Consider the following 282,063-nt stretch of genomic DNA (forward strand, 5'->3'; position numbering starts at 1 on the left):
AGAGGCAAGAGGAAAAGGCACGGACTCGGTGATTGGCTGGGCAGTGATCTTCCCTCCTTGTTTCAGCTTGCCTTCTGACGGTCTGTCCGCGCTCTTCCTGCTGCTTTCTGCCGTTTTTCTAGTTTTAAACATCTGAGATGAACTACTAGTTACCGACAGGTTCTAAGATACAAAAGGAGCATTGCTACAGCTTGTTCCAGTCACAATATGGCCGACGTGACTTTGAACTCATTCACCCACCCGTATAGTGCATGTGTGCGTCATGTTCCTGAATGCATGCATGCCGTGCACGTGTGTGTCAATATTCCCCAGGCATATATGTCCTCTACGGTAATGTCATGTCACTGCTTGTATACATATGTCTTTCACATGTGAGATAAGAAGCTTCGAATCTACAGTGCCACTCGATTATGGACTGTGATCTGTCAACACCCTGTAAGCACAGGATTGCCTACCTTGATTATCACGATCTACCCATCCCAGATCCGAGTCCCATGGCTCACACGTACCAGATCCAGTCAGCGCCCCAATGGAGCTGACTGTGTTCACCCCAGTAATCATTCCTCTCAAACACGCAAGAGAGGTGGGGTAGCCACTGGGGGGTTAAGGCAGTCGCTTGTCACTCCGAAAACCCGGGTTCTATTTTCCAGATGGGTTCAATGTGTAGGGCACATTCTGACGCTCCACGCCATGATACCATATACTTCTAAAACGGCATAAAGCCATACTCACTCGCCCACCCATTTCAAATACGTGTAATGTTTAAAGGTTAAACTAACTTTATAACTAACGACTATCGCTTGTAGGACTCAGTCTAATCATAGGCGAATATGTTTGTAAATACCCTGAGGTATATTAAACTGACTCGATCAAATCAACAATACCATTATTCTCTGTATTTTTAGTATGTATTATTGTTATATATTATTGTGACTTATCACGAATTTCTATAGGAAGGAAAAATCAATATTTGCGTATGAAGAATATCGGATGTTATGTGCCATAACATAGCCCCTTTACTGCTGTGCTCAGTGTATATTACTAATCTTGTAATTCAACATTTCTAATCGTGTAATGTTTATTTGGGGAACAAGCGTGATGTGCGTAATCTAGGTTCCTATTTCAGAGTCATTAGTGATAACCTTCCATCGCACTGGAAAGCTTATTGCACCGACACGACAATCCTTCCAGTAAAACCTGGTTTCATGTGCGCTTGTGTTTTCTTTGAATAAATCAACATTCAGCTGTATGCAGCTATGTAATGGTGGCCTGCCTGTACACAACCACGTGTGAACTTGACTACCCAGTGATAGATATTGTGAGCATCGATCTGATAATTGTTAGTTGTAAAGGCTGCTAGAGGGTGCTCCGTCTGATGATTGTGAGTTGTAAAGGCTGCTAGAGGGTGCTCCGTCTGATGATTGTGAGGTGTAAAGGCTGCTAGGGGTGCTCCGTCTGATGATTGTGAGTTGTAAAGGCTGCTAGGGGTGCTCCATCTGATGATTTTGAGGTGTAAAGGTTGCTAGGGGTGCTCCATCTGATGATTGTGAGGTGTAAAGGCTGTTAGGGGTGCTCCATCTGATGATTTTGAGGTGTAAAGGCTGTTAGGGGTGCTCCATCTGATGATTGTGAGGTGTAAAGGCTGTTAGGGGTGCTCCATCTGATGATTGTGAGGTGTAAAGGCTGCTAGGGGTGCTCCATCTGATGATTTTGAGTTGTAAAGGCTGTTAGGGGTGCTCCATCTGATGATTTTGAGTTGTAAAGGCTGTTAGGGGTGCTCCATCTGATGATTGTGATTTGTAAAGGCTGCTAGGTGTCTGCTCCATCTGATGATTGTGAGTTGTAAAGGCTGCTAGGTGTCTGCTCCATCTGATGATTGTGAGGTGTAGAAGCTGCTAGGTATCTGCTTCGTCTGATGATTGTGAGTTGTAAAGGCTGCTAGGGGTGCTCCATCTGATGATTGTGATTTGTAAAGGCTGCTAGGGGTGCTCCATCTGATGATTGTGAGTTGTAAAGGCTGCTAGGGGTGCTCCATCTGATGATTGTTAGTTGTAAAGGCTGTTAGGGGTGCTCCATCTGATGATTGTGAGTTGTAAAGGCTGCTAGGGGTGCTCCATCTGATGATTGTGAGTTGTAAAGGCTGCTAGAGGGTGCTCCATCTGATGATTGTGAGGTGTAAAGGCTGTTAGGGGTGTGAGTTGTAATGGCTGCTAGGTATCTGCTCGATCTGATGATTGTGAGTTGTAAAGGCTGCTAGGTGTCTGCTCCATCTGATGACTGTGAGGTGTAGAAGCTGCTAGGTATCTGCTCCGTCTGATGATTGTGAGTTGCAAAGGCTGTTAGGGGTGCTCCATCTAATTATTTTGAGATGTAAAGGTTGTTAGGGGTCCTCCATCTGATGATTGTGAGTTGTAAAGCCTGCTAGGGATGCTCCATCTGATGATTTTGAGTTGTAAAGGCTGCTAGGGGCGCTCCATCTGATGATTGTGAGTTGTAAAGGCTGCTAGAGGGTGCTCCATCTGATGATTGTGAGGTGTAAAGGCTGTTAGGGGTGCTCCATCTGATGATTTTGAGTTGTAAAGCCTGCTAGGAGTGTTCCATCTGATGATTGTGAGTTGTAATGGCTGCTAGGTATCTGCTCGATCTGATGATTGTGAGTTGTAAAGGCTGCTAGGTGTCTGCTCCATCTGATGATTGTGAGGTGTAGAAGCTGCTAGGTATCTGCTCCGTCTGATGATTGTGAGTTGCAAAGGCTGTTAGGGGTGCTCCATCTAATTATTTTGAGGTGTAAAGGTTGTTAGGGGTCCTCCATCTGATGATTGTGAGTTGTAAAGCCTGCTAGGGATGCTTGATCTGTTGATTGTGATTTGTAAAGGCTGCTAGGGGTGCTCCATCTGATGATTGTGAGGTGTAAAGGCTGCTAGGGGTGCTCCATCTGATGATTGTGAGTTGTAAAGGCTGCTAGGGGGTGCTCCATCTGATGATTTTGAGTTGTAAAGGCTGCTAGGGGTGCTCCATCTGATGATTGTGTGTTGTAATGGCTGCTAGGTATCTGCTCGATCTGGTGATTGTGAGGTGTAAAGACTGCTAGGTATCTGCTCGATCTGATGATTAATACAGATCAGCTGATTTAATTATGAACACATACATAAGACGTTGTGGCTTTGAGCTCACAAATACTGGTTTCTTGGTTTAATTACAGAATGGGTTAGTAAAAACATATTTCCCGTTACTCGTACCTCGTGGATTATTCTCTAAGTCTACAGCTCCTACTCATTGTTTGCACGAAGCCAACATCTGATGTCAATAAGGCACGTTCCCTTGTTCTTTCAACTGTTCTACTTGCTGAATGTGTTGTATTCTTATTTTATTCATATTCATTAACAGCAACGATTTAAAACAAATTCATTAAAAACAAAGATGTTAAACAAAGTCATTAACAACGATTTGAAACAAACAGAATGTGGCTAGGATAGTCTTGTTCGAATCATGTCAGTTTGTCTATATTTACATACACTGACGGACGTATGGTTAGCGGGAATATGAGTGAGTGAGTGAGTGAGTTCAGTTTCACGCCGCTTTCAGCAATATACCAGCAATATACCCAACCGCCCTGGAATATTGTCATACAGGTAAAACAACAGTTAGTTACTTCACCAGTGGACCGTTTTACATGGATCAGCTAAACAATAAATAACTAAAATATTTTTTTAATCATGTATCTTGAAAACTGGATAAACAGACAAACCAGGGATAAATTCATTTATTGTATAACATTGAAGTACAAACACAACCATTGTTGATAAGTTAGTGATTACCACAGGGAGCAATACACATGATTACATTATCACTGTTAAATAAAATGAACATGATTCAGAAGTAAATTCTCTTAACACTGATGAAATGTGACAGAACATAACTAGCTGTTTTTGTAACTGCCTCACTCATTCAAAGCCCCTATCGGAAACAATGTCGGTAACACTTGAAACACTTCAGTCTCATGTGCAAGGGCGATAACTCTTTCTGGCTTAATAAGAAAACTTCCTAATGACCGCTGAACACGCTTTCATGGAATTCACTAGACAAGTTTGAGGTATCTTTCATCCAACGCCGTTATCGGTAATACTAAAATACTAATTTTCTTCGTAATGACAAGCTATTTTTGTGTGTTCTGAACACTCAACGACAGACTTCTGTATATTCATGCATTTATTTCAAGACAAATACCGTGCCCGTTGTTCACCTCCAACAAACAATGTTAGTGTCAAGATACACTGTCGCTTGTAATGAATACACTAACTGCAAGTCAGAGTTCAAGTTTTGATTTTGTACCCATTCTATGAAGAATGTGCTTCTAAAGAATCACAGAAATTATCAGAATATTATAAAAATATGATGGTAAGGAAATATTGGGTGAATACATACCGACATACGACAGTCAACAATGTTTACAATAATATAATATGTTAAATAGACCATTGCTTATCTAATATACATCACAGCCATATGGATGAGTGGGTAGCGGTCGACTGACACACTGCCCTGTACAAGAACCTTGTGCGATAACCTCGTACAAAAACATATATAAAGAATTAACAGTATGATCTGATAAAGATCCATCACTCACAACTTTGGATCTTGAGGCGGGGTGGGTTGGGTGAAAATTGTAATAATAAAATTGTTAAATCCGCCTCTGTTAATAAAATTGTAAAATCCGCCTCTGTTAATAACAGCGGGTCAGTCGAAACTAAGAGCGTTTGCTATGAATAACATTGGAAGTAAATGTATTATTAAAGATTCAACAGAGTTATTCAAAACAAACGCCTTCCTTAATTAAACGGTCGGTGCAGAAATAGTGCTTACCTCCCGAAATAGACAAGACAAAAATATTTAGGGATATGTGTAAAGTTTTAAATTATGAATAATGACCTATTTATTCATTAACACAGTGGTGAAATATCAATCATAAAAATACCAATATCCCTAGCTTATTTTGTCCAGTATTGAGTGGTGTGTATTGATGGATTTACGGTATTTGGTAGTAATACGTCATAACTGCAACCAATCTGGAGAGACATGAAGACTCGGGCTAAAAAGGAAGACTACACCAGTGAATCATGACAAAAGTGACATTAAAGCATTAACGGAAAGGGAGCACTTGGCAGTTTGATATTTAACGCAAATGCTACAGAATATTACGGTATTAACAGTTTGTGACATTAATTTCGAGAGGCCTGAACGTTTGGACTAAGAAGGGAGGGTTCGCGTGGAGTGGAAAAAAACATCTGCATGCTGAGAATACCTCGTTGCAATTTTCCACATGCCTTTCCACGGAGACTGGTCACGCTACGATTTAATCTGCCAGTATGTATAATTAATACTGACAGTCCACAAATACTGTTCCTTCCTACTCGTTAATTGCTGACTACTAGGACATACACACTAGTTTCTATATTTAAACGACTTTTTGCGCATTGATCCAACTGCTCCTGAATGGACACTCGCACTTTGCACGTCCTCACCTTTCAGCATTCGTAACTCCTCGTCTCTTTCCGTGACCTACAAGAAGACTCGAGACGCCACCCGGCTTGCCGGAATGACACGAGCAGTTACGAATGCAGCTTACAGTAGTCATGTCGGAAGTGCCGCCATTGCAGCGCAGTGGAAACGCTACCCGGTTTATGAAAATGACCTAAATTATTTGTGCGTTTGCCCTGACTGGAATCTGAGTGCAACCGTTGCCTCTGAGCAGCGATATTTTCAGTCGTTGATGGCTGTTGGTAAAGGTTTCGTCCGTCTGAGAACACAATAGGACTGCCAAATGCAATTTTAAAACCACCCATTCGAAATAGGTTTGTCTAAAATAGAACGGCTCTATTTATTCAATAGCTTGACATTAGGTACGTTGCCCTCATGGGTACAATGTGTGAAGGCCTTTTCTTGTGTCCCCCACATCGATATTGCTGGAACATTGCTAAAACCGGCTTATAACTAAACACAGACACTATTTAATCATCGCACCAATTAATTGCGTCTCTATAGGCAAATAACCATTTTGGATAGGTATCCGGTAGACGAGATGGTAATGTGATTCTTAATCAGTTTCTTAACTAATAGTGCTGACATTTAGCAAGTCCCACGTATTCATTTTAGTTCGTCTCTTTAGTTTAGTTTACGACTATGTAGCGCTACGACAGTCGTAACTCCCATACTTTAACACTGACGTACGACTATCGTAGTGCTACGACAGTCGTAACTCCCATACTTTAACCCTGACTTACGACTATCGTAGCGCTACGACAGTCGTAACTCCCATACTTTAACACTGACTCACGACTATCGTAGTGCTACGACAGTCGTAACTCCCATACTTTTAACACTGACGTACGACTATCGTAGTGCTACGACAGTCGTAACTCCCATACTTTAACACTGACTTACGACTATCGTAGCGCTACGACAGTCGTAACTCCCATACTTTAACACTGACTTACGACTATCGTAGTGCTACGACAGTCGTAACTCCCATACTTTAACACTGACTCACGACTATCGTAGCGCTACGACAGTCGTAACTCCCATACTTTAACACTGACTCACGACTATCGTAGCGCTACGACAGTCGTAACTCCCATACTTTTAACACTGACGTACGACTATCGTAGTGCTACGACAGTCGTAACTCCCATACTTTAACACTGACTTACGACTATCGTAGCGCTACGACAGTCGTAACTCCCATACTTTAACACTGACTTACGACTATCGTAGCGCTACGGCAGTCGTAACTCCCATACTTTAACACTGACTCACGACTATCGTAGTGCTACGACAGTCGTAACTCCCATACTTTTAACACTGACGTACGAATATCGTAGTGCTACGACAGTCGTAACTCCCATACTTTAACACTGACTCACGACTATCGTAGTGCTACGACGGTCTAACTCCCATACTTTTAACACTGACTTACGACTATCGTAGTGCTACGATCGCCTTGAGGCACGGGGCCCAGGTCGTTATGTCAGTCTGAAGGTGAGAGTAAGTGAGTGAGTTCAGCTTAACGCTGCTTCCAGTCGTATTAGTCTAGAATAGCCTTAAGTGGTGCCGGTCTGACACCTTTACCACTCTGAAACGTCTGCAAGCACAGGAATGGTACGGTCAAATTTAAACGAATTACGAGGAGGAACCAGGATTCTGAATTTTGAGCACACTGCGCATTAACTGATATTTCAGCAATATGTATTCCCTTAATTGTATCATTACCAGCATTACGTATTAAACCACCCTTGACACGAATGAGTCCGAATACTGAATCCGCTCTTAACGTTTCGAAAGGAAGAGCAGACATTCGTGACGCACAATATACCCTGTGGCTCACAGCACGGTCTGAAGTTCCGGTTCAGAAGTCCTATCGACGTGTAAATACTGAACAGAAAACACAAGATGTGGTTCAAAGGAGCAAAGATTTTCTGAAGAACGTTTCGTGAAATCAAAATGACTTCTCTGGGATGATTAACCCACAAATGATATTAATGCGTGTGTTTCTGAGTCAAAGCTTCACTATGCTCATTTGGCTAGCTACGAATTTCTTTAGCCCATACTTAACACAGTGGTTACGATCAAAGTTACGAATTCTTAAGGCTACGAACGTTTCGAGAATAAGGGCACAATGGATATAAATATCAGATGGAAATGTTAAACGTAAGTAAGACAACATAGCTTCAATATCTTAGGAATTGCAGGTTCATATGTGCGTACATTTTTAAGTTAACAAACATACATTCTGAAATATAGCAGTTTGCTACATGCCCATTTAATCTTACGATAGCAATACAGCCGTGCACTACGACGAACTTAGGTGACTTCTTTCGTGATCAGAGCGAGGCATTTGATTGATGACGTCAGGCGGAGGAATGCGATCTGCTGTGAATGTGTGATACGTCCCTTGCGCGCAGTGATACTTAGCCTCAAAGTGTCAGTAGTGACGTTTAGAGATACATTAAATCTGTCTATGTCATGAATAGGGTATAACTGTAGTACATCATACTTGCGCATTTGAACCTAATGGACAGAACTGTAATATGTCAAGGTAGGAGAAAGCAACGGTTTTTTCGGAGACATTGTTCCACTCCCACTACGACATCTTGTTTTAATACATATATAACGTCTAAATGACCAAGTGCAGTAAATATATTTATATATGAAGTACATGTAGGTCACGTATTACATTTGGTCTGGCAGCCGTTGAATGTCGCTCGATGACTTCCTTCAGTAAAAAGTGGCCTTTCACTTCTTTGATCAAACAGTTAGTATGTACGTTGTGGGTTACAATGACAAATGTTCAACGTTAATATCATAACACCAAGCAGGAGCACCTGGTGTGGGCAGATGTCTCCCCAGGAGACCACTTCGTCTCCAGAAATAGGTTGCACCAATGTTACAGGAATGTGATATGTCTTGGGTCATGTAACGTTTATCATCGCATGCATCAGCTGAAACAAAGGTCACCGCTTTAACGATTTTTGCATTCGACGCAGTCTAAGTACAGTCTAAGTAAACTTAGCCTCAGTGTATTTCGTTACACTCCACCACTGAGTCTAACAAAACATAGTAGAAGGTCGCGTCAGGTCACCTTTGAGCGACCAATGACCGCCCAATCAAACGTGAGACGGTTAAATAGATCTAACCAATCAGACAAAGACTACTATTTAGGGATCGGAGGGATTTTCAAAATATTCAGGTCACTGACACAGATCTCTCCACAAACAAAACTCCACATATGACACATTTATTTGGCCTGCAGTATATACGCTTTGGGGTTTCTGTTGCCATGGTTACCATTTCCGCAAGAACCTTGAATATTGCCCAAAACACTATTTTCAGCGACTGTTTACTCACCGTTGTCATGGTTGTACGTACGCCCTGTGCATCACCCGGAAGCAAGCAAGCGCTAAATAACATTCGGAATCGTTCGGGTACGAACCTTTTCGAGATAAAAAGTTCAAAAGGTATGTGCGAATGTCCACTTTCGCGATTTGGTAAGCTGTATTCTGATTGGTCACCTGTCGCGACCTCCCATAAGGTTTTGTAGTGGAGTGTAACGAAAGGTACTGAAGATAAGTTTACTTAGACTGCCCCAAAGTACTTCCTTCTGTCAATAACAACTGGTTCGACTGCTGGGTCTATAAATGTGACTATTGTCCTGGAGGATTTCATAGGAAAGGTAATCTTTCCATGTCCTTCTGTGGGTGTTGACCCGTTTGTGCGAACTGAGAAAAGATGGAGGAAGTCTGCAAACCTTGCCATTTTGAATATAGGCTTCAGAAAGATCAGAGGCATCCGAGTTCTTCAGAACATCACAAACTACATGGTCTGCGTGGTGTGGAAAGGTCGACTACTCCTGAGGGATTCAAAGTAGATGGCGCTTCATCCAATCCATAATTTCCCAGTAAATTTCCCAAGAGGTTTGTTCTCCCAACTCTCAAATCAATGTGTTTGAAGTACACTCCTGGCTTAACCTTTGATCTATAATTAAAGACTAACGTCATTTGTTGCCAAACCACCTCATACTTCAAAGCAGAATCCTCCAACCAGGAGGTGTGTCTGCTCATCAATCGAACGGCGATATCTATTAACTGACAATACATGATGTAAGAAAGACTTTTGCGATGCCTCCAGACTTCTTAATACACGAATCCGAAGTTCTTCCATCGGTATTTGACACCCTCCCGTTTCTGGAGCTCCAGTCTCTTGGCGTGAAGGACCTCGGAGATCCACTCTTTGTGGACAGCGAAGGTCATAGGACGTCGTGGGATGGTGTTGTAGAAGAACGTTTCCATGTTCTCCATGTGGGTGACGGGAGGTTCTGGTGCTAGCTCGGGCTCAACACACTTAACGGTGTAGGGCAGCCGCTTGGGAATCTTCCTGAAGGGAGAAGGGTTTCATTGATATTCTGGTCGCTGTGTGTTCAAGGGGTCCATATGCATTAAACAATTTTAGAGCTACGATTATCATTCTTCCCATACTTATACATTGACTAAGGTAAGATCTCTTTGTGCAAGCGGACCATCACTTGATTGTCTGGGTTTTGATATTCCTTGTTCTTAAGTGTCACAGTTAAAATCACCTTACATTATTACAAAGTCCCAATGCCCGAAATCACATCATTGTAAAGCTTACCATGTGAAGCGTGGTCAAAATGTACACACTTTCAAAGGGTACTCTGGTACCATGGTAAACAAGGTAAATTTCGTAAATGGTGGTGGGGTAGCGTAGTGGTTAAAGCGTTTGCTCGTTCCACCAAACGCCCTGGTTCGATTCCCCACGTGGGTAAAATGTGTGAAGTCCAATTTCCGCCGTGTACCCCGACGTGATATTGCTGGAATATTGCTAAAAGCGTAATGAGTGACCGAGTGAATGAATTGAGTTTTACGCCGCACTCAGCAATATTCTAGCTATATGGCAGCGGTTTGTAAATAACCTAACAATCCAGTGATCAACAGCATAAGCATCGATCTGCGCAATTGGGAACTGATGACATGTGTCAACCAAGTCAGCGAGCCTGACCACCCGATCCCGTTAGTTGCCTCTTACGACAAGCATAGTGACCTTTTATGGCAAGTATGGGTTACTGAAGGCCTATTCTACCCCGAATGTTTACGGCTCAGTTGCGTAATGGCCTATAGTTGTGTCACATACGATCATGTACTACCAAACTCACTAGCATTACATACTTTAGTCCAAAATTCAGTTCACAGTGTGGTTTGTCACCGACATTGGTACCCAACGAATTTCACTGCTTCAAGCATATTTTACTTATAGGGTCTGAACCCGAAGTTTGTCGTAAAGAACCAAAGCTTCCACCACTAGGCAAATGGACAGAATTATTACTTACTTATATCCATACGGGTTACCATGGACTTCAGCCATCCATCCGTACTTCTCCCTGGCAACCTCCCAATCCTCAGCTTCCACAGGCTCATCTCCAGAGTCAGGGTCCTGAACGGCGTTGCGGGGACGGAGATCGGGGGTTTTGGGTTTGGATGGGGACGTTAGTTGGGCCTCTTGAGCAGGTGTGGTGCTTCGGGGGGGCATGGGTGATCTGACAGGTCCGGCTGACTTGACCGGTCGGCTTGGGACAGGGGTCTTCTCCCTGTGCAGAGACGCACTCTTAATTCTTGTTCTTTTCATATCTGGAGTTTGAACTGGTTCAGCGTGAGACTTTGGACGAGGCCAGCTGATGTGAGAACGATCACTTTGGTCAATAGGGACGTTTGTGGTTTGGAGTACTTCCTGTTTTGTGGGTTTAGGCACAGGCCAGGACACTTGAGTCGAGGCTGTGGAAGGTCGACTTCCTTCCAGTGGATTCTGGGTAGGTGGCGCCACCGTGTAATCTGTTTCTGACAGGTTTGTAGACCAACATTGGCTTGGAGTGGGCACATTCAGTCGGGGTATTAATTTGAATTTCGGAATAGGGGCGCTTTTAGCTCTTGGACCCGTGCTCGATTTATTTGCTTGTGGCCTTGATGCGGACGCCGGCCTTATTCCGGTAGGTGGCGCTGGGGAATACCCTCTGACCATGAGGTTTGGGGATGGCGGGACCAGCGGCTTGCTCTCGTACATGGTGTCTCGGAACTTGTACAGACATTCTTGCTCTGGAATATAAGTAACAAGCACATATCACAAAGACACCGGCGTTGTCCTGAACATTTTCATAGCGGCCTGACTACCCAAACTACCAAAACATCCGACATGATGAATCCTGAAACATTTTTTCAAAAATATTTTTTAGTCACTTTACTTCACTACAGTAAAGTTACGTCCTGAAACATTTGCCAGGTGTGTTATCAAAGGTACTTTTGACGCTTTTGTCATCCCCAGTTAATCACATATGTGCCGAAAGATGGCCATTTTGGAATTATTATAATGCGTCACTCAAAGTTGCCCTGGATGTTTAATGGAATTGGAAGCCCAAAAGAGAAAGTATTCCTTACACTATTATCACTGAACAAGTTATGAAAGTTATTCTAGTCAGCTCAGCATTCCACTTTTTCTCAATGGTTCTTTTTGAAACTGACGATACTGACCATGAAGGAAACGAAACTTCTCTGTAAACTGTCCCATAGAAAGATCGTTACTTACGGTACTTGTTATACGGTCCCCGTGCGTAGACGTCATTGGCGGATGGGTACCAGCCATACACCCTCTCCTTCATACTGGCGACTGATGCTGGAAACAAGGGGATCGTATAAGAATGCATGGAGGGATAGATTTCATCTAATTGACAATGCGGCGTACGGCAATAATGTCCAACGGTGACCTTAAAATAGTCGTAAACAGCGAGTTAATTTTATCTAGAGTGCAATCTTCTGTCGGGCGAGTGTTGGCTGAGTGACAGTTCGGTCAGTGAGTTGGCTATGACTCTTCAGATCGATGGCTCGGAACCCTTTCAGAAGATGAAGCCTATTAATGCTGCAGCGGCGTCTCGCGTTCTCCAATCAACGTAAAACCATTAAGTGATCGACGTGGTGTATAGGCGACGATGGGATAAATCAGCATTAGCTGTACGGGTTCGATTCCGGTTCGAAAAAAGTACTTTTAACATTCAGAACTCAACAGAATTTTAATGTGCACAGTTGATGATTTTATATGATACAGTAATCAGTTTGTTTGTTTTGTTTGTTTGCTTGTTGTGTAACTGCACTAATCGATTTTCCAGGCGGCTGCAAATACAGTTGAAGCTGACAAAACCGGCATCTGTCCAATCCGGCAAGGTGCTGACATTGGCATAAAATCTCAGTTCAGTCCGTGGCTTGTACATTTATCATCAGCTCTACAATCCGTCACGTTGTCTACACCGAATTAATTCTTCAGTCCCAGTGAGTGCCGGTTTAGGCAGAATCCACTGTAATCGAGTCTGGACCTGACAATCAAGTGACTGACATCCAGATGGAACAGTTGTACAGGAGAGTACCGGAATGTTCTGCTGTGACAGGAAGTCTGTCACAACAACAACAACATCATGTAGCTGTCCATGAATGAACGGTCGCACACAGGGCCTAATAACCTCATCCCTGTGTCACAAACCGGTCAGATTGTCATTGACAGTGACAAGTCGTGCCCGACTATTAAGTATGATGCTTCCCAATACCATAACGTTTTCTTCATCAAACTGTTGACTTTGAACAACGCACGATTCATCATACTGTTGACCTCTGTACACCCTTTCACTGCTATCTGAGCTGTCCAAATGAAATCTCGATTGGTCAGTGAACAGAACGCTAAACCAATCTTGTCTCATGTACCGTAGATGCTGCCTGCACAAAGCGAGACGCGCCTGAGGATGTGGCAAAATTGGACACACTGCGCCGGGGCCGGATGTCGTGCTCCCCTGGTCGGGTCCGTTCAGTCCTGAAACTGATTGGACTTGAGCCATGAATGGTTTGAGCAGTCAAACAGTCTGGAATCGATTCCTTAGATGCGTTACCGTCTTGCTGACGTGACGGCACACATGGACGGCTGGCGGAGGCAAATCTCTCATGTCCACAAGATGTTGAAAACCTTTCCATGGACGTGACATCGTGTTCCGATGGATACAAAATTTCATTTTGGGCCTTTCAGTCTCTAGCATAAGCACTGCGTATGATGATCCTGACGTTCTGTAAGCCGTGACATGACGCAAGAGCAGTTTAGGTTAACATTAACGTGTTTCCACAACATTCAGAGACTATAGAAAAAAAAATCACATGTTAAAAAGCTTGCAAAAAGTTTATAAGTTTATTGTGCACAAAGTAAATGGCATTTCATGCAAAATGTTTTGTTGCATGTGTATTTACGGTTATAACGTTCTAAATAACTTACATTTAATGCAATATCATGTTATGCAGTTACTTTTTTACGTCAGTATATTTGTTTGAGAAACGTTTTAACCTGGTGAAAATGATTAGTGGTGGATACTACAGTACTGATTCAGACCTATAAGTTGGAGAGGTGTAAATTCAATGTATCACAGAATTATGTACTATTCAAATATTCAAATACCGCGTTCTACGTTCCCTTTAATACCACTTGATTCCTATGCGAACATAAATTTCAAAATTTACATGCGTCTGCATGGACCATGATTGAAACACAACATAATTCAAAATAAACACATCACAATGAAATGGTAATATCATTTCATAGCATTGCACGATGTCGGCCGTATAGTAATAATATTTGATGGCATTGAACGACGTTGGGATATACTGAAGCTCATAAATTACGCACAAAGTATTGTATGATTTACGAGGACCTGTAGCGGGTTTAATGGAAAGTGGGATTGCTTGTATGTGATGTTAACGGTGGCGTGACGACCCGGAGATCCTCAATAAGCGGCCACTTAAGAGCCGAGACGACAGTTGCGAGGCTGTTAGGGAGAAGCAATATGCCACTCAACTTTTCTTATGGGTACTGTGATATCGTATTTTGTCAGGTCCAGTATCAGCTAAATTGTGAAAAAATAGTTTTAGGGCATAATTTGATAATACGGACATTTATATGAAAGTTATATACATGTTTTTAGTTTTGTTTTTTAATGTATACAACTAGACAAACAACTAGTCTCTGAAATGAAGTAGAAAAAAACTCATAGCAAACAATGAACTATCATGAAAAGGAACCCTGAAACGTTTCAGGAGCTGTGGAAATCTAGACTTACAGCAATTTCTAGACTTGCGTGGATATATTTGCTTTAGGATCTGCATGAAGGGCTAGTATACAACTAATCAAGTAATAAAGTTTACTTCATACTTCTTGTTCTTGTTGAAAAGGTGGAAAGAGTGTTGCTAAATACGGATGACATATCCACAGCAATTCTGAATCGTGTGTCTGAAGCTGAAATAAAGATTTGTGTAATTTGTACGGCCATAAACTATACAACGTAGTGCCTACGAATCAATTGTCCCACTAATAATACCCCGCTTTAACGCCATTACTAATCAGTGAACTTCCTTGTGGGCTCACGGTCGCTGGATATCAATGACATCATACGCATGCCTTGGTTGTATAAACCGAAGCTGAAACCGGTATGGTGCATGTTCGACTCGCTAGGCAATATTTGAGGACCTCTTAAATCCCAAGATTATCGTTACAAGCTTGTATTTACGCTCCTTCTCCCATGTTGTGTCTTGTGTAAACAAGTCACTCGTCACTCGATTCCTAAAGAGTCCGTTGTCAGAATGACCCGATACAAGAAGCAAATCAGTGCTAAAAAGTTCAAATGACTAGATGTCTTCAATGAGGTCCGCGCACGCCAGCCTCGTTTTTAAAAGCGAACTTAACTATTGAAAAAGCCAATCATAGACGAGAAAAGAATGGGTTGATTATCGTTTTCTCCGAGGTCCGCGCGATTGGATTTTCCTCTTAAATTATATTTCAACTTCATAATATTGATGAAGAAATGTAATCGCATCTCCCACTTTCCAATCTTTTACAAGATTACATATCAATACATTGCCACTAAAAGCACACGAAAAGCTAATTTACCACGTTAATGGCCGAAGCGGTTTAAAGAGAACAATAAATATGCCATTTTTCTGATTGACGACTTCTATTTCTCAGACCAACATCGGAGGTGCCAGCACAAAAGTCCTCCGTATATTATCAACACTTGGATTTCAGACATGTGGTTTTTGTTCTGCCTTTTGTCTTTGCCTTTTGTTAGAATTGCCATTACGGGATTCATGGAAACATGACATTACGTGTCAAGAAGGGTGTTTGAACACTTAGCAACGGCTGATGTAACAACAAAACAATAACGAAAAATTGAATGGTAGAAGACCTTGAGAAACAACCCCACATGGATCAACATTGGTTGAAGAGTTTTGCCTCTCATCTAAATATTTACGGCCTACAATTCATTTTATAATGTTAAGCGAAACAGATTAACACACAGTTGTGATTCGAAAGAATTAAATGTTCTTCTGTTTTAAGTAGCGTATGCACTACCTAATCCCAGGTCGTGGTGCTATAAACATTATTTTTCATAAATTGATCTTAGCGCAATGACAATCATAAACCCAAGAGTATGTTCAACAGTGGGAGTTAGAGTAATCACGTTACTAAGATGTCACTTATGTCTTTCAGTCCCCTAGGTGTTACCATGCCATCAAACACTGTACCAAACCAACAATACAGCAAAGCCATTCATTTCCATCTCATTGGCCTGCAACGTTCCTCACGACGATTCAGTTGAGTTGTTCCTCTAATAAATAACATGACACACTCGTCCATACAAGTCTGCGTGCACAATACCTCTTGCAGAGCCTATTTTGAGAGACAGACCCCAGAACACATTAAAAACTCTCACCATTGTGAAGCTGATAGCGGGAAAGCTATGTACCCCATTGTGTCATGTTGTGAGGCCTTGTGTGAAATCTAATAAACATATAACGTTATGTGTCAGACATCATTGACACTTAACCTCTCTTGATTCCTTCAAAGTCTAAGAAAGACGGGTCGCGTGGGTATGTTGCGTGTTTGAAGTGCTTCAGTATATGCCAAAGCTTCAAGCTGATGTTGTCTGTTTTATAGTTCCTGGCCTATAATATGTTTTTTGTTCATCTTACTGTAATGCTGAATGAAAATCTTCTTCGTGTTCCCAATCCCCCACCTCACTGAGGTTCCTTTTCAGTATATTGGAACTACATAGTTCTATTAAAGTTAGATATTCTATGAGACTAGGCGTTAGTTTGATTTCGGTCTCCTCGGTCGCGTGATAGAAGATGACGCCATTATAGTGATTCCGACGCGACCATGGGGAGGTGGGGTGGCCCAGTGGTCAAAGCGTTCGCCAGTCACGCCGAAGACCTGTGTTTGATTCCCCACATGGTCGCAATGTGATTCCTAGTGTCTCCGGCGTGATGTTGCTAGATTAAACCTAAAGACGACATAAAAACACACCCATTCACTGAGCGGGGTGTCCAAGTCGTACTGTGGTGTGATATCTTAGTGGTAGTGGTACTATAAAACCGGCACTGTCGCAGTAGGTACATTATTCTTGAGTGAGGAAGTGAGTTTAATTTTATGTAGTTTTTAGCAATATTATGGCGGTGTACATTAGAAATAGACCCCACACATTGTATCGAACGCGGGTTTTCAACGTGACAAGCGAACGCTTTAACCACTAGGCTACGCCACAGCTCCACTTTATTCTTGAACACGGCGAATAATCCTACTTCGTGTCCCTACACGTTGGTGGCAAAAATACATTCGATATATATCGATTACCATCATTGTTTCCACTTGCGTAATTATAACAATGATCTGTTTCCAACTATTACATAAATACCCCTCAGAATAAATACAGATCGATACCCGATCACTTGATCGATACAGTATTTACGCACCGAAAGCCGCCAAAGGAAATTTAATCTCAGAATCAGCGTCAACGGAACAACTGAATGATTTATTTAAATTTCCGAATGATTTATATATATTTCAAACATGAAATGGTGGGCTATCTATCAAAGCTGTCATGTCTGCCTGTATAGTCGAGTGTAAGGAAATCTTCACTCAAATCTACATAATGTTGTTTGTCAATTGCCGGAGCTCGGTTTTACAACATTACAACAACAGCTGAGAATGATCAATAGATCTCAGTAATATGAGAATAATCGATACATTGACCATAACAGTCGAGGACTTTTGATTATATACGAATTTTTCTTGACTGGGCAGAGCTGAGATTGATAACTAAAACGATTCCTAGGTTTGAAGATATGATATTGCGTCCATAAATCAGTGAGGTAAAGTGTGAGTGTGGTATAACGGTGCATTCAACAGTGGTACAGTTATATCAGGTGTCCTATGTGGTTAAGTGTGAGTGTGGTATAACGGTGCATTCAACAGTGATACAGTTATATCAGGTGTCCTATGTGGTTAAGTGTGAGTGTGGTATAACGGTGCATTCAACAGTGGTACAGTTATATCAGGTGTCCTATGTGGTTAAGTGTGAGTGTGGTATAACGGTGCATTCAACAGTGGTACAGTTATATCAGGTGTCCTATGTGGTAAAGTGCGCGCGTGGGATAACGCTGTTTTCAATAGAGCTACCTTTTTATCAAGTGTCCTATGTGGTTAAGTGCGAGTGTGGTATAACGGTGCATTCAACAGTGGTACAGTTATATCAGGTGTCCTATGTGGTAAAGTGCGCGCGTGGAATAACGCTGTTTTCAATAGAGCTACCTTTTTATCAAGTGTCCAATGTGGTTAAGTGTGAGTGTGGCATAACGGTGCATTCAACAGTGGTACTGTTATATCAGGTGTCCATTGAGATGAAGTTTATTATTTTGTTATGTATTTCTTTTTTAAAAAATCAGTTAAATCAGATGAACATAATATATTTTGCCAGCTCCCAACACTGACTGGCTACAATCCAAATCTCTTGATCCTCATATCAAATATACACCTGGAAATTAATCAAGCAACACCCCAATTTTTTCTATTGGAGCAACTTTGAAGTGTTCTGACAATCAAAATATGCCGGGTTGATATAGTTTGACACTTTTTTATTCAACAGACGATCTCTGACAAACAACTTAAAGGGAAAAAGTATCAAGACTTTGCTTTATTGCAACGAAATCCAAATTGTTAAAACTGTCTTAAATTCATGAAAAAATGGACACAATTTACTATTCATCCACAGACGTTGTTGTCAGGTGTATTAACACAAATGTCACATGGAAAGAAAGAACAGTCATCTGAGAGTCTGCACACCGACTTTCATCAATATCTAGTGTGTCCTCCCTGCGCACGCACCACCGATTCCAGACGCCTCCTCATTCCTTGGATGAGTCTCCGGATCTGATTCTGGGGGATCCTGTTCCACTCCTCATGCAGGGCAGCCGTCAATTCGTTGAGATTATGGACTGGTGGGTCTCTCTGCCTCACACGACGGCCAATAAAGTCCCACAAATGTTCAATGGGGTTGAGGTCAGGGCTCATGGCAGGCCATGGAATTCTGTCAATTGCATTTTGCCGCAAAAAATCATTTACAGCATGCGCCCTGTGAGGTCTAGCATTGTCGTCCATAAATATGGGTCTCGTTGCCAGAGGATGGTTCTCAAAATGAGGTACCACAGCCCTGTCAAGAACCTCCTGTTGGTAACGAACACCGTTAAGGTTGCCACGGATGGTAATGATATCCAACTTGCAGTTCATGGAAATGCACCCCCATACCATAACGGAACCTCCCCCAAAGGCCACAGTCTCCTGGATGTTCCGTGGAGCCATTGCTGTGTTCCTCTGCCTCCAGACCCGAGTACGACCGTCCACCATGTGCAGCAAGAACCGGCTCTCATCTGAGAAATGGACCTTCCTCCAAGAGGCAATGTTCCAGTGCAAACGGTCATTACACCAGGCCAGTCGGGCTGCCTTATGGGCTGGAGACAGTCTGGGTCGCTTGATTGGCCTCCTTGCCCGGTATCCTGCAGCTTTCAGACGATTCCGAACAGTCCTGTTCGAGATGGGTCTCCCTGGAAGCCACTCCTGTCTCAACCGAGAGCTCGAGTCGAAGGACCTGCGCCGTACAAGTCTCAGTAAAGCTCTGTCCTCCCGGACTGTGGTCTTCCTGGGTCTTCCTGGTCTAGGCAGGTCTTTAACTTCATTAGTGGCCCGGTATTTTTTCAAAAGTTTTGAAATTATGGAATGATGTCGTCCGATTTGAGTCCCGATTTGTCTTAGAGACATACCAGCATTCCTCATGCCGATTATTTGCCAACGAGTGGCCTCTGATAATTTCCTACGTGCCATGACATTGAAATGAATGAAAAACCGAATGCAATCGACAACCTGCGCTTGTAAACACCCCAGGGAAAAAGTGCATTTTTCGAAAGTTGAGGTTAAAGCAATGCACGTGCGCTGTGCAAGCTTCACGCGCGTCATATCAACCCATGAAAAGCTCATGCTGTATGTCAATACATCAAAATTGAATAATCAATCATCAAAATTACTTCGTTAATCTTTGTTAAGTTTTTATGTGTCTTTGAATTTGGTGTTGCCTAATTAATTTCCATATGTATATATTACTCAAAAGGACTTGGACCACTATAAATAGGAAATGGTCAGATCGTATAACGGACATGTTCGAGTGAGCTACCTGATCTCCAATACAACAATGTACGCTAAAGGACTCTCATCCACTCCCCGATAAGCAATATTCAGCTGGTCGTATGAACGATAGTGATTTACACAGCTATAATGTCCCCCGGGCTGGTGACAAGACGGGCACCTGCCTACATAGACACTTGCCTTGTATACACGCCAGCTGGGATTAACTGATATGTATTTATGTGACTGCAGTGTGTTATATCTCCTATATCCAACACAGATGGTTTTAAGATACTGGATGATTGTTTATGTTCAGATGCCTCATGAGTTTTATTTGTTTGTTGTTGGTTTTCTTGTTTATCTGTTTCACGCAACTAGCATTTTATTACAGCTGTATGAAAACAGTCTGACGCAAACGAGTGATTGACATCATGAGCATCGGTCTATGCAGTTGGGACACCAAAGCATGTATCAACCACGTCAACGAGCCTGACCACCCGATTCCATTACTACGTTATACGTAACTGGTATAATGGGCACATTGGCTGTCTAGAGTGAGCCATGTTTACGTCTATGTCAGCAAGAATGGGCGAGTTGGTGCCGTCGCCAGATGTTTAACACGCCGGAGACACCCACGTTCACGTGTCGACATAGAAAGAAGCACAATCAGGACGTCTCGGGATTCGAACCTACGAGCATAGGTTTCTAGCGAGCCAAAGGGACGCAACTCTTAACAAGCAAGAAGACCAAGGTGAACAAAGTACGGGCTTTACTCACTGAGCAGAAAGGTCTCTTGTATGAAAGTTTAAACTACTTAGCTTCTCTACATCAAGTACAGGTCATACAAACATTACGAGTATGCCCATACTTGTAATTCGCTTTGTCCATTTCTTTCACGTTGCGAACAGACCCCAGGGCCCTCAGGGGGGTTTAGCAACCAACAGTAAGTGGGCATAAGTGTTACTGGTGGTAAATGCTAGTTAATCACCTTACCTACGGAACCACATGAAACCTTTGTTGTTTCCCGTCGCCATATCAGACTTGAAAAATATTGCAAATCCATGCTGAAATATAACCCGTTCCAAGGCTGCAGTTCTTAATGCAACACTCCGTGGTGACCGGCGGATCACAATTCAATTTCTCAAATGGACAACACAAAGGTGTTCTACTTATCTTTATAAACAATCGACAATTTGTAAAATCGTGAATTTAATTTCAAGAAAATGGAAACTGATATAGTAATAGAATTCCATGGATTATTGTCTGTTTTTAAGTAATTAGAAAAAATAACCAATTTTCTGTGGGTGGACTAGGGTCACGTGACTAAACGGAAGTCATGACTACATTTTAGATATAGCCAAGTCGGCGGTGTAGTCAACTGATCAGCAATATATTCACCATAGAAACAAGAATTACCACTCGTGATTAACATCATGATTATATTATTAACAGTTATGCTAATCCGACCTAAAGTATTTACAAAGGAGTCATATGTTTCAGTACGAACAGATTAGCCTGCTGACCCCTCTGGTTCAGTTTAATCAATAAGTCACTTATACGTTCTAAGCCTATATAACTTCTAGACTGGTGACACCAGCTAATCTTAGGAGTGTAGTTGGACAGTGGTCTTCATCAGCATGTCCAGTTATTTTACTAAAATACATCAACTAGTTCGAAAGCAACAGGTCCATGAAGCATACTAGGGTATACACACGAGTACAGCAGATTTGAGCTCGTCATTACCGGCATGTGTGTTTTCCACTGAAGTGTTCCTTCAGTTTTGGAAATAGGTGAAAGTAGCTTGAGGCTAGGTCAGGTGAATATGAAGGATGAGGAAGTTCTTCGAAGCCACATTCATATACCGATGAAGAACACTGTCGAACAACACTTCTAAGATTAGTTGGTGTCACCAGTTTAGAAGTTACGTAGGCTTAAAACTTCTTGGCCAGCCCTCCCGCATGCAAATGCATATCACGCACGCATATCGGTATTTAAGTCCTGGGGCCCGTTTCACAAAACTCTCGTAGCCTAAGATCTCGTAAGTTTTCTCGTAGCCATTGTGCCTCCTATACTGTAGCATAGGAGATGCGAATGCTACGAGAAAAGTTACGAGATCTTAGGCTTACGAGAGTTTTGTGAAACGGGGCCCTGTTTTGTAAAACTTCAGTTGAGTTATCCTACCATATTCCGCGGCGGCGACCATCCTTGGGGTTTTCGCCCATAGTTTGGCCACAAGTTGGTATAAACGAAGTCCACGATATACTGTCCAGCAAAAACTACATGCACGGACTCAGTAAAATACACAATATTTTAGGAAAGACTTGTATAATTTAAACAGATTTGATTCAGATACTATCTTAAATGTTTTCACTTCATTTGTAGGAAGAAGTTGTTTGAATGGGGTTGCTACCAGTTGGACATGCAGGACACGTTGCCACCTGGTGTGGTAAACAGAATTTGTGTCTGAGGATAACCAAGACTAGGTTTTCTTATGCACTAATGATCTGTATTTGAAAGACAAGGTAAATAATCGTCGGAAGGTTTCAAATGATGTATAGTACATTGGAAATATATAAAATAGCATCTGACCTCTGAAATGAAGATACGCTACTGTGACAGAGTGAGTGAATATTGGCATACGCCGCATTTTAGTAACAATCCAGCAATATCACGGGGGGCGGCAGACGTGGGCTTAACTCATTGTACCCATGTGGGGAGTTAAACAATACACAAACTGGAGTAAAACAATGCACGTACCCATTTCCCCTGCCCCCACACGTTCTTTCTCCCTACTTTCTCATGTAAACAACTCGGTGTCTCGTTGCCACCATAACACAAAGCGGACACAAATAAATCCACGTGATATTGACGATTGTATTAAGCCGTTTGTCAAGTCAATAGCAGCTCCAGGCTACTTTCTCTGCGGTTGTATTTTGGCGATAGCGACCAAGTTTAAGCCCGAACTAGATTGATCCCATTTGACACAAGGAAAGTAGATAAAGGCACCATATTATCTACTCGCCTCGTAGGCGTACACTGCCATTGTTATGTTCGTGTGTACCTGAAGGGATATTATCAAGGAAGCTATCACCGTGATGAAAGTCGAACCATTACTAACAGAACGACATTTAATACATAAAATTGATCGCTATCGCCCAAAGACAACAATAGCGAATCCCGAAAGGAAACGTGATAGTGTTGACTTTCAAGACAGTTTACAGAACATAATATTGACTTTTACATGGAAACGCTGCCGTCTGTAAATTTGTACCCATAAAAGACTCAGTAGCCTTTTTCATATTGGTATGCACTTATTTTAGTATAAAGTTATGGTGAAAGCACACTGGTTTCGCTATACGTGTCTGTCTTTTCCAGTGACACATCTTATATATTTTATTCATCACCATAAAGACCTAGATTATAGGGATATACAAGTGGGACTGAGGATTGGTTTACTCCAGTCTGAACAATACCACGACGAGCATCATATTTGGGCTTCACACATTCTATCCATATGGAGAATCGAACCTGGAGAGACCTACGGAAGACATAAGTTTTAGGCTATTCCATTGCCCCTTACTAGGAAGAATGTGGTTTCATATATATTATCACTTTTGTTTCGTTTGTATTCTTTTGATGTTCATGGCGTCATATATAAAATATGTTTGTTTCTTTGTTGTTTGCAATATTCTACGTATATGGGTGCGGTCTGTACATAATCCAGTCTTGACCAGACAATCCAGTGATCAACAGCATGAGAAGCCGTACGATGACGTGTCAATCAAATCAGTGGGCCATACGATCCCGTTGATCGCCCTCTAAGACAAACATGGTTCCTGAAAACCAATTCTAACCTGGGTATTCGGGGATATGGATGACTAGGTTTGCACGGATACATACAATTCATTATTTAAAATTGTCCGTTTTACAGGGTATTAATTCATTTACAGCTTTATATTGATTTTTAAAATAAACCTGAACAAGGCAACCAACGCGTTGACGCTTTATCATCCTTAATTTGGTCCTGTTGATCGATGGTGGGGAAAGATCAGATGCGACAAAAATCAATCAGTTGTCATTGATCTTGCCACCGATTAAAGCGCTCTCTCGCTTGATACCACACATTTACTTCCGGTATGGCATTGTTTAAATGGCGTTGCTTGGTTACCTAATAACATTGTAATGAACGCCGGGAAAGTCATGATATCTCTGCAATTACGCGTGAAAGCGATAAATTTATCATTAATAGTTAAAAGACGGGCATATCACATTTTGTGCAAAACTGTCTCTGGTTGACCGTGTCCGGGAATAAGAGAGAGTATGCTTGCCCGGCTTTTATTGAAAAACATGGCAAGAGCCAGACAATACCGAAAGCGGTTATTGAGTTGTGACATGGCCGTGGCTCTATTACCGTACAGTGGGTTTATATTGTCGCACTGAGTCAATAAATCGACATCAATGATCTCGGGGTAATCTTGAAGGAAGGGCAGGCAATAAGGTTAGTACCAGCTGGCTGGGCTCTGTGTTCAGCACTGTTCGTCCTTCTAAATCTGTGATCATTCCTGAACTATACTGACAATATACATGCACAGGTTACACACAGGGAATCGCTGAACCGTCGTCACAGGTTTGTAAGGCTGGGGTTTATTGTCGTCAATATTTCAAGAATGTCATTCGAATTGTTTGAAGCAGGTTGATAATATAATGCTGTGCGTTTCCCTTATGAAAGACTAACACCTGAATGGATTCTAACCCTGTTTTCATCCAACACGCATGGGCAGTCGTGAGTGAGAGGGTGAGTTTAGGTTTACACCGATTTTAGCAATATCACGGCGGGGGACACCAGAAATGTCAAGCGGGTAAGAACTGTCGGCTAGGCTAAAGGTTAAAGCATTTAATTGCCTCACCGATGACCGGGTTCAAGTCCCTCTCTATGGGAACAAGTGTGGCTAGCAATAATGCCGTGTCTCTGTCTATATGCCTGGTATATTTGACTGGGAAAGGTTCGCCCAATAGTTTCGTTTCGAATAAATAATGATGGTGGTTAAAGCGTTCTCTGAATCCCGGGATGGGTACAATGTATGAGGTACAGTTCGGGTATCACCTCCGTGATACTGCTGAAAACGGCTTTGCCTGGTTGAGCAGGCACTACACCTAGGCTGTCTCCTTGTCCGCAACCCACATTATTTTTACTTAATCCTAGCCCTATTTGTAACGCAAAGATTTAAATAAAGCAAATTTAGATTATCCTCCGGTTCTAATCTGAATCGCGGTTCTTTTCTGTATGCAATGACATCGTTGAAATGCAAATCTAATGCCAGAGCTGTGTTCAGAGATATACATTTTTCATTAAAAACAACCGACGAATGATTTTGGATGATAAATGAAGAATCTCACCCAAGTGTCTACTGATATCAAATACATGTATATCAACACAAAACGTTGATAAAGGCAAGCCTCGGATATTTGTTAGTTTATCAACTTGTGTTGATATATTTGATATCAGTAGACACTTGGGTGGGAGTCTCTATGTATCTCCTTACAGCACAAAAGAAGTAAACGGTCACCCGATTCCTTGATATAAACATGGTTAATTAACCTGGAATGACATGACAAATATAGAAATGTGAAAGAACCGGATGGGCTTTTTTTTAACTTCGAGCGACAGATATATTTGAACGTAGTTCAAAGTGTCCGAATATATCTATTCAATAATGCTGGAAAGATCAAAGCTGTGGGGTTTTTCAATCAAATTAAAGATACGGTGCTGCGTGTGAAGAGTGTCAGTCAATAAACATACGAATGTTGCTCTTAGTTGGTAGGTAAAGGTTAGCCTATCCAGAACTGATTTAGGAAAATCGATAACAAAATGTCCTAATTAGAATAGAACATACCTGAACAGGTAAATGTAGCTGGATACAGGGGTTGCCCTGGAACGCGGGGAAGAGTGTATGTAGTGAAAGTTTACCTGAGGGACAGACTCTCAGCACACATGTACTCACGACAGGGAAAGGGAGACTGTTACCAGGCATAGTGCTAAAAAGATCTGTATTATCGAAATGTGCATTAAACAAATACCGGTTTATAGAGGTTAGCGGAATACTGTAACCTGTAACTGTAAGATGGGTTGTGTTACGTAAGGTCACAATTAAAGGTGAGCCCAATATGTTTTCTAAACATTTAAACAAATGAAATTTAAACAAATACTGAATTTCGCATTAAAGACCTTCTTTGACATATGTGTGATCTCACAGTGACATGCCTCGTTCAACTTGTTCCCTACCGGCTGTGACTTCTCCTTACCCAAACTATGCACAGCAAGCTGCCCTAGTCTGTCCGACAAGTGGTTTCATGTGTACACACTTGGTCGATCAGTTTGTACAGCTGTATATTCAACAGACCTGGGCTTAGTCTCTGAATATGTATAATTTTGATAGTAACAAACAAACCCATTTTGATTGAAAAGGAGATCCAGGGAGACCAGAGATTCAGAACCTGAGGAAATCTAGACTTGCTTTGCTTCATTTAAGGTTTTAGCACTGGAAAGAAGGCTTGGCATTAGGTAAAATAATGTGTTTCAGGGACTGTGAGAAAGACTCTATATTCAACGTCACATTCATTTATTATAAATTCTCTGTTGTCAATACATTTATGTTTATATACATACAATGTGCTAAACCCACTTCTGGTTCACTCACTCACTCACTCACTCTAGTTCCTATGTGTTGGTACAGGGAGTTGTATTATGGCAAGAACGGTACAAACCTTTACTCAAACGTACAACACAATTAGACAAGACATAATCTGAAGCTTCTCCATTACTCAAGCATGAAAAGGTAGGAGGATACGCGAACATAACTGGCCGTAATTACCATCAAACATCGTGTCACGTGACAAATTAGTTACATTTCCATTATCTATGTATTGTGTTGAAATACTACAGTGAGTTTGCATTGTCTCTTTGAGAAATATAAATTATGTTATTATTTGTGCAATGTATTCAGTATTAAAAAGGATTTCTACATTTGGTAGGGTTCGCAAACTACTGCGCATAATACTACTGCAGTTCTCGCTTTTGTGGCGTAAAATAATACTCACTTTATAACTACATTAAGAAATTGTTGCGCTAGATGCCTTTACAGTTTTCACCAATGCGACCTAAAACAATACTCTTCACGATATGACATTCAGTTACTGCTGATGTTATGACTACTGAGACGTAAAACAACACTCCCTCACCTGGTAGTAAGCATGGCAACAGATAACAAGCACATGCCTCAGTAATACGCAAGCTAATATTTGCTCAGGCTTTACACGACCTCGTGTGACATTTGCCCACAAATCTGAATACTTTTTGTATGCTACGCATATTTTCAGAAAAAGTAGACTAGAAATTAATTCACCCCACGAATCTACATTTAATTGAACACACTCGTCCGAGGTCAGTTTAAGATCTAACCTTGTCGTCCATGTATAATATTGTGCCAGACTTTAAACCGCTTTCGGCCTTTGAAACTCGACCCCTTCTTGTGGGGTGTACATAATTTGAGCGGGTATTGGTCTATTGAAACTCAGCGGTGCGAATCATCTGTGGAGGCTTATGGTGCCGTTACACACAGCCCATAGCGAACCACTGCTTGGCAAGTACGTATCTTGCTGAAACGACATAATTTTCTCAGAAATCTATTAAATATTTTAAACCTACCTGTAATATTGAATCTGACTGATATATGGTCCGTCAGTCCCACATAGCTGACTGTGTTTCACCTGAGTGTCTGTCACCTTTTGCTACCTGGTTCCTTCTCTCACCTGTGTTTCTAAGGACGCCGCGCAGACCTGTTTGCGGCAGCTATCCCACAATTCAGCTCGGGGATTAAATACACCGGTTATTGTGACGGGGCGCGCTCCACATAGTAAACGTCGTGTGTGATGTTGTCGCTCGCGACGAGTGACGGGATTATAATAGAAATATCTTGGTTTCCATGGAAACCCTGCAGCCTAAGATCCATTAACCTGCTGACATATTTAAGAAAAGTAGCAATAGGTCGTTGCTAATATTTACGAGAAATGAAGTCCTTATTGGCATCCTGTTAAAGTGCAGAAATTATGCAATGGCATTTCTCTTGGCTGCTTGTTGCCACCCACTTGCTTCACTTCATTCTCACGCACGTCTCTTCCCAGATGTTAATCTTATTCTCCATATCAACTCTTCTTTCTTTTTTTATCATTGTCCAGTCTATATTGTTCATCATCTACATACTTCTCAAAGGAACGGAATGCCAAGATAAGATGGGCAGAGTTACGCCCCATAGGAGCTCAAGGATTCTGCGATCACCAGTTCGAATCCTGAGTTCGAACGTGTTAGCATCATGCCATGCCCGCGAATTTGATATGAAAAATCCTTGCAATCTGAAATCCGAAATATGTAGCTATTTTACATTACATTGCACTACACACATAATTTCATAAAATTATTACACAAGCTCAAACATTTAAGAGAGTTCAGATATTCTTCCCACAAACCAGTAATGTGTTTAACATTCAACACCTACGCTACCTCGGACTCTACTCCCTTACGGCAGAGGCGGGGCAGTCTAGTGGTTAAGAGAGTAGAGTTCAGATATTCTTCCCACAAACCAGTAATGTGTTTAACATTCAACACCTACGCTACCTGGGACTCTACTCCCTTACAGCAGAGGAGGGACAGTCTAGTGATTAAAGTGTCCGCTCGTCACGCCGAATGTTCAGTTATCAATGCATTTAAGTTCAGTTAATTCTGTCTTTGAGTGAGTATATATACTACTTGACCCCTTGACGGCGCTATTCCCGTTACCCCATAATACGGATGGTGGAGAGAAATAAGATCAAACAGCTGAGGTAAATACAATGAATGGCAGGGCTACTTCCTGGTCCCATCTCCCTGGCGGGGTAACTTAGTGGTTAAAGCGTTCAGTCGTCACACCAGGGTGTTCGGTTCCCAACATGGGCACGACCCGTGAAGGTACCGGAGTAGAAGAGGCCTTCATCAACCCATGCTTGCCATAAAAGGCGATTATGCTTGTCGTAAGAGGCGAGTAACGGGATCAGGTGGTCAGGCTCGCCGACTTGGTTGACACATGTCATCGGTTCCCAGTTACGCAGATCAATGCTCATGTTGTTGATCACTGTATTGTCTGGTCGAGACTCGATTATTTACAGTCCGCCACCATATAGCTGGAATATTGCTGAGTGCGGCGTAAAACTAAACTCACTCACTCCCCACATGGGTACAACGTGTGAGGCCCATTTCTGGTGTCCCCTGCCGTGGTGTTGCTGGAATATTGCTAAAAGAAGAGTTAAGCTACACCCACTCACGTTTGTTCTCAAGAGTTGCAACAAGACAGAATTGTTGTATCACAGGACCGGCAACAGTTTCATACGTACACTTACAAAACAGCTTAATTAAAAACCTAGACGTTTCACTTACTTAAGTAAAAAAGACGGAAGCAGTCGCATCGTGAGTGAGTGAGTTTAGTTTTACACCGCATTCAGCAATATTCGAGCTCTATGGCGATGGTCTGTACATAATCAGGTTGCATGGGTTGCTGAAGGCCTAGTCTACCTTCATGGGTTAGTGGCATCGTGATCTGATTGAAGTCCACATTGAGCTCAAATAGTTCCATCGTCATCCTGGCCTAGTTTCCTGTACTCCGTGACTGTCCAGCTGCAGTTTCAGATGTCTGATGCCTTAGCTGACGTTTTCACTGCGCTGTTTTCTCACTATTCATCTGGCCTTGCCTATCTTTATCTGGTGGATTCTGCGATGGACTGCAGAGTTGCGCCCCTTAGACGTGTTCCCGCAAAGACCGTTGGCTGGAGATTCGACCATTGGTTGTACCATTGGTTGTAGCCAAGATAACCTTGCTCCTCTATTTCACAAAAACAGTAAACACAAAACAAAATCTTTTCACTCACAAACACTCGCGCAGTCATCAGTACTCGTTCTGTTTTATGCATCCTGACTCACCTTTCTGCATTGTTTTCTGCCCATCCTTACGTTTTTGTTTTGCAGTTTTCTCTTTCCCTTCACCCCACCCGTGCTGTGAGTGTGTTAGTTGAGTTCTAAAGGAAACATGTACTCTAATAGGGTACAAATGCAAAATCACTTGCTGACATCGTTATAAATGAAACCCCGTCATTAAAAATGCTCATTTCGATCTTCAATTACCTTAAATCGACCTTTTTGTCAACAGTACAAAATTCTCAGCCGCAAACGAAATTTCAACCAATCAGAGCGGCGCGTCTCTGTGACGTAATAGTGGGTATAGAAATGGGGGTCTGTGCAGTATTCATCTACGTTTCAGGGGTTGAACTATTTCGTTTACAGGTTTGTACAAACCTGAAATCGCGAAAGCTGTTGAGAAAAATGAAAGCTATATGTTCTCACAATCTACTATGACTTAGTTTTGTCTCCTGCTTTGCCTAGTATTCGAGTTACAACCCTTGTTTTCATAGACAATTCTGTCAAAATCACTTGGTGTCGCTAGGTTGTAATGGTGGTATAAACCTACACGTTATTTGTCATCATTCACTTGATGCTCAGTTAATGAATTTATAACAGGTATAATTATTGGTAACGCCAGTTAGATTACCCGACAAAGGCCCCCATTTGGCATTTCTTTTGTCTGGACCGATTAAAGGATTAACCGATAACACGCTGATTGATTAATTAGTTTTATGGGGATTTAAATGAGAGATTTGTCAAAAGGTAGTGTTTATGTATGTACATTTACTAATGTATACTGAATACACTCTGTCGTGTCTGTGTCTATGTAAAACAACGCCCTTCTTTCAAAGGATTAACCGCCAATATATTGATTGATTGCTCATTATTGGCTAACTAAATAATGACGCACATTATGCAGTTAGTTGCCAGGTGTGCTATCTTGGGTAACCAATGAAAGTATACAGCAATGTGAAAAACCTGAAACGACACATCACGATTTCGTATATTAGACTGTTAAAAGATACATCACTTGGGAAATCTGTAGATGAATTATATATCACTTGTTTTTGTGGATATTGATGGATACATTCCTCAAAGAAGGTAATATCCTGACATTTCTCCTATAACTTTAATTTTAATATTTGCATTTTTGTTTTTAATATGTTGTCGTAGCTTTCAACAGAACCATTGTTTTCGTCGTTAAGTGTAATGATGCAGACGACATACACTAGGGTGTGGGTGCGAAATATGATTCATATAGGAAAACTATGAAATGGCGGCGACCGGTCTTGAGATGAATGCTATTTAAGTTTGTTTTCACCGACAAAAGGACAATTACTTTCAACTGGTAGTAAAATATGTATTTTATTGATGGACATTAGGATTTTACATGACATTACTTATAACATAACAATTTCACTCTTAGAAGTGAGGTGGAGGTCAATATAACATTGCTTGCAATATGAATGTCACTTCGACCCCAACCTTTGCTTCCTTGGAAGAAGTCCTTATGTTAAAAGTTGTGTCATGCAAAATCCTTTTGGCCATGATTCAAATGCGTATTTATCTACTAGTAAAAAGTAGTTTTGATTTTCTAACTTGATGAGAACAAATCATAATCTCAATAATTCTAACGGACTTTAGCCCGTGACTTCACGATTTTCAAAAATGGCGACGCCCTGTCTGAGGATGAATGCTATTTAAGTTTGTTTTCATCGACTTACAAAATCAAAATTATTTTCTATTGGTAGTAAAATATGTATTTTCTTGATTGACATTAGGATTTTACATGACATTGCTTATAACATAACAATTTCAGTCTTGGAATCAGTCAATATAAGGGGTCAATGTAAGATTACTTACGATAATATTGTCACTTCGACCACAACCTCGTTTCCGAGGAAGAAAGCGTTATATCCACTCAAAATCCTTTTGGTCAGCAATGTGTAGTAAGCAGTCTTGATTTTATAAACTCGATGAAACTCCATTTTCTATCCTGGAAGCGTGGTAGGGGGGCGAACCATCCGATTTAGTGTATACCACAGGCTTCCACGAAGCTCACTTCGCACACACTAACAGCCAATTTAAGCACAAACTAGGGAGTCTGGTGGAAATCTGTGCATAGTGACACCATCACCCGACCCCAAGGAACAATTGACGGCAACACAACAATTCGGCATGTCTTTGGTGACGTCGAGAAATCAGCAAAATGACGTGCGTCCTGCACATTTTCTATACATCTAATTGGAAAACGTTCCTTCTACCATAGTGACATCACTGTAGGGCTCGGGCGACAGAGTTACGTAACCTGTCTGCGGTTTCGTTTGCGGGCGAGAGAGAAGCAGACGGCTTTTCAGCAACTTTTAAGCGCTTGGTATTAATTAACCACAAGTTTTTTTAAAAAAGAAAATGGTATTTCGTTTATGACTAACCAAACGTCTTTCATATGCAGTGATAAAAAGAGTACCAAAAAATGAGTTTAGTGGTCCTTTAAGCCGTTTTACGCCGCACTCAGCAATGTATATGCTTGTTGTAAGAGGCGACTAATGGGATCGTGTGGTCAGACTCGCTGACGCGTTTGACACGTCATCGGTTCCCATTTGCACAGATCGATGCTCATGTTGTTGGTGACTGGATTGTATGGTCCAGACTCGATTATTGACAGACCGCCGCCATATGGCTCGAATATTGCTGAGTGCGGCGTAAAACTAAACTCATTCACTCACTAAGTTCTATGTAAATTAGGCATTACCATCCATGTGTTCTCCGAACTTTCCACGAGCCTCCGATAAACATCTTCTCTTCACGTCGAGCAGCAGGGTCACACCGAGCACCGCCATGAATGGTCCTGTTGTCATGGTAACCATCATTCCATTATAAATCTACGCTTCCCATCTGTTCAGCTAGGTTCCTTCAAATCAACGCTGCTGAAGCGAAAACTAGGCACACTCTCACAAATCGGGCCATTAGCTCGAAGGAAAAGTAATCGTTCCTTCTAAAGAGGGGGATTCACCTTAAATGTAATAAACCATCACGCTAGTCTGATCAAATGAAATAGTCCTCAATAACTTCAATTTTAATCGGTGTAATTGCGGACATCTATCAGCTTCAAAGGCGCCCCTTTAGACGCCGAATTTACCAGGAGGTTTGAGAACAATGAAAATGCGGTCGTAATGCGTCGTATTTAGTAAGTTGGCTCATCACAGACATCCTTCCTCAGAGGTTAAATAAATAAATAAATAAATAAATAAATAAATAAATAAATAAATAAATAAATAAATAAATAAATAAATAAATAAATAAATAAATAAATAAATAAACAGCCCCTTTGCTTCTCTCGTGTGTCCATTTTATTTTGAAAATGACTTGTTCTGGCTAAAAACAAATGTGAAATGTTAATGTCAATTGCTGGCTTCGACTATTACACTGTGTTGTTTTTAAGTCGATATATATCTGAGTGTCCAGATAAACAAACAAAATGATTGGTGTGAATGTGCTGTAGGTAGTATCAAGGAGACTTTAATTATACAGATTGTAGATTATCCCTGGTAATACACACCTGCAGTGTGGCAGGGAGATTTTATGACCGCTGTACGCCACATAACTTGTTAGTCCCCGAGTCTGACCGCCACCTAGTGTTTTCACACGTTCTTTCACCCCAAGTCTCTGCAGGGATTTTTTGTATTGTTTTAACGGTTCACAACGAAGATGGTCACCAATAGCTTCATGTTAAGGCTGTAAGCATTAATCAACAACAAAACCGTGTTGATGTAGCTTTATTTTATAATCTTCAGTTTTAAAGACTTTCTTATTCAATCCTCCAATAGGTGTTGCTTTGGGAGTAGAGCCAAAAACAAATCAAACGAAATTATAGAACAAGTAAGCAAATCTTGTGGGGAACCCCCTTGTATTCAGGTAATAAATGAAAGAAAGTTACCAATATAGATGTGTGCAGCTTTCTTAGCATAATTCATGGTTTACATGCATCTTTTACCATTAGCTAAGACATATTATTGAATCCCAGTATAAATATACACACATAATTGTTGCTCAGACAATACACATTCTGCTGGAGAAATGAAAACCATTTCGGTATGTTGAGCACATTTTGCACTACACAACTGTCTCGGCATAAGATGGAGGTTTGTAAATACAGTGGAAGCTGTCTAAACCGGCACTCATTGGGACTGAAGAATTAATCTTGTGTGGACAATGTGACGGATTGTAGAGTTGATAATAAATGTACAAGCCACGCACTGGACTGAGATTTTATGCCAGTGACAACAGCTTCCACTGTACTGTTCTAGAACACCCAGTCGAGAGACTGACATGCAGTCAGTCTACTGTGGCCCTGTGCCTTACTTGCAGGTACATAAAGCGCCTCTGGGGGAAGTCACACATTGGGGTCCTATATCCATAACCTAAATCCCAGTTGATAAGTTATATCAGAATTGTAATCATCTCCCCCACCCCACTGAAACAAACAAACAAACAAACAAACAAACAAACAAACAAATAAATAAATAAAGCTTGAAATTCTGCATGTTACGAAAAACAAAATAAATAAAATAATACAAAGTATTCATAATAATAATGTGCAGTCTATTGGGGGCAAGGTTTGTGAGTCAAGTTTTATAGCTTGAGAGCAGTTCCAGGAGGCGAGTTGATTTCCTTTGCGGCAGTTGATGTCGGAATGAGATCTTCAGCACTCCTCTTCAGATAGATGCAGGCCACAAAAGGATGCAGAGCTTACCAGTGGAACCAACCTGTCCATATTGGTTACTTCCACAGACTCAGACTTACACCTCATTCTGAGACATGACAACAAGACAAGTTCGATGTCAGAAATTTTCGTTTATTACGACCTTCAGTTGTGTGTGGAGAGCCACCTGCAAAATGCCATCACAATATGTAAAAGGTGAAATTCACACAAACTGAAGCAAGGGTTTGCACAGACATTTCAGGTACCAACAGTACTGAGTGTGCCTCAAGGGACGTCACTCTAATACTGAAACGACACGTGGGAGAACTTATTACACAGTTGTCTCCCCTGAGTGACCTGATCCTGAAATGACTGTGCATCAAATCATAATAATTTATCAAAGAATGAGATTCTTCGTAATAACACAGAGATTTTCTTTGCTTTATATACATACAGTGGCCTAGCTTTTCATGTACAAATAATTACAAATATTGGCATGTCTTAATTTTCCACACATATACAGTTAAAAATGGTCTGCGTCATGACAGATTTTGTAAAATGGCTAAGAAAGTCCACTCATAGCATATAAACAATATCACACATCGGACATAAGCATTAAATAGAAGAATATAGTACAAAGTCTGGCTACATTTGGCCAGCAGCCCAGATGTATACAGTCATAAATACACAATGAAAATGACTCAAGTATTTCTAGACATTACTCCTAGAATAGGTAGACATACAGCTGCTAAAATAAAATTTGTTATAAAAGCTTAACCTTAAATTCAACAAATCTACATGAAAGAAAATTGATGAGATTTTGTTTCACATTCAATACATGATCGTCTGTCTCTATTCATTAACACGACTAGCACATTTTGAAGATGAAAAGTGTAACTACATCACTGATAGAGGCAGTATTCTTGCATCTCGATCATCCTCTTATCGATTTGTTTAGTCTTCTTGCACTATCAGTTGCAAAAATACTTCATAGACAATTAAACCTTAGCTTTGGCAAGTTAAACCTTTGTTAGTACAAAATAGTGATTTTAGCAGTGTTTCATCGCAACAATAAATATTCATAAGATTTACAACATCTAAAACATTGAAATTAATCAGATATGGCAATGGCAAAGATAAACTAGTTCCCAGCCTACATATAACTTATGTGACAAAAAAATGTGAAACATATTGCACAATCACAAATGTACATCCTTCAACATCAGGAGAGCATTCCAGAATTGGAAACTGACTGACTGTAAGTTGGGTGAGTTCAGTAGCACCTGATATAAATTGAGACAAATTTCAATTAAACTTTCTTTTCCATGAATGAAAATACTCGATCCAATAAGAACAAAATGAGACAATTTTCAATTTAAGTGACAGAAAGTACTTGAATCCTTGTAAAAGAAACATTATATATTTGCTATATATATTTACTGAGCTTTGAAAGTTAAGGATCATTTCACTGAATCAAATTTACACTGCTGAATCATTTCACTGAATCAAATTGACGGTACATTTACAAAATAAATATTGATAAATGTGTACAGCCTTCAACTTCTCTTGTACTGCTCTTGATTTAACGCTGACATTAAACCATGGAACAGCACATCAATTTGATAAATATCTTCTCTGTTCAACACAGAGAAAGAAAACTGGAAAGCTACGTTTTAAGGCATAGTCCTATATAGGCAACACAGAGGGCATAGGATTAACACTTGACGTTACATTTCAGATATGGCCATCCCAAACACCTATTGAGCTGAGACTTTTTCTGAACACTTGTAGGTCTATTACTAGAAGTCTTGTATTCCAACACAAATATCTTGCATTGAGAGTAGTGAGATGGACACCTCCACTTTGTTATCACAACAGACAAACATCTGGAGGGAATTGGCTTTTCATGTGCAAAGAAGAGACTCTTTGTAACAAAGCTGGCAATTTTTAGTCAGGTGAACAAATTTTGACCCTCTAACTGACAGGATAAATACATTTGTAGGTGTATCTGCAAATCATAGTAATAGCCGCATGGTCTATTTCTCTGGCAGTGGTTCCCTCATGGAAACAAAGGGGGAAGTGAGTTTCCCATATTCCCTGCCATGATACTGCAGGACCACTGCTAAAAACCAAACACCTTCTTAAAGGCAGGTTTTGCTCGTATATTCATGTAAAATTACTGTAGTGACATAACCAGCCTCCAGTAAAATTTGTTCACAAATCCTCTGACGAGTTTTCAAGAAAAGCCAATTATAACAACAAAGTGGCAATGTATAAAAAAATATTCAAAAGTAGAGTCTCTAATCATTTCAGCAACAGAGGAGGTGCTTAAAATAGCCATAGCAATACTGCTAGTTGCTGATGTTTTTCCAAATATAAAAATTCCAAATATATTTTTTTACCACTCTCACTAGGTATGTGTGAAACTAGTGCTACCCTCATAATCATAACACTACAGTGTTAAGTGGTTGTCATTTTATGCCTAGTAGTGAAACCATGAGCTTCATCTGTGGTACCAGAGTGGATGCAGAGACACTTATTTCTATTAAAAGGGAAATATCACAATACATATAAAGACACTGCCAACACAGACAGCCTCACATCAGGGAAGTTTCTGGAGCATATGAAGCATATATTAAGTCATACATGCACTTATTTATGTCTACCCACTCTGTACAAAACTAACCATACAATGTTCATTAATACGGCTCGTTGCTTGGAGAAGGATTAGTCTGGTTGCTAGGTGATGCAATGATATCATAATGACTAGAAGCATGATATCACCTTCCAAAATGTTCCTTGATGCTTAGCAACAAGATCATAACACTCAGATTTGTCCTTAAAAATACGTTACAAAGGAAAGTGAGTTATTGACATAAAAATTGTCAATATTCAAATGAATAGTGTCTTTGACTGGTTATTTCAAATAAATATTTAAGGGATATGTTTGCATGGCAACCTGCAAGTCCAAGGGCAGCTGAAATCAAATATTGTACATCTTGATGAGCAAACAAAATGATTATATTGATTATTGTAAGGGAACATATGTTTTCTTCCCATAAAAGTGGTTACAAATAACAAAGCATTTCTCATGACAATCTAAAAGATACAATTTCAATTGACCCCCAGGTATTTTCAGCCATGAACGATACAGTTTGATCCGTAGTGTTGTTACATTTGACAACCTTATCAGGAATTCAAAATGGCCTCAATATTCTCACACATCAGGGATTGATCTTTACACAGTAAAATGCATTACACAATCATGTGTGCTATTTCCCCCCATGGAGAAGATTAAAGATTCATATATTTTCCAGACTTTGCCACCTCACTATGTTGCAGCTATTAACAGAAGAATATAATAATAATTATAATAACCTAATTGAGCAATGTACACGCCCAAGGTTGGAGAGGCCTTGGAAACAATTTGGTGAATACCACACACAGTGACTGAAATGTGATGATATGTCGGACCAGACACTTAGCCACAGAAGCACAGTACACACAAACACGTACCTGAAAAGTATAAGACAAAGGTAGTTTGTAAAATTGTAACATAACAAGGATGGGAAACAGTTCTCAAAAAAATCAAATGGATTTCAACAACAATATTATGCAGTTGCATATTGAAGAACACTATCACCATATTGTCAAATACACAAAAGAAGTTTCAGTGATTATTTGAGGACTCTGTGGAGCACTGAATACTTCTTAAAGTAACTAAAAGGCTGAAGGCCTCCAGTTCTTCATTCAACATGAAAGAGAATAGGACAAGACTGACTAGTAAAACATACTTTTGGTGCAATGGTTTGGTTGTCATGGCAACAATAAAACAGAAGACCTTCAACTTCACAATTATATGCTGATGTAGAGAAGCTATGAACTGGTCTAGACCAGTATTATCCAGTGCCATACGCCAGATAAAACAAGTTTTGGCTTGAATATGTGATGAACATCATTGTTGATCTTCATGAGAATAAGGTTGTCATTGCTTGTGTGTGGTCATCAGAATTTCAACCATGTGGATTTGTCTCGACTCTAAATTTTGACCATCAAGGGACCATTTGTGAAATCACTCGTCTGTCAAAAAGGGACGTCAAATCCAAATATCTCCAGCACAACTATCAACATATCCCTCGTTCTGGAAAGGAACAGCTCAACCGAAAAATATTTCTGAGACTATTCCCCAAACGATTCAGTGTCACATTAATTTGTAAACAGAGGCATATGGAAAGGAGTTGCCATATTAAAAATTAGGGTGCAAAGACCTCACATTCAAGCACTAAATATATAATATTCTATTAAAATAAACAAAACAACAAATGGGGTCATCTCAAAACCTCAAGGTTTGCCCAGGGAATTTTACGATCAGGAACTAAATCATGAAAAGCCACCCTTGATTTCCACACAAAAGTTAAGACATATTTGATGAAACAAGCATGCGCTGTTTTGAGATGATCCCTCCCACAGGTGTGTATAACAGTAACATGGAGTAAAAGTATGGGGTCGGCAGGACTGAGTTAAAATACTGTATTATGACTTTACGGGCATGACAGTTGTGTCCATGCTGGGCATCCCAACATCCTTTGGTACATCTTCATCTCTCCCCTCTTACTCATGTAAGCTAATGAACTTGATGAAGGCTTCAACCTGCTAATCACATATGACCTTTGAGGTCAGTCAAGGTGATGTCACCTTGACATCAGTTTGTTGATAAGGTTGGCCAGTGACCTTTGTCAGAAACCTCAAGTTGAACAGCTGATAGGTATGAAAACTGTCCTTTATTACAGTGCTCATCCCTTACCTACAGATCTACAGAGTATAAGCAAGAGTCATACAGGTGTATTGCTATGACAACTTTCCTTCAATACTACATAATTTCAAATTTGGTCAATCCCAAAATGGTGAGTCTTCATATTTCTTAATGAACAAATACTGGTACTTCACAAGGACTTGAGTCAATCATGAAACCAAAACTTAATTTATTAAGGTATCGACCATTCACCAATATTAAACCTGGCAATACAACATATTCTGCAGATACTACCTATTCTAACAGCTGAAGAGCTGCAGCAGTTCCAACCATAAAAGGCAGGAGGCATATTTATACCTGGCAAACATTTTCTACAATTTTAGAACACCATCTTGAATTGTTCTTGTTTTGAATATGGTTCAAATGTTCAAACTTTAAGGTGCAATTACAGCGAGATGTAATCAAACCCTGGTCAGCAGCAACCCAGCAATAGACTTGTCTTGTCCACAAGTAAAGAGGCAATCATTGTCAATGACTGGAGAACAGGTGCCAGGCATACAAGAAAACATGATGTGCAGACACTAAAGAAATATTCTGAATCTAACACCAGCCTACATCACAAACATATAATAATGAAATGTGACTGACTTTTTTAAGTGTCCTACAACAACATATTACCTGTTATGCAAACATTTCCACTGTTATGTACCTCAAGTGTACTTGATAAAGGTAACATTCACACTTGCAGAGCTCCAGATAAGGCTTGTATTTGCATATGTTACTCAATAAAAATCACATTTACTGAATTAACTACAAAACTTTAGTGCCAAAAATGCACAAGAATCACGAAAGACACAATAGGTCTATAATACCTTGCATAATTGACTTATTTAATTAAACTGGCATGAGTATGATTTGAATTGGCGCTCAAATTCTACAACAGCATAAACAAATGGTGGGCGATGCCTATATATACATACACTATTGCAGCCATTGTCACTGTCCAGGGTTTACTCTAATAGTCACCTGACTTCCATGTTGAGTGTATAGAAATGACTGCCAAATGTTTGGCAATATAAAAATTACTAAAAACCTTTAGTCTATTGAGATGCATTTATATTTATATATTTAGGTTAGGTACCCAGTAAAGATAAGAAACTGCATAAAAGTACTCAATTCTTTTACCTAGTGGGAGTATGAAAAATGCTAGTTACTCTTCAAAACATGCAATTACTCATACATACATGGGAGTAAATACCTAATTGCTTGAAAATTTATCTGGAGCTCCGCACTTGGTGGAATATCATTGAAGAATATCAATAGTGAAAAAACAGTTTTCCTCAAAACGTATTCACTGCATTGAGGACATGTCTAGAATTATTTGGTTCCTTGAATTATGGTGTTTAGTAACAGTGACTGGAACAACTTCCTGGCGAAACCTAAAGGATTGCTTCTATCCACTTATAAATATTGGATCTCTGATGTTCCTGTTTGTTAACATGTGATTTTCCCACTGCTAAAACAATCCTTAATCAGAAAAATTGTGTGTTCTGCAATTCATTATAAAATGTTCAGCCCACTCCTCCAGGTTTGTGTGGCTGTATAAAGCTTCTCTATAATGCATTTAGAGTCATAAATGGTGATACTGACACTAAGTTCAAAGTGGGTGTATAACAAGCCAGTTCTACTTTGAACTTACTGTGTGTACAATGACTTACCACTCATTCTGTTAATGAATGCATGTGTGCTAGTTAATAGGACTTTAATTTACCTAGACAATGCTATCATCCTGTGTACTTTTGTACAGACATTATCTGTGGTCTGCCAGCAGACTTGCTTGTCTTCCATGAGTATAATGTCTCTATTCTTTGGTTTTTGCAGAATAACATCCTAAAAATCATTGACCAAGGCAAAGTACCTGTGTGTAGATCTAAAGGTGGAGGGGTCAGCAAATGCTGGCTATGTTATCTACATAGGCATGACAGATATATTGGGTGGGTACAGAGGTCTATGCAAACAATATAAGTATGTATCCTAGGGTAATAAAAACTTGACTAAGCTTGTTTGTTGGTTAGTTGAAGCAAGACCCTTACTATAAAATTGGAGAGTGAGTTTATAAAGCTGCCACTCCTAGTGGGTAAGAGCTTTTCTGGAATCAGAATGAACCTCAAACAATCATTTGCTATTGGAATCCCTCACATGCACCTGCCTTAAGAATCCCAAATAAGCATGAGTCCTCCAAAACACATAAGACAAAAGAATCCTAAACAAGCATCTGCACAAGAGATTCCTGACAAGAAGCTCCCAAAGGAATTTACCAAAAAACATCTGCAGAAGAAACCCCCAACAAGCATCAGCCAAAGGAATCACAAAAACAAACATCTGCAGAAGAAATCCCTAAAAAGCAAATTGCTTGGAGTAAGGTTATTATCATCCAATCTCTCCTCTAAATACAAATAAGCAGCCACTGGTCCAGAGTACAAAGCACATGCACAATGGCCTGAACCTTTTCTTCTTTACGTATTCAGGAATCATTAATTGTGTCTCGACAACACCCTCACAGATGTTCCTGCTGACAGTGGTGGAGTGTTGAGTGAATGAACAGATCACTACAGTGTGATGATGTATAGTCTGTTCTATATAGTTCACCTGGTAAGGGAGCTTGGATACTGTAGCAACAATGTGTCTTTCATTTTAACCATCAACCAAAACATGAGGAATAAAATCCCAGTATTAGGCTATGTGTTCAAAAGATATATGAAAAGTAACATTATTATCCACATGGTCAGACATTGTTATGTACAAAGCACAACTATTGAAAAGTATCATTCAAATGACTCAAGTCAACAGAACATGCCAACTTGAAAAAAGTCATAAGAAGTAAGAGATCAATATTTCTGAAATTCAAAGTGTTCCCAAATGAATCATTCCTTGTTGATGTAAATGAAAAAAAGTTGCATTTAAACAGCACCAAGCAGGCAGACATTACACCAGAATAAGGGGAGCTAACTTAAGTGTACCAACCATATTGTGCACAAAGAGGACAGAGTGAAATTGTCAAAGAGTAAAGTGGGTCCAGCCCCATCCAGAACAACATGTAACAATAAGCTGTAATACTCTTAAGAAATCCTAAACTTCATATAACACTAGAATCACCACGGTAAAATATGAAAACGTAATCTTATTGTGTACCATTGAACACATATCAAGATGACTAGCCATGACGTCGTCACTGGCGTAAACATTTAGAACACAGCTCAAAAGACGGTCACAAGACGGATAACGTACATACGTACGCTACAAGTTGGGAAGTTGTGAAAGACTTAGAATGCATCCCATGTAGGCTTACTTATGATGGATTGGGAGTTGAGGGCAACATACGGCACATGACAGGAAGAGAGTTTCCTTCTCAACATGTGTCTTTACACAGTGGTAACCATGATACAAACGAAGAGGAATCCTCCGAATGAAAAGCTGAGTCTGGTATAGGTGTATACACTGGGAGAGAAAGAGGATGCCTCATCCTCCTACATATTATCTTGTACATATGTCCATACATACATCGACAGAAAGGGAGGGCTGCTACTTGCCTCAACATTTGATATTCATATGTATGATTATTCCTACATATGCACTGATCTTAACCTTGACAAATATGACCTTGACCTCATGCCTTGACACAGTACACAGGTAGCTATGTCAACAGGGACAGGATAACTTACGTGTGAACAAGTGATGATTACTACATATATTATGACATGATTGGAAATAATCAGATTTGTCTTCATGTCCATCCACTGGTACATCTGTGTCTGATGATTCGTGGTGTTCCTCTAGTACTGTATCCAGTAACACATGTCTGTTCCCATACAGAACATAAGAAATGTCTGCTCTTCTGTATATCCAGTTTCCGATCTTATTTTCTGGATACTCCAACTATTTCGAATGATATTACCACTTTTTGTCACAGGTCTGTACAACAGATGCTTGAGAAGGCCAAAGGCCATCCATGCGACCTTGACCTCCCATATATCCTGGGATTTCATACAGCAGGGAATAAGAAGTCTGTATCGCCTGTCTGGTTGATAAGACTCAAGAGAAAAAGTCTCTTTCTCCAAGCAGACACCTGTGGAGAATGTTCCACGAATTCAAGACTTGACTGTCCATTTAATGATTTGACATTATGCCTGATGGGTCTACAATGTATAATGAAATGTCTCAAGTCACATGATGAAATATATCCCATAATGCCTCATCTACATGTCACTGAAGTACCAGGATGTAAAAACTGCTACTAAAATCAGTATGATAGCGAAAATGTATGGCCACTGCCCTCTAGCTTCCGTTGCTGTTCCGATGTTCAAGTGGTGCGCGTAAGTTCTCATTACTTGGGCTGTTCACGAGATCCGAGCCGTACAGCTTGCTTGCTTTCTTGTTCATCGTGGCCATGATTTGAGCAGAGGTCTTGTATGCAGTGATGATCTCATCCTTCCACTGGGTAATCAGCACACGGTCCTGAACACCAAAGATATCACTGATCATTCACTGTCATCCCGTTCACTACACACTTATTTATTACCAATTGCACAAATAATATTCTTCAATTCATAATATTTATCCATATTCATATGAGTTGCCCATGCACAAATATTTTTGGCAAAATCGCTAATTAGGTATTATCTACATACCCTTTAGCTTATCAACAATCCAATGATTCCAAATATTGCCTTATCACATCAGTTCCAAGGTTGAAACAGTGAAAATATTTTTGTCACATTTACATATGCAAACCTAACAGCTAACTGAACGCAACAGCAGTAAAAGTAGAAATCTGATTATGATTTTCTGTCTCAAGTTCAAGAAAAAACACTGGTTAACCGAAATGTATGAGAACATTATTTGTGTCTATTTAATGGCATCAAGGAATGTTGTTTTATGCTATCAAAGTCACCACCATTCAAGCTGAATCAAAATATGAACAGGGGACAGACAATTACTCACTGGTGAGGTAATTATGATCTTCTGGTCATTTTTCAGCTGCATCACAATACAGTTCTCAGTTTTGTTCAGTTTCTGAAAGTCAGGGTACACTTCCTTGATGTCGAACATCGACACAAGCTGCAACACAAGCAAAAAGTACCATCACTCTGAACAAAAGCCAAGTACACATTGTTTAGAACACAATTGTGGAAAATGAGCATGTCTGTAAACATATTTGGCCTGGCCTTGAGGTGCATTAAGGTCTCTTAACAATATGTTTCATTTAAAAAAAATAGTGGCGCCCTTAGTAATCTCCATACCCTCTGACATTAAATCCAATGTGTTATTTCTTCAGAATGGCCCACCTTTCTCAGGAAGGTGGGTTTTGCTGTAATATCATCCAATAATGTTATGCATATACTACACAACATTTGAATGGGATATTCTGAAGTGAGACTTTGAGAAGTTGTCATACAAATAGTATCCCATACCACCACACAACTGAAGCATGTTGAGCTCTAAGTTTATAACGGTTTGTACACAACTCAAGTTCACCAGCTGCCAAACTCCAGTTGCATAGCATTATGACATAATCCAGTGTGCTTCTCAATGAAGCTAGGTACACTGCGTCTACTAACTACTAACCTCTACTCCTTTGCTACGGACCACTTGACTGTCCCGATTTTTGTGATAGAACTCAAGTCTGTTTGGATAGAGCTTCAGGTGCTTCTTCTGCCAAGTCTGCAGAAATGGGCCTCCTAGTTTGAGAACCTCACCCTCCACAATACAGTCTGTCGGGCCTGTTAAAAAAGGGTTGCTCACTCAGATGCATAGGCAATACAGCTTCCCTCAAACTTCCTTCAACATAAGTAGTTTCTACTAGCCTCGAGCTTCAATGGTACTTCTTCAGATACACAATTACCTTCCACCAACATCCTGCCCGTGGGACTCACGTAGACAGATGGACAATCACAGACATACACATTCAAGAGCTTACACGAATATCCAATAGTATTACTATTAATGACTGTTACAAGACTTCACTGATCAAACTAGTCTCCTTACCAGCATCAATGTCATCAATCTTCGGTTTCTGTTTCCTCTTCTGCTCAATCTTGTCTGTGTCCCCATTGATGGCGTCAAACACAGTCTCTGCCACTTCCTGTTGCCAGCGCTCAGATACGACCAACGGGAAATTCTGGTAGAGGCCCTGGTCAGCTTCCGTCAGCTAAAAACGTCAAGGTGACATCTGTTCTTTGGGGATCACTACACAATGTGACATTCAATCAAAACTCATTATAAACTCAACATCATTTCATATTCCCATTAAATATTCATAACATCCCAGGTCTTCACACCCTAACCTTAGCTAATATGTATGCATGGTTCAGAAAACTATACAATCTAAACTATATTCTACTGATCTCAAAAGCATCCTTTCAATGTAGTCAGCTACCAAAAAGAATATGGTCTGAATAAAAAGACCCAACAAAAACGAATAATGAATTCATATTACATTCAGAAATTACTGAGACACTGAAGATGCATTGTGATCAATATTAGCTTTAATGATGATGACAGCCCAAAGTGATGAATTTCAGAGATGTTCACCTGTTCGGTGAACCCCTAAAATATAGAAATATTTGTGTCATGTCAGTATGTCTGATGATCCAATCCTATAAATCAGCACTCACCAAAAGCATGCATAGCTGAACAAAATTCAGACACTCCTGGGACCCTTCCACATGTAGTAACAACACTGTACTGTGTTAAACTCAACTAACCCCCTCAATCACTATCATAGACGAGTATGCATCTTACCTTGATGCCTTTGGTGTCCTCTTCATCAAAGGATCCAATGTCAAATGCATCTGCAGCGTTGACCTCTCCTTTAGGGGGAATGAGGGGTGGTGGGTACTTCTGCAGATATACCTGGGTCCAGTCAATTCCCTTGAAGAATGGATGTTCCTTGACCTCTTGAGCCCTGCAAGACAACAAATGTATCCATGACAAATGTATCTTCATATTAATCATGGATCATATTCCCTGCAACCCATTTCAGATAAACAGTTCTCATGCAGCATCTTGCCTGGAGTGGTTATACTAATGCTGAACAGTCATGCAAGAGTTACCTCCCTTATGACGGTCATACGCCATATCTTCTTCATGCTTATTACATGGTACTTGACTATGTACTGAGTGAGTGATCTGGGTTTCGCATTCAGCTACATGTTGTCTCATTGTGCCTTGTGTGAACAGAGCCTTACACGTATTGCACCAATAAGGCATGTGAAGAAAATAACCTGTGTATTCACTCTAAAACCAAATCCACTTTTCTACAAAATTTTCAGGCTCTTGGCAATCATGCTACCATGGGCCACAATGAAACTGATATCTATACATGGCTGACATAGTTGCCATCCAATCCTCAACCTTGGAGACCATCCAATACACAATCTAGAGTGACCATCAAATCCTCAACCTTGGAGACTAGCCAATACACAATCTAGGGTAACCATCGAATCTAAAAGTTTACACTTTTACAGGCATGGGTAAATTCTGCTAGTCTTAAACAGAAAATCACATACCCACGTCCTCGACATCCAAGTCTCTCTTCAACATCTCGCTTCAGCAAGCCCTCGAGCACACTCTTCATCTCCGGAGACATGGAGTCAGGGAGTTCCACATTCTACAAATACAGGGGCAGATGATATCACATAAGGCCAGAACTTACAGCTGGTCCTCTGAAAGAATGCTGACATAAATAATACTTGATGTTGTGATTTCAGATACTAAGTCAGGTCCTAAGACATTTCATTCTATGGATATAAATATATGGATGCAGTGGAGTACAATTTAACATAGATTGTCAAACTTGTCATGATTTGAAAGTGTGCTTGAATTCAACACTGTGATGTGTGTTAGGATTTGGGTTTTTGTCTTATTGTTATGTAATGTCTTTTTCATCACAAACCATGGTCATTGTCATACGGTCAATCTCATGTTTGTCTTTGGTCTTGTGTTGTCTGAAGGGGCTGTGTCTGAAAGAAATAGAACACATTATTTCACAGCAGTTTGGGGAGTCAATATTCAATTGCATGCTTGTTGGTCAGGTTTGATTATTTGGCTGACACATGTTATCATCTGTGTAGAACAATGCTTTTGATGTGAACTCCTGGACTGTCTAATCCACACTTGATTATTTACAGAAAACTGCCACATAGCTGGAATACTGCTAAGTGCAGTGTCGAACAACTGACAAAATCTAACTCTAAATAAAGAATATAACATGAAAATTTACAACACATTAAACCAGTGGTTGACAGTATGGAGACATGTTGTCCTCATTATTGATATATCTCTGATGTTGGGCGGCACCTACCCCTTGAGTAACTTGTAGAGCATGCAGCCGAAGGAGAACCAGTCAGCGCTGGAATCATATGCAGTTCCCTTGTGCAACACCTCAGGAGCCATGTACCCGTGTGTACCACTGAAACAAGATACTTATGGTGAGGAGACATGGACATCTGAGCAACGTGGAGCCATGAACCCGCATGTACCAATGAAACAAGATACTTATGGTGAGGAGAAATGGACATCTGAGCAATGTGGAGCCATGTACCGGTGTGTAACACTGAAACCAGATACTTATGGTGAGGATCCATGAAAGTTTGTGCAACAGGGCACCATAAATCTGTGTGTACCACTGATACAAGATATATATTCAGGAGCAATGTACCACATGTAAAATGGAGCCAAGTATCTGTGTGTAACACAATACAAAATATTTATGGTGAGGAGCCACGAAAGTTTGTGTAACAGGAAGCCATGTACTTTTGTGTATCACTGAGATACAAGATACTTATAGAGAGGAGCCATGAAAGTTTGTGCAACATGGAGCCATGAATCTGTGTGTACCACTGCTACAACATACTTACAGTGGGTAGGCATGTGCAATAAGGAGCCATGTATATGTGAGTAACACTGACATACAAGATATACAATGAGGAGCAGCGTTTGAAATAATTGGCCCGGTGCCGGTTGTTATTAGGTCGACAGTTTCAAATATTAGCAGGCCGTTAAGGCCTTCAGTAAAACATCTGTCTCATTTTTCAATTGGAATCTTTCCCTTAAGTTTTTTCATTCATATTGTTTGGGAATGATCCATTATCTATCATGTTGCAATACTTACAATTTCACTTCCTATTATTTCAGTGCTTTGTGCAAAGGATTGTCAACACGCATCTTTAACAAATAATACCTTCTCTTTGGGCCACAGGCTTCGCTAATTGATTTTGTAGAAACTGTGACATTACATTACTGTGACAAAGTCTACTTTGTTTCGATTGGTTTGACTTCAACAAAATGTCGATTTTATAGCCTGTAGGTGGCAGCAGCCCTGATGGCTAACTGGCAAATTAAAGTAGTGCAAACACTGGTGAGGAGCCACGAATGTTTGAGTAACATGGAGCCATGTATCTTTGTTTTGAAAAATACAAAGGCATGTCCTAGGCTTGGAACACACAATAACATTTTACAATTTTGCAGGCAAATGACAGCGTTTCAACTTTCCTCCAAACCAGGCCTGGTTCCATGTTATTCCCACAGCATGACAACTTTCAAGTCCATGTCACTTTGCCATAGTGTTGTAATGCCATCAGTATCTAACACCATTACGACTATCTGACAGTTAACCTTTCAGATATACACACACTGTATCTATATCCAGAACTGGGTCTCAATGATGGGTGTCCTATATGTGATAGCTGCCTGAACAACACAAAGCAGCCAGCTGCTTACTTCTCACTGAATGGCAGTGAATCGTGCATTTGATACTTGTCAAGTTTTCATTCTGCTTTTCAATTTGTCATTACTAACTGTTATCACTGACATTCCAAAAGAAAAATGGGCAGTGCGCAGAAAAAACACATCCAATTGGAAGACCATATATTCCTAAGCACACTTCACAGAGTAGCTTTTCTGTCCATGGATGTCACATCCGTGTGATCCCTCAAATTTGCATGTGCATTGATGTTCAAACAACAGAAACAGAAGTTTATTCTACTCTTGCTATCAAACTGACATTCAAGAAGATGACACACAAGCAAGTGCACTGTGCATCTGAGCAAGCATTTTCTGCACATTCTCATGTTCATATGGCCTGAAACGCCAGTTATCAATCAGGAACTATGTAGTAAATTATAATGAAAATCATTACCGCGGTCAACTAGCAGCTTTTGTTACTTGTGACCAAAAACGCATATCCCGATTTAAAACTATGATATCAGTCATGAAGTCACCACCAGAGAAGGTTGTTCGTTCAGGATTCCGATTAGCTGCTGTCCAGATTAGGGTTTTGAAAAATGCTGTAACAGCTAACTTGTGTGCTTTGCATGATGTCTAATAGCTCACGACTTTCAACACTGATTTATTGTCTAGACAGATCAATAAAGTTGATGCAAATATCCTCCTTCAGATTTCCTAATTTCCTTCCTCGTTGAATACCTGTGCCACTGCTGTGCACACTTCCCCCGATGGAGGGCTACTTTCATTGAAACAAGTTTCACACCACTCAAGAACTGGACTGAAAGAATGATGAATCTGGCATAGAGTGACTCAATGTTTGTTTATGCTTCAGACAGCAATATTATACTTTTGTCATGGCCAACTGTAAATAGTCTAGTCTCAGCCATGAAAAGTAGTTAAACAGTAGTGGATAAACAGTATTCAGAGTTCAGTATCACACTGTCAGCCTGGCAACAAAGTGTGGCCATCTGACCCACCTCATAGGAACAGATCTGTGGGGCCATTTTCTGCTACAGTGAGTGAATGAGTGAGTGAGTGAGTTTAACACCCTGCTCAGCAATATTCCAGCTACATGGCGGCGGTCTGTAAATAATCGAGTCTGGACCAAACAATCCAGTGATCAACAACATGAGCATCGATCTGTGCAGTTGGGAACCAATGACATTTGTCAACTAAGTCAGCGAGCCTGACCACCCGATCCCGTTAGTCACCTCTTACGACAAGCACAGTCTCCTTTTCTACCCCGGACCTTCACAGGTCTGCTCAATTAAGGCAGAAATAGTTACAAGGATTACATATTCCACCTTATTCAGTTTTAATTTCGATCTGCAATTGTATTTTCCCTTGTCCCTAGCACAATATACTAGTCACATGCCAGTAAACTAGTGTGAATTAAGAAGGAAAGATCCTACTACTGTTACTTTGACACTGTGACTCAGTGTCCATGTTGTTCTATTTATCCATCCACCTTGGTCAAATCTGTCATCACATAGGCCTTAAAGCTGTACAAGTGACATGAGATTCATTTCCCTTGAAAGGTTTTCGACAACACCCATCCATCATTGTTACATCTAACTAGCTGATGATTGATGCTGCAGTTTACATATTAATGACTTCCCAATTAGAGGTTGATTAACAAGACACACTGCGATAGTCAAGTCCCACAGTGCTGTGAATACCTAACCAAGGTTCTACAAGTCACTAACAGCACTACAACTATTGTCACCTAGTATGTGAACTACGATGGTCGTATCACCAAACACTACTCTGTGGAAATCGAAACTGTACAACAGTCCAACATTATTACATCCACTTAATAATACTTCCCCTTATATTTGGGTTTAAATGACTGGCTTGGATACAACATATACTGTAAATCATTAAATTTTTGCGAGCATGACATTTTTTGCGAAAATTGCGAATGACTTGCGCTCGCAAAAATATCATGACGCAGTTTGCTGGTAGAATGCAATGAATAATCAGCAAACAACCTGTCGTATCTTCGCTTTATTATTCACCAGTTCATATAATTAACAATAGATCTAGACAATACATATTTTAAGCAATGACAACAACGCGAAGAGTGACTAATTGATAGCATGACTCGTACTCAAGTGTCACATCTGAACAAAGTTACTCCATCAATGCCTCCGATAGTCCAGACAGGCGCCAACCACACAACACACATTTCTTAGAGACTGTTTGAAAGGCCGAGACCTTCCAACGGGCATGGATAGGTTTCATGACACTTATCTGGAGATCAACAGCTTCCCTGACACTGACTAACCTGGTCCTTCATCAGTGCCAATTTATTAGAGTCATTACATTTAATTTAATCCCATTGAACTGTTTTAAGCTTATCTAGCCTATGCAGCAATTGTTGTTTTTAGGAAAACATCACTGATTGCATACATGCGAAAGTACTCCACTGAATGGTGTTCAAGATTAGCGGCAAACTTTAATATGTGATTGGATTTACTTCAGATAAAAGTTTCTGATGCAAGTATGCTTTGAAACTGTCAAACTAAACTATGTTTTGAGAATTAGACAAGTCACAAAAATATCGTGACGTAAAAACGTCTGTTGGTCGCCACTCGCAAAAATTTCATGACGCAAAAATTGCGTGATTTACAGTATACTAATAATCACTTTTCAGTTCTATAAAGGTAACAGATGTTTTTAGACACAAATAATCAAATTCAATCTGTTGAAACATCAGACATAATGATACAGTATAAAATTCTGTATTGTGAATGTTCTTCAAATGAAATTAGTTTCACAAAACGAAACAGCTAACAAATAATTCTGCCCAAGGTTTCTCAAGTGAAAAATAATTCATAAATATGAAATCTGTTTAAAATAACCAATTGCTTGGTGTCCTTTCAAAGAAGACAGAATATTTTGAGGGAGTGTAAAACATTCTGGACCTACATCCTGACCCCTGAATTAAAAATTCTTCTTCTTGCACCCCCCTTGTGATCATCTCCCCATCCCTGGCAAGGCAATTGCCATTCCCATGTCAAGGAAGGCTACTGAAGATAAGACAGACTTGGGGAACATTAATGTACAGCCTGATCCCTGACCCTTGGCTAGTCTGCTCACTGGTGCTGTCTAGGCAGATGATTCCAGACATACTTACACACTGGCATGTGGCTTTTTCTTGGAGAAATCACATGCCAACCCGAGATCTGAGATTCGTACATGTCCATTTTCATCAAGGAGTATGTTTGCCGGCTGCAAAGAAAGGTAATGGCTTTTAATTCAATATTATAAGAGATTTCCACTCTGCTATGATATCAACTTACAACCTGCCAAATGACTGAAAAGGGTTCTCTGGAGGGGCATATCGCTTTCTTATCATGGCATCCTTCAGCTTGTAACTGTTGGAGACGGTAAATCAGTGTTTGAATGCATGAGCACCAACTGAGGACATTTGTACAATGCAGCACAACAGCAAGTGATATACATTCCACTGGTGCTATAGGACTAACATTATGGGGCTGTTACAAACAGTATACCAGTTCTTGAGTGAGTGAGTGGGGTTGGGGTTGGATTAATGCTCCATTAAACACATTTTCAGTTATCACATAGCATCACAATATACTGGGGAATGAAATGTCAGTGAAATCATTGAAAGGAAAGCCTGAAGTGATGCAGGTCTCAGATGTTTATAACCCTGGTGAAAACTGGAACTTGGCTTATGGTTCCTGCGCTTGCACATCCACAAAGCTTAAATACAAGGGTGTCTGGTGAGGGATGAGCTGGGCTGAATGTGGGTTAATACTGCACTTCAGACCACTGAATCTAAGTATAATGTGGGGAAATTCAGAAAGCAATGGAGATATATGATTATATACAAGTGTGTTGAAACTCATCATGGCAAGAGCGGTGCCTTCACCCCTAGGGACATAATCTGGGTGATATGAAATCAAAGAGAGCCCTGCAGAAGCAAGGGTGTGTCTCTTGATCAAGACACTAATGTAGTCTACATCTCTTGAATACAAGAGCATGGCTATTCTCTTACCACAAGAACATGGCTATTCTCCTACCACAAGAGCATGGCTCTTCTCCTACACAAGGACTATGGTTATTCTCTAAACACAAGCGCATGTTTGTTTTTCTTACCACAAGAGCATGTCTGTTTTCTTACAAAAGGACCATGGTCACTCTCCAAACACAAGAGCATATCTGTTTTCTTACCACAAGAGCAGGGATTTCTCTAAGAATGAGAGCACATCTGTGCATAAGCAACAAGATCATGTCCACTTTTTAACACAAAAGCAAGTGGCAGCGACATTAACAAAGCTTCAACTTCCTGCTCACCTTGAGATCTCGATACACCACAAAGCGACTGTGCATGTGTTCCAGGCCAAGAATGACCTCTGTGGCATAGAAGCGTACTTCTTTCTCTGTGAAGACGCCATGTTGGGACAGATGGTAGTGCAAGTCCCCTCCATTCATCAAATCCAGGATGAAGCACAACTTCTCCGGCGTTTGAAATGCATATGTCATACACACAATGAAGGGACTTCCATCCTGAAACAAACATCAGCTTATTAGCATATGTCATACACACAATGAAGGGACTTCCATCCTGAAACAAACATCAGCTTATTAGCATATGTCATACACACAATGAAGGGACTTCCATCCTGAAACAAACATCAGCTTATTAGCATATGTCATACACACAATGAAGGGACTTCCATCCTGAAACAAACATCAGCTTATTAGCATATGTCATACACACAATGAAGGGACTTCCATCCTGAAACAAACATCAGCTTATTAGCATATGTCATACACACAATGAAGGGACTTCCATCCTGAAACAAACATCAGCTTATTAGCATATGTCATACACACAATGAAGGGACTTCCATCCTGAAACAAACATCAGCTTATTAGCATATGTCATACACACAATGAAGGGACTTCCATCCTGAAACAAACATCAGCTTATTAGCATATGTCATACACACAATGAAGGGACTACCTTTCTGAAACAGACATTAGCATATTTGCATATGTCATACACACAACAGAGGGAGAGCTTTGTGAAATGGGACCCATTTTGAAAAACACTGACTGCAGAGTTAATACCTTGGTGTATAATTATACAACGGCATTTAGAACAAGACCAAGACAAGAACATGTTATTTCAAGATTACACATGTTCCACTGTATATGGCGACTTTATCTTTTTCAACACAGTCAGGGTCAGTCCGTGTAAACACCAGCCATGGATGTGAGGTGCACTGCAGGCAAGCCAATGACATAGCAGCCCTACTTGTCCAAAACTGCAGCCAGGCCTGTATCCCTCAGTAATACTGTAGACAGTACAGGCCAATTTTTGTGCCATATGGTTTATTTGGGATTACACTGACTCAGTCAAGTACACATTAAGGTACTTGTTGGGGTGAGGGATTCAAACTTTCAGACTCAGGCACCTAATCGCCTGCACACAAAGTCAGCCATCACCCACTCCTTACAGCTTCCACAAAACGGGAAATTGGACAACTGGCAGTCTAGACCATAGACTTTGTGTACCTTTGACAAGTGAGTTTTCCAGACCTATCATTGTCATAAAACACTCGCATGCACATTACTGTTTCCTGCCTTCAATGACTTTCTCCACTTCCAGACTTCTGACTGTACATCAGGATGTAAATGAAATATTGTGGACTGGCACAAAAGACATCACTGCATCCTCATCCCCAAACCAGAATTCAACTTAAGGTTCAACTTTGTGTCATTCAGTTTCTTTTCAAAAGATGATAAGACATACTTCAGTAATGCAAAGCAGAGACTTTGAATCCAGATAAACAGGAGGCCTAAAGTGAATGGTGTCTGTCAATGATGCCAGCTTCACATCCAACAGGACACATTAAGTCCTTTATATGTTGACATATAACACTGTGCCATTGGGTTACTCTACCCTCAGTATTTATTCAGTTAAACAACCGACTATTCCGGAAGGTTTCATGTGGGTGTTTAAATCTTTACTCGAGAGATATTGCCTCCATCGACCAGCCCTTCAAACACTTTGAAATCTACTACCACAGTGGCAGAATCAATGTTGTGTTATCATATATATTATAAGCCTGACAATTACACAGTTTCGAGGCTAAAAATAACTCTCCAGTGTTCCCGTGTGGCCATGATGAGACTTAGCTGAGCTCAATATTCACATCCAGACATTCAGCTTGACTGGGGCTGCCATTGATTCAACACTTCTTGCCAAGGTCACCAGGGGCGATTTACATCAAGGTCACTACCTCTGACCTGCAGCAAATACAATTTGTGCCGATGGTGTTGGTTATTCTATTCCCTGATTGGTTCATTTTGCATAAGTAACTGCTCCTGACCCAAGGGTTCTGCATCCGTCCGAAGTCGATACACAGATAAATGGGAGAATCACTGCAGACAGTTATGAGAATGGGGTTCTGCGATGCCAGTGAGATTGATTGGATTTCCAACCGATATTGGCACTCCAATGTTTTCGGTTTGATGTCTTCAAAGCCTTGCTGATGTTTATTCATCTGGGTTGGCCAAATCAAACCTGTGTCTTGATTTCAAACATGCAAAGCATCCAAGAAGTCCTACATGTTCTTATGAAAGGAAAGCTAGGAATCAATGATACAAGCAACAGTAATCACAACACTGGTATTACTTGCTGAGGACAGTCTGGTTGCACAACAGCTGATCGGACCCTGAATATGACTTTCAGTAAATTTAATTTATATTATCCATGACAATAATTTTCTAATCAAAGAAAAACAATCTTCAAATTGAGACACTGTAGGTCAATCTGCAAACACTGGTTAAAAAAAGCTACACTGGTTTTGTGTTACAGAACATTTAGAACATGCATGTGGATCATTTAGAATCTGCACATGGATATTTGCACGATGGTCATTTAGTACTTACAAATAACTACTGCAGCAATATGAGGGAGTTGAAATAACATCTGATTGGGGATTCTTTTCTAAAAGTAAACTTCATAAGCATTGAAACAATATGCCTTGCAACTGGAAGGTGCGTCAAAATCTCCAGGAAACTGGGTTTGTCAAACATCATGACAATACTTCACATCCCCTGACAACAGATGGGTCATGTCCCTTAACAATAGGTGTCATGTCCCCTTTGCAACTGATATGTCAAGTCCCTAACAATCCCATATTCCCCAACAATAGGTGTGTCATGTCCCCTTGCAACTGGTATGTCAATTCCCTAATAAAGTCATATTCCCTAACAATAGATGTGTCATATCCCTCTACAATAGATAGGTTATATCCCTTAACAATAGATTGGTTATATCCCTTAACAATAGATCGGTCATATCCCTTAACAATAGATATGTTATATCCCTTAACATTAAAATAGATATGTCGTATTCCTCAACAATAGATGGGTTCTATCCCTTAACAATAGATAGATCATATCCCTTAACAATAGGTGTCGTATCCCGCAACAACATATGGGTTATATCCCTTAACAATAGATGGGTTATATCCCTTAACAATAGATGGGTTATATCCCTCAACAATAGATGGGTCATATCCCTTAACAATAGGTGTGCCATACCCCCTAACAATAGGTGTCATATCCCTTGATGAGAGATGATTGTGTCCTTTCCCCTTGCAACTGATATCAGATGGGTAACATCTGTCACTTTTTCGCTCTGACGAGAGTTGAAGTCAAACAAGCATTACTTTTAGCAACACCATTCCCTGCATTGTTATTAGAAAGACAAAATGGGCTGTGCAATGGTGACAATTTATTTTAAGCAAAGTCCATTTCAACAAGATTGCTGCATCACAATTCAATTCTCTGTGAGACTAGTGTTATACAGATATGATATCAAGATTCACAATAGTATTTGATATGCAACTTTATATCATTCATGAAATCGCCTTCAAGAGATCTTTCCCACTTTTTTAATGTTTTTTTTTCTATTTCTCCCTTGATTTTATGTATATTCCATAGAAGCGTGTTCCCGTTGGAGCTATCTTTAAACCTAATATCCCAGTGGCAGACATATATATAGCGCGAAGATTATTGCATCTGGCTTAGTAAATCCTAAAAGAAAACCCGCCTCTTCACACCAAGACCGTCTCAAAAGTCACCTTGACAGAAATGGAGGACAAACACTACCCATAGTGCCATGAACAATATGGTCACCACTTGCCTGTAATTCTCATTCTTATGCCTCCTCATGACACTGAACTGACTATAAACTAAAAGCAAAATGTCTGATAACTCATGAAATTTAAATGGACTCATTTCCCTACCGCCATCATATGTCATTTCTGGGAGAAAATATTGATGTCCGCAACAATTCAGTAATGCGCCTGAGCATAAAGATACATCCAATCACGGCAGCTGTTGAGAAATGCACCTATACCTGGGCCCAAACGATACCGATACTAAAATAGAGGACAATTACAAGAAACTAGCAACTAGTAACTTGGTTGATCACTAGTTTCATCCGCTTGCCAACTTATTGATTGGCTTGCTGGCTGGTCCCTTCAACATGCCAACCACCAGCTACTCATTATTATTGATACTGTATCATTACACAATAACATATTGAAAAAAAGGATATGGCACTGTATAGCAATATTTGTAAAACATATTACACACACTGAGCATTGTCTATCAATCTCTGGCTTTCACAAATGTGTAGCGACAGTTCTAAATAACCTGCCATTAGCTGTGAAATAACTGGTTATATACATCAGTGGCAAAGCACTAAGTGATGCAGGCTGTCAAACAATGTAGCAGTAAGCTGATGTCTATTTGTATTGGAAACCATTTAATAGAGTGTTGGAAGAATTGTGACAAAACTTGCCCATCATTTCCAAACTGTACTGTATAGAAGCAAAAGTCTGATGTGATGTATGAAAGCGTTTATCGCTTGCTGGAGTACACTGTATATTGACAAGTTTAGAATGGATTTGGTAAACTTCACTGCTCTGGCTTCTGTATAAGATGTATATACTCTTGATTTGTAAACATAATCTGATCCCGTAAGGTTTACACACTTTCACAAAGATATTATGTCATAAATCTGGGGCATGTAATCAAAGTGAAAATTGCACTCTGGGATTCTTGGAAAAATACAATAGTCTCTGTACCTAACACATCTATGTGTGACATGGTTTCAGAACATCATGACCAGCAATATAAAGAAAATGCTGGCAACATATTCTGACAACAAACATAGTTTATGTAAGTGCAAGAATAAGAAGGGGGCACATGAAACTGACAAGCACAATTTATCTGTCATGTATTTTTCAACAAAAGACATGTATCAGTCATCATGTATTTATACAAAACGGCAATCTAGAACTGATCATTAAGTGAAAATCCTGTCATTACCTGACAAGAAACATCTGCACAGTATATATGGCTCACAGCCATACTCGCAATATAGATGTTGTATGATGTGTTACTTCTACACAGTACAGCAAAAACCACACACATATAACATGGAACACAACTGCAGATGAAAGTGATATTCTCTATACGAACACTTTGTACAGTTGTGTCTGCTGGTTTAAAGCCACATTCATATTCCAGACATGATGGTGGCTTGAAACAAACCAGTGATTGATATAGTGAGCAACCATCCATGTCATTGAGGTGAGGGGACATGCTGTCAGCTATGTTACCAAGCACAACCACCTTATCAAATCACTGGCCTACCACAACTGGAATGGGGTACTGGAGACCAATTCTGACCCGTTAATTCTGCTTGTTATTGACATAAACAGTCAATAAAAATGTACTCACCCCTGTACTGACTAATGACAACATTATCCTTTCATTCAGAGCTAATGTCTCTCCTCCTTTCATTTTAATTCTCTTCTTGTCCAGGCATTTCATTGCATACCTACAACATGGAGGGACATGAAAGGTTAACATTTCAGAATGCATTACACAGCATGAAAATATATTGAACATCAAGACTTCACAAGTCTAACATAAGACAGGGTTAATATAATGCTTACACTGCATACTTTAACACAGGGCTCAATATAATAATGTGTGTTTGTAAAATCTCACACTGGACACAGGGGGATAATACTGACAGAAGCTTGGGATCTCTCAAATTCAGCATACTGTTAATATGTGCTGCATTTCATTTCAAATCACAGGACGTCATATGACACTGACATGATGAAATGGCATGTGCATCACCTAACTTAGAGCTTCAGACAGCAGAAGCACCTGGTGGACCTTCTCATTCAGCTCAATATAGCTCTTCTCCACTGAACCTTTACTAATAATGTATTGTTTCATCTATAAATTAGCTCAAGTCACTGCTACCATGACTTACATTTTGCCTGTATCTGCTTTTCTGCACCCGTAAACCTCGCCAAATCCCCCTCTGCCGATTATCCTATGTACACTGAAGTCATTCATTGTTAACTGGAAAGCAAGCACATTCTAGCAATTAATGATTGAAATATTATTCATGTACATATGAGTGAATGAGTTTGTTTCCATGATGTTTTCATCATTTCATTGGAAAGAAAGCACATCGTAGCAATTCATGAATAAAACATTATTCAAGTAGAATTGAGTGAATGAGTTTGATGTATTCTAGACAAATCACAACATTTAAGCTTTGATGCAGAAGGAAACAGTAGTGTATCAGTTTTATGCCGCTTAATAAGACACCACAAACTGGCTTCAAAGATTACACCCAAATGGGGAAACAAACCCCAGTCTTCAGTGTGGCTATGCTACCCAACAGGCAAACAGGATTTTGAAACCAAAATCACAGGTGTCTTGCATGCCCAACTAGTCAGCTGCAGAGCCTTAGAGGACTTGTCAGGATGACCCTTGAAGAATTCTAACCTAGATCTTCAAGGGTCATCTTGACATGTTATCATATCTAAATGGCATCCAACCTTCTAAAGGGAGACTATACTCAGTAAGACAGTCAGCTGGTGCATTATTATGAAATGAAATGGTTAATAAGGTTCTCTATCTTTAAATTGAAATGGGAGGAGACACAGTTGGTTCTGTGCATTGTAAATCAAACTTGAAAAAACTACTTCAAACAGATGAAAAATCACACATTTACTTCCAGTTACAAAATCTAATAGAGCTCATGAAAGAATCAAGCTGTCAAAAACACCAAATGTTATTTTAAACAAAACCAACAATACTTACATTAATATTTAATTCTAAATTTTTCCACTGGCAAAACCTTGTGTATTTATCACTGAAAAACAAAATAAACAATGCCTAAGTCATGATAAGTGATCATTGGCTATTTTAGAGGCTTGACTGGACAATGAATTTCTATGGCCAGTTTTTAGTAGAAGGCATATTAGTACTCCCCTTTCAGACAATCACACACACACATGTTGGTATAAATGAAAACAGATTCTGACTTTATTCAGTCAACTGTTTTCGGTGCCATGACAGGAACCTCTTTCCAACTGACCATTTCAGAGGCTCAGTACTGAGATTCCAATTATTTACTTTTAAAGCAGTACATACACATATGGGATGTTTTCTACCTTATGATAAACAAAACATTTTATTGTACATAATCATGGTGTGCATGGACAGACATGTCAATGGGGATGTTATTTTAATTTCATGCTGATTTCAGCAAAATTCCCAAAATATCACAGCTTGCAACTCCAGAAATAGTCTTCACACAATGAACCATGGCCTCTGGCATGACAAGCAATGCCTTCATGACCACACTACTTCAACGACTCACCCGTCAATAAAGTATCCTCGAGCAAAACAACTAGCATGTTAGTACATGAGAACCATGTAAGTCAGTTGGGTTTTACTAAGCTCTTAGCAACATCGCAGCTTGGACATCACTTGTGGCTCTACTCACAGTACCAAGCAGGGAATGAAACCTTCAGGATCATGAGCGAACACTTCAACCACTGGCTATCCCACCATTAAAACTGACATATGGCATGTAGGTATTCCTTTTGTAAACAATGGACGTCTAAGACAGACAAAACAGTGATTGATATTATGAGCAATGTCTCACTCAATATTCCATCAATACTGCAGCCTTTTGTAAACATTGGAAGTATAATAAAGACAAACCAGTGATTGATATTATGAGCAATGCCTCATGCCATTTGATTCTATGGCCTATTGCAATGTAAATCACTCTGGTTCTACAGTATGTGTATGTTCCAACCCCAAACACAACACAAACATAATGACAATAAGATTCCACTTACCTCTCTAAAAAATTTTGAAATATATGACCCCGTAATGAATTACATATTTCATCTATGTATGGCTGAAAAAGAAAGAAAAGCATATGTATATGTGCTGTCAGTTGGCATTCATAATCAAACAATACACTTAAGGAACAATATTTAGTCAACTTAGAGAACATAATAATACTGAACTGCAGTGAAAAGCATACTTTGCCTTTTGCATAGGAATCACATTACAAAATATACATTCGTAATTTGACCAATTCCTACGCGATAACTTTGCACTAAAGACCATTATTATAATTCTATATGTGCCTCAAATGATAATTCTCAGACTCAACAGGATCTGTTGGTAGATGTCCAACAGTTACTTAACAACTTGATCCATTGACAAACATACTTTGATGACCGTGTCATAGATTTGTTTGCAAACAGTTGTCCAAAAGTTGTCACACAACTGTTGCCTTTCATTAAATATCATCCATAAAACAGCTGTTGACAGTTCTTCCTCATGAATCTCTTTTCTTTAGACCCGTGAAGGTCCCAGGGTAGAATAGGCCTTCAGCAACCCATGCTTGCCATAAAAGGCGACTCAGCTTGTCGTAAGAGGCGACTAACGGGATCGGGTGGTCAGGCTCGCTGACTTGGTTGACACATGTCATCGGTTCCCAATTGCGCAGATCGATGCTCATGTTGTTGATCACTGGATTGTCTGGTCCAGACTCGATTATTTACAGACCGCCGCCATATAGCTGTAACATTGCTGAGTGCGGCGTAAAACTAAACTTACTCACTCACTCTTTTCTTTAGCGTAAATCAAATTGAACATCAAAAGTTCCCTTGCAGTCCATCCATTTGAGAAACAATGTGCTTATATTCTTGAATAATAGGAACTGTTTGTGCTACAGTATGGCTGAGATATATGTTTTCGGATAATGTTGGTGATATGCCATCTGATATCTACAAATTCACAGTCACTTCATTTCACTTGTTGATTTTCTTACTCTGAAGGTCAACTTCAACCCTGAATGTTAGATATGATTTTTTACAACTTTTGTTTTGTTTCCTTCAAAAGAATGTTTACACCTAAATGGAACACACATAACAAATGAAAACCTCAGTATCAAAGACTTAGGCATCAGAAACAAATAAATCTGATCTTCTATCAGATACAGCATCCTGTTCAATCAGTTTTTGTTATAATTAGAAGCAGACACGGTGATGTCTTGGGTGAGTATAGATTTTTAATCAACAAGCTCTTATCATCTTCTGGTACTATGGCACAGCAGAGCACGGAACTGCCAGTCATTGCAGTGAGCGTGACATGCCCATCCTCATGAACTGACAGTTGACAAGACAACTCCGCCATTAATAATGCCAATCCATTAGTGGCTACCAGACACATAAATGATCACATTGCTATTTACTTTGGTCATCATACAGACATATATAGAGACCACTTTGCTGACATTTCCTCCTGAATACAGATGGGTGTCGAATTGTTGGCAGCAATTTTTTCAATACATTTATAAATGAGTGGATGAGTGACCTTGTAAGTTAATGCGACTCTTGCAATGGTGGCAATTGGCTGAGAGCAACGACCTTCACAAATGTAGGTGTTGGTTGTTATCTTGATAATGAATTGATATTCAATAACAGGCCATCCAGACATCAGTGAGTGAAAATGGTTTAATGGCGTTACAGTAGTATTTCAGCCATATTTGGAACAGCAAAAAGAGGATTTGAACCAAGTCTATTGTGATGAGCAAACTGTCCTTGGACATGACAACCATTACAGACCAGTGTGATTTCTCTATAATCTTGCAGCCCCGTGAAGGTCCCAGGGTAGAAAAGGCTTAAAGCAACCCATGCTTGCCATAAAAGGCGATTATGCTTGTCATAAGAGGCAACTAACTGGATCGGGTGGTCAGACTCGCTGACGTAGTTGACACATGTCATCGGTTCCCGATTGAGCAAATCAATGCTCATGTTGTTGGTCACTGGATTGTCTGGTTCAGACTCGATTATTTACAAATCACAGCGACATGGCTGGAATACTGCTAAGTGAGGCATAAAACTTAACTCACTCACTATAATATTGCGGACAGATTTGAAGCTACAACATATCAGGCCATATAGAGCCTGTAGAACACCTTCGTAATAACTATAGTCCTAGGCCAAATGTTAGAAAAGTCCCTATCTTTTAGGATCTCTCAGCAGCAGTAAACGTGTTATTCAGTAATTAGTATGACACCTCCCACCCTCCAAAAATTCTTGTTGATGTGGAACTAGCTGCAGGAGGTATCAGGTTACTAAAGACTAACTGGGTTCAGTCCACTGTTGAAACAGTGTCCACATGTTCATAAACAAACTGCTTGAGAATTGATCACATTGTCTAATGTGTGGTGACAAGCACTGGTGTTCAACATGGTCAAGATATGCCATATGGGTGATAAGGCTGGGTGTATCATATTACCTGATTTTCATGATATCTCTACATTTGGCCTAGAAGTAACTAGGGCATTAACAATGCATCAGACTATCGATGGATTGCAATTGTTGAGTTTTGGGTGGTTGAAGAGAAAACCTATCGATGCATCAATAGCAAGTGTGACTATCGATGGTTTAGTAATTGACTCCTGTTGAAAAATGTGTAGGAAAAAATACAGGATGTTTGGGTGCAGACTTGCAGCTTCATTGTGCTTACGTTTCAGCTGTTTAATTGTTCAAGGTTTTAAGTTTCTTGTCAGTTATCAAGAGATTGAAACTACATCTACTTGTTTTTATTTCATAAAAACTGTACTTTCATTTTGGAAATAATGTCAAATGAGACAATTCAAGGAGAAAAAATCCCAAATGTAATGGTATTATGAAGTATCAGCTTCATCCTTCAAAACAATAGCCATCAACTTGGGAGTTTCTGCGGTCCATGTATCTTCAACCACAACCACAGAAACGGAGTGATATAAGTAATAACAGGAAAGGATCTTTGGATCCCATCAACCAGTGTCATAGACCACGCAATTCCAAATAACCTACATTCTGAAATATGTTCATGGATGATGAAATTTGTTGTCTGGCCTATGTTATCTTGGCTTGTTGGTCAAGAATTGTACCAAACCAAGGTCTAGCCAAACTGACGTAGGAACACAAAAAACAGGCTTTCTGTTCTCCCCACTGGACAAGAAACAAATGGATGGACAACAGACAATGCGACAATTCAGATTAATCACTGCAATAAGTCAGTAGGTCTTGTCTGAAAGATCCTGTTGCCTGACTATCAGGAGATCTCTTACTCCTGACAAAGTAGAAAATCTTTCATTATCATTTATCAAGATAACACACAATGTATTTCCAAGTGGATAGAGCTGGTTCTGAGCGCCTGGTGAGGGACAAGGCCGGAATGTTCCCTGCCCATCAATAATAAACACGTCCCTGCAGCTTCTACTGCATCTCCACTCAACCACTGGTGTCAGGCAGAACCAAGATCGACAATACATCACAAACTCTCAATTTCAGTCCTTGTTTGGAGGTTGCACTGGCCCCAAGGGACTGTGTCTGAGACAGGGACTTGTATTTAATATGTCCTAGACAGATCTGTGTGGGCAAGTCTCTGTATAGTGGATTGGTAATGGCTAATTTTCACCCTTAACACAACACAAGCAGGGAGAATGGGTCATTTGGTCAAATTTGCAATCACAGATTGTTTGGTGGAGAAAATTGTTATTCTAGGAATGCTGTAACAATATTGAACTGTCATCTGAAAATGAGAATCAGATGCTTGAATCCAGAGAATGATTTCAAAGTAATTACCAAATATGGGTTAATAATAACAGGTCATACTGTGAAATAAACACTTTCCTGATGTCTATCATTTCAACAAGAAGCCTGCTTTGGAGGTCATTTTGGGGCATGATTATCTGTTACAGTCTGGCCAATCAATCAAAATGTCTTGTTGGTCCTCATTACATAGATTTCAGAAGTTTGATATTCAAACTGACTGTTATGTGTCATTTCTTATGTTGGACCTACCGATGGAAAGAAAACATACCTCAAAGCAAAGTTTGGACAAGTTGGCTACCCTTTCTTCCATACTCATACTATTCACAAACCTAAGTTGTTTCAAAGGCATTTAGAAGTTGGAGGAATCAAACTAAAAGTGCTTTATGGTTCAACTTCTTTATTATACAAGGTCACAACGTGTCACAACGTATTCACAAACCTGTCAAACTTGGTTCTTTAAGGGCGGGGAACCATCCATTCCTCGTGTGGTGTGGTGTGGTGTGGTGTGGTGTGGTGTGGTGTGGTGTGGTGTGGTGTGGTGTGGTGTGGTAGTGTGGTGGTGTTGTGCGGTGCAGTGTGATGCAGCGCGGTGCAGTGCGGATAGACTAGGTTGATAGAAGTATACAGATAGATTGTTGAAGGGTTGGAGAGTTGATTGATAGGAATGTGAAGCACAATGTTGTAGAAATGTTATAATCCAAGTACAAATGTCATCAATCATATATCTTACCTCAAAAATATTTGACGCTAATGTCCTTGTTTTTTGGGCTTGTGTGAGCATTTCCTGAACATGTTCAACAGCTTCCTTGGAATATGTCTGCAACAAACAACATGTCAAAAAGTCATCAGAACAGCACAGAAAAAATGACATATCTCAGTGTTCAAGTCAGCTAAATGAGGTGGACAATTACAACCTTTACAACCCAAACAATGCGATTGCACCAACTGGCCACAGATCACACCAAAGCTGGGACGGACATCCACAGGATCATAACAACCATACGTGAGTGAGTGGAAAATCCATGAATGTGTCATTTGATAACTATGTCTTAAGGCTGTCGCTGATACGGAGACCACCATGTTAGATTGGGATGACAAAAGTTCTAATACATATTTCAAGGAAACTTTAGCACCTTGAAGTAAAGCCAGCAAATCCATATTTTTTCCTTCTCTGTCTTACGAGGACTCCTAAATGAGGCTGTAATCCTTGAACTAAAAACCTAACACCAAAGACAATTTGTTATTCAAGTCAGAAATCATTAAGTTTCCATGTTAACACTAAGTTCTTAAGACTTTGAAATTTATCAACATTAAGCCTATTTGCTGTTTAAATGCTGAAAGATTGCCCAAGGGACATCACAACATTCATCATTTTAAGACGTGGGTATCAAGAACATTTTTTGTTGCATTTGGCAAGGATAGTGTTTTTTGTTAAGTAAATCCAATACTAACTAGATCCATACAGGTCAAAATTCTACACCTCCAACACAAGTTCATTTTTATCGGATCTTTTAAAAGATACGATGACTCTACTACAACAATCTGAGAACATCTTTATTGGGATGTCTCATCCAGTACACTTTATCAGTCAATGGGCGATCATTTTGTTGCAAGGGGTGACAACTCTCCTTTTCAAATGATATAAGTGACGGTCCAACTTCTCGTATCAGGCCTGGTTCCACTCAATGTGCACTGCAACAACTTGGGACACGTAAAAGTCAGAACCACACATACCCATTGCCCTGGCCACTTTCAATGAAAAAACTATCGTTTATGACAAAGAGCTATTAACTGACATGTTTTGCTTTGAATTTTAGTTTAGAAAAGCAATGTTGGTGTAATTTCAAAGTTAACACGATATAGTTAAAGAGGGAAGACGCCATGACAAAATTAGTATATCTCACTGCATTTCCTACGACACCGACACCACCGGAGGCAGTGCAAGTTCAACTTACTGCAAGTCTTGTGTGTCACAGCATTAAAGAAAATTCTTTGTATATGTCATCAACCCATTTGTTATTTCCAACGGTAATTATTAAACTCTTGCCGCACTAAACTCTTACAAATACCTCCCATACTAAAACCGATCTCAATGTAAAAAAATCAGAGATACGCCTCAAACCAACGAGTATTGATCCCTGGAAGGTCTTTATTGTCAATTTGTAAATCGATGTGATTATTACACTTCCCTGACAAACAATGTTTATAGTATTTCAGTACTGGCTATATGTAGGTGATGAAAGAGATAATTTTTCTCTGTTACTTGATCATTGTCTTTCACTTCTCTCTGCACCTGCTAAATATCTGTTGGTCAAATATCTCAATACCATCTAGTATGACCCAATGAAATTTACATAACAAGACTTTCAGTGTTTCACATTTCGTGCACCACATCAGCTCCCAGCCGTAATGAGTTACATGAATCAAGCCTAATTGGCCATGATACAATTTGAGTACATATACAATGAAAATACACTGCAGTTCTAAATGTGTGATACTGAAACGTTGAGTGCTAGACTTAAATTACCAATTGCAAAACGTCAACAAAACAACAAAACATGACCTGAAAACGATCAGCTGTTCCCACCACCAAGTGATTCATTCTTGTAAAATTAGCAGTCACGACTATCCCAGGTATATCATAGAATTATTGAATCAGTATTATAGGACATAACACTTGACACATAATCGTAAAAGGAAAAAGATATACTGCCCGTGCAACAGCGTGAAGGTGAAGGCTATACTGGTTAACTGTCTCTAAGTGTAATAGTAACACGTACGGGGCACATCACGCATATGACATGCTCTGTCAGATTAAGGATGGACCATCTGGATCAACGCACTTAGCAGACTATTGAAGTGAAGATAAATTAAAAAAGATCGCCCTTAACACCAAGGTTCCTGAATTCCTGGCAATGCCGAGTGCATCATTCAGACCAGCATGTCTCTGTAACTCACAAGACAACCTGACAAAGGAAATGTCAGAATCAGAACCATGTTATAACATACTGAAGGAAACATATAAGCTAACACTACATGAAAGTAAAAGTGTTCCATTAATTCTTTTCCAGGTTTCTGGGCAACTTTGTATTGCATTGTGGGTGAAAATCTGGGAATCAAGATAGGAAAGCTACATTCAAGTGGTGTTTCCTCATTTATTTCCATCAATATATTATTCTGAATATAATCTACACCTGGTCCTGTATATGCTATGGCTTCTACGCTGAAATAGATGTAGTATTGAGGGTATATTTGTGACCTGTGGCAGTTCTTTCTTCCTGAGACTGATATGCCCAAATCAAGCGAGTGAGTGAGTTTAGTTATAAGTCACTTCTACACATTATAGAAACCAAGGTTTCAGTGTGACCAACCCTTTAACCAATTGGCTACCCAACATTCCCCCCAAATAAGATTGAAGAGAAATTACTTGTTCAACTGCCAATTAACACTCACTGTGTCCTTCACTGAGATTTCACTGTCAATGTGGAGGTGTCCTCTGTTCACATTGAGAGGTATTGCAAAGTCCCAACAAAACATGACACATGACAGTCCAGTCAGAGAGTAAGATATCACTCGAACAAATAAAGTACAAGTGATTCTTTTCTAAATGACTGGCTAACTGAGCAACATCATCTGCACATCAAGAGTTACTGTGAATTCTGAAATAATCTTGAATGACATAATAAGCATCTTAGAGAAACATGACAAAATGTGACATTTCTTTCAAGCAGAAATTATATCCAGTCTCATATTCAAAAGGCAAAATTACCAATAGCTTCAGTCCCTGTAACTTAACATTACATCACCATTGTATTTTTGTTCATTTTATTACAAAGCATCTGGTTTGTTCAACATTGTTTCTTAACAACTGATAATGTAACAATACTAACAAGTGACAATCTTTCAAGAATCGATGTGCTTGAATAATTGAAACACTCTCCCTCCTGACTCAATATTTATGCACTTGAACTCTCTGCATGTCTTGCCAACCGTATCTGCAGCACAACCACATTGCTGTGCTCAATGTCTGCTTTCTTTCTTATACAACTGATTGTTCTCTTTCCTTGAATGAAACAGGTACATACTGAAGCCAAAATGAAAAGCTGAAGATGTTCTATAGCGTCAGAGCTGAATGTTGTGCAAGAGGTATGCAGCTCCTGTTGGAAGAACTAATGTATTTCAGAGTTTTAAATTTTCCACTTTTCTCTACATCTGTGCCATTACTGCTGCTCTGTGATCAAAGTATCTTGTCACTGTTGAAGATAAGGGATGAAAATTGAGTCTGGCAGTGACAAAACTTGAAAGAAATTCTCAGTACATCCAAATTTCTTCCTTTCACCCATCTAGACATTGTGGGCGTAAGTTTCTGACAAAGTGATGTACAAATCAGAAAGAGCACATATGATCGTGAACTGTAGCCAACATACTCAAAATGTATAATCCTAAACCATCGCAACCAATTTTGGAGGGTAAACGAAGTACAAAATGTGTCCATTAGTTGCTGAAGGACCACAATTGAAGCGATCGATACAATTAACTCTCTGGGATTGATCCAAAGGTGGGGAAGTGATGCATATAGGGGGCGCTTCAACTGGGTAGCTCATCTAGACGCTCTTCCAGCCAGCTGCGTCAATAAGGCCGCAGCTTGATTAACGCGATCAGAATTACTTACAACACAATATTGACTACACTCAGATTATTCCAAAAGACTGCCTGATATTTAAACTGCTCACAAAACATTCTGAAGGAGGTTGTCGTGGATACAAGATCTTAATATGCTTAAGATGGATATAGTTCTCTCAGGTATTTGTATGCCTAAAGAATAAGAAAGACATTTGAAATTCAATTAGGAATTGTGATTTTTTTCTTTCTAATGCTTGCACAGGATTTGTGAAGAACATGATTTATCAATGATAAGGTCTTAGAGTGCTCAGTCCGACATTTGCATCAGCTAGGCTTATAAATTTTCAATTCTTATCTCCCTGAACGATATTTTTCACAATTTACATGGCTTTCCCAGCACCATGTTCTGTCGAGTGAAGGTACACAAGAGACTTCATTCAATGGCCTAATCATACAGCTTGTTCCATGGCACACATTTACAATGAAGTCATATAAGGATGCAAAACCTTTTAAAGGGCTACGTGGAGTAAGAGGGGGCTGCAAAGGATGTGGCTGCCACAAATTCACCCTGAGGTAAATTAAAACATATTTTCTTTGACTTGTTTTGACAATGTTGACTGTGTATATTCATGACCAATAGGGGGAACTATTGAGGGGACATAACAACTGCAATAGTGATAGTCTATTGCTACATACTACCGAGATAGTGATGGTCTATTGCTACATACTACTGAGATAGTGATAGTCTATTGCTACATACTACTGAGATAGTGATAGTCTATTGCTACATACTACTGAGATAGTGATGGTCTATTGCTACATACTACTGAGATAGTCATAGTCTATTGCTACATAATCACTGAGATAGTGACAGTCTATTGCGACCAACTACTGCAATACTATTGGAATAGTTTTAAGTCCTTGAATTATCTCATTTGAAGTCATTTCCCAAATGAATGCATGGTTTAAATGAAATGAGAGCAAGCTGAAGTAGTTTTAGTCTCTTTTACTAACTGACAATAAACTTGGAGCCCAGATCATGTTTGCTGAAGTGGTAACAGAGATGGGTAATTCGGAATCACAGTGAAGGAATCTGGTCCTACATGTATGTTGCACTGTACAATTAATTAACAGAAGTCAATTACTAAGTTATCATTAATCACACATACTATCGATGCATTGATAGTTTTCTGTTTCTACCATCGATTATTTGTTATCAACAACTCAACAATTGCAATGGATTGATAGTTCGATGCATCGTTACAGCCCTAATGACCAGTCAAATTTATGCAGTCAAACTAAAATTGAAGAGTGTCCACTGATGATGTAAACTTCAGGAATATTCACTCATTCACTTATCTTATACTGATATGAACTACACAAAGCATCTTTCTGAGGTCAGATCATATCTGCAGATCACATTTTCTTACTCTCCACCGGCTAACTGCCAGCATTAGAAATGTGAAATGGGTCTAATGTCGCATTTTAGATTAATATTACTTGGCTCGATTGTAGGTTTTCGGACAGCAGTTCGTGCTACAACAAGGTGGGATGTGATACACTGTTCATTTAATAATTGAGAACCGAACAGATGCTCTTCAGCGTGCAGAAAACCTTCATATAAAACTATAGCAATGTGCATGTATACATGCCATTCTGAGATGTCAATGTGTCTTCCCTTCATTACCAGGCAGGGAAGCCATCATATATTAACTATCTGAATGTCTTTTGGAATGAAGCAGCTTAGGATGAAACCTGCCTTTCAGCTCTAAAGGCTGGATCCACTAGGCTACATAGGTTCTCATGTTGATTAAACAAAGATTCACATGTGTACATTTCAATTTAGAACTCTAAACATGAACTTTCCTTTGCATCACGTCATTCCTTAACTTGTACCTCCAAATCTGGGTCCAAATACTTAGTGAGTCTGCCAACTCCAGAGTGTGTGGGCGGCAATGAGTGATGACTTTTTCTGTTATCTGTATACTGTCAGATCCCACTGCAGATAGATCAAATAACCCCACAGCTTATTTTACAACAGCTCAGATGCTTAAGAAACTTCAGACACCCAAAGACTTGAGGCACAACATGCCTATAGTTATCTGGGCAGGAAAGCATGAGGACGCTTCCAGCCATCAAGGTAGGTGGACCTGCCATGTTTGGTTCTTGTCGTGTGACATCCTGATTTGAGTGAGTGAGTTAATATTTAATGTCACATCAGCAGTATTGCAACCATATTGTGACGAGAACAATTAATTATAAAAATACAAATGAATTAGTAGCACATACATTTTAAAAACCTGTCAAAGAAGGACAGTAAAACTAACTAGAATGGCACAGAGTAGAATGTAAAACTAGTGATTAGACTTAAAACAATGCATCTATAGAGGACAATACAATATAAAAATGAGCTATAGATTGCCAACAACTGAAGGTAGATCACCATGCTAAGGACCATGGGGACTTACAATACATTAGCTTCCTGCATGTACCCTTGCTGGATTTACATCATCCCTTCAGCTGTTAGCAATTTGGACAAATCTAGCCATACAGTAAAAGAACACTTATTCTACGATTAAAAACCTGGAAAACTTAAATTTACTTAAATTGTTTTGGGACTTAAGTACCCTCTCAGGAGGACAATTATTTTACAGTACTTCAGCCCCCTTTGAGGGTACAGCCACTAATGATTTGAGCTACTAATTTAATCTTCCAATTATAAAATATTGATCTATTTACAATTTAAATAACAAATTTAGTTCCTTTAAAAATGAAATTTTTGCGAAATTAATTAAACGAGGACTAATATTGCTAAAAAGATCCTTCATAGTTCATGAATCAAAATACTGATCCCTTGTGATGGAATACTCAACACAGTCAAGCAGGATATGCTTGACTGTGATTCTTTCAACACAAGGGATACAAAACGGAGGATCCTCACCTTTAAGCAAATATTTATGTTTATATCTTGTATGGCCAATACGACATCGTGGCAAAATAACCTCTTCAAATCTGGACTGACAGCCCAAGTAGGTGTAACCAACATCCTGACATGAAAATAGTCATATTTTTTTCCTCCTGGGGGAGACAACATACAGGAACGATGAGATGAGATGTTCACTAAAGGAATAAAGACACTGATGTTCTAGTTGACACAATATACAACCCTGCTGCCTGTTAGTGTACATCAATATACCTCTGTATATGCAAATACACTCTTTCTGTATGCACAAATATACCATAGACCATTTTCTGTACACAGATACACTTGCTGGACCTGTCCATACACTGACACATACCTCTATGCAGACATTTCTGCAATGCGAAAGCCCTAAATGAAGTAACTCTTGATTTCCTGAGGTTCAGTATTTCCCATTTCCCTGGTGTACCTTTCTAATTTTCAATATATTTAGAGACTAAGTATTAGTCTGCCCTATGACTGGTATGTGCCCACGCTGGAGACGTGTTTCTGACAATTGTACAAAATATCGTAGACACCCACATCTCGATAAAATCTCACAATGTAGACCTCACAGAAAAGACAGTTCAAACACCCACTGCGTTCAGTAACAAAGCATCTGACCATCTGCCCAGGGCTAACCTCAGTATGTACAAGTTACAGCAAGACGATATTTAGACTTTCATCAGACTGTGAGGGAATGGTACATAACTACAGTATTCTACCAAAACTAAAATTAAATTTAAGCACAGCAAAAACTGGGATAATCAAAATTTGATGTCATGGATGTCTAAACTAGAATCTGGTAACAACATTCCTGCCTCCAAGTCTGCTGTTTGTCATGCTTTTTCAGGCTTGATGAGCAAGACGTAATCAGATTGTCTGGGAGCAAGAAGTAATCATATTGTCTTCTCGGAACCGCCGGTCAACACCCCAGAAGATTGGGTTCACCATCAACCAAATACTTCGCCCTTAATCTTGTCTCCTTTAAGAGCACTCTTGGTCAGCATGTCCACCACTGGGTGTCCTCTCTCCCTGAACTGTGTTCTGATATCCCCCAGACGCCCAATTTCGAAGGGAGTAACGTGTATGTATTTTGCAGCACCAATAGATTCAATAAGAAAAGCTGAGAGTGCATTAAGTATCATCAGTAGTGGTTCAGAGTTGGATCAATCAGAGAGTACTGTCATGCAAGGATGTAAAGAAGATGCATGCAAGATGGATGGCCTATTACTCCATCCCTCCATCCATCAACCACTAGTTCACCACTTCTAGTCCAAAGAATATTAAACTCATGAAGAAACCCCAGGTTTGAGTGAGTGAGTGAGTAAGTTTAGTTTCTTGCCACACTCCGCAATATCAAAGTCACCTCTTATGACAAGCAGAGTCACTAAACCCCAGGTTCAAATAGGCAGGTGGGTACAATGTGTGAGGCGAACTGCCCCCATGAAGGAAATACAGCTGAAAGTTGAATCAAACCAACCCAACTCAGTCCTAAAACTTGACATACTGATGCAGGATTTTCAAAGCCCAGGTAAGGTGTTCACAATGCATGAGTCGTGATCAGGCAAACAGGAAGTTGAATTTGAGTACATGTTACCACCAAAGGGACACAACTCCACATGGTGATTGGCACTGTCTTAAGGTGCAGTCTCAACAAGTCACTCCTTCTAAACTACAAAACTGAAATTGACTTTTGGTCATTTCTTAACAACTCTGAACAAGACAACTGGTTCCATTATAATTCATTCAAGGTGTTGCTTGACTGGGTGACAGGGTCAGGTCTACGGGATAATCAGCAAGAGTGAGTATGCCAATGGAAGATGCCCTTTCCATGCTCTATTCATGGCAATTCCAGCAATATGATGACAAGGCACCCCAGAAACAGACTTCCCACACTATGCTCATACAAAGAATGAAACCCCCACACTACCCCACCACTCCATGTTGGAAGACATCATCACAGCAGACAATCTATAGCCATATTCTAGATCATTAATTGCTGGAAAGTCACAGGAGATGCCATACAGGAGTATATAAATATTTACAGTGAGTAAGCCTTACTCTTCAGGTGAAGGGCAATGGTAATTGTTGACCTGGAGCATCAGTATCAATGATACTGTATTTCAGTATCTCTGAAAATCCCTGACAAGTACAACAAATACCAAGTGAAAGTCTCAAAGCCAAAATACTACACAACTAAGGATCAGGCTGAACCCCTGTGGCTATCACAAGACACACTTCTTCCACCAGCCCCTGATCAATGCAAATGGTGGATGGTTGTTTCTGCACGCATGGTTGCATGTCAGTACACATGTTGTCTGGAGGCCAGTCAGGTCAGCCAACTCAAGCAAGCTGTAATCACCATCACAGTTTGGCATTTCAAAACAATTCCATAGACAAATCAGTATTGCAGCAGACAGGCTATTGTCTTGATTGGAGATGTTGAGGCGATGATGACGGCAAGGCAAGGTTACAAACACTGACATATTCATATTCCTTAGACATTGATCCTTCGGGAGCATGTGCAGTTCCTTCACATGTTTTTTGTTGAAGCATATTTTAAGGTTCAAGGCCACCATGTGTCCCCAGAAAATGTGTTAAGATATGTTTAATTAACTTTAAACATGCTGGTATTTCTGTATGTTGTAGGAGTAACTCTTCATATTTGTCCATCCATCCAACAGGCCTTCAAATTTTCTTCACAGTTATTATGGAAATTCAATGCTGATTTTTGTCCCTGCTTTTCTGATCTGTATAAATCTTACAGCTGCAACCGGCAATGCTGCTTGTGTAAAGAAGAGAAAGTCTGGTTCATGGTAGAACCAACTGATCCTAATCTTAAATGACTTCAAAATGTCAGATTGCCTAGGGACTTACACTGGAACATGCACAGTAAACTTTGGTTCAAGAAAAATACAAAGGACCACAAATTTTAGTGATTTTAACTGTAGTTCACTACAGAATACAGCTTAAAGCATGTAGCCATGACAAAAATGTTTGTTATATCCATCAATTCATAACAAACATGTTGGCTATAAACATAGCTTACAACAGTTGTTCAGCTTGGACTAAACATACACAATGACATGAGACATGAGATGACAGACATTTGGTATACTTACATGTGACTGTGATAAGAGTTCCTTCATAATAAACTGGTCATAGATCTCTTTGCCGGTTTTGATTCTTTCTTCATCTGTTTCTAATTTTTCAAACCTTTTTATCTGAAATAAGAGAAAATCATAAATGAATATTTATAACAAAAACTATAGCCTTGTCAAATACACTCAGAGTGAAAGGGAGATAACTCTAATTCTCTCACACACACACACACACACACACACACACACACACACACACACACACACACACACACACACACAGAGCATTATTGAAAAACAGGTGAAGAAACCATAGTCACCTGCGCTCACAGCTCACATATTGTTTGTGTTATTTCCACAGGTTTTATTTGAATAATATTATAATTTTGATTTCACACAGTGTGTCAGGTGCAAGAGGTGCAACTCCTCAAGTCAAGACCAGATGATCCAGTGACTGATATTATGAGCATTGGTAAACTTGACAGGGATATGACAACATGCAATCAAACTAGTCACATAGCTTGGCCACCTTATCCATATAGTGCTCGATTAGGTACTCATTTTAATTCTAGGATTTCACAAGTTCTTATGTTAGGCTTTGATAGAAACCTGCTGTACATTAATTTGAATGTTGAAAGTAATTTAAAAAAGAAAAGAACAAGACTGCATTATTCGCAGACCACAAAATAATTTATTCTTTTACAAATCCTTAAGACTGTAGCTCAACGAGGGACCCCAAGAATGGGTTTCATCAAAGACTGAACCTTCGACCATTAAGACCTAAACAGACAATCTGCTGGCCTATATTGCTACCCCAAACACCATTCCAGCAACAAGATCTGACAGTTCAAAATTGGCTACTCTTTGTGGGTTTCCACACCATGAAAATAGGAGCAATGCTTCATTAACCATGGTTACATAAAGAAATGCAAGATAACTGTGATATATTACATTGTCACATGCCCTGACTACTGCAGCATCAATTCTCAAGCAGCCAAGCAACCATCATCTGAGCAGATATAATGAGCTTGGCTGTGGCTGACAGCAGGACTATCTAACTAACACAGGCCACATTGTCATTAAAGTGCCTTCACTCAAACCACCTGACCAGATATGGGCTATGGGCTCTATGATTCTAATGTAGGCAGTAATTATGCACAATTTGGTACAAAACATGCAAGTATGATGGCATGAATTCACAAAGTGAGAGGTATATTGATTCCTGGGAAAGTGTACCTCTACCGACATGAGGACTACAGGCAGCTTCTTCAGCAGTAGCAGGTCTGCTTGAAGGGACTACACTTGCATGAAGAGCTGCAGCAGGAGATTCAGACAGCTGGCATTTCTCCAAACTCTCTGCTGCTGGAGCTGGCTTGTGGTGGGTGGTCATGGTTTTATGTGTGATCATAGAGGAAGGGAGACAGACAGACAGACAGACAGACAGACGAGAGACAGAGAAAGAAAGAAAGAAAGATTGAGAGAGAGATCCAATATGTTGACAAAAGGTGAAAAAACTCATCCATATATTCTGTCAGCCCTTAAAACACAAGTTGCAGTAAGAAAGCTGGCTTGTGTTATTTGTTCAGCGAGTGTGTGAGCAAGCTTGGTTTTTGGGCATTCCACTGTTCCATCCCAACAAGCAAAAAGACAATTTAAAGGAAAAAGCTGGCATAAGTCGTTTACCATGCTGGTGAAACCCACAAGCAGAGTGATGATGCAGACAACCACACATAGATAATTTGGGCAAACCAGATTAATATCTTGAACTCAAAGTCATAATTTTCGTAACATACCAAAGGGACAGGACTACACAGGAAAGGCACCTTAACCATCAGGGCTACTCATGCCAAACCAGAAGGGACAGAACTCTGCACAGGTAAGGCACCTTGGACATCTTGGCCACTCGTGCCATATCCCCAGGGACACAATTCTGCTCAGATAAGGCACCTTAGACATCCGGGCCACATGTACCATACTTCGGCCCATAATGATGAAGGGTGGTTTTATTTCACTGCCAGATATTAATCTGCAAAGCTTCAAGGCGAGGCATCACCTTCAGCAGCTCTAGGTCACAATAAACCGCCAAAACAATGTGATTAGATTTCAGAAGGTTGAGAATAAGACATTGTCTATCATTAGTTCACTAATTCTATTCCTACTTTGATACCCCAGTAAAACAAGAATGAGGAAAATAAAGCAAGTTTGCGGCCAGTTCCTGCACTGACAAACTGTACACAGCAGATGATGGTCTCCTCCATCCAAGCCTAACGTTTACAGCCACAACATCAATGTCATCAAACTTGTGACTGGTCACAAGACCCAGTACAGATGGGTTTATTTTGGGATGGAAATGGGCCAATACAAGCTCCACAATACATCAGGAACCAGCATATTGACCAGTACCTATTATAAGGAATCTGTGTCCAGCTTAATCTTCTCCGCTATTTATTATGTAAATGATCTGATCAATAATCTCCAACTGATGGATCGCTGTACACATTCAGAGTTCAGAGTTGGTTCCATTCTTGCCCAGTCTGTATTTGAGAAAGTTAAAATGAAACATATTCCTAATTCAGGCTATTTACTGGCTTTCCTTGAACATGTAAATTCCATACTTGAAGTAGTAGTTCTCAGGCACATACCACATTCCAACTATTCATTAGATTCCCTAGCTTGTATTGCAGTTAACTGTTGAGTGTGCTGGGCTTGATGCTGCTTTGAACAGTTTGTCATCAGCTTCATATACATGCAAAGCATAGAGTTACACCAGCTAAAGATGTTTCCCACTTTGACCAATGCATAACTCAAACCAATGAACAGTAGGTTCAGTCATCATGTCAAAACATCCTAAGTTTTAACCTTGACAATTCTACAAAGGGCATTTCGATTTTACAAATTCCGAAGGTGAAATCGAGGAAATAATTATTTCCAATCTGACAATTTCATGAGCATGGACATGACTTGTGGATCCTATGTCAGAGGGCAGATCCACAATTGCTGATTAAACTGTTTCATGAGTAATATTATGTATACACAGACTATTGTGATGAAATATTGTTAATATTTACACTGACAGAGCACAAGGTTAGTTCTTTATTCATGGGCTGTTCTTAAAGCATGTTCTGAACAACTCTTTGTTTACAATCTAAGTACAATGTGCTTAAGGTTATTTCTCAAATATTTATTGATAAGTGGATATTCATTACAGAAGGTGAGCACCAAAACATGGCATTTGTTGTTACTCTACCTTGCACAACGTCAGGGAGATAAACCAATGTATAGTCAGCTCCGAGTATGTGTCTGAGTGGGGTTCCCAGGTTAGCTGTGGCCTGGTATCTCACTGAACTGACTAAAAAGAATGACACTAAAAATAATGTCTAAATTCTTCCTATTCCTATGATCTATCCAGCACCACCAGACCAGGTACGAGAGATAATGGGGAAAAGCAAAGATAGGAAGTCCAGGTAAAATAAAAACGGTCTTCCTAACCACATCAACCATAAACATCTTCAGTCAACACGGAACAGAAGGTCCACAGGTACAAATCTTAGACCATCTGCATCAGAATATGTATGACTCGTCTGAAGAAATTGCCTAGCAAATTAAGTTAAAGTGTAAGCTCATCATGACATCCCTGCCCAAAAATAGACCTGAAGTGCTGGTGCTGATGGGCTGACCCAGACGAGCACTCAGTGTCTCTGTTAAGTTAAAACGTAACACTGTGGGACTAAGATGATGTAGAACAGCAACCGTATCAAACTGAGGACTTTCCAACTGGGGGGAAAGTCAGTGAGACTAGGAGTAGACAACTCCATGAGAGCAGACGGGAATTCAAGGTGTCTGTTCACAGATCTCCCTCATTTGGCATTTCAAAGAGACGTGAGTGAGTGAGTGAGTGAGTGAGTTAGTGAGTGAGTGAGTGAGTGAGAGATATTCTAAGATGCTGCACAACCAAAGATTATCTGTACTGAAACAGGTTACTACAAAACTGCACCACCCTTAAGACAGCCCCAATGGGTATTTTCAAAACACTGAACTACGCTAAAGACAACCCCAATGGATGAATTTTCACAACACTAAAGACAACCCAAAGAGCTGATTTTTCACAAAACTGAACTACGCTAAAGACAACCCCAATGGATGATTTTTCACAAAACTGAACTACACTAAAGACAACCCAAAGAGCTGATTTTTCACAACACTGCACCAAGCTAAAGACAGCCCCAATGGATGATTTTTCACAACACTGCACCAAGCTAAAGACAGCCCCAATGGATGATTTTTCACAACACTGCACCAAGCTAAAGATAGCCCCAATGGATGATTTTTCACAACACTGCACCAAGCTAAAGACAACCCCAATGGATGATTTTTCACAAAACTGAACTACACTAAAGACAACCCAAAGAGATGATTTTTCACAACACTGAACTACGCCAAAGACAACCCCGATGGATGATTTTTCACAACACTGCACCAAGCTAAAGACAACCCCGATGGATGATTTTTCACAACACTGCACCAAGCTAAAGACAACCCCGATGGATGATTTTTCACAACACTGCACCAAGCTAAAGACAACCCCGATGGATGATTTTTCACAACACTGCACCAAGCTAAAGACAACCCCAATGGATGATTTTTCACAACACTTCACTAGCATAAACATAGGCTATTATCAGTTCAGTCCATGTTCCAATTCCTCCTGGAATTGATCCAGTGAGCTTAGTGTTTCCACTGCACCACCTCTACCAGGTGTTAGTATAACAATTCAATAGCTTCATTCTATAGCCCATAAACAAATAACTGAGCGTAGCTTTCAAGTCCAACACCACTGTGCCAATTCAGACAAACATCTAACCTAAAACTGATTAATCAATCAATAATCCTATGAACTGAATTGCTACTGATTGAAAAAATTTGTATGAAAATGCAAATCACATGTGCTTAGTATATCTAATTGTTACAACTTCAACTCTCCATACACTAAAATAGAACCATCTATCCTGAATCAGTCTCAGTGGTAGCCTGTAGTAATCAAAAACACAGATCGCATAAGCTGATATTGTCTTGGTTATATTTTCAGGTCTTGATGGCGGATTGATAGTCTGTAACTGCTTGACTTGAAGACCACTCTTTCAACACTGGGGATTAATTAAATATCTTCATTTCCCTTGAAGTAAAAATCTGAAACTCCTTCAGACAATTTTTCATGGACAGAAGGGAACGAAAGTCCTCCCACTACACTGAATTTCAATTCCTTTAATTTCAAATGAAGAGTATCAAGTTGATCTACTTGACCTCCAACCTTCTCCCTTGGTATTTGCTTGTTCACTTGAAAGTTTGACCTCAACTTGAGCTGGTTTTTAACAAAATGTAATCGTCATTCAGTTCACAGGATGTTGTCAGCTTCCATGCCATAGCAGACGTATCAAACATTGTATCCCAAAGCATGAATAGTAATCTGCCACAATGGCAATTTTTTTTAAATACCTGCATAAAACAATATTTTTTTTTTCACCCTGGGTCTTGACATTTTGGTAGCCATTAAAGAAAAGTAGCATTAATAACAGTAAAAACTCATTTTTTTTTCTCTTTCTTTTGCCTCCACTATTTCTGACTGGAAAATTAGCTGGCAGGAAATCCAAACACAACTTATCTGAAGGATATCACATGTAGTGCCTTTGCCTTCTGTAGTGGCCTCACGATAGTATCATTCTGGAAATCTACTTTCTCCAAATACAAGGGTTTCAAGGGTGCATGGAGTTTTTTCAGGTCAAAATATTAATGCTCGGTTTAAGTGCTATCCTTTCCTTCACCAGTGCCCCAACTAGCTATTTTCATCTCCATGTTAAACAGATGAAGAATAACAAATGTCCTGTTAATACACTACTGTGTGTGAGCAAGCAGTTCCTGAACCAAACCTGACATTCTGATGCCGTAATCTGAGAGTTTTATGTGATCATTTATTATTTCTTTGGCAAATCCATCTACTTTAGTCATTATAAATGTGGAATCTATTTCACAATGATTATCACAGAACTTGTTTCTCAGTATTAAGCTCTTTTTATTTGTGGTTATTATAGGACACTAATTAAATTCTGTAATTCTGAGGGATGCAATTAATCAATTCGCTCATATTTATTACTAACATAAAGACAACATTGAAAGTATCTGACAGCCTTCCTAAAAAAAGGCTTACAGAACAAATGAATTATTCATTTAGTGCCATATTAAAGAAAATTATTTTGTAAGAAAAAATTTCTCATGTAAAAGAAAGCAGAATCATCAAAGATGCTCATAACAAATTAAATTATATTTTCAGTAAAATCGCAATGATGCCACCTTTTCAGTATTCACGATGAAACTCTACTGTTTAGCAAAACATCAGTAATCATTTATTATTTGTGAGAGATTTATTTCTTCTATAACCTTTCAAGAAAATGTCCCTTTCAGTTTTCAAAATATTCTAGGAATTACTTCCACATGACTCGTTTAATAGTGCATATTGATTCATATTGAAGAATCACAACATGGCTGAAATAATACTGACCAAACTTCAAAATTTAAGTCACATATTGGAGGAAAAACCCTTTTCAGCAATGACTACATGCCACAGAAAGCTCCTAAACAGCCAATTCACACAGGATGTAGAGGTTGTGGGATAGTCTAGTGGTTAAGCGTTCACTCACATGCCAAAAGCCAAGGTTCAGATCACCACATGACTACGTGTAGACACTATTTCTGGCGTGCCTGCCACCATATTGCCGTAATAATACTAAAAGCAGTGTAAAACCTTAGCCAGAAAAAGAATGTAAAACAGAAACCTAAGACAGTGTCACAGATGCCAATGTAAGACAATGCCATAAGATGTTCCACTGGCCAGGCCATGTTCTTGTATTACCATCAGAGAGGTTGCCAAAAGCATAAACGTTATAGCATACAAGTGTTACACTGTTATCAAGGTTCTCGAACAGGAAAGGCCATATGTAATGAAACTTCAGTAGATAAGTCAATGTAATGTAATTATTCTATCACTGGCTGGCACAGAACTTGCATATCAACTTGTGAAAGTATGCATGTTTAATTTGTCGCTATACCACCATTAAAAAAACAGTGAAAAAACATTCTTGATAACTCTTGCATCTTCTTTCCAGTCTCAGCAGCAGAATTTGCAGACATCATATATTTATAAGTGTATAAAGTCCAAATGTATCCAACAGCTACTTAATACTGAGTATATGATACTGATCCTTGAACAGGGTAATGAAAAAACTTCCAGCATGTTTTAGTACAAATGTGGCATTTTTTAAATCACACCAGTCTACATAAATACTTGAGGACTTCACTTTCATACCACAGATAGCATCTGCTAGACAAAGCTGATATAGACTATGGAATCATGAAAGGTGATTTATGAGCTGCAGAGAACCCAGTTGTCAGTGTTTCTCACCAGAACTGTTATCAATATTCAACTAGATTTGTTGACTGGTCCTTTCTATCTGCTTTACATGTGGTGTTCTTCTTTAAAGTAGGCCTTATCTTGTGTGGGCTGATAAATGCATTGGCAGTAAGTCAGAACATGCAACAGATGAGGCACTTTCTTCAGTGTTTGACAGAAAGGGGTCTTAAGATCACCGCAATAAGTGACGGAATTTTGTTTGATGACATTGCGAGTAAGCTCCATGTCCAAAATGATGCAGAAGTCAAACACTTTGGACAAACCTACCAGCACAATTATGGTATCAACAAACCTTTAAATATCATCAGGGCAACCATGACTTCAATCCAGAATCTTTCATGCCACAAAGACATAACTCTGATAGGCAAACTGCCGCACCTGGAACACTTGTGCCCCTGTTGACTGCTACAAGAGTGAAGTGCTGAGAATACGGCATAACATCCTTGTGGGTGTAATACCTTCATTGGGATCTGAGAAGGTTCTAAGAGGGAAAATCACTGACAACCTTCAGTAGACCTTGTGACAGGGTTGTCGGCTGGAAAAGCAGAAAGTACCTTTAGAAAGACTGAGAAGGTTCTCGGAAGGAACAGTACTTACAACCTTAAGTAGACCTTGAGATGGTTCTCCAAATGTAAGACTGAAGGTATTACCAGTCTTTCCACCTGAGAACATTCTTAAGGCTCTGATGATGTCTGAAGTTTATTGGGGGAAACAGTGCATAATACCTTCAAAGAGCAGCATATGACATGGCCAGATTCATACTCCTGCTCAAGTGTAGTTTTGTAAGCAAATATTTTGCAGTCCATGAACGATGTGGGGTATTATGCCCGCCATCACTGGTGTTTTGATAAAGATGCTGTAACGTTGATGAGACAATACCTTCCAACAAGTATCCATCAAGATGAAACTATGATGCCTCTGTGAAGCAGACACTGCATCCCAAGGACATGAGTGATGGATAACAAAGCAGATGGCCAATCCAATGACAACTCAATGGTCAACTCCCTATGGGGGTGCCTTTGAGAAAATACATCATGTCTTCCATATTTCTGAGCTCATCAAAGAATATCATTCATAATCAATCTGGCAATAAATGGCTACAAAAATAGTTATGTTCAGAGGAGTGATTCTGCCACACCCATCCATCTCCTGGCCTCTCATGCCTGTTGGTTTAGTTTGATGACTATTATCTCAGATTGTGACCTAAATATATATTACTGCTACTGGCACTCTGACTGCACACCCTGAAAATCTATATTACCCTGCTTACTTCCCAACTATGTCATTTATCTCCTTGCAAATACTTACTAATCTTGCCATGTGTAGACAAGGTGAAATACATTAAATGTTGTATAAAAAAAAAACCTCCCAGAGCAAAGAGTTCATGAGCTAATGGGAACATCAATATATCTGAAAGAGCTTAGTTGGATTATTACAACAGCCATCTTGAAAACCTGACAATGTAACTGGTGTTACATATACTGAATACTTTGAAAATTGGTAACTACATATGTGGATTTCAACTGTAAATACAGTGTCTACACCTTCAATATGCAGGTCAGCCATGACACAAAGTCACAGGATGAGTACACTACTGCTGTATTCTAAAGACTTTTTTCTGTTAAACCCCACCAATATTCCAATGAGTTTGGACCAGACGATCCAATGACTGGCATCATGAGCATCTACCTGAACAACACAGGTAAAAAAGACATGGCTCAACCAGGTTATAGAGAGTCTGACCATCCGATCCTATATGTTGTCTCTTACTACAAATATAAACTGCGGAACAAATCTAACCTGCATCTTCATTGGAGTAAATACCTTACAAAAATATTTAGCATTTCATGGCTGCACAAAACAACCAGCCATTGGTAAATAACTCCAGATTGTAAAGGATGCCACTATATTGACAACAGACTCTTTTCCAAGTCAAGTCATCACAAGAGATAATTCAATTACTCTAATGAGAATGCACATTCAAGCATTAAAGCACCTAGTGATTTTTATATTTCTGGCTGTGCCTTCCCATTGATCGGCCTCAACCCTTCCCATTATATACTTTCAGAGCCTAATTACTGAAATAATTAATGATCCTTCCTTGACAACCAAATGATGACTCAACTAAAAACTTCTTCAGGATGATCAAGTAAGGCTCAAAGATTGGTTCAAGACACACACTTAATGGTTCCACAAAGAAAACAACTTACGATAATTCACATGGTATGAAATCAATATTTGAACAAATCAAGTCGAGGCAATGTTAAACAGATTCTTCCTTGACTCAGTTGGTCAGATATGACTGATTGTCATTGATCTGATTCTCACATACTGTGGGAATCTATCACATTTTCACATCACATTTCAGTCCCCATATGCAGTCTCTGTGCTGAAATGATGAAGTGACTTTCATGGTAAGAAGAAAGAAGGGTAATAACCAGACATACACTAGAAATGGAGTCGGTTTGATAACAACAAAGCTTTCGATCAGCTTAAAAGCAAGATGAGGTAGAACATTCTGACACTGTATCTTCCAATTACTGAGAATTGATTATTGCAAGAGCAAGAGAGAGAGAGAGTGGGAAGAAAGGAGAAAGAGAGGGGTTGGATGGATGGATGGACAGACAGAGACAGACAGAAGTGTAAAATCCAGCTGACACTGAACTGGCCCTATCTGAAGCCAACCTGTGTCCCTTGCTATCATTACGCTACCTGAGTCATTACCTTCCCATCAATCTAGGGATAGCAGCTTGCTAATGGAAATTGTATTGATTATTAATTTTGACTAACTTCTTCCAATAATTCTTCTTCAGTACAGAATAATATCAATCCTATAAACTGAACAGACTACTTATGCAATTTCTATTGAAAAATATATCTTCAGAAAGATGGAAAATGCAGGTGGCCAGATTATTTTCTCCAAACGATTAACAAGTCTTCAATGATCTGGGTTAATCAGAGTCTGAATAATTCAGTTACCATCAGACACCTAGTGTAGAAGTTAAGGTGCCAGTGTATTCCCCAATTACAGGATTGAGCTTATTTCTGTAAGACACTGATGGATTTCTCGCGTCAACCACGCCAAATTTAGACGCTGACAAGTCATGAGACCTGTGATTATTTTGGGCAAAGATTTGGTACCATTATACCATCCCTTGGTGATCACAACTTCGATCAAGTGAGGAAAGTCATGTGGTTGGACAGAACAGTCCTCAAAGTACTTCCTGTCTCGAAGAGCATGATGGAAGGTTTACTTCCTATACATCAAGGCAGGGTGGAAAGTTCTGAAAGCATCACTGAAAAACCATGTAAGGGATACTTAAATGTTTTCATTAATCTGCTAAATGTGAGTAGGGGTATGTTTTAGGACGTTTTACTTGACTGGTATGACTGTTGGGACCTGCCTAAATGAGATTCACACATTGGATGCATGTTATGAATGACTCGCAGGCCATGGTGCTTCCTGCTTATTCCCTTGATCAGCTGAGAGAGATATAAAATAAAAATGAAGGAAAGCATGCTTTGTGTTTTTGATGGTGATAAAGCAGTTGATAGGCTGTCCAAGTGTTTGATTCTGGACCAGAAACAATGACCTGTTCTTCCTGTGTCATACAAGCCAGGAAACACATCACAGCCTTGACCAATACATTTGAACAAATTTAATTTTGCTCTTTAATGTGAACATTAGTCAACTCTAAATGTATTTTCTGAATGATTGAGTGAGGGCTTATATTTGATGCGGACTGTTGCACTTTTCAGCCATGTGACTGTGGTCCGTAAATAATGAAGTCTAGACCAGACAATCCACTGATCTTGTTTGCGAGCCTAACCACCCTCTCCCAATCCTGTTAGTTGCCCCTTACAGAGAGTATGGGTTGTTGAAAACCGATTCTAACACTGATCTTCACTGGTTCCATCTGTCCAGTAAGCCAGGTCATTTGTCGACTAACCAACCAACCTCCATCTGTAACCCACCAGGATTCCCTCCACTGACTGCTACCACTGACACACTGCTACCCTAAATTATTCACCTGCTGGCTCCCAAGGTGTCCTGCTGGATCTGCTCTGATCACATTATAAAGCCCAGGCCAGTCTGTTACTGACCTACAAGTCAGATCATAGATGAGGTCAGCCTATACATATGGCCTCTAGGAGGGCAGGAGAAAGCTTGCTTTACGCACATAATCTTCATCTTATCTGTCAACACATATGAGCGATGATGAATGGGGCTTTACACATTTTCTTCCCCAGCTGTATAAAGGCAGCTTGTTAAGAAGAAGCCTATATCAACAAAATTAGCTGGGTCCAAAGACATGCCTGTCATTTATCATGTGATGAGATTTCAACATCTTCAGTTAAAATCCATGAATTTAAGTCTAAAAATAAAATCTTCAACTGCCATTTGAGGGACGATACTGCTATGACAAGATAGGTGTGTGTGTGTGTGTGCATGCGTGCACGTGTGTGTGCGTGTGTGCGAGTGCATGAAGTGCTGACAACACGTAGTTGACAGTTCTTCAATGTTGGGTGTGGATGTTTGATGTCAGTTGTGCTGGAGGCATCATGGGATAGCCCAGCCATTAAAAGCGGGATACCTAATGATGAGTCCATTCTGCGCCGTGCAAAGCCCTTAACCTGCTCCCAGACTCAAAACATTGAACGTTCGCCTCACTTTCTGCATATGGAATATTGACTTAACTTTGTTCTGCAGCACTTTAGAAAACACAAACTTTCAGAACTGTGATAATGTTGCAAAGATACACAATTACAAAGCAGGCATACACAGAAAGGTATGTACCATACTCTATATCTGCCATGTAGTATCCAGCATATAGTTACCATCAAATGAACAGGACTAAAACATTGACCAGTTTTCACTTTTGATTCTGGGTACATGTCTGTATATTGAATTGTACCTTGAGGACACATCCGTAAAACCCTATGACAGTGACAACAACCACTTCACACAGCATTATTGGCAAAGTGTTCCATGACTGTCTGTCAAATCTGGTCACATCTGTGACAAGTTAGAGCTGGTATTCCAGAAACACTGATGACTCTCGCCCATTAAACAAGGGAGAGACCATACCACAATAGACATTACAATATGGGTCATTTTAACCTGTGGTTGATATCATATAAACCTGTGGTTGATATCATGAGCAACACTAAGTACAAAGACATACAATAAACTCAGGCCAAAACATAATATGCAAAAACATCCACTGCAGTAAAGACAATATGGAAACCAGACAACACATCATGAGTGAATTTAAACTTCAACCTTCCCAGAACATTATTAACACATCCTGAACATGATACAGACTGATGACATATTTTCAAAAACTTCTTGAGAAAAGCCAGTGACACAAGGAACCAACTACAGCACTTGCAAGTCACTCAAGAATGTGCCTGATGGATAGTCATGATTTCATACCACATCTAATATACATCCACTTCACCATGTCAACGAGTTTGTTTGGAAATACCTAATCTACACATTTTCCTGTCACTATGAATTACAGAATGGAACATGTGGTAGACACTTCAGCAGAAATACCTGCATCAATAAACATTATTGTCAACCAAATTTGAAATTTTCAATAAAAGGCTACTGCCAGTAGGCATGATTGCCATGACAGTGGTGATCCCTCTTGGCATATCCAATCATACCTAATCAACTTTTTTCACAAACTTTGACAGGCTGATTCAAACTTACACTGTTGCATGACAAGTTTGGAGACACTTACGGGCTTCTTGACAATGGCATTTTGCAAATTGTGAAGCAGATCAGCATCACATCATACAGTGAGGAAGGTTGACAAGAGGAGAGAACTTCCCCCAAATTTGGATCTCACAGTTGAATTGGAAATCCATTTTACAAAATGATTGACTAAAATCTCTAGCAAACTAGTGTAAAAAAATACATGCCCTTCCTGAGATAGCACTTAGCAGTGCAAAACTATTTCTAGCACTTCAGATGTAACTGAGTGAGAGCACTGAACCACATACATACTACTTATCTTTTTTTCAGATTAATCACCACTGCTGCAACAAGAATCCAGTATAACACGTATCCAAGTCAGAAGTGTGACCTGTGAGATATCATTTATGAAGAATATGTACATTAACTACTACCTCAACATTCATGGGAGTTGTTATCTTCAAAAATGACTTGGTTCATTGAAAGTTGTTTCCATTTGATGAATTTTGTAGACAAATCCAATCACAAAGTTACACATCACAGGTAAGTAGTTATCAAAAATATCATTATTAATGAGGCATCAAGAAATGCATGGGCTAGGCTAATCGTTCTCCTGCCCTCACAGCCTTGGTGCACTGAATCTGAGTGAGTGAGTGAGCAAGGGGAAGAGGGGGAGGGTTGATAAAAAGGGAAAAAAGAGGGATGGTAATGAGCAGGAGGGAACGTGTGGTTCTGCACTCAGCAAAAACCTAACCATACAGGTGTAAAATGAAATCAGTATTAATACTTGCCCACTGAGATACTATGCCACATAAATACTTCATCCAAAAGCAGAATACTGATTCAAAGCTAAGCAGTCCCTTTTAGTTCTTGTTATGCCAGTCACTAAGCACAAACACAACACGCACAAACTCTTTAATGTCTTTTTTATGTGACATCCCCGGGAACTAACCAGTGACCTTCCTCTTTCTCCAATGTTGTATAAATATATACATCAAGAACATAATAACCCAAATACTTCTCATCAGAGACAAAGTCCACGAAGGACAAAGAAAAACCATCTCCACAGAAATGAGCATCCAACACCACAATAACAAACAAAACATACTAAGGTCCCAACAGCATGCTGTACAATCACAAACCAGATGAATCGAGATGTGTAGTCAGTAGACACCTGAACAATTTCTCAGGGCAATAACCGAAACTACTCTGTAAACTTGACACGCTATCACGAAATGTAAATCTTGCACCATCATTAATCCAGTGTAAACATGTAAACATAAGCGCATGCACAATCAAGTAAATACTTAGTGTGTGTTCTAAGCTAGACACTTCTTGCAACACACAAACAAGAAACACCAACCATCTCACGGCAGACCTAATTTCTGAATTACCCAATACACTCACACTGGCTAGCTGCCCAGCATCCCCATAGCAGACCTCTTCAGGCATTAAGGTAGAAAGATTACATGAAAGCAGAAGCCCACGAAGCATATAGTCACATCCAACAGAAAGGAACGTATATGCATTACATCAGGAGGGGACGGCTGCACGAGGGTAATCTGTGTAATTAGACAAGATTCTGTCAGGTACTGTAGGTAATCGACATGATTCCACACATTTCTGTCAAGTGACGTTAACATATGAAACAGCTGGAGATATGAATAAGATGCGGTCTGTGGCACTGACGTGATTCTCACAACGAATGAAAATTGAAACGAAAAGAACAACTGAACATGTGATGACTTCAAATTTCACTCTGTCTTCAAATCTGAAATATACTGGAGGTTTGACATGACTCTGAAACACAACACAAAGTCTATATTGTCCTGATTAAATGGTGAGCAAGTGAAGACGGTCTTTTATTACTTTTAGTTTTAGCAATACTAAAATTTTATCACGGCAGGGAACGCTAGAAATGCACACCCATGTGAGGAATCGAACCTGGGACAGCAGTGCAATGAGCAAACACTCTAACCACTACCCTAGCCAGTTTTTATAACTCAGGAAGCCACTGACTTGCCTCTGAATCAATTCTAAAATTGGAAATAAAGTACATTCATAAAATCAGCAGGAAACTATTAGCATGACCATCCCTAAAGATAAGAATAAGAATGTCACATTGTAAAGTCAAGTTCAAGAATAGTTCTCCAAAATGGGGACAATTCTGCCAAGTTCTGGTAAACGAGCAAAATCCAATTAGCAGTAAACCAGTTTTTAGCCAGAAGTCAAGAGTTTGAATTTCCAATTGATGCTTTTGCAATTCTTGCTCTGTCACTACAAGACTTGTCATCAGGAGATTACCCAAGTGGAAAATATCACGACTTACATCACTTAGAGCTCACCTCCCACGTTAAAACTGACAGCTTTGATATGTCTGCAATACTGCTTAAAGAGCCATTAAACCCCGCATCACTCTCTTACTCAAGCAGGCTAAAGGAGCAGCCATTCTGAAAGAGACTTAGTCACGTCTCTCATAAACTTCAATACAAGAATCCACCATATAATGCTCAAGTCTACTCCTGAGTCACCTACACTGACAAAGAAGCCTTGATCCTCAGCTAGTGATGTTAAATTCAGTCTACCTCAAGGGAAGTGTTGTTTGAAAATAAGAATCTATTTAAGGTAAACAAACAGTCTGTTAGTGGCATGCTTTTCCCAGGAGCAACCCACGCACTCTCCGGTTGACGATCATCTTTCATAAAAGTGTAACATATCAGAGCTATGCATGGAATATATTGGTAAACTGATGTGTATTATGACATAGGAAGACATGACACACATATAACTTTACACAGCACCCACCTCACTACACAACTGTCAGTACATGTTGATTGTTCTAAAACAATCTAACCAATAATTCGAACTTCATACAATGGTTCTTAATCAAGCTAAGAATGGAAAAGCATTTTCAAATTGATGGTGCCATCTTTGTCACAGGTAATAAAAAGTATGTAGTATCTGAGCATGATGAATGCTCGTGAAATACGTATACACCATTGCAAAGATATACATTCCAAAAAAATCTTCACTAACAGGATAACTAATTATTGATCACGCACATACCGTAACCATGAAACTGGAACAAAAGGCATTTTGTAAAGCTTCTAACTTAAAAACCCCTTATGTATTCTCATCAGAGGAAAAACAGGAGTGCTGTCTTGAGAACTACTTACAAAGGCAATACTGTTCTCTCAGAGACTATTAATACCTGATAAATCAATATGCATTAAGGTTGTGACATATGTGTACCATCTTGTTGCCATCAGGCTTGACTTCAACTCTACATAAATGCTCCTTAACATAGTAACCTTTTAAGCACTTAAATGGAAGTTTACTTCTCAGAGCAGCAACTGGCTAGTACAAACAACCACCAAAACATCCAACAGCTGCTGTTTTCGTGGCTGAAACCCATGTAACATAAATTTTACAAAGCATGTTGTGTTTTCTGTACTGATCTAAGCCAAGATTGCACATTATCATCAGCATACTGACATCATGTATTACACAAATCAAATGTTTTGCAGATAAAATGTTCTTGTTTCCTCATATATGGGTTAAAATATACACTAGATACCTTTAGGTGAATAAATCCCCAGTCTCGGCCTGTCTCAGGTTGGCATTTGTCTTGTTTCTAAGGAGTTACTAAAGAGACATGTAGCTTTAATACAGCTTTTTTGACACACACGTGAGTGAACACCTTTCCAGCCATATGACCTCTTAATAATGATGTCAGGAAAACATGAGTAAGTGAGTGAGTTTAGTTTTACGCCGCACTCAGAAATATTCAAGCTATATGGCAGCAGTCTGTAAATAATCAAGTCTGGACTAGACAATCCAGTGATCAACAACATGAGCATTGATCTGCACAACTGGGAACCGATGACATGTGTCAACCAAGTCGGTGAGCCTGACCACCCGATTCCGTTAGTCTCTTCTTACGACAAGCATAGTCGCCCCTTATGGCAAGCATGGGTTGCTGAAGGTCTATTCTACCCCGGACCTTCACAGGTCGAAAACATTAGTGACTGACATGAAATCAACACCATATATTGAATCAACTCTTACAACTTAACTTGGATACTAGGGGCAAGTTCCAGCTAAGGATCCCATGAAGCTACAACAAATTCACTATCGGCAATACACTACTGACAGGGACAAACATACTGTGTGCACTGAATCTGTAGTAACATGTTAAGGGCAACACAAAAGGTAACTTACATTCTCATTCAACTTAGTATATAACACAAGTTCTGATTGGTCAATGCTTTAATTTCAGACTGTATAATCAGCATACACGGTCAGAATCTGAATCCGATTCATCTTTGAATGTATCCATACACTATTGGGGGAATGCTGTTTTTTGGGCATTGTCATTCGCAGAGGCCCTTGGTCTATTAATCCTGATATCCTATTAAAATGGATGGAATCTGCATTGAAAAAGACGAAAAAGTATCATAAATTTATTGTACATTCAAACAACTTACTCACGGTTGGCTGTTGATCCAACACTGTTAGATCATGGAACAAGAATTATGACATCACTATGGAACATAACGTCACCCGCTGTGACATTTGACAACAGAACTGTAAATGGCCTGTCCTTAATGAATCAGCAGTCCATTATCATTAGCAGTGGCCTGCTCATTTCTGATAACTAGAGGGTGGTTTCACGATAATTCCACTCATTTCAGCTATAACACTATCTAACACTATCATCATTGTCAGATTTAGTCAGCGTGCATATAACAAGCACGTTGAAGTTTGAAAAGGGAACTACTTTTTCTGGCGATTGTGTAAGCTTAAGGAGTGATATGATTTAACCTTTGACCTTGAAAAACTGGGCTGGTTTAATTAATGAATTTCATTGAAGACAAAAAGTGAAAAAAGAGTTGAATTTGACTGGGAAAAACTGCACCATGCTTGAAGAATGTGGGAACTTTGTACCAGTAGTAATACAGCTGCAAATTTAACGATATATCGGCTCCGCTTGCGCATCGCTGGTATAACTAAATTTGTGGCTTTAAAACCACTTGTATAGGTTAACAATTCATCAAACAGTACAGCTTTCCCCTAAATGATGGACAGGATTGGACGTTAAACCTGTTTCAAAGCAACAAGATGCTTCCCAATCAGATATCAAATACAGCCTGAAAGAAAAGAATTATCTCATATCAATAAGCGATGCTCAACTGATGGAGATTTTATGTCACAGCGTTGTCTGACTTGGCAAGTCAGATGGAGGTGGCAAAATGTACGGTAAATATTTAAGAACAATTTGGATACAATTGGTGTTCATACAAGTATGGTTAAAGCCCTAGTAATTCTTGTTATATACACCGATATATGGGACTCAATTCTGTGGCACAGAAATTTCACACAGTGCATTCATTGTAAATTTGGAACAATTTTTGGGTTTGTGCTTTCATATTTGTGATGTAACAGACACTATTTGAAAGCCTTCATTGACATTTCAGAAGAACAAAAACAGACAATCGATCCACGACCCATTCTTGTTTGTAAAATCAACATGCTTTCAATGTAAAGAATAAAGAAAAAAACAAAAAAGACCCACTTAATTCTGAATTGACAGCGTCAACATGGCAAACCATCAACAAACACAAGGTAACATTTCATACCCAGAATCAAGTCTTAATAATATTTTGTTCTCAAAATAAACATTTCTTTAGGGATCCATAAGGCTGCCTTAATTGTTGATTCAATCCCAACCAGACACATTTCTTTCACATCAGGTTTGCCAGATAACAGCAATATACTGACAACGAATGATTTTTATTGCCTATTTTTCCTGCAGACAACTTTTGTTCTATTCTAGGATAAGTTTTTTAGCAATAAACAAAAACAGACACAATGAAAAATGAGTGAGTGGTCTGTCTCATAGCAGCTTTTAACAGCTTTTATTCCAGTTCTATCACAGTGTGTCATCCCACTGTGGTGAGGGAAAGCCAAATCTAAGGGAACTAATTCTCGTATGTTTACCACATCGCTGAAACTCACAACCATGGTTACAGTTCACACAAGACAGGACACAGGATGGGTACCAAGCAGATTCAAATATAAACTGTAAACCAAAAGTTAGTGTGTTCTGTAATCTGAATGGTTGAAAAACATGATCAAGTGGTATTAGATTCCTGGAAACTGCAAGACTATTCACTGCGTATTGACATGTAGACACATCGCAAACAATTGTTTTGTTGTGTCATCAACAGTGGTGACGTCATTCAAATCATATTGTGACGTCACAAATGAGCAACTCCAGATGCTACCATGGGAACCAGCTGAAACGTTCACCTGATGACACTTCACTGCTGTACCTGTACTCGATGTGAACGAGTGCAGACAGTAAAACCCTTTGGTTTACATTTTGGTTTACAATGTCGATAAACATCATGTGTTGGCCAATTTCCGGGTGTTACTGAGCATTTGAAGCACAGGAATATTTTATTTGAAACCTCTCCGGCTGATGCCGTTGGTTCCAAATGCATTCCCATGCTTCAAATACTCAATAATACCCGGAAATTGGCCAACACATGATGTTTATCTCCTAAATCAAAGGTTAATGGCATGGCTAAAGGACAGCTAATAAAGTAAATTTCCTTGCCTCACATGAGTGGGCTACTCCTGGTCCCAATACATTGTCATGTGCTTTTGTCAATTTACAAATGTTGCTACAAAAAGTATGCAAGCAGTAAATATATATAACAATCCTCATCTGATAAAACTGAAAATAGAATATAATTACCCGTAAAGGGAAGAAATTCAACTATAAATGTAATTGCACCTCCCCTTCTGACACACCAGAATTAGAAACTAAGAACCTGCATAGGAGAGAAATTAGTTATTTGTGTTTGAATGAAGTCCATAAATAAGTTCTGCCTTTTGTTTCCATGACAACGTAATTACAAACATAAAAGTTTGTCCTGAATATTGATAAGCACTAAAGCATGGCAGTCATAATGACTTATGCCTATGTTACGACCATTGTCTTTCATCTGTCTATCACCTACCGCCTATCTTTCAGAAAGTCTTCTCTATAAAAAAACCCAAAAAACCCTCACATGCTAATAAGTGAAGACTGATGTTCTTGCGTTCCTTCGGCCATGTTTATCCTCTTTCTAACATTCAGTAATCTGATTGGCATGTTAAATCTGAACAAGCTTGCCTGGGCTAATGCTTTCGTACACTTTGACAGATTCAATTTCAGCATGATTGCACTTTTTGACGACATTTACCTCAGTGATGGAAGTGTGGAGATTCTGGCGCCCATAGGACTGACTACGAAACTTAATGTGTAAATATGGCTACTATTTCAGTGGTGCAGACTGCAATATTCCTGCAAATCATTTACAGCAAGTTAGACAGGGTCTTCGGAGATAACATACTTATCGAAGATCTTTTCCTTAGAAGACCCCTTTGATAAATGTCTATAGTGAGGACAATGTGGTATTTTGGGTTTACTGAGCAAACTTGTGGAACTTTTATGAGAATTTTTTGCGTTTAGCCACAAATAGTTCCATGGACTTTCAGTGAGCAAGTGAGTGGGGTTTAACATTGCTTTGATCTTGAGCATAGATCTGCACAACTGGGATATGATGACATGTATCAACCAAGCCAGGAAACCTGACCACCCAATGCTGTCAGTCGCTTCATATGAAAAGCATGGTTTGCTGAAGATCAATTCTGACCCAGGCCTTCACTGATGGCTTTGAACTGTATTCTAGTTGCACATGGGACGGATGTCTGCTTTAATGCCAGTCTCAGCAGTTTTTGCCTTTCCTGAAATCCACATGAGAGTGTACACTTCAAGACCAATACCAACTAATCTATGGGTAAAACTTCGGCACAGATTCTTGTACTGTTGGAATCTGTACCAGAGCATCATACCCACAAACTAAAGGAAGTTGTTGTCCCTAAATTTCACGTTATTGTACTTACAGTAAAATGCCACTCAAAGAAACAACAAAGAGATCACTTCCAAGATTACCTATCATCATCAACTCATGATCTTTTTCCAAATCAACAATACAAACAGGAACAAAACTACATTTGTCTTTCATAATGAAATGGACAGTTATTTTCTTATGGAAATTGACTGTTCTTTACCATTGAAAAAAGATTATGAGGAAACATTACCAGTTACCTATCAAATTCCTTATTCCCTTTCATCCCTCTGTAATCAAGTATATGAATAACAAGAAAGACAATTCAAAAACGCACATAGTTAAACCTTGCACCTCTACTCCATTAAGGTAAACAGCTGTTACGGACATCAATTAGGAACAGTTGTCATCTATCGATCAGACAAACTTGACGACTCGATCGCCCCGCCAATACCTGGTTATTCCATGGCTGGCCTTACATAATGCAACCCATGTTTAAGGTTGGCACATCCTTGCTTGCATTGGTGGGGGACAGTTCGGTAACCATAGTAACCTTCGCTGATGTCGAAGAATTTCAATACCGTCCATGCATTCACTGTGGTCCATACTGTTCAGGTCAATATGTCCTGTGTCTCTACTAATGGGGAATACATATGTAAATGTGTGTCAAAAGTAAGGATCAGTTAGGACTGATTGTTATAGCATGAAGTCATTGTTCAGGCTATTTGCTGTGATCTGCTTCATTGGATTGAACACTAGTAAATTGTCATCTGCTGCTTTGAATAGAGTTTATTTCCTCATTTTTAGGCCGTAGGTCTTAAGGGGAATTGAATGAGCTGGGAATACAGCTGCAGAACAGAATTTCAATCACATCACCATCAGACATCTTGATGTGGGTGGGTGGCCTGGCACATATGCATCAGAAGCTGGTCAGTGTCTTTAATCATGTTAGAGAAAACAAGACTAGTAATGGTGCTATTCAAAGTTTCAAGATCACCTTAGAACACCATTGCCTTTCCATTTGCAGCGCTATAAATAGTGTAGCCCCTATGCTAAAACACTGCCTAATGACTTAATGTTGTAGTTCTAACTATCTTCCATGAAGATCTAGGATAGTATTAATTGTCATAAACCCAATGCTCGTCATGAGGTAACATACTGGATCTGGTGGAGACATTCTTATGCTTGGTTGAATCATGTCACCACATCTAAAGTGCATAATTTAATGTTTATGTTGTCAATACCGTATCCAACTATATAGATTAATGTCTATGTAGTCAATATTGTATCCAAAACTGCACAGATTAATGCCTGAGTTCTCAATCACTGGATCATCTGGTCCAGACATGATTATTTACAGACCACTATAATGAAGCTAGGAACTTGAGCAACAATTCTGCAGCTATTGTAAATCACAACATCACAACACTAATCAGCCGTTCATAAGTAGTAGCTCTATAACACATTTGCTACAACACTGCATTAAAATAGCTGTAGCACTGCATCACAATAGATTTAGCGATATTACTATGCTGAAGCACTGAAGGAGACTTCTGATCAGCTGTAGCAAGATGACTTTGGGCAAATGGAAATGGCTTGAAGTTCTTGACAGCGATGAAAACAACATTTACAGACATTGAGAAACAATCTTTCATTGTCAGGATAAAACACATAACACCTACACTTTCAGACCAACCTCCCTTTCCTGATGATGACTGCCTTTTAAACAGACATCAATAGATTAACAGCCATTTCACCAAAAAAAGTTTACTGGGCTATAAAAATGCATAAATTCAAAACAGCAAAAATAATTCAAATTTCATTCCAGAAATGTACTTGCCTGTATTTCTGAGTTCTCATGTAAGCTGATAATCAGTCTCACACATTGTTCCCTGGTTTGGTTTGCACAGGGAATATCTTATTTTACCACCAGCCAATAAAATGTGAGAAAGACAATTGGACAGATTACAGTCATGAATTTTGTTTGTGAAAGACTCGGTCAAAAATGTATTGATCATATCTCTTTTCCCCTTTACGTGACAAATTTCTCCAGAGAAGCTGGCTCCTCCCTTCTGACTATAGCAACATGCTCTTCCTACATAATTATGACAACATGCACCTCCCATACAATTATCTCCCACATAACCATGACAACATTCTCATCCCACATAACCATGACAACACGCTCCTCCCATACAGGTATCTCTCACATAACCATGACAACATTCTCATCCCACATAACCATGACTACACACTCCTCCCATACAGGTATCTCCCACATAACCATGACAACATTCTCATCCCACATAACCATGACTACACACTCCTCCCATACAGGTATCTCCCACATAACCATGACAACATTCTCATCCCACATAACCATGACAACACGCTCCTCCCATACAGGTATCTCCCACATAACCATGACAACATTCTCATCCCACATAACCATGACAACACGCTCCTCCCATACAGGTATCTCCCACATAACCATGACAACATTCTCATCCCACATGACCATGACAACACACTCCTCCCATACAGGTATCTCCCACATAAACATGACAACATTCTCATCCCACATAACCATGACAACACGCTCCTCCCATACAGGTATCTCCCACATAACCATGACAACATGCTTATCCCACATAACCATGACAACTTGCTCCTCCTACATAACCATGACAACATGTTCCTCCCATACAGGTACCTCCCACATAACCATGACAACATGCTCTTCCCATACAGTTATTTCCTAAATGACCATGACAACTAGCTCCTCCAGCATAATCAAGACAACATATTCCTCCCAAACAAAAAGCCCTCCTACACCACATAAGCCTGCAATATATCAACACTGTTGATCCAGATAAGACAATGACTTAAAGCAAGATCACCTACATCCCTGCACCCCTGATAGTGTCCCTGGATTACTACACCTCCTTTCAAATCTGGTGAATTACTTCCAATATTCAGCTTCTGTTTGTAACCATTTCTTCTTGTTTTCAACTTAAACATGTTAAAGGGGCTAAAGAAAGGTGATGCTATGTAGCCATCCTCAGTTCTGATCCTTAAAATATCCCCTCCTTCAAGTTATTCCCATCACAAATCGTGCTGCTTGTTGCAAGTTATTGACAAAATGGAGAGACAGATAAAGCAACTATGGCAGAGCAACTCTGTCCACCTTATCTCCAGACCGTTCCTGCTTTCCTTTTCCTCCTTCACAGCACTCTCATATATAACAATAGATCAGATTATCCCATCACTGGACAGTGTTGCAGGTGCCTTGGAGGTGACAGAAACACAAAGTGACTTATGGTTGAAGGTCAATTTTGCACAGTTGATCAGAGTAACCAGATTCAGCTGTCAGCGTTCTGCTAATAATGTATAGTGTTGGTATGTCAGACCGTTCAGCAGCCCATACTCACTCAGTTACTGCCTTACAGACCCATCCTTCCTTCCTCCCACTGTGACACTCGACTCCAGATCAAATTGTACATCCTCACATAACAATACTTATGGCTATAACACAGGCTGTCACAGTTCACAGACAATATTCTCAAACAATATGTTTTGCGATGTGACGAAACTTTCACTGTACTAAATCACATTTCAGTCACCTGTGGATTCATATTTAAAAATTGTGTTGCTACACCCATTCATTCCTAATTAAATAGCTCAAATTTGTATCTGATGTATTTTGCAAATAGTGAATTAGCTATTTCACTTAATGATATTCATGCTGACTTTTGACAATTTTAGATAATTGGCAAAATGAGACAAAGATTTCAAATATAACATTTGACACTTCAAGAGTTTGAAGCATTTTGAAATGGTTCAACTCGAAAGAAACCTAAAAACAAGTACAAAATGATACATATTATGATACAAATGGTGAAGAAAAATGTATCATGATAGATACTGTATTCCAGTTTAATGTGACAGAAAAGCCATGTGATGTAGGTCTTGAGACTTGCATCACTATATTCATGGGTTCCAATAAATGTAGACATACACTTGGGATAAAAGTGACTTGACAGTCCTTTTGCACACAAGAAAATCTTTGTTCATCTATTATGCACTTGTATATTTTAGCAATAATAGTGTCAATGAGATAACAGGATGTACCATGGTATGTGATACCGGGTGATACCTGTTCCCTTCAAGTACCTCCTTCTAAGGTAATAATTAATCACAGTTAATATGTGATAAACTGTATATATCACCACCAGCTGTTAAAAAAACAACAAAAAACCCATGAACACAAGTCTTGGTTTGCCAAACCAATGGTTGATGGACAAAGTGACATGACACACAGCTGTGTGGTCAACTTCCACACCATCAACACACAAAACAATACTCCTTCGGAATCATCCTCAGAGAGATTTATGAGATATTCAGTACTTCATCTGCCTGAGACACATGACATAACAACAGAACAATAATAACATGAACAGACCAACAGAATCTTGGATCCTCACCTTTGCCAGAAAAATAACTTCTCTATGAATTTCCCTCAATTCTGTGTGAATCCTTTCCCTTTCTTTGAAACCTACATGACACTGGGAACACTGCGTTAGTACTGCGCATCACCAGCACACACACCCTACATCCCTGTTCTGTGTGATATCCCCTTCCTTTCTCACAACACAAGCACTTAACTAAAAAACTATCCTAGACAAGCGTTAGTATGGCCCATCTACAACGCACACACATTACACCCCATGAATTCTCCCTCCCAGTTTCTCAGAACTCAACCACTTGATGCTGAACACTGCCCCTGACAAGCATTAGTATGACCCATCAACAACTAACCTAGCAGAAGCTCCAAGGTTCACAATGGATTCTTGTAGTAAACGACAATTTTGAGGGACTGGTTGCCTGTCGATTTATCATTATGACATCTGACCTGTAAAATTGTACCAATCAGTCATGAATTCAATTTCTTTCTCTCTCACTCACTCACTCATTCACTCTCTCTCACACACACACACACACATGCACACGCACACACGCACGCATGCACGCACACACACACAAAATAATGCTTGACATAACAACAATCTGAGAAGGGCCAAAATTTCGAGAATATAAGACACAAAGAAATTGTTCCACTTATTACTTAGCCAACATTCCTTCTCAAAGAATGTATGCATGTGAAGACTGATCAACTCTGCACAAAGAAAGTCATGAACAGTAATTGATTTTACATGACAGAGCTAATCTTTTGATCATGTTGAAATATAACCAGAATATTTGCTGCTTTGGTATTTTCTTCTAAATATCAATTATGCAAAACATACAATACCTTCATTACAGAGTTTCTCATCTTTATGCATATCAAAACATAAGAGAACTTTCTTTAGAAAAACACAACACTTTCCCTGCAACAGTTTAACTTTTCCTATTGATTTTGGAAGGGAGCTCACAAGCGAGTCATAAATCAGAGCACATAGCAAAAAAGTGCCACAACAAATCTCTGTGAGTTATTGATCTCCATGTGTAATGGGAGATTATGGGAGTAACGTGACGTCACCTTCGTGTTCAGGGCTTGCAGCGTAATGTTGATGTCAGGAGTTATGTCCACACAGCTCTGACGTCAGGCTACTCAAGTCTTCATCTTCCACACCAGATATGGTATGAAAGCGCTCATGGGGACAAAGTATTCAAACCCTGACCAGCATGTGTTGTTACCCAGGCCATGAGGTCAATCAATGCAGGTTTGTTCAAACCCTGACCACCATGTGTTGTTACCCAGGTCATGAGGTCAATCAATGCAGGTTTGTTATGTAACTGTCCTTAAAATAAAGGCGATGGGTGTCTAAAAATATCAAACATGTTTATTGCCCAATGAAATTTGCCAAAACTTCTATATTTTTACCAGCACATGTTAAGCAGATGGTGAATGTAGAATAACATGGGTCTATTATCCCCTTGTGAAGTCATTTGGTATCCAGCTGCATACCTGAAATAAAATAACACTGAAGTGCTACTATTGCTGCTCTAATGGCCCAACATTACTGTTAAGCTTAAAGTGGTGTAATTGTGTTACAGGAGCTAGCAACCTGCAACAAGAAGAGTTTATCAGTTGAATGAATTAAGCCAGCAGACTCTTCAGACCACTCCTTCCTTGTTCCATAGCTGAGATGAGTCAATGCAAACCACTGTCTGTTACACAGGAGTCTTGGACAAAGAGGGTAGGTTGTATATGCCCTGCACAATCCAGGGCAGAACATAGTCTGTCTGCAAACGATCAGAGTTTCAAATTACTTATATTGGTTTGTATTACAAGGGGTAAGCACCGTCGTTGGAACAGCGAAACAAATGTACATGATAAGCATTAATTTAGATCAACCCTACATGTTCTGGATGTTTTATGTAATGTGCATACAACTTTGTTATATAAACCAATAATACCAATTTGAAACAATGTTCGTTTGTTAAACAACTTTCATCCTAAGTTGAATAAAATTCTGAGATTTAAATTTTCAAATGGCAAGGTAAAATTATTAAATTTCACTAATTTTTTTGTTTAAAGTGGAATTCATCAGCATGCTTTCACTGCAAACAGACCATAAGCATGAATTTACACTGACCTGCAAACACTGGGGATCCGGAGGACTCCTAGTCACTTATTTCAAATGTATGCACTACATAAAAAAGGACTGGGGCTGGGTAGGGTAAGGTAGGGTGAGATGCAAAAGAGCCTATTATAGTTTTCTCTTCAAATGCCAAATTTTCTGAGCACAGCAATCAACATAGAGCATACTCAACAGAGTAAACATGGGCACTATCTAGACCTTTCAAACACCATCAGAAGTTAGCAACTGGAGTTCAGGTCCCTTGACAGAACCAATTTTGCACTCAGAATAGGGGAAATAACTCATATCAATGTTGACCTCTCACGGGGAAACTGTGTACAAATGAAATTTCCCCAGCACACAAATCATGACATCCCTTGATGTTGTTTACATAGACCAAACTCAAGCAGCTAACCACATTGATATCAAATCTCTACAAACTTATCATCGATGATTTATGCATGCCATCATTACAGCCATTATGTCAATTTTTGAGTGTTTCCTCATTTAATTGATCATGAACTTAAATTCTTCATTGCATTTCCTCTTCTCAACAATGAAATCTTTATTCCTTCTTCCATTTTAAATTGTTTTCTTTTTTTTGTATAAGAATGGGTCTCTGAAATCTATATTCTTCTGTTAAATACAATACTGTAGAGCCTCCACCTGTTGGAAGCCACAGTTTACACAGAGAATATCCCCCTCAAGGCTATCCATGGTTCATTTCAGCCAATCAATCATTGCTGCTTACCAAGGGGAAAGTGACTGCTTTAGTCTTTGAATATTCAGTGCAGTTAAAGCAAAGTAATGGTGTAGACAACCAAGGGTTTTTGTGAAAATAGGATTATTATCATTGGGCTGACAATGATTTCTTCAACCTAGACAACCTTGGAATGTCAGCTGTAGAAACATTGCTAATAAATTAGTTTTTGCAAGAAGTTATCTGGCATTACTAGAAAGTGTCACAATTCGTAATTTTTATCATAAATGAAATCATCATCATCATCATCATCATCATCATCATCAAAGTCACTGCGGCAATAGTCAAGTCTGGACCAGAAGATTCAGTGATCGACAAAACCATTCCACACAAGTGGGATATGATGACATGAAATGAAACACATAAACAAACCTGGTCACCCAAAGCCATTAGTTATCAGGTTAAGACAGAAATCAAGAATTCCCACAGGATCAAAGTTATGAAGAGTCATCAAAGGGTTTATCATCAGTTGAACTACTATTCAACTCATAAATACCACCTTCTGATTGGCCGAGTGAATCAGTGGGTGCATGACACAGGAGTAAAATGACGCTGCTGTGTGATACACCAATGTAAACTGCAATGTATCATGTAGATGTAAGAATCATGATCATTTAATGTGTGTTCAGATTCTACATCACAGTCAGCGACCTACCTCTGCAATAATTCATATGGTTTGTAACTAACCTAGCTATATGGTGGCGGTCTGTAAATATTCGAGTCTGGACTAGACAATCAAGTGATCATCCTGAAAGCCACCTCTTATGACAAGCACAGTTGCCTTTTGTGGCAAGCATGGGTTGTTGAATATCTATTCTATTTCGGATCTTCACAAGTCACCATGAGATAAGAACATCATGAACATTTATGTGTCTGTTCAGAGACTTCTTCCCAGTCAATGACCTGCGTCTATGATCTGTGATGAAAAAAAGGGTTCAAACTCTTTGAATACAGCTGCTGACAAACAAATTACCTAAATTATCTAACATGAGATACAGACATCATGAACATTTAATGTCTCTGCTCCGCTGCACAGTTAAAACAGTTTTATGTCATAGTCACAACCTGATACCATGGTCTGTGAAAAATCAAATTGTTTGTAGCTGCTGAACAAATTACCTAACACAAGATACGAACGTCATGAACATTTAATGTCTCTGCTCCGCTGCACAGTTAGAACACTTCATCATCATAGTCCCAACTACCACCAGTGTAATACATCAGATAGTTTTCAGCAATGAAACCAGTTTATGAACACGATGAACATTAAATGTGCCAGGTTGGACATAAACTATTCATAGGCTTGCTTCATACACATACGAAGCCCATCTTCTACTGAAAGTGAGAATGTTGGTTCCAGTGGACACATGTTGCATGGATTGGCCTGAATTCAACCTATAGGTGACACAGCGAGCTTGCACAGTAACGTCCACAAGGCAACACCTGTTGTATCGGCTGTAGGTGTCTGTTACAGGTGTCTATTACAGATTAGACCTGTAGGTGAGTCTGACAGGTGGAAATTACAGGAATGAGGTGAGATCCCATCAATCCATCTCATCAGTCAAATGATATCAAGGCTGCAATGAGCTTACATTACAAAGCTGACTGTTTTGTAAATTATTAAATGCATGATATCATTTTATGGAACATACTGCTAAAAATCATTACTTGAGTTCTCTGGCTGCATAAAAGCCATTCCATGTTTCAAGGACACATCTGTCCGAAAATTTAGGGTGATCACACCCTCAAAAACTACAAGTACTTAAAAGCAAACAAGAGAGACTATACTATTTTTCCAGAAAAAGTTTGTAATTCACCTGCTGAGATGATATGACATGGAAATTTTGAACAGTATCTACCTTAATGGCAACCAAATATATTCACTTTAAATCATTCTACAAGATTATGACCAGGGCTGACATAGGAAGAATTCATTTTAATCCTAACATGAATAAATGCCACAACAATTTATAAACCACTTGAAACACAAACCTCAAACAAACATACCTTAGTAATATCTTTTCACACTAAACATATTCACTAAACCATTTCTAAGCCTAAGCAAAGAGCACCCTAAACCATTGCTGCAATATTGCTAAGAATACCCTAAACCACTGCTGCAATATTGCGTAAACCATCCTAAACCACTGCTTCAATATATGTATTGCTAAAAGCATCCTCAAATACTTCTGCAATATTGCTTAGACCATCCTAAACCACTGCTTCAATACATGTATTGCTAAGAGCATCCTCAACTACTTCTGCAATAATGCTCAGACCATCCTAAACCACTGCTTCAATATTGCTAAGAGCATCCTCAAACACTTCTGCAATATTGCTTAGACCATCCTAAACCACTGCTTCAATATTGCTAAGAGCATCCTCAAACACTTCTGCAATATTGCTTAGACCATCCTAAACCACTGCTTCAATACTGTTAAGAGCATCCTCAACCACTGCTGCAAAATTGCTAAGAACACCTAAACCACTTCTGCAATATTGTTAAGAGCATCCCAAACCAATGCAGCAATATTACTAAGACCATCCAAGACCAAGCTGCATTATTGCTAAGAGCATCCAAAACCACTTCTGCAATATTGCTGGAACCTGTTATTTCGCCCACAGCAAAGCCAGAACAAATTAGAACAATAAATACACCAGTTATCTTCATCTGCTCACCCACGATGCTGGAATATCATGGCATCCAATTTCATAAATGACCTTCCCCTTTGCCATTTAAAGCACCTCCCCACACTCACTGATAATGCTACTGAACTGATATAGGTCAAAGTGCATGTCATAAACATCCATCAAATCAGTTGGGAGGTTTTTAGTTATTAAGGAGGGGAAGCTTCGCTCTTTGTTCTAAAAACAAAATCTGACATTTTCAAATGACCTGTAACATTTCAAAATGACCTTGAAAGTATTGAAAGTTCAGTGTAGTAGCAGCAACATGGACAAATGGCAGTTTCTCCATCCTAGCCAATCAGATCAATACCAGCCAACAAGCCTTGGTAAATTTGGCATCAGATTCTACGTCGATCCCTCCAGGCGAAAACTTAATCCAATCATGGACATGATGAAAGAAGTTGTGAGTCAAGCTTCTATTTGCTGCAAATCGGCATGGATCCGTCGGCAGTCAGCTTGGGGCATGCTTCCAGCTTACTAGGCATGCTAGAAGTTGTTTGCAAATTGTAATTGAAAGCTTGATTTTTATAGATGAGCCAATGGTCGTATGCAAAGGGAGACAATCCTGATCAAAAGATTATTTTTAGCACCCCAACTGAGATTCTGAAAGGACGACATCTATTTGGAGTTGTCTGATTCAACAAGTATTCCGACAAGGATGAAATGTTGGATCAGGATTGAGCCCTCGGTTCAACCAAAGACATCTGATCACACTAATTGGTAAGTCAGTATTTGAGTATTGGAACTGATTGGGTCAAACCCTTGTCTCCTTCTTCAATCTTTTCCCTGTTTATCAGGCAGCGTATTCTGCTCCAATGACTTCTTAACAGGTTAATACATGAGTTGGCCAGTGATTAATCTAAGGTTTAATCCACATCAGACAAACTTTCAGTCACATTGCAGTGAAGCAAGAGAGGTGCTGATAAGGTGAAACCCAAAAGAACCAACTTGGCACTGACGCACCAAAGATCATCACCAGAGTGAATTGCAGGCTTCAACCATGACTATTACATACTGACCAGTCATCTCAAACAGTGACATAAGAAGTACGGTTTATCCATCATCCAGTGAGGGAAGGAGAGGCACTTGTCACATACTGATTAAAAAAAAAAAACATTGGTAAAATTAAACTATCTATCAAAGGTCTCGATGCATGTCAGTGTATTGCTTGCAGTAGAAAATAATCTATTTATGAGAAGAAAACATTTCTTGTGTTTCCTTGAGGGTGGAAATTCAAGGGTTTATCTAAAAACATTTTGTTTGTGATTTTTAATATCTCCTCGGTGTTTGCCATATTATCAGAACAATATTTCGACAGGAACAACTTCAAGCAGACAGGTTTATGTTCCCTCATAACCTCAATGTTTTGCAAAGATTAGAGTCAAGATAAACGTAAAACAACTGTAACATGAAACATGTTTTGGGTCAGTTATAATCGCTAACTAAGCAGCTCCCTCTCTGCAACATAGACAGTTTGCACATCATCATGTAGACACTGATCCTGAGAGACATGAACTCTTCACCCTTAAGAGAACATATTGCCAAATATTTCATCAAGTGACACTTGATAATCAAGCAGTGATAACAATGAACATCCAGAATGAAGCTTTTCTTCAGGTCAACTTCTTAAAGTCAAATTCCTCATCTGTACCAACATTATCACTTTCCTCACGTTTAATACATGACCTGGACGTAACTGAAGTTGGGGAATACACTATACATATACTTCACCTTCCAAGCTACTGGTTGAATGGTAGCACCGGATTTGATAGGAGTTTGGCTTCTTATGGCCAGAACACCAGAGAATGGCTCCATACATTAAATTCAGACCAGGAATCAAACCCACTGGGGCATAAAACTCTGAACAAGTTTTGAGTGTGCTAAGCAAGTTTTGGTTAACACAGACCCGAACAATCAGGGGATGAAAAACACCACTCCCCAACATCAGGGTTGAGCAGAATTCTCCAGTCAGTAAATATCTACACTAAACCTTAGCACAGTATAGTGGTGCAAAACTACTAAAAAGTTTTAACAAATATATGTTCAGATGAAATAGAAATGCAACTGAAATCAACTAATGAAGACTATTTGTAAAGGAGAAAAAAAACAGTTCACTGTGGTCAAGTGAAATTAACATTTGGTCAAGTGGATTTTGAAAGTTCACTTGACATGTGTCCAGTTGAGTCTTGAAAAAAAAAATCACCCCCTAACAGTATTTGAATTGTATCTTGGCAGAATGGATAGTTTGTGAGTGAGTGAAATGGTTTACTGCCTCCATGAACATAACATACAATATCTCATGGCTTAGCAGTTGGTTACACTGATGCTGAATAAATCAATAGTCATTTACATCAACATGTGTCAGAGCAAGAAACATACTTTCACAACTTTAATTTGATGTTTCATTCTTTTATGAATACCAGCTATCGTCCAGAGACAGAAACCAGATTGATGAAATGACTGATTATACAATAAATCATTCCAGCACTAGTGATGGTGTAGGATAAGAGAGGGGGAATCCAGACTTAAGGCGATAAGGGTGTACTGTAAATAATCATAGGACCAGAACAGGAAGAACATGTAGGTAATTCAATGTATAGCCATTTAATTGCATCAAGTAAAATCTTAAAAGGCAGAACCTGTTACTTTCATACCTACTCATTTATCCCAACATCACAAACCTGTAACAACCACATAGAAACCATTACATACTGTTATTTGTAATTCACTAGGATCCTCATGTCAAATCAGAAAGCTCACGACAAAGCCATCGAGATGAACATAAACAGTATGCACACACAAATAAAGGGTTAGTATTCTGTTAAAGTTTAATACACATTCACTGCTAGCTTCCATAGGAAATATTGCTTGGATGAGTTCCCACAAACACACATGACCACAATGCAGTCATCACAAAGATCTGGGTGCCTTTTCTTGAAAATGTCCCAGCTACGACAGATCCTAACTAGTTAGGACAGGAGTTATGACATCCTACTGTTAAGATAAGACCCATTCTCGAAACGATCTTATCCTTGTCCTAAGTTGAGTAACAGATCCGAACTAGGATAGGGAGCTCTTCAGCAGGTGAGATAGAAAAAAAACTTCATCAAGTTCACCTAAATAACATTTATAATTCATTGCATGAAAAGCACATATGTAAGGGCAGCTACCATCTCGCATACAAGACAAATGATAAAACTAGAAATCGCAGTAAGAGGTTTGAAAGTGCTGAAATTCTGCTTTTCGTGGACTTACTTGATACCTTGTATCCAGAAAAATAGAGTGAACTTGCACTCGACTATATCTAAACTATTTCATCAGATCTAAGTATTGTTACATGTTAATATATTCAATATTTTCATCACATCAAATTCATTTATTAAACTAGGACATCACATTTGTCGTTAGATTTTTAAAGTCTGCCAAAAGAGAATTATGACGTGCAAAAAATAGTTTCATTTGATTTTCTTAATGATTATCATGACTTGAACTTTCATTATGCGTCATCTCACAAACGTCATTGACATTTCAGAGGAATGTGACAGAAAAGAGTGATGTTGTGAATAAAAAGGGATAGAATAGGTAAGAACAAACACATATCTAAAGAATATGTGTATTGCAACGAGTAAGTCTAATTCACATCTGATAAACTGATGATATAAACTCAAAAAATCTTAACTCATAAAAACTGCATGCTGTTGTAAATTCAGCTGTAATTAAGCTATCACAAAGTCAAAATTGGTGAACAAACAAGTACCACACCATGTTGATTTCCACTATGATAGACTTAGGACAAGTCAGAACCTATCCTAGTATTTGTCCTAATTTAGGATATCCTAGCGCTAGGATACTTTTCGAGAATAAGGTAGGACACCTATCCTAGACCCTATGATCAAAGTTGGGATATCTTAGGGCTAGGATCCTTTCGAGAATAGGGGCCCTGCAGACCACTGTGACATCGTCAGTAACCATGACATCAAAGTCAAATGAATTCCCTGACCTCACAGTCAATGAAGCAGGGCAACTTTACCTTTTATGCACAAGACACAGATTTATGCAGATCCAAAAATAATAAACACAGAGAATCATTTAGGAGGCAAAACAGAATAACACCTCACCTATTTAGACAAATATGAGTACAAGTTAGTATGAGTAAGAAATAAGAGGATTGCCAAATAGGTTCTTCATGCAGTGAATAGCAGAAGACAACTTCGAAGACAACTGGGCAACCTATAAAAATCCAATATGTCTCTGAGAGAGTGAATACAAATTTCTCCCCATTTGCATCACATTCAGTCGAAAAACATGTCAAAATGGTATCATGTTATTTGCTCTGTGAATGCATTGTTTCTACTACAATCGACGAGCCTAAAGTTAGTTTTCATGAACTTCTTCATGGAAATAACATACTGTCAGCAAACAAAATTGCAACTTCTGCAACGACTGTACATTTGCGACCACTGTCTATGGCATTCTATGGTAATGTATCGTGAAACAACAGATGGAACATATGCATGTGTTCACCCACATTCCGCCAGTTTTACCAAGATACATCTGAAAGCAATTTACATATCAACCATATCAAATTGTACGTCATGTCTCATTGGTCACAGTACTACAGCAATTGATGGCTTAGTCCTGTGGACAAGAAAATGTTTCCTGATTTCTTCCGTTGTTACTTGACTATTTGCCTACCTATCATATCATGTTGATTGGCAACATAGTTACAATCTCCTTAAAGGTGTGCATGAATTTGAGAGCTTCTGCACTGATTTGAACCAAAGTACACTTGCACACATGCTGAAAGGCACTTAGCATTCTATGTTCTTCTCCTCCATATCTGACACATTCCTCAATCTGTCTGTCATATTCCTCAATCTCTAAGGCTCCTTTGACATTAAAGTATCTGAAAGATTCCGTGATCTCAATTCTATTCCCCAGTTTCTGTTGGTGTTCATGAAGTGTTCTTGAAGTCTTACTGTATCTCTGTTGTATTCCCCGGTATCTGTTCTATTCTTGAGTCCATGAAGTTTTACCTGATCTATGTTGTATTCCCCAGTATCAGTTGTATTTTGTAAATAGATAAAGTATTCCCAGATCTCTGTCGTATTTTACATTCTTTGTTGTATTCACTGGTATCTGCTGTTTTGTAAGTCCATAGAGTATTCCCAGACCTCTCTTGTATTCCCCAGTACCTGTCGTACTCCGTAAGTCCATAAAGTATTCCCAGATCTCTCTTGTATTCCCCAGTACCTGTCGTACTTCGTAAGTCCATAAAGTATTCCCAGATCTCTCTTGTATTCCCCAGTACCTGTCGTACTTCGTAAGTCCATAAAGTATTCCCAGATCTCTCTTGTATTCCCCAGTACCTGTCGTACTTCGTAAGTCCATAAAGTATTCCCAGATCTCTCTTGTATTCCCCAGTACCTGTCGTACTTCGTAAGTCCATAAAGTATTCCCAGATCTCTCTTGTATTCCCCAGTACCTGTCGTACTTCGTAAGTCCATAAAGTATTCCCAGACCTCTCTTGTATTCCCCAGTACCTGTCGTACTTCGTAAGTCCATAAAGTATTCCCAGATCTCTCTTGTATTCCCCAGTACCTGTCGTACTTCGTAAGTCCATAAAGTATTCCCAGATCTCTCTTGTATTCCCCAGTACCTGTCGTACTTCGTAAGTCCATAAAGTATTCCCAGATCTCTCTTGTATTCCCCAGTACCTGTCGTACTTCGTAAGTCCATAAAGTATTCCCAGATCTCTCTTGTATTCCTTGTATCTGTTGTATTTCATAAGTAGATAAAGCATTCCCAGATCTCTGTTGTATTCCTTAGGATCTGTTTCTTAAGTATCTGTATTTCTTAAGTCCATAAAGTATTCCAATATTGTTGTACTGATCATTTCTTCAGTCATGGCGTATTCCTCAGTCAATGATGTATTGCGAGATCTCTGTTGTATTGATAATCATTGCTATAAAAGCTGGAGTGAATTTGTATATCAACAACTTAAAGTTGATCAGACAAACAAGAGAGGAAATTCACACATTAAGCATAACATAAATGAGCTTACGGAGAAGCAGCAGCTCAATACAATCGAGTATGGTAGTAGCTCCGAAAAATCTTTATCTAAACCATTCTCCCTTTCCTCTGTAGTAGGCCAAATATATCTAAACTTATGTCAATACACTATCTATCCAGTGAAAGTGTCAATTTTACACATACACGAAGCTAATGCTGATATAGCATCAACTGTATATTTAGAATATCACCATAAACTGTTTTGTCAATAGAACTCTTGACAACATAAAACCCATTCCATCTTCATCAAAGGGCATATATCTTGGAATGCATCTATCAGTATTTCCTGCCCTCAAACTCGATGGTTTGATCTTAAGTGATGCCAATCACGAGCACTTGATGGTGTTTATGTGCCACACAAGCCTGCAATCCTAATTTATCCCTAACCAATATCGATACTCAACACTCAACTAATAGGCTACGCACAGAACCTTAATACACCCTTCCCAATCAATTCTCTGTTATTGACTGGCTGGTTCATACTAAAATGATTGACTGGCATATACTGCAACACATATCCACTTTACTGAAGGTACACATAGATTCTCTGTCTACACTCACTGTACTGGATTTATCAAGCAAGTCATGGAAATGGCAGGCGCTGGTGCTCACCTCAAACATATATAAGCTGAAATCAGTGAGTAATACGTGGTACAATATCACCACATGTGATAAAGAGTGGGTGGGTGGGTGAGTGAGTTTTGACATTTTCAGAGGTTTTCTACCATAATCTGTCATCTTAATTCAAGAGGCAATTTGGAAACGATGCTGGCCAGGGATGCTTGCACCCAATATTAACCATGCACAACAATCAATCTGTGATCCCATAACAGGATTCTTGCATGCCAAAGGGACACAATTCTGCAAAAAGAATTCTAATACCTGAAATAACATTGCCTACTGAACCCACAAAGCCAATCTGTCTTGAATGTATGTTTTGGGAAGTGACAACATTGTCAATCTACCAGGCACATTCGATCTCTCACTCAGCAATCCATCCAATAACACACAAACATAGTGGACAGCTGGCACACTCTCTTACAACAAGCAAGGGTACTTGACCTCTCTTCAGACCTTTTGAATCAGACATCTTTAGGTTTTTCTCACAAAATACATTCATGAAAGATATATTTTAGTCTTGTGTAAAATCCATATCATCCTTGTCAGGGAGATTTTATGTTTGTTTGGGGAACAAAAAAGGCAACAGTGACATGACACTTAAAAGTGGAAGGCAGAACAGGTCCAGTGTCCTTTCACACAAGTGAGTTGGGTTTAAGGTCACTACATTCCTGCACCATTCCATCAAAATCATAAGAGATGGGCTAGATCCGGCTTAGAATTGTCTTCAGCAACCTATGCATGTCGTTAGAGGTGTGTAAAGGGACTGAGTGGTCAGGCTCACTGGCTTGGTTGACACGTCATGGTCTACCAATTGTGCGTATCAATGCTCATGATGTTGGTCACTGGATCGTCTGGTCCAGACGTGATTGTTTACAGACCACCACCATACAACTTAGTGCAGTTTCACACAACAAACAAAAACAAAACATGGCTGTTCTTTTATGGATTTTTGTCTTTCAAACTAGCTCTCTAACCATATATGTACTACCACCTTGTCATATCATTACTCACTAAAACTACCAATAAGTGTCCATTCCTATGACATTTTCTGAGATCTCAAATATAGTGCTAAACATCAATTTCTAGTTCTCAAACAGTATAAACTGAAATGCCTTCATTTGAAACTCCAAGAAAGTCAGGCACAAAAGATAGTTGGGTTGCAAATCAACAATACCGTAATCACATTCCCGATAATGAAGTGGTCCTTACATGGCACTGAGCAATTATTGACTTGATATGAAAATAATGACTGCTATAACTCCAAACATACGTCACTTTCTTACATGATTTCATATACTTGACATTAATTGCCTTGCATGTGACATGAACCCATCATTGTCACAATACTATGTGGCATGTAGGAGCAATACATGCTGTAAGCTTCAATTTGATTTTGACATTTAGATTCAATTTTAATAGTGGGAAGGGAAGGTGAAAGTGTTCCTGACTGACGACTATAATACAACAGTTTGCAAAATGACAGAACGGCAGTGGCACCAGTTTACAGTTTCACATATTTCTGTGACACGACATAAATATTTAAACACATAAATACTGCAAACATATGCCACAGTGTTATTGTTAAATTGAGACACAGAAACAATTGCTTTATCTGAAAAAAGAGAAGGATTTGGATAGTTAAGGGTGACTTTTTGTTTATAGAAGTTTTGAAGGGATCAGTTTCTACTACTCTGTTGGTATTCAATTAGATGATGTCACGTCCTGTTGTCATAACAGAAGATATGAGAAAAGGAAACATGACACTCTGTACTTCATAAGGTAGTGATTTTTCAGTCTGACAAAAGATTATTAAGAATGTTTTTTTCAACGACATCACTAACACCAAAGAGAGATGTATATAAACAGGAAATGGATATGCACATCCTGGATGTTTCCAAATAAGTCAAAATTATGGGCTTATCAGGTCAGCACACACATACTGAAGGTAAAACACTGGAACACTGCTTGGCTTTTATGCTAAATCCTCTCTACGGGTGATCAAAGCTTTGGCCACTTTCCCTGTATCACCAACACAGAGCAAGACCTCATCTCAGAATAACCAGAATAATAAGTCAGGGTCTTGAAATGCAGTTTCACACAAGCTAATAGAAGCGTGTATAGATAAAGCATTACTTTACAAACCACTGTTTGCACGATTCAGCTTAATTGAGCTAATTCCTGCACCAGGCAAGACATTTAACTAGACTTTTATTACAGTTGGATTTATGGCCAGGTCTTGGAGCCACTTTTACCAAAGTGTTCCACTGTCGATTAAGGCAGAACAAATTGGACAGCTTCATCAAAGCGTTGCATTCTTGCTCAGTTCCAGGCCAGAGTTATTTCCTTGGATGAAGCTCAAACACTAGGCCACTTATATTTACTGCTTCAAAGAGAGAAGTGAGTGGCAGTCAGTGATCGCTACCTCAGCAGTTGGCTAGGATCTGTCTGAGAATACACACTTGTCCTTGACAGTTTGGACATGTGGAAAAGCCTACAATGGTTGGAAAAGTACATGGATTGACTTTTTAAGAAGCTGCACTCAGGAGTATTCCTGCCATATGACAGAGGTCTGAACCAGACAACTGGCAGATCAACATCCTGAGAACTTGGATACAATGACATGTAGTTGATCGTGTAGTTGCTTCTTAACAAAGACATGGGCACTGAAGCTGAAGGAGCAGAACCAGATCATGATGATGCATGAATTCCACCATACGGAGTTGCAAGCAGAATGTCTTGTCATATTAAAGTGACTAAAAGGAATGAGTGATCAGGCACACCGACTTGGTTGACACCTGTCATCATGTCCCAAATATTGAAATTCTCTTCTCAACTATAAATGATGTCATTCCCTGCCTCTACTCCACTCATCTGACCAGCAAAATTTACAGTTTCCCCCTCAGCTGATCAGCAACAGTTTCAGTTTCTGGAACAACGATTTCCCCTCACATGAGCAACAGTGTCTGTTTCTGGAACAACCACCACGGAGGTCACAATTCCCCCTCAGCTGAGCATGAGACTCAGACTCAGTTTCTGGAACAACCACCACTGAAGCCACGATTTCCCCTCACATGAGCATGAGACTAAGACTCAGTTTCTGGAACAACCACCACCGAGGCCACGATTTCCCCTCACATGAGCAACAGTTTCTCACATGAACAACTACCACGGAGGTCATGATTCACCCTCAGCTGAGCATCAGTCTGAGTTTCTGGAACAACTACCACTGATGCCACGATTCCCGCTGATCTGGGCAACAGTTCCAGATACAGCTGTCCAGTTCCACTCCCTCCCACTCATGTCAGAGGACAACAACTCAGAGATGAACAATTACGAAGATGAAATGTCATCCTGTAGCTGACTCGGTCCTTCAAATACATTTCTGTTGCAGAATTTGCTTCACTCGAAAATCAATAATCATACAATTGTGGAAGATGCAGAGAGCCAACTCATGCAAATGTGGCACATCCAGCCAGCAATGCCTGTGTTGACGAGCAGTTTGTTGTGCAGATTAACGTCTCGTACTATCCATAGTCAGGGCACTGTATGCATATTTTGACTGTTCAACATGCTTTAAATAGTATCAGTAGATAAGAGTGACTGGTTGAGGGAGATAACAATCAATCAAGAAGTGCTTTTAGCAATATTAAAGTAATGACATGGCAGGGCACAACATGCATGAAACTAACAGTTGACATCAATGATGAGAGAATCCTTTCAACATGAAAAGAACACAGAAAAAAGAAGAGTTCATAAAAGAGGTAGGCTGTACAGCACTGAAAGTAGATCATCATTTCAAAAGCTGATTTTTACAACCCCCATATACTTCAAACATCAACAACAATGTTCAATGCTTCTGTAGTATAAATTCCAGGAACACCTAAAGGAAAATCAAGAACAAGCTACACAAATACTGCAAATCAGGGCAGGGCAAAAACTGGACCCAGACAAGTTTTGAGAACAAAAATGCAAGTGGAATGTACATGTAACAGTTTCGTAACATCACTATTCTTACAGATAATTTTTGCGCTAAAGATATCATATTCGCCTCACAATGTATTCACTGCAGTCCTTATGTTTGCCTGTTTAGGTCAGACCTCATATAACAAATAAACTATACTTCTAACATTTGCAGCTAGTGTTTTCACTCTAATTCCACAGAGCAAAAATAAACTTGACTTTTCATCTTTCCTCATTTCTGGAAGGCTCTTGAACTCATCTGTCATAAAAGTCTTGTTTGACTACAATAACTAGCTGACTGTCAAGTAAGCTCTACCTCAAAGTATCATTACACAAATGAAGACAATCCCATAATAAGATGCATCAGTACTGGACAGTCTGGCAATAAAATTAGGCACATTACTTGACGGCATGTGCTTGACCACATAGCTCATAACCTGTGTTGGACCTGCAGCCATCTTGCCCCAGCAACATGAACCAGTCTCCCAAAGAAACCCACTCAAAACGAGAACAACAGGAGCCCATAATCCACTGACTGATGGAAATAAGATGCTCTCATAATACATAGTGTAAAACTGAATTCATTACAAACTGTTATTTATTGCACTATTCTACTTCTTTGCACGACTGAGATGGCCTTTAAACACCTTTTAAAAATATTCCAGTAATATCCTACACAGGAAAAAGAAAAAAATCTACTGTCTAGAAAATTATACTATACAAAATACCAATATTCATGGGACAAAAAAAATTGGTAAGATACTTCTTCCTTTGATACTACATGATTTCAGAACTTCAGCGACTTAATCTTTAATTTCAAGGATCCATCCCTTGCACAAAAACACAAGGAAGACTAAAGCCTCACATAATCACCACCTAAAAGGTTTTCCATCAATAGAACTAAGAACATAAGAGTAATTTGCGGGAGTAAATTAGCCAGTTATAGGTTGTCAGGTAATTAGCATCAACAGTGGCTCCACCTGTCCACTAATGAGGGAATCAATGTCTCACACAGACCCACACCACACCCTACTTGACATGATTGCTGAGTTGATGTGTTTACATGCATGTCTGTCTGGATGATATGGTTTGAGAAATACAACCTATGAACATCCACTATTGATCAATATGACATGTAATCATGGCACTGAACTTCATTTCTGTAACAAAATGTCCATATCAAAAAGGACAGTCTGATCGAAAAATACCCATAAAATAAAGAGAGCGGCTATTAAAAATCAATACAGTTTAAATAGAGTGACTCCTCACATCTAGAGATGAACATTTTACTGGTTAACCAGTAAACCATGTTTTTTTCACTGCGCTGGTACATACCACAGAAGGTCAAAGAAAACCGTTTCATTTTTGTTCAAACAAAACACTATTTCCTCTTCACAAAGATATTTGTTAACAAAATTTGTGATCTCACTAATTTTTCTTTGTATGGTTTCTATAAAATGCTGCTATCCAATGTAGACTGAATGAAGAAGTACTCAAACGAAAAGTACTGACAATGTGCTAATTGTGCATGTGTGGTCAAAAGCCTGATTATCCAGGTGATGATTTTTAATATGTGAGTGGTTTAACAAAGCACGTTGCTATAACTTGCTAGGTTACAAAATGGGGAACACTGACTACGAACGCGAGTAAAACAAAAAGACGAAAGCCACTACATGGCACAAAAAAAAGGCCTCAAAAGGAGATCTAACAGAAAAATAGATGGGCATACTGCAGTTTGCAAGCTTTGCAGTGTTCAAGCAAAGTGCTGTGATGCATCAAATTTATACAGTCACGTTCGCCGTTGATCACCTGCTTGCACAAAGCGAATACGCATCCGAAAAGCATGTGGTTGATACTGGATGTTCAAGTTCGCACATTCCGAAAAAAAAGGCACTGCGCAATTTTCTGGTGCTTGTAGGAGGAATTACCAAAAGTAAATACCTGAAGTCATAGGAGACAATGGTAGTAAGATTTATAACAGTGGATCGCCAACCCAACCGGATCGTTGAAAGTCAGGAATTTACTGAAATGTGTAATTGTCTTGACAGTTGATACACCATTTCCATTTGGAAGGAAATAATTGAAACACTTATTGCAGAGATGTATTAACTACGAGGGAGGAAATTAAACAGGTCACAAAGTGAGTTGATCAAGTGTAACATCAGTCAGATGTATATACTAGTGAATGTGAGTTTTAAATTAAATTACACAGTGTTATGAAATATTTAACTGAAACAGATTTGAATTATAATTCTAACTGGATTACTTTGAAATTAATTACGTATTTGTTTAAAGATAAGAAACATACAGCATTTTTGCAAGTACAAATCCACAAACAAATTATTTCATTTGGATTTACAATTAGATAGATGTAAAACAAATTTACAAGAACAACTGCAGTATGGTATACCATGGTACATGAATAAAAGTCCTTGGTATACAGTGGCACTGAATGTTTCGTGGCCCCCAACCCTACTCACATCAACAATATGGAACATATTTGGAAATCAGTGATTATGGTGCTAGTGAGACATTTCAAACCATTCTTACAATACCTACCACAAGGTTTGGAAAAAACACCCCCATGTGCACAAATATTATTTTCAACAAGTTCTTAAGAAACAGAAAGATGTGGCTGTTTGAATCACTAAAACTTAAAATTGCAGAATAAAGTTGCAGAACACAAATTTCCTCACATTGGTGCCAGAGAACATCTCAACGTCTCACTCCACAGAGTCCATAGTCCTTTGCAAAACAAAACTTGATCATACGATACACAAATACGATCCTACATACATAACAACATCTAACCAACACGAAGGCACTTTCCTGAATTCCTGTTCAAAGAAACAAGAATTATAAGAACTACAAAATTGTTGAATTGTGTCCTTTTATCTCATGTTAAGCAAACAACAGCAGCGGACTGGTTCTCCATCAAGGGATCACTCCAGCAGACCTATTAAGTATATTTATATACACATCAAGTTATTTCCCAACAACAGCTGTCTGTAAACAGAGATCTGAAGGTTGATGAAGAGGCAGGTAGTCTGTATCAGACAAATGGGATCAATTCAACAAAACAGGTGCTTGCTTTGCTAATTCAAACTAAAAACAAGTCATTATTTTCATCATGTTTTCTAACAGCTCAGGTAAATTATGACTAAAGTATGTTGTTACAAAACAACACCAGGATTATGTTTACCAGGCAAGTTAAGCACTTTCGTGAGCTTATATCCAATACCCTACCACAGATTCACATAATACAACAGTTGAAATTTTGAGGTCGTTTTGTACAAAGCCCCCCAAATAATTAGATGGGTATAATACTGTTTCAGAATTTTACCAGGTGTGTGCTTCATAAACCCAACTTGTGACATTCATATAACAAGCAATACTGAAAAAAAATAATTAAAAAGACAATTTCTTTAAAAATTGGCCTGGTTGTAAACAGATTGAGCTGCACTAAATTCTACACCGAGGTGATGAACATGATAACATCCCTGCAAGTGAAGTTACATAATATATAGCATACAGGAGTCACAAGAGGATATGGTATATAAATATGCATATGATAGTAGTATCTACGCCTACAGGAAGCCAGCTTGCTAATGGCAATCAATACCCCATCCCAGATGTTGCAGCAGCAGAGTGAGATAAAACAAAAAAAAACTGTCATGTATGATGTTGTATTACACGGACACTGATGGAGCTAAGTTGTTCACATACAGCTATATGAAATGTGTGAATAAAATAGATCACCCAATCTCTCCTCGCACGTAATATTAACTCATACATGCACAGATCCCAGCTCGTATACTTGGACTTTGATTTGCAGATCTGAATACCTAATACACTATTTAGATATTGTTGAGGTCAACATTTTTACCATGAGATATCTTTTGAGGACATCCTGCTCATACAACATGAGTATGTCTTCAGCAGCTAGATAAGTTGTTCAGTAAGCACTATTTCTGGTAGGTCAAAAATTGCGGTATTACAGATGCATAGAATACCAACCACTTTTAATATTTCTAACACAGTTTGATACACTCAATCAAAACTGTAACCCTGGACTACTGCATAATAATACACAACAACTGCTTGCAATGAATAATGCTGACAAAAGCAATTTACAAATGTCAGCTTAATCACTGAAAAATAAAGATCAATTGTTACTGAAAACAGGTGACTGCAACATTATTGGATTCATCAGAACCATAAACCATTTAAATATATTTTCTTCACAAACCCCTTCATGCTTCTTTGCTTGGAATGTGATACTCCTCCCGTACTTGTAATTTGAATGTTGATGGAAAATGTTGCATTACAAAATGCCATACTCACCAGCTGGGCAATCCTAAATAACATTCATCATACCAAATTATTTACATAAAATATACACATGGCTAAAGCTGGGCACAATTTTATAACACAAGCTGCACTGATACAATTCTCAGCGAAAACTAGATTTCAAAGCAGTAAGAATGCATATATTTGTCCGGCATCAAAATCTCAGCAGCAATACTGAAAATACCATACTGTCCAGCTAGGCTGGACTCAATTTTATGAAGTTAATTGAACCTGCATGTATAATGTTTACACTGAAAAACCCCAGGTTAAATGTTTATCACATACATTTACCGAAGTGCAGGAATGCCGACATCATATTTGACAGCACTCTTAAAACATAAGTTGAAGCAAGTTTCATACAGCGAAAACTATATTGTAAAGCCATAAGAATGCATACGAAATCTAAGCAACAATCTCATGGCCGACATTATGTAATCATTCACATCACAACTGCTTTTTCTCTTTTTCAAACGAAAGTTTAATGACAAGAAAATGAAAACATATCCTCTCACAATTCCAACATGTCTACTGGAATGGTGATCAACAATCTGATGTTGCTGTTTTGACACATCAGATGATAAACATCTTATTCCATGGAATTAGTATGTCTGCTTTTTTGGATTGTTGCCATACACAGTGACAGAGTTTCCAGTTTTAGGTCTTGCCCAAGGTGGAACTAGGCAAGCTCATAATTTTTGCTGGAAGTGTCAACAAACAGCATCAGCACACTCATGCTATTGTGTTTATAATTACCATATGAACTTTTACATTGGGGAGAACAGGCTTTATACCATAAACCATAAACAATTAAGAAACACCTAGACTGATCAGTCGCTCAAATACCTATATAAACTCAATAGTGGAGAATTATTGGGTTTGACTATCTTCCAAATCAAATTTTACTGGATGTAACAAGCAACAATTTGAACAGAGAAAAAGCATCACTAATACTGTGTCTTGACTCCAAGTAAGTCCTCTGAAAAAGTGATTTGCATGTCCAGCTTTACCAACAAATACACGAATCACACAGTTGGCATAAATTGTTTGAAAACGTCAATTGAAGTCACAATATTCAGTTTTCATCACTTTATCCAAGGCCTTGTCGAACGAAAACAATCCAGCGTATCCGTGAAGCTGTCACATTATCACTGAAATCCTACAGAACTTATGTTACCACTTTCCCATTGCACCTAGACACATGTACGTGATAACCACTATCTAGGATATACAGTTGTTTATACCCTGCCCCTGCTGTGCATCTTCGTCTTCTTCCACCTGAAGGAAGCATCTCTGTGGATCTCAATGGATTTATGTTAGTCTATATAGGTCAAATACATACTTAACACAAGTTCCAGACATCAGTCATAGCCGGTTGAGTAACGAGTAAGTTGATACATGTTTATGTTTTTTCGCCTCATGCCAGTGCCATATCACTATGATGATAAGATGCCAATGCCTTCGTCAAGCAATTTATGTTCTGCTTTCCAGCAAACACCTTTAGATGTGTGTCTATTGGAATTCCAAAGGCACCAGTAAGTTCAAAGCATAATGATGAAACACATCACTGGATGTTCACTGTGAAGACTATAAGAAGACTTTGGAAGACTTAAAGAACATCTTCAACAACTAGTACAGTAATTACTGTGGGACCTTCCAAGAAAGGGATATGAACTCGCCACTAAAAGCCCATTATATCCCTCCATAGTGGGGGGATTTCTAATGATCCCTTCTATCTGGGATAATATCACTTGTAGCCAGTCATTTGAAATATCAGCACACTCATCTTTCTGCTTGCAGCATATGACAAATCAGCTCCTACTTCACCAACCTATATATTGACATTGATGTATCGCATCCCATGAGGATTTACGACAAAAATGAAGCATGGTTCAATCATATTCATCTGTGATTGAGCCATAAATAGTATAGATGTGTGCTGCACAAATGGCATAGGTATGGTGGTCCTACATGTGCAGTTGATTTATTTTACACTGAACTTCACATGATAAATTCTACTTCTACACGATAATTATTACTTTATACAATGCTGCACATGACAATTTTCACATTCATACAATCTTGTATCACGATAATCCACTCTTTCCTAGAATGTTGAACTTTTCAATATTATTTTTTCAAACAGAATGATATATACTGTTCCTGGGCACCATAACAGGTTATGCAGTGGCAAAGCACCATTATAACTGCACTAGGTACAAATTGACACTGCACATGCAATGCATATGGCAGTATGTGCTTTTATACAATGTTCCAATGCCCATGATACATGTAACTTGACCAATAACACAATGTTGAAGTTGTGATAGTTGAAGTTGAGATGATTTATCACATCCATGATGACAAATCTTGTTTAAATAGCAGCTTCCCTTATCTGGTCCAGAATGTACCTATGAATAGTTAATGCTATCAGATGTATCCACCACATTATACACAAAACACAACATTTGCATTTTACCTAGTTTTAACTGCATAAAATGAGATAAAACTATCAATTTCGATTTTCAACATAGCATCATAAAATATGCCAGGAGTGAAAATATGGGATTTGGTTAAACAAACACAAGTTTTGTAATAACCCTCATAAACATAAACTATACATAGACTTTGCCATGGCTATTGCTGACCCTGCATATTGCAATGCAGGATAAAGAGCGTCACACATGCATGAAAACTCACTAACATGGAATCCTGATGCTAGCATTAGTGGCCAGAATTTGGTCCAGTGTAAACAAGAGAGAATGAGACATGGAGCAAGACCTAACTGCAGAGATAAACAGGGCTGTTCAGACTGGAAGCTATATATCAGGGTGCACATTGGCATAAATATTTGAACAAGAAGGTGGTTGTTTGTCAAAGCCGTGGTGTGGGAGGGGAATGGCATCCATTTCCATGTGGTAGGTCTGAGAAGAGTCAGGCATCTCTGCTGGGGAGTGGAAGGGTGGGTGAAACATGTTAGATGGGGTCACTGTAAGAGTGGATATTTTGTGACTGATGGCAAAAAAGGTGGATATATGGTGGTTGGTGGTAAAAAGGGTGGATATTATGTGGCTGATGGTAAAAAGAGTGGATATTTTGTAGTCAATGGTAAAAATGGTAGTGTTGGGAAGTGGTTGAACTATCACAACTTATGAGTGGTTCATTGAAAATCAGTCACAGAAAAAAAATTGGTTCATTTGTTACTTTTTTCTGTTAAGGTTATTTATGCAGATTTCTTTAACAAATGCACAAATATCACATCCATAAATGGATGAGTAACATATTATGAACTGTAACAAGCACTGAAACTTGGAAACTTGAATGTGTTGGGCAGAAAGACACCTCATCCCTTCAGCGACTTAAACATATTTCAGTTCAGATTGGTAAATAAACCTTTTTTAAAACTTAAATAAAAGATAGCATAGATCTGTGTTCAATTTTAGTTTCATAGGAAAACACCCATCCAGTTACTCCTAACATCTAGCATTTTGAATATTACAGTGGGCCCTTCAGCCTTATTACTGACTTGAGTTTACCATCAACCTATTTGAATGATAGGCGCCCCAGGATTTTTTAATCCTTTGGAACTCATTTTAGCATCATATGATATGATAAAGTCATCTAACTTATCTGAGGATAGAAATATTTTCAATTTAAGGATCATCCTCTAAGATAATTGCATGTTGCATCATCCTTTACTTTTAAATGATTATATTTACTTTCATAAAGGTCAAGAACATCATTTGTGCTTATTTAACTCATGAAGGAATGTCTATTTACAGGAAAGTTTTCAGTAAGACTCCAAAATGCTTTCCAAGTTCGAAATCAGAACATAACACATTCAAACTGCATTTTACATGCATAAGCAACAATGGGAGGCATAACACTATAGTTTGAAGGGCAAAGTACTTAACAGTAACAAAGAATTTTGGCGCAAGATCAAACATATCAACAAAATTTGTAAAAACTGACGTTATAAGAAAACTAATAAGAACCATATGCCTTCAGACACAACTTAAGATGGCATAATTCATATCTGAATATCATATCTTTTTTGTTTCAGTTTGTTGTTTGGAGTCCAAAATGGTCCTAAACCTAGGAGAAATAGTTTTGACGAGAATAACTGTGTATGGTGTCTTAATTTTCTTTTCCAGTTACTCTCAAAAACACAACTAATATGTGAAACGAAACAAAACAAAAATCTCCTTCAGTCTAAACACATCTAAATATAAATATTAATGATACACACAGGTTATCTTTAATACACTATCTGAACCAGCTACTCTAAATGTTCTGCCACATCTATTAGAAATCTTTGCCCATACTTGTAAAACAAGTTTGACAAATATGCAAATATGCTATCTGTAATATAGAATTGAAAGCTTACTCAAACCTGGTGCTCAGGAATGCCAGTTTGGCGACCTGAACTAAAAACTTCAGCAGCTAAACAAGTTCTATGTATACATAGTTCTCTGAAATGTAGATTTACAAGCCCAGAAAGACAATTTTTTAACAAAAAATTTTTTTTAAAAAGTCTAAAATTGTATCATTCGTGTTCAAAAGTGAGAAAACATTTGATTGCTATATCACAAGTCTTCCGTTATTTCAACTGATCGTTACATCATACGATGTGGGGTGAGTGTTTTGTTCCCACCTCCGAAACTGGGTGAATATTTTGTGGTTGCTGGTGTAAAGGTGGATACTTTGTCTGATGGTGAAAATGGCAGATAAATTTATTGCTTCTGGTGGTGAAATGGGATGTGTAGTTTGTCATTCATGGCGAATAAGGATTTGTATTTTGTGGTGGAAAGAAACAAATAGGGTGAAAACTTTGTGGTAAAAAATGCTGAATGACATGGTGAAAAAAGGACTGAGTGACACATTGAAAAAAGGGCTAAAAGACATGGTGAAAAGGAAACAAGGCTGATACTATTAGGTTGGTAGGTAGGTGATGTTTATCATCAATCGGAAGCACATAAGGAGTACAAGTGGAAGGGTCTTGGAGTTCTTGTACACTAAACATGATGTATAAAAGCAAATCAGCACATACAAGCATGCACATAGTGACAGATCAGGATGTGGATGCCAACACACACCCTGAATATATACTGGCATACCAAGAGAAGCGAGGGTCTATAGCTGTGACCTACCTCTTCATAGAACTTGAGCTGGGGAACTGGGTCTTCACACATATTGTTGCAGAAATCCTTGAATAGCAAGAATCCTGGAAGAACAAAACACACATTCTCAACGTAGTCACCTTCTACTCATAGGGGTGTTTGATAATCATATTTATTACCTACAAGGCCAACATATCGGGGTTCATATTTTTCATACGATGCTTCAGGGCAAAATATCGCTTTGTAATGGTGATGTGACTTTATGAACAATGCCATGACATAGTTCTTCTGTAATGTTGCGTTCTACATGTTTGAAAGCAGATTTGGGTTTATTATCCTCAATTTAACGACTTAGGTAATACATGGAATATTATATTTGTGTCCACAACATACTAGGTTAATGACACTTGTGCTTTAATATTGGTACATCCCTCACTTTCACTCAGGAAATACCAACGTTTAGGCACTTGAGTGGTAACATGGTATGACATGAGCACTCATACAATATCCTCTGCGTACAAGACCTAAACAACCAGTATCAACTCTATTCTTCAAAACTATCTCTGACTGAAGATACTGACAAAAATACAAAACTCCTTGTTCTTGTGCTGGAGAGGGAGGTGTCCATGTAATGGACGTATGGGACATGTGACCTCCTTAACTTGATGCCTGAGGAACTTAATGATGTCACTTCACTGTACATGATCAGAAGCCTGAAGTTCATTAAGACTGGGGTCATAACGTTAGAATGGAGAATGTCAACCTATGAAATTCTGAGTGAGTGGGTAAGTGAGTGAGTTTAGTTTTACATCGTACTCAGCAATATTCCACCTATATAGCAGCAGTCTGTAAATAATCGAGGCTGGACCAGACGATCCAGTGATCCTGACCACCTGATCCTGTTAGTCACAGCTTACGACAAGCACCGGTTGCTCACGGAATGAACACACGAACACACGAGAACAGAACATCAAATTACAACAGCTGGAAATTTGAGCATATTGCCTACTGGAATATGTCATATTTAACACCCAAGAACAGAATATCAACCTACATCAACCATGGACATTCTTAAGTTTGAGCATATTACCTTCTAGATTATGTAAAATGCAATTGACGATTCTGTTTGCTATTATCGAGTTCTACAGCCTACGTTTTGTTTGTCTCCTGGGAGTCTCAATGTAAATTTAATTCACTCAAAGGTCATGTCTACAGGCTGCAAATACTGACATATTTTTTCCCCCATCTGTATGTCAGGAAGCTGGTTTGATAGGGGTTATTCAACCACTTGTCCAGCAGACAGGGGATTAAGAGTTATGGGTGAATGGTTGTGCAAAGTTTGTTGATCCCTGTGAAAAAAGGTACCCTTCGTCCATCCACCTAGGGGATTAGTGAACACCGCTCACCATATCTGGCAAACAAAATGGCTGCAGTGTTTATCCTACTAGTATGATGAGGTGAATATGGTTCACAAGTCATGATTTTGACACCTAGTGAACATACTAATTGTGTTTAATTTACACTAAAGTAATAAAACGGAATAGAATAAATTACATTGGTGAGTATAATCAGGATACGTATAAAAGGGGCATGTTCGTTTCACTGGGTACCAGTGATATAGAATTAACATACAAATTTTCTGTGTGCAACATATGCAATAACTGCATGTAACTGTGTATTTATAAGTGCTATGCAATATGAAAAATGAGTGAACATATGTGCAGTAAATGTTTGCGTGTAAAAAAGCTTATGAAATGTGTAAAAGAATTGTGTAAGTGCTATGCAATATACGCAATATGAAAAATGAAATAACTATAATGACTATAAATAAAAAAGTATGAAAAATGAGATATTTTTTTTTCATTTTGTGCTTAAAGTCATCATTAAATATTGGGTAACCAAATATCCTCTGACTGACTTGGTTGACCAATGTTACAGTGAGTGAGTTTAGTTTTACGCCGCACTCAGCAATATTACAGCTATATGGCGGCGGTCTGTAAATAATCGAGTCTGGACCAGACAATCCAGTGATCAACAACATGAGCTTCGATCTGCGCAATTGGGAACCGATGACACGCGTCAACCAAGTCAGCGAGCCTGACCACCCGATCCCGTTAGTCGCCTCTTACGACAAGCTGAGTCGCCTTTTATGGCAAGCATGGGTTGCTGAAGGCCTATTCTACCCCGGGACCTTCACGGGTCCCAAATGTTACAGACCGACAGGGGAGCAAAATAAGAAATTCACCTTTTGTTCTCAGTGGTTATCGCGATCTACTGATCTAGAACCCTTAAACAATAGGTGCCAAACAAGTGGGAAGATCCAATTTGACAGATCACCATTGAATCACAAGGTGACAGTGAGGTGTTCCAATTTTTCCTGGGTAGATGGAACATGTTAACAATCTGTGTATACCACATCAGCTTACGCAATATCATTTATATATCTATTTGTACTTCACTGGCGCTCTGAATAATTCTTTGAGTATTTATTTCTAAGTATTTACTTGCATGTTATCTCTAACTTTTAAACTTAAGTCTCTTTGGTTACATTTGAAACTGCTGAAAACCTAATTCTGTTTGGAACCGTTCTAGTTGACTTTAATGCACATGATATAAAAATAATATGTCACATGCAATTAAGCTCAAAACAGCAATACAGATCTACATCATAAGTCAGACATAGAGCTTTTTGGGCTTATTCCCTGCAGGCGAGTTTATGTAAACAAAGCCTGCATTCGATCAGCATTATCAGTAGATCTGAGTACACACCTAATGCATAGTGTTGGTTTACTTAAAGTACTTAAACATTTTTCAGATGCATTTGTACCAAGCAACTCTTAGTTTGGCTATATACTGTACACATCAAGCACAAGCGTGCAGCCTATCTGAGACTCGTTTCAACGACACACTTATTACACACCAGAGGGCTTTTGTGCAAAACATTGTTAGCACAAAGACCACCTAAAGTCCATGTTAACGTATGTGAGTTACAGTCGCGTTAGCTCTAAGATCACACCCAGTTCTCTACAGAGTCTCCTATCTCACTTCACTACCATTTTCTACCAAGGAATTGAATACTGTAAATCACGATGTTTTTGTGTCATTATATCTTTGCGAGTGACGACCAACAGACGTTTTTACATCACAATATTTTTGCAACTTGCCTAATTCTCAAAACATAGTTTAGTTTGACAGTTTCAAAGCTTACTTGCATCTGAAACTTTTACCTGAAGTAAATCCAATCACATATTAAAGTTTGCTGCTAATCTTGAACACCATTCAGTGGAGTACTTCCGCATGTATGCAATCAGTGATGTTTTCCTAAAAACAACACTTGCTGCATAGGCTAGATAAGCTTAAAACAGTTCATAGGGATTAAATTAAATGTAATGACTCTAATAAATTGGCACTGATGAAGGACCAGTTTAGTCAGTGTTGGTGAAGCTGTTGATCTCCAGATAAGTGTCATAAAACCTATCCACGCCCGCTGGATGGTTTTCGGCCTTTCAAACAGTCTCTAAGAAATGTGTGTTGCGTGGTTGGCACCTGTCTGGACTATCGGACATACTGATTGAGTGACTTTTGTTCAGGTATCCATTGTTTGACATGTGACACATGAGTACGAGTCACGCTAGTAATTAGTCATTCTTCGCGCTGTTGTCATTGCTTAAATTATGTATTGTCCAGATCTATTGTTAATTATATGAACTGGTGAATAATAAAGCGAAGAGAGGACAGGTTGTTTGCTGATTATTCATTGCATTCTACCAGCAAATTGCATCAGGATATTTTTGCAAGCTCAAGTCATTCGCAATTTTGCAAAATATCATGCTCGCAAAAATTTAATGATTTACAGTATGTTTCCTTTCGATACGTCTCTTTTACCTTCATTTTAGGTTCTTGTTACGGAAATTAGCCTCCAACTGAAAACCTCCAACTGAAAACATTCTCTTTGCGTCCCTTGTTTCTTCTCAAATAACTACAGCCCCAAGTTGTTCACTGGTCACGAGGGGAACATAAACAGACATCAAAGGGTTCATCTACCCATGTTCCCTGAGGGATTAGTGAACAACATATTCATCTTACTGAACACCTCATTGTTAATACTGAATTGTTTGAGGTATTGGTACAAAACTTTAAGGAGTCATCGCTAGATTTTGCACAACAGACTTAGAGTCATCTCTCTTCCATTGATTTGCATTCGCAAAACATCTGTAATTTCCATACATGACATGATTCAATGCTATTCGAGATAAAGAATTACTGCCACGAAGTACCAAATGAGTTCAGCACTACCAGTTGGGTAGATAGAAAATGCTATAAGGACACTCAGCCGGTCAGAAAACAACATTTATGTGAAAGATCAAGCAAAGATTTCATACTCTGAACCACTGGTTTGCCTCTCTTATTGACCAGGGGTTCCAACTTTTCCACATATCAAGTAACTATAAGAAAGGAACTTGTCCTGACTAATTTTCTACTTGTCTTGATTTTACGACATAATTAATCATGATGATGTAATTATGAAAGAATAAATCATCATGGTATTTAATGTTAATGTTTACTGGTCTAATTAGCAAAAAAGTGATAAATGGCAAAGACACAGACTAGTAAGATACCATGACACCATTATTTGATTGCCTGAAATGAAAACTGACTTGTCCCGGGCAATGACCTGTGAAGGTCTGGAACAGAATAGGCCAACCCATGGTTACCATAAAAGGCGACTATGCTTGTCGTAAGAGGCGACTAATAGGATCGGGTGGTCAGCCTCACTGACTTGGTTGACAGATGTCATCGGTTCCCAACTGCACAGATCGATGCTCATGTTACTGATCACTGGATTGTCTGGTCCAGACTTGATTATTTACAGACCAAAGCCATATAGCTGGAATATTGCTGAGTGCTACGTCAAACTAAACTCACTCACTCACTCAGTGGACTATTGGAGTTGACATGGCACACAACTGACATATCAATGTCAGCTGTAGAAAACTGAGTTAGCCCTTCCGCCAGTCCATTTATGAATAATTGCCTGTGACAAGTTTGAATAGAAGCCTGACTGTATCATCTTTGCCAGTAATTGCAACAAGTCAAAACCAAATAAAATGTTTTTCCACCCAATCTCAAAACAAATGTGAACACAAAATTCAAAATGATAAAATTGGCACAGATGAACTCCATGGATAGCAAGATAAGATTTCAGCACATTTTACATAAACTGATTTATTGTTTATGCAGCTGCACAATTGAGGCAGGTAGACTTCACTGAAAGTCAAAGATGAATGTTCTGTCTAGTTCCTCAGTTGTTAGTTTATATAGAACACATTTTGGCAAAATTATAAGTGAATTAACAATGGGACACTAGAAGTGTGATTCACACTACGGATGTGGGGAATCAAACCCAGGTCTTTCACTTAACGGACAAAGACTTTAACCACATGGCTACCTCAGTGCAACTATTTACATAGCACACTTCCTAGTTACTTCACTGGTTGGTAACAATAAATTGTTACAAACTTCAACTAAACTATTTCATCAACTCTGACTTGTATCCCCTGGATCACAGTGATGATGGACAGTGGATCTTAAAATCAAAAGACATTAAAGTCACATTTGTCAATGACATTAACACTGGAAAGTTCATACTAGGGTAACAAACAAACATTACTCATAGAGTTCTGATTGGATAAAGCCCATTCCAGAAGGATGTGGGCAATTTACTCATCCTAAAGCAAAATATTAATCATACGGTAAATTTATCGCTCGAGGATTTTCATCAGCGCCATCTCGTAGTTCTACTTCTATGCCTGGTCATTTCCTGTGCTTCCGAAGCTGGGAGTTCGGGGACATTTCATCCTCCACACTGAGTCAAATGGTTGATCCCCCGAGAAACGCCATTGATTGCAGCTTCATCATTTCGATGTCAATACAAATCAGCTCAACAGGCACAATATCAGCAGCAATGCTGCCTCAAATTAGTCCTGTCATTAGTGATAGGCATTTTCAACGTAGTCCAGTTAAGATGTAAAAATAACACTCTGTCTCCCTTACTGTGGTAGTCCAATATCTTGCTCCACTAGTCCCAGGGTCTGATCGAAAGTATCTGCCTACTAATGGCTGACTGATATTGATTTTTCAATATCGCTGCTTTTTCCTTTATTTCAATCTCAGCACTTTTAATTGAGTCTGACTTTTTCCCATGCAAATGTTCTGATAAATGTGTTTTGTCATCTTTGATAATTGCCTAATCTGAAAAGCACAATAAAATATCCCTGGTGCAGCTAAGGGTTCTCTCCCTGAGTGAGTGAGTGAGTGAGTGAGTGAGTGAGTGAGTGAGTGAGCGAGCGAGCGAAAAGGATCAAGTAAATATGAACAGTACTTCATTCTACACAAACACTGCTGGATGCTGGATGCAGCTCAAGTCAAGTGTGTGCATGTTGTTTTATGCCCTTTCAATATTAATCTGTTTTCTTGTGAACCAGGAACCGGCCAAGCCTGTGTTGTTATTAAATGTAGGTTTCATCTACAAGGTAATCATATTCAGGGTTTTACACGACAAATGATTTCTGCATACTGGATGCATTTTTATGTAAGCATTAAACATAGTGTCCAAGCATGAACTTTAACGCGACGAAAGCAAGGATGTCATTCAACTTATATTACATATCGCACAAACAAGATGACAATAGTAACTTAATATGTCCGTTCGACAACTTTCAGGAGTTGTGTTCTTGATTTTATTCACTTGTTTCATTGTTTCCTTGAAAAATTGTTTCTTTGCTCCTTGACATCTTTCATGTGAACCCATTGCCAAAGCATGAGCCTGAGTATTGTTTAATTGGGTCTTTTTTTAAATAATATTCCAAAAATAGTTGATAATTCTAAATCTGTCTACAACATATGGACATTTGAAATGTAATAAAAGTTTTCAGAGATTGTGAAAAGTGAGAGATTTAATCAATGAATCATTTGTCAGTTAGGTTCCTAAAAATATATATCATTATGCAACTACTGCCTGGCTGGTTTACTGGCCTCCGGTGTCTGATGACTTGTGACGTCTTGCTCAGGCTTCTGGCTTCTAGTGCTGAATGGATTAAATCTTGTTTTAGTTATTGTATAATGTGCTACATTGGCATACAATCATATTTATCAGCATAATGTGTACAAAATACACCAAAATCATTCAAGTAGGTTACCCCCGACAGAATCCATGATCAATATGCCCTGAGTCCCCAGGGTCCCATTCCTCAGAACAACTGTGGTGCTATGATGATCATAATTCCCATACTTTAACACAGACTTACAATAGTCGTAGCACTACTTTAACATAGACTTACGATAGTCCTAGCACTACTTTAACACAGACTTACGATAGTCGTAGCACTGCTTTAACATAGACTTACGATAGCCGTAGCACTACTTTAACATAGACTTACGGTGGTCGTAGCACTACTTTAACATAGACTTACGACAGCCGTAGCACTACTTTAACATAGACTTACCATGGCCGTAGCACTACTTTAACATAGACTTACCATGGCCGTAGCACTACTTTAACACAGACTTACGATAGTTGTATCACTACAATCACTTTGAAGAACAAGGCTCAGGACTCCAAGTGTTGAAGTCAAACTCAGCGAACTCTGTCACAACATAAGTTACAAAAATACTTTATTGGGGCTATATTTTCACAAAACTGATACAAAACAGCTTTCTAAATCAGTAAATGGCACTGTGTATTCATTTAATGTACAATGGTGAGGTGAATGCATGAAAGAAAACAGGGTTTGGTTTAAGGTTATTTTTGTAGGAAACATCCCTAACCACAGGCACTGTTTAACTGTAATAGAATGATGTGACTGTACGGACACCTAGAATTGCTTTCTTACACCTTTCTGAGTTACTAACACATACAGCTTGTTCAGCTTGACCTGAGCTACTCTACATATGCATGACCCGTGAGGTCAAATGGCACAAACAGCCAATCGAGTCAACTTCAGTAAAGAGAGGAGGCGCAGAGAAAGTTGTTATTGTTTCATTCATGCGAAACATGCAGGCATGAATTCGTTACACAGCTTGTCCCGGAAAACATCTCCTCTGTAAAAAACACCCATCATTTCACATTTTAATTGAATTGTTTTTATGCTATCTAGTTTGGTTTACTAACTTTAACACGTAAAGTCAGATACTTTCAGAATCCAATTCACTGCTGCTGGTCACAGCCTTAACAGGAAACATTAAACATTCTGTAGCTGATTGTTTAAAGAAAGTTAAGACACTGATGGCGATTTCTCAAAACTCAGATGTCAAACGGTGACATTGTCTCAGCTGTTCAGACATGCTGACAATCAGCTGACAAAGGTGCATCCCTTCACAATAATAGACCCAACCAGTTGTGACAGTGTCACACAATGCATTAGTATTCACCTGATCAGGTCAGGCTGAACAACCTGTACATTGTGGAAAATGCAAAATGAAGGTAAGTCAGCTTCAGTTTGCTTAGACTGACATCATATTGAAACAAGCATTATCTGTTATGCTTTTTGCATCATCTCATTGAAGTCTGAATGCATGATCTGATATGAACCTGCATGAGTCCAGTCTGGGGAAAGTGCAGCACGCTCTACAAACATATGCATGAAGTCATAGAACCAGCATCACTAATCATATCCAGTCAACATATTTGCCTTGTCAAAGAGTGCTGACTGGAAATCTCACTGATATATGACCAGAAGAGTGTGGGCAGAACGTTATATCTAATGAGACACATACTTATGGCTGATAATATTAATATGAATATTTTCATCTATCATATCCTGTACAGAGGATGGTGTCACTTGCAATACTTTCCTTGGCTGTGACCAATGAACAATAAGTCCTTTCTATTTGGGTAGATGAGTTGTTTGATTTGGTTGTTTTTAGTGAGTGAGAGAACAAGCATTGAAGTGCAATTATTTCAGAGCATGCCACTGGGCACCAGTCAGATAGTTTAAGGGTGCCTTTGAGAAAATAAGCATGCCCGTATCTTTAAATGATCAAATTAATGTAAAACATCACACAATTATGTCATTTCAATTTATTGGTACACAAACCAGTTGACATTATGTAAACCTGTAAACTTGAAAGCTGGATTTCGTAAATGCCATCAGTTTCATGTCATTTGTCCTGCACCCTTGTACTTTTCCTGACCACAGAATTTCCAAATTTTGATGACCTAAAAAGCAGTCTGTAGACAGGATTGGCGTATCTAAAGGTTACACAAAACATCGCTTTATGTGAAAGAACAAGACAAAACTTTTGTCAGTGAACACGTCAAATTTGCCATGAAATACATAACACAAGATTGTGAAGAAGATTGGAACAATTTGACCCACAAGTGTTGTGGGTCTCGCTATTTCCACTGTGTTTGTTAACAAGTGATGATCCAGCTACAATATATATATGACATTTATTCAGGTTACAACAAGAAGACAAAGTCATCAATATTCTCCCGCAAATGCAAAACATTCTTCATGAATTTGTCTACAAGTTATGATCATGCCACAAGTTATGATGAGTAGGTAGGAAAGTGGAAGAACAGTAGTGAAAGGTTTTAACAGTTCTGCCCCTGAAAGGAGCACAACCACCAATTTCTGTCTAAGTCAAACTTGTTGCCACAAAACAATTTTAATCAGAATACAAAAAGTACCAAAAGGCACCAGCACACCAGCAGACCAAGCTATGTACCAAGTTTGGTGAAGAAATAGGGAATAATTTTAGAGTTCTACTCCAGAAAAGAGCACTACCACTAGTTTTAAATCAAACTTGTTACCAAAAATATTTTATTCAGAGTACCTAAACTACCAAAAGGCAACAGTACACCACCAGATCTATCTATGCGCCAAGTCTGGTGAAGAAATATTGTACAGTCTTAAAGTTCTGCTCCAGAAAAAAAGAAATATACACAGACGCACACATGGAGCGCATTTTAATACCAACACAAAACGTGTTGCAGGGGATAAAAATAACCCAAAATACTGATATCAAATATATCAACACAAGTAACAAATATCGGAGGCTTGCTAAGGATTTATTTGCCTTTATCAACAAGTGTTGATATAGTTGATATCAGTAGCCATGACTATTAGATTCTATTTAGAATCCAAAATCATTCGTCATTAGTTTTCAATGAAAAATGTGCATCTCTGAGGACAGCACTGGCATTAGATATGTAGTGCAACAATGTCATAGCATTGTGACATCATCAAGTTCATAACGTCATAGCATCGTCAGGGCATTGTGCAAAATTTACAGTCAAAGTGATATCTCCTAGGAGATATCATCTGATCTCACACAAGCGATATCTCCCATGGAACACAGTTTTAGTTGACAAAACACTTTGCATGAAATTTAAAGTCATGCATCGCACGTGGCACATGCACTTTGTACATAAATGAACTTAGGAGGTGTTTTTGGATACTTGAAGTACAAACATGACACTGTAAACTGAAGAACAGTTGACTATTCTCTAGCATCTGAATATTGTGCAGAACACAACCTAATCTGCTCGCACATGCCATAGTTTACAGAAAATCAGTGTCTCCATGTTATAGGTATGATGGAGACCGGAATGGCCAAAAATGAAGTTGTCCGACATTTTTGTGTCCATCAAAACCTCATCCCTACGGAGAGATATTTTCAACATCATGGGAACGTAAGAAACTTGCCTCGAACCAACCATCCACGTCTGATGTCATGTCAGTAAGTCAACTACAATTAGCTCACCCATCTAAGGAATCGATTCCAGACTGCCAGTTTGACTGCTCATACCATTCATGACCAATAAGTTCCTGGACTCTATGGTACCGACTGAGGAGCACAATATCTGGCCTTGATGGCCTGCAATACATTCAATTTTGCTCCAATGTCAAATGACAGGCACATCTTGCCTGGTGCAGACAGCATGTACATATGGGATGGTGTTTTGTTCACTGACAACAAGACAGCTCAGATGGCAAGGTAAGTGTGTACAGATGGCGTGGTGAATGGTTTGCTGACGTGTGTTGTTCAGCATTGACAGTTTGGTGCCGAAGGCGTCATGGTATGGGGACAAATCATATGTCACTGTCAATGGTTAACTGAGAGGCCTGCAATTAAGGGATGAGATCATTGGGGCTCATGAGGAAAAAGAAACATTTGAGTTGGGTTAAATTAATCACATTATCCATAATATAAACCATAGTGAGAATTGGGCACAGTCACAATATCTCACATCATTTCAATTCTTTTTCTGTTAAATGCACGAACATCAAGGAGTATTTCAAACCCTATTGAAAAGAGCAATATGCTATGTTTAGCAATATTACTACAGGTGATACCAGAAATGAACTATACTCGTTGTACCGATTTGGGGAATCAAACCTGGATATCTGTAAGTAAAGCAAAGACCCTACAGCAACTGGTTAATTTAAACATTCAGAAAAAAATGCTAATTAGATGCAAGTGAGTTAAAAGCCTATTTTCAAAATGGAAACTACAGAAAACTAAACAAAAGAAATCTATAGAAGGAAAAGTAGTAAAAGCTCACATGCAATGAGCAAAAGGAGAGAGAAAGGTGGAATACTGTACACATTCCTTTTGCAATAACAACATACAAAACAATCATGATAGGTGTTATAACATTATCTTACCAACACCATGAAAGCAAGAGATGGCAGATTACGCCCAAACTTTAGTAGACCTACTATCCTTACAAACAGCTAATGCAGTGGATGAGTGACAACTGCATGCAGAGATTTATCAGAACCTGCCTAAGTCCTTGACCTGTACCAATCTGTGAAGCATCTTCTAGTATGATGTGCCAAGTTATAAAACCAGGAGCTCTCTCTCTCCAAAAGCTCTATCAACTAAACTACGGAGGTGGTTGTAATTGAATGAGTGAGTTCAGTATTACTCCTTTTTTAGCAATATTCCAGCAATATCACAACAGTGGCCACCAGAAATGGGCTTCACACATTTTGAAAAATTTCAGAAAAAATAAGAAGTGGTACAAGTCTTCGATATACATCATTCTGGGGAAAAAAAATCAGCATGGGTATGGAGTTGAAGAAATGGATTCCAAGATTATAGTCATAGGTTCCAGACATGTCTTTGGGAACATAACGCTGCACGACAATTCTAGCACAGATGAGCCCCATAAAGCACCAAAAGCAACTCTCAATTGTTTTCCCTTATAAATTAAAACAACCTCAAGTTAATGTACACAAGTATTGCAGAGATTTTCATGCTGTGGAGACCAAGAACAAAGCTTAATCAATATCCCCAAAATATTTATAATCCATTATTTCTTTTGACATTTAGACATATACCTACAAGCAATAACAAGAGTCATCAGAAGATGACATATCCCCCCGGCCCCCAAATATTGAGACAGGACAAATCATCTGACAGTTACTTATTGTGATTTTAGACCAAGCCAGAATTCTTTCCATGGAATTCATAAAAAAAATAAATGCCATATATCTGTAATCAGAAAAAGTAACTATTTCAAGATCTGTCTCGCATATCTACCAAGATCTTTAGAAAGATGTGAAATGGTTTTCGAGCGGTGCTCCGGAAATGAAGTCAGCAAAGTGTTCGTGGAAAAGAGAAAATAATACATCATAAAAACCTGTAAATAGCAAAAGGCACCACTTTGGGGTCTGTCACACATATCTACCAAGTAACACTGACAGATATTAAAAAGTTTTTGAGGTCTGCTTCCACAAATGAAACACACTTCTCACTTCTGAGACTAAGTCCAAAACGTTTCCATGGAAACCGAGAAAATAATACATCACAAGATCCTGTACATAACAAAAGGCAACACTTCAGATTCTGATATATCTACCAAGTTTTGCAAAAAAATATTGAACGGTTTTTGAGTTGTGCTCTGGAAACGAAACACACCTCTCACTTTTGAGTCTATGTCCAAAACGTTTCCATGGAAACCAAGAAAATAATAAATCACAAAAACCTGTAAATACCAAAAGGCACCACTTTAGGTTCTGATTGATATATCTACCAAGTTTTGCTGAAAAATATTGAATGTTTTTTAGTTCTGCTCCAGAAACGAAGCCCACCCCACCATAAGAGTAACATCAAAATGTTCCAAAATATAACTGCCAAATATCTGTAAATAGCAAAAGGCACAACCATAGGCTGAGATTACTATATCTATAAAGTATGGTTTAAAAATACTGAATGGTTTCTGAGTTATGGTCCGGAAACAAAATGATTACGGCCAGACGGACGGACGGACAGGCGAGGCATCGACTATTTCCCCCCCGCATTACATGCCTGGGGGATAAAATTGAAATTAAAATAATCACTATAATCTGTAATTCTATTTACAGGGATGAGTGGATGAATTAAAGGTGATATTACCATAACAACTATGTCACATTTTTATCCTGGTTAGAGTAGTTCCTAATAACAAAATCCTATACTTCTAATTCTGGGCCCCTGAAAATACATACGCAGTGTCTATTCTCGGACGTGTGATAGCGCAATTCGCTAATAATGATTGAATTACACCTCAAAGAAACAACAGCGTGAACTGTCATGCATAATAGTTTTATCTGTAACCACCTTTCAAAAACCATACATAAAAAGCTTTATATTGACACGGACTGTGCAATAACACGAAAACATAACAAAGTAGCCTCCCTTGATTACAACAACTACCGGCACTGGGGCACCGAAATTCTATTTGCTTCATTATGAAACAGATCAAACTTTTGAAAAAAAATCATGATTTGATTAATAAACTAATTGACAACATTAGACTATAAAGTCTAAAGATATTGCATATTGTGTAGCATTTCATGACACAGTTACGTTTGATATTTTAGTTTAGCCACGAATAATGTTGTGCAAAGAATGAAAATAACTGACCCTTTCGCACAAAATTGAGAATACAACAGCCATGTCTTCCCACACTGATATGTCTGTTAAAGAGACTTTTGAATTGAAAGCCAAGCAAAACTCAGAGACTGACCATGGTCCCTTCAACTCTAGAAACACCAAACAAAGTGTTTTTCAGAACAAAAGCAATGGCTCTCTCACAATGAAGTTTTCAAAACAAAAAGCAAAGAAGGATCTTTCAAAGATTTTCTTTCAATAGGTAACAATCTGAATCAAAAGTTCTAAACTGGACTTTGAGTGGACAGGATGTGGACCAATTTCAAATTATTTGTAAGCATTAAATACAGTTTTCAGAATGTGAATTTCAAAGAATCATGTTTAGTGTTTTGATTAAATGTTTCATAATCATATCAATCATTACAGAGAGAGAAGTCACACTGAAAAAAAACAACATATTGTTTGTTATTCTTTAATCATATGAGGTCACAGGTACATTATTTTGAAACACAAATTTACTGGTATTCCCTTCTACTTTTTCCAAATCCCCCCCCCCCCCGCCCCCTCCTTATTTGAGAGAGGGAACAAATCCCCCTAGATTTTCAGTTCTAGAATAGACACTGCATAAAGGGTGCTATGCCATCCTTTGCTGGTCACACACATGACCTATGAAGTCTATTTCTGGTGTTCCCTGTTGAAATATTGATGAAACATTGTTCAAAGTGACAAAGTGAACACACTAACTCACTGACAGTACATACGTGATGTACGTAAATCTCAGTCATACCAAACAAAGGCCTCTTCCTTTATTTCCACCCAGCATGGTGGGGCAGCCTGGTAGTTATAGCATTTGCTCATAACAACAAAAGCCTGGGCCTCCTTCCACAAAGCACTATGGTGATAGTAAGTCACTCAGGAAGCCTTAGTGCAATGTTAAAGAATGGAGGTTAAAGTTAACCCTAGCAAAGGCTGCTTTGTGAAAAGAGCCCCAGGGATCAATTTTCCACACAAGTAACTTGTGTGAAGCCTATTTCTAATACTACTTAGATACTACTAACAGCAGTATAACCAACCTCACTCACTTATACCATCACATGGGTCTACATAGGCAAACTAGCAATCTACTCAAGTACATCTACAACCCTCTGCCACATAACACAATAAAAGGCCTTACATGCACAAAACAACTTTTTTCTGTGATCCTTTTATCACCATCACCTACAGAGCAAATCAAATCATCACCCAATTGTTCCCCAGGTGTGCAGTTTGTAGACTTGTATCTGCTACACGTATTAAGGTAGACAAAATTTGATTTGCTGTGGGGGATGGCAACAGATCCACCAACTGACTGTCATGTTCAATTAAGAAATAACTGGTCTACGCAAACCTAATCCACACACTTTGCAACCCCAGCCAGCAGTCTAGTAATACTACCACCAACCAACTTAGTGTTCCTTTGATGATAACCGATCAGAATTATCATAATGCAGGTGACAGAATGAGCATTGATTTTGTTCAACAAACATTACTCTTGAAAAGTGAGGTTATTACCATTGGTGTTTAAGAGAACTAGTACAACCATTTATGTTTTAAGTTTGATGATTCAATCAGGTTTATTAATAAGAATAGAATTTTTTAACTACAGAAAATGTTTAAGTGGACTGCTATTAAAATGTAAAGAGTGGCCTATATATTACAGATACATTTGTTCTATCTCAAGCATGTACACAACATTTTCCAGGCCAGTTTTTTTAAAACTATTTAAAAATAATACTAAAATTTCAATTGAAAGTTCTCAAGGAAGATTATAATTCACGCCCTGGATTGTTTGTTCCAGACTCAACTGATACAGACTGCCTTGATATACTTGTGAGTGGAGTATAAAAGAAAAACAAACAACATATTTTTGGAAGCAAACATTAAACATCCTAAACATTCAATGGAGAAGATCAGGAAACATGTACAACAGGCAGAATGAGCCATTCTAACATGGATTTTCTTTTAGTATTCACCTCGATGTCATGCAGCAACACAACAATAAGCCTTCATTACTGAGCATCAAGACTATTAACATGTTTTCAATACTCCATCTGCACACAGCAGTAAACAACACCTGTGTGGCAAGGAAACAGCACAGGTGAAGGCTGGATGCTAATTGGCATTATTGTTATGCTTGCATCATAATACCTGAACATCTGTTCGAGATTTGTATAGACACAGCACTGAGATGGGCTCTCATAACAAGTAGTGTTTATTTTGAAATTGCAAACCGATTGCATTGTAAGGAATTTCAAATAGTTGCATCAACAGTGTGTGCGGTCGGATATACAGAAGGAGCTGGCTGAAAACTACAGCATCATTTCAGACCTGCACATTTGTACACTTAACATAAGCTTTACATACGTAACCAGGCATCAACATCACTCCTCAAAACCTCCATTTATCAAACACACATAAGGATGGTACTTGTGACTTTTATCTGGAAAAATGTATATCTGCTTTGTCAGGTCAAATTATGTTTGACAAATATTTAATGCTATATTATGCATTCACTTTCTCAAAGCAAACAGCCTGAAAAGATCACTGGCATGGCCTTAATATCATTCGCTCACAATCGAAAACCATTTTTGCACTAGATGCAACATACAAACTATTTTCTTCAAACCCCCCCACCACCACCACCACTAAAACCCAGAGTACTTCATTACCAAAATAAAACTGTTTTACCTTCAAACAATTTCTCTTTCCCTACACAATAGTATTCGCTTCTTCACTATGGGTTATAATTTAGAATACTGCAGTTCATGCTGATGTATATTTACATTTTTCACCTACTACTATCTAACGACTGAAATATAGGTCTTCCTCTGCCAGCTGTTAGAATCAATTCAGGTTGGGTGTATGAATGGGCTTGAATTAAATGTATCACATATGGGTATATGAATAGGCTTGAACTAAACATATCACATATGCATATGTCATCTGGGACTTGCCTGCATCACATGGAACAATGAATGCAAGTGTTAATACTTGCTTAGTTTATATGTGAATCTGACTGAAATTCATGTTTCACCAGCTCTTTGTTTATGGCGTATATAAGCCCAATAGGTGTTAATTTCAAATTGCATATGGTCAGTGAATGAAGTTGTGTACTGCATATTGTCATTAGCAGACATGCAGGCAGACATATAGGTGTGAATAAACCAGACATTCAGTTTTCTCTGTGAGAGAAGCTGCTCATCACCATCAACATGCTTTGAGTTTTTTTTAATGTAAAGAGTAGATTATTTACTTGTTTGTTTACACAGTCAACATTAGACTACTGCTCAAGCCCTCATACTCTGGGCAGGTATACTGTTTCATGTTCCATGAACATATTCACTGCATCTGCGCTATGACCACGCTGGGGGAAAATTAGTGAATCGTTCAAATGCCAATTTCGCGGACATTTTCTCATTGTGACTTTTTTTCCAAGTTTATAGGTTGAATTGGCATTTTTAATGATTTGTTTCTGTAAACGCATACCAAAAGGCATCAGAATCTGCAAAGTTGTGTTTTATGTTAAATGTGACCTTTAACATCTTAACCTGTGCTTGAAGAAAGAATTCGGAACCATGATCACCATGTTGTTCAAACTCATAACAATCATCTCCACAGCGATTTCTTGTGGTCGTGGAAATGGTTTTGTCACTTTTCAACTAAAGTCTCTTCGGAGGTACACAAACATCTGACAGTGGCACTGGAATTCACGGCTCTTGCCGGAAATACGCTTTTTCCTAAAGACGACCCCTTCACAGCCAAAAGCAAGCCATCATTTGCAAATTGATTGCCAGACAGTTCTTTCTGCAAGTGTGCTCTGAGGAGAAAAACTGACTGCAAAATTTGGGCAAACATGGATGATATTCAAAGAGTTCAAAGGAATATTCAAAGATTCAATGACTGCAGTCATGCTGATGAGACTTTGAGTGGAGTGCATAGTTCTGGAGGAACAATTAAAGTGAGTTTACCATGATATGTCGCCCTGATATTCTCCTGCAGTTGCTTAAATTAGCATAATGGTATGATCATTCAGGAGTCCACTATAAGGATTCCTCCAAAGAAACATTAGCCATCACCACACCAGAAGATGGAACACATTTTGCCCTCTCCAGTAGATAAGATAGACGTTTATACTGCTTTGACAGTTGTGTGTCTCATTCATTGTAGGGATTTACTTCGAGTCCTGTTTTTCAGGGTCTCTGGAACTCATACTCTTAATTTTCAGGATTCCTGGACTACAAAATGAGTGTCCCAGACACTTAACTATTATCATTAATACTATTATTCTATTGTGTATCATGATCATCACATTATGTGTTGCAGTAACTGAATGGCAAATGATACCATAACCCAGCTAATAGCAGCCTCTTTGATAAGTTGTGTTCATGAATAGTGTCTGATCTTCAGACAAATCAGGCAGATTCTGGCAGATTCCTGGCCTGGCCCCAGTGTCCGACTGTACATTTTACACAGACTTTGACTGAAGTTGTCACATGTGACATGTCACACTTGTTTGCTGTTTATAAATTTTAGGTTTGTTAAAAATTTCTATGCACATCATCATAAATGTTAAATCAGAAATGTGTGCTTAATTTCTTTTCTATGGATCTGTAAAGATCCGGGGTAAAATAGGTCTTAAGCAACCCCTGCTTGTCATTAAATGCAACTATGCTTGTCATAAGAGGCAACTAACAGGATCTGGTGGTCATGTCAGTGGTTCCAAATTGCACAGATCAGTTCTCATGCAGGTGATCACTGAACTGTCTGGTCCGGACATGATTATTTACAGACCACTACCATACAGCTGGAACATTGCCTAAAACTTAACTCACTCACTCATTCTATGGGTCCTGTGAATTTTCAGTGGGTCAGGCAGACATCTGAAACTTGCAGGACCAAAAATGTCCTGTTATTTTGAATCACTGTTTGAGAACACTGGATGACTTCTTGTTACTTGATTGAAATGTTACAATAAGTATTCTGACTTTATCTGTATCCTTGAGGATGCATCCACTGTCACTTTCTAAACATACAGGACACAGGAAGTTGCATGCTGTAAATCCCTGCATTGTCTAAATTCGTTCCGTCAGTGGCACAGCTCGAGACAATGAATCTGTGGCATATCAGAAACAGTGACAAGAACATGGCATTCTGAAAATTTACTGAAAGCCTTGTCAGTTCATCTGTTATAATGTTCACAACTCACTATAGCGAGATGCCTACAGACGTGTGTGGCGAGTCGTCAATCATCCATAATCACATCGCGTATCTATCAATGTGTTCCTTAGCAGTGGTCGTCATCAATTGTTGAGGTTCTCTTTTCTCATCAAAACTTGGCTGCCAACCTCTCAACAGTAGCAAAGGTAGCAGGAGGAACATGACCCTCAAAAGTATTCAACCAGAAGTAAAATAGGATGAATTTATTTTACTTTTTCACAATCTTGAACTCTTCACAACTGATGTTAATCTCTGTAATTTGTTTATCATTAAAATAATAGTAACCAAGGAGCCTGCCTGACAGTCCCTGAACTGCATTTTTTCTGAAAACCTAGATGAAGCAAGTCTAGATTTCTAGAATTGCCAATGTCACTGCGACTCCTTTTACATTTTGTTCAATGTCATGGAGGTGTCATGAAAGAAACCGTCAGGTACTAAGACACTATCAACACATCACATTTCTGCACTGAAACAAATACATTGTTGTAACTAGTAACTATCTGTTATCTTGACCTGACTATTTGATACATACATGAACAATGGTCAAATAACAGCTACAGATTTGAGAAATTGTTTCTCTGACACTGGGTGTTAACAGTGATATCAGCATATCTAAGCTTATTGAAAACCTGTCATGCTTGACAAATTACCTGTAATATATAACCAATGTACAAAGAGATACATACAGCTGATCGTTACACACTAATTCATCAGTCATAAAGAGAAAAACTACCCCATACTGTACAAATGCAGGTTCAACGTCTGTGTAGAATACAACATTATTGTTACTGGGTTGAAAAAAATGAAATCATGATCAAATTGTAATACACTTTTTGAACCAGACAATCTTATCATGTATATAGATAATTTGAACTCATGTTTTTAGCTAGCTTCAGGATTATCCATTTATGTAATATATTCCAAAATTTTAGGAGCATCGATTAGAAATGTCAAATAATCCTTTCTCAAACAATTGTTTGATGTTTAACTTATTATCAAAATATCATAATATTAATATATTAATAGTAATTATATTATTATATACCTCAATATTACAACTATATGCCAGCAGTGTGAATATGTCTGGACCTTACAATCCAGTGATTGACATCATGTAGTCTACCCAGTTAAGATGAAATGAGGTGCATTAAACAAGCCAGCGAGCATGACCATCCAATCTTGTTTGCCACCTCGGAAGACAGGAACAGCTTGAAGACCAAACATAACCTGGAATTCATATTCGAAACCACTAAAATTCAAACATTTCTTCATTATGAAACAGATATGCTAACATTGTGAAAAAGAAATTACAAAAGTTATAGAGATAATTTTAGATGATGCAATATTCTTCCTTCCATTAATCACAGTGAGCTTAGTGAATGATTATACTTATCAATCAGGCGTAAACATCCAACCCACTTCCAATCCCCTTGTGCATGCATATGAGCTAGTGCTGGTTATCACTCACAATATGCAGATCGATGATCGGAGTTCAGTAACCTATCAATTATCAATTGTAATTATAAATCCCCACAAAACTCATGTGGGCAATAACAGGACACAATTATAACCATGTGCTTATGAAACAGGAACAGACTAATACTACAACCAAGACAATCCAGGATATTTCCTGCTGAGACACAAGCATTTTGTTTACATCGCAGGTTAATGTGTGAAAACTGCATCAGCGCCCTTATTCTTGAAATATTTGGAGCCCTTAGAATTCCTAACTTTGATCATAGCAAATGTGTTGAGAATGGGCTTACGGAGCACGGCTACAAACATTTCGAGAATAGCTAGTCTGTTGACAAGTCTGGAATTGATAAACATAACAATAAGAAACATACTTTCTCAAGTCTAACCTGATGTTAGATTTTTTATGAACATCAATTAACTTCCTAAGACACTGATAATCACTGACACAAGCTACATTGATAGATTGACTAACAATTTGATCAATCTTTCCAGCACTAACATAAACTAATTTGATTTTTTTAAAAAACTCTTCAGGAATCAGCATTCATAGTTTTTAACAAAGAACGACATCAATTTCACTTTCCTTTAGGATACGACTTCCCTATTGTCATCTGTAGAGACCTGAAAGCTGTGAACAGGATCCTCCTACAATAGACCACAAGAACAGTGAACCTGTCTGCTTTATGTTACTTAGAGCTGTTCAGAAATAATCTAATTACAGCCTGTAAGTAGGTTTGGACATGGTACATTCAAACTCAATATCATCGGATCCTGGCAGGTTTCAAGGAGACAACTATATAGTACAACAATCTGTTTTTTTTCATCCCTGACCAAAATATTTCTCTTTCTCCAGTTAGATAACGCAAGAGTCTGAAAGAAAGCAATCCTAGATTTTCCGCTGGTACAGGAATCTCACTGGGGTTCCTTTTCAGTTATCTGCTTATACAAAATTTTATACCTTTAGAAAGTAAGAGGTCCCGGGGTAGAATAGGTCTTCAGCAACCCATGCTTGCCACAAAAGGCGACTATGCTTGTTGTAAGTGGTAACTAACGGGATCGAGTGGTCAGGCTCACCGACCTGGTTGACACATGTCATCGGTTCCTAATTGCGCAGATCAATGCTCATGTTGTTGATCACTGGATTGTCTGGTCCAGACTCAATTATTTACAGACCACCGCCATACAGCTGGAATATTGCTGAGTGCGGCGTAAAACTAAACTCACTCACTCAGAGAATAAGCATAGTAATTACAATACTGTGCTGAGGTAGCCACGCACACAACAAGTATGATGTATATGGATCACATGGGCCAATTATTTAGAAGACACTACATACTAAAGTTCACTGACAAATTAAGTTCACTGACAAGTACAATTTAATGTTGATGTCATGCTATCTTAGCAGAATATGAATTAATAAAATGGAAACATGTTCCATTTCAAGTTTCATACGTGTTGATTAACTTTTATAACATTTCATTAATACCACTAACAACATGAGTCACCGACAGTTCATTCTGTAATATGATATTCTCTCTCCCAATTCATTACATGGGTGTAGTAAGTGAATCCCATTTCTGGTGTCCCCGCAAAATTACTGTTGTAATACTGCTTAAACATGTTAAAGCAGCAAAAAAGTAAACCCACTCCCCAATGTGGGAACACTACCCTGCCAGGTACTCAACAATGGGGTAAGTATTGCCTAACTTCCAGTCAGTATATTGAGTTGGCGGGGAGCAAGAGGTGTTGGGGTATCAAATCCTGTCTGTTTTGGGGCTAACCCTATTAAAATAGCACTTGTCTTTATTTGCTTATCAAACCTGTGTCAGTCTGGACCAGTACAAGCAGACACATATCTGCATGCAGTCACTATGAAAGGGCAATAAGGAATTTAGCACTGTCACTGAGGGAAACAAGAACAAAACAACTGCATAAGGAAGAAATTTGTTAGAAAGGGAGGTCACTCTCACCAAGTCCCACATCAAGAGATCACTGTTTGATAAAGAAACAGACATGGGCTTCTGCTTTCAGTGATATGTACTTTCGTTGGCCTGTTATACAGAAATGCAGATGAATAGATGCGGAAACATCAGCTATGGTGTTTCAAATTAATAGAAATTGAATCATGAACTACTGAAACTATAACTATATATTAACCATAGGATGACAGAGTACAGATAATCAGACTATGCTGTAACTGACACTGTAAGCAGTTATTACACACAATAAGCCAAGTTAAACATGTTAAAAGTACTAAAGTGTGGACCAGACAAACTACTGAGGGTTTACTCACTACCTTTAGAAATGTTACAGCCATGAAAACAGATAACAACACAGGTGAGTTTCAAGTATTGTAACCATCTGTGGAATAGAACCTGGAACTCTGATGTCATGGGCAAGAACTTGAGCCTCTGGGAACTCCAGGTGCGAATTATGAGCTGAGAGTGTCACTGAAAACATCACTGAATATTTTGCAAGTGGCACTCACAAGTAAGAAGTCACACAAGTGACATCTTAACCAATGTCAGACTGACTTGCATGCTGACACTGGGAGATGATTGGTTATCCTGTATGTACCATTTTAAGGAGAATGTGTGGATTTGGGTGGTCAGACTCCAACACTAATATAATGGAAAAGTGCAATATTTGTTTGTAAGTTATAAACAAAGGTCATATAGTATTTAGTTAGGGGTTCACATCTCATGTCTGACAAACATATAAAATACAGCGAATTTGTTTGTAAGTTTTAAACTAAGGTCATTTATTACATACGGGTTCACAGCTCACGTCTGACAAACATGTGAATAAGAGTGAACTAACTTCATATGGAACAAGATTATAAGTATATAACAGATATAATTATGAATTACCATATTCTGATATCGGCATTTTATTGTAGTTTATAGCCAACATGTTTATAGTAATGAAACTACTGTCAGAGCACTGGTCCATTAAGTATCTTTAACAACAATATACAGTAACTAGATTTTGAAATGACACGATTACATCCTTGATTCCCTAGACTTGGACTGGAGGTACTGCCTTAGCCTGTCTCACAGTCCCTGAACCACATTATTTTCCCTACAGTCTAGCCCTCCTTGCAGTACTTAATCTCTCAGTAAAGCAAGGCTCTCTGATCTCCCTGGGGCTTCTTTTCAGTTAAAATAGGTTTGTTTGTTTCTATCAAAATTATATACAATCAGAGACTAAGCCTTAGTCTAGTAGTGCCTAACCTTGTCACTGTGTCAGTGAATTGAAAGTCTTCAGATACAAAGAAGCATAGAGCAGTTACTGGCGACCCATAGTACCAATACATCATGCTTAACCATCTACAGGCAATCGGTTTGTTTCAGTGCCTGACAACCGGTGACGGGGCCATTTTCCAACCTCCATTGTTGGGCAATTCAGTTATTAATACCTACACATAATCACGGCCAAATATGCCTTAATCCATTCCAATAGCAACTGTGATTCTAACTGATGGATGATAAGGAAATGTTTTCGCAATCTTCTTGACATACTTTTTGACATACAGCAATTAGCAATGTGATATATGCATTGTAAAATGGAGACGACTGGTTAAAATATATGATATGCAAGCATTTTAACTGTAAACCTCCTGGCAAAGTCAGTCAAAACGCTCTCTTATCATAATAAGGCAGCACATACATAATTCATTCTGTAGATGAGGCAATACTGGGGTATAGAATAGAACGCTGGGCGATAGCAACAAGCCGAGCATCACTTCCGCACAATCCCTCGTCGTTGTGTTTACATCTACTACGCAAAAAATCCTACCATACATAACACGGGGAATAATAAAATCACTGCCCATTCGCCATGTTATCTGTCGTGCATTTGAGACTGTGATGATGCCCCGAGTTTCTGGTTTCGATCTTCAAGCGATCGGCGAGGGAATGTCTCAATATCGTGTGCAACAACAAATCAATCGTCTACTCACCTAATTTTTGGTTGAATATTTTGTCAAATGTGACTTCATTCATTTTGGTGAGATGCTTATGCATGACGCTCCGAACGCTGAAAATAACAAAATAATCGAATTTCATTTCGGGTAAATATTACTCCATAATCGTTTTCATTGAAACGGAACCTGTTTGTCATCCGCATACACACACTCGACATTTGTCCGGAAATCGTTGAAACGGGAGGAAAACACAAACCTTGGCTCTGGAAGAACAATCTTCTTGCTTGCTCTGGCTGCAGGAGTAGACTTGCTCTTCTCCATCGCCATAAGATAGCTAACATCGGCCAGAACTGCTTCCAAATCCGCCATTTTGATGAGCTCGCTAGGCCAACGAAGCGACTGGACAGAAAATCCGACTGTTTAGTATCAATGACGACAGATATTTCACCCTGTCTAACGGAATCTACCCCCAAAACATCATCGAGGACGATATCTCGTCCGATGGGGCACAACACACACCTCGTCCGGGTCTAGAGTAGAGTTCCAGAGCGGGCAAGCGCTATCGTCTGAGCTGCACTGTTCAGGAGAATCGACATATGTAAATATTAATTAGAAAGGTCGCGAGCAGTGCAACATGGGAAATCGGCAACGGCATGTAATCGGGCCGCGGACACTCGCAATGCCTTCGCTACAGAGATCTCCTGTCGATTGATTATTGAGCGCATATGATATTTGCCCTATATTATATAGCTGCAGCAGTACCTACTATACAGGGAATGCCGACATGATGAGAGCGAGAGCGTCCGTCCACCGCGCATGTCCGTGGATATTTCCTCATCACTTATGTTTATGAATGTAGTGGTTGCTTCAACCCGAAAGCTTACCTCGCTCAACAGCCCGGCTTACTATAAACCAATGAAGCGGTAAATGGCTCTAGGTTTCAGTTGTAACAGTTTTAAAGTTGCGATAGCAATACTTTGAACGGTTTACCGGGGAAAGTGCTTTCACACACGAAATCATGCGTTCCCGTGGATTTAAACCACGACCAGCTGACCGCCCATTCCTTCACAACAGGAAATTTGTGTTTGCAACATTCAAACATTGTCCTAAAATCGATACAGGATTCAAAGACTTTGATTCACAGCACCACCATAATATCTGCTGGATGCACTAATAACACTCGGAGACGTTAAGGTCTCAATATAACACCTGGCGATGTCCGGAAGAGACAAAACAATTCTATTTATAAGCATCATATCATGTTTATATTGTTATAAGTATCAGGGAAAACTTTAAGATCTTTTTTATGCACTTATGTTTTGTAAGTCACACATATGACGCTCGACGATACAGGTAAGTATACATGTTTCCATTCGAGATTTCAGGTGAGAAGTTGTACCCAATGAACCACGTAAGTCGATCGATCGCGTGGTTGATAGTGTGCCGTCTTACCTTGACATGCATCGTTGCTCACAATATCGACCACTGTGGCGAACTTTCGTGTTCTCTTATGGGATTCGAACCACGGACCCTCTGAGGTCCTACGTCTTGCCCATTTCTTGTCAGCAAGTAGGAAGGTGAGGATATCACCCATGGGATGACTCCTCTTCGCCTACACCCGCGTTCGAGTCTCGACTATTGACGAGACGCCGTAAAACTATTACTGAGTGCGTCCTCAACTGAACAGTATACAATGAACAGTATACATTAAACGCGAGTGTAATTGGGCGTTATAAACTCAACTTCATGCGTAGGAGATGGTGCGTATGGCGTTAGTCGCTGTCCTTCATAAATGCATACACAATTGAAGTTCTCATTAAAAGTTTCAGATGAATGCATATCGCATTCATTTATTTGGCACGTATTTAATTGATAAGATGTCTACAGTTATTAAAAACAAAATGGAAAAAAAATCGACATCTCCCTTGATTAAAATATTGTCGTATGAAATCCAATGTGCTTTAATGGCTGTCTTTTCTACAATGAAATTGTTCGGGGATCGTGTTTGTTTAACACTGTTCTCAGTAATATTCACGCTATCAAATGTCGGTCTGTAAACAATCAAGGGTCGACCAGATAATCCAGTGACGGACGTCATGAGTATCGATCCAAGATATCGGGAAATGAAGTGAATCAACACGGTCACCGCGCCTGACAACCCGACTTGTTCGATGTCCTCTCGGGATTAGGACAAACATTGGTTGCTGGGGACGTATTCACGAGAGCTTCCGCGAGAGGGGGAGGCGAGGGCGAACCGCAAACAAATATACATACACAAGTGTCGTGTTAATCTCATCACGTGACCTTCGCTACTCAGGAAAATATCAATTTTGCGAAGTCGCTCGATAGCGGAAATAGAGGAGTCATCTCGTAAGAAAGTGACAAATTCAAACCACTACCCATCGGGTACATTGTTTCTACACAACGTTGTTGTATTGACATGTATTACGCAATCTTGGGACAGAAAATAACTGTGTTCATGGACAAATTTTATTATACGAACACGTGGCTCATATTTGTTTTATGAAACTAGTTTCAGATTTCTTGCATCCGCGAAAGTGGCAGCACGGGTAGTGTGCATTTATGTCTTACTACACGAGATTTGTAAAATCAATATCATTCATATTTTAGTACAATGATTTCTTTATTAGACATTGTTTCTTGATATTTGTTAATTCCATTTCCGAGGAAAACACAGGTCATGACCTCCGTCTAAGAAACCAGAATAATCGAATGTCATGATAGTCTTCAGCCTTACACCCGTGAAGGTCCGGGGTAGAATAGGCCGTCAGCAACCCATGTTTGCCATAAAAGGTGACTCTTCTTGTCTACTTGTCGTAAGAGGCGACGAACGGGTGGTCAGGCTCGCTGACTTGGTTGACACATGTCATCGGTTCCCAATTGCGCAGATCGAAGCTCATGTTGTTGATCACTGGATTGTCTGGTCCAGACTCGATTATTTACAGACTGCTACCATATAGCTGGAATATTGCCGAGGGCGGCGTAAAACTACACTCACTCACATATTTATGTGTCAAAGTTGCTATATCGATAGGTATGAATCGGGCTTAGATGACAATACGTGGAGCCGTACAACCACCGTAAACAAAGGAAACAGTATAGTGAATGATATGAACTGTATGATATGTGACCGCCGACAGAGTTCTGACTTTATCTTCTCGTAATAAATTGGGGATAATGGTATTTTTATGACGAATATTTTATCAGTATGTCAATACATCATTATTCACAATTTCAAATTTTACAAATATCCCTAAATATTTTTGTCGAGTATATAATGTCAAAAGACACCCGGTGATATTCATGTTTTATTATCTGATGATGAGAAATAACATTTGTATTTGTATGTGTGTGTGCGTGCGTGCGTGTGTGTGTGCGTGTGTGTGTGCAAATATCGCTTCACCAGTGTATTGTTCATGCAATCCGGACATTGTCATTTGAGTTGTATTGTGACGTAAGGTTGGAATGACGTCACACGAGAAATACGTCACAGCTGAAAGACCGTGATGATATTCGACAGTCATGGGCTCTTGGTGGTGCCGTCGAAAAAACGTGGCGCAAACTGAGAATTCGCGTTCTGGGAAACAAACCCAAACATGCGCCTGGGCATGCAGGTATACTTTTTCCCTTCCTTTCCGGCTTCAAGAGACTTGAGCGATCCTGAAATGGTGTGCACGAATGACACGGGCAAACAGGATTCTCTGACAATCCGTAGTACTGAAAGTTGGTGGTCGTGGCCATTTTTCAGAAATGATTGCAGTGGCACGTGACCATTTCAGCCCGTCAGAATGCAGGAATTAAAATGAGTGAGTGAATTGAGTTTTACGCCGCACTCAGTAATACTCCAGCTTTATGGCGGCGGACTGTAAATAATCGAGTCTTGACCAGACAATCCACTGATCAACAACATGAGCATCGATCCGCACAATTTGGGACCGATGACATGTGTCAACCAAGTCAGCGAGCCCGACCACCCGATCCCGTTAGTCGCCTCTTACGACAAGCATAATCGCCCTTTATGGCAAGCATGGGTTGCTGAAGGCCTGTTCTACCCCGGGACCTTCACGGGTGGCATTACAATGAACATAACGAACATTTGCTTGTTAGGTAATGAAAGAATTATTACACTCGTGAACCTTTGGCGTAACGAGCACTTTCACCGTATAAGGCTACACCGCTCATGGTTGCCCTCCCTTTTACTGAGACTAGTAAGTCATAACGAATATTTTGACCCGTTTATATTTCTGTTTTTGCCGGACGCGCCATAATTCACATTTATGCGCGACTAACACCTGGGTATAGTGGTATCTCGATAGTTCTGTCGAAATTCATTGAGGAAGCCAACAGAAAACAAGAATGCGAGATATGAACTGAAGCACCCATAATATCACAGAATGTCGTCAAGGTCATTGTAAAACTGGGTTCCGATCTACTAAGCGTTTTCAGCCTGTCATAGGTTTACGAACATCGCAGTGCTACCAACACTGTGTGGAAAGTGTCCTGGGCAGTGTATTGTCTGCACATACCACTTACACCAAACCATGACAGCTGGAAACCAGTGAGTGAGTTGAGTTTTTAGCTAAATCGCTAATATTCCAGCTACATGGCGGCTGTCTGTAAATAATCGAGTCTAGACCAGACAATCCAGTGACCAACAACATGAGTATCGATTAGCGCAGTTGGGAACCGATGACATGTGTCAAAGAAAGTCAGCGAGCCTGACCACCCGATCCCGTTAGTCGCCTCTTACGACAAGCACTGTCGCCTTTTATGGCAAGCATGGGTTGCTGAAGGCCTGTTCTACCCCGGGACCTTCACGGGTCGGAGACACTAGAATTATTTGAATGGAACCTCTGCGTGAAGAGTGAACACTTTAACCACAAGGATACTCCACATCATCCGTTACTGTGGATGTGTTACTGTAAAATGTACTGTTTATGGTGCCTCATAGCAATTTGTAACCAAACCATCATCTGAAATTTTTCTGACTCTGTTCTTCCTGTATGTGGCCTGCCAATAGGTTTACAATCATTGTTAATGTTATGAATGATATGTGCCCACTCATCTTTCGACAGGTTTAGGAATTTGATGGCTGGTGGCCCTCGTTTTTTAAGCTGCGTTCCGTTGTTAACACCCATATATTTAATGGGTGCAAGTAGCATGCTGCTCTACATCCTTTAGTCCGTGATTCCAGGTTAGATTAGGATTAACTTGACATGACATGACAAACATGGAGATATCGGAATACACGTTCTAATGCAAACATTTTAAGTAGAAACCTTTACATGTTTTTCACCTTTTACACGTTCGATATGTTCGAAATTTGGCCAACAGAATAAAGAATAGACTCTTAAAATACAAGTGAATGAGGGGGTTATAGAAACTTGAACACTAGCACAGATAGGCGTGCGTGCATGCGTGCGTGTGGGTCAGAAGGTATGCAGACCTAAGAGGTTAACCACCTTTTACGAAATCAAAGAGCACGAGTATGGTGTTGGTAGATGTAGCTACATCAGGCGCTACAAGGATTTGAACTCGTAAGCATAGGTTTCTGGTGTCCCAAAGGGACGTAACTACACAACGGTGCCCATAAAAGGTACACCTCAAAGGGCCTTTGACTTTAAAGGGATAAACTAAAATCGCTGTGGACAATAGCCCAGTTCATAACACACCCAGACCAACAGCGAGCTGTAGTGTATGGGGATATTTCGCATGAATAACTATAGCTCCTTAGCCAAAATAATTTGTGAAGGTAACGATGCTACATGATACGAATCAGTGAGTTTCTATACTGTTTATCACAAATGACGCGTGTAACACGGATCATTTGCTATTAATATCCTTGGAGAATCACTGACCCGTCAAAGCACTGTGACATTCGCGTGGGTCGTCGATTTGATCCCATGGCAGTTGACGTGAACACGCGACTAACTGCTGACTCAGCTTATTAAAGGAAAAATGCATGAACGAGTGTGTTGGTGTTACCCTTCGTAAGTTTAGCGTTCCATGTAAGTTTACCTGGCAGTAACTATTCCAGTAGTCCGATAATCTCACAATACCTGAACCGCATCATTTTCCATTCCAGCCTGTTCTGCAACGCTGAAAGTCTAAATGAGCCAGTCTGTATTTCATCAGGTTCTGGTTCATTATTTCCAATCTAACTGGGGTCCCTTTTCAACTCAAAAGGAATTATACGTTTCCATCAAAATTGTACAAATTATACACAGACTAAACTTTAATCTACTACACTAGAGGCTGCAAATGTGCTGTAAGATGTGCTTCTTTATCACAAGTTATCCTCGATAATCTCCAGGGTACAGTTACGATAAATCTCCATTATACTCTAGATAAGTCTGAACAATTGAGAAAGAGCTGATTGCCTCAGATTTTGGCATTGACCTTATTAAACATGTTTTACGTGGCAGTAATCCTGAAATGATATCACCTATATCCTGTACTATTTACGTCTGGAACAACCTCGCCGTATTTGACAGACGTCGAGGACCTACACGTATGGGATTAGCTGTACTTGCACAACGATGATCGCGTGTCAAGTTCAGAAGGTCACCAAAGCCATATTGTATTGTCCATGTCATCGGCTTGGATTATAGCATGGCGTCTATACATACATACTTGTGTTCATAATTCTTAATCTAGACGTGTGCGCTTCAACTCTATATAATACGATTAACGAACCTGTATGGCAATATGAATTAAAGGATTATATCCATATTATCTCAATACTTTTGTAACTGTGACATATCACGTCTTTGTTCGTTCAGATGGAAGAACAGACAGACAGACGGACAAACGAGCAGTTAGTCCGAAGTGCCATGTCCCATATGAGTTTGCATATGACTCCCAACACACCACCTAACTACACCCTAACTACATGCATGCACACACGTGAACACACTACACAACCACCCACACATTAACACTCAGACACACGTCAAGCTCCACACACAAACTCAAAGGATTAAGAATTATCATCTGACATTTCAACAGCTCTCTCAATGTAATCCTCTCAATGCTGCTGTCGAGTGAGTGAGTTTAGTTTTACGCCGCACTCAGCAATATTCCAGCTCTGTGGCTGCGGTGTGTAAATAATCGAGTCTGGACCAGACAATCCAGTGATTAACATGTTGAGCATCGACCTACGCTATTGGGATACGATGACGTGTCACCCAAGTCAGTGACCCCGCCATCCAATTCTGTCCGCCACCTCTTACAACAGACCGGGCTCCCGGGATAGAATAGGTCAGGCTCGCTGACTTGGTTGACACATGTCATCGGTTCCCAATTGCGCAGATCGATGCTCATGTTGTTGATCACTGGATTGTCTGGTCCAGACTCGATTATTTACAGACTGCCGCCATGTAGCTGGAATATTGCCGAGTGTGGCGTAAAACTAAACTCACTCACTCACTCACTCACTCTCTGACCTCTTACAACAAGCATGTGTTACTGAAGATGAGTTCCAACCATTCGACTGGAGGACAACATAATGTCATCCCCAAATAAAACTAAGTAATGACCATTTACCAGGTAGGATCAATGTGTCCTTTGAATTCTCATATGCATGCTTAGCTTTATACATATAAACTGTGAGTACGAGTTCGCGTTCTCAAAGTTCGAGAATCATTGGCAAAGTGTCTCGGCCCAGAGACACAAAATGACCACCATTGTTCACTTCAGGTAATTCACATCGAGTGGTACTCAGCCTGATATTTTCTTCATCTTTAATCTGATCAAAATTTGTGTTCTTCATTCATCATTTTCTAAACATTAGTAACTTTATGGTTAATTGCTTGTAAACAATTACAAAGAGGACATTACCGAGAAGATGAACAGGAAAAAAACACAGTGTAAAAGTCTGCGTAAAAGAATTCGCATATTTATAGAGTAATGTTGTCGTTAGATTAATTCTTTGAGAGCGTGGCATTGTTTAGGAGTTGGAGAGTAAAAAAAGTAAAAATTACTGTAGACCATTTTTCCTATAATTTTCTTGCATCTGTGCATGGTCAGGGTTTTCAGGATCAAATCACAAACTACTGACTGAAAATTGTAAACCTGAATTTTTCATGTCATACTCCAGTCACTTAACAAGGGGGATAACTGAACGAACAGCTTTGCTTTGAATGAAATCCATGTGGTTATGCATTCTAAAAACATCCATTATTATTGTATCAACATTGATTCAATCCCATATATCTCCAAATTTCGACAATCGTACACTGAAAGTACAGTTCCCTACTTTTTTTTAAAGAGTATATAAGGACAAACTGTATGGAATAACAACTTCTTTATTCAGACGATCCGACGTTTCGATACAGATTCTTTTATCGCTGTCAAGCTGATACAACTTAAGGGACCGTTCATAATTTATCACCAGTGGGGCTGATGAGGATTTTCAGTAGGGGGGGGGGGGGGGGGGGGGGGGTCATTCATTTTGTCCACAGAATAGGGGGAGGGGGGCAGTTATATTGTACATGGGACTACCAGATTTGTACAGAAAAAATATATAAATCCTCATCGGCCCCAGTAGTGATAAATTATGAACGGTCCCTAACATCGATACAAGAATCTGTATCAAAACGTGGCAAACTGCCGCTGGTGGGTAAGATCATTTCTATCACAAACCCAAAGTCGCAAACTGGATTTTGGTGGTAGGTGAATTTCGAATAATTCTCTGACAACTTATATAACATCGAAACAATAACATAAATTTGTTCTGCGTCAGTCGTTACACGGACTATTCTGATAATTGAAAATGACGATGTCTTTTATCTAATTGAGGAAATGTTGTACACAGAAACGGAGGAAACCAGATCTAGAGTAAGAACCTGTTTATGGTAATTGGATTTCTTGGAACGGTGCGATCAAGAAACATCCTTTGTCTGTATGAATTCATTTCACTCTAAATCGGTTAAACTTTATATTTTATTCATTAGAACAGGTGCACAGCACACCCTTTGTTCTAGAAGGAGCAACATTGATACAACTTTGTTGTCTCAGAAAGTAAGAGCTTTCAAAGTTGTAATTCTACCTCGTTTGTACATCGGTTGTTGTATGTCCATGTTCCAAAGAAAATACTGATCAAGTGGCCCAGTGCAGGGTAGTTTTAAGCATTTACAATTTCCACTCCTGCTTGACAAGTATTAGATGAGCCACGACCTGACAAATTACCCCAATTTGCATACATGGGACCGCTCCCCAGAACATTCCATTTGAAACAAGAGGGAGACAGGTTGTCGTCTAAATACTGAAAAGCTCAATTTCCTCTTGTGAATCGTGTCGTGATGGTGTTTTGCTGAACTAAATCGTTCAACGAGACACGTGTTAAACAGTAGCGGTATTGATTTCACGCCACGGTCGGCATGTATTGCGCGTCTACCTGTAGCAAGTGTATTCGTCCAGATTACTTGCCCCGCCTGGTTATCAGCGTTCACTGCGCTGGCTGATCTAATACATGTGAAGCAGTAGCTGGTGTAACAAACATGCAAAAAGCAACATCATAATAGTCCCAGCTTGCATCCTAAGCACGTTTATGAGCATGATAAGATGATGAGGAACTGGCAGAATTTTAAAGTCATTACCATTTGTGAGAAAACAAACTTGTGGTTCGTATTAATATCAATTTACATTGGGAAATATTTGAAAGTGTTGAAAGTTGTTAATAACACTTATATGATGAAACGTTTTATAAAATATTATTTCTAGACATATTGTATGGTAGGCATGACGGTCAGCTTAGATTGTATGTATATCCACATGTCTGAATTTGCATGGAGTTCTTCGCTCAAATGAATTTGTATGTAAACCTTTCTTAAAATGCCAAATAGAACTAAGTTTGTCAGCATCAATGGCAATGAAAACATTCACACCTCTTGAAACAATGTTTTTTAATCCATATGGATTTTTAAACCCTTAAAATAATACAAAATATTATACAAAGATCCTCTTTGGACTGCTATTGTTTCATGAATGATGCTTAATGAATATATGCTCCAAATCATAGTCTTTTAACTGAAGTCAGTTCCAGCAAATTCCACTCGGTAAAACATCTGGAACTTGTGTCATCAAGAGAACGCAGGAAGTGCAAAAGATCCATGCAAGCAATTTTGGGTGTCTTAGCATCAAGGATCATGTGATGTGAGACTTTCGTAACAGAAAAGAACAACAGATGATGGACAGCTACAAAACACTTTTTATAAGAAAAATGGTGTCAAACATGTTTCAATCATTATGTGTGTGAACTAAACAGTTAATACACATGCAGTCAACCCCTCTCCCCCAAGACAGTCTTTGGGTCACAACGTTTATTGGGTACCGCTCCCAACATTTTGAATCCAAGAGTGATTACTCCTACATTGCTATTTACCAGCAGTATTATATTATAAGGTCACGGCCTTAGAACGAACAAACTTTAAACACTGCATTCCCCCCAAGTTGGATCATCGATGTTAAGTGGGCATAACGATATACAAAGAGAAAATATATACTACAAACAAAAAGTATGGGCACACTCTAACATTTGATAGTCATGTAACATTTGATGTCATGTAACATTTGATGTCATGTAACATCTGATGTCATGTAACATCTGATGTCATTTACCGGTATACTCAAAGGTAATTGCAACTTTTTGTGAGCTTAATGGACGCTTTAAAAGAACATGCAGTGAAGCAACGCATCCATTATTCGTTTTGTCAAAAAGAGTTAAAAACAAGGGTGCTGAAACCCAGCTGCAAATACTTTTCGTTTCCCTAAATTAGCATGTGCAATAAAAGATTTTTTGCTATCATTTTTCGGGCTAATTTTATATTTAGATTTCCATTTGGATTTTTAAAGAAATTCTGTATTTATGTGACACTGAAAATATCAAACAGTTGCAACAAAATAGTTGTCAAGGTTTGTCATCTTAAAGTTAAAGACTGTTCTTGACATTTCCTTTTTGGTGAGACTATTTTACATACTATAGGTAATAGGTAGCTTATGGCTATCAGACACCTCAGCAGGCAGCAACATTCACTGGACTTTTCATGGACTAATAACATATTGATATAATTATGTCATTGCTAAAAAAGGTATTAAGGTCACTTAGGTAATACAATTTCCATTGATCACCCAATACTGGTTTCCAGAGGAGATATCGCTCGTAAAAGATCACGGGATATCTCCTAGGAGATATGGTTTTTGGTAAATTTTGAGCTAATTGCTGATCGGTCAAATGTTTTGAGCTACTTTCATCTCCCTTAGCAACAAACAAAGAGGAACACCACAATTAAGCCATTTTGAATTCTTTGGACGTTTCTTCTCTGAGGTCGACGGAGTCTTGTTCGTTCATGATTTGTTCTAATGACCTAAGAGTTACCTTAAAATGCCAACAAGAAATGCTGAAACTTTCTTTTGAACGACAAATTTGCCATGCATCAAATGATAACATTGTCTAATAATTACCGTAAGTTGTTACATCACCTGCATAACTGACCCAAGATATTTGTAACTGAAAAAAGTCACAAAACAAATACCTACTGTAATTATCTGAAGAGATGAAAAGCAATTTGGCACCAACAAATCTACCATTAGTAGTACTGCAGCAGCATTATAGATATGAGTGGGTACTTGCCATTATTAAGCATTTTCATCCCCAAAATGGGGTGAACAACCCCGATGAGTTCACGATTACAGATACATCGAGTAGACAACCCAGTACATGCAGTTAGGGAAGGATGTATTCCCTAAAGAACATTTGGATGGTTAAGGGCGAGTATGATGAAACCACTATCCCTTCCATCCAAGCATGAGCACAAGCACGCTCTAAATGTTTGGGACAAACTGGCATGGCAAAACTTGGGTGACTACCTCGACTTGTACCTAAACAGAATACGTAAAGAATCAAAAACGACTCTTGGGTTTTGTTTGAAAAAGTAAGCTGGCGCCAGAGGGAAATTGAGGAGGGATGGTAATTACCTCGGAGTCAGATTTGATCCAGCTTATATAAACTCTATAGTTTGTCATGAAATGCATGTGGACCCGTTTTTTTGTAAATAACTCTTCATCCAATGATCCAATCGATCTCAAACTTTTTGCAAGTGGACGTTTTGTCAGACAACCTCATCACACTTGTAAATCACCGATTTTATGCATTTGTATGAAAGAATCTGTCTATGTAACTATCAAGTAAATAAACAACAAAACGCAGACAGATGATGTTCTACGAAATTACTTTTCTGTTTTGGCCTTAAATACTAGTATTGGTAGCAGTGTTTGAGAGTGTCACTGGCCAAAGGAAAGATATGTTAGAAAGAGTTCCATTTAGTGCTGTCAAACCTCAACAAATACAATGAAATGCAACAAGACATTTGGAAAAAAAATGGCGTCATGCCAGTGGCATTACTGAGGTGCAGAAACATGTTTATTGGACGCAAGACAACAGGCCCATCAGTTATTCTGCGCCAAAACCAAACAGCTAATAAGCGATTCACAATAAATGTCTTGTTTGATATAAATTTACATGGACAGACAATTGATCTATTTAAAATTTTAAGCCCCATGGGCATCTCATGACATATTTATGGGGATGACATCAAACAATGTTGATCCAAAACTGTAATCATAATGCGTAACAGTGACAGGCTGCAGCCATACCTCCATTGTCTATATTACTTTATTGTCCAAGAATTTACATTACAGGATATTTCATTGCATTTATGTAGTAAAAACTATTCTGATGTCAGAAGTGTAATCTTGCTATACATGTATGAATGAATGATGACTTACTTGTATGCCTTATTTAAACATGACTGCTCAGTTGTGCTTGTCCACCCATCTATGTTTTAGTTTTAGCAACCTGAAGTAGTTTATCATCGGCTGATCGTAAAGTTCTTGTGGGCTGGTAGCCATGTCACATGTTCCTAATATGAGCTGGGGAGTTTCATCATTTAGTGCTGTACGGTAGCCAGTGGAGTGAATTCAAGACAGGGTGATACGTTCATTCTCTTGGTGTGTAATATAAAAAAACATTTCATATTTCACGTGAAACTATAACTAATACTGCATTTTAAGCAATTTAGGAATATATGCATCACGAGCCTGCTAGTATTTTATCACAACCAGGGAAACAACGTTATTTTGAAACACGTTTTCTCATGCCTATTTTCATGCACCCGTTCATGAGTATGTCTCCAATTTGGGTTTGACAGAGAAAATATTTTTAATTGTACATTTTATATTCAGTAAAAAAAATATCTTAAGCAAGCAACCTGTCTGTGACATCAAATCCTGTGACCTGTGCGCTCCCTGAAAACATGTTGTTTGATCTTGCGATTTTAAAATTTGTTTTTCTCTCATCACATTAAACTGTCATAAGTTATAAATGAAACACTGTCGGAAAGGGATTTTTCGTGAAGGTTAATGTATAAAAGTTATGTAAAATTTGTAGTCATGAAAATAGCAGCATTTTAAGCAGAGGTTTGATGAAGCTAGTCACATTTGTTTTTCATACATGTGCTGCCATTCAACACGAATGGAGAGTGGCTATTATGTAACAACGAATCAACCACTTGGAATTAGAACTAGTGAATATTTATGAATCATTTACTATATTCTGCAGTTGTTACATGACCACATGGAATAAACGTGATAGTATCATGAACGAAAGTGTCATTTCTTCACAATGAACGCTTTCTAATAAGATTTGTCAGGAATGTTTCTTAATTTGATATTTACAAATAACTACTAAAACATTCAAAGTAAAATAATCGTAGAGTACGTGTCTTTTTAATGTAGGGCTAGATTTCCTAAACTGTTATAGGCTGAACCGGTGATGTAAATCCAGCTAAGGTGAAGGCAGGATGCAAATGTATTGTAAGCCCCCATGGTCGCTAGTATGGCGATCTTCCTTCGGTTGTTGGAATATATAGCCTGCTTTTACCTTGTACTGCCATCTATAGTTAAACTGTTTTAGATATAATTACTAGAGTCTTAAATTCGAATCTGTGATAATCGAGTTATTTTGCTATCCGTTATTGACAGGTTTTACAATTAAGAATAATTGTTTGGGTCACGATATGGCTTAAATATTGCCAGTGCCACGCTAACTTTTAACCCACTCACTATTTATTTACAGATAAAAATAAACGAAATTAGATTCATTTAAATATGAGATTTCAGCAATGTGATCACTCAAATCGTTTAAAGCAAGTTTAACAATTTCTACTGGTTCCTAATATGAACAATTTTAATGAATTCTGAAGTCAATCAAGTTAATATAAGATGACAATTCAGCCTGGCCCCCAAATACATGTATTTCAAAGAACAAATTATCTGACAGTTACATTAAGTTCGAATTGCCGTAATTCATGGAAATTAGGAAAAATATAAATGTCAAAAATAGCAAAAGCACTCCTTTGGGACCTGCCTCACATATCTGTAAAGTTTGCTGAAAGATATTAAGAAGTTTTCAAGTTGTGCTCCGGAAATAAAGCTCCCTCTCCCTTTTGAGACTACGTCTGGATTGTTTCCATGGATTCCGGGAAAAATATAAATGTCCCAGTGCTGCAAATAGCTAAAGCCACCACTTCGGGATTTCTCTTACATATCTGCCAACATTTGCTGAAGAATAGTCAGAAGTTTTCGAGTTGTCCTCCGGAAACCCAACTCCTTTTTGAGACAAAGTCTGAGGGAAATAAAAATGATAAAAATGACCAAAAAACCCCTGCAAATAGCAAAAGGCACCACTTTAGAAGCTCACTCCTCCCTTTGAAAAGTTCAAATCGTTTCCATGGACACCAAGAAAATACAAATGACAAAAATCTGGAAATAGCAAAAGGCACCACTTTGGGACCTGCTTCATATATCTGCCAAGTTTTACTGAAGCATAAGAAGTTGTGGGCTATGCTCCGAAAACGAAACCCACGAAAGTTTTTAGAATAAGTCTGAAACATCTCCATGGAAACCAAGAAAAATAAAATTGACAAGTATCTGAAAAAAAAGCAAAAAGGTTCCACTTAATGTTCTGTTTTGCTGAAAGATATTACAGTTTTCGAGTCATACTCAAGAAATGAAGGTCACGCCTCCCTTGGAAACCAACAAAAATAAAAATGCCCAAATTCTTCAAATAGCAAAAGGCACCAGTTTAGGTTCTATTTGAAATATCCTTCAAGTTTTGTTGGAAAAATCTGTAAATAGCAAAAGGCGCCACTTTAGGTCCCGTTTGATATATGTACCAGTTTTGGTCTAAAGATGTTGAACGTTGTTTGAGTTATGCTTCAGAAACAAAATGATTACGGAAGGACAGACTACGGACGTGACGGCGACTATATCCCCCCGCATTACATGCCGGGGTATACAAAAAGTTTAATGCTAAAATTCCTAGGGAGTAGAATAGAAAATGTTAGTTTCAGATGTCTGTCTGACCCACCGAAAACTCACAGGACCCCCAGAATATAGTAAACACACTTTTTAGAGTTAGCGTTTCTTATAACTTTTTTAAATCATTAACCTTATAATAAAAAAACCCATAAGATTTATGAAAAGCAGACAAGTGTCACGTGACACAAATAAAAATCTCAGACAATGCCATTGTGAAATATATTGTCAGACAATGAGGTCATCAGGTTGCTGACTTCTATCTGACCATTGGCTAACCTGCCTGATTTCTCAGGGCTATTCGTGAACACTGAAATGGACCATTCCTTTATTATGCAAATTATCATATTGAAAATTATTGTGATATAATAACTGAGTATATTGATTGAATGAAATGTTCAAGTAAAATAAATTATCCTGACAGCCTTTCCACCTGGTCTGCACCTCTCTCCAGGTCGTAACATTCACTCTAAACAGGAAAACATTACAGTTTTAGGTTCTTATGTTTTGGTTCCTATTCAATACATGATCTTTATTTTACAAAATTAAGTACTTTTACGTTTGCTTTTGGGGGTTAACTTGGTGACAGCAATTTAACATTCCCTTGTCCCTGAGAATTTTGTCAAAGTTTATATATCGAATCTGTCGTTCAACTTCCAGCCCACCCTACCAGTCTCTGCAACTCACAATCATCAGATCGAGCAGATACCTAGCAGCCTTTACAACTCATTAGATCGGTGCTCACAATATCTATCAGTGGATTATCAAGTCTACATATGATTATGTACAGGCCATCATCATATAGCTGTATACAGCTGATTGAGACTTTAACAAAGAAACCGTCAGCCGGATATCACATCAGGTGTTACTGGAAGGATTGTCGTGTCGGTGCAATAAGCTTTCCAGTGCCACGAAAAGTTATCGCTAATGACTCTGAAATAGGAACCTTGATTAAGCGCATCACGTTTTCCCCAACTAAACATTAGAAATGCAGAACTGTAAGATTAGTAATATCAGTCACTGAACACAGCAGCAAAGGTGTAGTGATGTGGCACATAATTTTCGCGATTCTTCATACTCAAATATTGATTTTTCCTTCATTTAGAAGTTAGATATCCCTGCATGCTTTAACCTTTAAACATGTACCTAAGTGAGTGCGAAATACCCCAGCATAGGACACCAGAAATGTGCTTCATACATTGAACCTATGTGGGGAATAGAGACAGGGTTGTCGGTATGACAAGCGACTGCCTTATAGCTCCCCTTCACACTTGAGGTGGAATGCTGGAGTGCTGTCGGAATGAAAATTTCCGGAGATTCCTGGAAACTGAATTGAATTCTGAATTCTTAAAAGTTATTACTTGATTCCAAATGCATTCGAAATATTCGGGTCAGTTCTTCTAAGAAGCCTGAATGGTTTGAACATGTTCAAAACTTTCGGGGTACATTCGAAAGGGAAAATTATCTAACGGCATTCAAACAGCATTCTAAGTATTCTTACTGCACTATAGTATTCGTACTGCATTCCAACTGCATTCTTAGTATTCTGAACATATTTGAGGGAGAAAAGAAAAGACGAGCCACTTCGAATCATGTCAGAATGTTTCGAATGCGCCTCGAATGAGTCGAAATGTATCACGATTGCTGCTGGATTCAGGTGGAATATTCTTCAAATGTATCTCAATGTTTCGATTAAAGTTGGAATACAATTGGACTTTACTTCAAATACACTCTTTCTACAGGCAAAACGTCCCAAATGCTCTTCGAATGAGCCCTGAATCCATTTGAACACCGGCGAATCGAACAAAAACGTGGCCACCTTTAACTGAAACGTCAGATAGCATTTGGGAGTAGCGTTCTTACAAAAAATTGTTTGTTTTGACATTCTCTCGGTTCGAATTTGGGAATTCTACCACTTTAACCATTAAACGACCTTACACTCCTTTCGTATTTGAGAGGAATGATTACTGGGGTGAGTACATGTTAGTTCCAGTGGGGCGCTGAGTGGATCTGGTACGTGCGAGCCATGATCTCGAATCTGTGATGGGTTGAACATGACGATGAAGGGTGAGAACCCCATGCTTACATGGTGCTTACAGAACACAGTCCATAATCGAGTCGCACTGTAGTTTTGAACCTACGTATGTGCATGTTGGGACATCACACGTGATAGACATATAAGCAAACCGTGACATGACACAACCGTGCACGGCATGCATGCATTCTGAAACATGACAGACGCATGCACGACATGCATACATCCAGGAACATGACAGTCCCACACATATGCACAATGTGGGTGAGTGAATGAGTTCAAGTTCAAAGTCACGTCAGGCATATTGTGACTGGAACAAGTTGTACTGATACTGAAGCTTAAAACCTGTCAATAACTAGCAATTCATCTCAGACGTGGAGCCGGCAGACAGCAGGAAGGGCGCGGACAGACCGGCAGAAGGCAAACTGAGACAAGGAGGTACGATCACCGCCCAGCCAGTCACATCCTCGTGGAGAGTTATCGGAACGTATATTGAGGATGAACCAACCACTGACTTCGTGCATTTTAACTCACAGCCTCTGTCGGATCTCAATAAACTGTTCGCCTGCCTCTCGTGGCCGTACTGCGAGAATCAAAACAAACATTTTGTACACAGCTGGGGCCCGTGAAGATCCTGCTTAGAATAAAAAAGTAGAAAATAGAAAAGAAAGGCATGAAAAAAATATGTGAGCGCCAAATACATGTCACTATATCCAAACAAAATGCACAGGTGATGATGAACCCATAAAAATGCATTCTCTGAAAGGCTTTTACGTTCGCTTCAACATACATTCGCAGTCGGGCTGAAGCAAAGCGCAGCATGACATCCTCATCCACCCAACGTGCTTTTGTTGCTGTTGCTGTTGTTGTTGTTGTTGTTGTTGCTGCTGCTGCTGCTGTTGCAGTTGCAGTTACTGTTACTGAGTGAGTAAAAACGGTTTGTTTTGCGTGTGTTTTAACGCTCGGCAATTTTCTGCAAATAATCGTAAAAAGTTGTTTTCCGTAAAGAGGCCGAGTCCCTATACAGATGACAGTGGCATGTGGTCTGCAGTAGCCAAAAGGTAATTGTATTCACCGTAGATGCCTGTTCGATTCCCATCTGGGTACTACATAAATACTTTTATTGGCGTTGTCTTGGGCTGGAATACAATACTTGACAAAGGAAAATTTAATTCACTCGCTGTTTTTAGACACATACACCAAGCATCCTGAATATATTACACACCGTCAATAGAAAAAAAATATATAAATACTATTCGTCATGAACTAATCAACGGGTGTCTCATAAATCATTTATTTGACATTTCGCAGGTGTATTCTTCTCGTGACATTCAATAATTATGTTGTTTTTACCTGTGCGTCAATTGATTACGAAACGTGCCGATGGCGTTTTCGATGGTTCGAAGTGACAGGTGAAATACTCGAATCCTTGAATTATTATTTTTCTTTCATTACAGCGAAACAATTGAGAACGACCCTGACAGCGGTTTCCAATCAGTGTAGGATTCGAGTACTTCATTGCGGACAACAGGATCTGTGTCTTGGCGCATGTGCAGTGATCGTGCTGGCATTAAGATTAAAGGTTTAAACCCAAAAATAGGATGTTATGATGCATGGTATTTCGAACGGTGAGTATGTGGTGCAATCTCAATGTGTAGAAACGTTGTTAAATTGTTAAATCGTATGGACATATCATTGTTTATTTAATGCTGAGCTCAGAAATGTTTCTGCTTTAACACGGCGATATATAAAGACATCGAGTCTGAACCAGACAAAAGAGTGATTGACAGCATGAGCATCGATCTATCCAGAACGTACGCATCTGACCACGCCATTCGCCTTTTAACAATCTTCTGGTTGTTTGGGAACAAATCTTACCCGGACCCACGTCTCACTGAAGCAGTTTTTACAGATTAGAACTGGTCCCCAGCCACCAAGAAACGCAGTTTCATTTCACCCATTTGTAGTGTAACAGAGTACAATTTTCCCTCGAATTATTATAGCCAAAGCACTTGCTAATATAGTTTTGCCCTTAATAATTATGATTAAAGCACTAGGTGCTTGCTTTTATGGTTTTGCCCAGTAAAGTGCCAAATAGAGATGGCTGACGGGCTCTTCCAGCCAATTACCTGCACTTCAGCATCCGGATTTTGGTGTTGATGATACATGTACAAGCCAAGGATGGGACTGAGAATACATGCCAGTGTTGACAACCTGCCGGATTGGACAGATGCCGGTTTTCACAGCTTCCACTGTAATACCACCACAGGAACAGGTTGTTTGTTACACACACTGGTAACATTGTATTATTCCATCACCGTGATGCTATCCTAAGCATTCTTAGCAAGAAGGAGAATTTAATATAGACCTTTTTAAAACATCATTCAATTTGCTACAGTTTAATCGCGTGACGGGAAACATTTTGCGCTGTGATCGAGCTGATAAGTTCAAACAAAGTTCGGTGTTGGTGTAATTGTGAGCTGAAGTGTTTTCTGTTATACAAGCTACAATTTTGTTTCAACAACTAATGTTAGCTGACTTCAACTATTAGTAGCAATGAAACATTGTGCTGACCGAGTTAGTTCCGTCTCACGATATCCCATATAACCGATAGGACTCGACGTGACATGGCGTTGTCATCAGGCAAACATGGCGGAAGACGAGCATTTCGTTGTCCATTTTAGCTGACAACCCAATGATCAACAGCCGGTACCGCTCTACGCAATTTGGATACGATGACATGTATCAGTCAAGTCAGCGAGTCTGATCTCTCGATTCCGTTAGTCGCCTCTTACGACAAATATGTATTCCGGGCTGTAATGGCTGGGTTGGTCTCTCTTCCAGCAAAGAAGTCCATCAATGGGCCCACAAAACTTTATTCGTGATTCGATATTTGTAACTACATAGTACTATAACAGGGACCGTATACGAATGCTCTCTGATTGTAACAACGGCAAGGCGGCATTGGGAGGGGATGGTCAGTCACAAAGCCCCGTCTAACACAAAGCATTCTCTTTTTATCCCCAAGGGACGGATTCTCACCCTGATTTGTGACAGATGTCTGGTTAGCCTGCAGTAATCATCCATAATGTCAGGCTTCAGTGGCCAGCCGGCCCTTATCTAACGGATTAGAGGGAGCTGACCTGCAAATGACACTGGGTTGATAGCCATGATAATAATGGTCTAGCTGAGTTGATTTCATGTCTATTGACAGGAAGGCCATTATTTACTGAGATATGTTCAATTCATTATTTCAGAGTTATGTCTAGAGAATATATTCATTTCCATGATGAACCTTGATCCAAACTGCAGACTATACATGGGTCTCTGAAGACCAAATGTAACCCGGATGTTCCCAGATTGTTACTGAATGACGTACGCGGGGTCATATTTGTACAGAGAAACTTGCAAAGGATTGAGCATTCCTGTGTCCAGAGGCTACCATATCACCGGAGCACCAAGGCTCCCAAGTGACCTCATTGTGAGTTCTGTGGTCAGTTTGGGATAGTCCTGCGGCATTAGAGACGGTTGTCATAGTTGTGACACAACTCTGCTCAGGTAAACTGTTTCCAGTTCATTAATGTGGGTCCGTTGTTTTGACTAACAGGTACGAGAGAACTGTGTTACCAAGAAACCGCTACAACACATACATGTGTGTGTATGTGCGTGCGTGCGTGTGTGTGTGTGTGTGTGTGTGTGTGTGAGAGAGAGAGAGAGAGAGAGAGAGAGAGAGAATAAATATACACCGCTTTGAACAGTCTTTTTGGTTTACTTCATGTGTTGTAACAAATATTTTATAGTTTGAGGCTTCATTATGAACAAATGATTAGAATCAGCAATCCTGGTGCAAAGAATCACAGCCTTACCGAGAGGGATTAGAGAGTTGTAACTCATCTAACTGAGTATAAAACACGCCGAAAGGCTTCAATTTGGCAAGTTTACTCTGATTTAAGAATAAACACGTTGTTCGTTTGTTTTTATTACTTATACACCGCCGCTTTCAACAGGCTTCGTGTTTTTCATGTGTTGTAACAAATATTTTATAGTGTGAGGCTACCTTAGGAATAAATGATTAGAAGCGGCATTCGTGGCGCTGAAAAAAGCTGCCTCAAAAAAGTGGGATCCGGGAGGTTTAAGTCATCTAATTGTGTGTAAAACACACAGTGCTGTAGGTGCTGAAAAAGGGGAACAACCGCAATGTTTGGAGTAATCTTATCGGGTTAAGGATATTTTACAGCCACTTTTATCACTAAAGACAGAGAGAAGTAAGACAAGACGAAGGGGTAGGTTGGGAGTGCTACCGCTAAAAGTATGCCCTTCTGGGAAGCACAACAAAACAAGAGTTGCCCCGCTTTAATCAGAGGTCGAAAGCGGTCTGGAAATGTACTGAGCTGGTAGCTGACGAAATACGTTCAGCTGATTGTGTGTAGCTTTCAAACTGATGTAATATAGAATGCGAACTTCTATGAAAATGAACACCTACACCAGACGGGAAATCTTGGTGTGCTAACAACTTGATCAAGAGGTATTCTCAAGTCTACAGTTTTCGAAAAAAAATCAAGAAATATCAATAGAAGGAGCGCAAATTATTCGCGTGGATGACGGTAGGGAAATTTGCAAATTATTGATTGAATCTGTTCGACTGCGTTGGTAACTTTACAGCATGGAAATGTTAGGAACACATACAAATTGATGACAACAACAGTAACTTAACACGGGTATTTGGAAAGATTTGTCACAATATCATAGTCGACGAACCAGCACCAAATAATCAGACTTTATTGCCAGTATTGCCATGAAAGAACACAACGATTTCAAAGTGTATGTTTTAATTTAAGAAAATACGTTCATTTATATAATGGAAGTCGAGAAGATGTATTAAAATAGAAAAAAAAAACTGAACAAGAGTCGACACGATCTCCCATGTGAGTCTTTGAAACTTCATGTCTTTCAGTCTGACAGTGACGACCAGCTTTATGTTGTTGAATGCTACGAGAGAGTTTCTTTCTCTACCCCACAGATTCTATTCTTTCTTCGTAGATCAACAGATGTAACACAAAGTGGTTCAACCCTCTATTTTACTTCTTTTTTTACTCTTTTAGTTATTTTTGTGAATCCTCTAGTAATTATTGTGTTATGTTTTAAATATAATTCCAGTATATAGGAGGAACTCTTACCGAAATGGATTTATTTGCATGGCACAAATGCAAATTCTTATGGGAAGTTACAATTTTGCTAACTGTGCAGTTATTTCATAAATTTGTGGATCAAATTTATCTTTGCCCAGGTTAACACTGTTTTTGACATAACCCTCGGATTAAGCCTGGATAGTTGACAAAGAATATTCTTTGTTATAAACGCAATATTTTCAAGTGTCGTCACAGCACTCATACAGATGTTCAGGTCTTGTTTTGAATTGTTGTGTGCCAACATGAATAATAGTTTTGTTCCATACATATTCAGGTGACCCATGAAGGTCCCGGGGTAGAATAGGCCTTTAACAACCCATGCTTGCCATAAAAGGCAGCTATGCTTGTTGTACGAGGCGGCCAACGGGATCGCGCGGTCAGGCTCGCTGACTTGGTTGACACATGTCATCGGTTCCCAATTGCATCGATGCTCATGTTGTTGATCACTGGATTGTCTGGTTCAGACTCGATTATTTACAGACCGCCACCATATAGGTGGAATATTGCTGAGTGCGACATAAACCTAAACTCACTCACTCACACATTCAGTGAATCTGACATTGCTACCATGTCATATAGTATGTATAAGTTATTTTTGGCAATTACTGGTGCCAGCTCTGAGCGTGTGGGTTCAAATCACTGATAGAAATCAACTTCAAAAAGAAATATAATCCTACTTTGCTGACAAAGTGTAATCCCAAATATATCATCGTACTATTGCCATTGTGAATTATCCTTGTGAATTTGATAATTTGACCTGTTGTCATGGTGAAGGTTCAGGGTGGAATAGGCCTCCAGCAACCAATGGTTGCCATAACAGGTGACTGTGCTTGTTGTAAGAGGTGGCTAATGGGATCGGATGGTCAGGCTCGCTGACTTGGTTGACACATGTCATCGGTTCCAACTTGCGCAGATTGGAGCTCATGCTGTTGATCACTGGATTGTCTGGTCCAGACTCGATTATTTACAGACTGTCGCTATATTGCTGGAATATTCCTGAGTGTGGTGTAAAACTGTAAAACTCACTCACTCACTCACTCATATGCTTTTATAATGATTTCCTGTGGTAGCCTAGTGTTTGGTGCATTCACCCATCACACCGAAGACCCATGTTCGAATCCCCACATGGGTGCAATATGTGAAACCCATTCCTGGTGTTGGTATATTGCTAAAAGCAGCATTAAACTAAATTCAGTTGGTCAGCCCTGTGGTGTTCAAGATGGGACTCAAAATGAAGTGAAAGTTTTTACAGCAATTATAGATTTCCTGTGTGCACCAGCCCATCTGACAAAGGCCACATTAGTGGGTTCATGGCCAGGAAGGCTGAAATTGTGATGCTTTGATTCAGCGAGCGTAGCCATCACAGTACTTCCAATGCAGTGTTAGGGCTGAACGAACATGGTGCACCTCACTAGAGGGCTCTGACAAATTACATGACAAAGGTCACATTAGTGGGTTCATGGCCAGGAAGGCTAAAATTGTGATGCTTTGGTTCAACGAGCGTAGCCATCACAGTACTTCCAATGCAGTGTTAGGGCTGAACGAACATGGTGCACCCTACTAGAGGGCTCTGACAAATTACATGACAAAGGTCACATTAGTGGGTTCATGGCCAGGAAGGCTGAAATTGTGATGCTTTGATTCAGCGAGCGTAGCCATCACAGTACTTCCAATGCAGTGTTAGGGCTGAACGAACATGGTGCACCCTACTAGAGGGCTCTGACAAATTACATGACAAAGGTCACATTAGTGGGTTCATGGCCAGGAAGGCTGAAATTGTGCTGCTTTGATTCAGCGAGCGTAGCCATCACAGTACTTCCAATGCAGTGTTAGGGCTGAACGAACATGGTGCACCCTACTAGAGGGCTCTGACAAATTACATGACAAAGGCCACATTAGTGGGTTCATGGCCAGGAAGGCTAAAATTGTGATGCTTTGGTTCAATGAGCGTAGCCATCACAGTACTTCCAATGCAGTGTTAGGGCTGAACGAACATGGTGCACCTCACTAGAGGGCTCTTACAAATTACATAACAAAGGCCACATTAGTGGGTTCATGGTCAGGAAGGCTAAAATTATTATGCTTCTCGGTTCAACGAGCATAGCCATCACAGTACTTCCAATGCAGTGTTAGGGCTGAACGAACATGGTGCACCTCAGTAGAGGGCTCTGACAAATTACATGACAAAGGTCACATTAGTGGGTTCATGGCCAGGAAGGCTAAAATTATGATGCTTTGGTTCAACGAGCGTAGCCATCACAGTACTTCCAATGCAGTGTTAGGGCTGAACGAACATGGTGCACCTCACTAGAGGGCTCTTACAAATTACATGACAAAGGTCACATTAGTGGGTTCATGGCCAGGAAGGCTAAAATTATGAGGCTTCTCGGTTCAACGAGCGTAGCCATCACAGTACTTCCAATGCAGTGTTAGGGCTGAACGAACATGGTGCACCCTACTAGAAGGCTCTGACAAATTACATGACAAAGGTCACATTAGTGGGTTCATGGCCAGGAAGGCTAAAATTGTGATGCTTTGGTTCAACGAGAGTAGCCATCACAGTACTTCCAGTGCAGTGTTAGGGCTGAACGAACATGGTGCACCTCACTAGAGGGCTCTTACAAATTACATAACAAAGGCCACATTAGTGGGTTCATGGTCAGGAAGGCTAAAATTATGATGCTTCTCGGTTCAACGAGCGTAGCCATCACAGTACTCCCAATGCAGTGTTAGGGCTGAACGAACATGGTGCACCTCACTAGACGGCTCTGACAAATTACAAACAGAACAGGATTAATGTGGACACGTTTTAATTTGGGCACATATAAAAATATAAATAAAGTTATTTACACATTTTCACATCCATAGTAAATCACATTTCTGTCAGTCTGTCTACGTGTTGAAGACAATTTGAGAAGAATAGCAAGTGGTGTGTGTATACAATATCGCCAATGATGTTGTTTACAAGATTGTCCTTCAGGGTTTGGAGTCCTGAGTCACTGTTCCTGTAATGCCTTTTCCTTGAGATTTACTCCAGTTGCCCAACAACTGTTGTGACATGACCTCTGTCAGTGACTGCTCCCACTTCAGAGGACAGGCACCTTCATAGATGTTTGGGTGTTTCTTCAGTGCCACCAGAGACCGTATAATAGATCTATTATATGGTCTCTGGTGCCACCTTGTTGATCTTGTGGTGGTACCCTTCCAGATGGTATTCATCCTGTGCCCGTCATTGGCAAAGTGGTTTCATGCTGGTGTTTCTTCAGTGCCACCTTGTTGATCTTGTGGTGGTACCCTTCCAGAGGGTATTCATCCTGTGTCCGCCATTGCCGAAGTGGTTCCACATGGAGGGCGTCCATGACCCCTCACTTTAGGTGGTGGTGACGTAGTCCATGAACTTTAATGTCTTGTCTCCTGGAGGACTGTCATCAACAGTCTTGACCCAAACATCTTCCACCTTGTCAACTGGCACAGAAGTGCGGCAGCTCTCCAGACCACTTATATGAAGTTCTTATGTAAAGTTATAAACAAGCGAAGATTAAAACAGTGTTATGAAAAGATATTCTCTCTGCTCATAGATTATGCATAGTGACTATTTTTCTAATGTTTTTTCTATTTAAACACATGTGAAATATAAACACTTAAATGAATTTCTAACCAAGCAAAGAAGATAAACACTCTACAATAACAATGTTTTGAAAAAGAATTGTATCTATTTTGAACATGGCTTGTGCTTCTTGACACTGTATCTTTAGCTTTGGCAGTACTCCCCAAATTAGCGAAATATACATTTTAGCGTTCCTGGCACATCTGAAAAATATTTTAGCGTTCCTGGCACATCTTAAAAATACATTTTAGAGTTCCTGGCACGTCTTAAAAATACATTTTAGTGTTCCTGGCACATCTGAAAAATACATTTTAGTGTTCCTGGCACATCTTAAAAATACATTTTAGCATTCCTGGCACGTCTGAAAAATACATTTTAGTGTTCTTGGCACATCTTAAAAATACATTTTAGCGTTCCTGGCACATCTTAAAAATACATTTTACTCTTCCTGGCCCAAAACCCCTACTGTATTACCTTCTACAGGATTAACTTTCTCCAAGATAAAATTAGATGTACAGTGATGTCTAAATATTCGGGTAAAGTATTGTCAGATCACAAATTCTGAAATGGAATTTATTCTGAATAACCATTGAGGTCCGAAGCTCTATTTCAAGGGGTGTATGTATAATGAATGCTGCACTAGAAAACTCTTATCAGATGGGAGTGTTCAGGCTGAATGCCCTTTGACTGTAAAGGTTCTGTAACCATTGACATTAGAGCCGCTATTATTGTCACTGGTGAAAGAGATTTGCATTTCCAAGTGAATTCCAAGTTCAAGTGAGTAAAATAATTAAAAATGGACTCACATAATTATATGTATAAAAATTCTTTAATTAATTAATTTATTTATTATTAATACATTGTATATACAATCTCAGCTTGTTTTTGTTCATTTTTTGTGATGGGTGTGGGAAACTGTCCTACTGGGTACAAAGTAGGTGTGGGGAAATGTCATGTGGGGAATTGTCCTACACTCAAAGACCATAACAAGTGAGCAGTAGATTTATTTTTTCTTATATATAATGAAAAAGTATCAATATACCTTTTGGATGTATATATTTTACCTATGATGACAGTGTCAGTGAGCATGTGCAGTCACAATATGCAATTCTCCTGCCACAGAAATAGTCCTTTCAGTGTAATCAGCTTTGATAAATAACATCCAAATTTTAATTAGGACACAAATTTTATACAATTCATGATTTTTCAATTCCACAATTTCTGGTCATAGCAAATGGCTAATGTCATGCACGATGAACATAACATTGCAGCTGAATAATAACTTTGGTATCATTAGCTGCCATTTAGTTGATGAAACTAGTCTGCAAATTATGGGATGTACAGGCAAATAGTAGGTATTTAGATCTTAAGCTTTCATAAGCTTGACACATAACAAAATGAAATTCATCTCCAATCAAATTTTCTAAATTACACACTTTACACAGTCACAGTGTTCTTATTACATAATATTATTGCCCAAGTTCAACATGTTATCTGGCCATGCCAATATGGAGTTTTGTCAAGTCATGACAATGTGGGGAACAGTCACTGTATGTTGAATACCATTCTGGTTGTGAATTCAATTTAACTGAAGAATGAGAGTCATACCTACTACTACATTGCAAGCTAGATTCCCGTTCTTGAGTTAAGATATTGGTAATTCAGTTCTTGAAGGGATAAGGTTTGATTCACTGAATGTGCGAATAAATCGTAACACCGTTTAGTAGACACAACTGCACCAGAATTATCACATCTTGAAATCGACCAAAAATAGCGCCAAGAAGAACTAAGGTTCCTACCGTGTCAACCTGCAAGTGATTTAGCATGTCAAGGGAGTTCTACAATATCAGAGAAAATGATTTTTTATGTCACACCATTCATTTTATTTATGTCAGTAATTTTTGTATTCATCATATTCACTGAGAAGTAGAGTAGCCTAGTGTTTAAAGCATTCACTTGTCACACCAAAGACCTGGGTTCAATTGCCCCATGTGGTACACTTTATGTTTGAAGCCCATTTCATGTGTCTACTGTTGTGATGCTGATGAAATATTGCTGAAAGTGGAGTAAAAGTTCATACATTTACTCATGTTATTTAACACTATAGTTTATGCATTCATTTTATTTACCACAATATTCATTCATTTTATTTTTTTATGTAATCATGTTATTTTGAACGGTTATGTTCTAAATTAAAATATTCATCATTATTCACACATATATGCATATATTAACTTTCTTTCACACTGTACATGTTCATTTTATCATGTTTATATCTCATAATAATGCATATAATTATTATATTTCATGTGATAATCAGATACTGTATATACTAACTGTACACAAAAATGGGTATTCATTTTATTGCAAACAGTGAAGTAAATATTCATATTATTTCACATAATAATCAGATAATGTAGCGATTATTTCACACAATAATATATAAATTTAAATATTAGTATCATTCCTTGCAATAATCAGATAATGTGTACAGTCATTTTATTTCACAGAATTGTTTATTTATGTATCATATTTTACATAATTATTTGTTTATTTTATTTCACACAATTGTGAACTCATTAATTTTCAGCTGACATCAGTGAGTGAGTGAGTTTAGTTTTACATTGCTCTCAACAATATTCCAGCTGTCTGGCAGTGGTCATGTCAAAGAATGTTCAGAGTTCCACTATTCTTTGGAACCTCTGAGTATGTAGAGTATATATCACATTAGGTCTTGATATGTTACCTCTGTTACTCAATGGATCTTGGGTATTTGATTTTTTTAAACCAATGAACATAATGAGTAAACCACTTTTTTAAAAAATGACTCTTTATCAGGTGTCTTTGTCTGCATATGTCAACAAGTGAGTGAGTTGAGTTTTACCCCGCACTCAGCAATATTCCAGCTATGTGGCAGTGGTCTGTAAATAATTATGTCGACCTGGACCAGACAACCCAGTGATCAACATCACAAGAATCGATCTGCACAATTGGGAAACGATGACATGTGTCAACCAAGTCAGCGAGTCTGACCACCTGATCCTGTTAGTCACCTCTTACGACAAGCATGTGTTATTGAAGATCAGTTGGATCTGGATCTTCAAAGGTATGTCTTTAGGCTTTAAAATAATTAGTTACAATTTGCGAGAGGACACTGTACACCATCATTAGGTAAAACTAACAAACAGTAATTGTTACTGATCCCATCAAGTCACAATACTTGTGATGTCACAATGCTATGATGATACAATGCATGATGACACAATACATGATGACACAGTGCATGATGATGAAATGCATGATGACACAATACATGTGGACGACCGCTGTGATACATTGTAAAAAGAAGGTGAAATCCAGAAAATTCTTCATGTTCATCAGGTAGCATCATCTAAAATGCCAATCAAGCATTTAATGTGCTCGAAGTTTACACATGATTTGCTCATTGTTATCAGTCTAGATGTTATATGGGTGACTTTCATGGGGATGTATTATTGTCACATGATATTGTAGTTCTGGAAGTCTTTTGCAAGTGCTTGATGATTATCTCACATGATTCCAGAAGCAAAAATGAGTGCAAAGGACTCATTTGTGTGAACAGTCACCACATAATATTTACTACACTTGTACACTACCTGACTTAGATATGCAGAGAATATCTAGTTCATGTGTCAGTGTAGCGAATAAGTGATCCTACCCTCAAGGCACGTGTGAGCAAATTGACGATAAACTACTGTGGCTTGACCTAAAAGGAACAGATAGAAAAAAAGTCAATATTTGACATAAATAACTACAAAATACCAGTGAAAATTACAAAGGAGAAATAAAATCATTTCAGGCAAGAAATGGATACAAGTATAAATCCATTTTGCAAAAAATGAGAGATTTGCATGATAATGTGTCTAAGCCTGCGGTTACTGAATATGGGGCACCTGCGTGTCAACAAGTGGCTGTGTTTGCTTTTCAGATGGGGGACATGTTTGCTTTCCTCCTGTATTTGCTATTAGGCTTTTCACATTCGCAGTCATTCACTAACACACATAACTGCTGGTCTTTCACCAGAGGTTAAGCTAGCGACTCTGAGGCACCTCGTCTGTACTGTGTCATTCCTACTCTTATACTGTTGCAGTTCTTAGTATTAGCATGATTAGGCTTTTCTCATTCACCATCATTCTCTAACACTCATAACTGCTTGTTTGATGGCTGAGGTTAAGCTAGCGACACCAAGGCACATTGTCTGTACTGTGTCATTTCTACTCTTATACTGTTACTGTTCTTACTACTAGCATGATTAGACTTTTCTCATTCACGGTCATTCTCTAAGACACATAAGTACATGTTTTATGGCAGAGGTTAAGCTGGCAGCACCCAGACACCTTGTCTGTACTGTGGCAATTGTTATAAGACACAGTTTGTAATAGGCTCCAAGTTGGTCTGCTCTCAAGGCGTCCTTGACATTGTAATTTCATCGTCATGTAATCGAGAGATGATGATAATCTGTTGATTAAAGAATTCGAATTAAAGTGCAAAGGACTGATTTCTGTTTATATAAACAAAGTTATGGAGGATATCTAAAAATTAAAATCGAAATTTTACTTTACATTATGTCCTTTTGAATTACAGTATATTACCACAGGTAGCCACATTTTGAGGTGAAAAAAGGCAAGCTTTGGAAGGGAGGTTGGCTTGTATACGGGTTACACTTTATTCAGTTGTTTTTTCAGGTTAAAAAAATAAGGTATCACTTCATGTGAACAAACGAGAAGACAGACTTTATCAATAAAGATGTCAAATTTGCAGTTGAACATAACAGGACAAGATCATTTACCTTTTCGGTTCTAATTTGTTTTTGCTAGGCATTGACATATATGCAGGGATTAAGGTAACTGTGTGTCTATGTCTTGCATAGGAAATAGAACCGGAAATAGCAATCAGCTGTGCACATGTGACCTAGAAGTGATCTACCAGTGATTTAGTTAAAACAAACACGGTAATATAATAAGATGAATTCTGGTACAGTGGACAGTACAACATAGTATCTGAAACTATTATTTTAAAGAGAGAAATACACTCTAGCAACGCATTATTTCAGTTGCAAGTTTTGCTCTGTGATAGAAGTGAGTGAGTGAGTGAGTGAGTGAGTTTAATTTTACGCCACACTCAGCAATATTCCAGCTCTATGGCGGCGGTCTGTAAATAATCAAGTCTGGACCAGACAATCCAGTGATCAACAACATGAACATCTATTTGCTCAATTGGGAACCGATGACATGTGTCAAACAAGTCAGCGAGTCTGACCACACAATCGTTGCCTCTTACAACAAGCATAGTCACCTTTTGTGGCAAGCATGGGTTGCTGAAGGCCTATTCTACCCCGGGACCTTCACGGGTCCTCTATGATAGCAAATTAGCTAGAATCATAACTAAGGTTGGGCACCTGCACTTTTGTGTATTGCCGAATACTTTTTATGTATGGAAGAATTTGACCTGATACCATGGTAATACATGTACAAGCAAGCCCCTGAATCATATCAGCATGGTCAGTTTCAGAGCATTGAGTAAATACTGAAGGAAACAAATAAGGTAACATATGAAAGTACGAGTTCTTCCTATATTCTTTTCTATATTTTTTTGCTTGTTTTTCATTGCACTGTTGGCAGGAATCTTGAAATAAAGAAAACACTTATTTATTCGTGTTTCCTTATTTGTTGCCATAGGTATGTTTGCATTCTCGTCTATATTTTGGGCATTTGAACAGTTTGAGATTTTGAGATCTTTGGCATTTAACATCTATAACAAAATATATTCTGCCCCAGATATTTTCTGCACCTAAGTTGCATCTGTTCTCATGTTGTCCCATATTTGCCACATGTCGCAGTATCTTACTGCATCGAAATGTGTGTTATGAGGCAGGCACAGTATTCTGTGCAGGAGACCTTGTGTGTGTGATACCTGCATCTGATCGCCAGTGAAGGTCTAGGTTAGAATTGGCTTTCAGTAGCCATGCTTGTCACTTAGGTAACTTATGAAATCGTGAGTGAGTGAGTGAGTGAGTTTAGTTTTACGCCGCACTCACCAATAATCCAGCTATATGTCACTTAGGTAACTTATGAAATCAAGTGGTCAGGCTTTCTGACTTGGTTGACACATGCAGTCATATCCCATTTGTATAGATCAATTCTCATGGTGTTGATCACTGGATTGTCTGGTCCAGGCTCATTATTTACAGACTACAGCCATATAACTGAATATTGTTGATTGCAGTATTAAATAAGATCCATGCAAACAAACAGGCCCTGAAACTAATATACTATCATGGCAATGAAGAGAACCTCAGGTGTCCTTTCCTTTATATGCTCTTAAAAAAGACTGGGGAACTTAACTTTCAATGTTGATAGGAAGTATACATTGATAGGAATAACTTAAGACAGACATCTTAGGAATGCACCACCATTTCTCTTTATAGCCACCCCTAAACACAACGCAAGGGATGTACATGCACAATGCAGTAGCCCCATACATGTGCATGGAGAGTCATTCTTGCTTTTGACACTTTTCTTGAAGGTTGATAAATCACTGAAGACCATAAATTTTGGCAGTTATTTTGCATCACACAGTGATTTTAGTGTTTCTAGCCAGTATTTTCTTTTGTTTGAAATGAAAATCATAAAAAGTGCAAATTTCACATCATACACTAGTCATCTTTCAAGAGCGTTTACTGTATGCACTCTCAAAACAGTCATTATTATCATTTCAGCAATAACTGACTCTGACATATCTCCCAAGTTTTACAATAAAAAATTGAAGATGATGTTCCCTTACTTTTTTTTAAAGAGTATATATTAATTAAGATATAGATTTATTTTGACGTGATTAGCAGCTGATATTCACCTCCAAGTCTGCAATAAGAATTATACTTCTCACTGATGACTTGAAACTTCACTAATAAAAGAACCAAAGTCGAGGAAGGCTGTAATACTTTGTGTAACATTTTTCCTCTCAGTACAGAGTTAAAAAATACAGTGATAAAATACATGGAATTTGGGAAATAAGTACTTTAAGATAAATAACAAAATAGCAAAATTTCCCATTTTTTTTTTGTAAAATATTTTTATTTTAGAGACTTGTGTATAACCTCAGCACTGCTGATATATTTAGTAAACTTTTGAAGAACATCCCGGCCTTGAAATCTATAAAGACAAAAAACTATGATATGATAACGCAACAAGACACCACACAGGTTTTCAGGTCATGGGTAAAAATGTTATTTTCTGCATACAAAAACAAAACTAATTTGGAAATTAAAATGTCAGGTTTTAGTGTATTCTTTAAATGGCAGGTAGCAGGCAATTATTTTTCAGTTGACAGATATCAAATTTGTGACCTGTATACTGGGCAGCAGCTGGATTGCAATAGATTGTTTACAGGGGTCAAACAAGGGTGTTCTATCTGTCTGCATTAATTTAGGTCACACTGTAGAGAGAGTTGGGAAGAACTTGTGCTTTACAGTTAAAGGTATTTGTTGTATAATTCTGTGCTTATTTTCAGGTGTATATCATCACTTTCTTGTATTTTCACTGGTCTCTGGAGCTTTCATCAGCAGCACAGATGTACTGTTTGTAGTTAAAGTAGGTCAACAAGAAGAATACATTACTTATTAAATTATTATCAGTGATTGACATTTCACAATAAGTCAGATAATAAATTATTGTAGTCGTCATATTTTGACCTCTGCCTTTCAGTAACAGAAAATGATTTTTTGTTTTGTGAGTCCACTAAAGGGATGACTTAAGGGACTGCTTTTAACCATTGTAATTATATTGCAAATATTTGTTAATGTCATAGAAATGAGTCAAGTATTACTGAAAGCGTCAAAGTTTGTATAATCCTCTCTCACTCGCTACTCAAACCTGAAGAAAGTAATTCTAGTCTAAAGTTGGCACAATACTGCACATTACCACATCGTTTTTCTGATCAATAGCATGATTCTGCTATTCTCCCCTGTGTTTTATTTTTGTTGCGTTTTCTTGGTGTCACAGTGTAATGATATAAAGTTTTGAGTATAAATGACTATAAAGTTTGCAGTTTAACAATAGTGTTGTAGGATTTACAGGTTTTACAGGTTCAAGCTGAAATCCAGATACAAAAAGTCCAGCTTAAAATGATAGCTTGCAAATATAGGCACCTGTCAATCATCACCATAAGTGTGCAGATCGCTCAGATGATCACGTGATATCCTGTGCCTGTCATTTTTTTGTTGTTGCTACATCATGTGGACGTGTGCTTTTCTCAGGCGAATGTTTTGTCAACATGAGTTGAATTGAAATGTTTCTAAGACGCGCATGCATTGTGATAGTTGTTACAGAAATTCAGATCTATATGCGTTATATGTGGATTGACTAAGTCGTTGTGATTGGTCTCATTGTTGCAGTTTTTGTGCTGATCTCGATGATGATGCTTTTTCTGAATATCATCGAACTGTTTGTAGATGCATGTCTGATAGTCATACAATGGTGGGGGTGTGTGTCATCGTCAAAACATCCAAAGACGGAACATGTGACATTTGCAGTCCTAGATGAGGCATTTGATTCCTTCCTCAGTGAAAACCTTCATTGACTTTTATGCCCTCATGCATCTAGCACTATCACTTAGGAAGATGCTTCACCACCTAGGGCTGTAGTGCTGTGTTGTCTGTGGTGAATGTACCCCAACACTTCTACGTTCCTTTGGTGGTAGTTTCTAATGTGGCGCTTGGTGTGATACCTGACATAACATCCCAAGCAACGCTTACTTTCAGTTCAGCACTTTCCGCTTCGGTGGATCTACTACTCATGCAATGCTTGTGTCTAGAGTGAAAGTGGACGGGTCCAGCGGGACGTTTCGGCTCAGCGCTTTCTCATACTCATGTGATGCCTGCAAGTTTGCCGATGGTTTCCAGTGTGGCTTTTTCCACATCTATTCATTACCCTGTACCCTTTGGTTCCTGAAACCGCTTTATTCCAGTGCGTCTCCGGAGGGACAGACTGCATTGGGAGTTCCCAGTTCAGCGCTTTCGTTCAGAGTGCCACTTGCTCCCTGATCGGTGCTTACTCACAGTCTTCCTGGTACAGCACTTGTTCACAGTGCATTCGGTTCAGCACTTACAGTTGGTTGAGTTTGGCGCTTGCGTCCAGTGTTTCTCATTCAGCGCTTAGTACATTCAGTTCAGCATTTGCTGTCAATGTGTCACTTGCCGCACGTTCTGCACTTGTCTCCTATGCAACGCTTGTTCGTGGTGCCCTGCTTGCTTCCTATGCGACGCTTAGTACACCATATGTTTTCATAGTGTCACTTCCTTCTTATTTGGTGTCTTCAGCAATGGGAGCGCCATTCTCAGTGGGTTCTACTATATCATTCTGTCTTGTGATACTGTTACAGCTGGTTTTAGCTTACCGCCTAAGAGTGGCGCTTGCGACGGAGACTTCACTACTCTCGGTGGTGCGCTTCGTCCTCCCTGACTGCCTGCTCAAAGTTCGTCTTTGCCTCCTACCTCGGGGCCTGTGGCAAGACCTTTTCTACCTGTTTCTTGGAATTTGGCATCTAAAGGTTTGGCATCTCAATCTATTGACTTTCATGCCAGTGTGCAAGCTGTAGCCTAGGATTTACATCATCAGACTCTAGCATCTTCTTCCACTGTTCAGTCATCTGATCCTGCGACCACTCCAGTTCAACACTTTGAGGCAGTTCATCATTCAGCTACATCATTCCCCTTGTCAGATGGTTCTGTGACTTTGGATGTTACTATAGATGCTGTTGAAACACCTCAGTTGTTGGTATGGATTGCCGATAGTCTATGACTACAACTTAGTAGTTCGCCTTCAGTTTTGATATGAAGTCAGGTGATTTTGGTCCTATCACTTTTCCGCTTTGTCCTTGCGTCACTCAACTAACAGGGTCTCTTGATGTGTCTTTTAACAACTTAAGGAAGATGGGTTCACAGCTTCTCTCGTCGTCTTAGCGTCTTCTCATGTTCATGTTTTTTCGACGCTGATTGTTTCCCCTCCCCTATTATGTTTTTGGGGTACAAACAGAGTGCCTACTCACCTTTTCTGGTCAATGATTGTGAGCCCGTGCATCTGGATGGTGCCATTAGGAAGATTATGGCTCTCCTCAACATGATTTTGATGTCGACTGAGGCGGTGGCTGTGGCTGTTGTGCTTGCGACTTCCTATCAACTGGCATACATTTGGGTGGTGATGATGCTGTTACATCAACAGTTTCAGACCATCTTAGATAACTTGGTGCTTTTTTTCTCCTGTATCACAGTGATGCGATTCAGGGGACCTCTTCGTTTATCCTCTTGGGAGGATAGATTCCATACTGTTCTTTTCCTCCAACTGTGGTCTGCAGATCACTCTTCACTTGGGCTATTTACAGGTTTCAGTTGAGTTTTTAAAATTCCAACGTTTGCAGGTAGAGGACTCTTCGCGCCAACGACAGCCAGTCCATTATGTACCATCCAACACAGACCTTCGTTTGGAATCTGCCACTTCCTTTTGAGTAATGGTTTGTGGAGAGGAGGTGCTGGCTGCCAGTGATGGTCATTCACAGCTTCATGACCTACTTCCACTTCTGACCAATCCTCCTCCACATCAGAGGTCCTTCCACCCACAGTCATGCTTATCAAGACTTCCCCAGTAGGCGGAAGACTTATTCCCTGAATTGGACAATCTTGGAAGACCTTTACGTTCTCACCACTATGCCCAAGGGGTTTGAGCTTCTGGTCCTTCTCTAACTTTGTTTCTGGATCAGAACGTATCCCGCTCAGCATTCAACTGTTTTACGATCCATGATAGATGCCTTACTCCAGAAACTTGCGATCAAATCCCTTGGCCCGGCTCTGGTCGACCCAGGATTCTACTGTCCAATCTTGCTGGTTCCCAAGAAGGATACGGACAAGTTCAGACTTATTTTCAACATGGAGGTTTTCAACTGAATGTTTCTGCAGCGTACACTCCATTTTGAGATGGTGTTGGTGGCTCTCCTCAAGACTATTGTCAAATCAGGAGATTACATGGTCCGCCTTGCCCTGCAGGATGCCTATCTTCACATCCTGATCTTCCCGGCCCATCACAGGTTCCTTCTGTTTGTCTTTGAGGGCAGCCACTATCAGTGGCTGTTTGCACAGTTAACAGAGTTTATCACCAGTTTCCTCCATCACGATTGGATAGTTTTCAAAGCTTAAATTGACGGCTGCTTTCAGGCTCATGCCCTCCGTCTTTGTCACATGCCCTCCTTCTTTGTCTCATGCCCTCCTTCTTTGTCACATGCCCTCCTTCTTTGTCAGATGGAGGTTACAATGCAGCTACTTCCCCAGTCAGGCTGGTTGGTCAATCTGGAAATATTGGAACTGGTCCCTACTCACCGTCCTCAATTCATTGGAGCGGTGTCCGACACAGAGGTCAACAAACTGTTTGTCCTGATGGATACAGTGGTCGGTTCCCCTTGCATTGGCCCAGCTTGAAACGCTTCATCAATGGCAGGAGCTCCTGGATCTTCTGTCGTCAGGCATTGACACGCAGGGTGCAAGTTCTGACCCTGCATCTGTTCCTGGCTCACACTTGGGTACAGTATGTGAAGGCCATTTCTGGTGTCCCCAACCACGATCTCATTGGATTTATGTCAAAGGAAGCATAAAACTAAATTCACTCACTCACTGATACTTAATCAGTCATGTTTTGCAGCTTAGTATACTGGGTGAAAGTGGGACAAATTTTCTCAAAAACTATTCAGGTAGATGATTATAATTCGTGTGTCATCTGATGCCTTAAATTTAATCCTTTTTTTTTGAGTTATTACCCTTGTCAAAGTCACTGTGACTGAAAAAAACCTTTATGATTAAGTCTGACTTTGCCATGTAGACCTGACAGAATAAATTAGCTTTACACTTCAGTCTGACTTTACCATGCAGACGTGACAGAATTAAAAACCTTCATAATTAAGTCTGAATTTAGCATGTAGACCTGACAGAATGAATAAGCTTTACAATTAAGTCTGATGCCTTAAATTTAATCTTTTTTTTTGAGTTTTTACCCTTGTCAAAGTCACTGTGACAAATAAAAACCTTTATGATTAAGTCTGACTTTGCCATGTAGACCTGACAGAATGAATAACCTTTATGATTAAGTCTTACTTTACCATGTACACCTGTCAGAATAAATAACCTTCACGATTAAGTCTGACTTTACCATGTACACCTGACAGAATAAATAACCTTTACGATTAAGTCTGACTTTACCATGTACACCTGACAGAATAAATAACCTTTATGATTACGTCTGACTCTACCATGCAGACATGTCAGAATGAATAACCTTCACAATTAAGTCTGACTTTACCATGTGGACTTTCCTGAATAAATAACCTTTATGATTAAGTCTGACTTTACCATGTACACCTGACAGAATAAATAACCTATATGATTAAATCTTACGTTACCATGCAGACATGTCAGAATGAATAACCTTCACAATTAAGTCTGACTTTACCATGTGGACTTTCCTGAATAAATAACCTTTATGATTAAGTCTGACTTTACCATGTACACCTGACAGAATAAATAACCTTTATGACTAAGTCTGACTTTACCATGTACACCTGACAGAATAAATAACCTTTATGATTACGTCTGACTCTACCATGCAGACATGTCAGAATGAATAACCTTCACAATTAAGTCTGACTTTACCATGTGGACTTTCCTGAATAAATAACCTTTATGATTAAGTCTGACTTTACCATGTACACCTGACAGAATAAATTAGCTTCAGTCTGACTTTACCATGCAGATGTGACAGAATTAAAAACCTTCACAATTAAGTCTGACTTTACCATGTAGACCTGACAGAATGAATAAGCTTTACGATTAAGTCTGACTTAACTATGTACAACTGACAGAATAGATCAGCTTTACACTTAAATCTGACTGTAGACTTGCCAGAATAAATAACCTTTACAATTAAATCTTACTTTACCATGTGGACCTGATGGAATCAAAAACCGTCGCAATTAAGTCTGATGTAACCATGTACACCTGACAGAATAAAAAACCTTCACAATTAAGTCTAACTTTTACCATGTAGACCTGACAGAATAAATAACCTTCACAACTGAGTGAGCACTTTTTTAGTTTGTATTGATCACAGTTCAATATATACACATTTTGACATACAACCACTTGGCAGGCTTTCCTAACAGTTTGTTTGATGTCATTTCATTATATGTGTGTTTGTCCTAAATGTAATTTACTGTGTAGAAAATTATTATTAAAGTTAATTGCCCGTGGTAATGCAATTCTAATGTCAGTAACCTTGGAAACCAGTCAACAGTCAGGGACTTGGGGCCTATTTCAGTGACACATTATCCTCACCTGTCCACTATATCATCAGATCCTTATGGTAATGATGAACTCTATGGTCACATCTGTTGCCGGAGCTTTGTTTTGAAATTAGATTGTCGCGATGCAATGCAATAAACAGATATGCTAGCAAATTACATGATTACAGTTAGTGTCATTGTCATCAGTTTTCTACCCAACTGACCATTGTGTCTCTTCGCAAAGAAGTTTAGCAGGATGAAATCACTCCCATCATATACACTCAGGTTCGCGGAATTTACTTGAAAATGATATTTTAGATGCACAGTTTTATTTTGTATATTCACTGATCATTGCTGATTATTGTACTCACTGATTCAGCAAATTGAAAATGACTAATATTCCACGCGAATGAAACGTTTCTTTACCAAAGCTATTTGCAGTCATCACACATTAGTGTCTACATGAAATGTGTCGTCACATTGCTTCATGGATTATATAGTCAGTTACTTTTTATCACAATGTATGACAGCCCATTGTGGTAAATATTGACACCCAGGAAAGCAGACGACGAGTTGAGAAAAGGTTGATACTGGTGGTATCTTTTTTACTTGACATTTTGTAAATAAGAAATTTGGTGTCAGTGGCATTAGTCATCTTGGGCTGTTAGATTTAGTGTATTTAGATGTAATGCAGAGATTTGGAACATTTTTGTCTCTGAGGCGTGGCATTATGCATGTAATAAAGCACATTTTGCACTGAATTATTATAACACAAGCGTCCTTGTGCTTTATCTATAATACTATTAATAGTTCAGGGCAAAAGTGTGCTTTACTTTACTGCATTATACATGGTGGTAGAGTGAACTGTATTTCTTCATTACATGCTTGTTATAATATATTTTTATGATTTTATGTGCATATTTAATCATTCACTTGAACTTTTGATTTAGTACATGTTTCACTAGGTTTATGACAAGTTTCTGTATTTTCAGGAATCGGAGACCTAACATGCAGTAAGAAGTGGTGTCACATATCATGACAAAATCAAATAAGTTATGCCTTGGTGATATATCATTATGAAGTTGCTATAGTGTGTAGCTGAGAGTACCATAAATCAGGATATATGAAAATATTGTGTTTATATGTTTTAAAAGAACATCTCTCAGATGTGCCAACCATGACAAGTTTTGGTTTTCTTATAAATCTTGCTCAGTTATAAAACAAGTTACTGTCATTCCTATGACATTATAGTTGGTGGGGTAGCCTAGTGGTTAGCACATTCACTCGTTATGCCAGAGATCTGGGTTTGATTCCTTGTATGGGTACTGTGTGAGAGGCCCATTTCTGGCGTTCTCCACCATGATATTTTGGAATATCTGGTAGAAGTGGCAAAAATCTAAACTTACACGACACAATGATGCATTGTTTTGTAAGTAAACAGTAAAAGACTGATTCACTGTTTGGATGTTCATGCTTGCTAACCTGGTTCATGCATGTCACCATACCCTCATCACATTATTGATCCCCATGATGTCAGTCACTGGATTGTCTGGTTCAGGCCTGCATATTTGCAGACAGCCATCATATAGCTGGAATATTTCTGACCCCAAGAAAACCCAACAAACACCATGACCGATTTACTGTGGTTTGTATATTGTTTAATCCTGCACTCAGCAGCAATTCAACTATATAATGCTTGAGTGTAAATAATCAACTCTGGACCAGACAATCAAGTGACTGACCCCACAAGCATTTGATCTATTGGGATATCACGTGCATCAAAAAGTGAGCGAGTCTGACTACTTGATCTTTTTTAGTTGCCTCTCATGACCAGCATAGTGCACAATATTGCATGATTTTTTCATTTCGCTCTAAACATCCATGTTTTTTCCAGCCATGCAGCCGGAAGGTACGGACACAGTGGCGGAAGGGGCGGCCAGTCGGAATGACACTACTGACCATCAACTTGAGAGCAAGGTGACCAGTAAAGAATCTAGTCAAGAGAGCTGCTGCCAAGGGCTATGTTCCAGGTTCAAGCTAAACAAAGAGACCACCCCACCGAACTACAAGTACATGGCACTGATGTTTGTAGCGCTGGTGCGTACCACAGTCTGGAAAATAGTTTTTATCAGCCCCTTTATGTCTAGAGAGGCCAGAATAATGTACTGTTTCAGTGGCATTCTAGAAGTCACAAGCAATAGGAGGGACAAGTCTTTATGGATGACAGGCTTCTTTTTTGTACAATCGCAACATTTCGTTATAGATACTTATAGATACTGATGTTTTGTAACTGTATAAGTATCTACCGAAGTGTCGCCATTGTGCAATAAAGCTTTGTTTTTGGCTGAACAGAATTTTATTCAGTTCAGTTCATTTTTTTGTTAAATCTTTTTATTACAATAAAAAGGATGATCATCTATAAAAACTTGTCATTCCTACAAGATAATGTTTTCAGCCTGAATCTAAAGAAATTTAGATTTGCCAAAGTATTGTATATTTTGTGATATTTCGTGTGAGGGCCTGTATGAGTAGGATAACACTGCGTAAATGCATTTGTGGAAGGAAAGCCTAGAGTGCCAGTTAAAGGGGCACTGATGCGGAGCGAATAATGTTTCTCGCCAACGGTCTAATGACGAAACCAAGCTGCAAATTGGTCAGCACCCGCTCCCTCAACCATGACGGACAAAGGGACTGGGCTCCTGTCCACATTAGCAGAATTTCTTCACCCTAAAAAGTGCGGAGGCCGGATGCTCATCACATGACGTTATTTTAAAATATCCATGGTATTCCTTGTCTGATAGTAACAAAACATCCCAGCAGTGTAGTTTTTTTTCTGGATGCTTGGATAGTATAGTGACTGATCCAATTTGATCCTATTTCTGAGTTTTTAACCTCGATATTTAATCATGTTATGTGATAATATGATGTCTACATGCACGCAGCAAGCCATTTGTTTCAGTCCGAAAGATTGAAAAGCTTTACATTTAGATAGTTTTGATGGGTATTTTTGTTGGTTCAGCGGTGATAGTAAATATCATACGTAAATTTTAGTAACAGTGGTAGCTACCCCGGTTTATTATTCATGGTAATAAAAACGCACAGTTAATTTATATGAATTCGTAAACGAAAAACGATGACTTTGCCTTTGGTAGAGAAATCTGAAAATTATCTTACGTAAAAAAATCCCAAACCTATTACAACTATTTACCCAAGTACACAGCAAATGCCTGTATGTATTCCTTATGTAACAAAGTTCTGTTGGTATCCTCAAAACAGTTTCGGCCCATAAGTGTTTTCAGGTTGCATGCGACATAGAGATTACATCTTCCTTGCCATAACTCGCGTTTGATGGTGTAAACCTACACGTGTTATTGTCATCATTCTCTGGATGGTCAGTTAATGACTTTATAACAGGTATAATTAGTAGTAACACCACTTTGGTTACTCATCAAAGGTTCCCATTTGGCACTTCTCCTGTCTAGAGTAAATACTCAACATTATAAATTAAGGTCTGTAGTGGCAAATGTATTGTATGGTATGTAATATGTGCATGTAAGTGATGTAAGAGGGTTAATCAGCTGAGTTACAAAAACAAACATTGATCAAAGGATTAACCGATAACACACTGATTGATTAATTACTTTTATCTTCCACAGCGGATTTGTGAAAAGGCAGTGTGTGTAGATGTACAGATCTATACTGACTACACCCTGTCGTAAAGTGCGAGTGTAAAAACAACATCCTCCCTTCAAAGAATTAACCACCATTGCGTTGATTGATTGCTCATTATTGGTTAACTAAATTACTTAGAATGGCGGACATCATAGATTTAGTTGCCAGGTGTGCTATCTTGGGTGACCAATGAGAGGTTTATCAGGTTTTCACCAATGTGTTACTTTTTCGCAAATTAGACTGTTGTAAGACACACGACACAGAGCAGGATTATTTACCAGCTGCAGATGAATGGAATATCGTTCTTTTATGTGGATATTGATGGATACATTCCTGAACAAGGTAGTAGCCTGTCATTGTTCTATAAAATTAGTCTGTTTTACATTCATTATTTGCATTTTGTTTTAATTTATTTGTTGTAGCATTCAGCAGAATCTGTTTCACAGAAAACACACACTAGATCGCGTATGTGTGTAACATAGGATCCACATTGGCAATCTATACAATGTATAAATGTTGCTGTGATGTTAGAAATTTACTATGTAAAAGCAGACTGTGTGTTCTTTCATTAAATTTCAAAATCATACAAATATAACTATATATATAAACTAATTAGGGTTATGAGACAAAATTTAGAGACGTAAATTGGCTTCGTTATTTTCCCGTCCTAATAGTTTTTTACCATTTCAACCACTTGCAGATGATTAACCTTCAAAGTGTTTCATTTGTTTTCATAATACCTTTGTAATGAAGTAAAATTACTTGACCATAGTTGATCTGTCTATAATTAAACTCTCAGTTGCGCATACGGACTGCGCAGCAGAGGTCACGAACCAGTCGCGAATTCTAGGATATCATCCGGGTACTCTCGGGTGAAAAACAATAACAAACGTTTACACCAGTCCACGGAAATTGCTCCACGTCAGTGCCCCTTTAAACTATTATCTCTTATCACTTTATTGAAACCATGGACAGCCAAACCAACCTATATGCATAATCAGGATGAACCAGGACTTGAACCAGTCATGACAGGGATTGGCACACCTAAGGGAGGTAACTTTACAAGGTGAATTCCCTATACAACTTGGCCGACCATGTGTGTTGTCATGGTAATCCATGTTCTGTTCAGGTATACTTGACTGTAGTCCCATAATGTATAAATCTGTTGTACATGATTTGATGAATATATCTCACATAATATTTACTACACATTCTTCAACTTTATTTTTGTTGACAAAGTGACATTACAATCAGCTGTTGATGGTAGCTGGATCTTTTGTACAAAATATATTAAGTGATTTGTTGTTTAATGCCTCATTAATAATATTAAATGCCATTTAATATTCCAGCTATATGGCAGCATTCTTTAAATAATCAAGTTTGAACTGGAGAATCAAGTAATCAGCAGTATAAGCTTCGATCTACGCAATTGGGATAAATGACATGTGTCAACCAAGTCAGTTAGCCTGGTCACCCAGTCCCATTAATTGCCTCTAGCAACAAGCATGGGTTACTGAAGATCGGTTCTGACCTGTGTCTTCACTGGTCCAAAATATAGTAATCTCCTAGAAAGTGTCATCCTGCTTTTGTGTCTCATGTTGGTCATTGACTTTATGTTTTACTGATGTGAGCCTTGCTTCTTTTCAGATATCAAGTTCGTTCACCTTGACCTTTCTCTTCCCCTTCCTCCCAGACATGGTCAAGGTAAGGTTATACAACAGTACACAGTGACGCCAGGAGCCACTACCATAGTGTAGTGGACACTGTGTCAGATGTTAGTGAGGAGTCATTGGTTTGATTCCATATCAAACCATGGCCAACATCAAAATTTATGCGGTGGTATGTGATCCTGTGCATAGAGCTCAGGTCACAAGCAGTTGCAGTTAAGTAGCATTGGGCATGGAGACTCGTGGGATGGGTGACCATGTTCAGCAGCTTAACCCCTCAGAGTTTCTTGCATAGAGCTCAGGTGACAGTCTTTTGCAGTTAAGCAACGCTGGGCATGGAGACTCGTCAGATGGGTGACCATGTTCAGAAGCTTAACTTCTGAGAGTTTCTAGGACATCAGTCCTGCCCCACATTGAAGCACATGTGATACATGTGGTCTCACCGTAGTCAAAATTGCTTCTCTTCACCCATCAGTGAAAGGGTACCTGGTGGGATATGTCATGTGACTTTTAAACTTCTAGGCCTCACAACAGCTTGGGTTATCCAGGATAATAATGTGTTAGCAAATTGAGCATGCATAAGCATGCGGAACAGGTGCTGTATTATAATGGTCATTATTGTAATCTTAGTGAGGAGATAGTGGTTTGATTCCATGACCATATCAAACCGACTGACGTCAAAACATTTTACCTTAGTTAAACTGGGCCCCGTTTCACAAAACTCTCGTAAACCTAGGGTCTGGTAACTTTTTTTGTAGCACTTGCACCTCCTATGTTACAGTATGCCAGGTACAAATGCTATGAGAAAAGTTACAAGATCTTAGGCTTATGAGAGTTTTGTGAAACGGGGCCCTGTTTGGTGATCAAAGTTTTCCTTCAGCACAACTTACAGCAGGTACTCATTTTACACATTTCTTACGCAGGGAATAGAAATCTAATTTTGAAAAACACGAAGCATCAAAAATCCAGATTTGTCACTGCAGTCACAACCAGAATTCATTTATAAAACAATATTTTGAACCAAAGCCTTGAGATCCAGTACGACTCTAGAACCAGATGAAGGTATGACATTGTTTATATAAGTATCCCATCTTTACCTACCAACTCTGTCATCTGAGGACACACGGTATAGGATATGTATGTGACATATAACTGACTTAAACCACTGCCTCAAACATGTATCATATGCACCTATACATAATGGCTGCCTTTGCCTGAAACTGCAACATTTTCAGTCTTTGATCTTATTCCTTACACAAACCATTTCTCCTAAACTTGTTTAGAATGTGCCATGTATAGGTGAACTTTATAATGTACACAGTTTGGAAATCTGGGTAGTTCAAATGTGGCATATTCTAGAGCAAATATTCTGGAGCAAAATACTGTAAGTTTGTTTTGGGAATAGGTAGATTATACAGTATATTTCTGAGTGCAGCTCTGAACAAGAACAAAAGAAAATAATATTATACTACAAAAGCGTTCTCAGGTATGTCATTATCTGAATTACTAATGTCTAATGGCTACAAAACCTTTGAACTTTTCTGTTGTATTGTGTGAATGAAATTATGTGTATATTTGTTTTGCTGTTTGAGGTGACATAGATGACAGTTAAATGCATGCAATAGACTATGGTGTTGTAATAATTGAATGAATTGCAATGCAGACATCTGGATACCCAACACTGCTCCAAAATGTCATGCTGACATAACAACGCTGATGATACGTTTTTCCGTTGTGTTGTTAGTAATCAGCCTGATAACAGCTGTTGTTCATATCTCTACAACTGTTTTGGATATCTGTGTGTTTATTAATTACGTCTGTTTTCTTATTCTGTTCTACTGCTTGTGACATACATTGGTTGTATGCATTGGTATTAATTACAGCATTTGTTACAGAGAGCATGTGCATTAAATACAGAGGAGCCAGCGACACGCTTGATTTAATAATATGCTGATTCCATTTTAGTTGATGTGGTGGAAATCTTTTAGGGAAGAACCTCACAGCGTCTTGTCTTGTGACTTGTCCAGTATGTAGGCTTAAACAGACTTTGCAGTATCATAGTGTTCTCTTGCCAACTCCTTCTTTGAGAGAAATTCAGTTAGTGACTCAAGATGAGGTCCGTCAAAGTTTAACCCTGAAATACCCAACATTGGGCCTTGGTTCTTGGCTTCTCTGGAAGAGTGAGTGAGAGTGAGAGTAAGTTTAGTTTTACACCGCATTCAGCAATATTCCAGCTTTATGGTGGCAGTCTGTAAATAATCGAGTCTGGACCAGACAATCCAGTTAACAACAGCATGAACATTGATATGCGCCATGGGGAACCGATGGCATGTGTCAGCGAGATACCCAATACGGTTAGCCGCCTCTTACAATAAGCATTATCTAGCCTCATGTAAGAATGTCGAGTTTTGATTGGTCCATGTGACTCTGATAAAATACCATGTACACCCATCACGATCCGCGAGCAGGAGTATAAAAGTCATGTACTCCCGCTACGAAAGTCATGTCACCCCACTACGCCTCGGTGACGACGCGAAGTGAGAAAAGCGTGCATCGACAAGCCTTTAGTAACGTGCGGTGCATTGAGGTCAAATGATCAGCTGGTGTCAACATGGCAGCAAGTCGATTTGATGTGTGTTGTTTTGTTTTGATTTAGTGAAAACATTCAGCTAGATAAATGCGTTATCACATCGTGTTGAGGGAAATACGGGATATTTATATAATATAATACAACCTTATGAGGGACTGATAAAACTCTGTATTTCCCTCGACACGATGTGATAATGCATTTATCTAGCTGAATGTTTTCACTAAATCAAAACAAAACAAAACGCATCAAATACAAACCATACGAGGGACTGATAAAACCCTGTATTTCCCTTGACACAATGTGATAACTATATAGTCACCTTTGATGGCAAACATGGGTTGCTGACGGCCTTTTCTACCCGGGACCTTCACGGGTCCCCTCTGAAAGAAGCACTGATAATGTCTCCATTGATTCTTGTAGCTCTTGAAGAAGTAGAGTTTCTCCATGGCTGAGAACATAGTTCACTTACGACAGATAAATGTAGACCTTTGTATGACGATGTATGTTGACACTTGAATTCTCCTCAAACCCTTTTTACCCCTATAAACATTTTTACATCCAAAACTGGCACACCAGGAAATATGAAGATTAGGATGTTTATTTCTACTAGAGAAGATATATAATTTGTGCAAATTACATGTATTATGATGTTTGTTTCTTGTGCCCAGTATCTGTACAGGAAATACATGTGTTGAAGTTACAGTCAGAATAGAACCTTTGTTAAGGGTGTGTCAATCTTACCAGTTGAGTACATACCATGATGAGCTGCAGTGCTGAGGCACACTTTTAGAAGCGAGTGACTGAATATGGTTTTATGCTGCTTTTAGCAATATTCTAGCAATATCACAGCAGGGTATACCAGAATTGAGCTTCACTTGTAGTTCCCATGCAGTGAATCGAACCTGGGTCTTTGTTCTGATGAGCGAATGCTTATACCACTAGTCTACCCCAGAGCCCGTTTCTTAGAAATATTTCTTCACTTGTAATTTGATGTCTCTCCAGGAGGTAGAGCAATGAGATTTGGCATCATTATAATAATGGCGAAATGGAATTTGGAAATCATTCAAAATAGGTTCTTTAGGATTATCGTTCCATCATTTGAGGTTGTGTGGAGTCTGTAAGCAACATGAAGAAAAGTATTCTCCCTTAGGTTTCCTTTCTTCATTTGTTGTTTCATGGACAATTACCTGCCTTTGTTTCATGGACAATTACCTGCCTTTGTTTCATGGACAATTACCTGCCTTTGTTTCATGGACAATTACCTGCCTTTGTTTCATGGACAATTACCTGCCTTTGTTTCATGGACAATTACCTGCCTTTGTTTCATGGACAATTACCTGCCTTTGTTTCAAGAACTATTTTTGTTGCAGTGGCTTGGCTACTCGGAGGAGGCGAAGGGATATTATGTCGGACTAATTGCATCATCAGTTTTTGCTGGTAGAGCATGTGGGAGGTAGGTAAACTAGATGGTAGCGTGGTGGATGTTTTTACGTGTCCCCTATGTCAGCAGACTTACAGCTGATGGGAGTCGCGTGTCATATTGAGAGATGAGCCTGCAGACCCTCCATGGATTTGTTACATCAAGTGAAATTTTTGCGTAAATTTACGCTTGAATCATAAAGGCTCCTGACCCAAGAAGGACTTTCAGATTTTTCAAAAACATTCTTCTCCCTGCATATTTTGTCATGTAGAGTTGCGTCATGTTGTGCCGTCGCATGGCTTGCCATGTAGTGCTGTGATATGCCCCGCTATTCTGTGCTGTGCTGTGCTGTGCTGTGCTGTATTTCATGTGTCTAGTGTCGTGTGTCGTATTGTATTGTGTACTGTACCTTACCATGCCATTCCGTACCGTGCCGCATCATATCATATCACACTATATCATGTATTCTGTATCAGATGTCATCATAGTGTGGGTCATATTGTGTGCCTTGTCGTGTCCTGTCACATCATGTTGTGTCTTGTCGTGAGGTGTCACATATCATGTCATGTCGCGTGTCGTCCTAATATTTCTGTTTCATCACTTCATTTGTCAAAAATGAGGCTGCATGAAAAAGTAGATATCTCCCAATAGTGGGCAATGATGGGACTATTTTATGCAATGATAGATGTACACATTTTGAAGCAGACTATGTTATTTGTGCTTGATACCTGACAATGCATGAAACATATTGGCGCATTGTTGTTCCCTTGAGTCATTGAGTATCAGTCTCAAACTCCACATGGTATTTCCGTGTATCATTCAAAACTCCCAACAGTCTCTGTTACCAATGCTTCCTCATGTATCAAGCACAATCTGTACCAATCCCAGTATTAGATGTCAAGCATAAACAAGACAGCCTGCTTAAAAATTTTAGAAAATCTTTTATAAAACTGAAGACAAACAAAGATTGAATCAAGACAAGAGTAAGAACATCGTGACCCTTCACAATACAGAAATTGTCATACATAAAAACTCTTGTCTTTATGTGTATCACTTCTAAATGCCCTTGAGGATTGAATCAATAATCATTGTCTTTGACTCACGTAAGGGAGGCCTTATACAACATGGCCGACTATGCCATCCAATAATGTGAAAATAAATGGACTAAACAATTCAAAATATTTTGACAAGAAATGAACTAATTGCTTTAGATACATATGTAATCATGCAGACATTGAAGTTGACAAGCTTTATCTGTTGCTGACCATTTTCAGAAGGAGTGCAGAAGTTATCGACTTGTAACACGCATATTCATTTCTTTGCAGCTTCTTCTGGGGCTGGTTGTCAGACGTCAAGGGGAGGAAAGTGGTGTTGCTGCTGACGATTGCAGGAAATGGCATATTTTCCTTGATATTTGGGTTCTCTGTCAACCTTCCAATGGCCATGTTCCTCCGCTTCATGTCAGGACTCTGCAATGGTGAGTCAGGGATGGAAGTGAGGGCTGGACTCAGCCATACGCTGTTGCTTGAAGCTTCAAAACACAGACTCATACTACCAATGAAAAATTTAGACTCACTAGTGTAAAATGTAGCATTTACTTCAGTCAGTTGTTCTGAACTAGGTTTTATAAACTATTCCATACTGTTCACCCATGAACTCAGGTATTGTAAAACAAATTCGTAACATTAAAAAAGTTATTGTCATAGGCTCAATAAATGATAAAAAATCAATTAAAATAGGAGAATTCTTACAAAGCATTACACACAGCTGTTCACATGCATGATATTGGCACATGCTTTTCAGCAATTTGATGAATGATCCTCATGCAATTCATGCAATTCATCTGCATAAGGTTTGCAGTTGGTTCCCCCAAGTTAGTGGAGAAATCAGTCTTCAGTGTAACCATATGTACATATGCATAACATACAGTGAATCTAAATTTTTAATGGGTGGTATATAAGTGTAAGAAGGAATACAAACACTAGCAACTTGTTGCGTAATCATGGCATAGTTTTTTTTTGTTAATTTCAAACAGTATATTTCATCATGAACTACTGGGCCAGACGATCCAGTCATCAATATTTATGTACATGACTGGGATAAGATCACCATGCCCAAGAGCCTGACCACCCCATCCTGTTATTCTTATTTGTTGCTGAAAACCAGCTCTAACCCCGATCTTCTTAGAGTATTAATTGATGTAATGTTGCCTATTAAATACAAAATATTCATTATAATGAGTGATGTTCTGCTTAGTTGAAATAATTGAAGATTTGTCATAGTGACGTGGTTTCTCATAATTGAACACAACAAATTTGGAACACTTGTTTGCATTAACAATATTTTTGGTTTGGTCTGTGTCATTAAATTTACATTTCATAAGCACCGCAAGCATATTCAAAGTCAGAACTGAATTTAGCCTCCAAGGAATTTCTGCTCCTATAATACTAGTAGTCATTTAAAGATGTGAATTTTGCAAATTCATTTTGTGCCATTTGTAGAACACCAAAACTTTTGTGCATTAACAAACAATTAATAGGGCAATTTGGTAAATGATGCTCACCTGTTATTTTCAATGATTGAAGAATCTGACTATTGCAATGTATCACAATGGTGATTCCTGGATGGGATTTATTGCCATTCATGCTTGTTATAAAAGTGAGGATTGGATAGACTCAGTGTGTAACCAAACTGATTTTTTCTCCAGCCATCATTCCATTATTTACAATTTTTAGTACTGATAATTTCCAGTGTTTGTGTGTCAGGTGACACAAGCATCAGCAGTCCTTCCAGCCATATGATCCAGCATTTAACATTGAATGTCAACGTATTGTTTATCTCAGTAATGTACTGACTACAGGCACAGTGGGCACAGCCAAGACTGTCTTGTATGAGGTCTCAGACAACACAAACCAGGCTATAGGCATGTCAGCCATTGCTCTGGCCTGGGGAACAGGCCTGATTCTGGGACCAACCTTAGGAGGTAAGAACATTAGTTCTGTTAGAGTTATGTCCCTTTAGTTTGATGGTTCAAAAACGAGATTTGAGCTAACAAGTGTGTGTGAGTAAAAGATTTGACATATTATAACCACTGCAAATAATTGAGAAATAGTTAATTGTTATCTTATCAATTTATGTTATTCTGTCAATTAAGTAGCATGCTTATCTCACAGGATGGTGAAACTGATATGTCCATGGATACAAATGCAAGAGTGACTTTGTCAACTTTCTGAGGTCACAATTTGAAATAACCATTTTTTTTCACAAGAAATGCCAGATAACATGTAATTGGGGCATCTACCATAACTATTGATGGGTTGAAATTGTTGAGTCTCCTTTAGTTGATTGTAGAAGCCAAAAACTGTTGGTGCAGTGAAAGGATGTGTGAGTTTTGATAGTAACTGACCTCTGCTGATAAATGCGCTGTGCAAGATTTCATAAAATATTCATGTGACATGAACAGTGTTGTACTTGCAGGCACTTATTGTGTTACAGTTAATGTTCTAGATTTATTTATTTCTTTTATTTATACAGAGGAGTCATTTTTCATGATGGATATGTCAACCCAAGTCATGATTAATTGACATTTACCAAGGGGTTAGCAAAAATGCCAATTATCAGGCAGAGTGAATTTTTCATAACAATCAGGAATCATTTCAAAATTTCTTGTTCTTTTATATATTGCTGTCTTAAAGTACTTTTTAAAATTAGGTAGATCAGAATCTTTGCATCCAAAACATGCACACAAAATATCTTTTGTGTGTTTTTATCACATTTTGGGTTGAAAATCACAGGTTTCTGCATTAACATGACCACTGGGTTTGCATATATTCTCCTTGTATACTTAGAGAATATCTAAATCAATTTAATTCATTAAAGGTGATGTCGTATCCCAGTATTTAAAGCATTTGCTTGTTATACCGAAGACCTGGGTTCAATTCCTCACATGGGCACAATGTGTGAAGCCCATTCCTGGTGTCAGTGCTGTAATATTGCTGAAATATTGCTGAAGATGGCATAAAACCAAACTCACTGACTATATGTTGTGTGTTTCAGGCTATTTGGCGAGTCCCGCCAAGAAGTACCCCAGCGTGTTTGACCCCGAGGGGTTCTTCAGTCAGTATCCATTCTGCCTGCCTTCCGTAGCAGTGATTGTCATCTGTGCAATTGGTTTCCTTGTTGTGCTTTTTCAATTTGAGGAAACCCTTCAATTGAAGTAAGTAAAATGTTGGAATGTATCGACAACAGTGTTTGACAGCTTTGGTCCAGAAGTGGTGTCAGGCGGGACATAACCACGGCAGCAGCGATTCACTCAGACCTTGATTTGATTTGATTTTCGATTGCGGACCCTCGATTCAATTCTTCATGCAAGTAAACACATCAGATTTAATTTAATTCACCATTTTTATCATGAAATCTATTGCTAACTTGGTGATGTCTGCCAAGAAAAATTCCCTTTGAATAATTAGCCCAGCTTCAACCAATCATTTGTTGCATTATTTCACACTCAAAACTGCTTAAGTTGGAATCAAAATTATTATGTTCTTGCTGTTTGGAAATCATATAAATAAATATTCAAATATAACTCGAAATAGTTGTAATGGTAATGGAAAATCGAAACTAAGGTATGTTACGGTAAAAAAATTGCTGTGACAAAAGGTATAAAATCCCTCAGAACCTACAAAATATGACACAGACAAGTCTAAAATATTCTATGGTATGTATTGAGCAGAGAGCAAGATACGATGATTCACAATAGAGGTTTCTAATACAATGCAGCTGAGTCAAATTTAAAGCAATGTCACAAATATAATATCAACTCACCAACGTCTTGGTTTGAGAGTGAGAAACAGTTATACTGAATGTTACACATCAAGAGGTCAGTGCTGGAAGTAGGTCGATTTTGATAATCAGACGAATGAAGAGGCGTAGATAGGCCGAATGATGACAACTGCAGTAAATCTCTCTCTCCATGTGTGTGCGTGCGTGCGTGCGTGCGTGCGTGCGTGCGTGCGTGCGTGTGCAAGCAACACAGCAACCAGCCTTATATATACCGTCACTGAATTCCTGAGCGTTCCAACGAAGTATGGAACCTTTGCCATTGCAAGTTATGGACTTCTAACTATATAAATGCAAATGCTTAACAAACACTAGGTTGAGAAGGATCATTTTACTAACCACTTGGAAATATTATATGTATAATTGAGAAAAAACTGGTTTGTTCTTCAATAAAGGGTTGATTTTGTTTGTTTGCTTATGCTTCAATATTACCATACTGCAATATTACATCTGTATGACATCTTCTGTAATTGCTGGAGTCCAGTGATTAATGTTAAGAGACATGTCACTGATCCAGCCTATTTTATGTGATTCTGACAAGTTTTGGACCAGTTTTTAGTTTGAAACTCAAAAGCATTTTCAATCATGCAGACCCTTTGGACCAAAAAAAGGCTTTTTTCCCTTTAATATTACTTCTCAAGTGTGGGTCTTCTCATGCTTGCATAAGAGACAACTTAATGGGATTGAGTGACTTGGTTGATACATGTCGTCGTTCCCAACTGCATAGATTGATAATCATGCTGTTGATAACTGGATTGTCAGCATAAGACATTGTACCATTCTCTTTCAAATGTTAGTGTTTTATTTTAATTTCAGGAAGGATGTAGTCGAGGTATCTGATCCTGAAGAAGAGGCTGATGAGGTTAAACCCCTGACAGACAAAGTCTCTGTGTCAGCTAGTCATAACAACATATATAGATCACGTGACAGTCTACATCATGGACCGCTGGCAGCCATGTCTATAGAGGACATACACTGTGTCTCGGAGACTGAGGCTTATTTTACTCGTGATGACGAAAACTGTCATATGTCTAAAGCAGGCACACATCAAAGAAAGAGGGATACTCATGCATCCCCAAATATCAATGGTGCAAGAAATCTTAAAACTGATAATCATCTTATCAGCAAAAGTGACCTTGACCTTGATGATCATGAACAGATGGCTTTGTTGGAGGAGACTAAAGCTAGGAATGTGATCAATGCACAGAAAAATTTGAAGACAGCATCCACTGGCCATGTTGACCTTGAAATCCTGCCAAAGGTGAACGATCAGAAAGAGACGTGTGACCTCAGTGGTGAACTCAAGAATGGAGAACCGGTGAAAGAGCGTAAAAATGGAAATTCCATGATATCAAGTGCAAGTTCTTTGACAAGATTTAATGATTCAGTGATAAAGAGTAAAACTGACTCTGTGACAGTGACCATGGAAGCCGTGAATAAGAAACAAGTCACATTACAGAAAGGACTATTGGGCCGCATCCGCAACAGTTCTTTGGTGTCATTGTTATGGTAAGAATGAAGTTATACACAAATATCACCATATGATAATGACAATGTATGTCCATTGCATGCATCCAATTGTTTTGAAATAACATTGTTTCCTTTGATACTCTAGGACTGAAGATCTATGGAGAGTGAGTGAATTGAGTTTTACTCTGATCTTAACAATATTCCAGCAATATCACAGCAAGGGACACTAGAAATTGGCTTCACATATTATCTTACCTCACACATGAATGGTGCTTTCTGATTGGCTAAGCGCTATTCTATTATTTTCAATGTACCCGCTTACAGGCGATGAGTTTGCTTACTGTGAACAACTTATATTGTACCCATGTGGAGAATCAAACCTGGGTCTTTGGCGTGATGAGTAAATGCCTTAGCCATTGAGCTACCTCACCGCTCGTCTCTTAGGAAGAATACATTATCAAGGGGCATGAACTGAAACATAATTGGCGTGAAAAGGGATAAATTGTTTGACGAATGTCATATGTCAGTTGCATGGGTCAAACATGAATCATGGCATTGTCTGGGGAAGTGGCTTACAATTTTCAGTTGTATTCAGCAAACCAAGCTTGTTGTAAGAGGCAGCTGACAGGATCTGTGACTCAGGCTCGCTGACACAATGGTTGACACATCATAAATCAGTGCTGGGGAAACTCTGCACGGCCTGGTTTCCATTTGCGTGATTTAGTTCCCCGTGTGTGATATTGCTAAAATCATACTCACTCATTCACTAACTCACTCGATTCCCTATGTTGATATGATACCCCTGCTGATAAAAGCCAAATGAAATATAGTTCATCCTCATTTATTTTGTAGCTCTTTTTAGCTAAAGGATTTCTGATCTTCAAATTTTGTTGCAGTGTTAGTGACATCAGGGACAGCATACTTTTGTACACGGTGTATTCCTTTGGGGTGATTGGTGCAGAGGATGTCTTCACAATCTTCCTGTCTACGGAACCACAATACAGTGAGTCTTCTAATAAGAGATCTGGTGCTAATTTATCTCATTCCATATAGAGTTCAGAGCTATTTCATTAATGTTTTGCCTTTGAATATTTCTAGAGCTTCACTCCACAGTATTTCATCTATATGACAGAGGTCTGTACATAATAGAGTCAAGACCAGACAATCCAGTGAACGACGTCATGAGGATTAGTCAGTGCAGTGTGTATGTCATGACATGCAATCCACCAATTCCTAATCCAGATTAGAACTGGTCTTCAGAAACCCATGTTTGTCATAAAAGACGATTGACACGGTCGGATGGTCAGACTCGCTGACTTGTAATCATATCCCAGCTGCATAGTGTGATGTTCATGTTGTTGATCACTGGATTGCCTGGTCCAGACTCAATAATTTACAGACCGCCACAATATAGCTGGAATATGGCTGAGACCGGTGCAATACTAAACTCACCTCCAGTTCCTGGATATGACCATTTACTTCATTTAGTCACATATTATAACAAAATTATTTTTGGATTACCCATATTCTTATCTGAATTCCACATGGCTTGTGTCCATAGAAGAAAGATAATTCCATTCTCTCATGTACCATTAACCTGTGAATATTTGCAGCAACTTACACTTGCTGACTTGCTATCAGTGTATTAAGTATTTTTTCAGAATCACTAGGAAACCAGGCTACGAAATTTAAAAGTTACTAGTCAGAATGAAAAAAATTACTGGCCAAACTGATAATGATACAAAACTCTCAAAAGTAGATATTTATTATTTCTTTCATAAACTTCAAAGTTAAACACCAACGTTACAAATTGTCAGAACCAGAGGATTCAGCACAAATTTCCCATTTAGAACTGTTCAAACGGTGAAAGTCCAGTTACGCACACTGTCAGTCAAGGTCTGACTGACCAAGTTAATGAGATCCTCATCACATCCATTATCAGACCATCCTGAGTCAGAATCAAAACAAGTGTCACAGTTGTCATCATGTTTATGCAACTGCAGATTCGTCTGTTCAGCCTCTTCAACATGCTCAAGAGGATTAGAAGTATGTTCAGCAAGTTCAGTTGTTCTTGGCGACACAAGCTTGCTATACCTCCTGTCTTTCATTTTAAGCCACTTGTATGCACCGCCTACAATGCCCTGCTTTTCTGTTCTGTTCAGCCCTACAGTTTTCTGTGCTAAACAAAATCGCAAAAAGGCCTAGACTCGTGCAATTGCATGACATACCTGGAAAAGGAGCTTCAGTTTTTTTAAAGCAACAGTAAATTTTATCACTGTCAGATTCGCCAACTGCCTTACTACCTGATGGTTTGTATGCAGTAGCAGCCTTATGCTTGTGGGAAATGATCATTTCTTTCCTCAGATTACTGCATCCTGTCACAAAATGGCCAGTTTAGTATCTTTCCTGTCCAGATGTAATTCATCAGTAGAAAACTCACCCTTACAACTTCTGCAAACATGAAAAAACATCTTTGAGCCAACTGAACCATTATGATATGAAATTTTTTTCACGCTTCAATGTTTCATATTCTCTTTCAGATTCTCTTGTTTCTTCAACTGAGCATCGTTGTTTAGCAATAAGGGACCATAGCCTTGAAACAAGGCCTTAATATCAGCCTGCCGTTTTAGCATGTTTGTTTACATGGCACCATTTGCAAATGATTAAGGATGATCAGTGTCTATTTCTTAATCCAGACCAAATCTTTAATGAAAAAAGGCCATGAAGAGAATTTTTCAGACTGAAAATTTACACCTGCAAACTGGGCTTCTGCCATTCTATTTTTACTAGCCCAGGAAAATTTTACCTAGCATCAGGCTGCCGGGCTAGTGATTATTTTTAATGCTTCTTGCTGTAAGAGGCAAGATGTGTTGGTCAGGATTGCTGACCTCTTTGAGGTCAAGGTCATTGTGTAGGTCAAGGTCATGTCTGTCACTACATTGTCAGGGCTCTCTCATACAGACAGCTGGGATATTACTCAGTGCAGCTGTAAGCAAAAAAAACCCCACTAATAACCACTAACAAACAAGCAAAACATACCATGATGTTTCTGATCACTTTTTTCAGATGGCATGGGGTTCACATCTAATGAGATTGGCCTGTCTCTGGGCGTGGTCTCAGTACCGCTGCTTGTCCTACAACTATTAGTATATCCAGCAATGGTTCGCAAATTTGGAATTAAAAAGGTAGGAAAAATTGTTGCTTAATTGCAGTGAATATTTCATATTGTCACAGTCAGCATTCATCCTGCCTCATGAAGATGACCTATTAATGATAAAGTCTTTATTAGAAGGGACAGTGCAATCATCAACTGAAGTTGAGAGGGAAACCTCATGCAACCTTTTCAAAGATTGTAACCATAGATATATTTGCACAGTACAAGTCTCTTGACTCTGATAATAGGGCTGCAGAGTTCTGTCTGAATTTAAGCATTGTTACCATGACTGGAGGTTTATCCACACAGACATAACTAGCTTTCCTTGCTTTCATTTCAAATATGGCTGACTCGTCATGATGTAAATAAACAATTGTTAAGGAAGTGTAGATCAGTCGCCTTGAAGGTGTGATCCCTTGATTCCCTAAAGTAGCTGAAGGGGCAGACTGATGGCAGAACTCCTGATACAGACGAATATTTCAGAGGTAGATGTCATGACATCTCCATATTAGTGGATTTTCGTTAGATTTTAGATAAGTTAATAAGATCTTTGAATATTTTATTTTTGTTCTTGCAGACCTTCCTTATAGGAGGAATGGTGTTAGTGGTGACAGTTCAGACGCTGCCCATGCTGCACCGGCTTCATGACAAGTAAGTACATGAGGCAGTGATAGTCCGTCTCACAGTCCCAGAGCTGCATTATTTACCCTACTGCCAAGGCCTCTCTGCAGTGCTAAATCCCTAAATGAAGCAAGTCTAGAATCTGGACTCCATTTCAATTTAAATGGTTTTATTTGTTGCTATCAATATTATATATTCAGGGACTAAGCATTAGTCTACAGGCAGTGACTGAATGTTGTTTTATGCTCACTCAACGTACATGCCTATAACTTATCTTATGGTTTGTTGTCTAAACTGATCGTCTGATCCAGACTCAATATTTACAGGACATCATGAAATTGCTGGATTATTGTTGAATCTACTATTAAATGGTAAACAAATAAAATCAGGTCTGAAAGTTGTTTTAAGTTCTTGGAGATGGTTGGGAAGTGGGGTAGCCTAGTGGTTAAAGTGCTTGTTTGTCACCAGAACACCAGGGTTCAATTCCCCACATGGGTACCATTACTTCTGTTCTCCACTATGGTATTGCTGGAATATTGCTAAATTGGGGCGTAGAACCCAGCTCACTTGGAAAAGCAACTTTTTTGACCAAATCTTAACTTTTTTCCATGTTGTTTCAAACTGTTTGGGCTGATTAAAAGCAATGTATGAAATATGCCAGAAACCTGTCCAGACATCAGGGCTTGTAATTTCTGCATGTTACCAGCCACGAAAAGAATTTATGAGACCAGACACCAAGATACGGTGAATTTACCAAGATAAATAGCACATCAATATTATTTACCAGACCACTGGGCTGACTAGCTGTAAATTTTGATCGTCTGTCAGAAATAGCGCCGATCTTGGACGGTCGGACAGGCTTTATTTCATACGCTGATTAAAGTGGGTTTTTTTCTATTTCCCTTTTTAGTCTATTTGTTAAGTCTAATGTTATCAGTAGAAAGACCTGGTTCATGATCTCTTAAAGGTCACATGCAACCAAAAAATCAAACATAATTAAAACACATTTATCACTTATTCATGACATATAATATACATTGCTGCTTTTAAAAAAACAAATAAACACAATTATAAGCATACAATCGCGGTTCAAAAGTGCAATATTTTGTACTTGGGCTTACTTCCCCCGAAACGAAGCCCTCGGGAAACCGAACCCAGTCATAGCGGGTGGCTATGCATTCAAGTGTAACGACGGCTTCCGATTGGCTGGTTCATTTGCTGATATGCTGAGGGTTCATTGTGTGTACAGAAAGATGATCTGTTTGATGGGCATTTTAGAAGTATAGCCAGTCACAAGAAAGTAAGATTCTTTATGGATAACAACTTCTTTTTGTGTACTTGATGCGTCGTTTCAGTATGGATTCATATACTGTTGTCAAACAAAATCATATACACGAAAAGAAGTCGTTATCCACGAAGAATGTATATAGAGATCTTGGGTTTAGAAAATACATGTTCTCTGAATTTGCGCTCGATCCAATAAAACATCATGTCAGTAGAGATGGTAAACTACTGCGTGGCTGGAATCTGTCATTCGTCCAAGTACAATGCAGGACTTGAAACTGACAAGAGTTTGCACCAGTTTCCGTCAGATCCAGTCATCCGAAAAAAATGAATTTAGTTTGTTTGCAACCCACAGACATAAAAACGTCATGTGTATCACACATGCCTAATTACATAATGTGGCAGACACAGGACTCGGGTGCACGAGTCATGAATCAACTTATTTTCTTTTTGTTGTATAGTCTGATAGGTGTTAAGTTCAAATTGCACGTGGTCAATGATTGAAGCTGTGTATTGCATGTTGTCTTTAGCAGACAGGCAGACAGACATATAGGTGTGAATAAACCAGACATTGAGCTTTCTCTGTGACAGAGACTGCTTACCACAATCAACAAGTTGTTTTACGTAACGAGTAGATTAATTACTTGTTTGTGTACACAACCAATATTAGACTACTGCTCACGACCTCAGGCGCTGGGCATGCATACTGTTTCATGCTCCGCGAACCTATTCACTGCGCATGCGTTATGGACGCAGCGCAGCACAACAGTTGAAACCAGTTTTCCCCCCAGCGCTGGGGGGAATTTAGTGAAACGTTTGAACTCCAATTTCGCGGGCTTTTTTTTCATCGCATTTTTTTTTCAACTTTATAGGTTGAATTGGCATTTGTTATGATTTGTTCCGGTAAGTGCATACCGAAAGGTACCAGAATCTGCAAAGTTGTGTTTTACGTTGCATGTGACCTTTAACTTTGTTCTTCAGTAAGGTGTTGTTATGGACACTGTTGATGATGATTATGCTGCCGGAGAGACTGGCTGTCAACTGCTGCTTTTCTGGTTCGTCCCTGATGATAAACAACTCGGCCAACCCACAGAATGCTGGAACAGTCAATGGCATTGCCATGACCTTCACTGCTATAGCAAGGTCAGTGATGTCAGAAACATGTACTGGCGGCTGCTCTGTAATCATAGAAACTTTGCAATCAGTTGTCAAAGATGTGACATTCCTGGGGATAGGATGTAGATGAACAGTGTGTATCAACTTTGTGTGTATGTGGACACAGGATGGATCCTTTATTTGAATGGATCCATTGTATGAACATCTAATATAAGGTGATCCTACTTAGAAACCTGTAAGTTAAGTAGGGACTATGAAGGAAGCTTTATGTGAACTGGGCCCTTTTTTAAGTGGACCCTATTTAGGAATGTTTCATTGGATCCTCTGAGTGAACCTTTAGTTTATGTGGACCCTATGTAGGAACCTTTAAGTAGACCCTTTGTATGGATATCTATTTGGAGTGGACCCTATTTAGGAACCTTTATGTGGACCCATTAAATGGACCTTTAGTTTAAGTGGACCCCATGTAGGTACCTTGAAGTAGACTCTTTGTATAGACATCTAGTTGACCTATGCAGGTCATAGTGGATGAATGTTTTTTGTATGTGGAACCAGTGTATGAACACTTTATTGAACAAGACTTTGTGTAAATATGTCAAAAACATCCAACTTGTTAAACCTACAAACCCAAGTGGTGTCCCAATCCAATATATGAAATCAGCATAGCACTTTGCACACTTGTCCAAAATCTGTGGTTAATAAAGGTCACATGAGGTCAAGGTCATCAGCTGTTTTGTTCTGTTTACAGGACTCTAGCCCCTACAGTTGGAGGGAGCGTTTATGCCTGGTCAATCAGCTATGGTGCGGAATATCTAGGGCCACCGTTTGACCACAATCTGGCATTTCTCATCTTTGGCTTAGTGTTTGCCATCAGCCTCATACAGTGTCTTTTGCTACCAGAAAGCCTCAACAAGCAGACCAAGAAATCCTGATTGTCAACCTTTCCTTGTTTTAAATGGAATATGAAGGTCTGTTTTGGAAAGTTCTGTTTGTGAAATCCAGAAACCTGACAAGAATTCTCGATACAGGGGCATTTGCCAGAAGATGTGTTTTTTGAGGGAATTTATTGAATTTTTGTTGTGTTTCTGAACATTTCCAATATGGCAGCAGCAATAATACCCTTGGTATACAGGCAAAGCTTTATGTTCCAGAGGAATAACATGGAAGTTATTGCAGTGTTCCTGACGATGTGCCAGAGAACACAATGGTAGCCCCAAATACCTCTGAGAACCTATTGAATTTATTGATGTGTTCTTGTTCAAGTGTCAGCCCGAAATACCTGACACAATGTCATGGAGAGAAGCTGTTCAGCCAAAATATCATCACAGGTAAATCGAATCTTGGTGTTAAGGTAACAACTGAACGGATCTTAACTTTGTGACAAAAAACACATGCTTTCTTCTCAGACGAGAAATATGGAAAGGTAGCATGGCAACAACTCATGCATCCTTGGATAACTGAATCAACCATCTTAGGAAGATATCCATGTTTTCTTCTGTGACACAAAATGTAGATATTATACCTGGAAACCACACATACACCATTGACACAAATTCCATTGTGACATCATGGACAGAAATTACATCTGTTCTTCATTGTAAGGTGGAAATCACAATGTTCCCAATGAAGCGGTTGTGTTGACCATGGCAGTTTAAGGACCATGACACGTGAGTGAGTGATTGAGTGAGTGTGTGACTGAGTGAGTGTGTGATTGAGTGAGTGAGTGAGTGAGTGAGGTTTCACACCTTTTTTAGCAATGCTTCAGCAATGTCAAAGCAGGGACACCAGAAATAGGCTTCACACAATGTAGAACTATCTGTGGAGCCCAACTAGCTACTGTGTCAAGTTAATGCTTGTTATGCCTGCTTCAATCAACAGTCCACAGCGAATTTGCATTAGGGAATATCATCAAACAGCAACAAAGCAGCATCCTTAAAAATATTTGTCTGATTAACTACATACGTTTTATATGGAGGTCCCATCAAAGCAAATGAAACCGGCTCACCTTGTTTTTCGCTGTCTACTGATTTACTCTGTATTTCCACTTACAATGACCATTTTTGTTTATACTGTGTACATATTCATCTGTTTGGATGCTGCCTGTTGTTTTTATTGGTACGTCTGTATTTAAATCTTAAGAATCAGTCCAGGGTCTATGGTGGCCCATTTGTGAAGGTGCTACATTTTTGTTGCAATGTCCTGAGTTTGAATTCCAGAATTCCTCTTTATGTTTCTTGTCTTTATTGTGTTGTTATTATGGTTACTGGGGGTATCTATAAACTCAAGACTTTGCATGTTTGAGCCAAGACATTTCATTCGATGGATGGCTGGAACATCCAGCATTTAACAGAGTTTGGTGGCAGCGGCATTTGTACAGTGGAAGCTGCGAGGCATGTTATCAACATAAAATTTCAGCCCCGTCCGTGTCTAGTACATTTGTCATCATTTAAAAACTCTGCAATCTGGCAGCTGTCAATGCCAGATCTTGAGATGAAATGAGGCGGCCAAATATGTGTTTATGACGAAATAATCACTGTCTAATCTGGCGTATATCAAGGAGTTGGTTGAATATGTATTGTCACCAAATAATTCTTGTGTATTGTCACCAAATAATTCTTGTGTATTGTCACCAAATAATTCTTGTGTATTGTCACCAAATAATTCTTGTGTATTGTCACTAAATAATCCTGTGCTGAAATAACAACTCATTATGAGCATGTTGCAACCATCACATGTAAAGTAACTACGAGGCTGCCAACATTGATAATTTAATGTTAGTTCAGTGTGGGTATGCTTGAGCATGTAATTTAGGAGTTGACATGTGTCTAGTCATAGATAACTATGTCAGCTCTGTAATCCGGTATGTTGTCTAAACGGGATTATTTTTTCAATCCCTGTGAGTGCTGGTATAGACGGCTTCCACTGTTGTTAAACACAGGGGCTTGGTGTACATGGCGGTGGGAATGGATAGGATGTGTGTTTTGAAAGATGTGGGACTGTATGTAACTTATCTTCAGTACATAAAACACCTGGTCTTATCATTTGCCATGTTCCTAGACTACAGATGAAAGTCTGTTTGACATTTGACTCAAACAAGTCAGATTGTTATCAAACAAAAGTTAATTTTCAGACCTGGTCCATTTTTGGGGTCGGCCATTTTTAACATTCTCCTTGTGCTCTTTCCATGATATGTGCTTACTCATGTTTATATTGGAGGGGGATGGGTCGTTCCTTGGCATATCTACAAGGCCTCTTTGTGACTTCCCATATATACTCTAGTCAAGGAAATGTGCACATATAGGCTTATGAAATCATGGTAAGTGTGTGTATGTCAGCTTTTGTGGCCAGACCAATATTTCTTGTTTTACAGAGTTTTGCCCTCAGAAAACCTAAAGGCAGGAGGGAAACTATTTTTGAAACAAAAATCACCTGTCAAAGCAAAAGTCTACATAATTTTGCATATTTTCTCTTTTGGTTTGTTTATATCAACTAAATATTACTTGAGTGAGTGAAAATTTCTCACTGATTTCAAGAGTATTTCACTTATATGACATTTATATTTTGAGCCAGGGTATAATTACTTTATGTTGTTTTTCTTTATTCTTGAAATAAATTACAGTCAGTAGATCCGTAAAACAAGGAAAAATTTGCTTGGCCTAGTATGAGTAGCAGCTTCGTGACTACATTGTGTGATAACAAAACATTACAGTGCTTCTCTAATGTAGCCTTAAACGTTTATTTTTTATTGCTTCAGAATGTTTTTGTATTGCATTTTTTTAATCAAAGTTACATATCTGATATTTATCGATAATGGGTTGACATTTAATTAATGATTATTAATCTTAATGATCAAAATCAATAGCCAGACCTAGTTACATTTATTTACAATTCCTGGCAGTGTTGCCGTCCATTTGTCTGATGACCATGATTTGATGTGCAGAGTTAACTCCTCTATACTGGCATCCTTGAAGCATTCAATCATGGGTTTTGGCCTTATAAAATTAATATGTTTCTGAATTTGACAATGTCTTACCCTGCTCACAGGTATCACAGTTGCGGTGCGTTACGTCAACCAGATTCACACCTTAATTACCGAGTATCTCTCTATTTTTAGAAATAAAGGAGCTGAGGCGCCAGAGGAGGGAATATACTGAACATCATTGAAAACGCACCACCTGTAAATTTTGAAATAAGGCAATAGAATCTTTTGGAAATGGAAAATTAATGGTGGGAATTTTGATAATAACACACTAGATCGTAAATAACGCTCTACAGTAAAAAACGGATCGTTCGAACACATCATCGAACACATCACATGAAAACAACAAAATTCATGCACATCACACACGAAGGGCACAAATTGCATGCAGAAAGCATGCTGTTCAGGGGTATAAATGACCTTCGGCACAAAACCGTTCTCATTTTCGCAGTACTTTCGTAAGTAAAGTTTTTTCGCCATGCCAAGATTGTCACCAGAGGAACGAGAACAGGCCTTGGGTATGTTGCAGGTCGGCGCTTCAAGCAGAAACATTGCACGACGATTTGGGTGTCATCATTCGACCATTCTGAGGCTTGCTAACAGATACCAACAAACAGGAACCAGCAGGGACCGGCAACGCCCAGGTCAGGCACGTGTTACCACCCCTCGTCAAGATCGAGACATTGTACGGCGCCATATTCGGGATCGAACCTTGCCCGCTGCCAGAACCGCCAACGCTGTCCAGGGTCGACGTGGTTTGATCAGTGCTTCCACCGTCCGACGCCGTCTCCGTGCGGCAGGGTTACGTTGTCGATGCCCTTACGTTGGACCCATCCTGACTGACAGGCATCGCCGTGAACGCCGACAGTGGGCTGAACAGCATCGTGTGTGGTTGTTACGACGTTGGCATGGTGTGGTGTTCTCCGACGAGTCGCGTTTTCACTTGCGAAATGCTGATGGGCGTCTACGGGTATGGCGTCGACGGGGTGAACGTTATCATCAGGATTGTGTTGTGCAAACCGATCGGTGGGGTGGAGGAAGCATTATGGTCAGGGGAGGGATAAGTTATCACCACAGAACCGCTCTGATTGTTTGTCGTGGCAGAGTGAATGCCGTTTACTACCGTGACAACATTCTTCAGAACAACGTCGTTCCCTTCTTTCACCAGCATCAAGATCTGCACACATTTCAACATGACAATGCACGAGCCCACACTGCACGTGTTTCGATACAGTATCTGGCTAACAACAACATTCCTCTACTTCATTGGCCTGCATTGTCACCAGATTTGTCACCCATCGAACACTTGTGGGATTACATCGGCCAACGCCTCGCACGTCGTCCGCAGATCAACAACCTTGGGGAACTCGACAATGCCTTGCAGCAAGAGTGGAATGCAGTGCCTCAGGACTTTATTCAGAGACTTATCCGTTCAATGAGGAGACGTTGCACAGCTTGTGTTGCTGCTAACGGGGGTCATACACGCTACTGACTTTCCCTTTTGACCCCATCTTTATTTCATTGTCAGCTGCATTAAATCTTCACTGTTTTGCTTGATTGTTTTTTGCTTCTTTTCTTTATCAAACATTGGTCTACACAAATATGTAAAATTTACATAGATTGCTCACTTCTGCTCTTAGAAATCCACAATTTTAGGGGTGGTGCGTTTTCAATGATGTTCAGTATATTTCTGTTGTCAAAATTAAATGTCAAAGTGACAAAATGAAGTCTCTAATTTCAAACTGGTAGAGGTCACTCCATTCTGGAAAAGTAATGGAGCGAGCAGACAATGGAATGATGTCACAAATGTAATTTAACCTCTACTTCCTTACTGGTATCACAATAGTGTAATTAAATGTCAAAGTGACAAAATGAAGTCTCTAATTTCAAACTGGTAGAGGTCACTCCATTCTGGAAAAGTAATGGAGCGAGCAGACAATGGAATGATGTCACAAATGTAATTTAACCTCTACTTCCTTACTGGTATCACAATAGTGTAACATGACTTGTTTATTCCATGAGAAGATGACAGGAATAAAATTCAGGGCAGCACTGACTGAACATTATTTACGCTTCAGCTACGCTCTGTGGCAGGTACAAGTTTACATCATAATGTACGACTGAATAGCATGTGTGAAACATAAAGTACACATATATACATAATACTTGGATGCAAGAATAAACTGTCTCTACATGCATTTAACCAGTTAAATAAACATTGTTACTTTGACCAAGACAATGTGTGAGGACAAAACGAGTCCCTGGCGCTTATACAGTTGCTCTTGAAAACTAATTAGTTAATAGTAGCAATGATAATCTACATATGTATATAGTCTCCCTGATAGAAGCAAATTGGTGGTTTTTCATTGATAGAAATGATAGATATTTCAATACTTGTAGAAATTTAGATAGATGTGATAGATATTTCAGTAATTATAGAAATGTAGTTAGATACGATAGATTTGTTGTTATTAGCTGCAGATGAATGTGATTTAACCAATGTTGTCTCCATCTGGTTGTGTTAATTACCGGTGTTTGTACTGCAGGTGAGTAGTTACCTGTTTTGTGATTTGTTGTTATGGTTGTATCAGATTTTTTTTCTTGACATTTTCTTAATAATATGCTACATATACAAAGTGATTTTTTATACACAGCGGAATAATGAAAGTCTGCTATTTTTGTCCAGAGTCTCAATAGTCATTTTAAGACAAATTTAGACTGAATAATGCCACAGTGTTAGAAAGCTGGAGTATCAATCTACAAATATTGGTATTTTCAAACATGTTCAGGTGTTTGTGGAATTGCGGCGTGTTAAGGAATTGTTTGAAGCAAGAGGAGATGATGATGATGATGATGATGATGATGATGATGATTTTATGGGTGTGTCTATAAGTGGGCAGTCCAGTGAGCTTTTTTCTACATTTCAAGATATTACTGTTGTACATATGATGTATGTATATGCATATTTGCTGACCAATCGGAATCAGGTACTACTGTTTTGTGATTCATTACTTATGTTTGAATTGGTTGTTTGGGTGATTTTACATGTCATTTCTACCAGGGGCATAACAAAATAGCCACAGAAAAAGTATTGAACGTAAAAATCCTAACAGTTTTTGTCTCATTTGATTAAGGAGTACACAAAACTGGAACTGGAACTGGAACTGGTCTCATCTTTTTCTTCTTGTTTTGGGTTGTTTTGCTGTTTTTATTGAAAACAGCTGTATTTTTTGCATATTTTGTCAGTTTGTTTTGTTTTCATGATTTAGTTTTAGTTAGCTCATGAACATGTTTAGTTATCTCATGAACAGGTTTTTATTAACACCACGAATCTGTTGAGCTATCTCATTAACATGTTTTTAGTGACATCATGAACTTGTTGGTTTAGTAATCTCATGAACTTGTTTAGTTAAATCATGAACATGTTCTTTGTAAGATCATGAACTTGTTTTAGTAATCTCATCAACTTGTTTAGTTAAATCATGAACATGTTCTTGGTAAGATCATGAAGTTGTTTTTTTAGTAATCTCATGAATTTGTATAGTTATCTCATGAACATGTTTTTAGTAACATCATGAACTTTTTGTTGAAGCAGTTTAATGAACTGTGTAAGTAATATCATGAATTTAGTTTAGGAATATCATGAACCTTTTGTACAGTAGTCAAATCATTAGTCCCAACTATACCTCTTCTGTTCATATTGCTACTGTTTTTGATTAATTAGCAATGTGTACTTTTTCTCATTTATGTGTAAATACCAGTGTGCGGAGAAACCAGAAACAAGCTCAATAAGGCACCACAAGCACACACTGTGTTGAAAATACAGGAAATGGTTAAAGCCAAACGGTTTTATCTGTTCATTGATATACACATGGAAAAATATGTTTTTGTTACCTAATCAAATGCTACAGAATCACAATTTAATAAACCAGAGGCGTAGCTACCATTATGAACAAAAGCTTGGGGCTTACACATGATTGTTGCTAAAAATGTTGGACAAACCCTCAATACTATCTATATATAAAGCTTTGCAACCTGTCAGATATACGTGAAGAAACTGGCTACATGTCTGTCATCATGAATGTGATTTTCATAAGTGACTTGCTGAGAGAGCAGTCTGATTTTTGTACTGATACTTAGATTTGTGTCTCCAACTTTTTACTTAAAACAATAACATGTTTTTTCATTAGATTAGTTAACATATAATTGTGTTTGTATTCCATTACCTTACAAAATGATTGTTTATATCGAAATCAGGAAATAAACTGAAAATCCCAATTTTATTTTTATGATATATCTGTAACTATTTTTGTACATGATTTCATGGCAGATTTCACAATGGCCTACAGTCATTGCACCATTCAGAGACAATATACCTATGTATTGTTTCTGATCCATACAGGCAGCAGAGGCACAAGACTGCCAATAACTAAATATTTTACCTCTCATCATTTACCTCCCTTGGAATATTCACTCCGTTGTTTAAATCCTGGTAATCTTGCATTCCTTGCTTCCAAAGATCAGTAGCTTGATAATTCTGTCTTCTAATGCTTGTCTACAGTGAGTGAGTTTAGTTTTATGCCACAGGCAGCAGTATTCCAGCTATAGGGCAGTGGTTTGTAAATAGTCAAGTCTGGACCAGACAATCCAGGGATCGACTGCATGAGCATCGATCTGTGCAGTTGGGATACGATGACATGTGTCAACCCAGTGAGCCTGACCACCCGATTCTGTTTGTCGTCTCTTACAACAAGCATGGGTTGCTGAAGATCAATTCTAACCCGGACCTTCACCATGTCCTAAAAGTGTATGTCAGCTGGTATGATTTTGATTTTGTTCAAACTACCACAGTGAAAATCATGGATAGAATCAAGAGTGAAACTACTGTTGTGAAGACAATTGTCTATTTATTTATTTCCTTGAATAATCCCGTATGAAGTCATTTCCCAAATGAATGTGTAGTTTTTAGGAGATGAAATCAAGGTCCAGTAGTTTCAGTGACTTTTCATAACAGACAAGAAACTTGAAACCCAGATTAGGTAAGCAGTTACAACATAAACTCAATTAAGCTGACATAGTATCTAGGGAAGTCAATTACTAAACTATCAATAGTCACTCATACTATCAATGCATTTATTGTTTCTACCATCGATTAAATACTATCAGACTTGACATTTGCAATCCATTGATAGTTTGATGAAGTGCCCCTTTGTAGTGTGTGTGAGTTGTACAAGACAACAACAGGGATCGGAGGTCAGTCTTGCTGACTTGGTTATTCCATAGCAGTGATCCAAATTGTGTAGACTGACACTTATGATATTGATCACCAGTTTGTTTGATCCAGACTTTGAATATTACCGAGTGCGACAATAAACGTAAAACAAGCAAACAAACTTTATACCACACACAACTAAATGTGAGTCAATATGTCACCAACATGAAGTATTTTTATATACCCTCAAATATATGCCAACATGTACCAAAGAAAGTATAATATAATTCCCATATTCACAGTAAAAACTGGTGTAAAACATAGGTACAAAGTATAATGCTTGCATACTGGTATAAAAAGTTTTGTTTTTTTTATATTTTTCCAGGTATCAAGAGGTCATCAAGAGGTCTTTAAAATAGTTATAAAAATTAATTATTAATTATTATTGATTATTCTATTGAAGGAAACTTTTGATGAGACATAATTTCTTGTGTTATAAGGTGTAAATTCAGTAAGGCCCATGGCCAGTGTAGTAGAATTTACACCAGCTCCATTTTAAATATTTTCAGTTAGAAATTTTGATCAAGTCATCCAAATTTTGAAGTACTTTTCTTTATAAACATATAATGCTCTTAAGACTAGCTGATATCCTTAAGAGTGAGTGAGTGAGTTTGGTTTTATGCCACGTTTAGGGATATTCCAGCAATATCACAGCGGGGGACACCAGAAATAGGCTTCACACAATGTACCCATGTGGGGAATCGAACCCGGGTCTTCAGCATGATGAGCAAACACTTGAACCACTAGGTTACTCCACCATACTTAACACAGGTAGTATATTGAAGTATATGGTGCCTTTGATGCTCAAAACAAGTTAAGGAATGCCCACGTTTTCAAGGCTGTGTATAATATACATGCTTTAACAGATTTTCCACAAATTTAGTCAGATGAGATATAAACGGGTTCCTTGGCTTCTTTTGATTAGGATACATTGAAACAGTAAGAACAGAGCCTACTAACAGACCACTGACGGGAGCATATGTATGCATGGTATATACCACTCAGCTTATAGCAGGGATACGTTTCTCTCCATAATTCACAAAACTCATTTTGTCAAGTTCGTGTTTAAACAGAATGCCCAATCTGAATACCACTGTCATAATTTGAGTAGACTAATTTTTCATTACCATATGATCTTTGTATCTTCACTTTAAAATATATGTTACTCAAAAGAATTGAAGGGCCACACATTTACTTGATACTACAGTAGTTTCTCAGTCATTCCATATTAAGGTTGATAACATGTAAGAATCTGATTTTTCTTTACTATTTTTGAGCCAGATATCATGGAATGTGAGCAAGTGATTTGTAGAACAAAGACATAAGATTCATGTGAGGTTGGTATTCAAGTATAGGGCAAAATATTATGGAGTGCAACTTCGTTGCTGTATACACATTTCTGGGTTTTTCCTTGCCCCTTTGTCATATGTAAAATGTGTTTTTTCTGAAGGTACACAAAATTATGTATCTTTATTAAACAATATTTTTTTCACCTTAGTTTTATTGTAACTTTAATGTGTGATCTAATTTTCTTGTTTTGTTTTCCTTTATAGAACTGAGTCTATTGATATTTTGTAACAGATGTAAGCAGTGTCTGACATTTACAAATTTTGTGATTTTATTCTGACAATGTTGTATTCTACTGGCATGATATTTTATGATTGGTTTCTAATTTGTTTTATGACCTCTTGGAATAAAGATGGTGTCTTACTTTTATTGGTTGTTGTGATATAAGAAGATCGGGATAGACTGGTTTTCATCAATCCATGCTTGATGTAACAGGCCACTAATGAATCGGGTGGTCCGGCTCACTGACTTGGCTGACACCTGTCAGCATATCTCACCTGCATAAATGGGATGGTCATACGGTGTTGATCACTGGATCGTCTGGTCCAGACTTGATTATTTAGAAACCAGCATTATATAGCTGGAATATCGCTGAGTGTGGGATTAACTTATGGTGGCTGATTAGGGCCATTGCTTTCTTGACTAAACGTTCTGAGGCGAGAAAGCGATAGTACAAGACAAGAAAGCCATAACATGAGACGAGAAAGCAATAACAATGCACGAGAGAGTGATATTACCCATAATTCAGTCCTGTCTGGGCATGTCTGACTATAAACTAGAGTTGAATCGCCATTGGCAGTTTCACAATAGTATTAAATGTTTTTCAGTCATGTTCTTGTCCATGTATGGCATTGTTTTACTTGACGTTTAGAGCATATCTAAGACAGACTTTCCTTTGGCATACTCTCTGAATGTATACAGTAGTCATATTGTGAAATGTCGCAAGCATTCATTTTGTGAAGTGGCTGAAGGAATTACATATATTACACATTTGATACCATGACTTAACTAGAATTGCCTTACCCAACTTAATGACACAAACCAATAAGACTTGTGTGACCAATGTGTGGAAGCGCCAGATGAAAGGGAGGGACCAATGACATAAAAGACATTGTGATAGCACTAACGCAGCCTAATAGGGTATATTCAACCACATCTAAACCACCCTCCTACAGTAAAATTACTGCAACAACTGGGGTGGTGGGGTAGCCCAGTGGTTACAGCGTTCGCTCGACACGCCGAAGACCCGGGTTCGATTCCCCACATGGGTACAATGTGTGAAGCCCATTTTCTGGTGTCCCTGCCGTGATATTGCTGGAATGTTGCTAAAAAGCAGCGTAAACCTAAACTCACTCACTCACTACTGCAACAACCCATATTTAAGTGTGTCATCAGTGGAACCAAACAGCAAAGTGGTTGTTAATTAGTTAACTTTATTTTTGGAGTTAGTTGTAGATAATGTTGTAATTGCAGTGTCTATTGCTCTTTTGGGATTCTGGATGACAACTGGAGTGAGTGAGTGAGTGAGTGAGTGAGTATGGTTTTACTGTGCTTACAGCAATATTCCAGCAATGTCATAGTGACCCTGACTCTTGATAGCTGGTTGTGTTGGTGTAGAAGGTGCCAACCAACACCGCATAATGTTGGGACTGGTCTTTCCATGCCAATGTCAACCCATGCTTTTTGTGAACATGTCTAACATAATCAGTTGGTTAGAGTTAGGTTCACTGACTTTGTTGATGTCGGTTGCATTCCAGTTGCTTAGTCTGATGGTCATGATGTCAATCACTGGATTATTTGGTCACCATAGATTGTTTGGAACAAACAAACCAATAACCATATTAATATATCTAGCTGGCAACATGCAGTTTTAACTTGGCATCAGTCTCTGTGGTTCAATGGATACATCTGCCTGGAGACAAAACATGATACTGTTGATGTTTAGTTAAAATGATAGGAAATCTAGACTTGCCTAATTTAAGGCTTCAGCACTGCAGAGAGGGCTTGGAAGTCGGGAAAATATTGTTGTTCAGGGACTATGAGACAGACCAGGCGATTTCTTGCCAGTTGTTTCAGCTTACTGAAGCGAAGCCATCTGTATTTTGCGCATAAATGCGTCAGGTTTCAATGTAAAATGAAGTGTAATCCTCACGCAGATGAGCGACTTTTAATCGTTTTGCATACCGGAAACACATTGTCGTCAGCGCATGACACCGGGCATTGCATGTCAGCAAATCCTTCCTGAAGAACGTTCATCGTGGCGGCCACATAGCTGGAATACATTGTATTTCCCAGTGTGGCGTTAAACAACAAGTACAACCAACGTGAAAATCTTGAACTCACCGGCAGTGATCGGAACAAGGCACAACTCATATGATCGGTGACGTGTCCTAGTAGTTAAAGAATATAGTGTCAGGTTCCTTCCCCTCTCACTCCCTCTCTCTCCTCTCTCTCTTTTCCGAGGCGGTAATGGATGTAGTCGTGGTGGTTGTGGTTGTTATTGCAGTTGTGGTTACGGTTGTGTTTGTCATTGTGATTGCAGTTGTGGTTGAGGTTGCGATCGAGGTTGTGGAAGTGTTTGTTATTGTGGTTGCGGTTATGATTGTGGTTGTGGTTGCAGTTGCGGTTGTTGTGGTTGCAGTTGTGGCTGTTATTGTGGTTGTGGTTGTGGTTGAGGTTGTGGGTGCAGTTGCGGTTGCGGCGGTGGTTGTGGTTGTGGTTTTGGTTGTGGTTGTGGTTGTAGTAGTAGTGACAGTGACTGTTGTTGTGGCGGTGGTCGCAGTTGTAGTTGTGGTTGTAGTAGTAGTAGTAACAGTGACTGCTGTTGTTGTGGCGGTGGTTGTGGTTGTAGTAGTAGTAACAGTGACTGCTGTTGTTGTGGCGGTGGTTGTGGTTGTAGTAGTAGTGACAGTGACTGTTGTTGTGGCGGTGGCTGTGGTTGTGGTTGTAGTAGTAGTAGTAGTGACAGTGACTGTTGTTGTTGTGGTTGTAGTAGTAGTAGTGACAGTGACTGTTGTTGTGGTTGTAGTAGTAGTAGTGACAGTGACTGTTGTGGTTGTAGTAGTAGTAGTAGTGACAGTGACTGTTGTTGTTGTGGTTGTAGGAGTAGTAGTGACAGTGACTGTTGTGGCTGTGGTTGTAGTAGTAGTAGTAGTAGTAGTAGTAGTAGTAGTAGTGACAGTGACTGTTGTGGCTGTGGTTGTGGTGATTGTAGTAGTAGTAGTAGTAGTGACAGTGACTGTTGTTGTTGTGGCTGTGGTTGTGGTGATTGTAGTAGTAGTAGTAGTAGTGACAGTGACTGTTGTTGCTGTGGCTGTGGTTGTAGTAGTAGTAGTGACAGTGACTGTTGTTGTGGTGGTGGTGGTTGTGGTTGCAGTTGTGGTTTAGGTTGTGGCTATGGTTGTGGCTGTGGCTGTGGTTGTAGTAGTAGTGACAGTGACTGTTGTTGTGGCTGTGGTTGTGGCTTTGGTTGTAGTTGTAGTAGTAGTAGTAGTGACAGTGACTGTTGTTGCTGTGGCTGTGGTTGTAGTAGTAGTAGTGACAGTGACTGTTGTTGTGGTGGTGGTGGTTGTGGTTGCAGTTGTGGTTTAGGTTGTGGCTGTGGTTGTGGCTGTGGCTGTGGTTGTAGTAGTAGTAGTGACAGTGACTGTTGTTGTGGCTGTGGTTGTGGTGATTGTAGTAGTAGTAGTAGTAGTAGTAGTAGTAGTAGTAGTAGTGACAGTGACTGTTGTGGCTGTGGCTGTGGTTGTAGTAGTAGTAGTGACAGTGACTGTTGTTGTGGTGGTGGTGGTTGTGGTTGCAGCTGTGGTTTAGGTTGTGGCTATGGTTGTGGCTGTGGCTGTGGTTGTAGTAGTAGTGACAGTGACTGTTGTTGTGGCTGTGGTTGTAGTTGTAGTAGTAGTAGTGACAGTGACTGTTGTTGCTGTGGTTGTGGTTGTAGTAGTAGTAGTGACAGTGACTGTTGTTGTGGTGGTGGTGGTTGTGGTTGCAGTTGTGGTTTAGGTTGTGGCTGTGGTTGTGGCTGTGGCTGTGGTTGTAGTAGTAGTAGTGACAGTGACTGTTGTTGTGGCTGTGGTTGTGGTTGTGGTTGTAGTAGTAGTAGTAGTGACAGTGACTGTTGTTGTGGCTGTGGTTGTGGTTGTAGTAGTAGTAGTGACAGTGACTGTTGTGGTGGTGGTTGTGGTTGTAGTAGTAGTAGTGACAGTGACTGTTGTGGCTGTGGTTGTAGTTGTAGTAGTAGTATTAGTGACAGTGACTGTTGTTGCTGTGGTTGTGGTTGTAGTAGTAGTGACAGTGACTGTTGTTGTGGCTGTGGTTGTGGTTGTGGTTGTAGTAGTAGTAGTAGTGACAGTGACTTGTTGTGGCTGTGGTTGTGGTTGTAGTAGTAGTAGTGACAGTGACTGTTGTTGTGGCTGTGGTTGTGGTTGTAGTAGTAGTAGTGACAGTGACTGTTGTGGCTGTGGTTGTAGTTGTAGTAATAGTATTAGTGACAGTGACTGTTGTGGCTGTGGTTGTAGTAGTAGTAGTGACAGTGACTGTTGTTGTGGTGGTGGTTGTGGTTGCAGTTGTGGTTTTGGTTGTGGCTGTGGTTGTGGCTGTGGCTGTGGTTGTAGTAGTAGTAGTGACAGTGACTGTTGTTGTGGCTGTGGTTGTGGTTGTGGTTGTGGTTGTAGTAGTAGTAGTAGTGACAGTGACTGTTGTTGTGGCTGTGGTTGTGGTTGTAGTAGTAGTAGTGACAGTGACTGTTGTTGTGGTTGTGGTTGTAGTTGTGGTTGTAGTAGTAGTAGTGACAGTGACTGTTGTGGCTGTGGTTGTAGTAGTAGTAGTGACAGTGACTGTTGTTGTGGCTGTGGTTGTGGTTGTGGTTGTAGTAGTAGTAGTAGTGACAGTGACTGTTGTTGTGGCTGTGGTTGTGGTTGTAGTAGTAGTAGTGACAGTGACTGTTGTGGTGGTGGTTGTGGTTGTAGTAGTAGTAGTGACAGTGACTGTTGTGGCTGTGGTTGTAGTTGTAGTAGTAGTATTAGTGACAGTGACTGTTGTTGCTGTGGTTGTAGTAGTAGTAGTGACAGTGACTGTTGTTGTGGCTGTGGTTGTGGTTGTGGTTGTAGTAGTAGTAGTAGTGACAGTGACTGTTGTTGTGGCTGTGGTTGTGGTTGTAGTAGTAGTAGTGACAGTGACTGTTGTTGTGGCGGTGGCTGTGGTTGTAGTAGTAGTAGTGACAGTGACTGTTGTGGCTGTGGTTGTAGTTGTAGTAATAGTATTAGTGACAGTGACTGTTGTGGCTGTGGTTGTAGTAGTAGTAGTGACAGTGACTGTTGTTGTGGCTGTGGTTGTGGTTGTGGTTGTAGTAGTAGTAGTAGTGACAGTGACTGTTGTTGTGGTGGTGGTTGTGGTTGTAGTAGTAGTAGTGACAGTGACTGTTGTGGCTGTGGTTGTAGTTGTAGTAGTAGTATTAGTGACAGTGACTGTTGTTGCTGTGGTTGTGGTTGTAGTAGTAGTGACAGTGACTGTTGTTGTGGCTGTGGTTGTGGTTGTGGTTGTAGTAGTAGTAGTAGTGACAGTGACTTGTTGTGGCTGTGGTTGTGGTTGTAGTAGTAGTAGTGACAGTGACTGTTGTTGTGGCTGTGGTTGTGGTTGTAGTAGTAGTAGTGACAGTGACTGTTGTGGCTGTGGTTGTAGTTGTAGTAATAGTATTAGTGACAGTGACTGTTGTGGCTGTGGTTGTAGTAGTAGTAGTGACAGTGACTGTTGTTGTGGTGGTGGTTGTGGTTGCAGTTGTGGTTTTGGTTGTGGCTGTGGTTGTGGCTGTGGCTGTGGTTGTAGTAGTAGTAGTAGTGACAGTGACTGTTGTTGTGGCTGTGGTTGTGGTTGTGGTTGTGGTTGTAGTAGTAGTAGTAGTGACAGTGACTGTTGTTGTGGCTGTGGTTGTGGTTGTAGTAGTAGTAGTGACAGTGACTGTTGTTGTGGTTGTGGTTGTAGTTGTGGTTGTAGTAGTAGTAGTGACAGTGACTGTTGTGGCTGTGGTTGTAGTAGTAGTAGTGACAGTGACTGTTGTTGTGGCTGTGGTTGTGGTTGTGGTTGTAGTAGTAGTAGTAGTGACAGTGACTGTTGTTGTGGCTGTGGTTGTGGTTGTAGTAGTAGTAGTGACAGTGACTGTTGTGGTGGTGGTTGTGGTTGTAGTAGTAGTAGTGACAGTGACTGTTGTGGCTGTGGTTGTAGTTGTAGTAGTAGTATTAGTGACAGTGACTGTTGTTGCTGTGGTTGTAGTAGTAGTAGTGACAGTGACTGTTGTTGTGGCTGTGGTTGTGGTTGTGGTTGTAGTAGTAGTAGTAGTGACAGTGACTGTTGTTGCGGCTGTGGTTGTGGTTGTAGTAGTAGTAGTGACAGTGACTGTTGTTGTGGCGGTGGCTGTGGCGGTGGTTGTGGTTGTAGTAGTAGTGACAGTGACTGTTGTTGTGGCGGTGGCTGTGGTTGTGGTTGTAGTAGTAGTAGTAGTGACAGTGACTGTTGTTGTTGTGGTTGTAGTAGTAGTAGTGACAGTGACTGTTGTTGTGGTTGTAGTAGTAGTAGTGACAGTGACTGTTGTGGTTGTAGTAGTAGTAGTAGTGACAGTGACTGTTGTTGTTGTGGTTGTAGGAGTAGTAGTGACAGTGACTGTTGTGGCTGTGGTTGTAGTAGTAGTAGTAGTAGTAGTAGTAGTAGTAGTAGTGACAGTGACTGTTGTGGCTGTGGTTGTGGTGATTGTAGTAGTAGTAGTAGTAGTGACAGTGACTGTTGTTGTTGTGGCTGTGGTTGTGGTGATTGTAGTAGTAGTAGTAGTAGTGACAGTGACTGTTGTTGCTGTGGCTGTGGTTGTAGTAGTAGTAGTGACAGTGACTGTTGTTGTGGTGGTGGTGGTTGTGGTTGCAGTTGTGGTTTAGGTTGTGGCTATGGTTGTGGCTGTGGCTGTGGTTGTAGTAGTAGTGACAGTGACTGTTGTTGTGGCTGTGGTTGTGGCTTTGGTTGTAGTTGTAGTAGTAGTAGTAGTGACAGTGACTGTTGTTGCTGTGGCTGTGGTTGTAGTAGTAGTAGTGACAGTGACTGTTGTTGTGGTGGTGGTGGTTGTGGTTGCAGTTGTGGTTTAGGTTGTGGCTGTGGTTGTGGCTGTGGCTGTGGTTGTAGTAGTAGTAGTGACAGTGACTGTTGTTGTGGCTGTGGTTGTGGTGATTGTAGTAGTAGTAGTAGTAGTAGTAGTAGTAGTAGTAGTAGTAGTGACAGTGACTGTTGTGGCTGTGGCTGTGGTTGTAGTAGTAGTAGTGACAGTGACTGTTGTTGTGGTGGTGGTGGTTGTGGTTGCAGCTGTGGTTTAGGTTGTGGCTATGGTTGTGGCTGTGGCTGTGGTTGTAGTAGTAGTGACAGTGACTGTTGTTGTGGCTGTGGTTGTAGTTGTAGTAGTAGTAGTGACAGTGACTGTTGTTGCTGTGGTTGTGGTTGTAGTAGTAGTAGTGACAGTGACTGTTGTTGTGGTGGTGGTGGTTGTGGTTGCAGTTGTGGTTTAGGTTGTGGCTGTGGTTGTGGCTGTGGCTGTGGTTGTAGTAGTAGTAGTGACAGTGACTGTTGTTGTGGCTGTGGTTGTGGTTGTGGTTGTAGTAGTAGTAGTAGTGACAGTGACTGTTGTTGTGGCTGTGGTTGTGGTTGTAGTAGTAGTAGTGACAGTGACTGTTGTGGTGGTGGTTGTGGTTGTAGTAGTAGTAGTGACAGTGACTGTTGTGGCTGTGGTTGTAGTTGTAGTAGTAGTATTAGTGACAGTGACTGTTGTTGCTGTGGTTGTGGTTGTAGTAGTAGTGACAGTGACTGTTGTTGTGGCTGTGGTTGTGGTTGTGGTTGTAGTAGTAGTAGTAGTGACAGTGACTTGTTGTGGCTGTGGTTGTGGTTGTAGTAGTAGTAGTGACAGTGACTGTTGTTGTGGCTGTGGTTGTGGTTGTAGTAGTAGTAGTGACAGTGACTGTTGTGGCTGTGGTTGTAGTTGTAGTAATAGTATTAGTGACAGTGACTGTTGTGGCTGTGGTTGTAGTAGTAGTAGTGACAGTGACTGTTGTTGTTGTGGTGGTTGTGGTTGCAGTTGTGGTTTTGGTTGTGGCTGTGGTTGTGGCTGTGGCTGTGGTTGTAGTAGTAGTAGTAGTGACAGTGACTGTTGTTGTGGCTGTGGTTGTGGTTGTGGTTGTGGTTGTAGTAGTAGTAGTAGTGACAGTGACTGTTGTTGTGGCTGTGGTTGTGGTTGTAGTAGTAGTAGTGACAGTGACTGTTGTTGTGGTTGTGGTTGTAGTTGTGGTTGTAGTAGTAGTAGTGACAGTGACTGTTGTGGCTGTGGTTGTAGTAGTAGTAGTGACAGTGACTGTTGTTGTGGCTGTGGTTGTGGTTGTGGTTGTAGTAGTAGTAGTAGTGACAGTGACTGTTGTTGTGGCTGTGGTTGTGGTTGTAGTAGTAGTAGTGACAGTGACTGTTGTGGTGGTGGTTGTGGTTGTAGTAGTAGTAGTGACAGTGACTGTTGTGGCTGTGGTTGTAGTTGTAGTAGTAGTATTAGTGACAGTGACTGTTGTTGCTGTGGTTGTAGTAGTAGTAGTGACAGTGACTGTTGTTGTGGCTGTGGTTGTGGTTGTGGTTGTAGTAGTAGTAGTAGTGACAGTGACTGTTGTTGTGGCTGTGGTTGTGGTTGTAGTAGTAGTAGTGACAGTGACTGTTGTTGTGGCTGTGGTTGTGGTTGTAGTAGTAGTAGTGACAGTGACTGTTGTGGCTGTGGTTGTAGTTGTAGTAATAGTATTAGTGACAGTGACTGTTGTGGCTGTGGTTGTGGTTGTAGTAGTAGTAGTGACAGTGACTGTTGTTGTGGTGGTGGTTGTGGTTGCAGTTGTGGTTTAGGTTGTGGCTGTGGTTGTGGCTGTGGCTGTGGTTGTAGTAGTAGTAGTAGTGACAGTGACTGTTGTTGTGGCTGTGGTTGTGGTTGTGGTTGTGGTTGTAGTAGTAGTAGTAGTGACAGTGACTGTTGTTGTGGCTGTGGTTGTGGTTGTAGTAGTAGTAGTGACAGTGACTGTTGTTGTGGTGGTGGTTGTGGTTGTAGTTGTGGTTGTAGTAGTAGTAGTGACAGTGACTGTTGTGGCTGTGGTTGTAGTAGTAGTAGTGACAGTGACTGTTGTTGCTGTGGTGGTGGTGGTTGTAGTAGTAGTGACAGTGACTGTTGTTGTGGTGGTGGTTGTGGTTGTAGTTGTAGTAGTAGTAGTGACAGTGACTGTTGTTGTTGTGGCTGTGGTTGAGTCTATTATTGTGAAGGGGTGCTCCTTTGTCAGTTGATTGTCAACATGTCCGAACAGCTGAGACAATGTCGCCGTTTGACTTCTAAGTGTCGAGAAATGGTTAGCAATGTCCTAACTTTCAGCTAAGAAATGCTGTAGATGTCCTTATGTTTCCGATCTGGGCTGAAACGAATCCATGTATGCATGTTTCGCACGAGCAGAACATAACATTCTCTGCACCCCTATTTAATGAAGGTAACTCGACCCGCCGTTTGCGCCGTTTGACCTCCAGTGCCATGCATATGTAGAGTCGCTCAGGTCAAGCTGAACAAGGTGTAAGAGTGATTGATTTAAGTTTTACACCGCAATATCACGGTGGGGGACACCAGAAATGGGTTTCACACTTTGCATCCATTTGTGGAATCGAACCCGGGTCTTCGGCGTGTAGAGCAAACGCTTTAACCACTAGGATACCCCGCCGCCCCCGGAAACAGTGTGTGCTTGAGTATAGCTTTACACCCCTTTTAGCAATATTCCAGCAATATCCCGGCTGGGGGACACTAAAAATGTAGTTGACACGTTGTACCAATCCAGGCCTAAAATGGAAACCTATAAACTATAAACTGCCCCATCGCCCCTAGCAAGCGCAGGACGCTTGTGTATTTGGATGCCTGAAGCTACAACACAAACCCAGAGGGGAATGTAGGAGCTATCCAACGGCAACGTGCGTGTGTGCATGCGTGCGTGCGTGCGTGTTTGCTCTCTCGCGCGCGTGTATGTGTGTGTGCGTGCGTGTGCGTGCGTGTGCGTGTATGTGTGCATGCATGCATTGCTTTTTAATTATTTCGTCGTCAATTAGAATATTATTCCAGTTATCGTTTTTAAATAAAATCAGGACTTCAGTGCTATAACTATTTTCTCATTATGTTAGGTTTCTTTGAAACAAACCTCGATCTGTATATTCAGAAGAGATACAATAAGGTGTAAAGGGACGACACTGATACATCAGTTTATAATTAGGTCGCACACATACACGCATATTTTCACCCAACCATGAGATTCTGGAGCTTTGTGCGATATTTTAATGTGGCAGATGCACATTAACCTAAATGTGATATTAAATCAGGTAGGTTCTTTTTTTCCTTTTTAATCTGTAAACGTGTTAAGCACTTTTACAATTATCACCACAAAATAAAAGAAAAAAAGGAGAGAAAAAACCATTTGTCGGCTAAAGCAAAATTAGTGCAGCAAAATATATTTTAAGAAATATCAAAACCTATTTTTCTAAATTGTCTCTGGCGCTGAATAAGAAAACACAAACAAGAAAGGAAAACAATCCAACAACACAAATGGACATACGTGACTTCATAACCATAAAAGAGCAGTTATTACACTATTTCCATGGAAATAATTGATTTTCTCATGAAGACTTTCACAGCACAAAAACCTTTGGAAAATGAAACGATGTTTGCAAACTTATCGTCTGTGGAGGAAAGGGTTCGATTTGTTTCACGCAGTTGGTGAGAAAGAAATGACTTATAGAACTGGCTGGGTGACACAGTGGTAAAAGCGTTAGCTGGTCGCGCATCTATACCTAGTTTTATTCCCGATATGATTGGGGAAGGTGATGTTTCCACCTCAAGGTGATACTGGATTATAGCTAACGGTTGATGTACAGAGGGATGTGCATGTGTCCTTGTTACTTTAACGGGGTTCGATTTATCGTTGTAATAATATTTCCAAATAATCCAAATAATATTTTAAATTGTCTTGGACCAAATCTCCGTCTTCTAATTGAAACGCGTAGCTACTATAACATTCTGCGAAATGAACGTGTTTACCCTTCTTGTGTTATACCAGTCGAGGATGAATTTCACATTTGCCTCGTGTGCCTATTTAACCTTGATCTACGACCCAATCTTATACTTTCAATATTATCACATGTTCCCAGCTTGGGAGAAAATGGTCATGTTATTTTGCTCCACTAATCATAACATATTTTTGGTGAAATATATATATTTCCTGCCGCTAAGAAAAGGGATACTAGTGAAATAATACCTCAGTTACACTAATGTTCTCATTGTAAATGTATTTATATTCAGCACTCATGTCATTGTATTTCATCATGCACTGTGCTTGTATAATTATTAGACTAGCTGTTAGTTTTACAGAAATCATATATTAAATAAGACAAGTGCAATTTAAAAAAAAAAACCGAAACAAAAAAACAAAACAAAAAAACCCCAATAACAACAACAACAAAAACCAAACAAACAAAAACACAGAGATCCATTCTAACTCTATCTATCTAATTTTGTCACACAAACCTCTAATTAATATATTCAAGAAAACCCATGGTAGTCTAGAATATGTGGCAAGTCTACATTACCTGTCTCTTTTGGCTTTTCCCATTATTTTGTATGATTATTATTTATTAATAGTTATTTTATTTATTGTGTTTCAGAGACTAGATGACAGTGAGTGAATGAGTGAGTTTAGCTTTACGCCAAACTCAGCAATATTCCAGCTATATGGCGGCGGTCTGTAAATGATCGAGTCTGGACCAGACAATCCAATGATCAACAGCATGAGCATCGATCTGCGCAGTTGGGAACCGATGACTTGTGTCAACCAAATCAGCGAACCTGACCACCCGATCCCGTCAGTGGGCTCTTACGACAAGCATAGTCGCCTTTTATGCCAAGCATATAGGTTGCTGAAGGCGTTTTCTACCCCGGATCTTCACGGATCAGTTTGTAGGTAACGAGCGTGGTGGACAGAGCCACATAAGGCACAACAGGTACTAAATTAGGGAGGACGGCGTCACCCTGGTACACTGGAAATATCATCAGTCACCATTTTAAATTCCAATGACGCGCCACACTGGGTCGGCGTTAATCGGTTTATTTGATGTCTTGGAACATTATCTCTCGCATTAAAACACGTTCGTTTGGCGGTTAAAACCTGACACGATCTTAACACTTTTAACCTTTATGAGCTCATTTCCCAACTTAATAACATTGATCCTGTTGATCTCATCAGAGGTTTACACTGGCGTGTCCGATTAAAGTCCGGTAACTCGCACTCGGCGACCTTCCAGCCTTAAAATACAGCAAGTATATACTTTGGCGAAACAAAAAAATAAACAAAGTGATAAACTTCCATGTCAAAACATCGTATAAGGTAATAATGTATTTATCGCTTGCATAAATTATTTGATGATTAACAGCTTAATGGGTTTTGTCTTAGTTTATAGGTTTCCATTTTAGGCCTGGATTGGTACAACGTGTCAACTACATTTTTAGTGTCCCCCAGCCGGGATATTGCTGGAATATTGCTAAAAGGGGTGTAAAGCTATACTCACGCACACACTGTTTCCGGGGGCGGCGGGGTATCCTAGTGGTTAAAGCGTTCGCTCGTCACGCCGAAGACCCGGGTTCGATTCCCCACGTGGGTACAATGAGTGAAGCCCATTTTCTGGTGTCCCCCACCGTGATATTGCTGGAATATTGCTAAAAGCGGCGTAAAAACTAAACTCACTCACTCACATACTGTTTCCGGGGAGGTGGATATTTATTGTTTCACAAAAGCGTTTGCATCAATTCTCTTCAATTGGTTTCAGCTGCCCATTGTTGCTACACGTGAGGTACTATATTTTGATAGTAATGTGTCGTTATAATGAATGTAAGGGCACACGAGCTGACCTATCCCTAGCGCCAGATGTATCAAAATGCATGTATTTGTTTGCTCTAGATCCAAGCAAAGGTGTCTCTGGATTGGTCATGACTCTTTCATGAAGTTATGTTTCTATCAGATGATAAAGATAATGGCTATTTATAAAGCGCCTGTTTCCACACACTTGTGCATGTTCAAGGTGGTAACACACTATTACCTCGAACATTATTACCCCGTATAACCCAAACTGCCTTTGAGGCGCTAGATGACTTATCCCACCGGGTACCCTTTCACTGCTGAGTGAACAGAGGCAATATATCAACAAACTCACTTGCCTTGGGTGAGACCACAGGTGCTTCGTTGTGGGAAGGTTTATGTGCAAGAAACTGTAAAGAGTCGTCACGCCGCCTAACACGGTCACCCATCAAAAGTCTCCGCTCCCAACGCTGTTTAACATAGACTGATCTGTGACCTTGACTCTATGCAGGGCCACACACCAACACGTAAATGTTATGTCAAATTTACAACCTCGTTTGATCATACTGCAGCACTATAGCCGCGCAATATTGCAGTATTCGTATTGAACGGCTGCCTGATATTGAACATGGCTAATTTTCAAAAACATTTGAAAGAAGGAGTGATCTTAAACGTGGGTCCCATATGAAATCTTTGAAACATTAAAGTTATTAAATGGAACCTGACATGTGTCAAAAATATTATTCTGTTATGTTCTTTCGTGATCAGAAGCGTGTACTTGGGGCATGGTGGGCGAGCTGGCTACGGCACTTGGCTATTCATCTAGAGAGCCTGAGGTGGTGGAGTGATCGGGTGTAAAAACTTTTGCAGTCCCTTTCCATGATGTCACAACCCCTAGTCTACAGTACACAGCCATGTGTACTTACAAGAATAACGTAATATAGAACGCCATACTAGTGCAGTTGAATCTAATGTGTTGACGTCATTGTAAGAGAAAAGCAACTTTTTCTTCAAATTCTAGTTTATTATAAAATATGCTAATGAACTAGTATGACGCTGCACAGTAACTCCGGGTTAGAATTGCTGTTCAGCAACCAATGCTTGTCGTGAGAGACGACTCATGGGATCGGGAAGTCAGGCACGCTAACTTGGTTGACACATGCCATCGTGTTCCAGTTGCGCAGATCGGTGCTCATGCTGTTGGTCACTGGATTGTCTGGTCTACAGCTGATTATTTACAGACCGCAACTATATAGTTGGAATAATGTTGAATGTGGCATTAAACAACAAACCGGCCAACTATGTTTTAGGGGACTAAGCGTTAACTTGAAGTTTCCCATATTCATGCCTGTCCAAAGCGTGTGCAACACCTGCGTAGAATATTAGGTAAAAACGGTTGAATGTAAACTTCTAACCGTGAGAACCTAGCCTTCTTTGTGAGACGTGCATCTGTAATATACCAACTTGTTGACGTCCATTGCCTGTAAATGAGAAAAAGCCATAAAACAATGCCTGAACTGGCGAGGTTACACGAGAAGATAGAGCTGTAGGGATCAGATAAATAACTCTCCGACAGGCTGAAACCCGACTGCCAATCTGAGTTAATCCGAAGTCGACAGCCGAAACAAATGAAACTTGTGTCGTGACAAACATGACGAGTGTCGATATGAAACATTAGGTTTCGTGGGAAGACGTGATTTTGTTCCAGGCACTCGGATCTATTCGGGTTACTCCGATACATTCCGAAAACGTCGTGTAACCTCGGTTTACTGGAATATGTTATATTAACCCAGCCAGTTGTGACACGCATGACAAGTGGAGTGTCGATACGAAACATTAGGTTTCGTGGGAAGACGAGTCATTCAATCCCACTGACGTGGGTCGATGCTCATGCTGTTGATAGTCTTGTCCAGACTGAATTATTTACGGACTGCCTCCATATAGCTGGAATATTGCTGAGTGCTGCATTAAACTAGCAAATTTATGATAATACCGTATGGGGAAATACCGTTATACAAAGTTTACAAATCGATATTATAAAATTGAGAAATTGTCTACAAATGATTCTGATGGGCAATGCTAAACTATTCACGACTAGCTTCCTGCATGTATTGTGTCTGTTGCACTTGCGCTATATTACCATAGGAACCCTCAACAAAGACGTTTTTGTAGTGGTCCTCTCACTGTCTTTGTGCAGCCGTCTATATGAGGCTTGGTATTATAGTATGGGGGATAGTCAACCAAGTTTTGCAAGCCAAGTTGGAATCCCAGTTTGGTTTATAATTTCAGCATTGTTACCATCCGACACGTTTTATAATAGTGGTAGAATTCTGTCTCTGCCTTATTTTCGACTGATCTCTATATTATTAGATGTGCCATGAAATAAAAGGACTACTGTTAAATATATGACATCACAGTCAAATGTGGAAGTCACGTTATGAGGCTACATGGCACACACAAGGTGACACCATCAACTGAAAATAAATTCTAGCGCGACATCATGTGATACTAAATTCTTATTGGCTGAGAACTCATCAAACCTGTACTTAAATGGCAGTTCAATGACCGTTAATCAAAGTGGCCGTTTGACCGCGTATGAATACAATGAACACGTTGACTCTTTTGTTTGGATAACGGTTGGATATCGGCGATTTTTACTTAAAGACGGCATCTTTGATGTTTTGGAAGTAAAAAGCAAATGGTTTGAAGATTAATTCAAACCCACAGAAGAATTTCAAAACCGGAATTTCGTTACCAGGGCAAAAGCATCAGCATTCCGCTATACTTCAACCCGCTAAATGTTCAACTTCTTAACCTCTCTCTTACGCGTTTTGTGTTATAATTACATCTAGCGGTTTTATCAAAGACAGAGGACCGCAAAATTTAAAAAAAGGTGTATTTTCTAAATCTAGTGGCAGTTTTCATATAGTTCCACAGCCGACAAATTTAAAGAAAAAAAAGTTGGTCTTTTTATTCACGTTCATAACACATCACAAATGCAAGAACGCAACCAGTCAGTGTATTACACATACTCAATTACAACAAATTGCAGTACGATGGTGAGTATCTGTCACCAGTTTTTGTCAAACTGCATTACCATATCTGTCACTCTGTATTTATGATTAAAATCTCGACACACAGATCACTGCGCAATGCTTCAATCAAACAGTTTTGCGAAGATGTTAGACTAGTTCATCTTCTGGGAATGCATTTTTCCCCCGTTTTTTTTGGTTAATTTGTTTGTTATGTTCATGGAAAGTTGAACCCCTTCAAAGCGTCTAAATATGTACATTGCCGTATGGCTGTAGACTTTAAGCTGTGCGGCTGATGCTGATCATTCTAATTAGCTGAATATTATTCGTATGGAACTTTTTATCTTACACACACACACACACACACACACACACACACACACACACACACACATACAATCCGATGCTGACTATGTCAGTCACTAGATTGTCTGGTCCAGACTCTATTATTCCATATAGCTGGAAATTACTGAATGCGACGTATAGCTACAAACACTTAAACAACCTAACATACAGGGCCTATATTTTCGAAGCTCCCTTAACGCTAAGATAGTCGTAAGTGCCATACATTAATACTGACTTAGCGTTAAGACAGCTTTGAAAATCTGGGCTCTGGTTTGAAACTTACAGTCGTTGACCTGTCGTACACATCTGTTCACACACAGACCTTGACATCCAGATAAGTTTTAATGATATTTAAAGAATACAGCGGTTTGTCATAGCGCACGATCTAAGGTGATGATACTTATTCCATGCACATGTGTGACGAGAGGATTTACGTCGTTAACACATAATTCTCATGGGACTACGTTTCAAGAGGAACATGCATTGTTAATTATTTATTGCTGCAAACAGATGGCATTATAAAATGCGTCCTACAATCGCTTCAGTGTAACCAAGGCTCCTGTTCAGGATCGACATTAATCAGATTGTTGGCCCGAGCGTTGCCTGGCAACAAAGCTGTCGTTCCACCCATCTCAGGGGACTGATAACCTCGCAGCTGAAGGACGTATTCGCATCCACCGATGTATTCCGAATGAACATTCGCTAGCCTCGTTGTTTGGGAAGACCGAGGAAGCGAACATGGCTGAGAACTGAGGTAGGTTTACGAGGTTGTGCTGGTAATGTAGCTATTCTTGCAATGCACAGAGGCCAGATTGTAAATGTATAGATTTGTATAACAGATGGTATGCATCGTGACAATGCAACCATACATTCGCACCCACAACCCTGCATAAATCACCCATTGGAAACCGTGAGAGGCGTACGTACTTTTAGCACGTGAGTATAGTGCTTGTTGAAAGATCTCGCAGTCAGCAGATGTGCGAAATAGCGCGTAACGGTTCGCGGGTATAATGAGAGAGAGAGGGGGGGGGGGGGGGAGGGGGGGGGAGAGAGTGCGTGTTGTGATTTTGTGTGTGTGTGTGTGAGAGAGAGAGGGGGTGGGGGAGGGGAGGAGGTGCCAGTTAGTACATGACAGCTCATGTTATTTTGACAAACATGTTCACGACATAAATCCTTTCAGTCAGTGTTCACTGTTGCGCACGTCATAAACTGAAAATGATATTACACACTGTTGAGTTGGTACGCTGGTTGCATAAAAGACAGAGCCACTAGACCAAAGAGAAGAATGCAATTAAAAGTTGATAAATTATTGGCGGAACGTATGAAATATGTATGAAAGATTAAATTTTCGTTTTTCATTCAGATTAAGATATAATTACATGTTTGAACAACAGAAAGTTTTGCGATCGCCATAATGCTTCTTCGGAAATGTGTACAGTACGTACTGTTTATAGTTCTTCTCCGTACACGCTTTGGGGGAAATATACCTTGATCATTGTTTAAAGCAATGTAAACAATTCGAGATTTATGAAAGATTTGAAGATTTGAAATCAGTGGGAAAAGATCTTGCCATAGTCTAGTGGTTATTATGGCACGGCATGGCGTGACATACTTGGAATGTGTGTGGTATATGCATGGCATTTTAATGACACATAGTAAAATAACTAAATTCCACCTTTCCAAATTAGAATAATTCATCCGGATAGGAATGTCACGCTTCTCTGATCTTCATGAGTTTTCACCATTTTGAGCTGCCATGACAATGCATTTTCTTGTATATTTATACCGAATCCCAGTATTTAGTGACATGTACATAATTTACATGTGGAAATGCGCCGTGATGAATACGGAAAAAGGGTGTGGCTTACAATATTTTGCACGGTTTTAGTCGTGGTACCCGTGCACCCGGGTTAGACTTCGGTGACCTATGCTTGTGGTCAGAAGCGACTAACGGGATAGGGTGGTCGGATTAACTGACCTGGTTGACTCATGCCTTTGTATTCCAGTTGCGTACGTATGTCTATGCTGACTGTGTTGATGTCTGGATTTGATAATTATGATTATGGTCAAAATTCGACTATTTACAGACCGCCGCCATTGGTGATTACGTCGTTAAACAACAAATGACACGTTGAACTCGTTGATACGGTTCTTATGACATGCTTGTATCTATCTTTCAAGCAGGGGCATGGGTGGGTAGGAATTCGTCATGAAGAATTATGTCCCTTTCTCGCGAAGAGTTGTGTCCCTTTGTAATGAAGAGTTGTGTCCCTTTGGCGTGAAGAGTTGTGTCCCTTAGGTGTGAACAATGTCTACGATGATTTGTTCCATTCTGTTATTCGCATTGATTACCGACGGATTGCACGCCACGAATCAGTTAGAGCAAGGAAACTAATAGACCATTCATGGCTGGACTTGTAACAAGTCTCCAAGGTAATAATTAATATTTTAAGTAACAGTCTCAAACAGACTGGCATCCTTAGAGCGCTAGACTTGCCTCTCCAAAGGAAAAACTACTACATGTATACAGTACAGCCCTAGAGAAAGTCTAATCTGGGGTCGGCGACGCTTCAAAGACGGGTACACTTTTCGAAACCGCTGTGTTGTCGCTCTCCAATGACGAAGGTGACAGAAGGTGCTTTTAATTTTAGTTCATATTGTTTTTTGCTTTGTTTGGGGGGAAGCAACCGTATGCAGTACAGTTGTAGAATCTAGAATCTAGCGTTAATTTAGTGACACTGTATGTGTGCTAATGGATGTACCTGTCTTCTCGTGTTGAAGAATTTCATTTGTAGAAAGTCTTTGTCGAAACAACATAAGCTGCTAAAAGCTGGTATCTCTGGTACTTTTATCTCTAAAAGTAATAATAATCATATCTTCAACTGAAAAAAAAGACCAAAATTTAATCTTTCATCCATACTTCATACGCTCCATCAATAATTCATCAACATTTAATTGCATGTTTCTCTTTGCTGTAGTGGCTCTGGTTTGTTTTATGCATTCATCGTACCAACTCGGCCTTGCATAATCATTTTTATTTTATGACGCACGCAACACTGCACACTGATTGGAAGACTTAATGTCGTGAATTATTTCATAAAAAAACATGAGATGTTAATAACTGGCAGCTATATGCATGATGACGTGGTACACTCAGACGCTCTCAATCTATCACATAGAAGCGCGCTTTCTCACACAGGCACACGCTCTTTCTTTCTTTCTTTCTCTCTCTCTCTCTGTCGCACGCACGCACGCACGCACACACACATCTATCTGTATTCTTCGCTACTCACACCATCATTCACACAACGTCCGGCATACAATTAACTGTAATAATTTAAAAGAAACTACACTCAGACAGTTCACAATAAGAGGTCGCTTATAGGATGTATTACATTAATTTATTACACTCATTTTGTAGTTAAGGTTTTCACGCGCTCTATGTCCTCATTGATGTTGACATTTGTAACCTGAGCTTCCTGGACAATCGTACGTGAACCTGGGGCCCTTATTTGTTAAGGCCGGTTTTAGTCTACAAGAGAACGGTTTATCCCACTTTGTCCACTTCTAGAAATAGACACTGTTAAAACAACGGTGGAGGGGTGGGGTCGGTGGGGGTGGGGGTTAGGGTATAGTCTGTATCAGGCTAGTGGCAATTGGTATATATTGTCGTCTACTTAACTCTTAGGTCATGAAACTACTTATATTCATATACTACATGTAGTGTGCAACTGTCATTAACTCAGCATGACATTCATGGTAAGTGTCACGACTTTGAAATAATAATCTATTAACATACAAGTGATATTCATCTTAAGAAACACCAGTAAGAGTGACATGTCATCAGCATATCTGGAATCCTTTTTCAGCTTTTCACGAGTTCATTTTCTTGCACGAACATTAATTGTCAATTCACAGTGCAGTTAAATGACACGATCAAGGTATTGCGGAACAGATTTTCTTCCATGCTGGAGATCATCCTTCAGGGACTAGACCATTCCAGTGAGAGGACACCTCAGAGTGTCAACCCAGCCAATTTACCAGTATTCAGACTTTCAGTCAAGGTGTCAGCGGCATAACTATTATCATTTGTCTGAAATGTGCACACCAATTTATTGTCACCAGGTTTACCTTGAAAGAGACTATAATTACGTCCCTATTGTTCCTCTGGCGACTGCATTTTGTTGTTTTAAAGAAAGTAGGCAAAGTAGGGATACACCAAGAGAGCGGTAACAGAGCGACCTTGAAACGGAGATTTTGCACCACTTCGATGTCAGAGACTATTGTTGAGACTAAGACGTTTTAACGTCACAGCTGAATATGTGCCAGGGAAATCACTCATTGTCCCAGATACCTTGTCAAGAAGTCCACTGCAAAAGAGTGATACTGATGAAGTTTGCTTCGAGGATGATATGGAAGCCTTTGTAGAGTCTGTTTCCTCATCACGGCCAATCTCGGATGAAAAAGTTGAAGCCTTGAGAATTGCTACAATGAATGATGAAGAATTACAGATGGCAATTCAGTACACCCGATCTGGATGGCCAGATCACATCCGTAGTGTTTCACCTGTTGTTCATGCATACCACCAGATTCGTGGAGAGTTGTCTGTTGACAACCACCTGCTGATATTCAGGAATCGCATTGTAGTGCCAGTAGCAATGCGATTGGAGATTCTGGATAAAATTCATCAAGGGCACCAAGGTGTTAATAAGTGTGTGGATAGGGCAGCCACTTGTGTTTGGTGGCCAGGTATCAGTAACGATATCAGTGCTAAAGTGAGCCAGTGTGAATATTGCACCATCAATAGGCCTTCTCAGAGGAAGGAAAATCTGCAGAGTTCAGTGTTGCCAGAACGGCCATGGGAGAAAATTGGTGCAGATTTGTGTTATGTGAAAGGGGAAAATTTCCTCGTTGTGATCGATTATTATTCTCGATTCATCGAGATTGCTCACCTCAGTGTTATCAGTAGCAGAAATGTGATAGGAAAGCTGAAAGCTATGTTTGTGCGTTTTGGTGTGCCAGTTGAGTTCTGTTCTGACAATGGAACACAATTCACGTCTTCGGAGTTCAAGGATTTCGCAAGAGAATATGGATTCAAGTTGACAACTAGTAGTCCACATTTCCCACAAGCCAATGGGGAAGCGGAAAGCGGTGTGCGCATTGCCAAGCGCATACTACAGCAGGATGATCCATATATTGCTCTTATGGTGTACAGATCTACTCCAATCAGAGCCACGGGTGAATCGCCAGCACAATTAGTGATGGGTAGACAAATTAGAACCAATTTGCCTATCTTGCCAGGAAATTTGAAACCAAATTGGCCCAACATGGACAAAGTGAGAGAGACTGATGCGAGAACCAAGAAGTCTTATGAGACATTCTATAACCGACGTTACTCATCCAGGAACTTGAGTGTTCTAAATCCTGGAACACCAGTGCGTGTGAAAATTGACACTGAAAAGAAATGGACCACACCGGCAGTTGTAACTGGTGAAGCCGACACACCACGTTGTTACATTGTCCAAACTTCCAATGGAACATTTAGGAGAAATCGACGATATCTCTTAGTCGACAAGTCGAGAGATTCACCAGTGTCTGACTTCACACCCAACACTGTAGAATCTCCAGTCTGTCCAGCAGAACCTGCCAGCCACAGTAATGGTTCAGACATAAGTAGTAGTGACAATCAACAACAAGTGACAGTCACCAGATCTGGCCGCACTGTCAACCCACCGAATCGATTTGGCGATTGGGTGAAATAACCCTTTTTATGACTTTAAACATGTTAATATCATGTTGAATCAAGTAAAGTGTTAGCATTAGAAATGCTGTGTTTCAGTGTTCAAAGATTTATTTAGTTTCTTCTTCTGGAGTAGGAACTTTAGCAGTAATTATCATTAGTTGATGTGAAGTATACTATTGAGTGATTTAGTACTAGAAGTGCTAAGCAGATTTATGTTAGTAACAGTTGGTTACCATTGAGTAATAGTTTCAGTTTAGCGTAAAAGTGTTCATGTTTAACGGTTCAAATAATGTGTTAAGAGTTAGACATAAATATGCATAGATTCCATCTCAAAGGAGGGGAGATGTCAGTATAACTTAAGTTTTGTAATGCTATATACTGTATGACTACAGTTTGAAATAATTAGCCACTCCCTCAGTACATATTGTTTTATGCAAATGAATGCTCCCCGAGCACATGTTCCGATTTCGTTTTGGAATGCAGACGTGTCGTCTGCCAGTCAGAATTGTTTGCCAGTTTTCCTGCAATAAATAAGTATCAAGAAGATATCTTATGTTATGACAGTCCCTATTGTTCCTCGGGTGACTGCATTTTGTTTTAAAGAAAGTAGGGACACACCAAGAGAGCGGTAAGAGAGCGACAGTCCAGTCTTCACCAGCTAAATTAGTTACTGACGTAAGATACAGTCTCTGTAGTCTGGCTCGAGGACAAGGTCACCAAGTCTGACGACCAGTATTTTGCAGAGTTATACAGTCATTGGCTGTTGGGAACTTTTCTGTGGAAAGTGTTCACCATTGGGATAGAGAAACCAGTTTGGATTTAACATTATGCTGTGAGTATTGAAATGGGTATGGAACTAGGCTATGTTTGGAGAGTATTTAACGAAGCACCTGCAACCTGAGCTGATCTTTACAGTGGGAAGGACCGTTCCATCTTTCCTTTGTGTGATCATAATAATGGGGAACAGGAAATGAGTTTTCATGTTATGAAATGGTGTTCCTCTTGTATCCCCAACCACAGGCAAACTACAGCGCAAATGGGGTAGTGCAGCATAGAGAATATGACCAGTCTTCTTATATGCGAGCGAAGCATGTAAGAAGACTGGTCATTTTCTCTATGCTGCGCAACCCATTTGCGCCACAGTTTGCCTGTACATTAACAGCATCGACCCTTCAATATTTGGGCAACTAATTTGTACTCAATACAGTTGAAGAATGATAATATTATGTGTAGTTCCATAAATAACGTCTTGTGTTGGGTTACTAATTTAAATAATTTCAAAGAATCCAGCTAAACGTGCTTTGTACAACAGGACAATGATATCCTTTTGGCGCACACCTGGTGTCATCGATGATCAATCATGTGATTTTCCAATGTTTTTTTGAAGATGGGTTATATCCTGCTTTCACGTTTTGTATTTAATATGTTATGTAACAGTAAGCATTGGCAAATTACAACTGACTGAGCTGAACCAAATGGCGCTTGGGTTCTCAGTATCTTTTAGGACCAGACGACAGTGTCAGTGGTGAAATTTTGTAAATGTCTGTAACCAACACATCAGCTGTGGATGTCTATGATGCAATCAATTTCTCCATTGTCTAGTCAGAAGCCACATTAATCATTGAGATTTTATGTGACGATAACGCTTTGTTCAGTGAAATATCGGCATTCAATATACACAAGAGTCAAATTAGGTCTGTATTCAACTATAAATGTGAATTATTGAGGTGACAGAACAAGTAAACACATTTGAAACGTTCAATAAATATGCAAATTATGAAACTATCAGGACATTGTATCACATGACCGGCCATTTTGACATACGGTTTGTGCTCACTCTGACAACGCAAGGTTTACAATGATACGCCAGTTTTGTTGCGTTTTATGTACCACCCTGATTAGTACCCAGAAACATGCTGGTTGTAAACTTAGAGGACTGGATGGTCAGACTCGATGACTTGCTTTATAGCGTGTGAACCTGCCCAAACGACGGGCGAGCTGCTTATGTCATGTTCGGGACAGTGGAATAGCCTTGTGGTTAAAGCGTTCGCTCGTCTCTCCGAAGACCTGGGTTCAATTCCCAACATGGGTACAGTATGTGAAGCACATCTGCGATGTCCCTTACGTTGATGTTGTTGGAATATTGCCGAAAGCGGAGTAAAACTAAACTCATCCAATATATCAAGGTTAGGAGTATCAGACTGGCTCTTTCTGAGAAGGATGTTTAATAAAAAGCTTTTGCACAAACGCACATATGATCGCGCACACACATTCGAGATGGTATATACTAGGCACATAAAGCAACTGTGCATACAAAGGTTTAAAATGTTAATTATCAAACCAGTGTAGACACATAGGGATCCATTAAAGTTTATATGTACTTTTGACATTGTTATCATACTTATCAACTGGGATAATATGACAATGCAGAGTTTGTTTATGTGGCTAGTATATATTTCCGGGTTAGAACTAATCTTCAGCAACCCATGCATGTCGTTAGAGGCGAGAAACGGGATCGGGTGATAAGGTTCGCTCACTTGGTTGACACATGTCATCGTATCCCAATTGCATAAATCGATGCTCATGCTGTTGATCACTGCATTGTCTGGTCCAGACTCAATTATTCACAGACCGCCGCCATACAGCAAGAATATAGCTAAGTGCGGCGTAAAACTAAATTCACCCTTTGACCAGGAAGCACGGTAAATCCCACTAATAAATATCGTCAGTGATGTCACTTGCTGCACGGTTATGTAGTACGAGGTCACAGTATACTGAGTACTTTGAACATTTACAACAAACGCCTTCGTTGATGCTGTGTCGTTAGATCTGGACCTGTACAGTCATCACGACAGTTAGTACAGTTCGATAATTGAGATAATTGGCTGTTTAAAAGTCAAGGGCAAAGTCTGAGAGTACAATGGATGCTTCATGTTTTTGTGGAACAAATTTATCTTGGTAACGTGTTATCGTGCCGTAGCGACCGGGAGAGTTGCGTCTATCAGTCGCAGGATTATCCAGTCCGGAGTCAGTTATTTCGTTGCCGTCATTCAAGCACTAACTATATGTATGTCCATACCTGCCTCACAATACGCACAGTAAAATGATATGGATAGTTGCATATAGTTTCTGATTATATACAATTTGGACAGCAACAAATAACACCATGTAAGTTGACAAGGAGTCCCAACGCAGTGGGACATTCAGAACCTGAGGAAATGTCCTGAACCTGAGGAAAGACTTGTTACATTTTGGGCGGACATTCTGCTGGTGGGCTGGGAAAGTAATGAGAGAGAGAGAGAGAGAGAGAGAGAGAGAGAGAGAGAGAGAGAGAGAGAGAGAGAGAGAGAGAGAGAGAGAGAGAGAGAGAGAGAGAGAGAGAGAGAGAGAGAGAGAGAGAGAGAGAGAGAGAGAGAGAGAGAGAGAGAGAGAATGACGTCTTCCCACGAAACCTAATGTTTCATATCGACACTTGTCATGTTTGTCACGACGCAAGTCGACGTCGGATTAACTCAGATTGGCAGTAGGGTTTCAGCCTGTCGGAGAGTTATTAATCTGATCCCTACAGCTCTATCTTCTCGTGTAACCTGGCCAGTTCAGGCATTGTTTTATGGCTTTTTCTCATTTACAGGCAATGAACGTCAACAAGTCGATATATTAAAGACGCACGTCTGACGAAGAAGGACAGATTCTCACGGTAAGAAGTCTACCTTCGGTCGTTTTCCCCTAATATTCAAAGCAAGTGTTTTGGATCCTCTTTGGACAGACATGAACATGGATACTTCAAGTTAATGCTTTGTCCCTAAACATAGTTGACAGGTTTGTTAATTTAACGTCGCACTTAGCAATATTACATCTACATGGCAGCGGTCTGTAAATAATCGAGTTCAGATCAGACAATCCTGTGATTGTGTAAACCACTATGACATGTCAACCAAGTCAGCGAGCCAGACCACCCGATCGCCTTGCATTTTTGGTGCATTTTGTTAGTGCTCATGTTTGAAACTGCAGATTTGGTTTTGTGCAAAATTTTGTTTTACGGTTTAACTTTTAACAGACGCACTTGATCAGTTATTTAGAAATGGTCTCACATACATTTGTATTTCAAGAAAGGCGTCTTTATACCAATTACGGTACACACTCTCAATTTCCATCAAAAACACCCTTCACTATAACATTTAGAATATAAATGCAGAATTCGTTTCTTTTTTAAATAAAGCGTAATAGGTAAACCTATTACCAACACGAGAACGTTTTTGTCAGTATTTTCTACTTTTTTCCCTTGTGTGAATGACTGTTGTTTTACGCCGAAAATCACGACTGGGGACACCACAAATGGGCTTCACGCGTTTTACCCATATAGAGAATCGATCCCAGGCGTGAAGAGCGAACACTCCGACCGCGAGGCTATCCCAGCGCCCGTTTCTTTTGAGAGGTGCAATCGCAAATCCTATATCCTCAGTGGCTGTAGACCCATTACCCGAACTACATGTTTCCATTTTCAATCTAAAATGAAAAATCTTCCACCAATTATGTTTACGATAAATGGAAATTTAGCTCCGCGAAGTAACTGCGTGGCGCATATATAAAACTCCATAAACAGTAACTGAACGAGATCTCCCGAGCGAAATCTCTCGATCAAGAATGGAATGAGTAAATCATGAGAAAAAATGTTTGTCTGCATTTAGCATTTCATTATCAATGACACACGCCATCAAACACTGGCGATGAAATTCGCGCAGTGCACCAATGTATCACAGACTGGTGTATATTACTTTTGACCACAATCTAAATAGCATTATGTATTCAAGTCATTAATTGGTGGCATAAAACGTGTTTTACAATGTAATTTGACCTCCGCCGTTTAATTTAGAAATATCAAAGAGTTACCAAAAAAAAGGCCTCAGTGCGCTCACACTACAAATGCTTCGTAAATACCGTGTTTCCTCTAACTGGCGGCTTGGTGCTTATTTTATCTGCGGACTTCCAGACCCGGCGCTAATTAGAGGTTGGATGTTTTTATGCATACTGGGTGTACTTTCCATAATTGTTAGTGAGTTGCTCTATCCCGACGCTTATGAGATACCAGGCACTTACCAGAGGAAGTACGGTACTCCCAATGTATTAGCACTCCCCTAGTTGTATCAGCATCAATTATTTACATATGTATACTTGGCAAAGACCTTAAACATATTTAACGTATGCTTTCCTAAAAGAAAAAGAAAGAAATACATTTTAAAAATGTATTATTGATTCTCGGCCATATTATGAAGAGGGAATAGTTGCAGCACCTCGTCACCGAAAGGAATTACACTAACGTTGCCTGTGCCCGGCTGTCATGTGTCAAGTCCTGCATCACACCGATGATGGCGCCGAAACTTGTCAGAATCTTAGCTTCATGAAAAAATAATAATAACTGAGAAATGAGTCAAGGTTTAGGTTGCCAAATGGACACAACTCGCTGTTCGACGAGACCATCACTTTAATATGAACGCGGAGTACAGCCTGTTCAGCTTGACCTGATCAAGTGAATACTAATACATCGCATGCCCGTGTGCCAACTGGTTGGGTCTATTATTGAGCAGGGGTGCCCCTTTGTCAGTTGATTTTTAACATGACCAAACAGCCGAGGCAAGGCTACCGTTTGACATCTCAGTGAAATTATCAGCAATGTCCTGCCTTTCTTTAAAACGAAGCTACAGATGATTGAATGTTTCCAATGTGTGCATGCTTAGCACGAAAGCAACATCTATAACGTTCTCTGATCCCCTATTCAATGAAGTTAACTCGACCTGCCGTTTGTGCCATTTGACCTCCTGGGATATGCATATGTAGAGTAACGCAGGTCAAGCTAAACAAGCCGTAGTCAAGTGGCTAAACCTTCGTACGGCTTTCCAAAGTGTAAGGTTCGAATCCCCGCATGGTTTAATGTTTGTGGTCCATTTCTGGTGTTCCCTGCTGTCCTGGAATATTTCTAAAACCACACTCGCTAATGACGGTAAAACAAGTGATGCCTCTCAATGTACTTACGTTCACAGACAGGCTATTGTCTTGACAATCCAGGTGATTTGACAGGTAAAAGCGGGAACTTGAGTGAGTTTAGTTTTACGCCGCTTTTAGCAGCATTCCAGCAATATCACGTCACACACTTCACCCATGTGGGAAATCGAACCCGATATATTTGATATCAGTAGACACTTGAGTTAGATTCTCTATTTGCAATGATAATATATGTTTGTGGGCCACATTCAAGTCACGTGTTACGGATCTGGCACTATGTGAGACAGTGGTGACATACTGTAATGATGTGATGTATGACTGGCATCACAATGATTGGGTCTGTCAAGGAAGATCAGGTCACCGTGGACAGCACTGTATGAGGATTTGATATACTTCCGATACCTATATACTTCTTCAGGGGCGGTAAGGTAAGAATGATGGTTAAAGCGTGCATTCGTCACGTCGAAGACGAGGGTTCCATTCCCTACATGTGTGCAAAGTGAGAAGCCCATTTGTGGTGTGTTCAGGTGTGGTATTTCTGGAATATTGATAAAAGCTGCGTAAAGCCATAATTAAACCGACCCGTGAAAGTCCGGGGTAGAATAGGCCTTCATCAGCCCATGCTTGCAATAAAAGGCGACTATGCTTGTCGTAAGAGGCGACTAACGGGATCGCGTGGTCTGGCTCGCTGACTTGGTTGACACATGTCATCGGTTCCCAAGTGCGCAGATCGATGATCATGCTTTTGATCACTGGATTGTCTGGATCAGTCTCGATATTTACAGACCGCCGTCATATAGCTGTAATATCACTGAGTGCGGCGTAACCGTACGCTCACGCATTCACTCATAATGAAACCTGTTACGACTGAGGTATATTGCTTTGAATTAGCAATATTATTGCCTTTTAAAATTATCGTCTTAAAAGCTCAAATGTTGTGCATTGTGAAAATGCACCCATCGTTATAAATTATCTTACAGTAAATACGGTATTAGTGCGTGCATCACATCTGTTTTACGGTTAATGGATGCGTTGAAAGCGAAGACAATTAAACTAGGATTACAAAATCATACGAACAATATGAACAGGATATGAGTATTATAATGACACTACATTCAAAATTGTAAAACTAAAGGTAGGGGTAAAGTATGGCATATAGTATGTAGCATACAGATCGGCCTCCTGTTTATAGCATTTTTGACAGACGACTAAATAGTTTTTTTACGAGTTTCATAAAATGCGTGACACACCAGGACGTGATATGTACTCGTATTTAGTAATATCTTTTTTAAGCATCATATGATCACCATGAAGGATCGAAAGACTTCTTTAAAGTAGGTTAAGCGTATTAAAAAAACAATATTTGTCTTTCAACAATGTGAGGACCATCGACCCAATCCACCCTTGTGACATCTTTCTATATACTGTCATCCTTCCTTGAAATTTCAAGTGCATCAAAAATTGACGTATACAGTCGGATGTTATTACATGCGCATGACTATTATACTGATGTTAGGTAACTGGTGTCAGAATCGTTTATTCTCGCCGCGTCTCCTACACGAGCTTCGTAAAGTCACTGTGGCACAATTGGGGGTGGGGGGTGGGGGGGGTGGGGTGGGGGTGGGGGTTACCAATTCACCAATTATATTTTTATCCTTTAGAGCCCGTACAATGCAGAAAGCGACACTGATCAGTGACCACTCGTCCTACCGCTGATACGCGTGTCAATGTATTCCGTTGTGGGCTCATTATCGTTGTATCGAGAATCCTGTGAGCGCCCGGCTTCTTTTGTCAAGGTTTCACAGTATTCAGTAGAACCATTGGATCGTAACAAATGTAAACATGTTTTTTGTAAATGGCATTTTGATGTACCTAAACCGTTAACCACTAAACAGACACCTACGTTGAATGGGCGCCTGCCTTAAATATATGCTTCTGCTGAATGGACATCTTCCTTGAACAGACGCCATCCTTGATTAGACGTCATTCTTGATTAGACGCCATCCTTGATTGGATGCCATCCTTGAACAGACGCCATCCTTGTATATACGCCTGGCTTGAATAAAAGCCTTCCTTGAAAAGAAGTCTTCCTTAAATAGACACATTCCTTGACTAGACGCCAGTCTTGAATAGATGGCTGCCTAAAAATTGATGCATGAGTAAAAAAAGACTCATTCCTTGAATATACCCCAGCAATATACGCTCGCCTCGTACAGACCCATATCCAAATCTATAAGTTTATGCGTTCATGAAAGTGTTTACACATAAAAAAATTGCCGCCAGCTCCTAACATTAATATACAGACCGTTAGACGCCTGACACAGGACATCTGTGAGATGAATACCAATAATCTACCGAGCTGTTAATCAAGGTTTTACGGTATCGTGTTGAAGCGTGAAATATCTGTGTTCATACAAGTAGCGTAACACTGTGGTGAGACCGATCAGTTGACGACATGAAGCTGGGCGGTAAGTTTCACCATAAGCTATATGTTCCTGGTGTTGCTCCGTGCTTCACTCCGCCTTCAGAAACCACAGGCAATGTTGACTGCACGGATGCTGTACAACAGCTATTGTTTGTGAGGTTGGTTATTTGTTTGTGTTTTATTGTGGTTGAATCTGTTGTCGTACTATTGTGTTCATGTTCAACGGGGAGGTGTTTGATTGCATGTTTTGTGGCACAGCCATTTTTTTGTATGTGTATTCAGTGTCCCAGTTCGGATATTTCTCCCTTGTTTGTCTCATCCCTTGTTTGTCTCCTCGTGTATGCTCCTTGTGCATGAAACAACTCATTAGAAACACGGAGAAGCATTACCAGTGTCATGCATAGCATGTCTGTCTAGCAACTATTTTTTCTATATTTCATCGTGACCCGTGAAGGTCACGGGGTAGAGTAGGCCTTCAGCAATCCATGCTTGCCATAAGAGGTGACTATACTTGTCGTAAGAGGTGACTAACGGGATCGGGTGGTCAGGCTCGCTGACTTGGTCGACACATGTCATCGGTTCCCAAGTGCACAGATCGATGCTCATGTCGCTGATCACTGGATTGTCTGGTCCAGACTCGGTTATTTACAGACCGCCGCCATATAGCTGGAATATTGCTGAGTGCGGCGTAAAACTGAACTCACTCACTCACTATATTTCGTCGTAAGTGACGTCATGATCGGTGACGTCCATGAATTTGACCGTCACACTTGCTGACCGTATTTTCAAACACGGCACAAATGCACATGACGAACATAGATAATAACGAAATTATTACGCTAGCAAGTGTGCCATAATACTTTTACGAAACGAGTGTGAAATGTTGTATTACCCGAGCGAGTGTTCAGGGTCGGACCATGGAGTGAGTGAGTGAGTTTGGTTATACGCCGCTTTTAGCAATATTCCAGCGATATCACGGCGGGGGACACCAGAAAATGGGCCTCACACGTTGTACCCATGTGGGGAATCGAACCCGGGTCTTCGGCGTGACGAGCGAACGCTTTAACCACTAGGCTACCCCACCGCCCCCCGGACCATGGATGAACCACGTAGCCAATAACACAATAATACTTGTTGGAGTAGTAATCTCAGTATATACCATGCGTGATACTGCTAGTACTTATATTCCTTGATCATAAATCATCTCTGGTAGGACAAGGATGCAAGATCAGCTTAACGATATGTCATGGGAATGTGTGACAACAGCTGGGACGCTGTATACATATCAGTCTTTTTCAAAAACTGAGCAAAATCGGAAACTTGAACTATATATACTTGCAAAAATATGGTTCTTAGTATACTAGACTGAACACATATTTACGATTAATTCGACGCATGTTCATGTATATACAAACGATCCAGAATTATAATATAATTATAATACTAATATTTATGATAACAATAAGGCCTCTTATACGCTTTACGCTGCAGGGGCATGCCATAAGCGCATACAAGATGGTGGGCATTATTACCCTCGATAATCCAAGCTGTGAGGCGCTAGAAGGTTAATAGTCATGACATCCTACCGGGTAGGATTTCTGCGGGCTTAACAGAGGCGATTTTGAAGTCACTTTACTGTTGTGAGTTCATACGTGTTTCGTTGCTGCACAGGACAAAAGTCCTAGAAACTCTCAAAAGTCAAGCTGCCAAACGTCCTGTAACCAACCAACCAACCAACCAACCAGTAACATGTAGTTTACAAATGTTTGTGACCGATTTTGTGACAAGGGCTGAAGTGTCGTGTCTGCTTAATGACGAGGGAATGACGAGGAAGTGATGCAAGTCTAGGTGAGTGAGTGAGTTTTTTGTACGCCGCTTTTAGCAGTATTCTAGCAATCTCACGGCGGAGGACACCACAAATGGTCTTCACGCATTGCACCCATGTAGGGAACCGAACACGGGCCTTCGGCATGCATACACACTAGGTTACGCGACGGCCCGATGCTGGTATACGGCTGCTCGGGAGAGTGTCACTACCCAAAGGCGTATCATTTATTCGTGAAATTCGACGATTTCGTGGGTTATGCCTCAGAAGACAAGAAACCTGTGCCCGCAAAGATTCACCTCACCTTGTCAGTCTCACCGAAACAAACACGATGTAACTGACAGTTGCGACATATGGCGCCTCTTGTTATACATCAATACCGTGTCACTACTGCATGACTAATAGTCTTCAGAGCCTGTGCAAGATTGCACGGCAGATGATTTGATTATGTATGGCGAAAGCTTTTTGGGTTGGTTTGTTGTTTAACTATGCTGATGGAAAGGATAAATGAAGAAAGCTGGGCCCTTATTCTCCAAACGTTCGTAGCTCTAAGAATTCGTAACTTTGATCGTAGCCAATGTCTTAAGAAAGGGCTTACGAACTTCGTAAGGTTACGAACGCTTCGAGAAAGCCTGGCTGGTGGTCAGGTTCGCTGACATGATGGATGCATGGCGTCAATCACTGGATACTCTGGTCCAGACTTGTGTATTTACAGGCCACTATTATATATCTGTTGTTGCTGAGTGCTGCGTGAAACAAAAAAAACACTCAGAATGAATTACTCATTAGCTGTTGGCATTTTGTGTAAGACCTCACTTATTCTAATTACAGCCATACGGCGGCGTTCTGTAAATAATCGAATCTGGACCAGACAATCCAGTGATCATCTTCAATTAATTCCTGGTTTATTTCAGAGGTGAAGAGACGTCTTATACCAATCAGAGGAGCAACAATGGGAAGCACTGACGGCCTTACCGGAAGTCGACCCGTGACGTCACGACTATGTCAGCGAATCAAAAACAAGCTGTTATTCTCAGGAGATGGAGTCACACCTCCCAACTGGCCCGTCATCGGCCTCATGTTCCTTGCACTGGTAGGACTTTGATTAAGACGTCCGTTTACCCATTGATTATACCAATTAACGTATGTTTAAATTTCTTGTGATGTAAAAAAGTGATTTGAAAAGTTATTGAATTAAAATGACCAAAATGTGTCGCATGTGTTTCTGATCGACCAGCAATGACTCTGTACCTTAGGAACATATCTGATTTGTATATAAACACCACGAGCCTTCAGTAAGATTGTGATTATTAACAACATGTCATTATATTTGTTTAGTTTTTTTCAGTTCGCCAGCGCCTTTACCCTGACATTCTTGTTTCCCTTCCTCCCAGAGATGATCCTAGTAAGTTGATTAACCTACTTTACATGGAAGCTTTAGGTAATTTGGAGTCAAGCGTATTGGGGTGGGTTAAGGATCGGGTTCAGATTTTTAGAACGTTGTATTTCACCTGATTTCATGTTGATGCCCCGCTTCTTTTTTCAGTTAAGCCCTTGTAAATATAACTTGAATTATGTTCAAGAAGGAATTCCATTTCACCCCATCATTTCAGGGTTTCGGATACAGCGAGGAACAGAAGGGTTACTATGCTGGACTCGTAGCCTCCTCCGTGTTCGCCGGCCGAGCTGCGGGAAGGTATGTACATACTTCCGGGTACCCATCAACAGATGACTTTTACCTTTACCGAAATAAACAAGGAACTATAAGGTCAAGCATTGTTTGAAAACCCGGAAGTGGCACCCTCAGACCGGAAGTGCACATATATTTATTTGACTGTGTCTGATCCAGATTCGGGTGCAGAGTCAAACAACATCTAGACGTAAAGCCATCATCTGAACACGCATAGGTATACAAGTAATCAGCTGATTGCTTGAATCAAGAACAATTTACAATGCATGGCGATATAGATTGATTTCAGTTTCAAAATTTGAACTGTAACATTCCATCGCATCTGTAAAGGACTACTCACATGTCGATAAGAAGTAAACGAAATAAGATGGCTCTGTCCTTTTCTCTGTCTTAGCTACTTCTGGGGATGGCTTTCGGACAGGAAAGGCCGGAAGTTGGTGCTACTGCTGACGCTAGGTGGCAGTGGTGTATTCTCGCTCATGTTCGGGTTCACGCAGAATCTCGCTATGGCCATTGCTGCAAGGTTCTTCACGGGGCTGTTCAGCGGTGAGTAGTTCTGCAGAGGCTTCCTGCACTTCTTCACACTCAGACATGTTTCACACATGAAACATATGCAAAGATTCAGTTCTGTGTTTAGTATTTCATATCCATGGCAGCTTTAAAGGCGAGAAGTGTGGTCGAAAATTAGATAGCCTTGTGTTTCTCACAGACTCTAGAGAAAAGTGTCAAACAAGTCCAGTTCATGACTGGAAATGATTTGACAGGTCCAGGTTGCCTTAGTTCTTGGTATAGACGTAAATGGTGATAACTTGGGGATAACTATATTTCTGGACTAAATGTCAGGCAAGGTAGGTCTGTGTCCCAAACCGAATCTGTTAAAAGTGAAATTACATCCTATAATCTCATTCACTCCCGCGCTTTGTTCTGTATATTTGTCAATAAAAACCAACAACTGAGATATACTGAACAGCAAAAGAAACGCAACTCTTGTATTCGGTCATTTTTGGTATTTTCAAATAGAAGACGTAATCGTGAACGCTTACTTTTATGAGATTTCTTTTTTTTTTTCGAAACTTCCGTTTGTTTTGCTGTTCAGCATTTGTTTTCAGTCTCATAATAATCAGATTCTGATTACAGCGTCTCGATGGATACTAGGCGCTATATAAATGAATTGTTATTGTTACGTGGACATCGCAGTTGTCTAAAAGGTCACCAGGTCAATGAATGATAGGAAAGAGACTTTAGCGGTCTCTCGCGTGTTTATGGATTCGAGAGGTCCCTCTTCTTGTCTACAGGAATCTTGGGTACGGCCAAGACAGTCCTGTACGAGGTGTCAGACAACACCAACCAGGCCGTCGGGATGTCCATGATCAGCTTAGCCTGGGGTGCAGGTATCATACTTGGTCCAGCTACAGGGGGTAAGTCAGTGATGGGGGTGAATAAGACCATCTGGAGTGATTGCACTTGACCAAAGACAATGGGTGACAATTTGTGACTTTAGCGTAAAGAACTGACTTTGTTAAAAATGACGGTGATTAACCCACCGAAATTATACTCTTGAAAAAAAGTAGGGGAACTTCATTTTTTTTATATTTATTTACGATTAAAAATATTTAGGCGATTTATCGGAGTCAATCAATGTTGATATGATATTATTGAAACCTGTGAAGGTCCGGGGTAGAATAGGCCTTCAGCAACCCATGCTTGCCGTAAGAGGCGACTAACGGGATCGGGTGGTCAGTCTCGCTGACTTGGTTGACACATGTCATCGGTTCCCAATTACGTAAATCGATGCTCATGCTGTTGATCACTGGACTGTCTGGTCCAGACGCGATTATTTACAGACCGCCGCCATATAGCTGGTATATTGCTGAGTGCGTCGTAAAACTCAACGCACTCAATTACACTTCCTTACAACCGTAGTTATTTGGAATGTAGTCGCTTTTCAAAAATGATTGGTATATGGCATATGATTTGCATGTATACGATGTTCATTTTAAAATAAACGACCAGAAACACAAACACTAACAAATGTGTGATGCAAGATGAGTGTCAAAATTAATGTTCTAGGTGATTTTTCGACCTTCTTGAAAAACGTCACAATCAAGAATGGGACCCCATGCACATATATGGGGCTACTTCATTGTGCACGTGCATATCATGTGCATATGTGTTTATTGGTGGTAATAGAGGAAATGGTGGTGCGTTCATAAGATGACAGTCCTTGAAAAGTCTGTTAACGTTAACATTTCCTATCCAAATTGACAGTTCAGGTTCCCCTACTTTTTTGAAGAGTATATATCACGCGTTATATCACACCCGGAGTCCAAACATAGTGTATTTTTAGGGACATTTTGTAACGTACTCTGAGTACACACACATGCAAGATAACTTCATATGCGATACCCCCAAACCATTGGCATCGTATTGCTTATCATGATAGGTATATGTTGCGGGTTCGACATAGGAAGCATTCATGATTGTGAGTAATATATACATGTATACATTTTTCGTGACATGATACTTTGGAACCAAACTCACTCACTCACCCATCTCACCAGGTTACCTAGCATCCCCGGTGGTGAAATACCCGGAAACATTCTCCCCCGGGTTCTTCACGCGCTTCCCCTACATCATTCCCGCCATCGTAACCTTCTTCGTTAACGCCGTTGTCTTCCTGGTCCTCGCCTTCAGGATGAAAGAGACGCTTCAGAGCAGGTAACGTGGTACTTTCTAACCTGCCAAGAATTCGGCTACTCTCGAACCCACCACGAATACGGCTACTCTCAAACCTTCCATTAGCATGGCTACTCTTTAACCCTTTAACCTTCCATGAATACGGCTACTCTCTAACCTTCCATGAATACTCTCTGACATTCCATGAATACGGCTACTCTCTAACCTTCCATGAATACTCTCTGACATTCCATGAATGCGGCTACTCTCTAACCTTCCATGAATACTCTCCAACATTCCATGAATACGGCTACTCTCTAACCTTCCATGAATACTCTCCAACATTTTAGGAATACGGCTACTCTCTAGCATTCCATGAATACTCTCTGACATTCCATGAATACGGCTGCTCACTAACTTTCCATGAACACTGTCCAACATTCCATGAATACGGCTACTCTCTAACATTCCATGAATACTCTCCAACATTCCATGAATACTTCTACTCTCTAACCTTCCGTGAATACTCTCTGACATTCCATGAATACGGCTACTCTCAAACCTTCCATGAATACTCTCTGAGATTCCATGAATACGGCTACTCTCTAACCTTCCATGAATACTCTCCAACATTTTATGAATACGGCTACTCTCTAACCTTCCATGAATACTCTCTGACATTCCATGAATACTTCTACTCTCAAACCTTCCATGAATACTCTCTGACATTCCATGAATACGGCTACTCTCAAACCTTCCATGAATACTCTCTGACATTCCATAAATACGGCTACTCTCTAACCTTCCATGAATACTCTCTGACATTCCATGAATACGGCTACTCTCTAACCTTCCATGAATACTCTCTAACATTCCATGAATACGGCTACTCTCTAACATTCCATGAATACTCTCCAACATTCCATGAATACTCTCTGACATTCCATGAATACGGCTACTCTCTAACATTCCATGAATACTCTCTGACATTCCATGAATACGGCTACTCTCTAACCTTCCATGAATACTCTCTGACATTCCATGAATGCGGCTACTCTCTAACCTTCCATGAATACTCTCCAACATTTTATGAATACGGCTAATCTCTAACATTCCATGAATACTCTCTGACATTCCATGAATACGGCTGCTCTCTAACTTTCCATGAACACTGTCCAACATTCCATGAATACGGCTACTCTCTAACATTCCATGAATACTCTCCAACATTCCATGAATACTTCTACTCTGTAACCTTCTGTGAATACTCTCTGACATTCCATGAATACGGCTACTCTCAAACCTTCCATGAATACTCTCTGAGATTCCATGAATACGGCTACTCTCTAACCTTCCATGAATACTCTCCAACATTTTATGAATACGGCTACTCTCTAACCTTCCATGAATACTCTCTGACATTCCATGAATACTTCTACTCTCTAACCTTCCATGAATACTCTCTGACATTCCATGAATACGGCTACTCTCTAACCTTCCATGAATACTCTCTGACATTCCATAAATACGGCTACTCTCTAACCTTCCATGAATACTCTCTGACATTCCATGAATACGGCTACTCTCTAACCTTCCATGAATACTCTCTGACATTCCATGAATACGGCTACTCTCTAACCTTCCATGAATACTCTCTGACATTCCATGAATACTCTCTGACATTCCATGAATACGGCTACTCTCTAACATTCCATGAATACTCTCTGACATTCCATGAATACGGCTACTCTCTAACCTTCCATGAATACTCTCTGACATTCCATGAATACGGCTACTCTCTAACCTTCCATGAATACTCTCTGACATTCCATGAATACGGCTACTCTCTAACCTTCCATGAATACTCTCTAACCTTCCATGAATACTCTCCAACATTTTATGAATACGGCTACTCTCTAACCTTCCATGAATACTCTCTGACATTCCATGAATACTTCTACTCTCAAACCTTCCATGAATACTCTCTGACATTCCATGAATACGGCTACTCTCTAACCTTCCATGAATACTCTCTGACATTCCATGAATACGGCTACTCTTTAACCTTCCATGAATACTCTCTGACATTCCATGAATACGGCTACTCTGTAACCTTCCATGAATACTCTCTGACATTCCATGAATACGGCTACTCTCTAACCTTCCATGAATACTCTCTGACATTCCATGAATACTCTCTGACATTCCATGAATACGGCTACTCTCTAACATTCCATGAATACTCTCTGACATTCCATGAATACGGCTACTCTCTAACCTTCCATGAATACTCTCTGACATTCCATGAATACGGCTACTCTCTAACCTTCCATGAATACTCTCTGACATTCCATGAATACGGCTACTCTCTAACCTTCCATGAATACTCTCTGACATTCCATGAATACTCTCTGACATTCCATGAATACGGCTACTCTCTAACATTCCATGAAAACTCTCTGACATTCCATGAATACGGCTGCTCTCTAACTTTCCATGAACACTGTCCAACATTCCATGAATACGGCTACTCTCTAACATTCCATGAATACTCTCCAACATTCCATGAATACTTCTACTCTCTAACCTTCCGTGAATACTCTCTGACATTCCATGAATACGGCTACTCTCAAACCTTCCATGAATACTCTCTGACATTCCATGAATACGGCTACTCTCTAACCTTCCATGAATACTCTCCAACATTTTATGAATACGGCTACTCTCTAACCTTCCATGAATACTCTCTGACATTCCATGAATACTTCTACTCTCTAACCTTCCATGAATACTCTCTGACATTCCATGAATACGGCTACTCTCTAACCTTCCATGAATACTCTCTGACATTCCATAAATACGGCTACTCTCTAACCTTCCATGAATACTCTCTGACATTCCATGAATACGGCTACTCTCTAACCTTCCATGAATACTCTCTAACATTCCATGAATACGGCTACTCTCTAACATTCCATGAATACTCTCTGACATTCCATGAATACTCTCTGACATTCCATGAATACGGCTACTCTCAAACCTTCCATGAATACTCTCTGACATTCCATGAATACGGCTACTCTCTAACCTTCCATGAATACTCTCTGACATTCCATGAATGCGGCTACTCTCTAACCTTCCATGAATACTCTCTGACATTCCATGAATACGGCTGCTCTCTAACTTTCCATGAACACTGTCCAACATTCCATGAATACGGCTACTCTCTAACCTTCCATGAATACTCTCTGACATTCCATGAATACGGCTAATCTCTAACATTCCATGAATACTCTCTGACATTCCATGAATACGGCTGCTCTCTAACTTTCCATGAACACTGTCCAACATTCCATGAATACGGCTACTCTCTAACATTCCATGAATACTCTCCAACGTTCCATGAATACTTCTACTCTCTAACCTTCCGTGAATACTCTCCAACATTCCATGAATACGGCTACTCTCAAACCTTCCATGAATACTCTCTGACATTCCATGAATACGGCTACTCTCTAACCTTCCATGAATACTCTCTGACATTCCATGAATACGGCTACTCTCTAACATTCCATGAATACTCTCTGACATTCCATGAATACGGCTACTCTCAAACCTTCCATGAATACTCTCCAACATTCCATGAATACGGCTACTCTCTAAACTTCCATGAATACTCTCCAACATTCCATGAATACGGCTACTCTCTAACATTCCATGAATACTCTCCAACATGCCATGAATACTTCTACTCTCTAACCTTCCATGAATACTCTCTGACATTCCATGAATACGGCTACTCTCAAACCTTCCATGAATACTCTCTGACATTCCATGAATGCGGCTACTCTCTAACCTTCCATGAATACTCTCCAACATTTTATGAATACGGCTACTCTCTAACCTTCCATGAATACTCTCTGACATTCCATGAATACGGCTACTCTGTAACCTTCCATGAATACTCTCTGACATTCCATGAATACGGCTACTCTGTAACCTTCCATGAATACTCTCTGACATTCCATGAATACGGCTACTCTGTAACCTTCCATGAATACTCTCTGACATTCCATGAATACGGCTACTCTCTAACATTCCATGAATACTCTCTGACATTCCATGAATACTCTCTGACATTCCATGAATACGGCTACTCTCTAACATTCCATGAATACTCTCTGACATTCCATGAATACGCCTACTCTCAAACCTTCCATGAATACTCTCTGACATTCCATGAATACGGTTACTCTCTAACATTCCAAGAATGCGGCTACTATTAAACTTTCCAAGAATGCGGTTACTCATTCACCATGTAGAGCCCATGTCATGTTGTATCTACTTTGACAGGGGTATTGTTGCCTGGTTACGTGACGGTTGCGTAACGCAATATTCCATTTATCAAATTTCAACTTCTTTATGCAGTTATTTAGACAGTGCTGCTGGTTTGTTATCCAGAGAATGTGTTAAAGAGGCAGTCCGACTAAAGTCTACAGTCTATTGGCAAGTCTAGATTGACTCAGAAACTACTTTTGGACCTTTTGGATGTATTTTTTTATCTTTTGCTTTCAATTTGTTAGCTTTCTTAGGCAAAACTGTCATTGTTTCTATGAACCCGTCGACAAGGACTAGTGCGTTATTTTCAACGCACCTTCAGCTCAGCAACTTCTAAAATGCCTCTAAAACAGTTTTTTCGTTATTTTCAAGTTTGTAATTTCGACAACTACACATCCTCCGTATATTTTCAGGGATTTCGTGATACAAAATATTGAAAGTGAACCTCTTCAATGTGGCGGCCAGGTTCAAAATGGATGCCGATGCAATGAGCTCAAACGTCACAAATCTCACAGTGACGTCACGGAGTCATATCGCAGGACCGGCACGTCAACAAATGATCATTCACCAAGTAGCCATGTCAACGAATTGTCTCAAAATATCGGTAACCGGATATCGAACAGCCACAAGACATGTGGTAACGAGAGCAAGAAAGATATTCAAAACGAGGCCAGTACTGCTCGTCTCTATTCGTCTGTTCCAAATATACCATCTATTCCAAATATACCGTCTGTTCCAAATAGCGACTCGGTGATAATGTCCACTGAGAGGGAATGCATTTGTAATACGTATAATCAACGGAAGGTTGACACACGAACGCTTAAAGATAGTGATGGGAAAAGGAGTTTCCAATCTGTCCAAGGATTTGAATCGGACAGTCAGAAGCAGTCGTGTCACAACTCGGGGATATGTGTTGCAGTCGGAGACAGTGCGTTGGTTACAAACATGAGGTGAGTTTGAAGTCGTTGTGCTGATGCTGTTGTCTTTTGGTATAGCCTGTTGTTGATGATTATTATGGAACTTGTTGTTAGGAGACCCTTTAGTGATTTGGGGAGAGAATAGAACTCGGGCTATAAAGATTCAACCCTTTGATATTCAATTAGGGGTTTTGGGAGAGGTATTTTGGCTAAACTGGAAGGTATGTGTGCGTGTGTGTGTGTGTGTGTAGTGCGTAGTGCGTATTTGTGCGTGCATGTGTTTGAGTGCGCGTGTTTTGGCCACAACTAGTAGTTTGTCAAATTGATTGTTTGCTGGACGTGCTCGTCCTGAAATTGTCAAATGATCATTAAAAACTAAGTGTGTACCTCAGTTGTATGTTGTATACATTATTTTCAGGCTTTTCTCCTCTCACACATTTCAAAAATAGGTCAGTGACTGTAACTTATTTTGTCGACTAGAATGTGTAATTTCAGATTCCAAGCCAAAGAAATACTAAATCATAACATCGTTTTATTAAACTACATGGTGTAACCTTGTCAGTTTGCTATGGTGGGATATGAGGTTTGTGAGATGAAGCACCGGTGCCCATAGCTTGTCTCGCTCAAATGCAAAAACGGCCACCTTCGCAAACGTATACTGAAAATGTTTGCTTCCACTCCTGACGACAAGTGAAGAACCGGGTTAGAATAGGTCTTCAGCAACGCAGGCTTGTCGTAGTACGTAGCTATCGGGATCGGTTTATCAGGCTCGCTGACTTGGCTGTCACATATCATTTGTGTAGATCGTGGTGTCAATATTTACACTACTCCGTTATATAGCTCATTTACTGTGTAACCGGAACATTGCTGTCTGTGTGGTATTAAACAACAATCAAAATCTAATCCCATAACTGTCTTATCTCTGTTCTCGCTACCCATAAATAAAGATCTGAAGACTCCCAACTACTTGTCTCGCCAGAACCACCTTTTACGAATATGATAAATTCAATAAAATTGACTAAAAATCAATTCTAAAACTGTATTGCTATTGCATGAAACGACAATTTCTAAAATTTCATGACTTAATTTGGTTTTTCACGGTGGGCCTCAACAAACACAAACACAAACCTTAAAATGAAATAGATGCAATAATATAACGGAATATGTCTGGGGAATTATTTCTAAACATACACCCATAAAATGCTGATACTGAGACATCATTTAAGTATTTCATTCCTGTAGAGTTCATTGCGTACCATCGAGTGGATGGGTGCTTTCAAATATATACTGAAGGAAACAAGTAAGGTAACACATGAATGTGCAAGAGTTACTTTATTCTTGTCCGGGTTCCTTCAGAAGCTTTGTATTGCACTGTGGGTAAAAATCTGAGAATAAATAAAGGAACACTGCGATGAAGTGGTGTTCTCTTATTTTGTTACTCTCGGCATATGTTTCTGAAACGACTGATTTTGTTTTAAGTAATGTGCACTTGTCCTTTATTGATTGACATGCGTAAAAGAACACCAAGATCCACTGAATTGTGTTCAATGATAATGCATATCAGTTCAAGTCTGGTGCGTTTTAAACACCATTCGCAATATATATTACTTATAATGAGAAATATACTGTTGTCACTCACATCATTGTCGGAAAGGTGGGCTTAGTGGTTAAAGCGTACGCTTGTCACGCCGAAGACCGGGTTCGATTCTCCACATGGGTATAGTGTGCGAAACCCATTTCTAGCGTCCCTCGCCGTTATATTGCTGGAATATTGTTTGAAACCAGATCCACTCACTTAACTGTCCATAAACAGACAATAATTCTTATGTTTTTCCACAGACAGAAAGATGTCCGCCAGTCGGTCATACTATTTACTGTGTTCTCCTTCGCCATCATTGGCTTTGAAGACGTCTTCAACGTATGGGCGTCTACTGAAACTCGTCTGGGTACGTATGCCAAAAAGCATATATTTTCTCACATAGCGTATGCCTGACCATCATTGTAAAATCTTTTCTTTGATAATTTACTGAGAATATTTTATTACCGACAAATAGGAGGCTCTACGGATCTCTTTAGACAGGAAACAGATACAGTCAATCAGCCATGATCATGGTACATACAATCACCAAAACCCTTTCCGTGAACAATGTCCGATTCATAATAGTGGTGTGTGAAATAAGGAATGTCCGACAGCCCGAGATGCGCAAGATTTATGACAGACTACATTTACAATTATCCAACCAGATGGTCTGCTAAAATTTTAGATAAAATGTTCCATACATGGGTAAATCCTTTTGGGGCTGGTAATATTTTGAAGGTACCAGCCCTGATATCTGTCGCGGATTTTGGCTTATTTCATACACTGCCATAGTGACTATATCTTATTATGAATCCCACTGAAACTCTGTTGATGTCATTCATGTGAAACCTCTGTTTGACGGGAAACAACCGTTTCTGGTCGATAGTTGTTGTATGCGTATCTGAGTTCCAAGCCTCATAGTAACTGGGCAATGATCATTTGTGAATTAGCATATGTGACAAAATATAGCCAGGACAATTTATGTTTAGTCTCTTTAACACCACGGAGGTTTGTGATGGATGTTGTCATTTTCGAATCTCTCCATATAGCTGGAATGCTGCTTAGTAGTGCAGCGGTAAACAGCAAAACAATCATTTTCAATTTATTTTGGTGTTGATATTTGATGCAGACGGTCTGGGATTCAGCACGGACAAGATAGGGACGGTGCTGTCCATGGTGGGAATACCGTTGCTGCTGTTGCTTATCTTCATCTTCTCAACTCTAGAGAGACACTTTGGCATAAAGAAGGTAAATAACCATCTTCTCATCAGTGTTCGGGATTAATGTTATATGTAATAAATAATCTACCGGACACAATTCATCACCAGCATTTGTCTTTGATATTATTAGAAACAGTTGCGTTGCGTACATGCAACAAGCATAGCACTAAGAGTGATAGTGAATGAGTGAGTTTAGTTTTACGTCTCACTAAGCTATATGGGGGTGGTCTGTTAGTAACTGGACCAGACAACCCAGTGATCAACATCATGAACATCGATTTACGCAATGGGGATACGATGTCATGACTGTGTCAGCCAAGTCAACGAGCCTGACCACCCGAGCCTGTTGGTCGCCTGTTTTCGACAGGGATGGGTAACTGAACATAATTTCTAACTCGAGTCATTCTTTAAGAACAATTGCAAAGAAATACATCTGCACATTTGGTACATCTGCAAAGAAAATTCACTTGGCACATTTGTCCAGAACATTCGCAAGGTACATTCGTCACAGACATTTTTTGGTATATTCGTTGAGAAATTCACAATGTACATTCGTCACAGACATTCTGAGGGTATATTTCTTAAGAACATTCACTAGGTACATTCTTCATAGACATTCTCAAGATATATACGTTAAGAAATTCACAATGTACATTCGTCACAGACATTCTGAGGGTATATTTGTTAAGAACATTCACTAGGTACATTCTTCACAGACATTCTCAAGGTATATTCGTTAAGAACATTCACCAGGTACATTCGTCTTATTCGTCACATATAATCTCTGGGTATATTTGTTGAGAACATTCACCAGGAACATTCTTCACAGACATTCTCAAAGTATACTCGTACATTCACTAGGTACATTCTTCACAGACATTCTCAAAGTATACTCGTATATTCACTAGGTACAATCGTCTTTCTGCAACAACAATCATTTGCAACATTTTGCCACAGCAATCACTTGGTACATTCGTAAACAGCTATTGCTATCAACATCGTTCAACAACTCTCCCTGTCAACATTCGGCAACAACACTCACATTGATCACTCTCCACAGCCTCTACTAACCACACATGTTAACACTATTCCAAATCCCGGCGGGATTAATGAAGACCACGACTCACTCACTTCATCATACAGTGTGCTCTTTCTCATGTGAGTAAACTCTGTTTCAGACCTACATCATATGTGCCTTCATCATGATGGTGTCGGTGACGGCGTGTCCAGTTCTCCATCTACTGTCTGACAGGTGGGCAACTGTTCTCACAGTGCTTAAACTGTTGAGTTGAGTTTGGCTTCATGACACATCGGCATTATTTCAGTAATATGGTGACGACGTCAAGTCATCATTTATAAGCATTAAAATGTACTCTGGACATTCCTTTAGTTTTTTTCAATAGGTCCGCCCAATTAGAATACTGTATACACTTATACTCTCCCAAACAGGAAACGCATAGTTGACATTGATGCGTGAAATTGCAAATATTTTTCAAAATTAATTTTGGATTGTCATAATTTCACCATTAAAGTGATTGTTTGTGTACATGGAACGAATGCACAGTGCGAAAACCTTCGGAAATGCACGTTTAGGTTCGAAAGTGCCAGCGTACATGATCATGTCATGAAAAAAGGTTGTGCAATAATGCACGTGGTGTTATGATCAATCGGGGATTGGGAGATTGTCTTTTAGCACCCATCACTTGCCTCTGTTTCCAGGCCTAAGGTGCTGTGGCCGGTGATGCTCCTCATCCTCATCCCAGAGAGGCTTTGTGCCAGCTGCTGTTTCTCCGCCACAGCCCTCTTCATCAACAACTCGGTCACACCCGACAATGCTGGTGCCGTCAACGGCATCGGCATGACCTTCACAGCCATTGCAAGGTTAGTTTGTCCGTCAATTGAGATCGCACAAAAACGTTACAGAGTACTTTCCACAGAACTGATTGACATTTTAATAAACATTTGTACATTTCTCCCACATTTCGTGTATTTCAGAACTCTGGCACCTGCTATGGGTGGAAGCGTGTTTGCCTGGACAGTAAGTCGTGGATCTGGTCCCCCATTTGATGTCAGCTTTGCCTTCTTTCTCTTTGGGGTGGTGTTCTGGGTGACAATACTCATGTGTTTGATGCTGCCGGAGAGACTCAACAGACAAAAGAAATGAACAGACAAGAGAAATTAACAGAGAGACATATTCATTCAAATACATATTCATCGCTAATTTCACCTTCGAAAAGGAGTTGGGAATGTGGGGCGATGGGGTAGCCTAGTGGTTAAAGCGATCGCTCGTCACACCGAAGACCCGGGTTCGATTCCCCACATGGGCACAATGTGTGAAGCCCATTTTCTGGTGTCCCCCACCGTGATATTGCTGGAGTATTGCTAAAAGCGACGGAAAACCAAAACTCAGTCAGTTGGTAAGGTGGGTTTTGTCTATGGAACATATGCAATGTTGAACGTCTAAATCCAGCGAGTATTTGTTTGTTTCCTTGCTTGTATCATGTTTAACATCGCACTCAGCATAAATAATCAAGTCTGGACCAGACAACATCAAGAGAATCAATCTATGCAATGTCAACCAAGTCAGGAAGCCTGACCTCCCGATCCATCAGTCGCCTCATACGACAAGCATGGGTAGGCTAACTCTAATCAAGATCTTACAGGACTGGAAGCAAACCTTTTCAGTATTGTTTGAAGGTTTGTCGTATTTCAGTGAGTGAGTGAGTGAGTGAGTGAGTGAGTTTAACGCCACTTTAAACAGTATTCAGGCTCCATCATGGCATTTCGCAGAGCATGACTGTCTGTATCACAAATGAAAATAGGTTTGTGTATTAAAAACGAAAAACTTACATTTCATCCATTAATTAAATGTAGGTTACCCATAAACCCATGAAAATGCCGCATACTTGCCTGTAAATAGTATAAAAGATAAAATCATATCTTTGTATATCGTTTATTTTGTTATCTTTAGTGATGTCAACCGGTTTTAAACGTAGCGCTAAAAATGTCACGTATTAAGCAACGTGCAAGCACATGTGTGTGTATGTGCGTGCGTATTGCGTGCCCGCCATGCCCGATGCCGGCTTTGTTATGCTAGTCTACTGGGATACGATGTCGCAGTATAACACAGATACCCTTTTCAGACACGGTGTTTTGACTGTAGTTTTTGTCACAGAAGTGCTTTGCTCAGTGCCAAGAGAGTGAGCGAGATTAGGTTTACGCCACACAACAGCTATTTGGCGGCGGTCTGTAAATAATCGAGTCTAGACCAGACAATCCGATGAGCAACAATATGAGCATCGATCTACGCAACGGGAATACAATGACATGTGCCAACCAAGTCAGAGAAAGTCACCACCCGATCCCATTAATTCTAGATCTTACCCGGTCCTCACGGGTTGCCTAGTGTCAAGCACCAGCCAGGGTCATAATAAGTACCACCTTTTAACGGCTTCTGGTGGTTCGCAGACAGTGGACTGAACCACCGATATTCGCTCGCAATTATTTTACGAAGCATCTGTGATACAAAACAAAACCTTCACTCAGTTTTAGTGGGTGAGTATGTTTTTACGCCGCTTTTACCAATATTCCAAAATGTTAACTGACACTGTCACACACCCCTTAAAAACAGAAAGTTTAAAACTATCACAAAGCGTTGTAAACACCTTTCCAATTTTGTCGAATGATGAGATCAACAAGAAAGGAAGGAGTTATAGGGGGTGGGGGGGTGGGGGGAGAACATCATTATGTGAAGTTGTCCGGCAGATGGGTAAATCAAAAAGTGTAATTTCACGCCTGTGGGATAAGTAAAGTACCGTCAAACGGGTGGGGTTGCAACGAGACCAGGGCGTGGTAGACCAAAATCAACGACACCACGACAGGATCGTCTCATTACGTTAATTGCTCTACACGATAGGTTTAAATCGGCCCCTGCCATCAATAGAGAATTCCGCACACTCACTGGAAGACGCATTTCAACCTCAACCGTTAAAAACCGACTCTATCAAGCTCGTCTGAAAGCAAGACGGCCTTTCAGCTCACCATAAGCGCCAAAGATTGGCATGGGCTAGGAAGCATCAGGGACGGGCTATGCGTCACTGGCGTTACACCATGTTCTCTGATGAGTCAAGGTTTTGCCTACGATTCACAGATGGCAGAAAACGTTGTTGGCGTCGGAGCGGGGAGCGATATACCAGAGCAGCAATTCTTGACCATGATCGATATGGAGGTAGTAGTGTCATGGTTTGGGGTGGGATTACACATGACAGACGATCAGATTTGGTCATCATTAACGGAGCCATGACTGGTCAGCGATACGTTGACCAAATATTGCGTCCTGTTGTGGCTCCATTGGATAGAGTTATCGGCCGAAATTTTGTATTCCAAGATGATAAGGCCAGACCATCGGGCCCTAATTGTCTCCGCTTGTCTCCGACAAGAAGGTATCCAGACATTGGACTGGCCCTCTAAGTCCAAAGACCTGTCCCCAATTGAACATCTCTGGGACGTTCTTGGTCGAAGGGTGTACGCCAGGGACCCAGGACCCGCCAACCTGGCCCAGCTTGGTGCAGCTCTCCAAGAGGAATGGCGGGCAATACCACGGGCAATCATCCGGAAATTGATTAACAGCATCCCATCAAGGTGCCGTGAATGTGTTGCCCAACATGGTGGACACACCAGATATTGAACTTGACGCAGTTTCAAATTCGCTATTATTTCATTAGTTCCCTTATTTCTTGTCGGTAGTATATTTCAATGGCGGATCAGAACAGATCGGCGATATGGCATATTTTTCACACACCTCAAATACACCCTAACATATTTTAGATTATGAAACTTTCACTGTTACTTGCAAACACACTTCACCTGATGGTATATTCCGATCAGAGGAATTAAAGGTGTATGTGAAAGATGTTTTTGAAGCAATAACTAGAAAATCTCAACGCCGTGTAATATTTTAATGGCGGATCAGAACATATCGGCGGTATTTTTCACACACCTCAAACACGCCCTAACAATTTTTTAAGTCATAAACCTCTCACCATTACTTGCAAATACCTTTCAACTAAAGGTATGTTTCCTTTCTAAAAGGGAAAAAAATAAACGAATGTGTGAAATAAGTTTTTATCGACTTAATTTAGTCTATCTTCGCGGTGAATCGAGAATGGAAGCCAGTGAGCTATAACATACCGACTTGAACCTTTACTACTGTCCTAATACTGACAGTAATAACAATCATTTGACTGAAGTGACAAAATAGTTAACTTGTCTTCTACATGTAGGTTTCCAGTTGTCACAAAACTCCGCGAATTTAATCAGCTGTTGAAAATAAACCGTGCTTAATATTAAATACGAAGCTGCTGCCATATTGGATACACTGGTCACGTGACAAGCTGAGGCATACGTTCAGGGGCTTTTCGAGGAGTTTCCTCTCCCTCTCTATATAGTCTCCCTGGTTATACTAATAAAAGACTTCCACGAACAATAGGCTTTGGCTTTGGCACAATAACTTGATCAAAAGTCCATAATGTAGCGCTGGCCATTGCCCGTATCGCCACCAATGTCGATTTAATCGGGTGACAGTGGCATGAATGTTCCTCATCATATTAGCACCTCCCAGGCGACCATCCGTAATATACCTTTCACACTTGAGGCGAAATGAGCTGGAATGCTGTCATAATGAATTTTTCTGGATATTCCTGGAAATTCGAATCGAATTCTAAAACTTCTTACTGGGTTCCGAATGAATTCCAAATATTCGGGTAATTTCTTGTAACATGCCCGAAGCACATGGGAAACATGTAGTCTCACCTCAGGCAAGTGAGTGTGTTCAAATTTGCCTCTGTTCACCCGGCAGAAAATGGGTACCCGGTGAGATAAAGTCCTGTGACTATAACCTTCTAGCGCAGCTTGGGTTATCCGGGGTAATGATAATCAGATTCTGATTAGAGCGTCCAGTGAGCAACTAGTCAGATGGATACTATGCGCTATATAAGTAAATTATTATCATATCATTATCGAATGTTTGGGACATGTTCAAGACTATCGAGGTACATTAGAAGTGGAAAAATATCGAACGGCATTTGAGCTGCATTCGAACTGCATTCTAAGTATCCTTACTGCATTCCAAGTGTTCTGAACATATCTGAGGAAGAATGGAAAAGACAAGCCATTTCAGGCCTGCCAGAGTGTGTCTCGAATGAGTCGGAATTTATCTGGATTGCTGCTTGACTTCAGGTGAAATATTCTCCAAATGAATCGGGATATTTCGATTGAAGTTGGAACACAGCTCGAATGTACTTCGAATACAGTCAGAACGTCCCGAATGCTCTTCACATGAACCCTGACGTCATCATAACACCGCCGAATCGTACAAAAACTTAGCATCTTTCACTGAAACGTCAGATAGCATTTAGGAGTCGCACTCTTACACAGCTTGACAAATAAAAATATACATTCTTACATTCTCTCCCGAATGCGGTTAGAATTTTGGGAAAAAATGACTGATTCTCTTTCATTCCAGTCAGTTTCAAGTAAGTGTTAAGCAGCCTTAAGCCTTCATCTCCAGGTCAGAGTGACGTAGAGCAAATTGCAGACGTTACTCTTGATGTTCATTTGTGACAGTTGGACGCCTGATGCATTGTCGGAACCTCAAGCCAAGAGCCAAGGATTCTCTGATCCAAACGCGATTATTTAGAGACCGCTGCCAAATATTGCCGATTGCGATGTTAAAGTGCAAACATATTTAACATTTTGAAAACTAATGTGAGAATCATGCCAATGAGTAAACATGAGACGCTTACAACAACGGCAATCTTCAGTCTTTCAGGTAAATTTCAGAAATAATTTTCAACCTCTGGCATAAAAAAGAACAAAAGCTTTGATAGTCATGCTTTTATTTTCCAATCATGTTTATCCCACATGTCAACAAGTAAATCAACTAAAAATAACCTCTACAATAATTAAACCAACAAACAAAAGATGAAGGAATATGGTGCAAAATCTGTTGGACAATCACCCTATGGCAAAGACCACTGACTGACCAAAGCCTTAGGCCAACACAGAGCAGGGTACGGTTTTACATCCACTGCTTTGAAGCACTAACTCAGAATGTCTATCGTCAACACAGATGAATCCTACGCATGAAACTTCAGCCTTGGTGCAGATGAACTCTGAACGTCAATGTTTGACTTTTCATAAACAATCCACATTTTTGTAACTGTCCTGCTGGACAGGAAAACTGACAACTTGTTACCAAAGGAATCAATAGCTACGTGCTCATGACAATCACACAAATTGTGAACATTTATCGCGAGGACACAATTTCGTAACAATACTCCCAAATATCTCAGATTGCCCACTTTTTGTTCAGTATATGTGAACAACATTAGTATATACACTTCTAGGGTGTGTGGGAGTGGGGGTCTCGGCATACCCCTCTCTGTATCTACATAGGACTACAGTGCTGGGCCCCTTGGGTACAAACTTGGTCCTGCTATAGCCTTTCACCCTCTATAGACTGTCAGGAAGAAACTGCAACGCCACAACTTAACATTGCGCAAGCAACAAATAGCTTTAAGGCACTCTTTGACAGATACGTCTGTGATAGACAAACTCTTGAAACATACTTTCTTTACTCCAATGACGGCCAAACTCTTAAACCACAGAAATGAAACTGCCCCTGGTTCTGATGTGATTGTGATATTACCCTTTACGCCCAAAATAACTGAAGAAAGTCCTCTAAAAATAGTCACAGTTGTTGTGAACAGTTGCTCTTCAATAGCTCCTAAAAGGATCCAGTAATTATTTCATGCAGCTTAATATCTCCCATATGTTATCATCTCAACATCAAAACTTAGAAAGTATATTTGAGGCGTTGTCGGTAAGTGAAGTATGGGACAACTAGCTCTTTCTTCGGAAGAAATACAGATTACAATAATTCCTCCTTTATAAGGACAAAAATATGGATTTATTCCCATTATGTCAGCCGAGCCCTGAGATCATAACCACTATGGTAAGTCTACAGTATTAACATACACTTATGATTACAATAGTATTAGATGGTTTATGAAATGGACCTCAGAAAGGATATTGTGTATGAACGAGTTGCATCAATCTGGAGAGATTCCCTTTCCACCAAGACATGGAACATACGTGATTGCAAAACCCACAGTGACTTAGATTGTAGAAATTATACTTAACCCCGGGAATATTGGTGGTGAAAAAACAACGATCCTAGTCACGGCATACCACAATCAACATTTCCCAGTTCATCATGTAAGGGAGCTAACTCTGCACTGAGACTTGCAGCCCACTAGACACTTGGTGAGCTTTTGTCTGGCAAAACTAAAAAAATGGGCGATTTAGGTTTAAAAAAGGGATAAATATGAACCCCACTCATACTGATGTATTTTAGTTGGGACATTGCTTTTACCAAAATGCTACAGAAAAATCATCTTTTGATTTGAAAATGAAATAAAAAAATCAACACCCTCTTGGTAATATTGGTTTGTATGATTGTTGTAGTAAAATAACAATGGATATATTTCAAACTAAGGAAGGACAGAACAGTAATACCAAAAATACTGTTAGTCATTGCATGGTAAAATGTTACATTGAAAACTTAAACAGATCATTAGAATGATCATAAACAAAACAGTGTAGTTTGCGTAGTGACATCATATGTATACTAGTAAATAAAATCTCTCGTCTGGTTGTATGATTTGCAAATAATTATATACACACATATCTTATAGTTTCCTTTGACACAACTATAATTATAAAAATAGGGCTGAAATGGAAAATAGTGATTCCATGGGATATTGTTTAAGGGTCTGAGCTATGATTAGGTTGGAGTGTTAAATAAAAAGTATGGTCACACTTAAAAATATCTTTTATCTTCATAACAAATTATCACCAGTGCCTTGAACTTTTTTACTGTCTTGTTTTCAAGTATTAAAAGCTTTCGCATTTCATGGATTCTAACTAAATCTAAAGATTATTATCATTACAAGTTTCTGTTAGGCTAAGGTTTCATTGTATAAATATTAATTCCAAATATTTGGAGAATATCTTCAAAAGAAATTAACTGATTTACTGAGGTTTTTGCCCAGAATAAGGCCTGGGTACCCCTGTTAATCCTCTCAGCGCATGTTACATTAAATCTCAGTGAATCAGTCTGATGATTGCCTCCCTTGGCTGGATTTTTATCCTATCAGGTGTGTACACCGGAAAGTTGAGCATACCAATCACAACTCAATTTCGCTTCTTAAATTATCTATCTGATTAAAGTTGGCAACACAAATGATGCAAAGGTACCCTGAGAGAGTTAGAAGGAGGTCTTGCACTAATGTTTTTAAAGTTTCAGACCAGTCAATATGTCTGTAACATTTCAAAAACAGATCAGAGTTGCACTTCAAACAAAAATTCACAGCTGCAACTGCTACATTTGTTGACACTGGAAGCTTGATAGTAATGGCAACTTAGCCAATTGACTATTTTGAGAATTTTGAGAATGCATAGGGAGGTAATAAAATCATTGGGCCAAGCCATGACTGCATCAAGGGTGTAGTGGAGATTAATTGTAACCTGTACCCTGGAGATTATCGAGGATGAGGCTAAGGGTGTCATTATATTAACATTGATTACATCAGCAGTGACCAATTGCACCTGCAGAATATGTGTGCTATAAACAGTGCTATGTCTGTAAAAAGGAAATACACTGAATTGCCTCCACAAATCAAAAGCATCCAACATGTTACAAAGTAAACATTGCTTTAACTGACTAGAACTGCATTCTACTAAATAATGCTGTGTTCTATGAAACAAATGAGTTGTAAACAGTTCTATGACCTTAAGTGTTCTAATACTACTGTTCTATGTCCTATTGCCATGACAACATGCATACAGGTGCTGTCCCAAAACAATGACAGATATAGGGGAATATATGCCCCTCTGTTGAGAGAATATTTTATTAATGTCCCCATGCCTTCCCCTAGCCTTAGCAGAATGAAGACCAATCACTGATTAAATAATCAATTTTCAATTCTCTATTTTCTCTCACTACTGATGGACAGATTACCTTATATGGAAAAATTTACAACCCCTAAATGGCATGAAGAAATAAGCTAACTCTGAACATATTTCTGACAAGTAATAATTTGATTTCTGGAATGTGTTCTCACATTTATTTATGTCCATCCTGAAGAAAGATTTGTTTTTCCATATATTCCCAAATATGGTAGGTAAAAAAACAAAACAAATAATTTGGAGAAAAAATACAGAATATATTTTCTTGTGGAACATCCAACAAAAAACTTAATAATACTTTTTTCAAATTATTTTGTTCGCGTATATAATGAAGCGTATACGATATGCATCCCTCTGATGTTGTTTTTAATTTTCTCTTTAATATCCCACTCACTCTAAATAATCAAGTCAGGGCAGAAAAACGAATGACTGATACCATGAGCAACATCCAATGTAATGACCTTGGACCTCACAAACCAGTGTGCGAAACTTATGCTGGTCCTGTGGTTCCTGGCTAGTAAAACTTCATCAGGACAGCAAGTTGATATGTGTGCAGTGGTTCCAGTGGCCAGTGAATTTCAAGCAGTAACATCAATAGAGCCCAGAAAAACATGGTTAATGACAATTAACACTGGAATATTGTAAAGTGCAACAATAACACCAAACAAAATACATGTGTACAGTCAGGGAAATCTGGGATTAAAAACTTTATCAGGACATCCTAAGGCAACTAAGGGAAGCAACTCTACATATGGAACTGCAGAAACAAACATTGCACCAATACTTATGTGTATTACTATGCCCCATGATGTGATGGATCCAAAAAAGATTGGAGCACAGCAAAAGCAAAATGATGGATGTTTTTGTTACACATGCAGTAAAAATAGTCAGATAAAATGAAGAGAAATTAAGTAAATAAAATGAAAGTGTCAAGAACTTAGCTCTTCTTAATGCAACATCCCCTCAGATAACAGGATAAAGTTTTGATATTTACATATATATGACCATACAAACTACAGACTCAGTGATATGTCAAAGGAAAAAGTGTGAGGTAACTTTTGATCACTGCCAACTGTGATAAATCGGATTGTGACCATATTTCTAGTAGCCTTTGAATATGACTGGCGGGTCACATTGATATATGATCTAAACGAAATGCAGACAATGGGCGGAAGATCAAGAACTATCGGCCACAGGAGGACCTGCACTCCTTACAAGACACAATAAAATACCATTAATCAACCTCAAAATATGTTTTGCACTCAACAGTTTCAAATGACCAATTACATGATTAAAACCATTTTCACTTAATGCCTTAGCCATTCCCAGAATACAATCACCAGTAAACCTGTACATCTGCCACCATTAATGACGTGTTATACCCTGATAAGAGGCACCAGTATTGTTATTGTGCCATACCCTTACAAGAGCCACCAGTATTGTTATTGTGCTTACAAAAGGCACTGGTATTGTTATTGTGCCACACCCTACAAGTGCCACCAGTATTGTTATTGTGCTAAACCCTCACAAGAGCCACCAGTATAGCTTTTGTGCTAAAGCCTTACAAGAGCCACCAGTATTGTTATTGTGCCAAATCCTTACAAGAGACACCAGTCTTTATGCTGCATAATGTCCGTACAAAAACCATGAAGAACACTCATAACATCTTTTAATTATTTGTTTGATATATGTAGAACTGAATAACTTAATTATGATAAAACCCCTCTTGGAAATAGAAAAAACAAATTAAGGCTATTTACAGCACAAAGCTATTATGTGAAACACAAACCCACCTAAATATGGATATATAAATAACCCACATTTGTCTTTTGACAGTAAAACATATCATCTCTGGAAGCTCTAAATAGAAAAAAACTTGAAGATGCCTTTCCCTATCATTATATAACCATGGGCGTTTGATGCACTTTAAATTCACTCATAAGGTGTGTGATATCTAGAGCAAGTTGCACTGTAAGATCTCTCTAAGGGGCATGACATCTAAGGCATTTGTTGATCTATAAATTTTCTTTGAAGGTTTAGGACATTAGGGGAGAGAACTCTTTGCACAACATCAATGTTCACAGAATATGAAACAATATCGGATTTACTTTCTTATTTTTCAATTATGTAGTCAGTATATTGATCATATTTGTTGATCAGAGTTATTTATTAGTTATTAGAGGTACTTATTTTGTCATGCACATTTCTTCTCTCATAGATCTGTTACTGGGAAATTTACAGCGAGACTGGCAGCCATGTTGAATGCCACAAACCAATCTTGGATATGTCTATGACATGCAAGTTCTCAAGGGGAGATATAGAGTGGGTACAAAACAATACTGTTAAGGAAATCGGAGTACAAGCTATTAGTTTCTTTATACTTTGTGATAATGAAAGTCCAACAACCAGTGTTGCCTTTAACCTTGAAAAGCTGCAATCCATCGAGCAAGTTTTACTGTAAGGCAAAGGATGATGGATGTAAGGAGTACAATCATTACTCTGGAATGGAAAGTAAAAAATACTCAAGGTAAATCTTTCACAGAGTTATGTCTAAAGGCCATCTGAGGGTATCACAAGATAATTACAGAACAGCCCAGGAGGATGAAACTTGTACACATGAAACAATGTTCTCTGAAAGAAATATCCACCCTCCCTGTGCCACAGACACAACACAGTGCATAGTTGTCATACAAGGTTTTGATAAGGGTTATGTACAGTGTATCAAAATATTTATCAACAAAACTCAACAAGAATTCATGTCATGATCAGGACAGCAAAGGGCACATTAATATCAGTACAATTAATCACTCTACAATCACAGAACAATAATCACAGATATACAGTTCAAGCAGATACACACAATTTTATATTTGCAAGGCTCTTGTATTACCTCATCAACAGTACATGGTTCGGACTACTTTCATCCCACATGAAGTATCTACACTTGTTTTTAAATTGTAGTAGTTTTAAGATAATAGCATCATGTCCTCCTCAAGCTTATTGTTCAGCTAAACATAATTTGTTGACAAGCATTAATAAACAATCTGGATGTCCTCTTAAAAAGTGGATTTATATGGAGCGAAAAAATTTATAATTTATGTGTTCAATGAAAGACTTTGATACTGTTGTCACCAATCTGTCAGCTACTGACTTTATGATATAAATACAATAAATATATAAAGCTGTTAATGTCTTTCATAATGAAAACAATTTCAAAAGTTTTGTTCTGACTTCCGTAAAATGTCAAGTACGGAAAATTTCTTATAAAACCACATCTGTTGCAATTCATCATAATTTGTTGTGTTTTGAAGTTTGTCAAAAATCATTTTGCACTTGTCAATTTGTTTTTCAACCAACGTATATATTATTATGATAAACTATATCCATGTTCATTCTAACCATCCTCTATTGCAGTAAGACGTGCTAAGACATGATGCCAATGAAATGCTGAGTAAGGGAAAAGTTGAATCTACAGAGTACTACATAAAAAAAACATATCACAACTGCATTTAATTGGTTGTAACCATGGAAACAGAAACATACTAA

The 282,063-nt window shown here is 39.4% G+C and overlaps 4 protein-coding genes across 8 annotated transcripts; 2 read left to right on the plus strand and 2 right to left on the minus strand.

Annotated features, from left to right (window-relative positions):
* Nucleotides 1–8,175: 8,175 nt before the first annotated feature.
* Nucleotides 8,176–27,949, minus strand: LOC137297364 (WAS/WASL-interacting protein family member 1-like). The gene is made up of 4 exons (XM_067829375.1): nucleotides 27,797–27,949; nucleotides 12,145–12,231; nucleotides 10,898–11,657; nucleotides 8,176–9,927 (listed from the first exon to the last, which is right to left on the minus strand). Exons 2-4 carry the CDS (start codon nucleotides 12,215–12,217, stop codon nucleotides 9,687–9,689), a joined length of 1,074 nt encoding a protein of 357 aa, XP_067685476.1. The 5' UTR covers nucleotides 12,218–12,231; nucleotides 27,797–27,949; the 3' UTR covers nucleotides 8,176–9,686.
* Nucleotides 27,950–42,840: 14,891 nt separating this feature from the next.
* On the minus strand, nucleotides 42,841–152,613 carry LOC137297353 (G protein-coupled receptor kinase 3-like). Its single transcript, XM_067829365.1, has 19 exons — nucleotides 152,021–152,613; nucleotides 151,801–151,877; nucleotides 127,254–127,327; nucleotides 76,026–76,127; nucleotides 66,049–66,135; nucleotides 61,554–61,615; nucleotides 60,505–60,556; nucleotides 59,663–59,754; nucleotides 59,116–59,215; nucleotides 53,641–53,853; nucleotides 52,457–52,551; nucleotides 47,894–48,001; nucleotides 47,486–47,552; nucleotides 47,100–47,200; nucleotides 46,333–46,495; nucleotides 45,577–45,739; nucleotides 45,157–45,311; nucleotides 44,533–44,649; nucleotides 42,841–44,046 (listed from the first exon to the last, which is right to left on the minus strand). Exons 1-19 carry the CDS (start codon nucleotides 152,131–152,133, stop codon nucleotides 43,867–43,869), a joined length of 2,121 nt encoding a protein of 706 aa, XP_067685466.1. The 5' UTR covers nucleotides 152,134–152,613; the 3' UTR covers nucleotides 42,841–43,866.
* A 21,027-nt stretch (nucleotides 152,614–173,640) lies between these two features.
* On the plus strand, nucleotides 173,641–214,112 carry LOC137282822 (uncharacterized). The gene is made up of 13 exons (XM_067814578.1): nucleotides 173,641–173,799; nucleotides 193,242–193,444; nucleotides 196,667–196,723; nucleotides 200,647–200,729; nucleotides 202,022–202,173; nucleotides 203,557–203,679; nucleotides 204,753–204,912; nucleotides 206,352–207,044; nucleotides 207,902–208,008; nucleotides 210,072–210,190; nucleotides 210,737–210,810; nucleotides 213,046–213,207; nucleotides 213,929–214,112. Exons 2-13 carry the CDS (start codon nucleotides 193,244–193,246, stop codon nucleotides 214,110–214,112), a joined length of 2,115 nt encoding a protein of 704 aa, XP_067670679.1. The 5' UTR covers nucleotides 173,641–173,799; nucleotides 193,242–193,243.
* Nucleotides 214,113–240,676: 26,564 nt separating this feature from the next.
* LOC137297288 (uncharacterized) lies at nucleotides 240,677–271,435 on the plus strand. 5 transcript variants are annotated; one of them, XM_067829314.1, is made up of 14 exons: nucleotides 240,677–240,829; nucleotides 249,450–249,515; nucleotides 256,983–257,161; nucleotides 257,417–257,473; nucleotides 257,682–257,764; nucleotides 258,153–258,304; nucleotides 259,054–259,176; nucleotides 260,320–260,476; nucleotides 265,186–265,722; nucleotides 267,529–267,635; nucleotides 268,398–268,516; nucleotides 269,667–269,740; nucleotides 270,208–270,369; nucleotides 270,484–271,435. In XM_067829314.1, exons 3-14 carry the CDS (start codon nucleotides 257,021–257,023, stop codon nucleotides 270,650–270,652), a joined length of 1,881 nt encoding a protein of 626 aa, XP_067685415.1. In that variant the 5' UTR covers nucleotides 240,677–240,829; nucleotides 249,450–249,515; nucleotides 256,983–257,020; the 3' UTR covers nucleotides 270,653–271,435. The 5 variants fall into 5 exon arrangements, with proteins under 5 accessions (XP_067685415.1, XP_067685409.1, XP_067685403.1 ...); XM_067829308.1 differs by lacking the exon at nucleotides 240,677–240,829 and adding an exon at nucleotides 246,273–246,650; XM_067829302.1 differs by lacking the exons at nucleotides 240,677–240,829; nucleotides 249,450–249,515 and adding an exon at nucleotides 254,200–254,286.
* The last annotated feature ends 10,628 nt before the right edge of the window (nucleotides 271,436–282,063 follow it).

This window comes from Haliotis asinina, chromosome 1 (genome assembly GCF_037392515.1).
Source record: "Haliotis asinina isolate JCU_RB_2024 chromosome 1, JCU_Hal_asi_v2, whole genome shotgun sequence".
Lineage (NCBI taxonomy): Eukaryota > Metazoa > Mollusca > Gastropoda > Lepetellida > Haliotidae > Haliotis > Haliotis asinina.

Bases quoted from the DNA above. Each gene is read 5' to 3' on its own strand.
- LOC137297364 (XM_067829375.1), bottom strand. From the start codon at position 12,217: ATGAAGGAGAGGGTGTATGGCTGGTACCCATCCGCCAATGACGTCTAC. The intron at 11,658-12,144 runs GTAAGTAACGAT...CTTATATTCCAG, and splicing joins GGGACCGTATAACAAGTACC to AGCAAGAATGTCTGTACAAG. The intron at 9,928-10,897 runs GTAAGTAATAAT...TTCTCCCTTCAG, and splicing joins GGTAACCCGTATGGATATAA to GAAGATTCCCAAGCGGCTGC.
- LOC137297353 (XM_067829365.1), bottom strand. From the start codon at position 152,133: ATGGCGGATTTGGAAGCAGTTCTGGCCGATGTTAGCTATCTTATGGCG. The intron at 52,552-53,640 runs GTGAGCAGGAAG...CTTTCTTTGCAG, and splicing joins TGGTGTATCGAGATCTCAAG to CCGGCAAACATACTCCTTGA. The intron at 44,650-45,156 runs GTTAGTAGTTAG...CTTGTGTTGCAG, and splicing joins TCCGTAGCAAAGGAGTAGAG to CTTGTGTCGATGTTCGACAT.
- LOC137282822 (XM_067814578.1), top strand. From the start codon at position 193,244: ATGCAGCCGGAAGGTACGGACACAGTGGCGGAAGGGGCGGCCAGTCGG. The intron at 200,730-202,021 runs GTAGGTAAACTA...ATTTCTTTGCAG, and splicing joins GCTGGTAGAGCATGTGGGAG to CTTCTTCTGGGGCTGGTTGT. The intron at 210,191-210,736 runs GTAGGAAAAATT...TTGTTCTTGCAG, and splicing joins GCAAATTTGGAATTAAAAAG to ACCTTCCTTATAGGAGGAAT.
- LOC137297288 (XM_067829302.1), top strand. The intron at 259,177-260,319 runs GTAAGTCAGTGA...CCATCTCACCAG, and splicing joins ACTTGGTCCAGCTACAGGGG to GTTACCTAGCATCCCCGGTG. The intron at 269,741-270,207 runs GTGGGCAACTGT...CTCTGTTTCCAG, and splicing joins CTCCATCTACTGTCTGACAG to GCCTAAGGTGCTGTGGCCGG.